Below are 243,525 nucleotides of genomic sequence, written 5' to 3' on the forward strand. Positions count from 1 at the left end.
CTGCGGGGACACAGGGATGACACCGGAGGCCACCGCGGTCTCCGGTGGGGACAGGGAGAGGGGGACACGCACGTGGCAGGGGACCGAGACCCGGTGTCCACCTTGCCCGCACGGGGTCCGATCCTCCCTCTCGCTGTCCCCGTGCCCGCGGGGACCCTGCTGTCCCCAGGGAGGGGACAGGGCCAAGTGCCACCTCCGGCCTGCCTGTGCCCTGCACCGTGCGAGCACAGGGAGCCAGGGCGCCGGGCGGGTGACGGAGGGGCCCGGACGCCTGGGCTCGTCCTCCAGGACGGAGCTGGGAGCTGCGACGGAGCGAGGACTGGTGGCAGCGGCGGGGGGGACCCAGGGCCACGGTGATGGTGGCCTCGGCCAGCGCCTGACGTCCCTCCCCCGTCACCGCAGAGGGGCCGAAACGGCTGGAGCTGGGCAGGGAGGCAGCGATGCCGTGGGGACGGGGACCGGGATTGGGGACCAGGAATGGGGACTGGGAATGAGGGATTGGGGACCGGGAAGGAGGGATCGGGGACTGGGGACCCGAGTCAGGGATTTGGGATAGGGGATCAGGAATGAGGGACTGGGGACCGGGAAGGAGGGACTGGGGACTGGGAATGAGGGATTGGGGACAGTGGACTGGGAATGAGGGCTTGTGGACTGGGAATTAGGGATTGGGGACCAGGGAGCTGGGTCAGCAGCTGGGGACCAGGGACTGGGAATGAGGGATTGGGGACCACGGAGTGGGGAGTGGGATGCAGGGACAGGGAATCGGGGGCTGGGGAGCATGGATCATGGCCCGGGGTCTGGGATCAGGGCCCGGGATCACGGCTCAGGCATCAGGGCCTGGGGACCAGTGATGGGAATGGGGAATTAGGGATTGGGGTTTGGGCGCTGGGAATGGGACACCTAGGAGTGGAGATGGGGAATCGGGATCCAGGACTGGGGATCAGGAATCGGGGCTGAGGGATGGAGGACTGGGGACCAACCACTGTGGACTGGGGAGCTGGGATTGGGGACTGGGAATTGGGGATGGGGAACTGGGGATCTGGGCCTGGGGAATTGGGAATCAGGGCGCAGGGACTGGAACCTGGAATTGGGAAACGGGGATCAGGGACCAGAATTGAGGAGCAGAAATTGGGGACGGGGGACGGGGGATTGGAGCCTGGGAATCAGGGATTGGGGCTCACGGAGCCGGGATGGGGGCTCAGGACCATTGGGAACCATTGGGGGCCGGAGCCCCCCCACCCCGCCAGGACGGGACCCAGGCGTCCGGGGCGGCTCGTTGGGGCCGGGCGGCCCCGGGTGGCTTCTCCGGCGTCTAATTAGGCTTGAGCTGAAGTCGCCAGGTCTCTGCCCGACCCGGCCTCGCTTCGGCAGCAGCCACCGGTGCACCGAGCTGCAGCCGTTCTCAGCCCGGCTCTCCCCGGGGATGGGGGCGGGGGGGGGGGCGCCTGCCCGGTTCCTAATTTACCGGCACAAGCTAAGCTGATTTATGGGAGGTTTACACTATTTTAAGCGTGCCTCCGTTAGACGCTCGCCCTGGTTTTAATTACGTCGGCTCTCGCGGCAGGGCAGCGTTCCCGGGGCACAGGCCTGGCCCTTGTTATCCTTGGAGGGCCGGGAGCGCATTGCGGCCGCAGCCGGGGCCGGATTAAAAATAGGCGCAGCGCAATAAGCGTCGCAAAGGGGGGGAAAGGGAAAAAAAGCTGGAAAAGCCGCAAACTGGGGGGGGGAGAAGGGGAAAAAAAAGAAAAAAGAGAGGAAAAAAAAACCCAGGCTGGGGGGGGTGGCGCAGAGGGGAGCCGGTTTGGGGGGGGGGCAGCTCGTGACGCCCGGTCTCAGCCCGCCGGCGTGGGGCTGGCTCTTCCCGCGCGGCCTCTCGCCCTTCTCCGCGAGCGGCACATGAAACCCATGAAGGGAATAAAAGGAGAGGAAGTCGCTGAAGGAGCGGGGCGGGGGGGCGGGGGGGGGGGGAGGCCGCAACCTAATTCGATTAAAAGGCCATAAAGGCAGAAGGAGCCGAGATTGGAAACAGGGGGAGGCCGGGAGCCCGGCGGCGCGGTTTGGGGGGGGGGGGGGAGAGGGGCCGCGGCGGGACCCGGCACCCGCCGCGCGCCTGCGCCACGCCGGCCCCTTCGGGCTCCGGGGTTTGCTCAACCCTGGTATTAGCCCTCAGAGAATCTCCCCCCCCTCCCAGCACGAGGCTCCCGGAGAGGGGTGCTCCCCGAGTGTGGGGTGCCCCATGGTGCTGGGTAGCTGATGGTGGTGGGTGCCCCTGGTGCTGGGTGTCCCATTGCACTGGGTATCCCGTGGCAGTGGGTGTCCCATGTCGCCGGGTGCCCCATTGCTCCAAGTGCCCCATTGCACCGGGTGCCCCATCGCACTGGGTGCCCCCATGCACTGGGTGCCCCATTGCTGTGGGTGTCCCATTGCACTGGGTGCTCTGCAGCACTGGGTGCCCCATTGCTCCGGGTATCCCACATCACCGGGTGCCCCATTGCACTGGGTGTCCCACATCACCGGGTGCCCCATTGCACTGGGTGCTCCACCGCACCAGGTGCCCCATTGCACTGGTGTCCCACATCACTGGGTGCCCTATTGCTCTGGGTGCCCCATTGCAGTGGGTGTCCCACATCACCGGGTGCCCCACTGCTCCAAGTGCCCCATTGCACCGGGTGCTCCACTGCTCTGGGTGCCCCATTGCACTGGGGGTCCCACATCACTGGGTGCCCTATAGCTCTGGGTGCCCCATTGCACCGGGTACCCTATTGCAGCGGGGGTCCCACATCACCGGGTGCCCCATCGCCCCGGCTGCCCCCTTCGCTCCAGCCCCCCCTAACCACCTCCTCCCTCTTCCCGCAGGCTGCCATGGCCCCGAGCGCCCGGCTCCGCTGACGCCCGCCGAGCCCGGCCGAGCGCCGGCAGCACCGCGCCACCATGGGCGACTCGTACGCGGCGGCGGCGGCGGCGGCGGCCGCCTTCCCCAGCGCCCCGGGGCTGCTGTCGCCCTCCGCCAGCCCCCAGGCGCCCGCTTACGGCCCCGACTACGGCCCCTTCGCCCCCTCCTTCGCCGCGCCGCCCGCCGGGGCCGCCGGGGCCACCCAGGAGCCGCTGGCCGGCGGCCCCGTGGTGGTGACCAAGGGCCACCCGCCGGGCGACTGGTGCCACCCGCCGCTGGAGGTGGCCCACGCCGCCTACGGCTCCTGGTACAAAGCCGGGCTGGGGGGGACGGCGGTGGCAACGGGTGGCGGTGGCGGTGGTGGCGGCAGTGCTGGCGGGGGTCCCTGGTGGGACGTGCACCCCAACGGCGCCTGGCTGGGCGCCGGCGAGGGGCTGCCGGGCTCCCTGCGCGCTCCGAGCCCGCCGCTGCCCGCTTACGGCGCCGACCTGGCCGCCCTGGCGCCTTACGCCGGCGCCCCGCTGCTGCCACCGCCGCCGCCGCCGCCCCCCCCACCGAAAAGCGACGTCCCCAAAGCGGCGGTGACGGTGACACGGGGAGGGGGGGGGGGGACCCGGAGGCGGCCGCCCGCCCTGCGACTGCCCCAACTGCCAGGAGCTGGAGCGGCTCGGCGGCGGCGGCGCGGGCGCCCTGCGCAAGAAGCCGCTGCACAGCTGCCACATCCCCGGCTGCGGCAAGGTGTACGGCAAGGCGTCGCACCTCAAGGCGCACCTGCGCTGGCACACGGGCGAGCGGCCCTTCGTCTGCAACTGGCTCTTCTGCGGCAAGCGCTTCACGCGCGCCGACGAGCTCGAGCGCCACGTGCGCACGCACACGCGCGAGAAGAAGTTCACCTGCCTGCTCTGCGACAAGCGCTTCACCCGCTCCGACCACCTCAGCAAGCACCAGAAGACCCACGCCGAGCCCAAGGCGCCCGCCGGCGACGAGCCCCCCCCTGCCGCCGCCGCCGCCGCCGCCCCTGCGTCCCCCCCCGCCACCGCCGCCGCCAAGGAGCCCCCCAGCCCCGAGGCCGGCAGCTTGCTGGAGATCTGAGCCCGACCCCGCTCTTCTTCTTCCTCCTCCTCCTCCTCCTCCTCCTCGCCTCCCCCCGGGGATATTTATTGGGCTCGGTTATAATTTATGTCTCTAAGTTATGCGGCGGCGGCGGCGTCATTAGCGCCCAGGCTCCTAATGAACCGGGTGTTTTTTTTTTTTGGGGGGGGGGGGGTCCTCGCCTCGCGCGCAAGCTCAGGGACAGGGTTGGAGCCGGCGGTCGGCTCCTTCCTTCCTCCCCCTCTTCCTCCTCTCCCTCCCCCTCGTTAGCCCGCCCGGGTCGTTAGGCGCTAATGTCCCCCCCCTCTCTCTTCCCCCCCCCTTTTGAGCTGGCTGCCCACCCCCCCAAATTGCAATAAAGGGATTGATGAGGAATAAAAGCAAAGCGGCGCCGGCCTCTTCTTTCCCCCCTCGGAGCGTGGCTGAGCACGGGCAACTTCGTTGCAGTGGTGGCTGCTGCAGCGGAGGTGGCGCTAAGGGGGTGCTCGGGGTTGGCCTTCCTCCCCTGCTCGTCCTCGGCCCCTGGACACCCTCTGGCTCCGCAAAGGGAAATTGAGGCACGCGGTGGCCAAAGGGGGGGATGTGTCCCCTCCGAGGTGCCACCGCCCTCCCGTGGGGCACAGCGTCCCCCCGTGTGTCCCCCACCCTGGCATGGCCGAGCTGAGGGGTGTCGGGAGCTCAGCAGGGCTGGGGACAGCCCGTGTCCCCATGGTCCCCGTCCGTGTGTCCCTGTGTCCCCATGGCCATCATCCATGTGTCCCTGTAGTCCCCATCCCTGTGTCCCCGCATCCTTATAGCCTCTATCCCCATGGCCACCATCCACGTGTCCCTCTGTCACTGGGTCTGCACAGTCCCCATCCCTCTGTGCCCATGTCTCCTAGTCCCCATGTCCCCCATCCCCGTGTCCCTGCGTGCCCATGTCCCACATCCCCATGTCCTCATGGCCACTGTCCCCAGGTCCCCATGACCCCTTGTCCCATGATCCCTGTGTCCCCTTGTCTCCTGGTCCCCATGTCCCCCACCCCTGCATCCCCATAGCCACCACGTCCCCAGGCTCAGGGACCGCACGAGCACCCCGAGCTCCTTTTGGGGACAAAACAGGGCTTTGGCACCAGGGCCGATCCCAGCACCCTCCTGGCAAAGCCCTGGGAAGGACACATGGGTGCTGGGCAGCACCTGCGTCCCCCCCGCGTCCCTGCCATGGGCCACCCGGGACCTCACGCGCGGGAGCCACCGCCGCCGGCCACCCCAGGCTCCTGCCTCAGTTTCCCCAGGGCGGCACCGAGGCCTGGGCACGCGGGGGCCGTTTCGGGGAGGCCCCGAGTCGGGCGGCGCGTTCGGCGGGGACCCCGCGCCCGCCTCCCCCCGGAGCGCCCGAGGGCCGATCCCTCGGTGCCTTGGGCTGCCGCCAGGCGCTTTGCCGCTCGCAGCCACGGTTTGGGGCTTTTCTGGGTTTTTCTGCAAAACCCAGAAAAAGCAAAGGGGGAGGAAAAGAAAAGCAGCGGAGGGAGAACGAGGCGGAAAGCGCCCGGCGCCAGCACAAACAGCGGCGGGAACCGGGAGCCTGCGGCTCCGCGCGCGGCCGGTGACGGCACCGGGGAGGCAGCCGGGGCCGCGGGCGGAAGCGGGTCCCCGCGCGCCAGCGTGGCGGGGCCACGTGTGCCAGCCGCCGCCACGTGTGCCAGCCGCGGGCTGAGTCACCGCCGCCGCCGCCGCCGCGGCTCCCGAGAGCTGGCGAGGGCCCAGGCGTCCCCCCCCCTCCGCCCCTGCCGCCACTGTCATCCCCGGGATGCTGCGTGGGGGAAGCCGGAGGCTGGATGCGGCCCCGGCTCGAGCATCCAAAGGGGAAACTGAGGCACGAGGGGCGGCCGGCTGGATGCTCGCGGGGCCGCGGAGGGTGAGTCGCCGCGGGACCCTCCGATTCGGACGCTGCCGACGGCCTCCGTTGCCTCTCCCCGCGCCGTAAAGGGGAATTCGGGATGGCCGATGCCGGCTCCTTCAGACCCCCTGGCCGTCGGGCCGCTCCGTCCCCGGTCCGTGGGGTTTTCCCCCCGAAACGGCAGCTCTCCCCGGCGCCGCTCGCCGTGGGTGGGCCGCGGGGAGCGTCCGGCCGCTCCGAGCTGAGCCAGCGCGCCCCAAACCCAGGGCCGCCGCGAGGCTCGACCGCCCGGAGCCTCCCAAACCGCGGCTCTGCTTTCAGGGCACCCAAACCCCCCTCCTCACCCCCCCCCCCAAAACCCCAGAGGGGACGCCCTGAGCAGCCGGGGAGGAGGAGGAGGACGGCGAGGTCTGCTGCCTCGCCGGCGGTTCCCAGCGGGGCACGTGGGGGGGGGTTCAGCTCCCGCCGCCGCGTCCAAGGGAAGGGAAGACGGCGAGGCCAAGCCAGGCCTGTGGTGGCTCTGATGTCTTCCAGCGATCGGCGCCATCCAAATCGTTGTCTCCTATCAAACCCCGCTCGCTCCGTAATGGGTGAGGAATGCAGGGCCTCCTGCCGCAGCCCCCTCCGCCAGAGCGTTTATTTAATATCCTGAAAAAATTAAAATAACTTCTGTGGCCGCTAAGGAAAATACAGAGATAAATATAATAAAAGCGAGCCGAAAACGGGAGGGAAGGAAAATGAGATCCCAAAAAGAGGAGCTGGGAGTGCTCCAAGCCAGAGGGGCTGGGCTGGGCTGGGTGTGTGTGTGTGTGTGTGGAGGGGTAAGGAGCCGAGGGTGCATGCACAGCACCCAGCGCCCTGCCTAGATGGAGGCGGGCACCCATGGGACCCATGCCCGGGGGGTGCAGGGGTGAGCACCCATGGGACCTGTGCACAGGAGGGTATGGAGGGATGGGTGCATGCATGGGGCTTGTGCACGGGCAGGTGTAGAGCGTGCACCCACGGGACCCATGCACAGGAGGGTGGGCATGGAAGTGTGCATGCACGGGACTCGTGCACAGGAGGGTGCACACAGGGGCGGGCACCCACGGGAGGGTGCGCACACCCCCAGCCACAGTGTCCCACCGTGACCCCCCCGGGGCGGCACACGCAGGGGCAGGGGGGTGAGCGGGGTGCAAGGCCTCTGGGTGCCCCGAGGACCCCACGGGGACGGGGGGTGCTGGGAGGGGGGGGTCCCCAGCGCAGCCCCGCTGCCGCCACGTGCGCCGCTGTCACCACGTGCCGCTTTCCCGCCACCGCGGGGGCGCGCCGTCGCTCTTAAAAGGGCAACGCCTTCCTGGAGGTGAGCCCACCATTATCAGCCCGCCTTATAGAGGGAGAGCCCCGAGTTTCAAAGCATGGAGGCGGAGGGACTAGCTACATCTATGAGGGCTAGCCAGGCAGCCGGCTATCGGGGTGGGACGCCGGGCCGCCCCCGCTGCTTAACGGACGGGACTGAGACCACCGCCGAGGCCCCTTTAATTCCCCCCCACCCCCGCGCCGCCGCCGCTAGGTGGCGTAGGCGGAGGCGGCCGCGGGGATTGGCCCGCGCGGGCACCCGTCGGCGCGCCCAAGGGCCGCGGGGATTGGCCCGCGCGGGCACCCGTCGGCGCGCCCAAGGGCCGCGGGAAGCGCGAAGGGGTGAGAGGGGCGCCATGATGGCGGCGGCGGCGGGCTCGGAGCGGGGCGGCGGCGGGGCGATACAGGGGCAGGGTGCGTCTGAGAGAGGGGTGGAGGCGATACGGGGGGGGGGCAGAAGGTTTTGGGGGGCGATACTGGGGCAGGGCTGCTTGTGAGAGCGGGGGGGGGCTGCAGGAGGGGTGACATCTCGGCCCGGGGGCAGTTGGGTGACGCTGGGGTGGGGGGGGTGCAGGGGCGATACTGGGGGGCTGCTGGGGGGGCAGGTGGGGCGCTGGGGGGAGCCGCTGCAGGGGGAGTTTGGGGGCAGAGAGCACCCGAGGGGGAAGGATTGCGGCGATGGTGCCTCTAAGGGCAGAGGGTGGAGGTTGAACGGGACCCCCTGCCCCCCCCCCCCGCTTTCCTCTCTCATCCCTCCTTTCTCCCAGGCAGCGGGAATCGCTCAGGGTCAGGGAAGGCTCCTCCGTGGGGTCAGCCTTTCCCTCAGCGTGATTTTTTCTCCCCCCCCCCCCCCCCCCAGGACCTGCAGCAGGATGTGCTCCTTAGGCCTGTTCCCACCTCCGCCGCCCCCCGGAGACATCACCCTCTACGAGTTCAATAACGCCTTGGTCTGCGGCCACCTCTACGAGAAGCTGCCCCTTGCTTTCCAGAGCCAGGTGAGGGCTTCCTGGCAGGGTGGTAACCCCCCCTCTCCCCCTCCCCAAGCTGCAGCTCAGGCTCCATCCCCTAGTGAGGGGAGTCAGAGGTGCAGAAAAGGGCAGGCTGCCCCCTTTCCCCACCTCGGGGAGGGAGGTCTGCAGAGGGGCTGGTTGCTTTACACAGCTCTGGTGCGTGCTGGGTTGGTGCTGAGACAGCAGAGAGCACCACTTACCCCAAGTCACCTGCTTTGTCCCCTTTCCAATGGCCGCACGTCTCCTCCTTGCCTCCCCACCAAAGGTGACTCCATCCCTGAAGGGGACAGGCACAGGCCTGTGGGATTTCTCCATCCTTTCCCCCCTCATCTCTGCTCCCCTCCTTTTCTCATGTCTATATTTGCTTTCTTGGCTCTTTGCCGAGCACCCAGCACCACCTGCTCTGCTCCAGGAGCCCTTCAGCCAGCTGCCCCCCAAGCCCCCGAGCTGAGGGGCTTCGCTCACCGCTCGGTCTGTGCCCGTAGCTCGCAGACCTGCCTGTCCTCAGCCTGCCCAAGGAAACCCTGAAGGCTCACAGCCGGCTGGAGCACAGCACCAAGCCTGCCTTCATCCACCACCGCGAGTCCCTCTGGAAGAGGTGCATCAATGCCTGGTGAGTGCAGGAGGTGACAGCTCATCCGATAGCCTGAGCTGCGTTGAGCCCTGTTAGGAGCCGAACAAAACTCGCTTTTATTCCCTAGCTTGGAGCCTCTCAACCCAGGAGCACAGCAGAGGCCTCTTGCTCACAAGCAGTGGGAGAGTGTGTCCCCTCTCCCAGGCCTTGCTGGTGCTGGGCAGGGTGCTCCCACCTGAGCTTTCTGGGGGTCCTGGAGAGCTTGAGGGGGGGCAAAATATAGCAGAGAGCTTGGTGCAGCTGGGGAGCCGGGCTGGCAATTCCAGCTCGTTTGGTCTTGGCTTGTGACTAACACAAACGCCCGCAGCTGAGCAGAGAGCTGGTTTGGGGGCCCCAGGCTGCACCAGCAGGTGAGGGGGGACGTAAAGAGGATGAGGAACAGCTGTGGGTGGGGGTGAGGCTGGAGAGAGGTCACCTGCAGCCCTGGAAAGTGCTCGAGGCCCTCTGTCTCCCTTCGCTGTGGAAAGGAGGGAGACTCACGGAGCTTTCTGTTGCAGGCGGGACGTGGGAGTGTGCGGGGTGCTTAACGAGGTGGCAAACGCCGAGGAGGAGGGTGAGTCCGGGCTGCTCTCGGAAGACCTGGAGACCTTTCTCCTGGATCTCTCCAGCTTTGATCCCTTCACTCCCTTTCCTTCCTCAGCCTAGTGACGCTTTCTGCACCACCTAGTGAGGAAGGTGCTGGTGAGGGCCGGGGCGAGGAGAGGTGGATGCTGAGATCAGATTTAACCTGTGGCTTTGCCCACACTAGCTTATCAAAGCTGCTAGAGCCACTGTCCCACCGAGATTCGGGGGCCTGGGTTAAATTCACTGTCTTTTGGCTCTGTTAAATCAAATCACGCCACACGTGTGCCTCTGTTGAGCCTCCCTGGCCTTCAGGAGCTGCCTGCGCTTCCTCGGCTCTTTGGCCCTCGCTTAGAAGACTGCAGAAGCACCGCTGCCCCTTTCTCTCCCCAGCTCTGCAGTGGGTGAAGACAGGATCGCGCTACGCCCTGGCCCTGTGCCACTGGGTGTCCTCTCTCCACGGCTCCCTGTTCCCCCACTTGTCGGTGAGTTTTTGGGGGCGTTAACCCTCGTCCCTAGGTGTATCGCTGGTGGAAGGTGGGCGCTGTGCGGCGCGTCCTATGGCGTCGGCCCCGCTGGTTTGGATTGTGGGATATTGAAAATACAGCGAAATATTCCACCTGGCTAAAACCACTGAGTTTTCTCAGCTGGCTAAAACTGCGAGTTTTCTTCCTCAAAGGGAGGGAGAATGGAACGCAGGAAAGGTTTTAATACAGCAAAGTGCTCCTGAGGGCTCAAAACTCGAGGTGGGGCGAGAGGGAAGGGGTTTGTCTGGATACGGGGAGGCTCCTGACTCCCGTACCGGAGGCAGCTCTCATTTTCCTCTGCGCACGGCCAAGATCAGCACTAACTCTTCTCCCCGTCTGTCCTTTTCCCAAAAGCTAACCAGCGAAGACATGATCGCAGAGTTCTCCCAAGCGGTGGACTGGTAAGTCCTGCGCGTTGAGCCGCTGCCGTGCCGCGCGCGTGCCTGTGACCCGCAGCAGCTGTGGTTTCGGAGGCCTGAGCTGGATCTGCGCCCAACAGGACTCCGAGTCTCTCCGGGCCTTGCCTCTGCGCTGCAAAATGGGGTTTATAGAGCTGATCAAAGGGCCTGTGGGTACAAAAGCGATGATAGAAGCGCCCGATGGTTTTTTGTGCTCTGTGGGCAGCTATTTTCCCATTGCCTGCCTGGGGTTACCCCACTTTTTGTGTGACAACGCGGAGAAGCAAAGCAGGTGGCCCCAGTGCCACGGAAGAAACGGCATTAGACTACATCAGGGTCTTTTACTCCTTCCACGGCTTAAGCTTGGAAGTTTCCTTCAAACAACAACCATTGACTGTGCGTTAAGTAGGTGCGTTGCAGGAATAATCGCCAGGAACGGGTGATTTATCAGAGAAAAGCCTCTTGCTCAGCAGTGAAAAGGGAAGTTTTATTTCACGATGACTCTGTGTGTCAGGGAGAGGAGGGGTTGCTCTGACCCAAATCGCTCGGGCGTCGTTAGTGCCCCCCGCTCAGCTCGCGAAGCCTCGTCTGAAAAAGTTTTCCTCCCTCTCCTCCCTGGCAAACTGAACTGCCAAATCTTTACCAGCCTTGGGAGGCTGCTGGGAGCGGAGGAGATGGGTCACGTCTCCTGCTTCGGAGCTTGTCACCGCTGTCTTGAGCCGGGAACGCTGATCTGCCGCCCGGCGCGTCTCACCCTGCCCCGTCCCTCCCGCCAGGGCCGGCTGCACCATCCGAGCCTTCGCCTGGCATCCCCACACCAGCAAGTTTGCGGTGGCTCTTCTGGATGACTCCATTCGCGTCTACAACACAAACAGGTGAGGAGGGTCGGGCTTTCGGGAATCCTTGCGTCTGCAGGCGTTTAGGGACGTTTGCTCCCTCTGATCCTGCAGCCCTGACCTCTGTGAGTGGTGCCTCTCTCTGTCCAGGGCCCGGTGGCTTCCCTGGAAAGCTCTAGCTCCTCAGGGAAGTGTGCCCACTTCTGCAGACCCCAGTATTCCTGGTTTTGCCCTTTCAAAGCCGCCTCTAGCACATATAAGGATTCCTCCTGTGTCTCTGGCTAGTGTTGCCGTAGTGTCCGCAGTCAGGCTCCGCTCTCATCCGCACTGCCTATCCCCAGAATTTCTTGCTGCGTGGCAGGAGCTCTGCTAGGACGTTTCCTAAGATCTCTGATCTCGTTTGAGCCTTGGTTTCCTTTCTTTTTTCCCCCCCCTGCTCTGTGGCTCTAAGTAGCTGGGGAGGGTGGGCTGCTGCTGCCGCATCCGTGGCCCAGCTGCGGTCGGCAGGCGGAGCAGCTCGCGGCGAGAGGCTCTTAGGGCTGGGATGTTCCCTTGCCCTCTCGGGCACCATCGGATCTCGTTTCTCCTGCAGGTCTCCCCGCTCCCTGAGCGAGGCTCAGCAGACATATAAAGCCCTCCTTAAGAGAAGACTCGCCCGGCTCGTTCTGAAACCCGCCCAGCTTTTCCCCGCCAGGGCTTTCTCCCCCAGCTGGGATTTCAAGCCAGCAAGCGCCATAGCTCACCCCGGGCCTAGGCCGTGGGCAGCGCAGGGCATGCCGCTTAATCACGCGAGGTGTGCGGCCGTCTCTTCGGCTCGGAGTCACCTGGCTGGGGTCTCCCCTGTCCCCCCCCCCCACGAGGAAGCAGGGCACCGCCGGCAAGGCAGCGGGCCAAATTCTCACTCACCCTCTGCTTTTAGGCCTCCACTGCGGTCGGTGCTGGAGAGAGGACACTGGGAGCCGGATAGGGGCCGATCCTGGCGGTGGGAGGATGCTGATCCCTGATTCTCTGGCTCCGGTCACTCTTCCCTCCTCTCCTGCAGTGCCACCATCCCCACCCTGAAGCATCGTTTGCAGAGGAACGTGGCCGCCATGGCCTGGAAGCCGCTGTGCGCCTCCATCCTCGCCGTGGCCTGCCAGAGCTGCGTCCTGGTGTGGCACCTGGATCCCACCTCGCTCTCCACCAGGTGAGCGGCCCCGCGCGGCCCTGCCCGCGTCGCGGCCTGGCCTTTGCGCCTCGGGGCCCTGCGGCGCCGCGAGGAGCCCGATTCGGCTGGCTTCGAGTTAAAGCCGGGCGGGCATCGATGCTGCTGCGGGACGCAAACCTGGCCGTGGCGCGGCGTGTCCCCGGGAGCCCGTGGGATCGGCCACGGCGGTCCGCACCGTACGAGGAAAGCTGTCTCTCCTTCCTTCCTTCCAGACCCTCGTCTGGCTGCGCCCAGGTGCTCTCCTACCCCGGGCACAGCCCTGTCACCAGCCTCGCCTGGGCCCCCAGCGGGGAGCTGTTGCTTTCGGCGTCACCAGTCGACACAACCATGTTGGTGAGTAAGGGGGACTGTGCAGCCCCTTCCGCGGTGGCGTATTTGGGATACCAGGAGTGCTGAATCCTCCGCTGGGTCACCTAGAAATGGTTTGGGTGCGGGTTTCATCTGCGGGCCTGACTGCTGGGGACAGGGGACACTTCCTCGGAGAACGGTCTAATCAGGCTGATGCCGATTTATCTGCGTTGGCATCTCCCTCCTCGATCTGCTCCCTGGTGTCATGTTTTCATGCTGGCTGGTGTCCAGGACCTGCTTCCCATAGCCGCAGCCTTCCTCAAGGGTGCTGGACCACGCGGGTGCCTGTGTAGTGCCCAGTTATCCTCCAGCCCCCCGTGTCCCCTCCTCTAGGTGTGGGATGTGTCCACCGAAAACTGTGTCCAGCTGCAGTGGTTTGGGGGCGGCGGTGTCACTTACTTGGCTTGGTCACCAGACGGCAGCAAGGTCCTCGCGGCCACTCCCTCAGCTGTGTTCAGGTGAGCTCCCGGCCTGTCCTTGCTGCTCCTAACGTCTTCAAACAAAGTGGATTTGCCCTGTGTGTGTCCCGGACTGCTCCCCTTCCTTCCCGTGTCTTGGGAGGGGACTAAAACCGATGGTTAATCGGGTCTGATGTCTTGAGCTCCTCGCAGAGAAGCAGAATGGGGGCAGATCACGATGTGTCTGACCCCGAGTTAGACTGGGAAGGGTAGAAATACAGTTTGTCTCGCTCACTTTGGCCCTGCCTCTCTTCCAGAGTGTGGGAGGCTCAGATGTGGACGTGTGAGAGGTGGCCCACTATCAAAGGACGCTGCCAGGTACGACGGGGTCGGCTGAAAAAGGGGCGCTTCCCGCCCGCAAGGGGAAGAAACTCCCCCGTTTCTAGCTGGCTCTGAAAAGTCTTTTGCAAAGCAGCTCTGGCGTGAAAGCTGCTAAAGCCCTGGCCTCGTTAGCCGGTTTTAACGTGCCTTTGCGTCCTGCAGACGGGCTGCTGGAGCCCCGACGGCAGCCGACTGCTCTTCACGGTGCTGGGGGAGTCCGTCATCTACTCCTTGTCCTTCTCGGAGTACAGGGGTGAGTCTGCCGGAGCAAAGAGCTGAGGCGAAGCTTTCCAAGAGCTGGTTCTCAAGCGATCGTCTTGCTTTCGGGGCTGTTTCTGGCCAGATAGGCTTTTTGTTTCTTGGGAGCATTTCACAGCCTGCTGGCTGTGAAGTGACCCAGGAAAAGCCAGGGCACCTGGGGGAAGGGTGTGAAAGAAGCAAATTCCTAGGAGTCTCTCAAACCGAGAGCCCCTTCCTGGGTGCTTTGTCATCGTGGGGTGGGAAGGGGACTAGGACAAAGCACAACGTCTCTGTGGTGTCGAATTTTTTCCCCTTCCTATTGTTTCTTGCTCTGAGTTACGACCTTATGGTCACAAACAGTTTGCAGGGAAACTTTGACAGTGTAAAGGGGCATTAAATTTTCAGCTCTTTGCTTTTTTTTTTCCATGGAAGCAGCTAGTCCCCATATTTGTAGAGGGAAAGCCTCCCCTGCCATTCATCCTAAACGTGTGCGGATGCTTCCGGGATAGGAGCAGGTTACTCAACAGCTACTCTGAGAAACAGAGAGAAATTCTGTACCATTTTTGTAAACACAGGCGCAGTTTGGGGCATTAAAACAACCCACGTAGTAATTTGACCAGGAAACCGTGAGAAATGACTCGGGACTTGGTTTCAGGGGAGACGCAAGGGCAAGTGGGAGGATCGAAAACGGCTTCTATCGTGGCAGACCTGTCGGAGACCACCTTCGAGACGCTCTACGGGGAGGAGAGGTGAGGACGGGCTCCGGGCTTTCCCCTAACGCGACGCCTGTTCCTACAACTTGCCTGGGAGGCGGAGGGGTTCATACCCCCTCCCTTGTCGGCAAACTGCCGGTGGTGGTAGCTGTGGGAAGGGGGATCTCACTGCTGCTCGTGCCGGTTTCAGGATCGGAGGAGAGGTGCACTCCATGGCCTGGGACCCCAGCGGCGAGAGACTCGCGGTGATCATCCGAGGTAAAAGGGAGAGGCAGCCCCCGTCCCACCTGCCCCAAAGCGGGATCTTCCTCACTGGCTTTGCCTGCAAATCCCCCTTCCAGCGGGCGGAAGGAGCGTGAACCCTGGAAGGGTGATGGAGCTGGGTCTGGAAGGCAGCACCGCGCTCCGTCCTGCCTCCTCGAGGCTTGCTTTGCTCCTCGGCGTTAGGTGGCTGTGTCTGCTCCTCCGTATCCTTGGAAGCGGCAGTCTGGGAATCGGATGAGTTCCCTTCCCCCTTTCGGTCGGATGAATCACCTCTGCAAACCACCCTGCGAGGTCTCCGTGTTCCCACAGTGCCCACATTAGGCCTGGAGCCCGACTGGGCCTCTTGGCTCCGTTTTAGGAGCAGCCCCGGGGATAATCGAGCTATTCAGGCCCTCCTGGCTGCAGCCGGGCCCGGGCCCTCCTCCGAGACAAAGCCGACCTTTGAAAGAGGACCGAAACGCGGCGCTGGGGGTGCTGCTCGCCTCAGCCTCCCTCCCCGCAAGCCACCGGCTGGGCGACATCCGAAGCCGTGGCAGAAGCGGCTGGGCCCAAGACTCAGTTGCTCCAGCCGCTCGTTTCTGTGCGAAATCCAGTGTCGTGCTTAAAGCTGGGTGGGGAAGAAAGCGAGGGAGAAGATGAGGGGGTACGACGACTCCCATAAGCTAGAAATCCCTCGTCCTCCGCTCATCCTGCGTGGATCTCTGTGCAGAAACCGCAGGGGGGTGAGAGGGACTGAAAATAACCTTCCCATTTTGGAGCTATGAGCCAGATTTGGCTTCAAAGCGTTACTATAAGCGAGCTGGAGCAGGACTTTGTTGAGGATGCTGAAGACAAGGCCCTCCAAGCATCCTGCCCTTCAAAGCTGGGGAATTTCCAAAGGAATTGCCACATCTCTTGCCCAAACCCTTCTCTGCCACATCCACCTACCCAAAGCCCTTGGAGTAAAGCCTTGAACTCACTGAAGTGTCTTTGAAAGCCCCTTCCCTGGATACGGCTCATCTTGGTGCGAGGAAAAGGCGGCCTGAAGCCAGCTTTTCCCCAGCCTTTGTGGCCGCCTGTCCCAGTCTCCGTAGTGTCCGGTTCCCTCCGGCTGCTCCCCACAAAAACATGACCTTGCTGTCCTGGGTCTCCCGTCAACAGGCCCTTCTGTGCGCCGGGCTCCGACGTGGGGGCCCGAGCTGTTCCTCAGACAAGGAAACGCCTCAGTCGCTTGTTCCCTTTCCCTCCTGCAGGGAATCCCGACGTTCCCGAGAGCCCAACAGTGGTCGCTGTGTTTCGCACCCGCAACAGCCCCGTGTTTGAGCTCCTGCCCTGGTGCGTATTGGCAGGTTGTTAAGTCCCGTAGCGTCGCGGCTGGCTAATGCCAGCAGTTCCCTGGGACCTGGCGGGGAAGAACGGACCTGCCTCCTCAGAGCAGACGAGACTCTGGGAATTTTCTCCGGCAGGGTGCTGTGTTTTGCCCCAGAAATGGTCGCGTTTGGGACAAACTGTCTGTTACCCAGCTCAAAATCCTCTGCTTTTGGCTGCTCTCGGTGCAGCAGGGGCTTAAACTTCTGCGGCTGCCTGGGGTCAGCAGAGAAGAGCTGCATTTTGCAGGAGCGATCCGGGGGCAGTGGGGCAGCCGCTGGCAGCTCCGAAGCCCTGGGCGCAGTGCGGGGGATCGGCCCCGGCGTGCCGTAACCGGGGCTTTTCCTTCTCCTTCCAGCGGGTTCCTGCGAGGCGAGCGGGGGGCGCAGCCGCAGCTCATCGCTTTCCACCCCTGCTTTAAGAAGGGCGCCCTGCTGACCGTGGTGAGTGCCGCCCCCTCTCCGGGAGCGCTCCCGTTTTAGGCGCTTCCCATCATTGTACCCTAGCGAGCTAAATCCAGGGGCCTGAAGACCCTTTTCCCAATGTCCCTACGGACAGGTGAGGGTGACAAAGGTGTCCTCGCCTCCTCTACAAGGAGGAAGAGGGGGTGACACTAGGCTCAGCCTGGAGCCCCCTGCGGAGGGTGGGGATGGCGGAGCTGAGGGCGGCACGGAGACGCCCCGTACGCATCCGTGTGCTCCTCTTCTCTTCCCCTTCCAGTGCTGGTCCACGGGGAAGATCAGCCACATCCCCTTCTTCTTCGTGAGCGCCCAGCTCCCCTGCTTCAGCCCCGGCCGCAGCCCGGTCGCAGCCATGGCCAGCGCCAGCGTGCGGGAGCAGCCCTTGTTCTCGGAGCTGTGACGGCACCCGCGGGGTCCTCGCCGGGGCGCCGGCGTCCCCCAGCAGCATCGTCCGATCTTCCCGATGAACCGGGACTGGGATGCTCCCTCCGCAGCTGCCCTGGGCCTGGCCGCGGTTGCGTCCTTCTCCCAGCTGGGACGCGGCCTGTGCAGGGAAGCTGCTCTTTGCCCCTGGTGCCTTTGCCCATCTCCGCAGGTTTGCCGCAGGGCGTCCCTGCGCCTGCCGGAGGAAGGCAGCCTGCTGCGCGAGGGGCCGGTGCTGTCCGGATTAAAGGTGGCTCTTTCTACCTGCTGCCTCTCGTCTTCTCATGGCGTCGCTCTTTCCTTGTCCTGGGAGCTCACGGTTTCCGCACGGACGAGGTCTCAAAGCCTCGCAGGTACTGCTTTGCAATACCAAAAACAGTTTGCAGTGACAAGGACTTTCCTTCCCTTTTCCATGCCTTAATTATAAAAGAAACCCCCCCAAAAAGATTTAAGGAATCTGGCACCATGGTGGTTTGTTTTAAAGTGGCTCCAGCCTAAGTGCTGGTGCTTGGGAGCAGGATGGGCTGCGCTGGTGGGTGCTGGGGCCTAAACCCCTGCTGCACCTGTGGTCCCATTTTCCCGGGGGAAAGGCCAGGGCAGGAGCCAGGGGCTGAGGGATCTTCAGTGGTGACTGCAGCCTCCAGGCTTTGGCTCGAGGGTGTAAAGAGCCACCCAAAGCTCCCCAAAAGCTGAGGGGGTGGATGGGCCCCCCGAAAACTTGTTCAGGGCTGTAGGGAGGCGTTGGGAGCGATGGCCCGTTCCCCCCGGATGCTTGTGCCGGCCAATCCCAGCAGGGATTAGTAGAGGGGCAGCGCAGTTAATCCCTGGGATTGCACGCAGCTAAATCCTGGGATTACGCAAGTAATCGCTCTGCTAAACCCCGGGCACGGAGAGGATGGGAAGGGCAAGAGGCCCCGCTCGCTGCCCGCCATCCCCCCGCGCCCCCACACCCTCCACCTTGCGCCAGGGATTTCTGCGCCCCAAACGGCTGCGAACGAGCGCAACCCCCTTCCAGCCCGGCAGCTCGAGTCCTTCCTGCCCGCGGCATCGGGAAGCGGCAGCCGGGATAGTGTCAATCCTGTCATGCTGCAAAACCCCCCCGGACCGGTTTCCCCCCCACCAAAGCCAAGCCCCAACGCTGGGCAGGGAACCCGCAGCTCCGGGGACGCTGGATGCAGTAACGCAGCCGGAAAGGTCGGCAGCGAGCAGCTCTTTAATGGGGCTGTGCGTTGGTGTCAGGGGGAAAGCGGAGCAGAGCCTGGACGGAGCCGGCACAAGGAGGGGGGTAAAAAGGAAAAATAAAAGTACAGAACCGCTCCAGCTGCCGGCGGATTTACGGGTGCTTTTTCAGAGCGTGGGGATCCAGGTGGGCTCTTCACACCTGCGTGGGGCCGGTTCACTGCAGGATGGTGCCGGTGCCAGCGCCTTGTGCCCACGGGGCGTCAAAGGACGGTGCTGAGCGGCTCTTCCTCCCCATCCTCCTCCTCCTCCTCGGGGCTCGGTGGCTGGCAGGGCAGCGACTCGAGGTACGCGAGGTGCAGACGAGCCTCGGCTCGGCTCCTCCGCACGTAGCGGCCCACATAGGCGAGGACGGCGGCTGCCCAGCCGCCCACGGCCACCAGCACGGCCGGGTCGGTGGTCCTGGGCCGCCCGTCCTGGGACCCCCCCGGCGCCAGGCTCTCGTTGCGGCCCGGGGGGGGCCCTGGGGGGCAGCAGCAGCCCCGGGGGCAGCCGGGCAGCCCCAGCGCCAGCAGCAGCAGCCAGGCTGTCCGGCACGGCCGCATCGCCTGGCTGCCGCAGGAGGCTGGGAGCGAGCGGAGAGGGGGGGGCGCTCGGTGCCCTCCCTGCCGAGCCGGACGCCTGGGCTCACGGGGGGGGCCAGGACGCCTGGGTCCTCCCCCAGCCTGTGGCAGGGTGGGGGGGTGAGACGGGGCTGCAGAGGCTCCTTCTCCCCCAGGCCGTTTCCCACCCGGGGCACACGCGAGCTATCGGGGTCCCCCCCCCAACCCTGGCAAACCCCATCGCCCGAGCAGCGGACACGCTGGGACCGCACTGGTTTTTACTGGTACTAGGGGTGGGAATCCATCGAGAAAGGTGCATAATGGGGGTGAGGGGAACCTTCAGAAAAACGGATTCAAAGAGCCTCCCGAATCCGGGATCCGACCCTGCGCCGGCACTGGGACCGGTGACGCCCCCACACCGCGAGGGAGCCCCCGCGGCCGGGCGGACGCCTCGGGCCAGCCTGGCGCCTTTATTGTCCCACTTCGGCCGCTGCGATCCCGTTACATGTGCCGAGCAGGGCGGTCTCAGCCATCCCTGGCAGCAGTCCGTGGAAAACCTCCGCGCTGGACAGTGGGGTCCTGTCCCAGCCCTGTTCGGAGCAGCCTTGGGGTTGGGGGGAGGGTGTTCAGCTGCTCTGCGCCTCCCCCCCTTGCCGCTGCGCCAGCGTCCGCCGGGCCATTTCCAGCGCCCCTTCCCGCGTCCGGTTGCCTCCGATGAAGCCGCTGGCGTGCACGAAGACGCAGCCGGGGATGCCGGTGAGCTGGGACAGAGCCTCGTCGCGGACGCCTCGCCACTGCTCGGGGAGAGGAAGGCTGCGGAGGAGGAGGAGGAAGGCAGCGGGGGTGAAAACCTGCCCCGCCGCAGCCCCTTCCCCGGCTCGCGGGGCTGCTCGGCCACGGCGGGGGGATGCCGGAGCATCGTGGGCTGGGGACTCACCGGCTCTCGAAGGTGTGTGGCCCCACCGGGATGCTCTGCACCCTCCACTGCCCGCTGCGGTCGGGGTAGAGCACCAGCTGGAGGGCTCCGGGCAGCGCCAGCTCCTTCTCCAGGCTGAAGACGTGCTCCTTCCAGGGGCAGCCGCCCTGCGGGAGCTCCAGCACCTCTCCGCTCGCATCCACCTGGGCAGCGGGGGCCGCGGTTGAGCGCACGGAGCCGGGATGCCTGGCTCCTGCCCCCCAGCTCGGCCCCAGCCCTGCCGTGCCTCAGTTCCCCCCCCTCGATGTGTGTCTATCCCAGTCCTCGCACTGCCGGGGCGGCCCAGGCGCTCTGCCCAGCCGTGTGCAGGGAGCTACGGGGGTGCATGATCCTGCACGGGGATTTTGGGGTGCAGGTGGGCATTGCAGATCCATGCACAGGGATACGGGGGTGCTGTGCTATACCGGGGCCACCAAGGAGGTTTATAACTGGAGGGACCCGGCCTCCCTGCTCCTCCAAAGCTTGTCCCCCACTTTTGGAGCCCAGAGACCCCCAAAGTGGGCACGGGGAGTACCTCAAAGCGTCGCCGGATGGCCTCTTCCACGAGCGCCCGAGCGGGCAGCCAGGCGCGGTGGTAATAGTCGAGCCGCTCCATGAACTCGCCCCCCACCAGCTCCATCGCCCGCTTGAACCCGGCCTGTGGGATGGAGCCGAAGGTCAGCGGCAGCACCGGGGAGGCAGCAAGCAGTCCTGCGCCCCCCCCCCCCCCCGGTCCCCACCTCAGTGTCCTGGTCGGGGTCGTTCCAGCGGGGGTTCAGGTGGCCCACGCGGGCGCTGAGGTTGGTGGTCAGGGCGTAGCGGGGCTCCCCGTCCCGCTGCGAGATGCCGTTGTCGATGGCGTCGATCTCCTCCACGAAGTTTTCGTAGAGCTAGGGGCGGCGGAGGGGGGGGGAAACGACAGCGCGGGTCAGCCCCCGGCGCAGCCCCATCCGGAGCCCGGTTGGGCGCCGGCAGCTGGAGGAAAAGCCCCGTTTGCAGCCGGTACCTTGTCGTAGAGCGCGGTGATGACGGGCCCATCCTCCGGCAGCCCCAGCAGGCCGGCAAGGATCTGCGAGCCGAAGTGGCAGTAGATCAACCCGGCGCTGCTCAGCTTCGTGGTCCAGGGCTTGTCGGGACGGAGGCATCGCATGGACTGTGTGAAGGACCTGCGGGGCGGCAGGGTCAGCGCCGGCGGACCCAGGCATCCGGGGAACCCGGGCATCCGGGATTTGAGGGGGGGGGGGGACAGGGACACTCTCACCTCTGGTGATGGTCGTAGCGGTGTTTCTCGGGGTCGTACTCGCCCCCCACGTCCACCACCACGTCGCACTGCGCCAGGCGCTGCGGGTCCCGGGTCCGCACCACCTCCGCGTCCTGCCGGGAGCCGCGGGGTGAGACCGGGGCGGCCCCGAGGTGACACCGGGGTCCCCAACCGGGGCGTCCAGGGATCAGACCACAGGGCAGGACATGGGGCACCGCACGGGGGACACGACCGGGACGGGACGAGGCCGGATCCCGGTGGAACCGGGCTGGGGGAGCCCGGGAGGGAGCCGGGCCCGGGGCACCGGGATGGGACGGGACGGGGGAGCCCGGGACGGAGCCGGGCCCGGGGCACCGAGCGGGGGGGTCCGGGAGGGAGCCAGGCCCGGGGCACCGGGCGGGGGGGGAGGGGGGGGCGGTCGCCGGTGCCGGCCAGGCCGCGGTGCCGCCGGTCGAGGGTCGCGGGCGGCCCGTACCCGGTAGCGCGGCAGCAGGCGCAGCAGGTAGCAGGCCAGAGCCTCGTCGCAGTGGAAGGTGCCGTCGTGGGTGCCGATGCGCGGGGCGGGCTCGCAGCGGGGCCGCTTGGCCCCGGCCCCGGCCCCGGCCCCGCTCCCGGCGGCGGTGGCGGCGGCAGCGGCGGCCATGCGGCGGGCGGCGCGCAGCGCGCCCCACATCCCCGCGCATGCGCAGCCCCGCCCCCGCACCGCGCACGCGCAGCGCCCCCTCCCCCCTGCGCCGCTGTCGGTCTGCGCATGCGCCCGCTTGCTCTCCCTCCGCCCCCACGGCCCGGCGGCGCATGCGCCTTGCGCTGCGCCCGGCCCCGAGGGGGCGGACAGGGAGGGACCCGCGACCGCGCTCGGCCGCAGCCCGGGACGGAGCCGCCCTGGGGACACGGGGACACACGGGGACGTGGACACGCATGGACAGACACGCGGACACACACAAGGACCCAAGGACAGACACGCGGACACACACATGGACAAAGGGACGGACACGGGGACACACGGGGACCCAGGGACGGACACACGGACACACACAGGGACACAGGACAGACACATGGACACAGGCACGGACAAAGGGACAGACACAGGGACATGGACACACACAGGGACAAAGATACACGGACACAGGGACAGACACATGCTCAGACACACGGACACACACAGGGACAGACACAGGGACAGACACATGGACAGACTCACAGCCAGCCCCGTGCACCCAGACACTCTTCCCCCGTCACACGGACACCCTGGACCACCCCGCACAGACACACAGCCCGGGGACAGCTGGACACACAGCCGGACGCACGGACAGGTGGCCCCCAAAAACCAGCCGGGCGCCAGGCGCCTTTCCCAAGCATCAGGTTTATTCGTCAGGAGCCGCCGCAGCCCCCGGAGCCCCCCAGCCCCGGCATCCCCCCGGATAAAGCGCATTGCCACCGGATTTGGCATTCCCCGTTCTTAAAATCCGCCTCCCGCCGCCTCCTGGCGACGTTAAATCGGTTCTTTACCCTGGGCCGTTCTGCTTGGCTGTTTTTGGGACAGGCAAATCCCAGGAAAAGCTCAGAGCAGCACCGCAGACGTTGTAGGATGCGGCAGTGGTTTCCTGGGGCGGAAACCACCCGCTTGGAGAGTCCCGGTCCAAAGGCAGGAGCCGGGGCTGGTGGCGAGGGATGTGCCCCAGGAAGGGCCGGAGCAGGGATCAGGGCCGTCGCTTTCCCCATGGTGGCCGGGATGGGACGGGACGGCTTTTCCATGCTTCCCAGCGGGCCCCAAGGAGCTGGGATGCCGCTGGCCCTCGCGCCGCGCAGCCGTCCAAGGCACTTGGCTCCCACGGTCCCGGCGGCCGGGAGCGGAGACGCGGCTCTTCCCCGTTTTGGGGAGAACGGCTCCCTTTCTGCGGCTCCCCTGGCACCGGGGCTGCGTTCACACCACGACGGTGCCCAAACCACCCCCCGCCTGCTGCGCCCCCCTCCCAATTTCAGCTGCTTCCCAATCCCAGGAATCCGTGGGCAGCCCGTATCTCCCAGCCAGCCCCATCCCGGCTCCCTCCGTGGCCCCAAATCCGCCCTCCTGGGGGTTTTGCTCCCACCGTCCCGCTTGCTTTTGCTTGGGGGGATATTTCCTCTAACCTCAAAATGCTGCCGGGGAGCAAGAACAGGTTTTCCAGCGGGAAGCACGGGGAGGTTTTGGCACGCAGGAGAAGGGGCTTTGCAGGGCGCAGGGCTCCGGTTTAGCGCGGACGAAGCGCCACCCCTTCGCCCCTGGCCTCGTCCCCATGGGGTGCCACCGAGCCCCCAGCAGCCTCCAGGCTGTTTCCGCAGCGCCGCACGGGAAACCGGAGCGGCAGGCAGGATCCGGAGGCGGAGGGCAACGCCGCCTTCACCGGCAGCAGCTCCCGGGAGCGGGTTTTTCAGTGATGATGCACGCAGGGACGCAGAGCCCACGGCCGAGCGTGGCTTTCGCCTCGGCCGGGGTGACCGCGGCGTTTTCTTGCGGAGGGTCGGGATGCACAATTCCATCAGCGTCTCCCTTTCCAAAACCGGGGGGGGGGGTCGTGCGCGGGGGGGTCTCGGGCATCCCTGAATGCAGGCGGTGCCTGCGCTGCAGATTTTAGAGGGGCAGCGGGGGGCGGCGCGAGTCCGCTTCCCCGTGCAGAATCCCAGCGCTTCTCTTTCCAAGCAGCCCGAACTTTTGGTTCGGAAAGAAGTGGTTTGAGGCAGCCCAGCACGAAAGCGGCCTCAAAACATCCCTAAAGGGATAAGTCAGCTCTCGCAGACGGCAGACAAGCGGCAACATCGTTCACGGAGGGGGAAGCGGGACCGAACGCGGAAGCGGGTCTGTCGCTGCTCCGCAGCAAGCAAAGCCCAGCCGCCGCGGAGGAGAAGACAAAGCAGAACTGCCAGTAGTGTGAAATCAAACCGTCTACGTACAAACTCCCGCCCAGGGTCCCATCCTGCTGCTTGCTGCCTCTGCAAAGCCGCGCTGACTTATCCCTTTATTCGGCGGCGCTCGACCCCACGCGCCGAGTCAGGATATCTCGTTGCCGAAGACCTCAAGCACCAGCGGCGTGAGCTGCATGCTGTGCTCGGGCTGGAAGGAGAGGCAGCGGTACTGCTTGGCGTGCTCCTCGTTCAGGCTCCGCAGGTCGGCCAGCTTCTGGATCATCTTCGCGTAGAGCAGGCGGCGGCCCGGCGGCGGGTGCCTGCAGCGGATGTAGCTCTGGAGGATCTCCGAGAGGCGATCCTGGAGCGACTCCACCAGCGATGTGTCCTGCACGCCGGGGCGGTCTAGGAAAGAGCACCGCTGTCAGCTCTGACCCAGAGCGACTCCCTTCCTCCCCGTACCGCAACGGCAGAGAGACAGGGAAGGGTTATATTTGGGTGTGAGCACCTTAGCAGAGCAAAAAGCTGGCAGGTTAGTGACCTCCGGGCACGAGTTTCCTCCTACCTGGGGACAGGATGCAGATGGCCATGAGGAGCACGTGCTCTTCCTCGTGAAGGTTCAGCTTCTTCAAGCCAACCTGGAATTTCACCAGCGGCTCGAGCAGGTCCAAGTTGTGGCCAGCTGCAAAGAGAAAGGTCCCTTTAGCGCAGTCCGCTCTGGGACGAGATCTCAGAGCTCCCACGGCTGAGACGAGAGTGGAGGCAGAGCAGCTTTCCAGCCTTCGCGACAGCTCAGTGCAAACCGAACTCAATCCCCGGTGCAGGGCAGGGAGGCTGCAGACAGCTCTGAGTTACTGCCGCGCTCCCGGCTTTGTTTTCCTTCGGGAGCTGACGGCTCTTTCCAGCCATCCGGGCCGGCTGCAGGATACACATGCAGCGCGGGGCTCGGAGGATAAACAGAGCGCAGCCGGCACCGGGAGGGGGGGCTCAGCCCGGCCGCGACACCGCGGAGCTACTGCTGGCTCTCCCCCAGCCTCGCAGCCTGCCAACGCGTCTCCGTTTACAGACTACTCAGCGTCGGGTTTTTGCATCCGAATTAAAGGCCGGGATGATGTTTCTTGGCCTGCGGCCAACGGGAGCACGCCCAGCAGCACGGGCCGCTCCGAGCCTGGCGCCTTTACCTTGGGTGACGTCGCTGACCCTGTACTTGAAGTCGTTGCTGCCGCAGGTCCACGTCATGTCCTCCAGGGTGAAGGACTGGTTTGAGCGCAGCATGATCACCTCAATGGCACTGGATTTCAGCAGGGCGATCTGGTCCTCTGCTGTCAGATCCCTGGGCGGGGGGGGGAAAGAGGGTGGCGTGAGGCTTCTCTGGTGCGCAAAGGAGAGGTTCACGACGCTCACGCGCCAGGTTCTCTCTCGGTAACCTGGTCCCTTTGCTGGCTCCATCCTGGGGCCATCCCAGCTTCTCCCTCTGCCCAAGTTTCTAACGTAATTAAGCAGCAGGTGGTTCGGCAGCCACATTTATTGGGTGGCATCACCCAGAGCCCTGGGCACCAGCCTCACTCCCGCTGTGCTGGAGTTAAACGGGATCCGCGGTTCTTCACAAACCAGGACGGGGACAGCTTGCATGGCCTTGAGCGTCTTTCTCAGGAGCTCAAGCATTTTGCTGACAGAGCCCAGCAGAGCAAGGCTAAAGACAGACAGAAGAGCAACCTCAAAAGGTAGGGGAGAGAGAAAACACGAACATAGCAGCAGAGCTGTGAAGGGAACAGAGCCCAACGGATAGATGTGAAGATGAAAGGGAGAAAAATGAACTGGCTGAGAAGGGTGGGAGAGAAACGCATCAATTCCAGAGAGCAGAAAACCACCACGGACTCCGTGTCTGGGAGCAAACGTCTCACCTGAATCCCGGGATCATTTTGGCAAAGCCGATAACCTTCTGTATGCTGTAGCTGACCAGGTCCGCCAAGTGCGGGAGCATGGTGAGTTCGGAGAGGTTGAGGTTCGCGGAGGTGCCCTCTTCGTTCTCCTCGGAGAGGACCAGGTTTGAGAACATCTGGGGCTCCACAGACTCTGCAGAGAGGGAGATGGTCAGGTCAGAGGGTGCCTCAGCCACGGGCAGGCCATCGTGGGCGAGGGCAGAGACGCCAGCCCGACGCACGAACGCCGCGAGACAGGCGGCTCCTGGCGTCCATCCTGCTGGGAAAGATCTTTGCACCGCGTTCGCGCAGCACGGACCCCCCAGCTGCTTCCGAGACGGAGCGGGCGAGCTGCGTCTGGGCGCCCTCGTTCCTGCGGTGCATTGGGAAAGGGGCTCCGTGGGGCTGGGTGACGGCAGCCCCGGCCCGTGTCCCCTGCACACCGCGCTCCTCCAGCAGCCCGGGCAGCGATCGCGGCTGGAGCGGCGCCGGTGCAGCCCAGCACGCAGAGGTCCGCGGGGACAGCACTTAACGCGCTTTTAGCTCGCAAACAACCCTCAGCATCCCCCAGGCAGCTCTTACAGTTAAATAAATTCTCCAGAAGAGGCAAAACAAGCCTCTAAATGGCTCGGTTTAGATAAACCTGCTGCACTTCGAGGCAGCGCGTGGGCACCCGCCGCCACCCACCGAGAGGCGAGCGCGGTACCTGGAAACTCGCTGAAGGAATCGGGGCCAAAGAGGACGGCGGGGTCCTCCAGCGCCAGGTCCGCAGGCAGGATGGAGGAGGACGTCGCTGCCTCCTTGCTGCTGGCGTCGCTTCGCACGGGCGGCTGGAAGAGAGAGAGCAGGACGTGAGCAACGGGGCCGGGAGAGCAACTGGGTGACGGTCGGTCTCCTGCTGCCAACAGCGTCAAGATATCGGCGCCGGGGCTTTTAACTCCTCTGCTGGTGCTGTGATTAAATCCAGCGAGAAATCTGGGGGATGAAACAGGGAAGGTGGATCCGGGAGAGGAACTGCTTGGATTCGGGAGGGGAGCAGGGACAGGGAAGGGCTGCTCCCTGTTTTACCTGGCGCTGCAGCCAGCGGCCAGGCTCTCCGCTGGCTGCATATCGGCAGGGGTCAGCGGGAAGTTTCCCAGCGCTGCCCGGGGGCCTGGCCCCCCCCCTTTCCAACCAAGTATTCGGCATGTGCCAAACCGAAACAAAGATTTTCAGATCCCGGCAAATAAAATCTGCTGCTTCTGTTCAAAAGCAGAGATCAGACCTAAGCGGAGAGTCTGCTGGGGCAATTACAGCTGGTTGAATTTTCCAGCAGGAAGCCGTGACGGGGATGAGGGGGCCACCGGGGGGATCCCGGCAGGGGAATCGGGGCTGGGGAGCCCCGGCCGTACCCGGAATTTGGTGAAGTCGGAGTACGTGGGGTCGTAGGTTTTGTGATGGGCCTCGAGGAGGATGTCGATGACCTTCTGCTGCTCCTCCGAGAGCTTGGGCTTCAGGCTCTCCTTGAGCGCTTCCTCCTCCTTGCGCTTCATTATCATCTCGCGCTTCCGCTGCACCTCCTCGTCCGTCAGGATGACTGCGGGGACGGGAGAAAAGGGACAAGCGTCAAAAACCGGCGCAGGGAAACGGCGACCGAACCGACCCCGGGGCCGCCGCATCGCTAATCGATCGTTAAACCCGCGTCGTCTCCGTCCCGACTGCCGGGTCACGGCGTCCTGCCGCGAGACCACCGCTGTTTGTAGCCCGTCCGGGTGCTTTTAGGCGAGGAGCGGGTTCATCGCGCTCCAGCGCGCTTCCCGCGCCGTTTTCGGAGCCCGACGACAGAGGGAGCCCGATGCGGCCGCCTTCGGCTCAGCCTCCGGCTACCGCGCCGCAGCGGGGACCGGACAGTCCAGGTATCGGGCAGTGCTTCCGCAGCTCTGCAAATATTTTTAAGCTAAGGGGACACTCGAGCACATCTTTGCTCCCACGCATAGATATTTATCGCTTGTATTCCGGGTGCCATCCCTGGGCAGCAGCCACGGGTTGGACCCAGAAGCGATACGCGACGCTTCTCCCCCTTTCCTTTGGGAAGGGAAGCATCCGCCGGCAATTTCCAATGTTGCCTCTACAAAGAGCTCCAAGACATGAATAGCGCAAGCAAGAAGATCCTAAATTCTTGCCTGGCAGGGTTGAAATAGAAGAAAAGCGGCAGCGAACTGTATTGATTTTATACCTTGACCCCGTTTAGGGTAGCAACCGCCTTACGCTCTCGACCAAAGTCAAACATTCGCAAAAGCGCTCTTCAACGCTCAGAGCCAGCAAAGCAAATTAAAAGGCGGGTCCCGAAAAAAGCACTTTGCATTTATCAGGACGCTATTAGCGTTTTAACTAGTCATTATCAAAAAACCCAAGCGCGTTATCTGATGGCCGGAGGTTTTCCTCCTGCCTCGGGCTGCGAGGAGGTTTGACGCTGGGCGAGTCGAGGTGGAATCTGGAGCAAAGAGGTTGGCGCAGGCCACAGGGAGACACGGATCCGGGGCTCGAGCAGCTATTTGTAGCCCTCAGTCCCTCCGTCATGTTTCGCCGGCAGCATTTTTCCGATGTATTTGCAAACTTGCACAATCTCAGGGAGGACCGAAAGGTCTAAGAGGTCCAGGAACACCAGGTTCGGGCCAAAAGGTCGCTCCCGCGAGCAGCGCGTTGGGATTAAGCTCTCCGGGGGGGCGGCACGATGGCTTGGGGAACGTAATTAGCGGTTTGCCATCTCCCTTCCCAGTTGGCATTACAAACCACCGGGCGCCGTGTAGCCCCGAGCGGCAGAACGGAGGCTCCACGCTCCAAGGGCTCATCCAGGCCCCAACGGCGGCAGCGTTGGCACCACGGACAAGCCAAGGAGCAAAGCAAAGCATGAAGGCAGAGCCGAACGGGGCGACTCGGCGGAGAAGGGGATGTCTTCTCCTGCTTCCCCCTCTGATATTTTCTGACTATTAATGGATAAAGCCCATAACTACCCCCAGGGAAAGAGCAGTACAAAAAAGGGGTCAGAAAGCAAAGCCAGGCATGATCATGGACCCCAAGGGTGGAAAAACCCAGCAGGGAGGAAGGGGAAAACATTGGATCCCACCTGGGAGCTGCATGCAATGAGGGAAATGTTCGGAAATAGGAGACAGGACCCTGCTGTCCGCAGGGAGAGGGCTCAGCCCCGGGTCACGGAGCATCGGGGCTTCAGCAGGGATTATCGCAGGCAGCTAAATTAAGCAAATCTGGGATCCTGCAAATTTCCAGATCCCGCAAGGTTCCCTGTTTGCTTATAAAGGGCAGCCAAAGGGCTGGCTGTGTTGCCAGCACTCGCCGGGAGAAACGCGGAGTCTCCAGCACTTCTCCAGCTGGTAGGAGCTGGAAAGCAAAAGCATTTCCCAAAGCGTCGCTCCTTGGGGGGGGGGGGGGGAACGGACACCAGCCCTAGCCTGCAAGGCAGCCGGATTCCCCATACGGGAACTACGTAACGGGGCACCGAGTTCCCCCGTGTGTCCCAGCGGTGCCGGCTGCACGGGCCGGAGGCTGCTCCGGATCCATTGCAGAACCGCCAGCGACGTTGCCGAAAATGGGCCGCGGCCCTGGCTGGCGGCAGGTCCCTGGCCAGCATTTGATGGCCCAAGGGATGGCGCAGCCAAAAGACCACGTTGCGCAACGGGACAGCGCGGCGGGGGGATAACGGGATGCTACAGGCCGGCTGGCGTGCATCTCCCTCCGCACGTGGGTTTGCATGGAAATCAGAGAGGAGGAAAGCTTGCGGCGGAGAGAAAAGCGAGGGGCAAACAGCAGTGGTTTAAATCATGGAGCAGCACTGGAGAGCAAAAGGGAGCCATGCCGGCTGCTGCTCCCTCTCCTGCCAAGCAGGTCGCGTCCCGCCGACGCGGCCGAGCCACGGCTAACCGGAGCGACGCTCGCACGGCTTTCGGAGGCGGCTTTCCAGATGCTCAGCCCCTGCCAGCTTCCAAGGCTGCTCTAATTACAGAGGATGCTGGACATTTATAGCACACGCTCCGAGCCCACGGGGAGCGAAGACGCTTCCCAGGCGGCGTGCGAACGCCAGACGCCGCCGAATGACGTTTTCCCAGACGGCTGCAATTCTTCGCTTCCTCCAACGCTGCTGCTTCGCCTCCTGGCCGGTCTCCGATGTCAGCACGGGTCCCGGGAGCCGGGCGTTGCACAACGCGGCTCCCCAGACCGGGGAATAACACATTCCGCCTTTGGGGCATCAGGGACTTTTCTTGGGTTTAGGAAGAGCAGCCTATTCAGGGAAGCGGAGGAGAGTGGAAACGCTGCCTCTCCCAGCTCCGCTCGGCGCTTCGGAGGGCGACGGATTATTAAGAACCGAGCTGGAAGCAGCTTTTGGATGACTTTGGGGGTCTCCGTGCCATGCGGCGAGGAGCCGAGGGCACATGGCTGCGGCTGTGCAAGGAAGATGAGCTTCAGAGAGGGTTATTCCCTCCCGATCCTGTCCCCCCCGCGCACCCTTAACTCTGCCCCTGCATCTCTCCAGGCTGCTCTGGGAAATTCCCCCTCCTTCCCTTTTCCACTCCTCTCCCTGGCTCCCAGCTGATCATATTTCTGCTCCGCTCCCCTCCCCTGCGGGGATTTTCGGCACGGAGGTCGTAGCTCTGGCCTCGCAGCGGGAAAGCCGAGCATCATCTGCTCACGATGACGTGCATCCCGGCGACCCGGCCGTGCAGCACGCGGAGCCCCTCTAAAAGCACAAGAAATTCCCAGGAACGACAAATGCGGAGGCGGAGAAGATAAAACCCAGCGCAGCAAGAACCGCTGCGGGTCTCCCCGGCTGGGTCTTTCCCCGTTATTTATCCCTCTGCTTTGGAGCAACAGCTCCAGGGTGGCCGAGGGGAAACCCATCCCCTTCCCAGCACGTTATAAACCCTGCGATAAACCCGATAAAAGCCGGGGCAGAGGCGCCACGAGACGCGACTCACCCGAAGGTTCGGGGCGGTTGCAGAGTCTGGCTCCATCCGACGGCCGGTGCTTCGGCTAGCCCCGTGCCTCGGCTCCGAGGAGGTGCCGAAGGGCAATTTTGCAGGACTGGAGTAGGTAACTCGAGCCCAAATCAGCACCGAAAGGGCTCTCGGAGAGCGCCGGGGGACCCATTAGTATTTTATTCCCATTTGTCTCACTGCTGAGCCACCCTGCGATAAAGCAGCCTGGCGGGAGGCAGATCCCCGCTGCGCCTCCTCCCGGCTGGTCCTGCTCCGGAGAGTGGGATCAGGCTATGCGCCTGCTCCAACCTGCCCTCCCAGGGCCGGCAGCTCCGCTCCCAGCACTACAGAGAATCTGGAGAGGTTTCCGAAGCCGATTGAGGTTCGGCCATGAGAACAACCCCGGGGACGGGTGCTTTTGCAGCCGACTTAAGGTATTTTTAGCCGGTACCTCTCTGCTGTCCCGCCGCGGAAGATGCTTTGTAGGGGTCTGGCATGGGATGGTTCAACCACTTTGAATACGTTCAACCTCAGGAAAACGACGGCGAGCGAACAGGGCTGGCAAACCCCCCTGCTCTGTGCCATCCAAAAGGAAAACAGCTCCGGAAAGCGGAGAAAGGAGCATTTCTGGACACCGTTGGCCGCCCGGACTGCTAGACGGAGCTCGCCTCCGCTCATCGCCCACTGCCCAGCCCCGGCGCCGTGCCCTGCGCTTCACCCCACGCCGATAAGATGGGCGGAAAACCACAAATATTTGCTAACGTCGCCTGCGGACGGCTCGGGATGAACCTTCGGCGTTGTGGCCGGGCTATAAATCAGTCTGATCGCCTCTCGCCTGCCCCACTGCTGACAGCCCCCCAGCCCAGCCCCGACCCTCGCTGCTCCCACGCGCTGCCCAGGCTCAGCACGTTCCCGCGCTGCGGAGGGCAAAGCGGGGACGCGAATGCCCCCTTCCCAGCTTGATTTCTATGACCCGATTTTTGGGAAGCAAGCCACAGTCCGGCCGTGCCACCGCGTGGGTTTGGGTTGCGAGCGGTGCCGGATGCCCGGTGAAAAAACACCCAGCGGCACCAGCAGCCCGGGGCGGTCGGCGTCCGACCCCAAATTAACGCAGACGCCGAGTCCGCCGGGCTTTGCCCTCGTCCTGCTTGTGCCCGTCGGGTTCTCGCGTTTCGCCTCCGGATGCCATCAGCACCGGAGGAAAACCGATCCGCCGCGGCGCCCATCGTGGCAGAGACAGCTCGGAGAAGACACCGAGCCCCTTCAATGGGTTTAAAGATTCCCCAGGCGACCTAAAAATAACGGCAGCGCACTTCGTTCCCTTTCATTTAGGCAGCGCCAAAGTCCGCGGGAAGGCTATTTTTAGTCCCCCCAGGTCAGGTTTCGTTAACGGAGCAACATTTTGCTAACCGGGGTGTTTACAAGTTAACTCCTGCAGGGAGCCGGTGCATCCCTAGGACCTGGCCCCGGACGGGGTGGAAACACGCCGTGCATCGCTGCTACCGAGTTTTCCTGGCCGGCTCTTCCCCGGGGAATTAGCTGGTACAAGTCAATGCGATTCCCTCGCTAGCAATGGTCGCACCAAAGCCTCAAGCCCCCAATCTTTTATTCATTAAGGATCTGCTTGACCCTTAGGGATTTAGGCGTGTGGTTTGCAAACACCTGCAGGTTCCCATTTTCTGGAGTTTCTGTGTTTCGGCAGCGCCCCGCGATGGCAGGCGCTGTTTGCTCTCTGCTCATGGCGTAAGGCAACAAGCAGCACTTAAATTTTCCGAGCTGGGTCCCACTTTTCAGGTCCATCAATCATACGACCTGATGTCTTGTTTGCAGAGTTTCCTAGCAGGCGGCTATTATTTTGATTTGAATGCTATGTGAACGCCAGTCGTCTCCTGAAGCCTTAGGACGTGGAAAGAGCGCGTATGTAGGAGGAAGCGTGCCAAACGGATTTTATTTTTAAGAGCTGCTTGTCTATAAATATCATTGAAGAAAATAAATATTTGGACAGCATTAGCCTGTTTGGATTGGGTTAAAATCTACTTTACTTCCCTCTGCTATTTGCTTAAGTCTCTGCCATGCACGGGGCCAGGTGGCCAGGCTCACGTTGGAGGAACAAGGATCCAAACTGAAGGCTAAAGGGAGAGCCCGGAGCAAAGCGCAAGCAAACTCCACGCTCATGGAAATGAATATAGCGCAGCGTGTCAGCGTTACGGGGAATCCCATTGAATTCCCACGGCCTGCTTGGATATGGGGAGGAGCACGCAAAAACGTGGGGCGAGAGGACGGCGGCTTTGCATAGGCAGGACGTGAGCAAGCTCGGTCTAACCGGGCGCTAAGCTGAAATAGCCCCCGCCGCCCTCACTACGCAGAAGCCCAACGACAGCCAGCAGCGGCAATTTGGCTCCAAAGCAATTCCCGGATCGCTAACCGATGCGGGAACAGTCTCAATCATTAAATCGGCTCCTCTTAATCATTACCCAGCAACATCCCCTGCCCTTTGCGCCCTCTTTGAGCCCGGCCAAATCTTTGCAAAGCTCAGGTTTTACGCTCGCACGCCTTCCTTCCGCGCGGCGGGTTAATTGGGGGAGGAAAAGGCCCCCCTGGCCGGCGCGTCCGCGTACTCACACTCTTTCATCATGCCGATGTCCACGCAGCGCTTCAGGCGGCAGGCCTGGCAGTGCCGCCGGTTGTCTTTGGTGATTTTGCAGTCACCGTTGAACGGACACGTGAACATCGCCTTCCTCTTCATGCTTCTCCTGGCGGGGAACGGAAAAAAAAAAACATCTTGGGTTAGTCACCACCCTATTGACCATGCAAGAAACTGCTCTAAATGTTGGTAGGAAACGCAAACACGAATCCAACTTTCGGGACAGCAAATTGCTGGAAAGACGTCGCCGGGAGCGCACCAGGAGCATCCTGACAGTCGTTCAAAAAGAACAAGTCTGCAAAGCTGCACCGGGTTGCATGTACCTATGGGTTCGTTCTTAGAGGTTTGGGCGCTTCTTAACAGTGCAGAAAAGTAGGGCTTAGTAAAAGGATGCGGCCTCCGAGTTCAACAACAGCTTTCTGGTTTGCAATAGGTATTTTGAAGGTCAAAAGAAGGGGGTTACAAGGGTTACAGAGGAAGCCATACCTGAGCCACCAGCTTGCAAGAGAAACCAGAGCGCAGGCCGGCATGTACCAAAGCAACACGTGTTATTAAACATTTACCAGCCTTTAAAGCCCTGCTTTGCTAGAATAACTGGCTGGAGCGCATGTTTCTGTGTACACGAGAAAGAAATCTCACAGCAGGATACAAGGGAAACAACACTTAACATAATAACCTCTCTTCCACCAAAACCGCGCCGTGCCACGTTAAGCCACTGCTACGATCAGGACTGTAAATCTTCCAAGTACAAAGGGTCAAAGCCACAGCTTCCAGCTAAAACTTGCCTTTCTGCGCAGCCGTTCTCCGTGCGATCCGCTAATGAGACACTGCAGGCAGAGCCGTGCTTTTATATTAAGGGTGGTTTCTCCTCCGTGCTTGGAGATGCTACATCTTTGCTTTGGGGGAAGAAAGTTAGTCGAGGATCTCCCACCAGCGAGCCAAGCTCGGGTCACCTCTGGATGCACAAGTATCTCTAAATCTGCGGCACGAATTTCAGCATCTAGATAAAGTCGCCTGCTAGAAGGGATCATTCTTCTAGCAATAAAGTCCCCTTGCGATGCCGTTGATGGCACGCGACCCCTTCACGCCGGAGGCTGGAAACGCGGACGCGCCGAACGGACGCTTGCAGGCTGGGCAAGCCGGGCCTCCAGCCCAGGAACGCCGCCAGGTCTGGGCTTATAGGGTTTAAATATAAAGTATGTTCTCGGGCTGCAGACGCAGCGTGCAATTAGAGGCTATTTTAGAAAGGGAGATGTAAACACAGAGGTTTTTCCCTCTCCCCCGACCTCACAGATGAATAAATGCATAGAGGGGAATTAATAGAGGAGAAGCCGATCGCAGCGTAGCAGGATGGCAGAGCCCTCCGTAAGCCGCCCGACGCTGGAGATCGGCAGCGTTCAGCTAGAAACTCGGGTTTCCTTCAACAGCCCGTTTGCGTTTTATTGCTTTTCCCCCAGTTTCCCCCTTCCTCCGAGAACAGCAAGGCCTTCGCTCTTGCAGGTATAGAGGCAAACACTATGCAACTGGATAAGGATTTGGAAATAAACACCCCAAAACAACCCAGTTTCAGTGAGCTGCTCTCGCATTTCTGACTATTTGGGGGCAGGCAGGCGGCTCGTCTTTTCCCCCGCAGCCCGGGGCAAAGCTGGAGACCGTACAAACAACGAGAGAAACGCGAGGCCCTGGGGCAGGGAAAGACGTCCGGCGCGCGACGGCAAGCCACCATTACGGGTTTGGTATGAAAATTGCAGTTTATTCGAATACAGGGTAGCCGGAGGGTTTCTGAGCAGCCTCTTGTCCGCCCCAAGGGGCTGCGGCGATGACGGGCCCCAGCGTTACATCGGCGGCATCGAGAGCACACGCCGGCTGGCTCCGTGGGCTCGGGGATGTTTTTATAAAGCGCCCGGACCGGCCGTTTCAAGGCTCATTTAGATCAGTGTCCCAGGCACGCTGCCGAACGTTTAAAAATAACTAGCTCCCTCCCTGCACGAACCCAGCCTGCGGGTAAGAATAAACACGTCCGCGTCCAGCCGAAAGGAAAGCTCAGGTCGGCAGAGCTCGGAGCGCCGCGCTCCGAGGTCAGGGCTAGCCGTAATATGTGCTGGAAGGAGGGGGGAAAAATTAGGGATCGCATTGCCGTGCAAACTCGCTGCATGCAAACAAGGAGGCTCAAGCATTCGGACACCGCAAGGCAACGGGGGGCACGACGATGCCCAGTGCCCACCACTGCTTGCAGGACGCCCAGCGCACAGGGGCAGAAACGATCCTGCTGGTTTTGCTTCGCCCGGCTGATCGTGTCCCCAGCGAGGGTACGACGGCCACGGAAAAGATTGCAGTTTGCCCAACTCCAGGTCTGCAAGCTGGGAAACCTCATCCCTGCGCTCAGCATCTATCCCCCAACAGCAATTCAGCTCCATACTTGCTCTTTGGTAGAAATACGCCTCGTGCTCCTACCTTGCACACAGACAGCAGGGTTAGCTCCCCCCCCTGCAACCATGAAATGGCTTTTAGATCATTGGAAATTTTAATTTACGCAAAAGACGGATGGGAAATACCAGCCCTGACCACCGCAGGGAGGGGAGAGCCAGGCGCAGACGTGCACCACGTGGCAGATATCGCTGGTGTGCTCTGTCCTCCTCTCGTGCCAGGCAGGACTGATCTTCAAAGCGAGCCCCCCTCTGAATTTTTATTAGCAAAGGCTCGATACGCACGCGACTCTCACGTTTAGAGAGCCTACGAAATACCCGTCTCATAACCAAACCCCACAGTGTCCAACACCCCAGGAGTCATTTAGCTTCAAGGAGAGCAGCAGACACCTAAAACCACTTGGGGTGGGACAATTCCCTACTTCTTCCCATTGCCTACAGCCCCCCCCCCGCCCCAGAGACGTCCCCTGGGGCACCAAGCACCGAGGCAGCGCTAGGAGCGGAGCCGCGGCTCTGCCACCGCTTGGGTTTCGATCTGCATCTTCCCCCCTCCAAATCCTGCCAACTCCAACTCCCTCTTCCACTCCCGGGAGCCGGTCAGACAACTGCACCTTGCCCTGGAGTTTTAGGGACCCAGGACACATCCTGTTGCCTTGTTTCCACCCGCAGCACCCCACTGCGGAGCTGGCCCAGGCGGCTCCAGGCTGCGGACGTGCCTTGGGCGGGTGCACGTCTGCTGCTGGCTGCGGACCCCCCACCCCGAGGTCTAGGATCGCTCCTGGCCTCTGCGTTACCCTAGATTTCAGCATCCTTCCCCCCTCCTATACTTAAACATCAAGGGCCAGACCCGAGGGCTGAGGCTTTCCAGCGATTCCCGCGGCCACACGGGTGTAGGAGGCTGCTGTAAGGGGAGAGACTGTCCGCAGCTGAACTCCGGCTCTAGGGAAGCGTGAAGAAGGGATGGATTTATATCAATAGCCAGGAACCAAAGCAGTTTCACGGAGAACACGGCAAAGAACAACTGGGGAGGATTACAGGAGTGGGAGACGCAGTGATGCAGACAGGATGGGTGGGGAGTTATTAGGTTTTGAAATACTCAGAGCTTTTCCAAGCAGCTCTGCTTTTCCTGCCCAGTGTCACTGAGCTGGGGGAGAAAGGAGAGAGACTTAGGAGCGCAGAAGAAACCGGAGAAACCTCTAGATGCTTCAGCCAAGTCACAGCAGAACAAATCACTCCGGTTTAGCTCCTTTTTAAGAGCCCCTGAGCAAACAGCAAAGCTCAATAAAAGGCTACAGCGGCCATTAGGATCATTAGCAAACCGCGGACTTTGAAGCGAGCGGCCAAAGGTTGGCTCAGGTCTGTTCGTGCTGCAGGTTACACGCGCATCTGAACACCCCGAGGTGCCACTAAGCCTCCAAACCCCTCTAAGAGTCATTAAAGCAAAGGAGCCAGAAGGCCCTGGGTTACGTTAGATTAACACTGGGAAATTGCATCAAACAGGTCTGTCCTCAAGGCAGAACTGCAGCTTTTTGGGGAGAGTTTCAGGGGTCCAGGCTCCCCCACAGCAGCACTGCCGTGTTTTTCCATAGAAGGCGCTTGGATACTGTGGCATCAGCAGCAAGCGTTAAACCTGTAATTAATCCGGTGATTTAAAAGGGCTTGTAAACAAGCCCGTCTAAGCAAGAGGGAGCACACCAAGACCTAGCATTGGGAGAGCGCGTCCAGAAAGGAAAACTGAAATAGTAATGAAAAGCTTCAGTTGAAAATAAAGGCCTTATATGGAGCACGAAGGGCTAGTTCAGGATTGCAGCTTTCCGCGGCATTACAGTGTCTGCTCAGAAGTGCCAGAGGTGCACGTGTGACACGGTTATACTGGTGCAACGCAGCAGCGTCTGCCAAGTCAGGGGTGCAGGGCTTTGCACCATTAATGTTAGAGAGCCACATCACACCGAGGAAAGGTTCACCAAGCAGCACTGGCCATTCCGGAGGACAAAAACGAGGCCGTTCCCCACCCCCCACCGACACAACGGGGACGGGGAAGGACACTAAGCCACAGCATGGAAGAGAGCACCCAAAGAGTTACTCATTTAGCAGCAGTAATTGAGGAAAATGTTGTTGTTCAGGTTGGCCAGGCTTTGAAGCCGCCCCATTCGAGAACAGCCTGCAAGACTGCGGTATGCGAAAAAAAACCCCGTCTAGCCCCAAAATCCCTGCGAGTGAAGTTATGACTTTGCTCCGCGAGTTTCAGCTTTGGTTGCATTAGCTGTCCGGCTCACCACGTAAAACCGCGCGCGCCGGTGCTTGCGGTCCCACGGCCACCTGCCGCCACCGTCTCATTACGGCGCAGAAACACTTGAGCGAGGCTTTTCCCAGCCAGGCCCACGCCAGTCATTACCCGACTTTGTTCCACCAGCGCTTAGTCACTCTCTCACTTGGTGCAAGCGATGCAAACTCCCACGTGAACGGCTCTGCGCCGTCCGTACAGGGGTGCTGCCTCGAATGCAGGCACCCGGCTAAAACCAAGCCATTAAATATCCCCAAACCCGCAACTTTCCAAACTCAGAGGAATCCGCAGCTTCTAGGCACATTGCTGCCTTGCTTAGAACCAGCTTGAGACCACTCAAGACCCCCCCCGCCAGCGGAACAGGCTGCACATACAGCCTATGTCTGCTTTTATCCCTGCTAAGAGCTGCGAGTGAAAAACTGCCTGCAAGTCTGGAAAGTCTAGCACGTGGGCAGAGCACCCCGCGCCCGTCCCGGTACGGAAACGCGCAGAGCTTCAGAGCAGACTTCAGAGGCTTTAAAGGAAAAGTTTTTGTGGCTGTTGTGCAAGTTTAGTTTCCAAAGACTGCTAGTTTCAGGTGCGTTTTTACCAGGCCCAGCTGCCCTGCGCGCGCACCACACTGCACATCAGCATGCAAAGGTCTGCACTGCTCCTGAACGGATGCAAACCTCCGGCTAACGGGAACCGCCACGTTTCCCAGTAGCGGGGTGTCACAGCAAGCCACAAGACGGGAAGCACTTCGCCACCTTTCCGCTATCAAGATGTGCGGTTTGCAATACTGGCGCAAGTCCGGCAAACCTGTTTGCATCCAGGCGTTGCAGGGAAGCCGGCAGCTTGAACGGCAGCCGAGCAGCATCCCGGCGATCCCATCGTCCGGCTCCTCAAAGCTTGCCGGCTGGGGGAGGAAAAGCCGAACGCTCCCCCCACCCCAGAGACCCAGGCTCACCTGAAGAAGCCCTTGCAGCCTTCGCAGGTCATCGCGTTGAAGTGAAAGCCGGTGGCTTTGTCCCCGCAGACGCCACAGATACGGGGCACGTTCCTGTCGAAGTCGCCGGCCGGGTCGGGAAGCGACGTGCTGGCCGTCGCGGTCTCCATGTCTGCGAGAGCACGGGGGGGAGAGGAGAAAGCCGGACACCCATTTATATCCGTCACAGCTTTACAAAAAAGCAAGTCACATGCAAATAAAGGGTTTTCCCCCCCTTGGATTCAATGGGACCAGGCGAGAAAAGCTTCTGTGTTTCTCTGGCTCTGCACGCTAACACCATAAAGCGGGGTCTAGCTAGTCTATACTGAGCACGCTTATTTTGTGCGTCTACACAAAGATATCGCCGATCCCCCCTTCCCATGCTCACAGCCACACGAACGCACCTTGGAACGCTCTTGCGCTGGTTTTGCTGTGCTTCAGTGGGAAAACTCCTATAGCCAACCCAGAACCTCTTTTTTTTCCCCTCCCCCCCCCCTCCTTTGCTTTTGTTTCCAAAAAAGCCTCGAAGGGACCAGAATTTGCCCAGATCGAAGCAGCGAAACCACAGGGAAAGAGGTCAGGCCGCCTATGAGCGCGAGCAAAATTTCCCTCGAGCACCGGCAGGAAGTAACACTAACGCACTCGTGTCGGCTCCCGTAAGCGAGAAAAAATCCCAATCGCAAATCAGCTGAGCGGGGTTTAAAACAGATCCTCAGCAGGGACACAAGCGAGCGAGGATGGAAACGGGGCTCCCACTGTGGATTATGTGCAATGCGGCTGAACAGCAGTATACTGAAGTGGAGATTTTAATAGACTTTTCCTGGCTTACAGTATCCACTGGCAGAAATCTGTCTGCTATTAGAAAGATCTAAAGGTATCTAAAGCTACCAGGAGAATAAAAATTAGAAGCTTTCATGGTGCCAAATCTTGGGAAAGACCACACTGTTTCCAGCTAATACACCCAGCAGTTTGATAGGACTGGTTATATTTCTAGCTCTATTCACCCAGCGAGTTCTTAGCAGCTTCTGTGCTGCAGCTTCCTCATGCACAGGGCAGAGTTTCTCCTTTTGTGCGTCTCAGGATGAACAATTTTGGAGCTGGTACTTTCAAGCAAGCTTTTTTTAATACTGCAGTTAAGCATTTCCTCAAGAGACACAGCAGATAGCGGCTGTCTGTCTAGGTCTAGCCCGCTTTTCAAAGGCTTTTAGCTAATATGCTGGAATTGTCCTGTATAAAACACTCTTTATATCAGTTGCTCAGCGACTCCAGGCCAGCGACTAAAATGAGTTCAGAAAAAAGCAAGCCAGCTCCGTAATTTAGGAGTCAGTACAAGTCTGCCAGACTGTTGTTCAATCCCAATAAAGTCCGGGCTCCTCTCGATCCCCCGCTGGCAGACAGCGGCTCTGCACAGCGCCCGGAGCTTGCACACGATGCCCAGAGGCTCTACAGCTGGCAGAGGCACAGGGGAGATTTTCCCTGGAGTACCCAGAGTTGCCTGGTTTCCAAAGCAGCTCCAAAGCTCCTGAGGATCTGGAGTTTCCCTGAGGGCCAGCAAGCTTTAGGCTCAGATTGCTTCTTGAAAACAGAGCTTAAGACATCCATAAAGTTTAAATCCAGTCACGCACGTGCAAAGAACGCGTTCAGGGCTGGATTCTTCTCAGTTCTTAGTTTGTAGATGTACCTGCCTGGAAAATTAGCACAACCGATGCTCCTAGCGCCTTTAGCTAGGAGTCCTAGTCCACTCCACTGCTTGGAAAAAGCGCCCAGCCCCAAGGAGAATATCCTCCATGCAGAGAAAGTTATTTTTACCTGTATCTTGAAGATAAGCCATGTTCTGCTGGTGCATTTCCCAGGAGCTCTGGAACTGAGACATGGAGCCACCTGCAACCAAAGAGACATATGTGACAAGGTCTGAAACAGCTCAAAACTTTTGAGGTCGGCGAGTCAACGGCGACCGTCTGACTGCAGCCCCGGGCGGGATGCAAGCAGCACGTGCTGAGCAGGGTTGCTGCAATCTCGAAATAACCTGCCCCCATGCACCGGCTGGGTACCGCTCATCTGCTTCCCGCAACCCCTCCGGGTGAGGGAGGCGATATCGCAACAGAGAAACACACCGGTGAACGCAGCGCCTACCGCCCGCGAGAGCAAGGGCGCAGGAAGGAGAGACGACGGGGAGAGAGGCGCAGCTCGTTCCTTTAACCTCAAGCAGCATTTTCCTATAAATTTAAATTTCACCGTTGGGCCTGTCAAGGGCTCGGCAGCGCGAGACCCGCCGCCCTGCGTGGGATGGCATTAAGCGGAGCCGAATGGCTGCTCTAACGCCGCTCCCCGTTCAGCCGAGCGCGTACGCTCAAAGTCAATGGGATCATTGCAACGCTGGAAGACGAGTACGCGGAATTCATCCTCCCTCCTCGCATCGTTTTGTTCCTTCGGCAACTCCGCTCATGGATGAGGAGCGGCACAGCCGGCACTGGGATATCGCAGCGTTGGGCCGGAGCCAGGGAAAGGTTTTGTTAAGATGCTCTGCCCTCCCCGAGCGTCTCCTCGAGGCCCTCGGGCTGCCGCCTGCTCTGCCACCCAGGGCCATGCACGAGGATGCCCTCACCTCCAGCTACTCCGCATGGGGCAGGATGGGGAAAGCGGATGCCGACCGGGACCAGTCAAGCCGCCGGTCACTAGGAGAGCTCGTTTCTACCCGCCCAGCACCTCCTCGTGCCAGCTCTCAATTAAAAAGCAAAGGGAGATTTGGTCACCGAGGCTCATAAGTTGGTGCCAGACTCAATTCCCGCAGGGATGCTGCTGCTGCTTCGACCTGCCGCCTCTGACTTCTTGGAAAACGTTACTCAGCCCCGTAATGGAAGTGACGTCTGTGCGGGGTGGAGCGCTCACGGGAGTTTCCCTCCGCCCCCGTGCAAGGGCGCTCGTTCATCACGCTGACATTTAGCCTTCACCTCTCGGAGGAGGCAGAAGCGCTTGCGTTAAGGCCGCTGACCTCCGCCGAGCGGGCTTGCAGCAGGTCAGAGCAGTTTGGCCGTGGGTTACGGCAGAGCTGCGGCGAGCTGCGTTTTGCCCCAGCAAAGCCCTAGGGCTGGCTCCGTGCAGCCGCGCTTCGCTCCATCCAAGGTTTCGCATCAGCTTATTCCCAACGTAGCAAACCCGCAAAGCGGTCAGGAAATTTCAAGTTTCAAGTTTCAACTCGATCCAAGGCAGGACGGATCATCTATCACTGTAGCAAAGCTAGGACAGCCGCAACACGCTGGCAGGGACCGCCGTGAAATTGTAATTAACAGTCGGAGCCCTCCGCTGGGACGCGGCCAGACGAGGCAGCGATGCAGAAGCCGCTTCAGCCAAGGATGGGGCACATGGGAAAGTCTCACCTGCCCAGCCCGAACGAGACCCTGAGGGGGAAGAACGGTTTGGTACAAGTAAACCGGCTCTGTTTGCTCTGCAAAGAGTTGCAGCTGGTAGCTGTGCTCCGATCTTCCTCCGAGCAGCTGCTACAGCCAGGGTTGCGATAGAGCCGCTTGCAGGTGGAGAAGCGGGAGCCCACGTACCTGGGCAGAGATGGCCTGGGAAGCCAGACAGATGCAGCAAGCTGAGACTAAAGCCGGTCCCGTGTCTATCCCTCCCTGTCTTATCCAGAAAAGGGGCTCGCTGCTGCTGGCCAGGCACGCCAGAAAGACTCAGCCCGAGGTTGCACGATGCCTCCCCCTCGACGGCAGCATGTCAGGGCAGTTAGACAGCCGGCCGCTCGCCTGCGTGCAAAGCGCTCAGTTGTTGCACACGCGGGGCCTCCATCACCGCAACTGGGAGGGTCATTAACACCAAGCATGGAAACAAGTAGGAAACGGCTTTCTGATTAACTAAAAAAAAGCTGCGGTCAAAAGAAAAAAAAGAGCAAGAGGATTTAGCTGGGAAGCTAAAACATGCAGCTGTTAGAGGCTCAACCTCTGCACGAAGGGGAAAGCAGCCTCCGGAGGAGACTCGTTCCCCAGGTACAGCCCAACTCGCAGGAAGCCCAGCGAGTCGCCCTGAAGAGCGGTGCAACAGTCGCTGAAACCGCAGCCCGGCAAGCCGGGGGTGGCCGCGCGAGCGCGGGGACCTCCAGCACGGGATGCAGCAGGGACACCCGGGCTACGGAAAGACAAACGAGGACATGGAAAGTTAGCTGCTCACCCAGGGGATCAGAAACAGCGTCTGCTCTTCCTCCTCCTCCGCACTGAGCCCCAAGGATGGTTGTTCGCTTTTAAGCCTGTATTCTTCTCCGACTACCCTCAGTAACCACTCATTCTCATAGGAAGCATCTCATTGAAGTACTTTTCTCACTCTTTATCACTTTCCTTTTTCTCTTGCTGACTTGCAGAGTTGCAAAACTCGCGCGCGCGGCTCTCCGAGACTTGGCAGAGGGGAAAAGGCTTCAGAGGAGCTTTCAGCTCCCGCTAAAAGCCTTACTCACTCTTACTCAGCAGCTGCACGGCGGCGCGTTTCCTTCCCAGCATCACGGTCCCGAAGCACCAGCCAGAGCTAGGGCTGACACACAGCAGCTTCGACAAAAACGGAGCCAGGTTTCCTGATACGCGGAGCCAGAAATACCTTTTAACGCTAACTCCCAGCGTAAGGGAGCCCTGTAGAGCACTTGTTTTGAGCTGTGCATGCAAGCAAGACTCAGCTTGCTACGGACAGCAGCCTTGAACTGCGGGAAAACAGGAGCCTGCAACACCTGGAAGGATAAGTCAGCAGGGAGGCGGGATATGGGGCAGAACTAGGGGTTTCTGGACGTGCATGGTGGGGTCAGATTCATCACATCATGCCCTGCAGAGGTTTAGTTACACCTAGAAGCAAGACCATGGCTTTGTCCAGAGAAGCCTTGGAAGCCTGCAAGAACGGGAGTTTGCACTTCAACTGCTCCCAAGGGGTTCAGGCTTTGCCAGACTGAAATTTGGCAGAGAAACTAAGCTCAGGGGATCAAAGGGGGTCAAAGCAAAGGGCTGACAGCTTCCCAGAAAACAAAAGGGGACATTTCATTAGTTAAAAGCAGGGCTGAGTCTCCAACGCCAAAGGCTAACATTGTTAAATGTTTTCAGGGTGCAGAAAATAAACTGTTACATATTGTGAAAGTATTTGTCAAGTTCTCAGCATCTTTGTTGCCCCATCAAAAGGCATTTTTGGGGTGAATTTATCTGCCAAACCAAACAAAGTTTCACCCACACGGCCTGGAAGGAAGAGGCTGGTTGCTGAAGTCAGAGTAATCCTCACCCCTGACGCTGCTCTGACTCGCTACCGATGACTCGGCCGAGTCTTGGAGAGAGCCGCTCTCACATGGAAGTTTTCCCTATTTTCCTGGCTCGCGCACTCAGTTAACACCACTGCTGACATGTGAAAACACAACGACGCTCCACGCGGCCTCTTCAGAGCCTCTGGCAACGCACTTGCATTTCAAGAGCCTTTTCCCAGCACAAATCGGGCTATTCATAACATCAAGTCGTGGCATGCGAGCAACCCCTTTCTCTATTTAGGAAAAAAAAAAAAAGGCAATTAAATCGTTTCCCTCTGTAGCTCCAGGAAGCCCTGTTATTCAGCTACTTGCTAGGAGATTTATTAGACAGCTGATTGACAGCTTCTTGGGAAGGCAAAGCATTGCTTCCACACGCACACCAGGAGCCCAGCGCCAGCCTGCGCGTGGAAGGCAGCTCTACACGTCACACGTAGAGAGATGCAGCAGGTGAAGTTCCCCCGGCTGGACTCCTCTTAACACCACTCGCCTCCATTTCTAGGTTGGAAACGCATTTTTCCAGCTTTTTGCAAGACCCAGAGCGACTGGGACCTTCTGAGAGCTGAGCAAGGGCAGTGTCGAGACTGGCAGCTATTTATTACCCGATGCAAGTTGGCTCGTGCCACTGTTTCTGCCATTAACTTGATTAATGTAAAACCCTCCCGGAGCATCTACTGATGCCCCTATGCCAGGCAACACGCAAGCGTGACACTTCTTACCCCAAGGAGGCCAGACGCTACCAGGCCGCAAAATTATGTCACTGCAATGAGACATTCAGAGGAGGGTCCCACACTGCAGCTGCGCAACAACCAAAGGAGCTATAAATATTAGTTTCAGGAAGGTCAGAGACCCCTAAAATCCCCCCGTAAGGAGCAAGGTGCTGATCTCATTACCTGTGAGGAATCAGGCACTTTCCAAGCTTGCTCTAAACACTTCATGCGATTTTAGAGCGGAACAAGCCCAAGGCGACACTGAACCCAATTACAGCCGCCCCAGCGCTTCCCGCTAACGTAGTTAGGAGCAGACGTCTGAACAGCCACATCTTGGTGGCAAAGCTAGAAGAAAAGCACCGACAAGGCATGACCAAGTCTGCCCTCTTCACCGCCTTGTCCAGAACCCTTTAATCTGGTGAACAGGGAAACCAGAGGGCAAAGAGAGATACAGGATGGTCTCCAAATACTGGGGTCTCCCTGCTCTGACTTGCCCACAGATCAAGGGTCATCAACACAGCGATACCACCCCGAGCATCGCCCTTCCTGACTTTTTTTTGTGAAGGAATATCACTCTCCCAGGGTTCTGGGGAGAAATTCCAACCCACAGAGTGGCACCAGGAGACCTTGCAGACGTGCAGAAGCTGCAAAGCGCGCAACCCTCTAGGTAGGCTGCAAAACACGTCCAGCCTCGCTAATCCAAAGATATAATGACAAGTCCTCGAACAAACACGTGCGCTGGGCAGATCTAAGATCTTGGACGTGTCTTCTCTTGCCTCACCTTGCACCCGCTGCAGCCAGCGGTTGGGTTTGGAGTCCAAGCACGAACCATAGCAGTTGGATATGTCAATTGTGAACGTCCCGGATGGGAAGCGCAGGAGAAGCCTGTTCACAGCACGTGAGAGAGGCCAAGAAAGCAGGTGTACGGGAGGGACAAGAGGCAGCCAGAGATGAGCATCTCCATGCAACCTCTGGCAACAGCTTTACTAGCATGGAGAGGCAGAAGAAAAACACCTGGCCATCTACAAGCTCTTTTACCACATTAGCCAAGTATCTTTATGAGATCTCACACGTCAATTAGGCAACAAATCCTTACATGCGAAGGTAAAAGAAGAAAACATTTCTAAGCACCGTTCCCCCAAATGGAAGGAATGAAGTAAACAGATTTCCACATTACGGCTTGGGCACAGCGTCAAAAATATCTCCAACCTGACTCCTCGCTGACAAGACGCTTTGTCATTTAAGCCACAAAAACCAAACAGGGCACTCATTGCAGAAGCCCATCTGGATCTGGGAGCCAAGGAAGACCCCATGAGCACCACATTAGTGGCAGCTGGCTTGCCTTAACACGCAATTTTTAGGTGAGCAGCATGTCCTTTCTCAGACTCTCCTTCATCAAGGAAATTAAAGCAACTTGTCCCGCAGCCGCATGCCAGAGGCTGGTGGAGCTTCCCCTTTAGCTTCTTCCCTGCACTGTGGCCTTACAACACAATCTGCTGGTGTCACCTTGGCAGGCAGGGGGGAAGCTGGAGAAGGAATTGCTTGGAGCCAGCTCCCCTTCGGCTTTGCCCTCGTTCCCAGCTGATGAGCCTCTCCTAAAGGTGCATCCTCTTTGGACCGCCTTGACGCAAGCGTCTGCAGGTCTGCGCCAGGTCTCGAGACCGTCTGCCAACCAGGATGAGCAAGCCTGGCACACCCCATCTGCGGCAGAGGCCACCGGCCGCTGATAAGAGTAATAACAGAGAGGAACCCTCAATTACCACGTTGCAGGAGCGCCCACAGACCCCAGCACAGCACCGAAGCCGTCCCTGCCCCGAGGAGCAAACGCGGTGGAGATGGCACGAGGCAGGAACCAGCCTGAAATGCAACAAGCTTCAAGACTGCTAAAGGTTTTGAGAGCATCATCGCAAAGAAGGTGGAAAGAAACGTGCAATAGGAAGGGTGGAGCGTCCCCTGGCACTGAGTCAGAGGCCAGAAGGGGCCGCGATGGGCTCCGATCAACAGGCGTCCGGGCTTCCTAAACAGCCTATTCAATACAGCTCTGCTGATTGCTGGGAGCCTCGTGCTCTCCAGATCTGGGGCTTCTCCCTCTTGTCTGAAATCCCATCCCTAGATTCATCCGGCTGTATGATTAAACCAGCTCGTAATCCCCCTGACCGAGGGGAAGAGCCGGCTAATAAAGACCCTCATGAACAAGCACGACCCTAGATCGCTTGCAATGTCACTTTGGAGCAAAGGAGCTGTTGCGCTTTAACATTTAGTAGCTGTGACACTGATCCATTTAAAGATTCAGAGTCCAAAGAATTCTAGAGTTAAAAAAAAAGTCAAAAAAAGCCTTTAGATACAAAACAGTTTCAGAAAAGTGATGCTTTTTGCGGGGGGGAAAAAGTAGTCCATGAGAACGAGAAGCAATGAGTCAGTACCTGACATCATGCAAAGCAACTCTAAAAGCTTTGTACTGTTATTTTTATGGTGGACACAAATATCAGCTATGCTGTGAACTGCATCCTCTGCAATTTTAGCTTTCCGGGCAGTTTTGGCTCTTTGTGCCAATCGGATCAGAAACATTCCCACAGTCTGGAAGTTCCCAATCCCACCAGCTCCAGCGGGAGCTGCTACGGGGACAGCAATTGCTCTTGTCCCTTTGCAGGTCAGAGCGGCACTGGCATCCCCAGAGCCGGCGTCTGGCGGCAGCAGGGTCCCCGGCCAGGTTTCGGAGCAAGGTGAGGCAGCTGGCATTCCTCCCGCATTAGCGCATGGCAGGGCCTTCCCGGCACTCCTGGGTCAGACTCTGTCTGCCCGGACTGAGACTGGTTTCCAGGAATGGGGTAAACAATTCCCATTTCCCCTATTGTGGGAAACGGCAGGAGATGACTACTGTGAGCGATCAGGTGGAACAGGAAAGGAGACAGCTCTCCCAGCCTTGTCCAAAACCTCCCTGCCCTTTTCCTAACCATTTGGGTTGTCTGCCCCATCCGAAGAAACGGAGCTCTTTGTCCAAATGGAAGAATCATCTGACTCTAGGGTATGGGAGAGCTGTGATTTGCATCAGACCTAGCAGCTGCAGATAAGAAAAACAGGAAAATAAGGAGAGGAGGAGGGAAGGGCGAAAGCTTGCCAACCTATAAAGCAAGCAGCAGAGCAGATCAAACATACCAGCGCTAGGGCAACTCACCCCAGGAACAGGAGAGCAGGGAGTGGGAAATTGCAAGGAAAACAAGCCAGCCACCTTTGAGCTCCCAGCTGTCACAAAACCCATTGCAGACCCAGGAGGGACCGTGCACCCAGAAGGGTCCCACGTGTCAGACGAGACTAGCCAGGGCGCTTGGGCTCCACGGATCCGGTTATCCTCCCTGTTGCACCAACACAGTCTTCACCTTTCAGCCCAAGTCCACTAGAAGCTGGCACTTAAAACAAGTTGCGTTTCAGTTGCGACAGCGTTTGCCCCATGTCCCCTGTGTTTTGGGCAGGAAGCAACACCATCACTGACTGTTGCCTCCCCACGAGACCACCCCAGGGCTGCACGTTTTGCAAGACGACGCTGACTTTGCGTGCACGTGCTTTGCAAGGGTTGCTGCTTCTCCTCCTTGCAAGGATCACGTGCAACCTCGAAAAATAGCTAAGCATTGACTGGAATGGGGAGCCCACCATGCCCACCGTCGCGCTAGCTGCAGCGGACCGTCTCATTTCCTGAGCCGTACCGCGGGAGGATGTTAGTCATGAACGAGAAGCGACAGCGGTCGTGCAACCCATGCCTTGCAGGCCAAAAGGCTTGAGTAAGACAAGAAGAAATATTGGATCTGCACAATGGAAGTTATATTGGTTTCCCTTCACTCATAAGCTGTTGCACATGTTTATGATTTCTTTTTTTTTTTTTTAAGATAGGAAAAGAGGCAGCTGTAAGATGTTAAACTGGATTATCTCAAAACCAGCTTGTGTGATCTCTTTATTTACAGCAACAGGGAGTTTCCAGCTTTGACACAACTCCCCATCTGCACCACTGAAAACATGGTTCTTTGACTAAGGCCAAAACCCAGTTACGTTACATCCAAACCAGAACAGAAACTTCTTCCTGTCCGACTAGGGGAAAAACCTGAAGGACACAGTTTTCCAAACTCGCATCCGTACCACCATGCCGCCTCAGCAACACCGCGCGCACACAGACCTTCCTCCAGACCTAGCAGAGCTCTTGCACACCCACCGCCCCAGCGCGCTCCAGCGCACGCAGGGAGCTGAGGGTCACCGCTGCCGTAGCTGCTCCAGCTGCAGTCAAGCCGCTTGGTCTGTGCATGTTTGTCTCCAAACACATGTCAAAATTGGTCCAGAAAAAGTGAACGTACGTGGCATGTTAACACCTGCACGTCAGACAAGCTGCTACTAGAAACTCCTTCCTATTTCGGCTCAAAGCTCCCGATGCTAATAATGTCACAGCCAGTCTGACACCAGCGTGGAAGTCCGATTTTTGCATGTTTGTGACTTCGGGGCAGAAGTGGATGCTGGAAGAAGTCGCACACAGGATATCTCAGCTGAGAAGTTAGCAGGAAAGTAGGTGCTCAAGCGCCAGTTCACAGGAAGGATTCAGCCCCGTCCAACTTCCCTTCTGACTCACCGAAACAGCCCGCAAGCTGCTCTGCCCAGATTCGATGGAAGAGCCTGTTCCCAGCTGTGCCCTGGGCACATCTCAGCCACCTCCAAGAGGCATCCCGAGCTCCCAGCGACAGCAGATCTCCCTACGGACAGCAGGCTGCAAGGGCTCCTCACTTGCTTCTCTGGGAGAAGCTGCTAAAGACCGACCAGCTATTTAAGAACCACGTGAAAAGCAAGAGCCAGCATCTTCCCTGCCTGAAGTATTCGTTAGCTCGGGGAAAGAGAGGGACAAAGTGCAGACAAGCGTCAGCCCGCTCAGATTTTCCAGCATCTTTTATGACTTACCGCAGGCTGGGGAAGGGGGGAAAGGCAGAAGTCATGCTCAGACGGATTGCTTGACTACAGGAAGTCCTGTCTGACTGTCCCAAGGACCTCAACGGCTACGGAAAACTAGCTGGGGGCTACTATTAAAAATCAAAGCAGAGAAAAATCGATCGAGACTGGAGCTACCGAAGGTGGTGCACGATGAGCTCCAGCCCCGGGCTGGGAACGCTGCAGGATCGCCGCTGCCAAGCAGTGGGAAGCCGCGGATTTGTTGGCTTTTTCAGACAGATGCAGCGAATGCAAACACGTGTTTACCGGCACCGTCGTTCTCCGTATGGCACCATGGCTGGGGCAGCTGATGCTTATTCTGCCCACTACGGTTTTACTGAGATTTAAAGACAAACTCCACGCGTGGGGTCCGGGTTATTGAAGAAACACGGTGGGTGCTGCAAGCTCCTGGAGGGGTCCTGCTGGGCTGGATCCGCTCGGATGTGCCCCGCGGTTCCCTTTTCCTCGAGCTCCCGGACGGGAATCCAGCAGGGTCGCAGAGCTGGCCAAGAGCAAAGCGTTTAACCGCGGAACAGGCTCCTAAATTAAATCCACACCAGCTGCACCGCGCAGGATTTGGCATTAAGGTGCTGTAACCCTAACCCATTCACAAATTCGCAGTGGCGAGCGTCTCCACAAGCCAAAAGGGGCAGGAAAGGCAATTTTAATTACGGATAGGAGGAAATAGCTGTTACAGGCTACTTCTTTCACGTTTCCATTTCTTATCTAGAAGAGCAATTTCTCCAAGCTAGTTTTTCCACTGGAAACTCTGCCTCTAGCTTAGTCAACATGATTTCCATACCAATATCACTGTTAGGAGGCGCAATGGTGGAGGCAGCAAGTAACACCGCCACATTTGCATGCAGCTAATTGCAGGGCACAGCAAGGACAGGTCAAAGGGAATGTTTTGCTCCAACAGTTTCACAAATCCATAAGGGTAATTATTTCTGGAGATGCTTCCCCGTGATGCTTAGCATCACCGAAAAGCCTTCCTAGATTTCAATCATCCATGCCTCTCGCTCCAAATTGCCCGTCCTTCACCCATACCTTGGTTTCCTCATCACTAATCCCACAAGAAGAGCGGATGAGGAATCCTCTCTTGTATTCCAAAAAAAAAAAAAAAAAAAAAATCAGGAGAGACCAACAGAAAGGAGCTGTCCCTGCATGTGGCAAATACCACACTCCTCAGAAATTTCTCCCTTATTTCGAAATAGATGCAAACAGGTTCTTGCTAAGAATACAAATTGTTCTAGCACTCTCCAGAGAGATAAAATTCACACTAAAAACACCCAACTCCCCAGGGACTCCCCAGCAACTTTAATATCGAAAAAAAATATTATATCAAACCAACATTGGTTTTACTAGAGATGGAGGCAAACCACTTCAGCCGATATAGACTGTGGAATACTACCAAAAATCAACATAGAAATAATGACCCCCTGAAGCCATGACCGAGATTTGGGAGATCAGCTGTGTTTCCATCTCAACAATTCCAAAGAGAGTTTGAGTCCTTCATGCCCTTGACCTGGAGCAGGCGCCAGGAGCTGTACGTCCAGCTCTCCAGCAGGAAGAGCTCCTGGCTCCTTTCATACTGACCAGGAGAGGATGGGAGGGCTGGGAGAGCCGCACAAATTCCCTTTTAATACCAGTGGATACAGCCACAGCTAGAACCAGCAAAACCAGGTGAGATATTACGGCACAGCCATACCTCAGACTTTCAGAGCCTGGGATTTGCTCGTGTGCATTAAGCCAGGCAAGCCCCTCAGGTGAGGTTTCTTCTAGCAATCAATAGCAGGATATATAAAAACATCTTCACCTTGCAAGGCGCCAACCCAGAGCTCTGCAGAAGGAGTCCAGAATTCAAGGTCTCCAATATCGGGCACCGGACTTACAAAGCGGTAACGTATGTTGGAAAGAGATAGGGCCCTTCTGAGGCTGCCGATCCGCTCCAGTGGCCTTTGAAATAATAAACTAATTCACTGAGATTCCAGGAGATAAAAGACAAGATCTAAAGCAATTCCCAGAAGCAGGCAGAGACCTGGCAACTGTGGTCCATTTGGGCTGGAAGCAGATGGTGTTAGATGCCTGCTGCAGGAGGCCTAAAGTTCCCATCTACACTCATGAATCTACTTGGTGGCAAGCAGAGCCCTCTCTTAAAAGAAAACACAACTTAAAGCTGTTCGCATCCACCAAGGCTCGTCGACCTGCTCTGCTTACAGATTTTCTATCCAGCTGCATTTCCTAAATAATTAAGACATTTCGTCTATTGGGGTGAGGAAAGACAGACGTGGAGAAAGCCACATTTGGAGAAGCAGCGAGTGACAGGAGGATTAATTTGCGATGCCTTCATCACCCCAAGTCAACACTGGGGAAACACAAGCCTTGACCAGCCCTCGTTACAAGACGCAGATAAACCCCGCAGGCTTCCCCCCCGGTTTAAAAGGGGATCCAGCCTCCCCACCAAGTGCAGTTCCCAGGAATTTGTCACTACAGCAGACAATAGGTGGCATTAAAAAAAAAGAGGTCTTACTGCAGAAGAGGAAAGATTTCAGCTCCCAAAACACAGCTTCCCTCAATGCAGCATAACAGGATTGAAAGTCTCACCAGTGCGTTCAGGCGAGAAGTCACAACACGACCATGGGAGCCGACAGCTTTTGGGTAAGATGGGACCTGAAATCAATGTATCCCTAGACCTGCCTGCACTGAAAGGGAAGACTGGTGCATCACAGCAGGCTATTTTAGATTTAAGGCAACCAAACACTGAATCACGTAGTCTCCGAGGTCATCCCACAGCCAGTAGTGAGACACAGCAGGAGCTGTCAAGTGACCAGGGGACCAGCCTCAAGCTCCTGGAGGTGCTCAGAAAGCGTCTCTGCCTTGGGTACAAGCTCCTGAAGCTCAGCTTGTCCTAGCAATCTCTCCTCATTGCTTCATTGCTTACAAGCTCTTTGCCTTTAGATTATCCCACTTTTCCTCTGTGTGGAAGTCCACCCTACCCACCCATACCCCTCTCCAGCCCAAGCATTTCCTACAAACCTTGTTTTCCTTGAGAGCCACGAACAGAGTAGTGATTTCTCCAAGAGCAGGGGCAACTGCATTCAGCTGGAGATCTCTACCAACTGCTTAAAGGACAGCTATGGACAACCAGAAATTCAGCAGCCACACGTTAAAACAAACCCACCACGGCACCAAATCGGGAGGAGAAACAGTGCAAGAAGCAAAATGGAAGTCAGACAAAACCAAGAAGACATCCCTGTGTCATCTCTCACCTAGGAGATGAAAAAAAAGCAGAGCTACCACTAAACCTTGTCATTAATAAGTACTTTCCCCGAAATGAAGTTTTTGTCTGAATTAAAGCCCATTGCTGTATACCAGGAACCCTAAGGAAGGGATCAGACAAGGGATCAGATCACAAGCTGAGCTCTGCGGTGTCCTCGGTCCTCTCAATCCAGTCCAACCGTTCTCCCAGACAGGGAAGGCTACTTACCTGGTGCCCAGGGAGCGTGACTAAGAGGCGCTGGCTCCTAGGTCTGTACTTCTTGTGCCTGTCTGGACGAGCCGACGGGTAAATCCAGAGCTAAGCAGTGCTGCAGCACGTGACAGCAAGGCAGAGTCATGCCCTGCCCTCGACAGGCAGCTCCTTCTCCAGCAATTTTGCTGCTGCTCAAGGAAGTGAGTGGGTGAGCAGTGTTAAACTGCCCCCCCGTACTATGAAATCTGCAGGTATTTCTGCCTTTTTTTTTTTTTCCCCTTCCCGGAGAAGGGCTGTAGCAATCCCATTCCCCCAGATCAGCCCTTTTCACTTGAGCTCTCCATGGAGCAGAAACTGCTCTGACCAGGTACACTGGGGCTGCAGCAAAGGGGAGAAACGACACTCTCCGTGCTTGCAAATGTGGTGTTTGAGAGCAGAGCAGAAGCTTGCTAAGCGCTCCATCCCCGACCGGCCAGCAGTTACGCGCCAGCACTCCTACGAGTAGGTCTACACATGTACTTTGCATTACCCGTGCATCTAGGGACTTGATGCCCTGCCTCTGATCCAGCCTAGCCTCGTCTCTGCTGCGTTTCTGTAGCAAAGATCACGGAAGCAAGGTCACGGGCACCCGAGGTTTTGTTACTAATCACAACATACTTCACTGTTTTGAAATTCTGTCATCCATGCAAGGCAGAGCAAACTGAGGGAAGCGCCTCTTGAGGTGCAGTAGCCCTGTGCATGTGCCCAGCTCCTTCTTCTGTGATAGATGAAGGGTCTCCCACCCTACTATAGCAAATGGTTTATATTAATAGCATCGAGCAGCCCAGGACTGTAGCCCAACCACGCTAGTTCTTGCACCTTCTCCCAGCAAGGTGCGGTGTCAACAAGGAAGGACAGCGTGGGAGGCAAGAGGTGCAGAGGCCACCAAACAGAGCAGCAGCAGAACCGAGAACAAACTGGTTTCTCCTCTGTCTGACACCGAGCAGACCACAGGATTACTCGAACGTCTGAGCACGAAGCGCAGATGCGCTCAGAAAACACCTTCGAGCGCGCCGGTGAGATCGCAACTCGAAACTCCAGTTCCCAGGCTGCTTTTAGCACAGAGACAGGTAGGAGAACTCCCTGCAGGCCAAAAGGCCAGGGGAAAGCGAGGTGCCAGGACCGTGTTGAGAAGGGCGCTCTCCCCCCACGGAGGAGATTTAAGCTCAGCATCATGAACTAGCCATCACAAACTCCACACGCACACAGGAAGCCAGGCTATCAAACCATAAACGACTTCAAAAATAAAACCTCCCTTTACCTGGAGAAGATAGAACCAGGCTGAAGAAAACCAGTTCCCTGTCCACCAGTGTTACTGGAGAAGAGCCGGTGCTCGAGTGCCTTGGGAAGACGGGGATTGAGGAAAGCCAAGGGTGCCCTAGACAACGTTTCCCAGCGCACGGCATTAGAGCTCCGCAGGTTGGGGCCGGCGCTCTGCCCACGGGGACACGCTACTCGAACGCAAAGGTGAGCTAATGCTCCCAGCTCTGGTCAAGGCCACTGCATATTCTGCAAAACTAAGCAAGTCTAAATATAGACCATGCCCCTATCTTATCTACCACTGCTTAACGGCCGTATTTACGGAGCCGCAAGTGTTTATTTATAAGGATCCCTCCATGTCAGCACTATCCGCGTCTCTACAGCGGGTTGGAGCAGCGAAGCCTGCAGAGGCCTGGAGCAACACGCAGCTCCCGAAGATGTTTCCCTCACCTGGCGGAGGGCGACGGACAGCACAGGATGCCAGCCGGCCCGGCAGGCGAGGGAACGGTCCCACCTCCCCACCGAGGATCGCCTCGCCCATCGCGGGAGGCGCCGCTTCTTGCCCAAGCGGCAGGACGGAAAGAGGCGGCGGCGGGAGGGGGAGCACCGATAACGCAGCAGAAGGCGTCAAGGGTTGCAGCCCTGCGTTGAGAAACTGCAATAGCACCCACGCGAGCTGGGCACCCGACTTGAACCGGGCAGGACGGGAAGGCCCGGAGCAAAGGAAAGCGCAGGCTTCTGGTATGCAGAATCCATACAAAAATACACAGCTTTTCAGAAGAGAGAGGAATAGAGAGACTTCCTTGGTTTTAAAGGGTGTTCTTTACCCAGCTCACCTCATTCAATACACAGGCAGTACTTTCACCTCCGATTTTCTCCAGAGATTTCTGGAAACTGCGAACACACGCTCACAGGACTTTAGTTTAAGACAGGAAAGCCGCTCGCCAGCGTCAGTGGGTCCCAACGTCCTTGGCAGACAACCTGTATTCCTGGAAACAAGGAAACTGCTTTTAGCTCCGTAGATAAATACTCCACATATTGTTTTACCACTTTTACACCCCGTTTCCACCTATTAATAGCCCAAAGTCACTTCCACGTGTGAGGTTTACCTTGATATGGTTTTCTTATCTGTGGTGAACACTGGTGTTAGAGGTGCGACTGCTTCAGCAAATACATAAAACGACAGTGGAAACGCATCAGAGCGGCACTGTTAACTCCCTGCTGTGCTGCTCCTTCAGCTGAAGCTACACCAGGATCTCCCGACTACGGGGACACCTACCTGCAGTCACTGCTGAAGTCTGCTTCTTTAGGTCATTGCTGAAAAGCTTCATCTTAAAGCCCATCAGTGTCTTTGACCTTCCTTATCTCACTGGACTTTTGCTCCCCTTGCAGTTTACACTCCTCACACCCTGCTTTAACAGTCCTTCCCTCTCCCAACCCCGCCGGCTGCTCCGGCGCGCCAGATGCGCTGCGCTCGCCTTAACGTGGCCCCTCTCAACAGGCTCTTGAAAAATTGCTGGTGGACTTAATTCCTTACCACACCATTTTACCATAGCGTTGGCACAGTTTTAATGCTTCTGTGGACTTGCCTTCCTGAGGGAGGGGACAGCAGAGCCTAGAGCCTGCACTGACTCTGTGGCATGAGCTAGTCTGTTAAATTTGGAAAAAAGGGGTAAATAAATATCAGTGCCTTCATGCGTTAGGCTTTCATCATCTGTTTTACGCTCAGACTTACTACCCTTGCACAGTTCTAATGTTTGGGGGTTTTGTTTGGTTAGGGTGTTTTTAATAAAAAAGACTTGTGGCTGCTTTAAAGGTACTTTTCATTTCTACCTGGTTCTTTAGCAGCAGCATCCTCCACACTGGGTTCATCTTCAGAGACAAAAATTTAACGCAAACGTCCCAAGCTAGATGGAGCTTTCCACAATCACTGCACCAACGCCCAGCTATAAGCTGCAGATCTTTCTGAGATCTCTCAGTATCTCTAATCTAGATGCAATTAGTCAGAATAGTGTCCCACCGCTTGTATCTCTCATTTTCAGGTTGCAAAACTGTTCCAAGTTACTGCCCAACTCTCACCCCCACCACTGGGTGTTGTCAGATGCCAGCGGGTGCCCATGTGTCAGGACAAGCACCACGTGGCTGCTGCCACGCCGGAGCGGACCACAGCTGGAAGGGCACCAAGGATGGCAATGGGGAATCATAACGCAGAAGCCGTCGCACAGACACGACCACCGCAGATTCAGCACGTGGTAAACGAGAGCAGCAGCCGGCACAAATCAGGGTTGAGGAAACGGCAGAGGAATTGGGGACACTGCCGGGCACGGTGCCCCTTGCAAAGCGGCTGCGCTTTGCCTTCAAAAGCTGGCGCCCTGGACAGCGGAGAGGAAAACAGACAGGTCGAATCCAGAATTTCCCACCGCTTGAGTCGCATCACAGCTCTGAAACCCTTCAGGACCCAGTCAAGTCCCCAGAAATACGTTCTCACGCGAGGGGGAAGAAAACCAGCCACAGGAACCAGATACGCCAAGCCTCCCCTCCGCGGGTGCGAGACGAGGAGCCAGCTGTCGCAACAACTTTCACCAGCTGCCTGAAAACAGGCTTGTTTTGCCCCCAAATATTTCTGCCTTGATGATACATGGTGAGTATTAGCTGTTTCGCATTAGTTACGCAATCCCCAGAGCCGAGTGCCGAAACGCTCCGCTGCCACCTCTTACCCAAGAGACGGCTTTGGGGTTGCCCAAAGGGGTAGCCACCCCCCTCCGTAGCTACGGTTATGAAAGACTCGCTAGCCCACGGCAAGCGGAGCCGCTTCCGCAGAAGTCAGGGCTGACGACGTGCAGATCCGAGGGTCCCAGCGCCCACGGCGGCAAGGAGGAACCGCGGGGCTGCTTGGCGAGGCAGCCAGCTCCCCACCCGCGGCTGCCACCTGCATCTCTAGGAGCAGATGGTCCCGCGGGACGGGAACAGACACTGGCTGGCACCTAGGCATGTCCCTAGCAGCAGGGGGAAAAGCTCCCAGCCCAGAACACGACACGGTTGTTCTGATGCTGCATGCGTTTATTTGCTTACCACCTGCGTTGTATTCAAATACGGACGGGCATCATCTAAAACCCACTTCCCACTGAACGCTTGCAAGCCGTGACACCTTGTACGCAGCACCTTCTTCCGAGGAAGTGGGATTTAATTCCCCCCACGCGACAGGGCTTCAGGAAAGTCCCTTTTAACAGCGCCCAGTGCCCCTTTGCAAAGCGGACCCGGTGCTGCCGCGCACGTCCGCTCCCCGGCCGCGGCATCAGCCGGTCACCAGCAGCGAGGGAGGGAAAGTGCAATCATGGGTCTCGTTCGGGGCCGTAAGCGGACCGAGTCCGTTCATGCCAGACTGATCAGGCACCCAAGACGCGGGGCCCCTTCCTCCCACAGCGCCGAGCGCAGCTGCCTGCGCCAGGCTCTCACTGTGCAGCTGGTAGAGAGAGACCCAGACTCGGGCTCCCTTGCCTTGCCCAAGGGAGGAAAACACGTGCCGCAGCTCAGCTGACAAATTCCACCCCTTGCCATCACGCTCGGACATTGCACGGAAGAAACGGACCCATTTACAACCTCTTTTAAGGTTGATTGTTTCTCTTCCAGTGACTTGACACTTCATCATTTCCCCTTCGAAAGCCGCAGGAAGTTTGGGCTGGATTGAGTTCGCTTTGGCTCAGCAATAGCAGGTTAAAAATTATTCCCGTGTGCACTGCTAACCTGAGAGAAGAATAGCCACTTTTCCAAGGTTAGCTATTAAATGGGGGGGGAAAAAAAGGGGGGGGTAGATTTCCCAGCTATTTTGTCTTAAGCACACTGGGATTAAAGCAAAAACACTTAGTAAAAAGCTAACTGACCCAAGGCAAATTCTTGACTGATGAAAAATCTATTATTGTTTCATGCCCTTGTTATCTGAAATCCTGCCGCGAGATCTTGCACCTGATCTCTTTACAAACAAGCACCATCTCGGGCAGACATCTGACTACGCCTCCTGCACCTGACGGTCCTTCCTTGATTTTCAGGGTACCAGATCCCCCGGAGGGACAGTCATCCAAGCAATACACAGCCGGCAGCACAGCTTGCAAAATTACCAGACCTCAGCCTCCTGCAGCCTGGCATATTTGAGAGAGATGCTCACCTGGGACATCCACACCACCAGGTACTAGATTGCAGTCGCATCAGGTGCTTGCACTGCGGAGAGCGCTTCGATTGCGAGCGAGGACCCAGACCTCGCTGTCCCCCCCCGGGCTGCGAGGGGCAACCGGCCGAGACACATGCAAAACCCTATTGACTTGAGGACAGTCACCTGGTAAGGGACAAGCAGAGGGGCAAGGCACTGATATACCAAAACACCAAGCAGTTCGCAGCACAGGTTGAAGCAGCTTTAGGAAGGACTCTGAAAAGGGAGGGAAGCAGCTCTCATTCTGCCTGTTGCCCTGATAAATCTCCTGCTACATCCAGGGAAATCTAGCTCCCACTTAAGTACACTTTAACGCAATACACCCAGAAATTATAGCATGGCCAACAGCTACAAACCCAGACTGATTTGACTCAGTAGCCGGCTGCATTGGAGGAGGAAGAAGTTTTGTATCAGTGAGTAGTTATAGCCTAACCTCCCCCCCACCAGAGCTGACAGGTTAAATATTCTTCAGCCTCCCCCCCCCCCCCCCAACCCGTGCGGCAGCACTCGCAGCACTAACCCAGCCGGCCCGGCTCGCCCTCGCTCCCCGGCGGACACGGAGGAAGCGCCGACGGGGTGTGCAGACAGAGACGGGAGCTGGACACCGAGCAGACGTCTCCCTTCGGAAGGAAACGCACATTGCCCCGAAATCGCTGGGGCTCTTTTACCGGAGTCCTCCGAGGAAGATGAGTCACTGCCCAGCTCCTCGTGTGGGAGGAGAACATGCCACAAAATGCTGCAAACCCAGGGCTGATTTCTCGCGAAAACCAGTTTCTGAAGAAACTTTTACTGCTGAAGGCTCCAGCCCCAGCCTCTATGGGCCGGCTCAGGGCTTGAAGGAGGGGAGGAGAGGAAGGCACGGCTCACCACCGGGAACCGCCACCTCCACCTGTCCTAAACCAGCCACCCAGTACCCCCCCCCCAGGTCCCTTTGGGTGCTCATTCCTGACCCAGGGGTGCCCTGCTCAGTTTAGGGAAAGAAACCCCCTTCTCCCTCTGTGTAGGGGATGTGGAAAGATACCTTCACTTTCTCTTTGCGCTGGGAATTCACGGACGACGAGGGATTCTGGCAGTCACAGCCGACCCGGCAGATGAGATCACTCGGCCCCAGCTGAAAAAGCCACTGGGGAATCAGGGAGAGAGGAGAAAGGAGCACAGTTAGTGCCGCAGCTGGATTTCGGTCTGGCATTCGCTATCTCCCCCCACACCTTCGAAACGCACTTAATTGGGAGCTCGACTTTAAGATGTGCGTTAAAGCTGATCGTTAACCAGGTCCTTATCCGAGTCAGAGACCCTCCTGTTGATAAGAGACCGGCTGGAGACCCTAAAGCCCAGTTTAAGCACCCCAACGCCTCGGCGGGCCGATCCCCCCCTGCATAGCACCCGGATAAGTCACTGGTGTCACGGATTCGGAGAGAGCAGGGAAGGCAGTGGTGCGAGGTGATCGGAGACCCGAAGGGACGTGGCAGGGAGAGCGGGTGAGGGCTGCGTCCCGCCACGGGGACCCCGGGGCCGGTGGCAGGAGGGTGAAGCTCGCAAGGGGCTCGGGGAGGAGTCACACAGTTGTGCCCCCCCCCGCCACCAAGGGGCACCCCACAGCTCCAAGCTGAACCCCCATTTCTGGGCTCAGCAAAGGGGGGGGAACAGACCTGGGACAGGGCAGCACTAGGGACCCCCACCCCCAACACATGGGGGGGCAGAGCATGGGGGGGGGCCTGGCAACCCCCCTACAGCAAGAGGACCCCATTTCCAGCCCTTGAGACCCCATTAGAAGGAGGAGTGAGGGGAAACTCTTCTGTCCCCCCACACGTGGGACCTCCAAGTTGGGGGGGGCACAGGGGCCCCCCCCATACATTTACAGTACCACCGACCTTAGGGGGGCATGGAGTACTGGGGGAAGGGGGCAAATATACACAAGACCCACAAACCAGGGGGGGGATACAGGGTCCAATGGGGCCCCCAAAATTCTCACATGCCCCCCCAGGTTGGGGGGACACAGGGCAGCGGGGGAGCCCCCCCAAAACCCACACAGGACCTCAAAACCAGAGCAGGACATGCAGCACAGAGGGTGACCCCACCTGTCCCCCCCCTTCCATAGGGGGCAGCAGAGTCCCCTCCGTGTCCCCGGAGAGGGGTTTCCCCATAGACGTGCCCCCCCCCCCCAACCCGTGCCCCGGTGGGCACCGGGGCCCCCGCGGGCCGATCCGCGGCGGGCAGCGGGGAGGGTTTATCCCCCAGAAGCGCCCTCGCCGCGGCCCCCCGGTGCCCCCAGCCCGGGCCCCGCTACCTGCACTCCCGGGCACCGCTGCCCCCTCCTTCCACCCGCCGCTGCCCCGGAGCCGCCTTTTGACGGGAACCGGCCGGCTCCGCGCCCCGCCCCTCGCCGAGGCCCCGCCCACCGCCCCGCCAATGCTAGCGCCGCGGCGCCGCGGCCACGCCCCCGAATGGGGCGAGGTGCCCCCTCAGCCCCGCCCACCGATGCCTTATAAGGCCCACGTGGCACCAAGCCCCGCCCTCTAGGGGCGGGGCGCGGGCTGGCGGGAGATCGCACGTGGGTGCCTGCTCTGCGGGAGGGTCCCGGGCCCGGCCGGGACCCTCCAGCCCGGGTCGGGACCCCTCCCCAGCCCAGCCCAGCCCGGCCACGGCTACAAGCCCAGCCCTCCACCATGCTGCCCCACGCCCACGGCTCGCAGGGAACCCTGAGCTCCATCAGCAGCTTCTGGGGTATGGTGGGGGCTTTCGGGGTATGGCTTTTTGGGGTGCGATCATCCCAAAGAGCACAGGGGGGGTCGGGGCAGCACCGCGGCGCTGGAGGGCCGGGAGCCCTGGAGCAGCAGCCTGCGTGGCATTCGCTTCTGCTTACCCGGCCTGCGGTTTGGCCCTTACTGGGACAGGGACAAACACTGGCGTCCTCTCCAGCAGGCCCTGGCAAGCTGTTTCCCCGTAACACGGGGTCCTGCGGGGTCCCGAGCACGTTTGGGTGACCCTGCCGTATTTCTCCTCCTCCTGCAAGTCCAAGTGTTGCACAGCTCCATCACTGGAGCTGGCAGTGGTTCAGAGGCTGCTTCCCTTACAGATTTCTAAGAAGCCACCACGCACCGGGAGCAATCGCTAAATTTGTCACACAGCAAACTAACTCCGTCTTGCTCATGGTACGTGCAGGGCTCATCTTCCTCTCCTGTTTTCGGAAGGACACCTAAGAGCCCTGCCAGCGCACACGGCAAATCCTTTATCTGATAACAGCTTTGAGAGAGTTCGCGTATTTTTCTGATGCTTAGATCAGATTAATGGGAGAAGGAGAGCTGATTCATCCTCTGCCTCCGGACTAGAGGAGGCTAGTTAGTGTCTGCTAACGTCCTAGGCACAGCTCCAAGCGCCAGAAACGTGTACGGCCAAAGGTGGGCAGGTTCCTGGCAGAGACGCGACTGTTCGCAGCCTCCAGGTTGCTCTGGCTGCCCCGAGCGCGGCTAGTCCCGCGGCACCCTTGGCGTGCCACTGAGGCGGTGGCTTCATGGCCCAGGCGGGAGCTGAGCCTGCTGCGAAGCCCTCGCTGGGGGCTCCCAGACTCCCATAGACACCCCAGGGGGACGGGAAGGGGTCTGGGGGACGGCATCCTGCAGGACGCCTGGTTTTGGCTGTCGCTGCAGGACCTGGGTGGTATTTGAGGTCTCCAGGCAGTGCAGCAGCACGGGACGGTGACAGAGGGTCCTTCCAGCTGCCCCGAGTCCCAGCCGACAGGGACTATCACCCGCAAACAGCCGGGCGAGCTGAGCGGTGTTTGCTGCCGTCCCTCCTCCCAGCCGGGCCGCAAGTATGGACCTCGGCCACCCAAAAATCGCATTACTGGTGACGTGAGTCAAACCGGAGCGTGGGGGTTTGGGATGAGCAGGTTTTGCTGGTGTCGCAGCCCCAACCCAAAGCTGCTCGATTGCCCAGACATGTTACACCCCAGGTCTGAAAACACTCGGGCTGTTTGACGCTTCCTCGCTTTCCCTCCTTAGAAACACGTTGCCGAGTGCGGAGAGGAACCAGCAACGTTTGACAGAAGAGGGAGCAATGCTTCAAGTAAGCCCCTGCCGTGATGTTCCCAAAGTTTATTACATGTCCCCTAAACCCAAAACTCTGGGAAAAAATGATGCATAGCGGGGGAGTGAACCTCTCGAGTAGGGAGACAGCGAGGGCGGCCGAGCCAGCGTCACGGCAGACAGCAATCACCACCCCTGAACCGTAATCAGCAAGTTCAACTGCTTTAATTTGCCTGGGGAAAACGTTTTGCTAAACGTTTTTAAATTGATTTAATGAGGCCAATCAGAGACAAAAAACATCTGGGAGGAACTGGGAGTTCGCTAAAGACAATTCGGCAGCGCAGAACTTTTGGGGGAGCGGGGAGAGGCCACGGGCAGGCGCTCCCGCAGCGGCTGGGGGGACGTTGCGCTGGAGCGGCTGAGGAGCGCTGCGCGTGCCCTGTCCCGTCGCTTTGCCACGGGAGCGCTGGTTCGCACGGGGGAGTTGGGAGCAGCGTTTTAAACCACCGCGGCCGTTTGCAAGGTTAACCTGTGTCTTAAACCTTAACGCAGCAGATTTACCCACTGACCTCGACTTGTCTGTAGTGGTGCAACGTGCTCCTCAGCCCAATAAAAGACAGCTCTGCTGCCAAACCCTGCTGTCCTCGTGCGCGTGGACCAGTTTGTGCCTGAAGCTATGAGGAAGGCTTTACACCGACGAGAGTTTTAACCTGCACCCTCGTTGTGGCCTGTGGTGGCTTCTAGCTGTTATCCGGCTCTTCCCTTGAACCCTGGCTGCCTTGTCGCTGCCTTTGCCGCGCTCACACGGGGAAAGACAGGGCTGGATCTTGCGCAGGGCTTGGGCTGCCAGCTCTCACCAGCCGCGCACCTTCCCGCCTCGATCCGCTTGCCCACCGCGTCCCGTCGCTCTGGGGCCGCGGGATAACTATGCGTAAGAGCATCACCAATTTCCCTCCGCGTCCGTGGGGAAGAGCGAGCCGCGCGGCGGGGAGAGCTGTGCAAAGAGCTGTGCGAGCGGGCAAAACCCCTCCCGCGTTGATCCAAAAGGATGCGCAGAGATGGACGCGAGGCCCGAAATCTTGCATTGATGCAACGCGTGCGATGCAAACAGCAACTGCCTGTAGCGTGGGCGAGCAGTATTAATGCTACTCAGCGCTCAGACAACAGGCCCCTCCATGCCCAGGCGCTTTGCAGGCTGGCACAGAGCGATTTTACCAATCGACAGGCTTGAGCGCCTGGCTTTGCTTGCTTGTTTACCCTGAAACCTCACTTTCTTGCAGGTTGACGACATTAAAGAGTTTCAGCTCTCGTTTTGCTCAGTCTTTACTGGGAAACGCCAGCGTTAAGGGAGAGAAATGATGGCTCAGCAGCTGGTGCACGACTTTGCGAGAGGGAGGAATCGAAGCCCTCCTCTGCCACAGGCTTCCTGTTCGGCCCCAGGCAAGTCATTTAACCCCACCATGATTCAGTTTGTCCCTCCAGGACTTTGGCTGTAAAAGTCCCTAAAGTTGCAGCCATTTGCATTAAAAGGAGCGCTGCCGGGCTAGGGAAACGTGACGGCGGGGTTATTCCCAGCTGCACACGACGGCACGTTGCCCCTCTGCTCCGCCAGTGCTGCTGTGGCACGGGGTCGTGCTGCGACCTGTATCAGCTCCTTTAAAAAAAGGGAGCTAAACTGGGGGTGTCGCAGCCTGGGACAGGAGCAACAAGGTGTCTAGAGGGGGAAGAAGAGGGGAGAGGGGGAAAATCCTCTTCGGATGCTCTTCCTGGGGCATGGTCCAGCCCTGGGAAAAGTGCACAGGAAAAACATCACTTTCTGCACGAAACAAAACGGGAAAAAACGATGCCTCCGAAAACGCAACTAATGGGAACCACTTTGTAGCTGGGAGCTAATGGGGGTAATAGGGCTGGTTGCGTGGGCAGGCGAACGCTCCCGGGAGACGCTCGGCAGCGACTGCGCGGGCGCAGCCGCCCCCTTCGCCGAAACCCGGAGCGCGGGACCATCTTGGACACCCGGGTCCCTGCGCGCCTCCCTGGGAGCGATCCACTCCCGGCTCCGTGCCTGCTTCTCGCAGCAGCATAAGCGCGGGATCCTCTGGCTTTCTCTGGGGTGACTCACACGCTCGATTCATCCTCCGGGCAGCAGACTTCTCGGGAAGTCGTTGCAAAATCCCGCTGGTGCAATGAGCACACAGGCAGCTCTGTCCCTTGGGATTCTCCGGCATCTAATACGGGATTGAGATCACCCTCCAGCCTGCGCCGTGGGGCTCAGTGCAGGCTCTCCTTTCCCTGCGCAGTTTGTAGTGTCCGTCTGTGCGGGTGGTTTTGGGTGGCAGCTCGATCCCGCATCTGCCCCTTCTGCCTCCTGCCCCGTAGGGTCCTGAGGGCCAGTGCCCAGCACCTTCGCTCCAGCCTGCGGAGAGCCGGTTCCTGGCTATCCCCCCACTCGGCTCGGGAGTGATCAGAGATGCACAGACATCCATCAGTGACAATTACGGGCAGGCAATTAGCATCTCGCGAACGGCGAGCCAGGAAACCTCCATCACGCTGGCATTTTGCTCCTGGGAAGGAGAGAATAAATGATCCATAAAGTTTCCACCAGCAGCAGAAGTTGGCAGCGAGGAGAGCGGATACAGAGCAAGTCCCTGGTGCTCGGGAGGCATCTATCCCTTGAGCATGCAAGGTTATTGGGAATATTTTCTTGCAATAAACTTTATTTTTATGGTTTTGGTTAAGCAGCTGTAGCTTATGAGGGGAAGGAATTCAGTTTTCCACTGAGATCTCACGTTTATAGCGGCAGAAAAACGACAGTTTGCACGGGATGTTGTTGATCCGCAGCGCCGCCGGGTTTATAAACGTCGGCTGGCCGGTTTGGGGCATAGCTCTGCGTTATTCGGTCCCCGCGTTACCCAGGGGGAAAGTGCAGGCTGGGAAGACCCACGTCCAGGCTCACCCTGTAGCCCAGCCTGGTCCCATGTACCCAAAGTCACAAACCTTGAAAGACCCAAATTGACCATTTTTCCTCCTGTAGACCCAAACTGACTATTTTGCCTCCTTTTTCAGAGCTATCAGGCTGAGGGCAATGGGAGGGAAGGGCAGTTTTGACTCCTTTTCCCTGTAAATTTGAGCTTTAGAAACTTCCCAGATGCTCCACAGCATCACAGAGCATTTCCAGGATGTGGTGCTGCTCGTCCTTGGGGAACCGCATTGATCGAGGACGCTGAGAAATTGCCCCAGCAATTATTTATTCGTCTTCGGAGGGGTTTGGCACGGTCGGGTGGGAGCAGACGGGACGCCCTCGGCGGTAGCCGGGTTCGGTACAGCCCACGCCGGGCTGAGCTCTGCCAAAGCAGGGGCAAACAGGTGCCAGGTGACAGTTTTCCAGCCATAAAACTGAAAAAAAGAAAATAAAGTCAGGAGGGTTTGCACAGGGACAATCAGGGAGACGGAGCAAAGATCAACGCTCGGCAGCGTTTCCGCCACGAGCGTTTCCAGGCAGCGCGGGGCGACGCGGGCTGGGCTCGGCCGGGCTGAGGCCGCTCACAACTTCCCGCTGACCTTCGCCTTGGGTTTTCTGAGGGGGGAAACTTTGCAATTTTCTCTAAAAAACTTTCTCTAAGCGGCCGCTGGCGCGAGCCTCCCCTCAGCAATTCGCCGGGGTTGTTTCGGGGCAAAGCGGCGGCTTTCCTGCTTCCCGTTTGGGTGGCCGGCAGAAGGCAGACTTGGCTCCACAACTGGGAAAGACAAATTTTATCTGGATGAGCTGCCTCGAGGTGGGAACCGCTCGCTGCCAGGGCGGCCCCGAGCAACCTGGCCGTGTGCCAAGCACATCGGTGCTCAGCGGCCCCAGCCGCCGGGCGTCAGCGACCGCGCGGGAACCCGGTGTACCCAGTTACTGCAAATCGCATCCAAATGGAGGCAATTTCCCCCCGCTCGCGTGGAGCCGTCACCTTAAATGCTGGGATCATTTGGATAATTTGTCTGCGGGAGCTTGCGGAAACTCAGGTTTAGTCTTTTAACAGCTGCAGAGAGGTGCAGAAAGCGCGTGCACAACACTGGGGGGCCCATGGGGGTGTTGTGGTGACAAGAATTGCAGAAACGCCGTGCCAGCAGCCCTCGCCACGCCATTTTAGGGCCCGGGGCCCAGTGTGGCACCTCATGGCTCTCCCTGGTCACCAGGCCGGACCCACGGCAGCTCGGGGTGGCCCTGGGTCCAGCCTCAGGGCTCTCCTCGGTCACCAGACCGGACCCACGGCGGCTCGGTGCAGCCCCGGGGCCCGGCCCACGGCTCGGCCCTGGCTGAGCACCGACACACATCATGACACCTACCACGCGCAGGCCCAGGGCTGCCGGCACCTCGGTGCGGTGCCTTATCCCGGGCGCTGAGCGTTACACAGGCGAGCAGCGCCTACCTACGGGCATCACGGCTCCTACTGGTGCGCGCCGCTCTCGTACTGGGGCGGCCGCCCCTCATACTGGGCCCCACTGGAGCCTTACGGCGCATGCGCGCCCCCGTGCGGCCCCCGTGCGGTCCGTGCGCATGCGCGCGGCTGCAAGGGGCTCGCGCGTGCGCGCCCGACCGCTGCGTAGAGGCCGTCAGTGCGCATGCGCGATAAGACACGCCCTGCTTAGCTCATCAACCCCCCCCCCGCGAGCGGGCACCGCCCGCGTGGCTCCGGCGCATGCGCATTGTCTGCCACGCCCTAACGGGTGTGGTTGTGGTCACCGCCCTGCCGCGACTCGGCGCAGGCGCACTAAGGGAGCGGCACGCCCGGGCGTGGCGTTGCGTCACCGCCTCGAGCCTCGCCCACTTACCTCGCCGGGAGGGGAGGCCCCGCCCCTTCGTTGTGCGCGCGCGCGGGGCGGGGGCGCTGGCGTTACGAGGGGGCGGGCCCCGCGGAAGCCCGCCCTTTCCGCCCCGCCCGCCGCGCGTCCCGCTTTGCGCGTGCGCCGCTGGCGGGGCGGGGCCAGGGCTTGGCTCCGCCCGCGGCTGGCGCTGGGCGTTGTCATAGCGACGGCGGCTGCGCGCGCGGAGGGAGGCGGTGGCGGCGGCGGGTCTGAGGGGCCGGGCCAGGCGGGGCCGGGCTGGGGGGCGGCTCTTTTTTGGGGGGGTATTTGAGGGGGGAGCGTGTGTTTTTGGGGGGTGTCTGAAGGCGAGGTCTCTTTTTTGAGGGGGTTTTGGCAGGTGTCTCTTTCTGGGGAGTCTGAGGGGTCTCTCTGTGGGGGAGAGGTCTCTGTGCTGGGGGAGGATGTCGGGGGAGGGTCTCTTTTTGGGAGGGTGTTTGGGGGTGTCTCTTTTTTGGGGTGAAGTTTCAGGGGGACATGGGTCTGTTCTGGGGCAGTTCTGTGGGGGTTTGTCCCTTTTGGGGGGGTTCTGAGAGGACCTGGGTCTTTGGGGGGGGGGTGTCTCTGTGGTGAGTGTTGGGGGATGGATCCCTGAGGGGAACTGCCTGGGGAGGGGGCCTCTTCTTGGGGACATCTGGGGGGTGTATGTCTCTTTTGGGGACCTCTGAGGGGGTGTGAGTCTCTGGGGGGGGGGCTCGGAAGGGGTGGTCTGTCATTTTCTGGGTTCTGAGGGGGCATAGGTCTCTCTGCGGGGGGGTTTCTGTGGTGGGTGCTGGGGGACAGGTCCCTGGGGGGGTTTCTGAGGGGGTCTGTGTTTTTGCAGGGGCTGTGTGGGAACGGGCTTCTGTTGAGGGATCCTTGAGGAGGGTATCTCAGGTTTTGCAGGTTTTAGGGGATGGGTCCCTGTGGGGAGGGGGAATGGTCTCTCTTTTCAGGGGTGTCTGAGGGGACATGGAACCCTTTTGGGGGGGATATTTAGAGGGGGATGGGGGGGGTTGGTCCCTGCGGGGAGCTGTCTGAGGGAGGCGTCCTGTGGCCAGTGACGCCCTTCATATCTGTAGTTGGGTGAGATTTCCTTGTCTGCCGGAAGCAGATCGAGAGCCTCTTTAATGACCTTTACTGCCCTTGCTATCTCCTGTCTTAGGCTATGCAGCTTTTCTGCAGCAGCTGCGATGGGTTCTCTCTATTCCCTCTCTGCTAACAATGCTGCCTCAAGGCAGAGGAAGAACGCTGATGATGATGATGACTTACTCGATAGCCGGGATCGTGAGGAAGACATTGCCAAGTTTCCGTACGTTGAATTCACAGGTCAGGACAGCATCACCTGTCCCACTTGCCAAGGCACTGGCTGCATTCCCACAGGTGACTATCTCCATTCAGACTTAAATACCATTTGAGCAGGGCAAAAATCTTCCTTATTTATGTGAAATAACTTTATTATAGACTCTTCTTCAAAAATAACACCAGCATTGTTTTTAGAAGTGCTTTTTAAATTTGTTTTTCACGCTTGTTGTTTGCTTCTTTCTGTGTTGATGTATAAGAAGCACGAGCACTTTACAAAAGCCAGATTCTTGCCTGGCAGAGGGCTGTGAATAAACCTTGCCTAGAGTTCACCAGCGTCCCAAAAATGTGATGATCCTTGCAAAGAAGAGTGACCTTGCAAGTGAACAGAGCTAACGTGCTCCTTTTGCTTTCCAGAGCAGGTAAATGAGCTGGTGGCTCTGATACCCTACACTGACCAACGGCTACGTCCACAGAGAACGTAAGTGCATAGTCTGAGTGTAATTATGTCTTTGCGAAGAGTAAATGGGGCTCTTTGTCATTTATGGCCACGGCTAAACATTTCACCCAGTCTGCAGTCTTTCCTTCATCTAGTGTTTTTGTTTTAGTCTAAGTATGCCAATAAATACAGTTTAAAATGTAACTTTAAATACTTCCTGTCAAATCCCACTGTAGGGGTGAACGCAGAAACAATGATACTACTCATACCCTTTGTCCCTGTGCCCTTCACTGAAGCTTTTGAAAAGAAGCTGGTTTACCAGCAGCGAAAACTCTAAATTGTGGAAAACATTATAGGGCCAACAATGATTCTCTGGTTACTCATTACCAAAAAATAAACTGTGTGAAGAGCAACGGTTTTGAGTAATATCAGATATCGAAAATGTAAGAGCAGCACTTTTGTGTCTTTCCCAGGGAAGAGCAGATAGTAGTTGTTTGTTGGCTAGGCTGAATTTTAGATTACGAGGTAATCTTGCAGTTGCAGATGCTGTGTTAGGGCAAAGGATGTGAAACCTTTTCCTGCCTCTTCCAGGAAGCAGTATGTCCTGCTGTCGGTGCTGCTCTGCCTTCTGATATCGGGGCTGGTGGTTTTCTTTCTGTTTCCGCACTCTGTCCTTGTGGATGATGATGGCATTAAAGTGGTTCGAGTTTGGTTTGACAAGAAGAACTCCGTTGTCGTTCTTGCCATCACGGTAAAGTTTTGGCGCATCTGTGTTTGCGAGGGGAGAGATTTTGCTGCTGAGCTGCGAGAGAGGCCACCACTACTCATGTTTCCCCTCTCTCTCTCAAAACAGGCCACCTTAAGGATCAAAAACTCCAACTTCTACTCGGTTACAGTGACCAGCCTGACTAGCCAGGTGCAGTACATGAACACTGTCGTTGGAACCCAGCAGATCACCAACGTCTCCCACATCCAGCCGCTGAGTGACAAACTGGTATTAGTCTTTCATTGCACATACGCTATTCGTGTCACCAGATATCAAAATTAGGCAGTGTTGCAAGTTAACTTAATCATAATCTATCTATACCCAAAGCTCTGGTGGGCAAAATAGTCTTAGCACTGGAATAGTCTGTGCTTTGTGCACGCCAGCCAAAAGAGAACCTAAAGTAGGAAAGATTCTCAGAGGGATGGTTTTAAACTGATACTGAGGGAGTCTCCTGCGTCACTAAGCTGTATGTGAATGTGTTTTTCTTTTACCTTTGCAGGTGAATTTTACTGTGAAGGCGGAGATGGGTGGACCTTTCTCTTATGTGTAGTAAGAATTTACTATTTCTTCTGGATAACTGGGGAGAGGGCAGGTTTAAGCTGCTTTAATCAGAATTCACTCTGGAAAAGACTTTTTTTTTCTGCCGTTTTATGGAAAGTAGCTGTTTGTTAGAAACAACTTGATAGGTCACTTTATCAAGAGGTTTTTTGGGCCATGTCTCCAACTGAGTTAGCACAAAAGGGAAAATGTCATCAGAAGGTACCTGGGAAACATGGCTGTCTCTGAGATTTCTTTTGTGCATTAAACCCTGCTTAGTCTCTGCTGACCTACTTCTTTGTTTTGGTCTCTTCCAGTTTCTTCTGCACGTTTCCCAAGGTCAAGGTACATAACATAGTGATTTTTATGAGGTACGTTGTTCTCTACTCCTGACTCAAAGGGGAATTGCTGCTGCAGCAAACCTGTGGTCCATCAAGAGAATCCTGCTTGGCAGGTGCCCCAGCCTCACTGTTGTCAGCTTTAATTCATGCCAGTTGACACAGTTGGGTTAAAAAAAAAAAAAAAAAAAAGGAAATGGGGAGAAGACAGCAGGTTATTCTAATCTGAGCGCTCTCATGACTAGTCGTGTGCTCTAGGGTCTGTGTTTGCTAGCACTGTGTATCCCCACCCGCTGCAGTGAGCAGTCTTGGGTGCACTTGAATGGATATCTGAGAGGATCCACAGCTTTTGAGGGGGAAGAGGAGTTGTGTGTCAAACACAAAACCTCCTGAATTTTCACATTTTAGTAGAGAAATCCCTGATGTTGGTCCCATCCTTCCCTAAATTTCTCTTCTCTCTCTCAGAACATCAGTGAAGCTCTCATACGTTGGCCACATGACCCAGAGCGCCTTGGAAAAGTACCATTACGTGGACTGCAGTACCAACTCCACGGCTTTCCCGGAGCCTCCACCCCTGCCGACCCCGTCAGCGCGAGGGGTAACCAAAGAGAAGTCCGTGCCCTGAGGACATGGCAAATATTTTCTGTGAGAGGTGGTTGTGCAGACAGATTTCCTGTGTGAAATACATAGCTGTGGAAAGGACCACGAACTTTCAAATGGAAGCAGAAGGATCGCTGTTGACTTTGGGGAATCCTGGCAGAGATATCTGAAAGCTCTGGGTCCATTTCACACTGTTCTCTATGCAGCTTGGCTGAATTGCTGGCCTGTCCCCAAAAATCTGTTTGAGGTGTTGTTCACGTGCAAGCAAACAAGCCCCTTCCCAAAGTAAGGGACCTGCTGGGCCTGCCTTCACCTTCAGCTCCAAAGAACAAATTTTTGGTAGGGGACCAGGACTCTGAAGCGCCATGCCTTGAAGTCCAAGGGTAAAACATTGAGTTGAATTTTGCAGCTGTTTTGAAGCTTAGCACTGCTTCTGGTCCTTCCAGGGCAAACTAATTAGTTCTGTGCAATTAATTGATGCATCCTTTGTTCAGTGGCAACACGTCATCAGCAGATTTCAAAGCAGGACTTGATGATAAGGGATCGTCCCTTGTGAGGAATGCGGAGATAAGGCGTTCAGGCTTTATCTGTGCACATGTAACTTGCATTACATTGATGGTTTCAATTCCTTTTCCTTCTATGCGTGCTGCTTCTGTTGCACAGATTTTGCTTGCTGGCAGCAATCTGAGGCTGCCGACAGCGAATCGATACCAAAACTAGAGTCTTAATGAAGACAACCTCAGGAAGTGCAGTGCTGCTGGGGGTGTGCTAAGGGGCTACACAGCTGGACCCTCCTCCCTCTTGCACTGCTCCGAAGCTGCTGCTCGGGGCGTACGCGGTGTTCGACAGCTGTGAGTTCCTCTGCCTCCCTTTGTACTTGTGCCTGCTGCTTTCCCGAAGATTGGGGACGGATCTGTGAAGGGACAGTATTGTAGAATGCTGCTATTTATACTGCCGCGCGTTTTCCCCATAGGAAAGGATGTATAAAGACCAAATATGCAAGTGCTGCTGTGTTGGCTTCCTTTTAGTGCCCTTCAGGCAAATGAGTGCAGATTTCAACTGATTTGGGGCAAGCTAGCATGAGTTTCTTGTTTCAAAGGCTTACCTTACAGGAGCCCTTTGTTCCAGAAGGATGGTATCGAGTGCGATCTTAAACTTAATGTGAAAGTCAAGCACAGCACCCACTTGAGTTCTCGCTACAGATTTCTTGCACCGTTTGCAGCTTAGAGGATTGCACATCCTGCTTTTGCCCTTTATAGTTTTCCTGGAACTTAATCACTGCAGCCTCCGGGGAGTGCACCTACATCTTTCCCTGGCTGTCCCTTATGAGCTAGGTTGTGCTAGTGTGGGTGGGTGTGTGTGGAAACAAAACACAAGTAAAGGCTGCAAAGGAAACCATTAAGATCACGGTGTTTTTTTCAATGAAGGATGCTTTATTTTGGGTGAGTGTGGAAAAAAATACATGTTGTTTTTTTAAGAAGTGGCACTTCCGCCTAGCAGAATTTCTAGAACTGAATTTACTTATTAAAACTGAATTGTATATTATTGTGCGGTGTCGTTTGTTGGAAACAAGCGAAGCTGTGTGTTTCTCCTTTTGCCTTGTGGTTGGCCTAGTGTCCTCCCTTTTGCTGCACCTCTTACTTAGAAGCACCCGTTCTTTCACTGATGATTTGGGGAAATGAGGGTTGAACGGGAGAACTAGCTCCTAAGTCTGGAAAGCAACAGAGAGTCTTCCCTAGAAAAGTTCAGTTCTTAAGCCTCTGTTATCATGGTGGCAAAGGCAAAGCTTCCTGAAATACGAAGGGAATCGACTCGGAGTGGAGGTATCCCTCACTTTGAAGGGAGGCCTGGAGCTGGACACCAGGGGTGTCATAACTGGAGTTTGCCTCTCCGCGCTGGACCTGTGGCATGGTCCCTGGGGGGTCTTGCGTGTCGGCTTTGCACTGAGGCCAGTTCACTGCTTTTTCGTTTCAAAGGAGAAGGGCTGAGAAACTCGACCAGAGCAGGAGCTCTTGCAGGAACCATGAAGCCATGGTCCTTCTGGAGCCTCCGTTTCCACATGGGGCAGCTCAGACTGATAAAAGGATTTGCAGAACCAAGTTCTGTGGCTGTTGCACTGCTGCTGATCCGTGCAATTTCAATCACAAGTTTCTCATATGACTTTCCTAAAAAACCCTAACTTAGCTCTCACAGTTATGATGAGCTATAGTTTTTCTTTTTTTCTCTTATTTTTAATTTTTTTTAAGATGAGGAAATAACCAACTACATTCTCTATCCATCTTGTTTTTCAAGCCGTTGGCTTCCTGCCTTTCAACAGCCCTGCAGCTTGGTTCTCCTTGTGGGGTGGCACGCGATGTCCACGAAGGGCAGCAGCAGCCTCCCGCTACCCGGATTGCCGCTTCCTTCCGGCGATAAGCGACGCTCTCCAGCTCCTAGTGCAACCAGTTGTTCAAAGCAACCTACTGGGGGGGAAAAGTGGGAGACACCACTCAGTTTAGTGATGCTCTGGGGGGGGCTCGTGGGATGCCTGCAGCGGGACCCTTGGTCTTGGGTGAATGGGAAAGCTGCTCTGCGTTGGGCTGGTGCTGCGTCGGATACCAGCAGTGAGCCGGAGCGCTGGTAATTAGGGATGCCCTCTGGGTCATGTGGCAAAGCCCTTGGCCTTTTAAAGGGCATTTGTTTTGAAAATCCTTCTTAATCCTCCAATCCTTCTTAATGAATTTCTTCTGCCAATGTTTTTAAAGATGCCAATCCGGGAAAGGCTGGTTTGCGTGCTTTAACAGCGGTGCTTGCTGCCACGTTGCCGGCTGCGAGTGTTCGGAGTCATGAGGCAGGCCCCGAAGTAGCATTTTTAAGAGGTGTTTCTTTTTTTTTAATCCTTTAAAGTCATATTTTTCTTAATGGAAAACTGCAGCGTTCGTATTGTCAATTGATGCAAAAGAAAAACAAAACCTTGGGCTTTAACAAAAAGCACTGTCGTGCATCTTGTAAGGCTTGAGTCAACAGCTCCCTGGTCGACCATTCACGCACATAAAGATCGAGTGGGTTTGTAACGCCTTGTGGGCTAACTTTAAGACAGGGAAAAAAAAAAAATCAGCTACTGAGGCTTTTCCTCTAGTTAGCAAGTGTGTTTAAGAGGAGAACTTCGTATATGTAACTTTTTTTATTAAACCGTGCAATGACAGCCATGCTGTTTTAACTTTTTTTTTTAATTAAAGGTTTCCGTTTGTTGTGACATATCCTCGATCAGATAAAAACATCATTCGACAAAGATTACGGCGTCGGGTGGAAATTAGCGTGAATAGAACAAACTCAGTGATGGGCTCTTATCTTTTCTTTTTTAATAGGAAAAGCATTCTGCCTTTAATGGAGAAAACAGGGTGCGTGGAGGGGAGGGAGGTTGGGGAGCCGGAGGAAGGCAGAGGGATGGAGCTGTTTCACGAGAAGTCGGTGCCTGCATGTGATGGCTGTGAACTCTACCGCCGTCAGCAGTGCAAAATGTGTCCTTAAATTATATTTTCCATGCACAAAATAGCACTGTTTCCTTAGTGGGAAGAAGGGGTGTTAGAGGTTTTAGGGATCAATCCGTGCGCCTAGACTTAAGGAATGTTAAGAGAAACGTTTAGCGGCTCTTCCATCCTCCCGCAAACCTCTCCCTGCGTGTCCTGCTCGCCCCCTGGCTGTGGCCGGACCCATTTCCAGGAGACTTGGTCTCAGCCTCCCTCTTCCCACTGGTTTTACTGGGTTTTACTGGTTTCCTAGCCCCAGAAGAGAAAGCACGTGCCTCAACCCACCCTGGCACCGTCGCAGGGGTGAGGGGGAACGAACGATCCTGCAGAAATCTCGCAGCTGCAGTGTTTGCTCCCGGTGTTTCAAGCTTTTTTTCACTTATTTTTTTCCCCGTTTTTTTTTTCCTCCTCTCATTTTGAGTTTTTTTTCTGCGTTTGAGATAGCTTCAAACCAGTAAAGCCTAAGATTTGCCCTTAAAACTTCCTTTATCGTGGCTGAGGAAGGGGGGGGGGGAAAAGCCAACGAACTGAGAAAGGGCCGCAAAGGGCAAGAGCCTGCAGCAAACGCGTCCGGCGAGAGACGAAAAGAAACACAGCGCAGATCGACTTGTACTTTCCACCAAAGGTTTTTTTTTTTTTTATATCAATCGATGTTAAAAAATACAGACTTGTTTTACAATAATAGCACCATTTTTGTTGTATTATACATAGCACTCCTGCTGGTGATACACACGGGGAGGGACGGGGACGGGAGGGGATTAGTTTATACCCGGACCTGGGAGATCCCTTTTGCGGGGAGGCGCCTTCGTACCTGCCAGTTAGATTCCCACCTCCGCCTGACCCAAAAATAGGTCTTACAGGAAGACAATAAATAAATAAGACCGTGGTTTTATTTCGCAGTCTGCCCCGTGACGGCTTTGGCAATAGTCCCAAACGGAAGCGCCTGAATCGAGGGGGATTTGGGGGTCGTTTCAGCCATTCAGTGCAGAAGTCGTCCGAGTGATTGGAAAGTACTCAGGTCCTTGGGGGTGGGCGTTTTTTTTTTTTTCCTGCTCGTTTTTTTAACGGTATTGGGCTGGATTAAAAAACAAAAAACCAAAACAGACAAACACACAAATAAAACAACTCTTTTTACAAGAAGCAGACTGGGCCAATATCCACGCCAAACTCCTGCTCGGCTCCACCAATGTCCATAGGTGCAATATCTACAATGGGCAGGCGTGAGGTCTTCTGCGATCGGTATTCGATGACTGTCTTGCCCCATTTGCCAGTGTGTTTCTGCGAAGGAAGCGAGCGAGGAGGGAGGTTATCGGACGTCCCGGAGCCATCCGAACCCGTGACACCTCCTCGTGGCCCGAACGGGGCTTGGTGGCCCCCCCACCAGGGACTTACTGTGCAGCCGTCCTCCAGGGCACTGTATGTGAACCTGCTGTTGCCCTCGGCTCTGATCTCCACGTCGTTGGAGCCCTGGATGAGGATGGCTTTCTTCAGGTTGCCCGACTCCTCGTCCATGTAGGCGATGCTGTTCTTGCAGTGGTAGGTGACGTTCTGGGAGCCTTCGGTGGACAGGAGGCGGAGGAAGGTCATCTGGATGTTGGCAGTGTTGGGAGCCAGGTTTTCATCGCCGTAGCTAAACTGCAGGGAAAAGGAGAGACGTTGTTAGAGCCCGCAGGGGTTGCGACGACCCTTTTGAGGGGACTTCCACACCTAACGTTCCTGGATGGCTGCGAAAGTCGCAGCCTTTTCCCTTTGCTTTGCAGAGCTAAACCGACCCACTCCATACTTTCAAGATAATCCTCAAAAACGGCCAGTTTACGATCCTTGAAAACGCCTTCCCTTGCTCAGCCTCCCATCCCACGCCCGGTGCGCAACGTGGACATCGGGGATGCTTACGTGGAAACCGCCGTTGATGGTCTCCGCAAACCAGATGTGCTTCTTCTCTTTGGTCTTGCTGGTCCACCAGTTCTTCTTGGGGATGCTGCTCGGGGTCGGGTAGACGCAGGTCTCGCCCGTCTCCATGTTGCAGAAAACCTTGATGGCGTCCAAGGTGCAGCCCTGGTTCGGGTCGATCCAGTAGTCTCCTGCAGCGGGGAAGATGAGCGGCATGTGTTAATGTCAGGTTTGGGAGAAGCCAAGTCTGGCGTGCCGATTCCCGGGAAAATGGGGGTTGCGTGTGGGGGGATTCAGCGGTGCAGAGGAGGAAGAGGAGAGCCTGAAGGTCTTATGGGCCAGGAGCAAAGAGTGGTGCAGATCCGGCTGCTCTCCTGAGTGCCGGGCTGGGTGAAGAGGGACGGGCAAGGCGATAGGCAGCAACAGGGAGGCTCTTACCGCTCTTCCACTCAGGATGGCAGAGTTTGAGGTCGCGGCAGGTCCTGGCCGGGTTCTTCTTGGAGCCCTCGGGGCTGCGGATGCTCTCGATCTGGTTGTTGAGGGACTTCAGCGTGGCGTCCACCTCGACGTCGTGCTGCCGCAGGCCACCGGCCGCCTCGTCCGCCCGCATGTAGCGGATGGGATCGGGGCCCTTCTCCACCTGGCCGAGGCCAGCGAAAGCGGACATGTCGATGCCGGTGCCTGGGGGGCCAGGAGGACCAGGAGGACCAGGATTTCCAGGGGGACCCTACGAGAGCAAGAAGACGTGGTCTTGACGATCTGGTTTGCAAGCCAGAGCCTCTTCCCGGCCACTTTGGCCTTTCACTCACCGCAGGACCTGGTTCCCCACTCCGTCCGCGGGGGCCGGGAGGACCGATGGGGCCGGGCATGCCGTTGGAGCCGTCTTTGCCAGAGGGGCCGACGGGGCCTGGGGGACCCTAGGAGAGAGCCCCAAAGGGAGTCAGCGCAAGGCGCCGGGAATCCAGGGTGCACCGAGGACGGAGGCGCCCCGGGAAGACCCCACCGGCAGGACTTACCCTGGGGCCGGAGGGACCAGCGGGACCAGCAGCACCTTGGTCTCCAGAAGGACCCTGCGGAAGGAGAAAAGCGGCCGGTTACCTGCCCGCGTTGGAGGTGAGGGATGCTCTTCCCCAGCGCAGCCGACGCACGGCTCCCTCCATGGCTGGAGCGATCCTGGGAGCAAGATCCGGAGGCTCTTGCAGGGCAGAGTGTCGGCGACACTTACGGGAGGTCCGGGAAGACCTTGCAGCCCGGTGAAGCCTCGGTGACCCTTCAGCCCTCTCTCTCCAGCCTCGCCGGTCTCACCCTTGTCTCCGCGAGGACCTTGGGGACCCTGGAAGCAGAGCGGAGCGGCCGTCGGGCACAGGCGGGAGACCGAGGGCGCCGCGGGAGCCCGGCGCAGCGGGCGCCGGGGCCGGGCGACGAGCAGTACTCACCGGCATGCCCCGAGCGCCGGCGGGACCGGAGGGACCCATGGGTCCTTGGGCACCCTGGAGAGAGAGAAGAGGGGAGTCGGCGGGAGCCGGGCGATGCCGTCGGGGACTCTCCGAACCAGCCCCGACGGGTGGCCGAACCCCGACCCGCGAGCCGGAGCCTGGCGCCAACCTGCTCCCCGCCGCACCAGCAAAAAGCAACGGCGGCTGGTTCAAAGCAGCATCCTTAAATACTCCGAGCCGGAGCGTTTGCGCCAAATAATCCCCTTCCCACCGCGAGCCATTTGCAAATAACCCTGGCAGCTTTTCCCTGCCTGAGGCTCCCGGGGTGTTTGGTGCTCCCCGGGCAGCGCTTGTGCGCGTGCAGAGACCTAACTGGGCTCCAGACACTAATGAATCCTCCGGAAGCTGCTCCGAACGGCTGGCAGCCGCTAACGGGACCCCGGGCGCCGCTCGGAGCTAGCGACAGCCGCCCAAACTGTGCCCGCCCGGCTCTTCCGATTACTCCGAGCTTTTAATTGCACCCCGGGCGACGCCGTCAATTATTCCGGCGTTTATCCGTGCCTCGCTTAACGAGCCCCTAAACCCAACGAGCCGTCGCCCCGGCCGCACGGCGGGCGCCGGCACTCACCGATTCGCCTCTGTCGCCTTGTTTGCCGGTGGGACCGACGGGGCCGGGAGCGCCGGGGGCTCCGGGAGCGCCGGGAGCGCCCACGGGACCCGTCTCGCCGCGGTCGCCCTGTACGGAGACAACGGGGCCGTGAGGGTGGCGCGGATCCTCGGCAGCTCCGCGGGGCGAAGGATGCTCGGGAAGGGACACTCGGCGCCGGCACCCTGGGTGCTTGCGGCTGAGGGAAGGGGCTTTTTGGCCAAAAAAAGGGGAATTTTTGGCCAGGAGATGGGACTTCAGGGATGGTTTTCCCGCGGGGTGACCTCACCTTCACGCCGGCGGCGCCGTCTCTGCCCGGGGGGCCGTCGGAGCCGGGGGTGCCCTGCGGACCAGGAGAGAAGTTACATCCCCGATGGAGCGTTTCCCCATGGAGGGGAGCAGGATGCATGCAAAATCATGGGAATTGGCTATTAAATCCCCCCTGGCAAAGCAAACATTGTGCCGAGCTGCACAACCCCCCCACCCCGGGCTCTTGCAGCAGGAATCGATGCCCAGTGCCAGGATTTTGGATACAGCCCAGGATTGCGGCACAGCTCCGGCTCCTTCCAGCCTGATCCCTTTCCCAACCCGCTGGCCGGTGTTTCGCCTACCTCTCGCCCAGGTTCGCCGGAGGGACCCGTCAGCCCGGGGGGACCCACGGGGCCGGGGGGGCCGCGGTCGCCCGCGGAGCCGGGAGCTCCTTGTTTTCCAGGTTCGCCCTAGACGGGAGGAGAGAAGAGGGGAGACGCCGCCGGTGAGCCGCGCACGAGGCGTCCCTGCGCCTCCCTTCGCCCGGCGGGCGGCTGATTTTAAGCCTTCCAGACCCCCCCAAAGCAAAAAAGCATCAACCCCCCCCCCCCCAGCTGCTGCCCCCTGCGTTAATGCAAGAGCCACGCTGGCTCGTCGGGGCTGCAAATCGGCCGCCCCAGCGCCGGCGGCCCGAGCGCTTGCAGCCAGCGACTCCCGGCGGGGGAAACCCAGCTTTGCAAAACCCACGGCTGCATCCGGACGTGGGGCCAGGGAGGACTCGGAGCCGGTGGCGGAGCCGGTTGCCCCTTCCATCTTCCCGGTCCGAGGTGCCGACAGCCAGCACCGGGGCGGGGAGAGGAGCTGGGGACTCGCCGCTCTGCACGGCCAGCTCAGCCCTTGCCCCGACCGTCCCCACGTGCCGAATCCCCTTAAACCCCCCCTCGGGATTTTTGCCCCGTGCCGGGGGGCAGCGGGAGACCCGGCTCCGCTCTTTTCCGGCGCTGCCGCTGCGAAGCGACTCACCGACGGCCCCGGCAGCCCCGGGAAGCCTCTCTCGCCGCGCTGGCCGGGCAGACCGACGATGCCGCGTTGTCCCGCCAAGCCCTGGGGCCCGGGGGGGCCGTCGGGACCCTGCGAAAAGGCGGAAGACGGGGGCGGATGAGACCCAGCGCCGCTCCGCGCCGACGGAGCATCCCCCTCCCCAAAACACTTACCGCGGGGCCGTCCTCTCCGGGTTCGCCCTTCTCGCCGGGGGGACCGGCAGGACCTTGGAGACCGGGATCGCCGGCACGGCCTGGGGGTCCGGCATCACCACGAGCACCTTTGGGACCATCTTTGCCGGCGGATCCGGGCGGGCCGGGGGGGCCTGGGTTACCCTGGCAGGGGGGGAAGGAGAAGGAATCGGTGCAAATGCCGGTGGCTTTTCCACCTTCGCCCTCCCGATGCCGTTCGGGGCGGAAAGCGGAGGGAAATGCAGCCTCCTGATGCGCAGGGCGGGCTCCGGGTCTGCCCCCTGCCCCAAAACCCTTGGAAAGGCCCTTTCTATGGATTAAGGAATTGCCAAGAGCTGATGGGCATCGGCCCGGCGCTGTTGGGCTCAACATCTGCCCCCGGGGGGCTCGGAGTGAAATCCCTGAGCCGGGATGCGCCGTCCTTTCCCGCGCTTGGATACTGCCTTATGCACGGAGCAAGAATAAAAGCATCGTGCAAGGCGGGAGCGCGCGGAGGGGAACGATCCCGGCCGTCCCCGGACTCACGTTGGGGCCGGGCGGTCCGACACGTCCGGCGGCGCCGGGGAATCCGGTGGCTCCCTGGGCAAGGAGAGAAACACGGATGAGCCGCTCGGCTCCCGGCTCGCCCGCCGCGGCCTCCCCTTCCCAGCGGTACTCACGGGGGGGCCCTGGGCACCGCGGGCTCCTTTGGGACCGGTCACACCGGTGGGACCCTGCGAAGGGGGACAAAAACGGGGTCAGAAACACAACGGGATGCGGCGTCTCCGGCCCCGACGTTCCCATCAGCTGCCTGAGTTCGGCCCCGGATTTCTTTTTCCCGCTCCGGGAGGGTTTCGTGGGGTGCGGGAATGTTGGCTTCACCCACCTGTGGGCCAGGTGCTCCGGAAGGACCTTGGGGACCGGGAGCACCAGCGTCACCTTTCTGCCCGGGCTCTCCCTGCTCGCCTTTAGCGCCGGGTTGTCCGTCGGCCCCCTGGGTCGGGAAAAGGGGAGAGCGGCGGCCGTGAGAGCCGGCACAGCGCCGGCTGCGGGGGCTCAGGGTGGGGGGAGCCGAGTACTCACGGGGGGGCCGGCAAATCCGGCAGGACCGGGGGCTCCGGTCTCTCCGCGCTCGCCCTGCAACGGAGAGACGGGGAGGTTAAGGAGGGATGGGGACGGCTCGGAGCGCGGGGGCCACGGGGAGCTGCTGGCATCGCACTTACAGGGGCACCGCGGGCACCGGCAGCGCCGGATGGGCCGGGAGGGCCGGATTCACCCTGGAAAAGGAAGGATGGAGCAATGAGGAGGGGGTTTCCTGGTCTCTCCCGGGTGCAAGGCGGCAGCAGGGACCACCGGGGCTCTCACCTTCTCGCCGTTGGGACCGGCAGGGCCAGGGGGGCCGATGGGACCGGTCAGACCCTGCGGGAGAGAGGAAGATGAGGAGGAGCAGCCTTCGCCGGCCACCCAGGCCGGCACCGTCACCTACCGCCCCTTCCCGCGGGATCCCGTCTCGCTCACCCGCGCGCCGTCCTTGCCGGGAGCTCCCTCGGGCCCTTTCTCGCCGACGTCTCCCTGCGGGGCGAGACGGCGGGACGCTGAGCCGAGCCGAGCCGAGGCCCGACGCCGCTCGGGACGCCCGCCGCAGCATCCCGCCGGCGGCACTTACCCGGTCTCCCTTGGGGCCGGCGATTCCGGCTGCTCCTCGCTCGCCCGGCATTCCCTGCAGCCCGGGGGGGCCCTGGGCGCCGTTGGGGCCGGCGGGGCCGGTGGCACCCTAAAGCAGAGCAGAATCCGCGTGTCACCCTCAGCCGGGGCCCAGAAATCCCCCCCCCCCCCGCGGTGGCACCGGCACGGCGCCCGCCGGGTGTCACCGCCGTCACCTACCTTGGGTCCGTCGGTGCCCGGCGTGCCGGGGAGCCCGCGGGGACCTTGCAGCCCTTGAGCGCCGGGGGAGCCGCGTTCTCCGGGGAAGCCGCGTTCGCCCTGGCACGGAGGGGAGCGGATTAGGAAAGGGGCAGCGGCGGCGTGGGAACGGGAACAGGAACGGTCGGGCTCTGCCGGCCGCCGCGGTCGCGCCGAAAGCCGGAGCGCGGGAATGGGCCATACTCACTCTGGGACCGACGAGACCGGGGGTGCCGGCTTCTCCGGGAACGCCCTGCAGAAAGAGAGGGGTTTAAGGCTCCGCGCCGGGCGCCCAGCCAGGGGACGCGCGGGAAAATGCGGAGGGGACGGGTGACCTCACCTGGTCTCCGGGTTTGCCGCCCTCTCCCGGGGGGCCTGGCGGGCCGGGAAGCCCCTGGAGGGAGGAAAAGCAGTGGTGTAAGTGCAGCCGGCACGGGAAACGCTCCGGCAGCGCCCCGGAAAAACGCTTGCCAGCAGTGTCCCGAGCTGTGTCGGGGCTGAGCCCGGCTCGCTCTGCCCCCCGCTCACCTGGAAGCCGGAGGGTCCGGGGGCTCCTTGCTCTCCTCTCTCGCCGGCGGGACCCTGCGGAAAGGCCGGCGGTGAAGCGAACCCCGCCGGACTTTGGGAACGGGGTGGGAAACGGGGGCAGCCCCCGGCTTTGGGGCTCTCCGAGTCCCGTCACCGTCACCGGCAGGGCTGGGGCCGGCTGCTGCCCGGACCCCGCGGCGCTCCGGCCCCACCGGCCCCCGCTTCCAGCCATTTTGGGGTCCCGAATGAGCAAAACCGGGGCGCTCACCGCGGGTCCCGGCGGGCCGGCAGCTCCCGTCTCGCCGTCTTTGCCAGGAAGACCCTAAGGAGGAGAAACCCGGCTTCAGCTCGGCGCGACGCCCCGATGCCCCCTCGTGCCTCAGTTTTCCCACCCGGAGAAATGGGTTGAAGGGGAAACAGTCGCAGCGCCCATCCCGAGACACCGCAGGGGGGGCCACGATTCGGGTGCAACCCCGAAATCCCAAACCCCCAAATCCCGAAACCCCAAATCACTTACTCGCAACCCCGGGGCGCCAGGAAGTCCCTTCTCCCCGGCTTTTCCGGGCTCTCCCTAGAGGGAAGAGAAGAGCCGCGGTGACGGGGACGCCGCGGTGACGGGGACGCCGCGTTTCCCCGCCGCCCCGCGCCGCGTGTCAGATACTCACGTTAGCACCTTTGGGACCGGGGAACCCCATGACGCCGGGTTGTCCGCGAGCACCCTGCGGGCCGGGTGGGCCGGGGCGCCCGTCCTCGCCGGGAGCACCCTGCGGAGAAGCCGAGATGTGGACACGGGCCCCGGAAGTGCCCGGCCGCCCCGGCCCCCTTCCTCGCCCCCCGCGGCATCACTTACGGTCGGGCCGACTTTGCCTTGAGGACCAGCGTCGCCAGGGCGGCCGGTGAGACCCTAGGAGAAGAGGGAAGGGAAGAGGGGGCGGCTGCGGTAACTGGTGCTGGGTGTCAGGGTCCGACCTACCTCCGGCATGGAAAAGCGGGCGTTCCGGTCCTAGAGCTAATGGAGGAGGCTCCAAGGGATCCAGCCAACCCCAAAGAGCACCTTCACCAACCCCAAAGAGCATCTTAGCTAAACCCCAAAGACCACCTTGGCCAACCCCAAAGGCCACCTTAGCTAAACCCCAAAGAGCACCTTCACCAACCCCAAAGAGCATCTTAGCTAAACCCCAAAGACCACCTTGGCCAACCCCAAAGACCACCTTAGCTAAACCCCAAAGAGCACTTTCACCAACCCCAAAGACCACCTTCGTCAACCCCAAAGAGTGTCTTAGCTAAACCCCAAAGACCACCTGCACCAACCCCAAAGACCACCTTAGCTAAACCCCAAAGACCACCTTCACCAAACCCAAAGACCACCTTAGCTAAACCCCAAAGACCACCTTCACCAAACCCAAAGAGCATCTTAGCTAAACCCCAAAGACCACCTTCACCAAACCCAAAGACCACCTTCCCCAGCCCCAAAGACCACCTTCCCCAATCCCAAAGACCACCTTCCCCAATCCCAAAGACCACCTTCCCCAACCCCAAAGAGGTACCATGAGCCACCATGCATCACCGCCATCCCCGGTGGTGGCACTGACCCGGCCGAGATCTCCTCCCGGCCCCGAGGGACGAGGCAGTGGGCAGAGGCCGCTTGGGCCAACCCGACCCTCGTCTTCCTCCGTGCTGCTGCCGCCGGGCCGGGCGGCTTCGCCTCACCGAGGCTCCCGTTTAACGGGAAAGACCTGGGAGCCGGCACGGGGCTCGGCAGTGCCGCCGGGCGCCTCGTTTCCCGGGGAAGAAGGCTCCTTCCCGCGGGAAGCTGGGACCTTGCCGCATCCGGGCTCTTGGCACGGCCTCACCCTGCCGTTCCCAGCCCAGCATGCCGGATCCATCCCTCCCATCCCCGCCACAGTGCTCACCCTGGCGCCAGGCAGGCCGGGCTCTCCGGGGCGGCCGGGATCACCGGTGGCTCCTTTGGGACCGGCAAGGCCAGCGGGACCACGCTCACCCGGAGCACCCTGCGGAAAAACCGGGTGAGTTTGGGGGTGTTCGCGGGGGGCATCCCCGGAGTCCCCCCCCCCCCCTTCCATCACCCCCTCCCTGACCCGGACGTCCCACCTTGGGTCCGGCCAGCCCATCCTGTCCGGGGAAGCCGCGATTGCCGGGAGCACCCTGAGGGAGGAAGAAGAGGAGGAGCGAAGTCAGGGCGGGTGGTGGCGGGTGGCCCGCGCCGCGGGGACGGGGCGCCCACGCACCCGCTCGCCGGGGGGTCCGACGGGGCCGGCGGCGCCGGGCTCTCCGCGCGCTCCTCTCTTGCCTTCCTCGCCAGACGGTCCGGGAGCACCCTGGGGTCCTGCGGGGCCCTGAGGAAGAGGAGGAGAGCGGGTCAGAGCGAGCCTTCCTCGTCCCGGAGGGAGGGGGGGGGTGACAGCACCGAGGTTTGGGGGGGTCCCGTGGGGCAGGGCAGGATGGGGATGTGCCGGAGGGGAGCGGGCGGGGGGGACACGGCAGCGAGACGGCGCCATTCCATGTCACAACCACGCCGGGGCTCAGCAGCACCACTGTGGATCCGGCCCCGGCGCATTGAGGCTGGTTAATGAAGCGACGGGGGAATGTTCCCAGCCCCGGGAAAAGCCGGGAAGCCGGGAGCCGGCGCAACACAGCAGCTATTGTTCCCCCGCGGCAGAGCCGGCTCCGGAGCACGGGAGGGGGGCTGCTGCCCGGCGAGGGGCCTCATTAGGGGGAGAAGCTCGTTAGCCGCCTCCAAGAGGCTCCTTCCCGGCCGAGCGGTGGCGTTCCGGGCACGGGGACTGGCAGGGATGGAGGTGCCGGGATGGGCCTGGAGATACTCACCGTCTCGCCCTTGGGACCCTGCTCGCCTTTGAAGCCTGCGATGCCGGGTTCTCCCTGGGGGGGGGGGAAAAGAGGTGGATGGGCGCGGGATAAGGGCTCCCATCCCTGCCTCCAGCCCCATCCCGCTCTCCATCCTCATCCCCCTCCTCATCCTCATCCTATCCTTGTTCCCATCTCTCTCTTACCTGTCCCCTTCCCTGTCTCCATCCCACCCTCATCACTGTCCCTGTCCGCTTTCCTGTCCCCATCCTCATCCCTATCCTCATTCCCAACCCCATTCCTATCTCCATCCTCTCTGCTGTCCCATCCCCATCCCTGTCTCCATCCTCATCCTTGTCCCTATCCCCATACCCATCCTTATCCCCATCCCTGACCTATCCCTGTCTCCATCCCCACCCCTGTCTCTGTACCTGTCCCCATCCTATTCCCATGCCCCTTCCCATTCCTGTCCCTGTCTCCATCCTCATCTCCATCCTCATCCCATCCCTCTCCCCATTCTCTTTCCTGTCCCCATCCCTGTCTCTGTCCCCATCCCATCCTCGTCACTGCCTCTGTCCCATCCCTGTCCCCATCCTCCTCTCCATTCTCGTCCCCATCCTCATCCTTGTCCCTCTCCCTCTCCATCCCCATTCCTGGCCCATTCCTGTCCCTGTCTCCATCCTCATCCTCATCCTCATCCCCAACGCTATCCCCATCCCTGTCCCCATCCCCATTCCATCCTCTTTCCTGTCCCCATCCCCATCTTCATCCCCACCCTCATCCCCGTCCCCCTCGCTGTCCCCGTCCCCCTCCCGTTCCCAAGGGCCCCTTTGGGGACCCAGGAGCGGGTGTCCGGGGGGGGGGGGTGGCACAAGGGGGATTCGGGCAGGGGAAGGACCTGCCCCCGGGTGACACCCAGAGGGGACCCCAGAGGGGACCCCGCAGGGAGCTGGGGGCAAGGGGGCGGAGCCTGTGGTCAAGGGGGAGGGGCCAAGCCACCTGGGCGGAGCCTGGGCGAGGTGGGGGGGTTGGGGGGGGGGGGGCTCTTACCGTCTGGCCTTTGGGTCCCAGCGGGCCGGTGGCGCCCTGGGGGCCGGGGGGGCCGCGGGGGCCGGGGAAGCCTGGAGCGCCGGCGATGCCGGGGGCGCCCTGCCGGCAGCCGGTGGCCGTCAGCAGAGAGGCGCCGTGCGGTCCCCCCCCCCCAAACCATGTGTCCCCCCCGGCGTGTCCCCCCCCCCCGTATGTCCCCCAGCATCAGCCAGCAGCCCCTCCAGCCCCATGTCCCCCAGCGTCCCCAAGCGACTCCCAGCATCCCATGTCCCCCAGCATCCCCCTGTGTGTCCGTGTCCCTGTGTCCCCCCAGCATTCCCGTGGTGCTCCAGTGTCCCTGGGTCCCCATGTCCCCCAGCGTCCCCAAGCGACTCTCAGCGTCCCATGTCCCCCAGCATCCCCCTGTGCGTCCATGTGTCCCCCCAGCATCCCCGCGTGCCCCCAGCATTCCCGTGATGCCCCAGCATTCCCTCGTCCCCCAGTGTCCCTGTGCCCCCCCCCCATGGCCCCCAGCATCCCGCATCCCCCAGCATCCCGTGTCCCCCAGCATCCCGTGTCCCACCATGTCCCCCAGCATCCCACATCCCCCAGCATCCCGCATCCCACCATGTCCCCCAGCATCCTGCGTCCCCCAGCATCCTGCATCCCCCAGCATGTCCCCCAGCATCCCACATCCCCCAGCATCCCACATCCTCCCCCATCCCCATGTCCCGCCATGTCCCCCAGCATCCCACATCCCCCAGTATCCCCGTGTCCGCAAGTCCCCCAGCATCCTGCATCCCCAGTATCCCCCAGCATCCTGCATCCCCAGCATCCCCCAGCATCCCGCGTCCCCGGGGGGGGGGGGGCTCAGAGCACCCGGACCCTCCGCGCGGCCCCTCCCTCTCCGCAGCCCCACTCACCGCCGAGCCTTTGGCGCCGGGGATGCCGTCGGTGCCGGGATTACCCTGGGAGAAGGGGGGCACTGAGGGGGGGGGGGGGGCGCCCGGCTTTCCTGCGTGCCGCGGGGCCCCCCGTGCCTCAGTTTCCCCATCGCCCAGCGGCGGACACCCCCCCTCCCCCCCCCCAACCCCACGCCGTCCCGGTGGCACCTGGGCCGGGGGACGCGTGGGGACAGACACACGCTCCCCTCGCAAAGGGGGGGCCGGGAAAGGGGGGGGGGGGGACGAGGGTACTTACGGGAGCGCCGGAGGGGCCGGGAGAGCCGGGGGTGCCGGATTCGCCGCGGGGGCCTTGGGCGCCCTCGGGGCCTCGCGCGCCCGTGGGCCCAGCTTCGCCCTGCCGAGAGGGGGGGGGGGGTGAGGGGGGGGCACTTCCCATCTGCTCCGTGCCTCAGTTTCCCTGGCAGCCGGAGCGGGGGGGAAAACACGGCAGCACCTCACCTTCGAGCCGGGGGCTCCGGGGAAGCCGGGGGCTCCGGCGGGGCCGACGGGTCCCTGTGGATTTTGGGGGGGGGGGGGGGGGAGAGGAAAAAGAGAGCGTGAGCAGCCGGTGGGATGGGGGGGGCACCGGGGCCGGGCCGGGGGGGCAACTCGGCTCCTCGGTGCCGGATGATCCGGTTATAAGGGTGGATTTTGGGGGGGGGGGGAAGAGCCCCCTACTTACGGGGGGGCCGGCGGGGCCGGGGAGCCCGTCGTTGCCGCGAGCACCCTGCGGAGAGATGGGTGTCGATGGGGGGGGGGGGGGCAGAGCCCGGCCCCCCCCCAGCTGCACGCGCCGCCTCCGTCCCACCCTCCGAGGGGGCTTTTTGCCCCCCCCCCCTTAATTCCCGCCAGTGGGAAGCTTTGGGAGGGGGTTAACGCCTCCCCTCGGTGCCCCCCGCGGCTTCTTCCTCTTCCTCCTCCTCTTCCTCGCGGCAAGGTGAGGGGGAGGACGGATTTTGTGCTCCGGGACGCCCGGCATCCTCGAGGCCCCGCGTGGGGGGGGGGGGGGGGGGGGGGTTGCCCCCCCCCCCCGGTCCCCATTTCCCCCCCCATCCCCCAGGCAGCGGCTGCCCCCACGGCGGCACGCGGGTGCCCCTTCCCGTGGCGTCGGGGCGCCGGATACTCACGGCGGCGCCGGAGGGGCCGGGACGTCCTCTCTCTCCGGGCAGCCCGCGGGGACCCTGCCGGGGAGACGGTGGCGGGTGAGAGGCCTCGGAGCGGCGCCCGCCCCACCTTGTCCCCCACCCCGTCGTGTCCCCTCCCGCTGTGTCCCCCCCCCCCGTGTCCCCCCCCACCCGGCCACTCACCATGGGGCCCGGCGAGCCGTTCTCTCCTGGCGAGCCGGATTCGCCCTGCGAGGAAAAGGCGGAAAGGGTGAAAGCCCCGGCCGGGTGCCCGCTGCCGTGCCCCGACGCCACGGGGATGGGCTCCCTCCAGCCCCCAGGAACTGCTCGGCGCACCAGGGCAGGGTCCGCACCCCCGCATCGCGTGCCCTGACACCACGGGGATGGGCTCCCTGCCCCCAGGAACCGCTTGGCGCACTGGGGCAGGGTCCGTGCCCCGTGCCGCGTGCCCCGATGCCGTGGGGATGGGCTCCCTGCCCCGGGAACTCCTTGGCACGCCGGGGCATGGTCTGCAACCCGGTGTCACCTGCCCCGATGCCACAGGGATGGGCTCCCCACTCCCCAGGAACTGCTCAGCGTGCTGGGGCAGGGTCCGCAACCCGGTGTCACCTGCCCCGACGCCACGGGGATGGGCTCCCCGTCCCAGGGCAGGGTCCACACCTTGCATCTCCCGTCGGCGCTTACCTTGGCTCCGGGAGCTCCTGCCTCTCCTTTCGCGCCGTCCAAGCCGGGGTAGCCCTGGAGGAGGAGGAGAAGGAGGGAGAAGGGATCCGGGGTCACCCGCCAGCGGGGCCGGGCCGCGGGGGGGACCGGGGACGCCCGGCGGGGACTTACCCGGTGGCCTTTCACTCCGGGGAGACCCGGCGTCCCGGGAAAGCCGCGAGCGCCCTGCAAGCGAGCACAGAGAAAGGGGGGGTCGGGAGCGAAGGGGGGCGCGCGGAAGGCACCATCCCGGCGGGACGGCGGCCCCGGGAGGGACGGATGCAGCCGGATGCGGCCTCACCTGGGGGCCGGGAACGCCGCGTTCGCCAGATTTTCCAGGTTTGCCTGTCTCACCCTGCCGGGAAAAAGAGGAGAAAGTGGTCGGCTTTTTGGCCGGGCGAAAGGGATCCCGGCGCAGGCGGCGTGCGCCAGCCCTCCCCGTGCAACGAGCTGCCCGTTCTCAGCTGCCGCGGTGTGGCCAGGGCTCTTCCGACCGAGCGAGGCGGCCGGGCCACTTACGTCGTCGCCGGGTTTCCCAGGAGGTCCCGGAGGTCCCCGGGGACCCATCGGACCCTAGAAAGGCCAGAGACGGAGTGGGTGAGCGGGAGCTGCCGGCTGCAGGCGGCGACGATGCCAGGACTTTGGGGGGGGGGGGGGGGTGGAAAAAGGGGCTCATCCCGACTTGGCTTCCCGCTACTTACGGCAGCGCCGGGCTCGCCGGGCTCTCCGGGGTTGCCTTGAAATCCTTGCGGACCCTGCGGTGGGAAAAGGAGGCGTCAGCAAAGCCTGTGAGAGCCGTGGAGCGGAGTGGCCATCCCGCCGTTCCGGGGGGGGGGGCAGGTACTTACGGGAGCGCCGGTGGGGGCCGGGAGGGCCGCGGGGTCCCATGGGTCCCTGTGGGGATGGACAGAAAGACGGACGGCGGCGTCAGGGCCCCGCGAGCCGGGGAGGAATCAAGGAGCGGGCGCGAGCCGAGCGCGCCCGGCCCTGGCTCCCTTCCATGTTTACTGAGAGCCGCCTTCCATTTAGCGCTTGCCAAGCGGCACTCGCGGGCGGCGATTTCCAGCGGGAAGTTTTTCCGGCTCTCACGCGTTTCCCGGGAACAATCCCCCCCTTTCACATCCCGCCAGCCCTGGCTTCGACCCCTCGGCAAATGCCGGGGCGGGGATTAAGTCATGCCGGTGCTTCCCAAGCCCTCGGCTGCGGCACGGCGGGATTGCGCCCACCTGGCACCCACCCGGCAGCACCCAGCGACCGCAGGGAGGGTTCCCCCCCCCCCCCGCCCTGGTCAGGGACAGCGGCAGCATCCCCGTTTCCCGCGGAGCATCCGTCCGCCTGGGAAGGCGGTGGGTGCCTGGCATTACCATGGGGCCTTGCATGACGCCCATCTGCGCGCCTCCGGCCTTCTCGTCGAAGCCGCCCGCCATCTGTGCGGCGAAGTTCTGCGGAAAAGAAACCCGCGCGGCCCGCGGCTCAGATCCCGAATCGGCGCCGCGCGGCCCGGAACGGCCCCGTCAGGCGCGCCGCCGCGCCCCGGGATGCGCCGGGGATGCGGGCGCACAACCGGGAGGTTCCCACGCGATTCGGGGCGCCGAGCACCCCGATATACTCACTCCGCCAAGGCCGGGGGGACCGGGAGGGCCGGGAGGGCCGGGGGGACCGGGATTACCGGGGGTGCCGGGTTCGCCATCCCTGCCCCGGGGTCCGGGAGAGCCCTGCGGAGGAGAGAGACCAAAGTTTGAGTGGGAAAAAAGCTGGTTTGGCATCCGTGCGCCCCTTCCGATGGCTCGCACCGTCCCTGCCACCTGCGGGATGCTGCAGCCACCCCCAAATTCCCGAGCCCATGGTGGGATGCTGCAACCGCCCCCAAATTCCTGTGCCTACAGCAGGACACTGCAGCCGCCCCCAAATTCCCATGCCCACAGCAGGATGTCACAGCCACCCCCAAATTCCCGCGCCCATGGTGGGACACCGCAGCCGCCCCCAAGTTCCCGAGCCCGTGGCGGGATGCTGCAGCTGCCCCCAAATTCCCGCGCCCATGGCAGGATGCCGCAGCCACCCCCAAATTCCCGCGCCCATGGTGGGACCCTGCAGCCGCTCCCAAATTCCCGCGCCCCCCCGGGATTTTCACCTTCTCTCCTTTCTCGCCGCGGTCGCCTCGTTGTCCCTGCTCGCCTGCGGGACCCTGGAAGAGGCGACGAGCGGGGTCAGGGCGCCCCAGCGCTCCCCCCCCCCTCCCGCCGCCCCCTCCCCTCCCACAAATATGCCAGCAATGCCGGCAGAGGAACGCGCTCCCGCTCCCACCTGCGGTCCCGGAGGCCCTCGGGGTCCTATGACCTGGAGCGGGGGGAGAAGCACAAATTCAGGCGGGGTTGCGCTGTTTTTTGGGGGGGGGGGGGGGGTCCGGGGGGTGCTCAGCACCGCCGGGGCTGCCCCGCGCGGGAAACGCGGCGCGACGTGCACTTACATCTTTAATATCGCCGGGTTCGCCTTTCTGTCCCTGGAATGCAAAGCGCGGGTGAGCGGGATCGGTGCTTCCCTGGTTTTCCCCCTTTTTTTTAACGCCGTGACCCCCCCCTCCTCCCTCCATCCCGAATTTCGGCATCTCGCGCAAGGGCGATGCCCCGGCAGGTGACAAACTCGCCAGCCGCGTGCCCGGCCAGGAGGCCACGCCGGGGACCATTACCGAGGCCCAGCCTTGGATTTGGGGGGAAAAACGTGGGAAAGGGGGCCCCTCGGTGGGGAGGGGCCCCCTGCGTCGCGGGGGGGTGAAGCAGCCTCACCTTGGGGCCAGGTTGCCCTGTTGGGGGGGAAAAAAAAAGAGAGAGAAATTAGCAGCGGGACGCGCGGGGATGAGACGCTCCTGCGGCCGCAGCCCGGCAGCGCGGGGAACCGGGGACGTCGCGCGCGGGACCCCCGGGAACGGGGCGAAAACGGGGCCGGGGCTGGGGAGGGGGGAGACTCCCGCGAAGCCGGGGAGCAAAGCGGGACGGGGCCAAAGCGGGAAGCGGCAGCCGGGACGGAGCCCGCGCGCGGGTCGGGGCGGCCGGCTGCGTTTCGGGCTCAACCCTTCACCCCGCCGGGGAAGGGTCCGAAAAAGGCAACTTCTGCTTCGGGGGGGGGGGTTTGGGGGCGCCCGGACGTCGCCGTTCCCTACGGCAACGGGGCTGGGTTTGCGTCGAGGGCCGGGTTTTTCTTTCTTTCTTTCTGTTTTTTTTTTTTTTTGCAGACCACAATATTTGAATTTTCTCTTTCGGCAGGCGCTTCCGGGGCCGGCGGCGGCGGCGGGGGGGGGCTGCGGTTTTCCCGCGCTCGCGGCACCCGGGACCGCTCGCCGGCTGCCGTTCCCAGCCCACGGTTTGCGGTTAGGATAAAGCCGGCGGCTCCCCCGCGACGTCCCGCTGCGCGTGGCCAAAAAAAGAAAAGAAAAAGGGGTTTTCTAGGGATTCGACAAAACCTCGCTGGCCACCGCTCGGGGCGGAGAGCGCTTTGATGTGGCTGCGTAATGACCCTGGGGTGTCTTTAGCCTTGGTGGGGCTTTTCCAGCCAGCATTCCCGGCGTTCCCGGTGTGAAACCTCCTATTCCCAGGGCAAAAAATCCCGTTCCCGGGGCAAAACCTCCCGTTCCCGGGGTGAAATGAAGCAGAAGTTGCCTTTTCCCAGCGGGACCCCATGGATGAGTCGGGGCAGCTCATCCATCGCCGGTACCCGAGTCCGTTATCTCCGGTAATTTATTTATGGAAGGGAAATAAATAAATTACAACCGCTGGCGGCAGGCTGGTCAGTGGGGCATATGGGGCAGCACTCTCCGAAGGGGATTTCTGGGCTGGGACAGTCTCGCATCTCTTCACAGATAATCTCGTCACAGAGGATGGTCCCCGTGTCGCACACGCAGATACGGCAGGGCTCCGGTTTCCACACATCCTTATCGCTATATCTCTGCCCGTCCTGCACGCAGCTGCCTGCCTCCTCTGTGCCAAACGGGAAGGGCGGCGGGATGGAAGGGGCAGCCGGAAAGGAGAAGGGGGGGAAAAAGGATGGGGAAGGAGAAGGGGGAAAAAAGGATGGGGAAGGAGAAGGGGGAAAAAAGGATGGGGAAGGAGAAGGGGGAAAAAAGGATGGGGAAGGAGAAGGGGGAAAAAAGGATGGGAAAGGAGAAGGGGGAAAAAAGGATGGGAAAGGAGAAGGGGGAAAAAAGGATGGGAAAGGAGAAGGGGAAATAAATGGGAAAGGAGAAGGGGAAATAAATGGGAAAGGAGAAGGGGGAAATGGACGGGAAAGGAGAAGGGGGAAAAAGGATGGGAAAGGAGAAGGGGGAAAAAGGATGGGAAAGGAGAAGGGGGAAAAAGGATGGGAAAGGAGAAGAGGGGAAAAGGATGGGAAAGGAGAAGGGGGGAAAAGGATGGGAAAGGAGAAGGGGGAAATCAGTAGGAAAGGAGAAGGGGGAAATCAGTAGGAAAGGAGAAGGGGGGGAAAAGGATGGGAAAGGAGAAGGGGGGAAAAAGGATGGGAAAGGAGAAGGGGGGAAATGGATGGGAAAGGAGAAGGGGGGAAATGGATGGGAAAGGAGAAGGGGGAAATCAGTAGGAAAGGAGAAGGGGGAAATCAGTAGGAAAGGAGAAGGGAAAATGGGAAAGGAGAGGGAGAAATAGCATCACAGCATCGGCACGGCTCGCGGCATCGCCCCCCGCAGCCCCCGGGGTGGCCCGGGACGGGGGGGGACAGGTGACCCCGGGTGAGACCCCCCCGCCGCAGGCTGCTGGCGGGCGCGGGAAAGCGACGGGGCGCCCGGCGCGAAGCACCGCCGCGCTTGGAATAACTAAATCAACACACGGAAATACCTATATTAAAATAAAAGAAAAATAAAACCAAACCGCTGCGAGAGCCCTTCTGCTGCCGGGGAAGCCCCAAACGGCTCCTTCGCCGCCTCCCCCCCCCTACACCCCCCACCCCCCCCCACGGGGGGGGGGGAGGCTCTGGCCGGGCCCCCGAGCGGCTGCTTTTCTCATCAGCCGCCGAGCGAGCGGCAGCAGCCGCCGGGACCGGCGGGAGCGCGGGGCCGCCGCGGTGGCCCGGCCGCCGCCGCCAGCGAGGCCTTTTTGTGGGCCGGGGAAGGGGGGGGGTCCTGGGGGGGCCCCCGGCGGCGCCAGGCTTATGAATGCGGCTCTTCTGGAGCGGAACAGAGGCCTCGATTCACGGGCGCCCGCTCTAAATAAATAAGGGCAGCGGCCGGGCTCCATCTGGAAAGCATCGCCGCCAGCGCGCGCCGCCGAGCAGCCCCGGCGGCACAAAGGGGGATTGAAGCGCCCGCAACCTGCGGCGGGCGGGGGGGGGCGAGGAGGAGGAGGAGGAGGAGGAGGAGGAAGGACCGACCCCCCCCCCCTCCAGCCCCCCGGCCTCCAGCCCCCCCCGGCCTCCAGCCCCCATTGCCCCGCGGAGGCCGGCGCGGCGACGGGGCCCGCGGGGATGGTTTGGGGGCTGCGGGGGGGGGGGGCTGCGGGGGGACGATGGGAGGGGGGGGCTGCGGGGGGAGGTGGTGGGGGGGGCCGGCGCGACCCCCCCCCTTGTTTCCCCCCCCCCCCCCCCCCCCTGCAGCGCAAGCGAGCGGGCGCCCCGGTTCGGAGGGGGCCGGTGGGAAGCGGCGCCGGTTTTTGCCAGCGAGGCGGCGGTGGCGGCGGTGGCGGCGGGGGGGGGACACGGGAAGGGGGGGGGGGACACGGGAAGGGGCGGCGGGGGGGGGGGTCGAGCCCGGCGCGGGAAAAAGGGGGCGACGGAGCCGCGGGAAAGAGGAGCGCAGCCCCCCCCCTCCCCCCCCCGATCTGACACCCCAACCGGGGTCCCCCAACGCGCCCGGCGTCGCCCCTGCCCCGTCCCCGGTGCCCCCCCCCCCCCGCGCGGGGGTCCCCCAGGGTCCCCGGGACGCGGCCGGCGTCTCTGCGCCTTCCCCCCCCCCCTCCGGCCCCAGGACGTGTCCCCGGGCTGGACCCCAGGGTGACAGAGGTGTCCCCCGCCGTCCCCGGGCTGTTCCCGCTGCCCCAGGCCGTCCTTCACTGTCCCAAACAGGACCCCACTGTCCCCCGGCTGTCCCCTGCCGCCCCCGGCTGTCCCCCACTATCCTTATGCCGTCCCCACTGTCCCCCCTCTGTCCTATGCTACCCTCCCTCTGTCCCCGCTGTCCTACAGTGTCCCCCACTACCCTTATGCCATCCCCACTGTCCCCCGCTGTCCCCCAGTGTCCTATGCCATCCCCCTCTGTCCCACACTGTCCCACACTGTCCCCAACTATCCGCATGTCCCCGCTGTCCCCACTGTCCCCGCTCTGCCCCATGCTGTCCCCCTCTCTGTCCTTACACTGTCCCCCGCTATCCTCACACTGTCCCCCCCGTCCCATATTGTCCCCCACTACCCTTACGCTGTCCCCCCACTGTCCCATACTGTCCCCCCTCTGTCCCCTGCTGTCCCCCACTATCCTTACACTGTCCCATACTGTCCCCCTCTGTCCTGTACTGTCCCCAACTGTCCCACGCTGTCCCCCACTGTCCTTATACTCTCCCCCACTGTCCTTATACTGTCCCCCCCGTCCGTATTGTCCCCCCCTGTCCTTACGCTGCCCCTGTGCTGTCCCCCCCCCGTCCCCCGCGGTCCCCCGGCGGCGGGGGGGTCCCGGGCTCCCGGGGCACTCACGGAGGTCGCGCTGCTGGGCGGCGGCGGCGGCGACGAGGAACGCGACGGCGGCGGCGGCGAGGCGGAGCGGGCGGCGGCCGGCGGGCATGGCGAGGCGCCCCTCACCGTGCGGCGGGCCGAGCAGTGCCGCGCCGCCCCGCCGCCGCCTATATGTGCCGGGCGCGGCCCCCCGCGCCCTGTAACCCGAGCCGGGCCGGGCCGGCCCCCCCCCCCCGGCCCTCCCCCGCCGGGGAGGGAGCGCGGGGCACCGGCGGAGCTGGGGGGGGGGGGGGGGAGCGGGCCAGGGCGGCGGGGGCACCGGCACCGCGGGTCCCCCCCCCCCCGGACCCGGCTCCGTGTCCCCCCCCCCCCCAAACCCCCGGACTCGGGTCCCTCCTCCCCGACCCGTGGCGAAGCCCCACGTCCAAACGTCGTGGGGGGGGGGCGGGGAAGGGGATTTCCCCCCCCCCCGAGTCTGGGAGGGTCCTGGGGGGGGGGCTGAGCCTCCCCCCCCCCCGGCCAAAATCCTGGAGGTCCGGCGGGGCCTGAGACCCTCCTCCTAGGGGTGCTGGGGGGCTGAAACCCCCATCCTGGGGGGGCCTGAGTGTCGTCCCTCCCCCCCCCCCCCCCAATCCTGGGGGAGTCCTGGGAGCCTGAGGTTCCCCCCCTCCCAAAATCCTGGGGGTCCTGGGGGTCCTGCCCCCATCCTGGGGGTCATGGGGGGGCTGAACCCCCCCGGGGGGCCTGAGCCCCCACCCCCAATCCTCAGGGTCCTGAGGGGCTGAATCCCCCTCCTGGGGGTCCAGTGGGTCCTGGGGGGGGGCTGAACCCCTCCATCCTGGGAGGCCTGAGTCCCCCCCCCCCAATCCTGGGGGTCCTGGGGGCCATATCCCCCCTCCCATCCCATCCCCTCTTACATGGGGGTGCCAAGCCCCTTTGGGGGGGGGCTCTTTGGTTTGTAGCTGAAAAAGGGGGTTCAAGCCCCAAACTGTGACACAGGACCCCCCCCCCCAGCTCAGCTTACCCCCCCCCAAATCATTCATCTGCCTGGATGCGGGCCCAGCAGCATCCCCTCCCCAAATAACAGGGGGTGCAAATTGGGGGGGGGGGGCAGGACCTGATCCCTCCAAGCCCCCCAAAACTGTCCCCGAGGACACCCCAGACTTGCAAACATGGGTTCTCCCCATGGGGGGGGGGGATAGGATGACGGGGGGGGGGGGGGGAATGTCCCTGCACCCCCAAGCAGTGATGGGCGACTGTGGTGGGGGCTTTGCAAGGGGGGGGGGTGAATATATGTTTTCCAGCCCTTGGCAGCACCCCGGGGCCGGCTCCGGCCCCCCCTTTCCCACCCCCCCCCCCAATGCCACGTGCGCACCCGGCCCCGCTGGCCGGAGCACCCTGGCTGGAGGTGCCCAAAGCGTCCTGCCCCCCCCCGCCCCCCCCCCCGGGCGATGCAGACGGGGAGGGTGCTGGGTGCCGTCAGGTGATGGACGGGGCCCGGCCCGGCCTTTAAAAGAGCTTCGCGGCTCCGGGAGCAGCTCCGGGCTGCGGAGCCGTGGCCATGCCGGAGGGGGGGGCCACCGGCTCCCCCCCCCCAAAAAAAATCCCCATCCCAGGCAGCCGAAAGGGGCCTCCGGCAGCTCCGCATCATCCCAGCTCGCTCGCAAAGGGGGCTGAGAAACAGAGCCAAAAAGCTGGGGGGGGGGGGGGGGGATGTTGTACCCCCATCCCGCGATGCTCAGCCGGATAAAATCCAGATAAAATCCAGGAGCAAATTCCCCGTGCTGATAGCACTCCCGGCTTTGCACCGTCCCCGCAGCCCGAATTTCTGCCTGAGGTCCTGGGGGGGCAAAAAATAAATGGGGGGGGGATTTTCGGCAGCAGGAGGGTTGTGCTTTTGCATTGGGGGTTTTGCAAGGGCGAAACTGGGGGGGGGGGGTGCAAAGCCCCCGAGGTGCCCGGCGAAGGGAGGGAGCTGAGGGTCTCGCCGGCGCCGGCGCCGCTCCGAAGCCTTTGGTGGTCCGAGCGCGGAGGCGGGAGAGCCCCCGCGGCCCGGGAGGAGTTTCCCGGAAAGGCCGGAGGGCCGCTGGCCCCGGCGGCTCCCCGAAGGCGCATCGCGCCGCCCGCACAACAAAACCCCTCTTCTCTCGCGCGACGCCAAGGCTTCTCCCCCGCTTTCTCCCGCCGGAGAAGCGGCGTGGGCAGCCCGGCCGCTCCGCTCGCTCCGGGCTCCCCAGGACGCTTGTCCCCAGCAGCCGTGGCTGTTCCCGATCCCCCCCCCTCGGGCTCCGGGAGCTGGCGCTTTGCCGGGTGTTTTGCAGTCCCTGGGCTGGACCCCGGCCCCAGCCCGCAGCCCCCTTTTCTCCCATCGTGAAGGTGTCCGGGGAGGATGGAGCCAGGGACGGAGAAGGATTGGGTCAAAGAAGGACGGGACTGGGGAGGGATATGGCCAAGGAAGGACGAGGCTGGGAGGGGATGGAGGCAGAAAAGGATGGGACCAGGGAAGGATGGGACTGGGGAGGGATGGGGCTGGAGAAGGATGGGACCAGGGAAGGATGGGGCTGGGGAGGGATGGGACTGGAGAAGGATGGGACCAGGGAAGGACAGGGAAGGACAAGGCTGGAGAAGGATGAGACCAGTGAAGGACAGGAGCAGGGATGGATGGGACCAGGGAAGGATGGGATCAGGGAAAGATGTTGCTGGGGAAGGATGAGGCTGGGCAAGGATGGAGCTGAGCAAGGATGGGACCAGGGAAGGATGGGGCTGGGATAGGATGGGACCAGGGAAGGATGAGACCGGGGAAGAATGGGACCAGGGAAGGATGGGATCAAGGAAGGATGGAGCTGGGGAAGGATGGGACCAGGGGAAAGATGAGGCTGAGGAAGGATGGGATCAGGGAAGGATGAGGCTGGGAAGGATGGAGGCGAGCAAGGATGGGACTGGGCAAGGATGGAGTTGGGGAAGGATGAGGCTGGGAATGATGGAGCTGAGCAAGGCTGGGACCAGGCACGGATGGATTGGGGAAGGCCGGGGCCGGAGCGCAGCTGCGGCTCATCCAGCCCTTGTCTCCCCGGGCCGCACTGCCTTCCCGCAGCTCCGGCAGGGCGCTGAGCCCCGCACACAGCCGGCACCGGCACCGGCACCGGCCTCCTCCCGGCCTCTCCGCTGCCCCGAAAGCCTCCCAGGAGGCCGGCGCCGCACAAAGCCCGTGTGTTGCCGGGTGCCGCCGGCAAACTCGGCCAAAAATAACTCCCGCGCCCGTCGGCGGGGAGGCGGCGGCTCCGGCCCCGCGTGCACAGCGCCGCGAATCCAGCCCCGGCCGTAAACCAGGGGCCGGGATGGGCCGAAACCCCCCGCGAGCGCCGGCGGCTGCTTGGTGCTGGGCAGAAGCATCGTTCGGGGCGGGGGGGCGAATCCGCCGCCGGCTTTGAGCCTGGCTCGGCTGCCGGCTCCGTTTGCAACTGCTCCGGGAGGTTTTTTTGCCTTTGGAGAAAGCCGGGAGGGAACCAGGTGCCTAAAAACTCCCGGTCGCTCTGCAAACCACTTCCAAACTGGCCCAGGCTTCCCCAAAATGGGCGCTCCTGCTCCGCGCTGGCACCGGGTCACGTGGGGTGACGCCACCGTGCCTCAGTTTCCCCAGCCAGCCGGGGACGCGAAACCCCCCGGCAGCAGGTGAAGGAGCCTGCGCGGCCCTTGGCAGCGGGTGGCTCCGGAGAGGGGCCAGGAGCTGGCTCCGACCGGCGCTTTCCAGTGGAAAAACGGCGCCGGGAATCAACAACGCCACGGCCCCTCCTTCCCGCCGGCTCTTCCCGTTAACCGGCAGGGTCCCGGGCTGCCGGCGGCTCCGGCGCGGGGCCGTTTGCAAGCTCGGGCCGGGCGCAAGGGGAGCGGAGCGGAGCAAAGCGCATTCCTCCGGGCCGAAGGTCTGCGGCAACAGGAGGTTTTGCCTTTGCCCAGCTCTCGCCGGCCCTTTTCCCGCGGCCGAGCTGGAGACGCTGGGGATTAGCAAAGCCCGAAGGCCCCGACGGCCCCCTTTTTTAGGGAAGGCACAGGGAAAACGCAGTGTTACAGAGTGGTTGCGGCTCCCAGGCCGTTAAAGCCACGCGAGGGAGCATTGGAAACCCGATTTCCTCCAGATCGGTGTTTCCCACGTGGGTTTTGGGCTGCGGCTGCCTTCCTCCCCGTGCCACCCGCCGCTGCTGCAGCTGGAGCCCGGCGGAGCTGCCGCCCCCAGCCCACTGCCAAACTGGGCTGCAGGGGGCTGAAAGGGGCTGAAAGGGGCTGCAATGGTTTGCAGTGGGCTGCAATGGGTTGCAGTGAGCTGAAACGGGTTGTAATGGGCTGAAATGGTTTGCAATGGGCTGCAATGGGTTGCACTGGGCTGCACTGGATTGCAAGAGGCTGCAATGGGCTGAAATGGTTTGCAATGGGCTGCAATGGGTTGCACTGGATTGCAAGAGGCTGCAATGGGATGAAATGGGTTGTAATGGGGTGAAATGGGTTGCAGTGGGCTGCAATGGGTTGCAGTGAGCTGAAACAGGTGTAATGGGCTGAAACGGGTTGCGCTGGGCTGTAATGGGTTGCACTGGCTGCATTGGATTGCAAGAGGCTGCAATGGGTTGCAACAGGTTGAAAAGGGCCGAAATGGGCTGCAAAGGCCTGAAAAGAGCTGCCACGCACTGAAACGGGCTGAAAAGGGCTGAAAAGGGCTGAAAAGGGCTGCAATGGGCTGCTAGGGGCTGCAACGGGCAGATCCAGCCCACAGACAGAGGGACACATGGACAGCGCAGTTTCGGGGACCCCTTTTTTCCCGGCTCCCCTCACTCTCTGCATTTCTTTGACAAAAGCGCGCCCAGAAACGAAGGCGGCAGGTTGGATCTGCGGGAAGCGCCAGTGAGCACGGCCTGGCGGGGATTTTAATCCCGCGGGATGGCGCCGAACCCTTCCCGGCCCCGCCGGAGCCGTCTGCGGGTGCAGCGCCGCCGGCACGGCATCCCGTGAAAGGGTCCCGTGGGTGCCCTCGCCCAGCCCGGGCTCCCGTGGCGGCGAAGTCCCGGGTCGGCTCCGGCCGCGCAGCCGGCGGGGGGTAACGCGGGGCCAGCGGCGGCCTGGCAAGCCCGCGGGAGCCCTCCCACACTGGTCCCCCTCCAAAAATAGCAGGGTTTTAATAGCCTTTTTTTTTTTTTTTTCCCTTTCCCTTTCCCCTCGCCTTCTCCGTTTCGTCGTGCCGTCGCGGGGTTTCCTTCCTCGCCCGCGGCAGCCCCCTTATTCACTCCCTTTTCCCCTTATGTGCTCCCTTCTTCCCTTATTTGCTCCTTTTCCCCCTTATTTGCTCCCTTTTCCCCTTATTTGCTCCCTTTCCCCCCTAATTTTCTGTCTTCCCCCTCCATTTGCTCCCTTTTCCCACTTATTTGCTCCTTTCCCCTGTTATTTGCTCTCTTTTCTCCTTATTTGCTCCCTTTTCCTCCTTATTTGCTCCCTTTTCCCCTTATTTACTTTCTTTTCCCCTTATTTTCTACCTTCCCCCCCTTATTTGCTCCCTTTTCCCTTATTTTCTCCCTTTTCCCCTTATTCCGGGGGAAGCGGAGGGCAGGAGGCCGCGTCTCCCGGCCGTAGTGCCATGCACTGATTTCTCGCCGGGGCTGGGGCCGAGCGCGCGGAGCCGGGACGGGGGGTCCGGCCGCCCGCGAGACGAAAGCGGCCGTTCTCAGCGGCGGCGGCGGCTCTGCTAAGGCAATCAGCCGCGCGGGCGAGCGCAGCCCTGCCGCTTTCGGGGGAATTAAAGGGAAACATCCAAGTCAGCTCTGGAATTCGCCGTGGCAGGAGTGGAAGGAATGACATCAAGCCGGCGTCGCACCGGGACACGCGCGCAAACGGCCTTAACTCTGCCCGCCCCGGCGCCGCCGCGCTGCGCTTGTCCCCCCGCCCCGGCCGCGGCCACCGCTGCCGCCCGAGCCGGTGCAAGGAAGGCAGCACGGGCGTCCCTTTGCCGGGGGTGCCACCAGCCAGGGGGCTGTCCCCACCCCGATGCCACCGGCTGGGGTGAACGTTCCCACCCCGATGCCACCAGCCAGGAGATGGTCCCCACCTTGATGCCGCTGTCCCCAACTTGATGCCACTAGCCAGGAGATGGTCCCCCACCTTGATGCTGCTGTCCCCACCTTGATGCCACCAGCCAGATGATCCCCACCTTGATGCCACTGTCCCCAACTTGATGCCACTAGCCAGGAGACGGTCTCCACCTTGATGCCATCATCCAGGGTGTATGTCCTCAAAGCAATGTCATCAGCTGGGGTGAATGTCCCCAGGTCGATGTCCCCACCTGGATGCCGCTTTCCCCAGCTTGATACCACCAGCCAGGGGGACTGTTCTCACCTTGATGTCACCAGCCAGGGGGAACTGTCCCCACCTGGGTGTTTCCAGCCAGGGTGAATGTCCCCACCTTGATGCCACTGTCCCCAGCTTGATACCACCAGCACTATCCTCACCTAGATGCCACCAGCCAGGAGACTCTCCCCACCTTGATGCCACCAGCGAGGGTGAATGTCCCCAAGATGATGCCACCAGCCAGGCAACAGCCCCCACCTCGATGCCACTGCCGGCATGAACGTCCCCAAGATGATGCCACCGGCCCCACCTGGATGCCACCAGCCAGGGGGACTGTCCCCAGCTTGCTGCCGGGGAGCGAACCCTGATCCACACCCCGGGCCTGCAGACGTCGACCTGCCGGTTGCAAAAATGGGCCAAAAAGGCCGAAAACAGCCATCGTGCGTTGCAATTTTACTGCTATCCCCCCGCGACAGGTTGGGGAAGGGCTTTTCCGGGGGCCGGGAACATCCCGCTCCGCTCCCGTAGCCCAGGCAGAGCTTTTGCACCCATTTATAACTTCCCCAAAATGCCCCAAAACGCTTCGCCGGCCTCAAAACGAGCAGCTCCCGGCGGCAGCGCCGAGCTGAAGCTTTCCAGCCCCCCCCCCCCCCCCAAAAAAAAGATTTTGCTTTTAATTCCAAGCAAAAAAGATTAAACCCCCAAAACTTTCGCTTTTAATTGCAAAACAAGGAGTTTGGGGGAAAAACAACCTCAGTTTGGGGAGGGGAATTTGGGCCAGGAGGGACAAAGAGGCCTGGGGGGGGACAGGGACGTGTCCCTTTTGCTGAGCAGCTCCCTGCCCCCCCCCCCCAGGATGCATTTTGGGCTCGTTTTCGCCCCGTTTAGCACTTCCAGCGCTCGGGGAAGCTGCCGGCTCCGGAGCCTTTGCCGGGCGTCGCGGCCGCGACGGCTTTCGCCTCCCAAAATACCCGCGGTCCCCGGGGGGGGGCTTGCAAAAATAGCGCCGCGGCCTCCCCTCCGAACACACGCGCGGTTGTTCGGCCGCGAGGTTTTACAGGCGAACGGGGGGGGGGAAACGACACCCCCCCCCCCCGGCCTCCCGCCGGCGAGTTTTTCTTTAATAAGAGGGTTTTTCAGAGGTGAAAAAAAAGAGAATCCAGGCAATTTTTCTCCCGCGCGCCTCAAACCTGGCGGCTCCGCTGAACCTCAGACTTTCCCCCAAATATTTCCCCTGGCTCGGCCGGGCGGCATGGGAAAAGGGCGGCAGAAAGGTGCTTTGTGCGGAGCCGTTCCGGGGGGGATTCGAAGCCGGGGCGCTGCAATCCCCAGGGGTTCCCCCCCCCCCCCCTTCCGGCTCCGCTTCCACCGAAGTTGCGCCGGGTGCTTGCGCAAACCGGCTCCGAAACCTCCCGAATTTCCTTCTGCCCCCAAATTGGTGTCGTTTTGGCCTCCCTCGGCCGCCGGGATGCTCCCGGGAGCCGCTGTGCGACCCCCAGCAGCACCTCCCCCCCCCCCCCCCCCCCGGGGACGTCACTCGGCATCGGGATATCTCGGAGGGGGGGATCTGGCCCTGGCCCTTTTCCCAGCTCCTCCGGCGCCGGGAGTCATGGAGACCTAAAGGGAATTTTTTTTCTTTTTTTGGGGGGTGCCGCTGCTTTTTCTTGCACTTCGTCTCCAACGGCCCCATTCGCATCCCCCCCCCACCCCCGGCAAGCTCCCTCCTGCCCCAGCTCCTGCCGGAGCGGCGGCAAGGTGGGAAGGTGGGAAGGGGGCCCCGGAGCCGGGGGAAGCCGCCGGCATTTTTGCGACGTGATGTCAAATAACTCTGGGGCGATGGCACGCGAGCCGCGGCCCCCCCCCCCCCCGGCCCCCTCCTCCTCCTCCTCCTCCTCCTCCTCCTCCTTGGCGGAGGCGGCGATGAACAGGCGACTCTTTGGGAAGGTAACGGCGGACAAAGGGCTCCATTGAGGCATCTGGACCCACTGCCGGGGCCGCGCGCAGCGCGAAGCTCCATCGGCGCGGCGATTCGGGGCCTCGCGGGAAACCTCCCGCCGGCAGCGGTGTTTGGGTGGCAAAGGCGGTTTTATCCCCGGGATTGCGGGACTCCCGGAGCTGGCGCTCCCGGGAAACCCCCAGCACCGGGCTGCTCCCAGAGATGCGGGATGCAGGGCGGAAATCGGGGAGGGGGTGACACATTCCCCGACTCCAGCGCGGCTTTTCCCAGGCTGCCAGCGCAGCAAAACGCCACCCTGAAACGGGAAATCTTTCCCCAAAGGGAGAGGCCGAAGGCCGCGGCAGGGGGCACCGCGGGCACAACCGCGTTATTAGACATCAGAGAATCCCCCCCCTCCCCACGGGCTGCTCGGGGGCCACGGGCCTCGCACGCTCCTGAACCAGCCCCGCGGCGCAGGCTGCAACTCCGAAACGTTCCCGGTATTAAAAAAAAAAAACAGGAAAAAAATAAAAAAGGAGGAAAGTGGGAAAAAAAAAGCGCCGGGAGGGCAAAGCCGCGGGCGCCGGTGCCAGCGAGGACGGCGGGGGCCGGCCGGACCCTGGCAGCAAGCGCTCCCCGCTAATGAGAGCTCCGATTATCCCAAATTAATGAGGGCTGGAAGGAGGCCGGCGGCGTCCGCGGGGGCCGCGGCGCGGAGAAACCCCTTCCCGCGGCGGCAGCGATGGCAGCGAGCCCCGAAACAAGGGAAGCGCCAATGTCCGCGTTATTTGGGGGGGGCGAAGAAGGAAAACAGGGAGGAAAGCGTCATTTCGGGACCCCCCCCCCGCGGCTCGATTTGAATTTCGGCGCCTCGGCCAAAATTAGCGGCGTCTCGGAGAAAAATCCCCCCCGCGGGGCTGCCGCGAGGGCCCCCGATAACGCTTATCACCCCTCCAAAAAAGGCAAATAAAGGCAAAAGCGCGGATTACGGCAGGAGCCGGCGGGTCCCCGGGTCGGGAATTGCGATTCGGGAGCAATATCGGGAGGGCAGCGCGGGCCGGCGGCTATAAATACCCCCGCCGGCGCCCCGCGAGGCTGGAGCAACCTGCTCGAGGTTAAATAAACTCGGAAGGGGAGATGTGATGCACGGCCGGCTTATCTCCCGCCCGCCGCCGGAGCGAGGGGGAGCCGGCGGCAGCAATCCGGGGCCGAACGTGGGGATTCGGGACGGCGCGGGAGCTGGCGGGGCCGCTTTCCCGCGCTCCTTCCCACGCTCTTTCCCGCGCTCCCCGTTCAATCCTAACGCTGCCTCTTCCCCAAGGCTGCGCCATCCCCAATCGCCTTCCCGCAGCTGCCGGCATCGGCATCGGGTCGTGCTCGGACATCGTCTCCCAAGAGGAGATGGGGGGAAAAGAAAGAAAAAAAACTTTAAATGTGCTGTTTTATCCAGCCTGGGCGACGTGCAGGGATTTTGCAGGCGATGCCGAAAGCAGGTCCGGCACGGACCCCCCCGTCCCGTCTCCCAAATCCGCAGCTATTGCAGCCTAGGGGACACGGAGAGCCCCGGGATGGGGAGGAAAAGGCCATTTCTGCAGCGCGGAGGGTCCCGGCCGCCGCGGGGATGGGGACAGGGACGGGGACGCCTTCGGGGCCACCCCGGCCGCGGCGCCCGGCTCCCCCCCCTCCGCCTCTCCGGCACAGAGCCGCCACTATTCCCGCTCTTAAAAAGCGAGACGGGCCGCTTTCTCTCTTTTTTTTTCCTTCCCCCCTCTCCCCCTCCTCGAACCAGGGAGCGATTCAGCCCTCCCGCGTCCCGTCCCCCCCCCCCGACACGACGCTTCCCCGCGGCCACCTATTTACGGTGGCTGCGAGCCAGGGCCCGGCCCCGAGCGCGGGCGCGCGGTGGCCGGGGAGGCTGCACAAAGCCGCCCTCTGTGTCTCCAGCCCCGGCCGGAGGATGCTGAGAAAAGGGGGGGAAAAAAAAGAAAAAAAAAAAAGAAAAAAATGAAAAAAAAAGAAATAATAAGCGTTTCTTTAAGCGCGTGCGGGGCCCCGGCCCGAGGGTCCCGCGGCTTGAACGGAGACCGGGCTGCGCCGGCAGCGCCCGGCCCCTGTTTTTTCACGCCGGCGCCGAGAAAAGCCGGCGCCGCGGCCCGTGGGGAAGGGGGGGATCGGGGCCGGGCGAAGGCCGCGGGCAGGAGGCATCGCCATCGGCTCGGGGGGGTGCAGCGGCGTCACCCCGGCACCGTCGGCGCGCGGGGACGGGCGCAGAGCCGCCGCTGCCGCTCGGGGCTCCGCGTTGGGTCCCCTTGTCCCCTCTGCTTCCCCGCCACCACCCTGAATTTTTTAGCAGTGGCACTGTGGTGGCATTCGTGGGGGGACAGTGACATCTAGAGGTTTCTCTCCCCCCCCCCCCCCCCAGGCAAAAGCCCTGGCCCAAAGCTGCCGGGACCAAGAGGGGAAACTGAGTCACGGTGGGGTGACACCGTGCACGGCCCTGCGGGACCCCGGGCTGATGCCGCTGCATGGGACCCGCTGCCACGGCATGGTGCCCGATGTCACCCCACATCACGTCACCCCGTGTCACCCCACTGCATGTCACCCTGTGGCCGCTGCCCAGGGACACGGGGTGCCACAAGCTCGCTGGCGCTTGGGCGACCCGAGAGCCAACGGAGGCCCGCGGGGAGGCGAAGGGGCTCGCTTGCCACGACGGGGCCATTTTGCAACAGCGTTTTGGTTGCTTTGCTCAGTTTTAACGTATTTTGCTTTAATTCCCACCCCGGAGGCCCTCGGCGCGGCGAAGGCACCGCGGTACCTGCAGCGGAAGCAGCAAGGAAGCAGCGGCACCTTGGGTGTCCCCGTCCCATTCCCGAAACCCAGAGCAGGGACAAGCGCCGGGCAAAGAGCGAAACCCGACGCCGGACCTGCTGCAGCCAAATCCTGCCCGGCCCCGAGCTCATCCGGCACCGGCTCCTCAACAGCCAAGCGGGATTTGGGGTGGCACCGGCTCTCTTGAGTTGTCACCCTGCAAAGCTCGGCGTGTTATGGGAAGAGGGAAGAAAAGAAGAAAAGCAAATTACTTTTGAGTCAAAAGTGCGTTTTGGCTCTTCTAGGAACCAGGCGAGGGCATCGGGGCTGCCGTGGTCCCGCGCCCCCCGTGCCGGGCAGCTCCGGCCCCTCCAGCCGTGGCCACCCCTCTCTATCCCTCCATTCATCCATGTCAGATCCCAGCCACTTGTGCATTCACGGGAGCGGCGGCTACCAGCTCCCTGCCCAGCGCCCGCGCGGGGGGAAAAAGCCGGGTTGGAGCAACACGTCGTGCAAGGACCTGTCCTTCCTTCCTTCCCCTTTTCCCAAGCTCGGGCCTCACGCAAGCTGCTCCGTTCTCCCCCCTGCGGCTCCTGCCCCCTTGCAGACGGCAGGATGGGAGGAAAAGCTCCGTTTTTTTCACTAAGGCAGGGAAAAAAAAGCCTGCGGCAGGCAGGAGCAGGGATGCGTCGCTCCCCCCAGCCCGCTCCCTCCCTCCCCGTCCCCAGCACAAGGCCAGCTGTGTCTCCGCATGCCATAAATCTGGGATCCTGCTTTGTAGGAGCTCGCCTAATTATTTAGCTGGAGCAACTGGAAAAAATACGGAAAGGCCGATGTTCTCGACAAAGTTTACCCAACAATACGGATGCCAATCGCAACACGCAGCAGCTCACTGCAGCCTACAAAGGGCATTTTTGTCCTGGACGGGCTTTTTTTCCCCCCACGAGCAGGTCCTATTAATTTTGTGCGTCCATCAGCGGCGCTGGCAGTTGGTCGGTCAATAAAAGCACGGAGGGGAAGTCGCTTTTGGAAAGCGGTTGATAAGCAAAAGGGCTTTGGAGGCTGGAGGCGGCTTTTCCTGTGCTTGGCTGGACGGCGGTTCAGAGCCGCTACTGTGCGGCGCGGCTCCGGGAGGAGGAGGAGGCGATGGGCAACTCATGCCGGCCCTGGCGCAAGGGCAGGTTGCATGGTGTCACCTTGCTGCGTCTCCACGCTGGCCGGCCCAGCGTCCCTCTTGCGCCGCAGAGACCCTGGTGGCTCTGCACATCTCCGTTGGAACCGTAGGCAGGAGAAGAGGACAAGTGGGTCCAGGATGAGCTCCGTGAGGTCCTTGCTTTGCCGTTGGCTTCCTTGCAGTGTTTTGGGTGAACATGCTGCAGTGTCCGTGCTTCAGTTCTCCATCCATGGAGGTAGGAGGTCAGAGGACAGCAGGAGACTCCTTGGAGCCCGTTTGAGCTGCACCGCAGGAGCAGGTGCCAAGAATCCAGGCCCCTTAGCTCAGATCCATCTGTGTCCATATCCATGGCTATCACAGACATCACCTTTGGATGGGCAATTGCACCATGAGAACAACCAGCTGTCCCCACGAGGGATCTCCCAGTATTAGGACCTCGGGTCTGGTCCATGCCACCACTCAGCCCTTTCCTCAAGGGACTGTTGGGTGCCTGAGGGTCAGAAGACCCCAAACTTGCTGTAGCCAGGGCCTCATATTTGGCTGGATGCTTCAGAAGGAAAAAGGCCCATCTTTTGCTGCCCAGGAGCTAACCCAGGCTAAAAAAGCCACAAAGATGAGACTGACTTCACATTAGCTCTTTGAGAGTCAGACCTTTGCCATCATCCTGCTTTGGAGACATCAATCATCCATCAAGAGAAGCTCATCCAACTAAATCCAGAGCAAAAAGACAATGATTAGACTAGGAAGCATGGAGAGAAGGTGGCCCAACAGAGCAAGAAAAGGCCCAGGCCTGTCCTCACACCACACAGAGAGCTGGAGAGGATCTATTTACTCAGTAAATTGAGAAGGAAGCCAGAAGTTCAGCGGTGCTGCCCACCCTCCAGCCCAACATCTGGCCACAGGCACGGGCGGCCAAGTCCTCCATCAAGGCATCGTTTTGTTGAGCTGACGACCTGAACCGTCTCTTGGCAATCGGCTATCCCTCTGTTTGAACATACCTGGTCCAGGTCAATATTTAGAGCTGCCTGGAGTTAGCAGGAGACAGGTGGCAAAGCTGGAACCTGCCCTGGAAACCAGCAGAGCCAGTGCGGGGGATGAAGAAGGGAGTCCGCTCCAAAGGCTGTTCCAGTGAATGCACGGCTCTCCGGGGACAGGGAGGTCCTGCCAAGCCCGGCCGCAGAGGGGAGACAAATGGAGAGTCAACAGATGGATAGTTGTGAGCTTCCAGCACACAATATTTTTTCCCCCCCCTTACGAACCAAGAACAAGTCTAGAACGGGAGGGAAAGATGGGGAAAGATCCCCGGGCGCTTTGGTGCAAAAAGGAACATCTCGTTTCCACGTGCGGGAGAAAGCAAACAAAACTGATTCTCTTAAGCAATAACCTGCAAAGGTTTTTATCCAGTGTATTTGCAGAGGAACATCCCGGTCTCCACGCAGGCAGGGTCAGCATTGCTAGCTGACACCTGCAGGTGGTCAAAAAAGGACAGGAGGGTTTAAGAAATCCCAGCTGCTGGTTTCAGCACAGAGGGAGCCTGGTCAATGCAAAGCAGCGCTCAAGCGGATTACGGAGCATTGCTCGTTATGGGATATTGCAAAGACCGCACATTCTCCAACAGTCTGGAGAAGCAACAGCTCTCCAGCCTGCAAAGTTGATCTGTACTTGTCTATAAACCCTGCATCTTTGGGCCCTGCAGCCAGCACAGCACATGCAGGGCTAGGCAGAGTAGCTGGGCCGACTCTTTTGGGGAGCAGAGAAGTCCCCTGGGCATGGACATGGCTCAGAAGGGCTCCAAGTCACCCTGACACGATGCTGGGGTCCAGCACCTTGGCTAAAGACATTTCACATACAAGAATCTCCAGGCAAAACACGTGCTCAAAATCCACACGAGTAGGACGGGCCAGTACCTGAACCATCGGCTTCACTCTCCCACCACTGTCAACCCCAACGAGTTCTCCAGGGTTGCACCAAGCTGCAACATCATCATCCGGGCTTCTCAGGCCCTACTTGGGGCACGTCTCTGCAGATAATTCCCGACTTCTAGGCATAACTTGCGATCAAGGGATGAATGGAGCATTGAGCCTTTGGGTGGGAGACAGCGAAATGGATATTTACAGAAGCCACGTGTGTGCGCGTGTGTGTTTGTGAGGAATGTCAGAGATGCTAATAACTGGCTCTTTGGAAACATGAGGCAAAAAATCTTGCTCATGTCTAGGAATAAGGATACAGGAAGGAGGAAAAAGTCAATATGACCTGAAAATCCCCAGACTGGGATGGGCAGGCAGGCTGGGCTACATGATTTATTCTATTAATAAGCCAGAAAGAAGGGCAGGAATAAATGCTGAATGCATTTTTCGTGGCCGCAGAGGGATGGGAGCCGTGTGTCTGGGGAGGTGTGCATAAGCGTCTTTAGGTTACCAGCATACGCGAGGCACAAGCCGCCTTTGACACGGTGATTTTCTCCATGGCTTTTCGGAACTAGGGAGCCAATGAAAACAACGGACTTGTTGATTTTGTTACCAGGACATTGTAAGGGGCTCTTTCAGACCAGAACCACTGTTCTGAGCATTTCGGTGGTGTCTGAAAGCTCCAACTGATACCAGGCCCTGCTCGGAGCAAGGGGGAAGAAAAAGAAAGCAAGCCCTGAACCACATTACTGGAACAGACCAGGAATCAAAAAATCGGGATCCCGGCTCAAGGAAGCAGAGAGAAGAAAAGGTGACAACGCACGAGCCTAAAGGCCTTTTAACTCCGGCTTGCAGCGGTATTAGGAAGAGAAAACTGGCTTTTTCCTCCCTCTATCAAATTCTTTTAGGTGAGAAACACGAGCACTAAAATGCCTCTGTATTACGACAGCCCGAGCCTGCTGGGAGTGATTTATTTTAAGTAGAGGGTGAATTATGTAAACTAGCCTGCCATAAGCAAGCACTGTCTGCTAACAAAGACACTCCTGCTCCTGTTGCTAGCAGGGATACAGTTTTACAGCTAGTTTTATTTAACAGTGAATCATTACAAAAAAAGAAAAGATACAGTTTACTCTTTTTTTCCTCAGATCTTTACTTGCGGTAAAAGATAGAAAAAGATAGTAAATCAGCTTGGTATAAAACAAACAGACAGGAGAGGGAAGGAGGGAGGGATACAAACCAGCCTACAAAGAACACAACCTGGTGGGAGCAAGGGGCAAAGGCAGAAATCTTGTACAAAACTACTGCTTACAGGTACAGAAAATGTATAAAATATTACTCCCTATCTGGAGACAAAAATACAAAAGTGGACATTATTTAATTCTTTACTTATACTTAAAAAGGTTATGTACACTAGAGAAAAGAACCAGGTTCAGCGGCTTGGGAAACTTGTCAAACACTCACCACTTCCTCCCAAACCTCATTTGAGAATAAATTAAAACAGTTGAAAGCATCGGCAAAGCCTGATCCAAGACTGTGCAGGGAGCCTAGAGGAATTAGGTGCTCAAGGTAAAATGTTCAAAAGCATCGAGGCATCCGGGGGGCCCCCCAAAAAAAAATCCCACTTCCGGAAGGTTTAAAGTGCTTCTGAACATTTTACTTTTCCCCACTGACTGAACGAGACCCAGATCGCTAGTCCTCAAGGCTCCTGGGAGTCACACACTGAATGTACTTACAGATACCTTTGGAAGCACTTCTGAACTTGAATACAACGCCTGGATTCAATACAACCTTTGACCTCGTGTCAGCATTTATCCCCAGGCAAAACATGTGCAAAATATCATGGAGAGAGGGTATGACATGGAGCGATTTATATTCATTCTGCTCAGCTGGGGTCAGCTGCACAAGGACAAAGGTGGGAAGAATCCACAGCCTCACCTCTTGCTAGGAGGTAAAGCAAGGGCAGAAAAACACACACTCAAAACTTTGTTCTTTGTCACCCTGGAAAACATTTGAAAATATGTACAAAACAATTCACTGATTCTACGCTACAATAAGTCAAATTTGTACCTGAATTCCGTAAACACTTGATGCTAAAGAACTGGGAGACAAATTCCTCGGGCAGAAAAGTGACTCTGCAGAAACGGCATCCAACGCAAACACGTTACCTTCACGGGTCACCCAGGTCCTGCTTAACAGGCCTGGGGGACACCCTACCTGCCTCCCGGCCCCGTGATGGCTCTTCAGAAGAAGCCCACAGCCACGTCTAGTCTGTCCTAAGTACCGAGGGCACAAGCAACAAGTAGGTTATAATCTCAGGATAGGTGACAGCAGGTAGAGTTTGTGATAGGTAAAAAAAAATGCTGGCTTGAGGACAGACGGGAGATAAGACAGGAGGCAACTGTAGAGGATACATCAAAAAGCCAACACTGCTCATCAGAATCACTTTTCCTGGACGTTTCTGAAAAGGGTTTGCTTCCTTCTTTCCAGTTCCTACCACACAACTGCTGGCCCAACCATCTGCTGGCAATCCAAGAGCAGCTGCTTGCTACATGCTGGTTTTTTTAAACAGGGCCACCTCTAAGGGCAAACCCTCCCTATATCCAACCCTCCCTATATCCAACCCCAAATAACTTTTAGCCTTCCCTCACCCAACTTATGAACCCCCTTGGTATGGAGCAGAGCTCTTCCAGGGCTCAGAGCATCCCGAACTGTGCAAGTGCCTTCCCTTCCCCTGAAATCCAGCCCTCCCCCCTGCAAAGGGTCACGCCATCAGCTCAGCGAAGCTGACAACAAGAGCTGAAAAAAAGCAGAAAAATAAAGTTCCTTGAAAGTCCAGAGCAGCCCCCCTCGAGTCTCAGCACCTGAAATTGCTTGTAAAAATAGGTTTTGAAATAATAAAAAAACAAACAAAAAAAAGGCAAGTGTGCTTCTGAACATTTCCGTCGCGCATTGGTCCATGAATGATGTTTTATCAAAAATATCATACAGAGTTCATTTGCGGTTTCTTTGACTGAACCCCCGTGCGGGTCCGTGCCTGTCACAGCTCTGACTGCTGAGCAGGGCAAATCTGGGCACTTCTGATAAAATCTCTCAAGGAACCAGCTTTCGGCACAACAACATCATAACAGCTTGCGGTGAAGGATTTCCCAGGCCATTCGCTTTCGGAAATAGGGCATGTGTTGCTTTGGGTGGGGAAAAGAGAGAAAGAGAGAGAGAGAGAGAAAGAACTTATATCAGCATGTCTTTTGATGTTGGACCACGCATCAAACAGCCACTTTCCTGGGTATAGTTTTTATATATAGTGCCTTTCTTGGGGGAATTTGCTTTCAGATTATTTAAAACAGGACAGCGAACAAGATGAAATCTAGGTAATAATATAGCTTTGATGACATTCTCTGACAGCTAGAACTAAAATACTCATACATAGGATATTCCATGGAGGCTGACAATGTTAAGCAACACTGAAATTGCCTTGGGATTTGGGCTACGATGCTCCACTTTCATTGCCAGTATTGCTGGGTGCCATCTGTAAGGGAGACTATAGTTTTATGAGCTATCGCCAACCACATTGGTCATGTATCCATGCATTTGGGTGTAACAGAGGACCTGCGGATGGTTTTTCAGGACAATTTTACATGGCGAGTGGAAAAAAAGCTGCCACCGGACTCCAACTTACAGCCTACATTCAAAACAGTGCCTTGGGCCAGCTCTACTCAAAGGAACAGAGATATGATCAGCACATGGGCGGGGGGCACTTGTAACCAAACAGAAAGAAAGTAAAGGGCATATGGAAAAATCGGAATACGCACAAATAAGTGTCACCCACTTCTGTCTCTACTCGGAGCACAGGGAGCAGCAGAGCGTGCCGGGGGGGCGGCCAGGCCTACCTGAGTGAAGTTGATGGGCTTGTCTTTGGTAATGCAGTCAGCGTATTTGCAGGCAAACATCCCGCAGTCGCTGCCGTTCATCTGCTGCGGGATCTCCTGTAACAAAGTGACACAAACCCAAACGTCATTTTTAGAGGAGCCAATCCTCACGCTAATCCCGAGGGAGGAAGAGCTCCAAGTCAAGGACCTCCCTCCACCAGATCTAGCAGGTCCTAAGGAAGCAGGTCAGGACAGATGGGTGAGGTCCAGCATGGGTAAGATGAGGACAACAGGGAGGGCAAGCCCTGCATGGCAGGAACAGAGGTGGCACTGGGGTTGATGAAAGCTTCCCTCACTACTTCCATGGAGAGATGGATGGGAATCGGCAGCAAAGCACTCTGCCATTGAGGATCAGAGATTTGTTCACCCCCCGTAGTTACTGTGAGAACGTGTCACCATCAGTAAAACTAGCCAGGAAGGGTTTATCCAGGCAAAGGCAAGGACCAAGACAGAGCCTTCCCTCCAAACCTCTGACTGCACAAACCTACCTGACTCTTCTTACTCAGCAAGGACCAGCCATTAGTGTCAAATTCTTTCCTTTTCTTGTCAAGACTTTCCTGTTTTAAGTATTGCCTGTAGGAATGAGAGAACAAAAAAGCTTACTTAGAGGAACAAGGAAAACTAGCCAAGGTCCAATATGCTCAATGTCAGTTTACCTAAAATGTCCTCAGACACGTTTGCAGAATTAATGCAAAATGGAAGTCCAATATTTTCTTCTCAGTACTGGCCATTTTAAAAAGGGTTTTACACACCCACGCTTTGAGGAGCTCTAGGCAATCAAAAGAAGGACCAAGCAGAACTTAAAAACTCATCCCAAAAAAAATACCTGCCAAGCAAAGAGTCAAAACCACAAATAAACCAGTGAGAACAAATCTGATTTATTTGAGAGTGACTCACAGCAGAGAAAAGCTCAGCAGCCACTGGGCTGCCTCAACAGGCTTCTCCAAGCAGAGTGTTGCGTTCAAGGAGAGACTGGAGAGGTGAACTCAGTCCATTACAGTTTCCTGCAGATTAACTCCTCTTGTCTTTTGAGGATCTAACTTAGCATAAGCATAGCAGCAAATATGTAATAACCTTAACAGCATCCCAGCAGCTCTGAAACAATCACCCTTGTGTAAAACATCAGAGAACATCACGAAACTCCTCTTCAGGCTGGTGGCAGGTTCAAGACGCTGGCAGGCTTTCTCCCAGAGCTCTTCTCTCAGGGTTCCCTTTCACTACTGGCTTGAGTTTTTCTTACCACAGCAGAACAGTTCGAGAGCGCTTTCAAGTAGAGGCAAGCTAGGGAAGATGGACCCTGTGACCCCGATTTTCTCAAATATAATCCAAGGACTGGGGAAGGAGAGGAACCAGCAATGGGAAAACCCACACCACAATCAACTCTGAGATACTTGTACAGGAATTGAGTCAAGTGCACTGGATGCTCAGGAAAGAGTCAGACCAACAGTAGAAAACAGAGAGAAACAACCCTCCTTAATGACCAGTGCAAGCCTGGAGCTGTTGGGAGATCCCACAGAGCAGAAAATAGTGAAGTAATACAATAAATGAAGGTGGAGAAGGGAAGAGACCCATTACTCTAGTAAGGGACACCCAAAGGTTATTTCAGCAGAAGTAGCTGGAGAATGCAAGTAGCAGAATGAGCCAGTCATGCGGGGGGAGAAGGGGGAGAACGAAAAACACATTTCACAAGCCTCCGGCAGATGAAGAAAACCAGCAGAACAGCCCCGTTCCGATGCCCAGAACTGAAGAGTGAGGAAGCGAGAAAAAGCCCTGGTCACCCTTCCTCTTCCTCTCCCGCAGGATTGCTCACAGGTATTGTCACACCTTCTCTGCCCTAAGAGGCTTCTGCCAGTTCAGCCTGAATTATACCACTGGACGAACAGGCAGGAGGTTTTCGTTTTTCCTCTGGGCTAAGATCGGTATCTCCGTGGAGAAGTTTAGGAACTCCACCAAGACCATGCACAGAGCATACCAAGGCAACTGTGATGCTTTTTCCTTTGCAGGTGAACACCTTGAGCCACTTGGTTTATGGGGGAGCTCAAGAGGGGCACAGCCACAAAGGTAGACTTTAGGGAGCCTCAGGAGACAAGGTGATGGATCAAAATATTCTCAGTGGCCCCAAAGGAGCCTCTCTGTTGCCTACCAGCGTCACTAAGTGACGTTCAGCTTTTCAGACACCCTCTGCTAATCTTAGTCACAAAAGAGCTGGACAGATCTACAGAAGTCATCTTCATGCTGGCATCTTCTCAAAACAGTTTGAGGATTCTTCTCACTGTGCGGCTGCGATCAGAAAGCTTAGAAAGGAAAAGCAGGGGATTAAATGCTGCTGGCTCGAATGGATGGGTCAAGAGAGCATCTGGCACAGAGAAAAGCAGAGAGGAAGGTGGGTTTGGCCGCCAACGCGGGGAGATGTGCCATCCTTCGGAAATCTGATCCATTGAGACTTGGCTAAATCACATCTTGCCATTAGTAAAGTCTGAAATGAGATGGAGGAAAGGGGAGATGTGACCCACAGACAAACCCAAGAGATAGAGGGCCAGATTTGCTGCCTTGGTGCCAGTCAGGGAATTTTTCTATCCAACTCTAAATTAGAAATGAAAAGAATATATACATTATTCGAAGAAAACTTCAAGTGCTTTAGGCAAGTTAAAGCTCCCACAGACCTGGGCAATCAAGGACAGCCAGTTTCTGACAGGGGAGATGCTCAAAGACTAGCAATTGTTCCCTCTAAAACACCGTCACAAAGAGGTTTTGTTGAACATAAGACATCAAGGAAGAGAGTCTCCCTTCTGGTAGTCCACTGAAGACCAGCTCAGTTCCAGACAAGCGTTTCCTATCAGCCTTTACTAGGCGGATGCACGCTCTGAGCCCAGCCTCCTAGCAAAGGGTCTGCTGGCTGCCAGCAATCGCTGTAATTGCTCTTGGGCAGCGCTCTGCTTGGCTGCTTTGACTCTGCTGCAGTTCGGACAAGACAACCTCAACAGGGGGGCAAATCTCAGAAAAAAAATAACCTTTCATTGACAGCGAGAAGCCTCCATATCTCCTCTCCAGAAAAGAGCTAATGGACGGAGAAGAAACTCCTTGCGACTACTTCAAAATAAGGGCGAGCTGAGCCTCCAGTGCTGGACGGGTGACTGGAGGAAGGGAGCAGACCATCTGCACCACAATACAAACACCACGGAAACATTAATTAGTTAATGGCCTCCTTTCAACTGCAAAGAAAAAGAAATCCTGGCAACTGCTGCCTGTCACAGAATCCATTTGAATCTTCTGTTAAAAAAAGAGCAGCATCACACAGCCCACTCTGTTCCACATGTTAAGAGATGGGTAGTGGAGCTGCACAGATAAATAAAAGGATGCTTCACATGAGAGACTAGGATGAGCCTCCAAGGCGATGCTTCCGCATGGACTGGGTCTGCACATATGGAACGGGGGTGGACAGCGGATCTGAGCGCGAGACTGTCTGGCAGACAGAGAAGGAAGCGGTGAAGTTTAAACGGTGCCTGTGCCTTAGCAGATAAAGCCATCAGGTGGCTTCTGCATGTCCAATCTCATCTGTAAATACTACAAGCCACAGCTACAATGCTGACACATACACAGCAGCCAGGAAATTTTGAGTTGTTTTCTAAGAGAGCAAGGAATTAACTTACTACACATAGCTTGCATTAATTGCCACCATCACCTATGTGATTTCCTATAAGCAATCTCTGCAGATCTAGCCTACACATAGACATCAGGTGCTTGTAGCTTAAGAAATACAGCACCAGTCCTGCCTAGGTAACAAGTTTTTCGGAGGGGACTGAAAGAAAAATGTGCTCACTCCAAATTGCGAGACAGGTTAGGGAGGCAGAATTTAATTGTACCTAATGAACTTTGTCAGCACCTCAATGAGAAAAGTTTGGCATGCAATTAGATTAAATTCTGTGTCACATCAAAAGCCAACATACCTAAGATCCCTGCCAAATACTACAGGCTTCTAATCTCATTTTCCTAAATCTGAAAGTGGATTTCTGCCCTTTGCAGTGCTTACACACACAAGAAAACTGACCATGTCCCTAGGGGAACTGTTGAAATCAACTCCGCAGTGCGCTGCTAAATGTCTAAAAGCCTTGGAAGTAAGGGGAATGTTAAGGTAAGCATTACAAGTTTTGCTGCTAGCAGGAGACAAGATGATTTCACAGGCATGATTAACTCTGCGCACTCTATCCCTTGAGATTTCCTCACTGGTGGACACTGGTCCACTAAAATCAAGTTTTTAACTAACCATAACAGGTTGGTTTATATCTGATCCAAAACACACAACCCTCTAGCAGAGCTGAGATACCGAGCACTGCCTTTCCCAAGGAGAAAAGCCAGCAAAACAGAGTCAGCTTTCCTGAAATCCACTCCGGGAGGTCTCACATCCAAGTCCCAGACACAAAAACCAAGTGTGACAGCCAGTCCATCTACCAAGCCGTAAACACCTGTGGACCCCACTTGCTCCTAGCCTGGCCAGTGGCCATGGTGTTTAACCTGTTACCTTCCCAGTAAAATAGGGCTAATCATCAGAAACTCACCACCTTTAGGAAGCTCTAAAGATTGAAAGCATGAAAGGGTCACTAACCATGAATAGGACCTCCGTCCCTTCTTCCCGGTGTGATCCTCCCACTGCATTCAACCAATAAAAGCCTCCTAAAAGGAAACAGAGGGAAAACAATTATGTCCAGGGCAACAGTGACCTGAAATCCTGGGTCTCCACCACTTATCCTGCATGGACTGATACACCTTGTATCCTCTGGTACTGTCTGCTACCAACTTGGAGGCTGCTTCCTCATCCCAGACCCTTAAATGAACTATGGAGAGGATTCCCAGGGCCCCCTCTCACCTCCCAGGTGTCTCATTTCACCAGATGCCTGTGCCTTCTTCATTGCAATCAAAGAAATTCCAGCTGAAGGAACAGATCACCTAGACCACCCCTGCCCAAAGGCAGGTCAGCTCTGCTTGCACCATTCTCGAAAAAAAGTTTGAACGCAGAGGCATGAGCAACACAGCAAAGCTAAGAGATACTCTGCTCAAAGCCGTTTCCAAAGACTATGTTTTTCCCTTCCATTTTCCCCCTTCAGACCAACACTACAGACCACTGGTGAAAAGAAAGGGAAACAGCTGTTTTTACAGTGAGTTAAATGACCCTGGTGCATGCAGACTGCAAAGCACCTGAACTGGAAAAGGAAGGTGCTAAACAGACTGGAATTGATTAAACGGCATTTGTCTCCTGTCTGTCTTTATTGCTATTAACATTCCTTGACTGAATGAGTGACACCTCCACAGACGTACTCGACCTCAGGCCAGAAGATTTTGAGACTCAAGATCAGATTCCAAAGTCAGCATTAGAACAAAGCCGAGACAAGAAACAGAACCTAAGGATGACCCAGGGTCAACATCAGAGCGAGAGAAGCTTGCGACTGCTTTTCAGAAGTCACTCTGGAATCTGATTTGTATCAAGCCTGACGGTCCTACGTGACTAGTATCTTCAGAAAAGAGGAGGGTTTTTTCCCCCACCCTGGAGAAGTAGCTCATTTTTAATCGCACTCTATTCAGGAGCTCCTTCAGAATATGGGAAAATGGGGAGTATTTCAAGCTGGCCAATTCTGGATTTGACCTGCCAGTACCACTCTAAGATTGCTCAGGAGAGCAGGCAGCTAACTCCACTCCCTCCCATACTACTGCTCAGGAGGCTAAAAGCAAGACCATATTTGCTGTTTGAACCCAGCAAGAACAACTTCACCCAACTCAGGCTTGGAGATATAGTATAGCATGTTATGTCCTGGTGGAACTCGATACAGAAGAGACTTGCGCAAACCTTTATCCATATCCTGATGCAAGAGACACTCCAGAACTCTACATATACCATCACACTCTCCAGAATCTCCTTCTCCAGACAAAGGGCAAAGTTACTGAGTTGTTCTTTGCCACAGGCAGGAAAAGCTTCCATGTGAAGCAAGTGGCCAGGAGATGCCATTTCTTGAAGCAGCTGCAGGACTAGTGAAGAACCCCTACTCTTCAGGGTCTGAGAAGCTGTTCTTCTCCTACAGGAGATGCACAAGACGACTCTGGCACAGCAGATGGGTAAAGTCTGATGTCTTTAACAGATGGGTCTGCAACCTGTCTATACCTACAGAGGTAACACCAGCCTCACTGACAGATCTTCTGGAAAGAGATGAAGACAGAGCTTCCATACAGGACTCTCTTGCAGACCAACTGCCTTTATTATTGTGGACTGTGTTAGCAACATAGGATGAAACACAAAACATGAAAATCAAGATGTTCCTATGACTCCTCCTCTCAGGACCCAGAAGGGGACTGTTACCACAGAAGGGTTGTTACTTCACAATCAGAGCAAACCAAGAAGCTGTCTGATTTTGAACAAGCATAACTCAAACTTAAGTGCTACTCACAACAGTATCCTGCAGGCTTCGCTGTTTATTCCACCCATGGAGTCATAATAGGTGATGGTTTTTTTCCTGAAGTCCACAACCTACAAAAAGAGACTCGTTAATAATGCAACAGGCAAGAGGAGTTCATCTGTTTGCCAGGACACACCTTCTGTGAGTCTCAGCCTTGCTAGAATGAAGTTAAGTTTAGACCATTTCACAGCAATTCCCCGAGAGACACAAAGGATTTCTAAGGACTTCTAGCTTCCTCGGTACACCGCAGCCCTCCCCCAAAATCTCCCCCTTGCTGCTGCATTACTTAAGCACTTCAATCTCTGAATCAGGTTCTCCTCAGAACGCCCCAGCAAAACACAAGAGCACTGTTATCCCTATTGTTAAAGGCACAGACTGACGGATACAATTACAGAAGGGTTCGCTCCACCTGACTTAATGCATACTAAGTGGTTCAAGAACTTAGTCCCCCAGGCTATTCTTTGGGGCCCCATGCCCCATTTTCGCATCATTACCCACCAGCGTGGCGAGCATTGTCTTTCAGAGTAGCTTAACGTCCTTCAGAAGAAGTTTGAACTAACAAGGCTGAAGCAGACTAAAAGGCCATGTGCAATTTGTTACTGCACAGGTGCCAGCAGCCAAGAGAAGGGACATAACAAAACAGGGGCACAAGGTGGGGAGTGCTGTAACGTATCAGTCTTCTAAATCTTTCTAAAACGATTCCGTGGCAATGTCTCTAAAGATGAGTTTGTGGGAATGTGGAAATGAGATCTTTCTCCAGAGAATAAGGAAGCCTTAGGTGAACTTCACAGCTGTCTGTTTTCATTTGTTCTGTTTCCCCCCCCCTTTACCCCCCCTATGAGTCTTTTAAAGGCTAGAAAGACACCAAGAAAGTTACAGCTATCTCTTCACTCATTCTAGAATTTGATTTTAGTTACAAACATGAATTTTTCCCCCATGCACAAATGCCTGGCAGCTGTTTCACTCAAGGGCCACAAGACTTTAGGTTCAGTCACAGAAGAGTTTATAGGATGATCTGCTCCAGCTCCATTCTATTGTGAATAACTTTAAAACACTTACTGCTAGGCACCAATGCACTCCCAGATGAATAGGCACCAAGAGGAGGTCCACAGAGAAGATATCCACTTTTTTAGTCCACCGTTTCACTGCCTGGTACCCCGCGGTTTTTAATTTGGTGAAGAAGAAAGTATTGAACGCATGAACTGTTGGCAAACCCTTCTCTTTGCTCCGCTCCATCAGCAAGTTCATGTAGAAATTAATTATCTGGGGAAGAAAAAGCATCCACAGCACATTAGATTGCTGGCACCTCTGCAAAAAGCACTCTGCACATGTGGAAAAGTAGGTAAGAAGTTGTTTTTCCCTCCATCTGTCAATCTGAAGATCTATGTCAGGGGGATTTACAATAGCTCAACAGCCCTGAAAGCTTCAAAATTCCAAAAAGACTTAGAAATGCAGTTGTATATACACAGGATTTGAAACTTTTGCCCTTATCAGGTCCGTGGTTAGTCCCGCTCCTCAATTTTTCTTATTTCAAGTGTGTATTCTACAGAGGGGTTACTTCATAGATTAACTGCTCCAGAATGTGAAGCAGAGCCCATAAGTACTTTTTACCCTCAAATCACTCTGATATCCTTACACAAAGAGAAGGCAGACACCTGCTCATTTTAACGTACTTTGAACTGCCAAAGAAGGATGCCTCAAGGGCACAAGACGGACTCCTCACCTCATCGTTGAGCCAGTTCAGATTATTGAGGGTCTGAATGTCTTTCCGAGTGATTGTTAACCGAAAAGCTTCACTGAGGACCTCATCCTGGTTCCCACCTCGGAACACATTCTTTATTTCTTTTTCCATCTCCTACAGGGGGAAAAATAAATAAATAAATAAAACCCACACATCATTGAAGTGACAGTTCCTGCTAGTCTCATCTCAAAGGCTGGATTCAAACCCAGATTTACTCTTTGCTCCTTGAAGGATACGGATTTCACAACGAAATGTAAAAGTCAAAAGGGAACAGCTACCTGTTTCTATGCACAGGACCCGGGAAATTCCCTTGGTACTACTGAAAAAGGCTGCAAAAGCTGTGGGCAACAGCATGCAACTGGGACAAAGCTTTCTAGGAACCTACGTTACAGCAATGAAGAGCAAACTGGTTCCATCTTTGAAAACAGGTTCAGTTCACCTCTTTAAATGGAGAAACTATTTGGCTTACTCACCAGTTCATGCAATGGGATAAATGCAAGTCAGGTTTGAAGCATTAGCAGTAAGAACGATACGGGCTACAGCTTTACTTGGACTAAACTTCTCTGTTGTCTGACTTACCTCAGGCTCTGATCCTGAGAGCCAGGGACGACTTGTCTGGTCCTTTGGTCCCACCTCCTAAACAGCAGGCCCAAAAAGGCCACCCAACTCGTGCTGCCACTCAAGCTACAGCACGCTCTAGCTTCATATTTAGACTTGTATTATGCACACAAGTATCTGTTTCTGTCCACTAGATCCAAGCTGATTTACCTCGGTGATTTCAGGGAACTCCTCTTCACCATCAGCTGACTTCGCATCTTCTTTCTCTTCTGGGACCACTGTGACAGGAATTTCTTTCTCAAGGGGAACTCGAAGATTTAAATCCACCAGATCCTGCACTGAGTGTTCCTGTTCCTGCAATCGCTGAAGGAGAGACCTTCAGATTACAACATGTCCAAGAGAGCCACCTGCATGGGGGCTTATAAGGGAGCTACATGGAGCCAGGTGCTCCAGGAGATGCAGAAATGGGCAAGGAGGGACAGCATTTACTTTGGCCACAGTAGTACTGAGAGCCCTGCCATGGAAAAGGGAAGCAATGAAGACACTGGAGCTTGAAGGAGTACATTCTGGTCATTTCTCTATTTCCAATTTGTTTTTTGTTCTGTGATTTAACATTCTAACTTGCACAGACTATTTGCAGTAACTGCTCTCTGTTACCTGGCTTTGCAGCTGTAAGGCCAGTGCTTTCTGTTCTTCAATTTGACGCCACCTCTCCCGAGCTCGTGAATCATAGACGCTGGTCCTGAAAAGCAAAGTTTATTTGAACAAATCAAAACTTCTCCTATATGAACACAGACGGCTGGGAAACAGATCCATGAAAGGTAAGAAACGAGCTTGTGGATACTCTACATGTAACACCCAAATCTGACGTCCTGTTTAAAGAGCATCAGTGCAATCTGCTTTCTGGTGGCTGTAGAGGAGAAGAGGAGACTTACCACCAGGAACCAAAAGGTGCTGAGAATTTCTCAACGTCACAACTTTGCTCAGCTCACACATTAACTGGCACAGATCAAGGAGATGCTCCTTCCAGCACATGTCCAAACCCTTCCTTTCCCAGCTCTGTTCTCCCTACCCTCCCATCCCAGCCTCATGGCTTCCAAGGGGAAAGGAGGGGCAATTTTAGTCCTGACAGCCAGATGCTGAAGCGATAGGAAACGGAATTAATTGCACAACTAAGGGTGAGGAGAAGGTATAAGACAAGGTCCTGAATGAGAATTTAAGCCCAAGACTTCAAGGCTCCTAGAGATTGTCACTCATTTTTTTTTTTTTTTTTTAAACCTAGGGAAAAAAGCACTAGAAAGGCAGTAAATTTTTGTAAACCTAATCCTAGGGTTTAGAAAAGTCTATTTAAATAGTCAGCAAATGACCAAAGACAAAACAAAACAGGAAAAAAAAAGTCAAAATATCACCAGCATGCACTTACAGTTCTTTGATCCACAGTTCTGCCTGGAAGAACGGGAGGCTAGAAAGGGAGAGAAAAAACAAGTATGAATGTTTTCCTCTACATGCAAAGTAAATCAGTTTTCAGACAGTTATCTATAAGCATTATCTGGACACCCTTATTCCTAGAGAGATAATAAGAACTTCAGACAGATCTGTCAGTAATTTGCAACAGGCTCTCAAGAAAGGTTTGATGTATCAAACTCAGACTAACAATTTATGAGCTTCTGTAAGTTACTACAGCAAACTGTTCTCTCCTAGTGAGGCATTCAAAGAATCACTAGCCACCTTTTACCCTGCAATCTCATCTCTCAGTGGAATCAAAAAAGCTACTGTAATCCCCCCCTCTTCCAATTTTACAGCCTCTCACCTTGGAGCTGGAGTTCTGGAATCCTTTACCTTGAGCAAAATGACAGAGTCTGACCCTAAAGAGAGCAAGATTAAAGAACAATATTATCCTCAAAATTATTACTAACTTTCCCAACTGCTGCAAAATTCTAAGTGCAGCACGGGAAAAGAAGTGAATTTGCCACACACGTTTAAGTTGATAACTAGGGTGTTTTGTTTTGTTTTCTTTTGTTACCTTCAGACTGTGTGTTAGATGCTGGTAGATTTTCTTGGTGATGCTGGGCTGTGGAGTTATTGGACTCAAAGATATTTGAGGGATAGTTAGATGCAGAGTAGAGCGATGGTTTGTGGGATGGCTGCTCCTGTGCTCTGAGAGCGCTGGTTGCTGAACTGGCTGGTGCAATATTGTGAGCTTCAAACAGCTTTGAATTCTGGCTGGGAGTTTCTTTCACTAAGGTTTTACTGGAATTTGAACACCTGGACCTAGGAACAATGGAGAATAAGTTTCCAGCAAACACATGCGGCACCGTCAGCTGGAGAAGCGTGTTTTACATACTCACAGATGGAAGGGGAACAGCGAGGAGGGTTTGGACGTGGAGAATTGCTTTCCTGTGACCATCTGAAGTAACTGCCTGTAGATCTCTCGCTCTTCCTCTCGAACAGTCTGCAGGGAAATAACCAGACACTTCTAGCCAGCACGATTTTAAACAAAGACGCTATGAATACTAAGCAAGCACGTTTGGTGCAAGCACATCCAGGGGTCCTGAAGAGTTCAATCGTCAGCTAAGATCAAACCGACTGCAAATTGAAGGGTGAACGTGAACAGAGTTGGAGCCAGTTTCTGCCTGATATAAGGAGCAAATCCAGCAAAGTCAATTAGGGCAGCTTCACCTGCCTCAAACTCTTCGTGATGCTGAAGAGAAATGACTTCAGAAAGAAACACGCATTAATCAGTCTCCTGGCCTTATCTTTACCTCTTCAGCCGTACTGACGAATCGCCTCGGAGTTTTCTTCGGGCTAAGCAGGCTACGACGACACGGACCGCTCCAGGAAGGGCTTTGAGCAGGTTTGATTGGAAATGCTGATGCATGGCAATGATGGTTTGACTTTCCTACAAAACTGTTGGACGTCCCACTGTGAGGAGAGAAGCAAAAGGGTTTCTTTGATTTCATGCTTGTTTTATTAGGTAACGCTATACCTCTTTGCCCCCAAACCCAGTCAAGATCCAGGCTATCCAACTTCAGTCAAAAACTAGTATTTTATTTGCCTTTGAAACTATTTCAAAGCCTAAGTCTAGTTCTCAGTCAGCTTGATCTGCCACCATTCCTGATGCCAGGGTGATGCTTGTGTGGCCAAAGAGATGCCACCAGGTGGCACTGCAAGGCCGAGGAACCACAGCTTGGAAACCCAGACTGAGACCTTCCCGCCAGATCCAACAGCTCTCCCTCTCTTTTGATCCACGGTCCACAAAATGGCCGAACCTCGCCTTGAGACACAAATCACAACATCCTTTTAAAAAAGGGGATGCTCCCCCTCACCTTGCTTCTCCCCACTCCCACAGGTCAGGCTTACCTACTAGCCCCTTCGAAATACACTGGTTGACTTGGAATTTCTCCCATTGAAAGAAATTCCATGTACTGCAAGCAAATGTTCTCTGCTGCAGAGATTTTCAGCAGGACTAAGACTTGCCCTGATCTAGAGAGGCACCTGCTCCCTGAAGCAACACTAGTTTAGGCCAGCTGCAAAACTAGCACTGCATTCAGTACCACGTGCACTACGCACAATTTCAGCACAACCCTCTGATGTGTTATTTGTCGCGCGACTCCCTGGTGTTGTACCAACGCTCCCACCATCAGCGCTCCCAACACGCAAGCAAGGTTACTCTCAAAACAATCGCTTTCCTTTTCCGTCACACCCGCTGCTGTGAAGAGCTTCACAAAGATGCTCTCAGCAGTGATGGATCAAACCCTTTGTGCTGTTTCTGAATAGCCACTTGAGGCTCAGCTGATCTGCAGAAAACTTAACGCTCCCGCAGAGCAGTCAGAAGAGCTTTTTATTGGCTGGTCCGAGAACAAACTATTCTTTTTCCCCATACAAAAATACACTATCCCACCTTCTCACATTCCAGCTATCCCCATCAAGGCACTTCAAACAGGACACCTTGAAAAGAGACTGCATTTCTGGATGAACTCAAAATCAGTCTGTTACATCACGATCTTTCAGGAGAGGCAGGTTACCCCCATACCGAGGACTGTTTCTGCTCTCGGTAGCAGTGTTCGCATCCTTTATTAGGACGTATCTTTGTCACAGGTAGGTTATAGACACTGAAAGGCACCTACGGACCTGACCAACCATGACCCATTATAAACCTGTGCAACCATTCCTACACCGAATTGAATCTGCAATAATATTGACAGTTTGTGTGGGTAAAATCTCCACCCACCCTTCAGGTTCCCAGCAGAGGGTCCTTTGGGGGAAGTCAAACATGGAGGAGATGCGGACACACCTGGGGTTTTTGCGCGACTCGAGGTAAGAGCCTCGACTCACTCGAGGCTTCTGCGGCACAGAACCTAGAGTGGGAACCGGACCCCTCCACTGTCCGTTGGCGCTTGAGCCAAATGCTCGAGGTTCTCCTGGCGCCTGGAAGGCCTCAGGACATGGGACTTCTGCTGCGGAGAAACACAACAGTCAAGAAAAAGCCCCATCTTACTCCCCACACTGCTGGAGGAAAAAATAGAAGAAAAAGAATCTATATTCAGGGCAGAAAACTATGTCTTACTTGGGCTGTAATTGAGGGTGCACGACGCATTTCCAGCAGGGCAAGTGAAGCTGCCAATCTTGTTTGGTAAGAACTATGCAAAGAGATTAAAAAAAAGAAAAAGAAGTATTATTGAAGTATTGCTCTCAGTTTTTAGCCCCAGACACAACAGAACCATGAAGGGGCACGACAAGTAACAGCTTCTCTTCCTCCCTGATCACATAATTATAAATTAGGAACTAATGAAAGAGTAGAACGGGATAATAATATACCAGTGCTGGCCTGACAATGCAGCACATTGTCGCAAAGGTGTCACTCACTCTCCAGCAAGTCTAAAATCAGCTCTGCCAGTGGGGTTTCAGTTTTAATGAAAAAGAAAAAAACAAATGTTTTCATCTTGGCATAGGGCAAAAAAAACCAGTTTCAAAGCTATGCTGGTACTGTCTCCTAGCCGACTTGTCGAGACATGACTGCCTGACACATGCACATACTTGCAGACTCCATAAAACGAACAAACCTGTGTATTTTACCTTCCACAGGATCCATGTGCACATGCAGGATTGCACAAGCAATTTCAGTTTTATAAGCTAATTAGTAACTAAAAGTACAAATGTGGCTCTTACAGCACACTATCTGTTCAGGAAGTATTCGGTGTTTTTGAGAGCAGGCAATTAGCACTACTGTACAACAGAAGAGTCACTGTACGAAACACCCAGCAGGGTTTGAATTCAAAGGTTGACGCGCGTTGGTATATTATCCTGTGATAGCAGCTAGATGCTGCACAGAAACACCCTGCCCACGGCGGTTTCCCACCCAGGAGGAAGACAGACACCCAAAAATAGAGAACGAAACAATGAGGGAAGTAATTGGCCCAAACGAGCAGCTGCCCGAGCACAGCATCCTCAGAGAGGGATCGGAGCAGACACCATTAAGAGCGAAAAGAAGCACCATCAGGGACAAAGGACAGCTCTGCCGGGGTCGAGGAATAAACAGGTTGCAAACCTTGCTGTCCGACCGCGAAAGCGGATCCCGCAGGCTCGCTCTCGATTGCAGAGGGAAAGCCTTGAACATCGAGCTGTGGTTAGTCAGCGCCGCATCTCTGGCTTCCATCCTCATTGGGTCAGCAATTTCATCTGAGGAAAGAGCGCCCGTGAATCCCCGGAAGACTCAAGAGCAGAAGCTTCTGCTCACTCGCGCTCTTAGAGGTTTGTTCTGCTCAGAGGAGAGCAGCCGCAGGCTGGGTTAAAAAGCTTTGCTTTTCCTTTTGTTAAAGGAAAGATGAATGTAACCAAAAAAACATCAATGAGAGCTAGAGTCCCTTTCATCCGTCCCTGCAAGCCTCCAGCCAGCTCCTCAAATAAGCGTCGGTACCTTGGCGTTGCCTCTAGCCCCCAAAAATCATTTCTCTGCAATCGCAAGAAACGACATGAGGCATCAAGAGGTCACAGGATCAGGAGAAAGGGGGGACGGAGACCGGGTAAACGGCCAAACCCTGCGCTCCAGCGGAGCAGGGACACATGCACCTACCCATCTCTGGGCTGCTCACATCCCTGACCGGTGCGGCTCGTCCCGGGGGATCTGCAAGAACAGGAGCGTTATACCGGCAGCACCGCGCAAAAAACACCCCCGAGGCCACGACGGACCAGGGGAACCCGCGAGGCAGAGTCACGAGGGGAGAATATTAAATGTTTTATTAAGCGAAGTGATATAATTCAGTGAAAAAGGGCCGCGCGGGGTTCTCTACGCAAAGATACCGGGGAGGGAAGCGCCCGGGGGGGGCGTTTGGGGGCCTCCGGGGGGGCCCGTCCCGCTCCCGGCCACGCCGCCCCCCCCCGCTCCCCCGTCGCCGCCGGGCAACGTCCCCGACACCCACCGAGCAGCCGGCCCGGCCCCCGCCGGCGGCGCGGGGCGGACATGCCCCCCCCCTCCGGGTGCGACGAAGAGCTCCGCCGCGGCGGGGGCCGCCGGGCCGCAACGGCGGGAGCGCGGCGGCGGAGCGGGGGGGACCCGCCGCCGTTGCCCTCCCTCCCCCGGGGCGGGGGCCGCCGGCGGGAGCGGCCCAGGGCTCCCCGCAGCGCGGCGGGACCGGCGGAGAAGGGGGGCGCTCACCGGAAGCGGAACCGGCGCGAGGCCGCGCGCGAGTTTCCCGGGCGCCTCCGGCAGCTCCCGGCAATGAGGCGGGCGGAAGCGGAAGTCGGCGCTGAGCGCGGCGGCGCCGGAAGTGACGGAGAGGGGAGGGCGTGGCCGCGCGGGGCGGGGAGGTGCGCGGCGGGGGGTGTCCGCGCATGCGCAGTTTGGCGGGAGGGGGCGGAGGGGGCCCCCTGGCGGCGCGGATGTCCCGGGCGGTGTCGCCATGTGGGAGGCCCTATGGGGGGGTAATATATGGAGGGGGCCACCGTATGGGCGGGGGTAGTCCGGGGGGAGGTGTCTCACCCTATGGGGGGGGTCACTCTGTGGGGGGGCACCTTATGGGAGGGCCCACTGGGGGGGGGGTCACTATATGGGGGGGTGTCACCATATGGGGGGGACACCATATGGGGGGGTTAATCTATGGGGGGCCCCCTATGGGGGGCAATCTGGGGGAAACTCACCCCTATGGGGGGAGTGACTCTATGGGGGGGGACAACATATGGGGGGCCCTCTATGGGGGGGATCACTCTATGTGGGGTGTCACTTTATGGGGGACACCCTATGGGGGGACACCATATGGGGGGGTTAATCTATGGGGGGGCACCCTATAGGTGGCAATCTGGGGGGGGGCTCACCCTATGGGGACACCCTATGTGGGGAGTGACTCTGTGAGGGGGGCACCATATGGGGGGGAGGTGCCTTGTGGGGGGGCCCACACTGTGGGGGGGGTGTCATCTTATGGGGGGCACCCTATAGAGGGCCCCCAACTGGGGGGAGGTCATCCTGGGGAGTGTCACCCTATACGGCACTGTCGCCCCATGGGAGGGCGGGTGTCACTCTTATGGGGCGTCACCCTATGGAGGGGACACCCTGTGGGGGGGAGGGGGGATCACACTGTGGGGCAGTGTCACCCCTAGAGCCCCATCTGGGGGGTCCCGTTACAGGGTCCCCGCGAGGCCAGGCCCGTTACAGGTGACGCTTGCAAGAGTGGTCCTGTTATAACGTGGTCCCTGCACAGCCGGTCCCGTTACAGCCGATCCCGTTACAGCCAATCCCATTACAGCCGGTCCCTGCACAGCCGATCCCTGCACAGTCGGTCCCTGCACAGCCGAGTCCGTTACAGTTGGTCCCTGCACAGCCGATCCCATTACAGCCGATCCCGTTACAGATGGTTCCTGCACAGCCGATCCCTGCACAGCCGATCCCGTTACAGCCGATCCCGTTACAGCCATCCCCCGGCCATGGGGGCTTTCCCGGACCTCTCCCTGGAGGCCTCCAAGCTCCTCTTGTCAGCCTCGCTCACCGCCGCCGCCGTCTTCCTCTTCCTCACCTTCTTCCCCTTCGCCCCGAAGGGAGGGGAGCCGCCAGGTCAGTGTGGGCTGCTGCCAGCTCGGTGCGCAGACTGGAACCAGCAGGGAAATCGGACTGGTACCAGCAGCGACTGCGCACCGGCGCCGGCAAGGCACGCAAACCGGTGCCGGCAAAGAGCTCGGACTGGTCCCAGTAGCGAGAGCAGACTGGTGCCAACAGGCGCCAAGGAAGGGAAAGGAAAGGGGAAAGAGGTAAAAGGGGAAAAGAAAGGAAAGTCGAGGAAAAGAAGGAAAGGAAAGAAAGGGGAAAGGAAAGGAAAAAGCAAAAAGGAAAGGGGAAAGGAAAAAGGAAAAAGGAAGGAAAAAAGCAAGGAGGAAAGGAAAAAGCAGAAAGGAAAGGAGGAAGAAAACAAAAGGAAAAAGGGAAGGGAGGGAGGATGGGACCGGGCGAGGAGGAAGGCACCGTCCTCTGCCTCAGGGGGCTGCTAAGACCCCGCCAGTCCGGGGCCGCGGCGCTGTCCCCCGCTGTCCCCACCGTCCTGGGGATGTGCCCCTTCCGGGCCCCCAAAACACCCCGGCCGACCCCTCGGGCGAACACCGGCGTTGCAGCCTCCGTGCCTCAGTTTCCCCTCTGCATCCCCAGTAAATTCAGCCTTTTTCCCCACGGGGGCGCGCGAAAACTCCGGGCTGGGTTTGCAACCGGCGCAAACGGGAGGGGGGAAACTGAGGCACGGGGCGATAAACCCCCGTTTCGCTCGCGGGTGGCCGGGGCTGGCGGGGTTTCGGGGACAAACAGCCCCGTCCCCTCCCCGCCTGTTTGCAGGGCTCGAGCGCCAGCTGCCCTGCTAATCTCGCCGTCGTCCTTCCTTCCCTCCCTCCCTCCGGCAGCCTCCCGATTTAGGGGCTGACGCGGCAGCCGGTGTCGCTTGCGCCACGACGTCCCCCCCCCTCCTTGAAAGGCGCCGGGGCGCTCGGCGGCTCGCAGAGGGTGAGCGGGACACGGGTGGGACGGGACAGGACAGCTCCGATTTTCCCCTTTCCGTTGTTTTTTCCAGCGCGGAAGATGGCGCAGCCGCCCAAGCTGCAGGGCCACGCCGAGAGCCTGGGAGCCGGGAAGGCCATCGCCGTGCTGACGTCCGGAGGGGACGCGCAGGGTAAGGCCGGGCTCCCTCGGGGGCTGCCTGCAAAACCCCGCGGCCGGTTTAGCTGCAACGCGGGCAAAGGAGGGGTTTAGTCACACCCGACCCCCTCCGAATAATTTGCACCCAAATCCTCCGAATTATTCACACCCAAATCCCTCCGAATTATTTGCACCCAGATCCCTCCGAATTATTTGCACCCAAATCCCTCCGAATTATTTGCACCCAGATCCCTCCGAATTATTTGCACCCAAATCCCTCGCTGCCAGGCTTCGAGTTTGCATCGGGCATTCGGGGCTGGGGCAGGCGCCGGGGGACCCGCGAAAGCCCCCAACGCCGAAAGCGGAGCTGGTTTTTATGAGTCCAGGAGGGTTTTTGGCAGCTGCTTTGGGATAATTGGCGACATCCCCCACCGTGGCCTTTCTCGCCGCACGGGGAAAGCGCGAGGCAATAAATCGGCACCTGGAGCCTCGCGTTCCCGCGACTGGGAATAAACCGCTTCAAAAGTCTCCGAAGGTTGGGAAACACCGGGAGAAGCGGCGCAAACCAGCAGCATTACAAGCAGGGAGAGGTCGGCACGGGCCCTCCCGAGGGGCAGAGTTAAGGAGAATTTCCCCACTGTTGAAGGCTGGGAAGGAGCCCTGGCTTCGTTTGCCTTTTTTTGCTAAGGAAGAGGAAATAAAATCGGGAGATGCAGGGAGAGAGGAGGAAAGGGGTGTCCGGGCTGCCCGGAAAAAGTCAACAAACACATGAGCTCCCCCGGCCCCGCTTAACCGAGCCGAGGAATTAAAGCAAATGCCGTAAGGGAGCGTTTCCAGATGAAACTTTTGGGTCTGTCCCGCTGGGAGCTTTGCTCAGACCTGTCGGGTATCTGCTTTGCTTCATCGCCCGGCACCTTGCTCGCGCCGGCTCGCTGATAGCACCGGGCTGCTGTGACACAAGTTGTGTCCGTCACCCTCCGGGGAGGCGTCACATGAGCGCAGCGGCTTTTCTGGGAGCGCGGCCGGCTCGGGTTACGGGCTGCCCCCGGCAAAGTTATTCGCAGCCGTTAAATGTCAGCGGTGCAAAAATAAACCGGAGCCGGGGAGGGTGGTAGCGGAAGCGGAGGCTGCCCCGTCCCGCGCGATGCCGGCACTCGAGGCCGATGCCGCCGTCCCCGCTCCCGGGAGAGCTGGGAACAGCTTCTGCGTCGCTCGGAGCTGGGATACGGCCGCGGCTCCCTGGGAGCCTTGTTTTGGGTTGACACAGCCGGAGCCCGGGATGCACCGAGCCGGGGGGGTGAGGACCCTCCGCCCGCGGAGGTTTGCAGGCGCTTTAAACCGGGGCCAAAACGCCGCCGGCCTTCGCGGCTGCCACGGCGCGGCGGGTTTCCCGCGGGCGCCGCGCTGACGCTTTGCTTCCCTTCGCAGGCATGAATGCAGCCGTCCGGGCCGTGGTGCGGGTCGGCATCTACCTGGGCGCCAAGGTCTACTTCGTGCATGAGGTCAGTACCTCCTCGGCGCCCGGCTCCGCGTTCCCAAAGCCTGGGAAGCGCATCCTCGGCTGCGCACAGAGGGGCACGGCCGAAATCGCAGCCCGATTCGCCTGCCCCGCGCCCGGGCAGGGCTCAACCTCCGCTTTGACCCTAGGGCTACCAGGGGCTGGTGGACGGAGGAGAAAACCTCAAGGAGGCCACGTGGGAGAGCGTTTCCATGATGCTGCAGCTGGTGAGGAAGGGCAGCTCGATGCAGGGATGAAACCCGCCACGAAGGTCACAGCGCTGCCGGGGAAGGGGGGGCCACGGCCGCAGCGTCTTGACCTTTTCCTTGGCCGGGGCCGGTGCGTAACCAGACGCCGCGGCGCTGGGGTCAGAGCGAAGGTCCGTGCTCGAAAATAACACGAAACCGGAGCCAGCGGCTCGCGTTTCGCAAACAAACCCTGGCCGGACCCGCCTGGCCGCAGAGCGTCGCCGCGAAGGGGGATACGGGGCTCAAAACACCCAAAATGGGGTGGTCTCACCCCAAGCGTAACGTCAGGGTGCGGGCTGCAACAGGGGCAGGTCCGGGAGACATATCCCGCGGGTGAAAAATCCCCGGGAGGACTCCGGGGCGATGGGGGATCGCTTTGTCGGCTCCGCCAGGGCGGCACGGTCATCGGCAGCGCCCGGTGCCAAGATTTCCGGACGCGCGAGGGTCGCCTCAAAGCCGCCCGCAACCTGGTGAAACGTGGCATCACCAACCTCTGCGTCATCGGCGGCGACGGCAGCCTCACCGGAGCCGACACTTTCCGGGCCGAGTGGAGCAGCCTCCTCGCCGAGCTGGTGAAGACGGGTACGGCCCCGGCGCCGGGCGAAACCGCGGTGCTTCCGCCGGATGGGTGGTTTTTCACGGATGGGTTGGTTTTGTGCCCCGGAGTTGGTGAAAACACCCCCCCCCCATCTCCGACCCTCCTCGCAGGGGGGATCACGGCGGAGGAGGCGAAGAATTCGAGCTACCTGAACATCGTGGGCATGGTGGGCTCCATCGACAACGACTTCTGCGGCACGGACATGACCATCGGCACCGACTCAGCCCTCCACCGCATCATGGAGATCGTGGATGCCATCACCACCACTGCCCAGAGGTACCAGTGCTGGGGAGGCACCGGCCCAGCCGCAGGCCGGAGGGAGCCCAGGCGTCCGGGTCGCCGGCCTCGCTTCCCGAGCCGCGGCGCATATCGGGAATAACGCTCCGCTGTGTCTCCCGCAGTCACCAGAGGACGTTCGTGCTGGAGGTGATGGGCCGTCACTGCGGGTAGGTCTCGGAGCGGTCACCCGGCTATTGCTGAAACGCCGGATTTTGGGAAAAAAAGCCCCAAACGGCCTCGCCTCTGCCTGCAGCTACCTGGCGCTCATCACCGCCCTGGCCTGCGGCGCCGACTGGGTCTTCATTCCCGAATCGCCTCCCGAGGACGACTGGGAGGATCACTTGTGCCGGAGGCTGACGGAGGTAAGGGGGCGCCCAGCGGTGGGGGGGGGGGGCTCGCCGGGGCGCCCCAGCCCCACGGCGTAACCCCCACCCCCACCCCATGCCGCTTCCCCCAGACCAGGGTCGGGGGCTCCAGGCTCAACATCATCATCGTGGCCGAGGGCGCCATCGACAAGCAGGGCAAGCCCATCACCTCGGACGACATCAAGAACGTAAGCGGGACGGGCGTCTCCATCGAGCCCCGTTCGGGGGTCCCTCCTATGCCGCGGACCCCCGAGTTGTCCCCGCCGGAGCTAAACCTCTCCGCCACCCTCCTCTCTTGCAGCTGGTGGTGAAGCGCCTGGGCTACGACACCAGGGTCACCATCCTGGGCCACGTGCAGCGCGGCGGGACGCCCTCCGCCTTCGACCGCATCCTGGTAGGCGCCTCCGTCCCGGCCGGGCGCCCCGCACGGCGGCCCCGGGCGAGCGGTGACCCCTCGGCGTGTCCCCGCGTCCCAGGGAAGCCGCATGGGCGTCGAAGCCGTCATGGCCTTGCTGGAAGGGACCCCGGACACCCCCGCCTGCGTCGTCAGCCTCTCGGGGAACCAAGCCGTGCGCCTGCCCCTCATGGAGTGCGTCCAGGTGGTGAGTACGGCGCCGGCAGCCGGATTCGCCCGCAGGGGACCCGGGCGCCAGCATCGCGCCCGCCCCGCTGCACCCTGGCCTCTCTGCACCCCAAAAACGCTCCGTTGCAAACGGAAACCAGCCCGGCCGCCCGCTGCGATGAGCTGCCCCGGCATCCCCAAAGCGTCTCCGTCCTTTCTCCCTCCCTGCAGACCAAAGACGTGACGACGGCGATGAACGAGAAGCGCTTCGACGACGCCCTCAAGCTGCGGGGCCGGTGAGCGCCCGCGGCCCCTCCGCCGGCGCCGGGGACGTCCCGCCCGCACCGCGGCCGCCTCACTCCCCTCTCGTCCTCCCAGGAGTTTCCAAAATAACTGGAACGTGTACAAGCTGCTGGCCCACATCCGCCCGCCCTCCACCAAGGTAGGCGCCGGGGCCGGGGGGGCCGGTGCGTGGCGGCAGCCGCCGGTTCGCGTCCCCACCCCGGCGCTTCGCCCCGGCAGAGCGGCTACACCTTGGCGGTGATGAACGTCGGCGCGCCGGCCGCCGGCATGAACGCGGCCGTGAGGTCCACCGTGAGGATCGGGCTCATCCACGGCCACAGGATGCTGGCGGTGCACGACGGCTTCGAGGGGCTCGCTTCCGGCATGGTACCGCTCTCCCCGGCGCCGGGGCAGCGGTTTTGCAGGGGGAAAAGGGGTGCACGGGATGGGATGCTCCCCTTAATACCTTAAGACACCTCTCCTGTCCATCCGACCATCATATTTCTGCTTTTTCCCAGGTGGAAGAGATCAGCTGGGAGAGAGTCGGCGGCTGGACTGCTCTCGGTGGCTCCAAACTGGGGACAAAGAGGTAAAACCTTCCCCGCCATGGAAATCCTGCTGCATTCGCAGGCTGCTCGGCTGCAACCAGCCCTCTGCATTAGAAACACCAGCTCTGCCCCGGGCAGGCGCTTTTAGCCGTGTCCTGACCCGGGTGCACCCAGCCCCACGGGAGAAGGGACACCGGGGCTTGGACCGGCCGGGACCGAGGTCCCGGGATGCCGCACTGAAGCTCCTGCTGCTCCCGCCAGGACTTTGCCCAGGAAATACTTTGAGGAAATCAGTGCAAGCATCAGCAGTTTCGGCATCCATGGGCTGATCATCATCGGCGGCTTCGAGGTGAGCGCTGGGGGCGACGCGGGCACAGAGCCGCCGGCGCCGTGCGGTCCCGGGGCCGCGCTGCCACCGTCCTCCGCCCGCCCCGCAGGCCTTCATAGGCAGCCTGGAGCTGACGGAGGGCCGCGCCAAGTACGAGGAGCTCTGCATCCCGCTCTGCGTCATCCCTGCCACCGTCTCCAACAACGTCCCCGGCTCGGACTTCAGCATCGGCGCCGACACCGCCCTCAACACCATCACCACGGTAGGGCTCCGCGAACGGGCCGACCGAGCCTCGAGAGCAGCCCGCGCGGGGCCCGGGTGTCCCCCCGGCGCTACCGACCCCCTTTCTCCCCCTCCCCGCTCTCCATCGCGTTTAAGCGCCGGCGGGTTTTTCCACCCCCCAGACCTGCGACCGCATCAAGCAATCGGCGGCCGGGACCAAGCGGCGCGTCTTCATCATCGAGACCATGGGCGGCTACTGCGGCTACCTGGCCACGCTGGCGGGGCTGGCGGGCGGCGCCGACGCCGCCTACATCTTCGAGGAGGGCTTCAGCATCCGCGACTTGCAGGTGGGCACCGCCGGGCCGAGGCCGGTCGCTGCGCAGGAGCAACCCTTTCCAAGGAAGGGCCCTGACCCCCGTCTTGTCTCCGGCCACAGAAAAACGTGGAGCATTTAACTGAGAAAATGAAGACGACGGTGAAGAGAGGCCTGGTGTTGAGGTAGGGACAACCCCTGCGGCACCGCTTTGGGCCCGGGGGACGCGAGCGGAGACGTTCCCACGGCCTGCTGCGGGCACGGCCACGCGCGTGGCAGAGACCCGGCGCGCTCGTGCCACCCGCCGCTGCGCTGCCTCCGCAGGAACGAGCGGTGCAACGAGAACTACACCACCGACTTCATCTACAACCTCTACTCCGAGGAGGGCAAGGGCATCTTCGACTGCAGGAAGAACGTGCTGGGGCACATGCAGCAGGTAGGGACGCGCCGCCGCGGCCACCGGGCTCCCGGCAGGCTCCTGCCTTGCCCCCACGGTGGGGCTGATCCCTCAATGCCGGCGCCAGGGGCAAAGCCGATCGCCCGAGGGGCTCCGACCCGGAGCCCTTCGCTCGGCCGCAGCCCCCTCCACGCGCTCGGCGGCTTTTCCCCCCCGGCGCAGGGCGGCACGCCGACCCCCTTCGACAGGAACTTCGGCACCAAGATGGGCGCCAAGGCCGTGGCCTGGATCACCGGGAAGATCAAGGAGTGCTCCAGGCACGGTAGGTCCCGCGGTGCGGCCGTGCTCCGATGCTTTCGCTTCCTGCTCGGAGCAAAAGTCTCCTTTTGCAAACCGGAGAGCGGAGGGGCGCAGGGCCCGGCAAAGCCGCCCCCCCCCCCCGCTCTCCCCGAAGGGGCGAAACGCTGAGCCCGCTGCCGGCCCTTCCCTCGCAGGTCGGATCTTCGCCAACACGGCCGACTCAGCCTGCCTGCTGGGCATGCGCAAGCGCAGCCTCGTCTTCCAGCCCCTCAGCGAGCTCAAGGAGCAGACGGACTTCGAGTAGGTGCCGCCGACCCCGCTGCCTTTGCCCCCTTCGCCGCCTCCGGGCGCGGGACGGAGCAGGGAAGAGGGCTGGGAACCGCGCGGGCTGGCGGATGGGAAATCGGGCAGCAGCAAAAGCAGCCATGGTGGAAAAGGGGTTTCCAAAGTGCGAGCTGGGTGGTAAGAGCTCGGACGAGGCTGCTCCCTACCCTGGAGGAGGAGAGCGTTGCTAGAGGGAGCATAAAAAAAGAGGTGGAAACAGCTTTATGGGCGATGCAGCGCCGTCTCCATCGCGCTGCGGTTTTCCAGGCTGGATGCTCTCCCAGCTCACGTACACTCGCCCAACCCATCGGTAAGGGCTCGGTACAGGGTTTTCAGGGAAGGTTTAATGGCATCTGCTGCACGGGAACAGAGGGAATAAATCGGCATTTGTTTACCTGGACACAGCCCCAGCCGCAATCACCACTTCGGCCTTTCCGGTGCTTTGCACCGGGGAGCAAAACCCATCACCGCTCGCGCGGGGTCCTCACCGCCGCCCTTCCTCTCGCCCCAGGCACCGCATCCCCAAGGAGCAGTGGTGGCTGAAGCTTCGTCCCATCCTGAAGATCCTGGCCAAGTACAGCATCGAGCTGGACACCTCGGAGAAAGCCCACCTGGAGCACGTCAGGCACAAGAGGGTCTCGCTGGAGTCCAACATCTAGGAGGCCGGCGTCGGCGCGGCTCCCCCTAACGAGTTTTCTTTTCTTTTGCTTCGGGGACCTCCGAATAAAGCTCTCTCCGTTGTAGCTCACTTCCGCAGCTGCGCGCGCAGCAGCCTCCCGCTTCTGCAGCCCTCGGGGCTGCGTTTGGCCGCGCGGCGGCCGAGAGACGCCGTCAAAGCAATGCACGTGAAGGGCACCCGACGCCCTGGCGCAAGGGCGGTTTCCTGAAGCTGACGGTTTCCGCAGGGCAACTGGGGCTTTCGAAAGCCCTGCAGTTAGTTATTTTATGGGGTTTTAAACAGAAAAGTGTTTCCCAAGTGGCTCGTGTTCCGGCAGGATGTTGCACTGACCCAAGAGCAAGCAGCCTGGGTAGAGTTACTAGGATGTCTCCTTAGTTTAAATTCGTAAATAAGATGCTTCAATAAAACAGCACCACTGACCGGTGGTTGCAACACGAAAGGTGCTTGAACCCTCTGACATTCGCCCACCAGCACGTCTCCCCCGCACGCGTGTTCAGGCCGGGCTGCTGCACTCCAGCCGGCTGAGCCCGGGACACTCTGGCCACGAGGGCTGTGTCTGACATTTCTCAGCGCAACAGAGAAGAAAATAATCTTATTTTCTCCCCCAGGTTTCTCCCATAAAGTAACTGAAATCTCCTCTCCTCACTTCGCCTTCAGCCAAGAGCTCAGGGCAGCTCTGCCAGGGGGACGAAGGGTTTGCAGGGTGTTGGTGCATCATCGTTAAGATGTCAAAAAAAGACGACAAATCCCACCGGGACGGCTCCTCCAACCCAGCACGGCCCACAGAGCCGGCACTGGAGGGACAGGGCGAGGGGGATTCGCAAGAAGGGGGTCTGCATGCACAGGCGCCGTCTCTGGACAGGCTGACCGCAGCGACTGTTGCGCGAAAGCGGGGCACGAGGGCAGGACGAGGAGGTCTAGGCGACCAGGACGTAATCAGGGCTGGGAGAGAAGACAGGGCTCAAAGCGGCGAGGGGGAACGGGCAGGGGAGAGCGGGATTAAAACTAAAGCTTACGCCAAACCCAGAGCCAGCTCCGGCAGCAACAGCGCAACACACAAACCTTCCCATGCGCAGCTCACGGCTTGCGGGGAGCCATTTATTTCTGTGAACACAAGACGCGGACACACGAGATACTACAGCCAGGCAGCAGGCAGCGGCTCCGTGCCCGGCAAGCTCTGGCAGTACTTCAAGAGGAGATTGCCTTGTTTTCCTTCTTTCGGAGCCTTTTGCCTCTCCGTCCACGGCTACAGTACGTGCTGGGAATGCTCCCTTTGAGAGCAAAACTTGCTAAACAGAGAGAGGGCACTACCTGAGGAATTCCTGCTCAGCTTCCCACGCGGACGTGCTGCCAATGCGTTTACACGTTACCTTCAAAAATACACATATATACATAAATAAAAATCAGCAATGAAACGGTGAGCGGACAGTGCAAAACCAAAGTGGCAAACTAAGGAAGAACTCGGGTTACTGCACGGCAGGTATGAGCCAACCCCTCAGGTTTGGGGTACGGAGCATCCCGTGCTCAGAGGAAAGCTACTCCGGAGAGCAAGGGGAATCTTTCCTCTGCTTGCAGGAATTACAACTGCAGGGTGCCAAACTTGTGGAGCAGAGAGCAACGAGAGCAGGGCCGCGATCACATCACCGCAACACCTTCTCCTGATCTCCTGCCTCAAGTCCTTTAGCGAAGGAAGATCCTTTCCATCTGTTCTTCTCCCCTCACCAAAAAGACCCGGCTTTCGCCAAGGTCTGCCCCAACTCAAAAAAAAAAAAGCTAATCCAACAGCTGGGATACAATTTGCCATTTGTTAAAGGGGGATACGTTGTCTTATGAGGGTGCAGGTGGCTCGAGGCTAAAACCGAAGGGAGAGAGCTCGGGAGGAGCCGAGCAGGCAAATAAACTACCCAGGGCCTTTCCGCATGGCGCACAGGAGCGGCACCAGAGGATCCTGCCGTCCTGCCCCGAGCTAGCCGCGTCGGACAGAAGAGCAGAGCAGGAGGAAACCGGGGATGGCAACCAGTTGGCGCCTGTCCGTCGGGGTGAGAGGGGGGTCTGGCATCTGTGAGTCACAAACCAAGCGGTTAATCTGGTTACTCTCGCTGCCCCTACGAAGCGGGGAGGAACGGGGCTGTAAGCCAAGCGCAAAAAAAACAACCCCCGAGCCTCACCTCTCGCTTAGCTAAGGAGCAACACGTATTCCTTCAGGGACGCAGGCAAAGGCAGCTCCTTCACGGCCTCCGGCAGGAACTGCACGCCCAGGCTGCGGCGCACGGCGTAGCGAGACAGTGTCTTTAGGGTGCCGGGGGCAGAGCAGAGCAGGGTGAGCTTTTCGCAGAGCTGCTGATCCCTGGTTACCTCCCGGGGCATGTTGCCGTTTTTCCGTAGCTCAAAGTGTCCGATAGCCCGGTGGAGAAGGTCGAAGCAGGAATCTTCGCGCTCCGTGCCCAGTCCTCTGACCAGCAGCGCGACCAGCCGCGAGATGGGGGTCTGACCCTTCAAATTGACCACCCGGACCTCGGCTCCGAAGTCGAGCAGGATGCTCACGCTCTCCAGGTTGCCCTTCATGGCAGCCCAGCTCAGCGGCGTGTCGTTGTTGTAGTCGCGGGCGTTCACCAGGGCGCCGTTCTCCAGGAGCGACCGCACGCACTCTGCGTTGTTCTTGAAGGCGGCCCAGTGGAGCGGGGTGTCCTTGTTGCCGTCCAGCGCGTTGGGGTTGGCGCCGTATTCGAGGAGGATCTCCACGCAGGTCTCGTCCTTTTCCGCCGCGTAGTGAAGGGCAGTTCGGTTGTAGCCATCCAGGGCATTAACCTGCAGGAAAAGGGCAAGGGAGGAGACAGGGCAAAAGCAAATCCGCTGGTGAAGGCGCTTCCCAAATGCTCCCAGCACTGATCTAACTCCGTTTGTTCCTTCTGACGTCAGGGAAAGTTTCACCAGTGCTACACAAAACCCTTCATCCCCTCATCACGTTTGAATGCCTCATCTCTGATTTACCAAATGGGAAAACGAGGCACGGCGGGGTACAATCTGCCAGCTGCCAAGGGGAAGCGCCAAAAATCAGGCAGGAAACCTAAGACTTTCTAATTCTTCCTTTAGGCTTTCACCACAAAACTATCTTCCCTCCCCAGACAAGCTGGTGCCTGCGAGATCTCAGGCACAAACACTTCAGCAATACGGAAACGGCCTCCCTGCTTGTGCGATATAACTTCAGCTGGGAAAAAAGCACATTTGCCTTTCGAGGGAGCAGAACAGCCGCTGTTAGCATAAAGCACCAAAGCATCAAACTGGCACGGCTTAAAAAGGCGGTTGATGGTTCTGTCTCAGGGGAAAGGAGGAGGCTCGAACGTCAGCTGTTTGTCACAGCCCGTCAGCAACACGGCAGCGCCTCTCGTGCGCTCACGACTTCCTGGGCCTGTTCACGTTTTTCAGATGCTTTTACCTCCGCTCCCTTCTGCAGCAGCAGCTCTACGCAGTCCGCATCAGCCACCATACACGCGCAGTGCAGCGGTTTCAGGGTGCCGTGCATGCAGTTCACATCTGCTCCCTGCAGCAAGACAGGAAACCGCAGCCAGGATTAGCGAACCCACCTGTTCTTGGCCCGTTTCCATGGCGGCCTCCGCGCCGCGGCGGAAGCGATCCTCCAGCCAGCTGCTTCCAGCTGATGAGCCTTGATTTACCAGCGAGGCCCCGCTACAAAAGGTTTATTAATAGACATCCCGGACACGTAACACTCCTGTGCAACCCACGGGGTTTGTTATGAGGTGGGTACGGCGCCAGCCAGGGCTCCTCGGTGTTGTGCAAATACCAAAGAGATGCTTCTGGCCACAAAGGGTTCACAGTCAGGCTGACGTCTTCGCAAAGCAGAAGCGTCTGACAGCGCGCGCACCCACTCCCTTCCCAGCAGATCTAGAGCTAAGAAACACATCGGTTTAATTCATCTTCTCCAAACAATTCCTAAAGAAGCCTGGATGCCCCAGGGGCACAGCAGCCACTCGCTGTCCTCACTCTGGCTTTCCGCACTAAAAGGATCTGGCACCAAGAGGCTGCTGCGAGGTCGGCGCATCACAGTCTGCTGATGGCAGCAAGCAGGCAGCTCTGCCTCCTTTCCAATACCGCCTGTGGATAAGTCAGCAGCCGTTTAAAAGCCATCTGCAAGCCTCTAACGTGCTCCTCACACCTGGGAGTGTTTTTCTGGTGGCTCTGGGGCAGGAGACAGCCCTTCGGACTGCCCTGCCGCAGAGCGCGCTCAGCTCGGGGAACCTGCCTGCTTTGAGAGGGCGCCTCTGAATCACCGAGCTCATTTAATACACTTCGCGGAGACCTTGTGACCCGAAATAGCTCAGCAGCTGCCTGGATCAGTCAGGCTTAACCAGGACTCTCTGCCATTTAAAAGACATTAATCCGAGCTAACAAGGAGCTCCCAGACTCCCTCCGCACGGGGCTGCATGAGGGATGAACTTCAGCCATACCAATGAAATCCTGATGCTGGAACGCGCTTGGGCAACGTACAGGAGTCCAGCACGCAGTGCTCCGAGCTCAGGTGCAGCTGAGAAATAACCTGACCCTGTCCTTGATCGGATGGAGGCAGAAGCACTCGCTAGATGGAGGCAGAAACCTTCCTGCCAGCATCAATTCATGACTCAACTTGTGGATGTGGCTGTTGCACCTCTTCCCTTTCGATTCTAAAGACTCCCCTACTTTTCCTACAAACAAGTTTCACGGCAGCCCGAAAACCACCAAACCCCAGGTGTCCAATGCATCGAGCAGCCCAGGTGGCCCAGCAAGGTTTGAAAAGCATCAGCTGAATGAGGCTGGGCCAGAAGCCAAGACGCAGTGGCTGCTGGCCCCGGCTCCTAGGGGCTCACTGGCCCCCAGCAAGCTCCGAGAAGAGAGACCGCTTTCTGCGACACCCGTAAGAAGCAACGGCCACAAAACCCAACAGCCTCTTGCTCCCTAACGCTCCCTTCCCGGAGGCCCGAACCACAGCGTGTTTATAAACGACAAGCCAGCGATGCCGTCACGTTCGAAGAACGCAAAAAGAGAGGTTAAAATAGAAACAGCGCCCAGCCCCCTGTTTACAGCGTGCAGTCTCCGGAGCTCTTACAGGCCACCCGCCTCTACAGGGACGGTGTCCTCAGGGAAGGGTCACACCTAGGAAGCCCTGATGCAAACCTGGGTGCCAACCGCCCCCAAACACCGCGACCCCCGGGCTGAGCCCACGTGCCCAGCGGGGAGGGGATGGGAACGGCGCGAGCGAGCGGGTCGAGCGCTGGGGAAGCCTGCGGCGGCCCCCGGCCCCGGCGCCCGCCTCACCCTGCTGATGAGGTCCTCGACGTTGTCGTGCGGGAAGGAGCGGATGGCGGCGATGGTGCGGATGAGCCGCTCCGACAGCGAGTACTTGCTCTGGATGCTCTGCATGATGTACCACATAGTGCTGGCCGGGCGGCCGCGGCCTCCGCATGCTCCGGGCGGCCTGTGCGGAGGGAGAGCCCTGAGCCCCGGCAACCGCCGCCGTGCCGAGCCCCAACCCCCCCCATCACCGGGCCCGGGGCTCCCCCGGGAGAAGCCCCATCCCCGGGGCTAAGCCCCGGCAGGGCCCCTGCCCTGCACGACCCCCCCCCCTTCCTCCTCATCGGTCCCAGAAACCCCCCCCATCCCCGGTGTTAGGCCCCAGCGGGGCCGCCGCGTTGCACGACCCCCCTCCTCCTCCTCACCGGGCCCGGGAGGCCTCCCCACCCCCGGGACTAGGCCCCAGCGGGGCCCCTCGGCGCCCCCGGGCCCGATGCGAGCTGCTCGTGCAGCGCCGAGCCCCCGGGGAGGGGAAAGGCGGGTCCCGGGCGCCGTAGGGCCGCACTCACCCAGCGCGGCCGCTCGACGCCCACCGGGACCGACCGGCGCCGACGCCGCCACCCGGAAGGGGAAGGGGCTAGTCCGGAAGCGGGCAGGAGCTAGGGCGCATGCGCAGGGAGCGGCCGCGCCCCTGCTCGTCCCCGCCCCCACGGGCCGCCCCCGCCCCGCCTGCTTCTCCTCCAATCGGCGCAGGGCCTCCCCCTAGGGCTCCGCCCCCTTCTTGTTCTGCGCCAATCGGCTCTTCTCCTCTCCCCGCAGGTCCCACCACCATGCCCCGGTCTCCTCCAATCCCCACCTTTGATGTTTCAGGCGCTTCGCTTCTCACCGGGCTCGCCTCCAATCGCCATCCTGGCTCCTGTCACAAGCCCCGCCCCCGCCCCGGCTCTCCACCAATCCGCCCTCTCCCCGCTGCATCAGCGCGTCCCGGCGAGCCCAGCTCTCGGCGTCGCCATGGCAACGGGGCCTGGCACACGGCAACGGGGCCTGGGGCGCCCCTGGCACCCCTGCGCCGGGCATCGCCATGGCAACAGGGCCAGGGTGTCACTGCCGGGTGACAGGGTGCCACCGTGCCAGGTAACACCAGCTGTCACCGCACTGGGTGACAAGATGTCACTGTGGTTGGTGACACCAGGATGTCACCACACCGGCTGACAGGGCATCCTTGTGCAGGGTGACACCAAGTCGCTGTTGTGCCGGGTGACGGCGTGTCACTGTGACAGGTGGCAGGTCGTCACTGTGCTGGGTGACAGCGGGGCGTCACCGCGCTGGGAAGACCCAGGGCCGGGGCTCCGGTGCCCAGGCTGTGCCCGAGCGCTACCGTCCCCTCGGGCTGTCCTGGCTCCTGCGGGAACAGCCCGCCGCAGGCTGACTGGGGGGATCCAAGACACCCCCAGCAGGCTGTCATCACAGTCAGCCCACTCGTACAGGGTGGCCTGGCACCCCGACACAGTGACAGCCCAGTTGCACAGGGTGACCTGGCAGCCTGACGGGTGACAGCCCAGCCCTGTGAGTGACCCAACACCCTGACACGGTGACAGTCCACCCCAGCTCTAAAAGGCGACAACAGGACTTGCAACACCCCGACCTCACCTTGGGCTCCCAAAACATGGTTACAACGGGAGCAGCCGTGCTGGTGTGAGCCCTGCTGCTGGGTGACACCACAGCCGGTTAAAACCAGCGGCTCCAAGTCCGGGCAGCCAGTTCACTGGGTGAACAACAGGCGACCACGTGGCCCTGGAAGGGTTAAAACCATAGAGCTCCCCAATCCCGGCTGTAACAAGCTGGGGGAAACCGGTGGGGAGTTGTAACCCAGGAAGAACCTTCCTGTTTCGGTCCGGGGGGCCGGGCAGGGGGTAAATCCTGCCTTTCCCGTGCTGGGCACGGTGGGTCCGGGGGCAGGATCGGGCTGGCACGGCGCCGCCGGTGTGGGAAAGCCGGGTGCCACCGTGCCGAGCGGTGCAGGGGGACATGGAGGCCGGGCCGCACAACCCCGTATCAGCCACCGGAGAATCCCCAGCGGGGCTGGCAGAGGGGGAAACTGAGGCAGTGGGGTTCAGGGCGGGACGCTGGGGGGGGGGACACAGGAGGGGCCCATCCCCTGCCCTGTCCCCGGCAGCCCTGTGCCAGCCCCGTCCAGCTGCAAACATCTGGGGCGAGGCAGGATTTGGGGGGAGGGGAGTACAGAACCCCTCCTTGTCCCCTCCCACGTCTTCCAGGAGCCGCGTCCAGCTGCAAACACCTGGGGCAAGGCAGGATTTTCGGGGGTGCAGAAAGACCCCTCGTCCCCTTGAATGCCCCCTCCCAGCAGCCGCATCCAGCTGCAAACATCTGGTACAAGGTGGGATATTGGGGGGCGCAGAAGGGCCCTGTCTCCTCCTGCGCCCCCCCAGCCCCTCCCAGCTGCAAACATCTGGGGCAGGGCAGGATTTTGGAGACTGGCAGAAGAACCCCGTCTCTCGTCCTGTGCCCCCCCCCTCCACACCAGCTGCAAACATCTGGCACAAGGCAGGATCCTTCCGGGGGGGCGGAGGGGACACAAGAGCCCCCGTCCCCTCCCGTGCCCCCCACCAGCCCCACCAGCTGCAAACATCTGGTGCAGGGCAGGATGCTTTGGTGGGAGGCACAAGGACCCCTCGCCCCCCCCCGACCAGCCCCATCCAGCTGCAAACATCTGGCGAGAGGCAGCGGCATTTCCGAAGCGCCCCCCCCTCCCCCCCCCCGTTTTGCCCCACATCCCCAACCAGCCCCATCCCGCCGTCACCGCGCTGGAGGATGCCGGGATTGGGGGGGCGGGGGGGGGGGAGATGCCGGAGGCCCCCCCCGGCCATGCCAGCCCCCCCTGGTCCCCGCGGCGGGTGCGGGGGGCCGCGGCGGCCGAGGCACCGAACCATAGAGCTGCGCGATCCGCCAGCTCCTAGAGCTCACGGGCCGCGCGGGCGCCGGCGGGGGGGTGGCGGGGGGGGGGGGAGGCCACACGGCGAGGCCCTTCCGTCGGCGGCCTCCCCGCGCCCCGCCGCCCCGCGCCCGCTCCGGCCCCCCGCTGCCACCCCTGACACCCCTCACCCCCTTCCAAAAAAAAATACACCCTCCGCCAGGCCGGGCTCCGGCCAGGCCGGCCGCAGCGGTGAGTCTGGGCCGGGAATTTGGGGGGGGACCAAGGTGGGGGGGGCGGTTGGGTACCTCCGGGGCCGCATCCTGCCACGACGCCGGGGGCTGAGCCAGGGTCGCCGCGGCCGGAGCGGCCTCTCCATCACCTCCGGGCGGAGGGGGCTGGTGAGGGTTTGGGGGGGGGGGGGGGCACATCCTGCAGGGCCGGGCAAAAGGGAGGGGGGGCTCAGCACCTTCCCAGGCATCGGGGAAACTGAGGCACGGAGACGCTGCGGTTTGTCCCGGGGAGAGCAGCGACTGCCCCCCCCCCCCACACTCGAACCTCGGCCGTGTCCCGCAAAGGGTCCCCGGGGCCGGGGCCACCCTTGGGTGCCCCGGCGTCACCCCGGGCGTTTGCCTGCTCTTTCTCCCGCCGGAGCAGGGTTTTCCCGCGTGAGCGTGCCGGGACGGTGGCGATGGAAGGCAATGGGGAGCCGTCCGCCCGCGACGCCGAGCTCCCGGAGGGCGCCTCCACAGGTGAGCCCCCAAAAGCGGCATCCGCCCCCCCCCCCCCCATCCCGCAGGAACAGCCTCGTCCGGGGACGACGGCGTCCCCTCGGCTTCCTGGGGTTCAGGGTGGTGAGTCCTTCCCGCGGGTTCCCCCCACCCCGGGCTCCATCCCACCGGCCTGCCCCGATCCTGGGGTGCGGGGATGTCCCAATCCCATGGCATGGGGATGCCCCAATCCCGGGCTGTGGGGATGTCCCATTCCCATGGCATGGGGATGCCCCAATCCCAGGGTACAGGGATGCCCTGATCCCACAGCAGGGGGATGCCCTGATCCTAGGGCAAATGGATACCCGAATCCCTTTGTGTGGGGATGCCCTGATCCCGGGGTGCAGGGATGCCCCATGGGGGTGATCCAGTCTCAGGGTGCAAGGATGCCCCATTCCCACAGCATGGGCATATCCCAATCCCAGGGTGAAGGGATGCTCTGACCCTGGGATGCAGGGATGCCCCATTCCCATGGTGTGGGGATGCCCCAATCCTGGAGTGCAGGGATGCCCCATTCCCGCAGTGTGGGGATGCCCTGATCCCAGGATGCAGGGATGCCCCACTCCCACAGTGTGGGGATGCTCTGATCCCAGGATGAAGGGATACCCCATTCCCGCAGTGTGGGGATGCCCCAAGCCCAGAGTGCAGGGATGCCCCATTCCCACAGCGTGGGGATGCTCCAATCCTGGGATGCAGGGATGCTCCATTCCTGCAGTGTGGGGGTTCCCGGGACTCCACCTCCGGCCACAGCATGGAGGGGGGATTTGGGCTCTCGGGCCCCCTCCACGGGGCTGTTCGCACCCCCGTTCCCGCCTGGGTGCCAGGCGCTGTACGGACACACTGCCCCTTGCCCCGCGCTCCAGGGGCTGCTCCGCAAGCATCCTGCCCCCACCCAGGCTGGACACTTGTCCCTGGGCAGGGACAGGACAGGTTGGCAGGGGACATGCAGTGCTGGCTGAGCCGGGAATTAAACCTGGGCTTGGGAGGAGGATGTGGATGTCCCACTGCTGTCCACCTCCTGGAGAGGGGACAGAGAAGGGACAGCAGGGATGGGGAAGGGACAGAGGGGACAGAAAAAGGATGGAGGGGAAGAAGAAGGGATGGAGGGGATGGAGAAAGGATGGAGGGGAAGAAGAAGGGATGGAGGGGAAGAAGAAGGGATGGAGGGGATGGAGAAAGGATGCAGGGGATGGCAAAGGGATGGAGGAGATGGAGAAGGGACAGAGGGCACAGAGATGGGATGGAGGGGAATCACAGAAGGGTTGAGGTTGGAAGGGACCTCTGGAGATCATCTAGTCCAACCCCCCTGCTCAAGCAGGGTCACCTAGAGCACATTGCACAGGATTGCGTCCAGGCAGGTTTTGAATATCTCCGGAGAAGGAGACTCCACAACCTCTCTGGGCAACCTGTTCCAGTGCTCTGTCACCCTCGCAGGGAAGAAGTTTTTCCTCATGTTCAGATGGAAGTGTCTGTGTTTCAGTTTGTGCCCATTGCCTCGCGTCCTGTCGCTGGGCACCACTGAAAAGAGTCTGGCCCCATCCTCTCGACACCCTCCCTTCAGATACTTATACACATTGATAAGATCTCCTCTCAGCCTTCTCTTCTCCAGGCTGAACAGGCCCAGCTCTCTCAGCCTTTCCTCATAAGAGAGATGCTCCAGTCCCCTCATCATCTTTGTGGCCCTTGGCTGCACTTGCTCCAGTAGTGCCACATCCCTCTTGTCCTGGGGAGCCCAGAACTGGACGCAGTACTCCAGATGTGGCCTCAGCAGGGCTGAGGAGAGGGGGAGGATCACCTCCCTCAACCTGCTGGCAACACTCTTCCTGATGCACCCCAGGATACCATTGGCCTTCTTGGCCACAAGGGCAAGGAGAAGGGATGGAGGGGATGGAAAAGGGACAGAGGAGATGGAGAAGGAATGGAAGAGACAGAAGGGATGGAGGAGATGGAGAAAGGATGGAGAGGATGCAGAAGGGACAGTGGGGCTGGAGAAGGGATGGAGGGGATGAAAAAAGGATGGAGAAGATGGAGAAGGGATGAAGAAGAGATGGAGAGGATGGAGAAGGGATGATGGGAACAGAGAAGGGATGGAGAAGGGATGGAGAGGATGGAGAAGAGATGGTGGGAACGGAGAAGGGATGGAGGAGATGGAGAGGGGATAGAGGAGGGATGGAGAAGGGCCGGTGGAGCCGGATAAGGGGCACTGGGGCTGGCGAGCACCTGGGCCTGCCCCGTCCCCGCGCGCCGGCGCCCAGCTGCGTTCTCCCTCGCAGCCCGCGCCGGGCCGGCGAGCGTCGCCGCCTCGCCGCCACCGGCTCCGACGTGCGGCAGCGAGACGCCCGGGCGCCCGGCGAGGCCGCGGAGGAAGGGGCCGGCGCGGCGGCTGGGCAAGGCGGCGGGCCGCGAGCGGGGCCTGCGGCCGCTGAAGGAGCTGCTGGGGCTGCGCCGGGCCCGCCTGCGGCCCACCATCTGCAGCGAGTGCGGCAAGGGCTTCAGCCGCAGCTCCGACCTGGTGCGCCACCAGATCACGCACACCGGTGAGAAGCCCTACACGTGCGGCGCCTGCGGCAAGGGCTTCAGCCAGAACTCCAACCTCGTCACCCACCAGCGCATCCACACCGGCGAGAAGCCCTACGCCTGCGGCGCCTGCGGCAAGCGCTTCAGCGAGAGCTCGGCCCTCATCCAGCACCAGCGGACGCACACCGGCGAGAAGCCCTACTCGTGCAGCGAGTGCGGCAAGCGCTTCAGCGTCAGCTCCAACCTCATCCGCCACCGGCGCACCCACACCGACGAGAAGCCCTACATCTGCGTCGAGTGCGGCGAGGGCTTTCGCCACAAGTCCCAGCTCCGCCGGCACCAGAAGCTGCACGCGGCGTGACGGCGGGCCGCGGCGGCGGCCGGGGACGGGGCGCCCGGCTCTCCTGCCGGGCTTTCGGGGCGCGGGGACGGGGCTGGCGAGGTTTCGGGGGGCGGAAGCCCCGGCGTCCCCGTGGGCGCCGAGCTGCCCCGGCGGGGAGCTGCCCCGTGAGACGGGTGCCGCGGCCGGGCGCGCCGGCGGGTGCTTCGCGGGTGCCGGGGCGGCCGGTGCTGCGCAAGCCGGGTGCAACCCTGGAGCATCCCCGGGGGCATCGCGGCCCCCAAACGCCTGGCACCGGCCTCGAAATCCCCCAGGAAGCAGCGCCGGGGCGGTTCGCTGCGGCCGCCCGCAAAATAACTCAATAAAAGGCGGTTCCCGAGCGGCGGCTTTGGCGCAGCCTGGTGTCCTCGGGCCTCGGCGGCTTCTCGGGCGGCTGCTACCGCGGTTCAGCTCCCGCGGGGCCAGTTTGCACCATGCGAAATCGGATGGAGCCGACGGCAAAGGTTTTTCCCAGGCGGGTGCCGGTGTCGGAGTGGAGCCGGGGGTGGCTGGAGGCGGCGAACCGCAGGGCGCCCCGCGGGAAACGGCTCCCACGCCGGGCGCCACGCGCCGCGGAGCCGCCCCGGGGCCGGGCGGGCGCCCGTCGGCACGGCCGAGGGGGCTGATTCGGCTTTGGCGGCTTCCCCGGCCCCGAGGGCTTGCGAAGAGGGTTGCTAAAGCGCTGCCCTGCCCGAAAGCCCGGAGGCGAACCGAAAGCTTGCGGGAACGCCGCTAATAAAAGCGAGCGCTCGCCTCGTTGCATAATTTTCAACCATTATTTGCACATGGAAAAGCTCCGGGTTGGAGCCGGAGCCGTTAAACAAAGCCCAGCCGCGCGGGGAGGGGGGGCTCTGTGCTGGCTTTTTGGTTATTTTTACCCATCCGCCCCCCCCCAAATCTCCCCAATCCCCCCTCCAGGGGCTAAACCTGCTCTGGAAAATTTCCCAGCCCCTAAAGCAGCGATTCCCATTGCCGGAGGGGGGGGCTGGACCTCCCCCGGTCCGGGATCCTGAGCTCCAGCCGGGGGGGATTTGGGGGTCCTGGAGCCCGGCGGGGCGCGATGGGGCCGGCAGCTCCCCCCCCCCCCCCGCCTTTCCCACCTCTCTGCTTGCAAAGAGCCCAGCGGAAAAGCATCCGGCTCCCTCGGCTCCCTGCGAGCAGGCAGCACGGCCGGGGGAATGGGATGACGCTGGGACCTTCCTGTTCCCGGCCTCCCCCGTAAGCCCTGCCTCGCGGCCGGGGGCCAACGCCAGCCCTCGGGACCCCAATTCCAGAGGAAGCGGACCCAAAAGCAGGCGCCCCCCCCCACCACCACCCCATACCCCCGCCCCATCCTTTGGAGAGGTGAGTCGGAGGCTGGGAACGGCAGCGGCGGGGGGGGGGAAGGCAGCATCGCGGGCGAAACCGTTGCCCTTGGGGCCGTGAACGGGGCACCCGGAGCCGCCTGGGCTGTGGGATCCCCCCCTGCCCTGGTCCCGGACGCCGGGGCCCCCAGCTGCGGCTTGGGGCTGGAGGGAGCTGCTTGCAGCAGGGCCGGGCAGCGGCAGTCCCGGGAGGGCCGCGGAGCTGGAGCGGGCGTCCCGGCATCCCGGCATCCCGGCTTTCCTTTGTGCCTCGCCGTCCCCCTGCCCGGCAAAACCCCGGGGAGGGGGGGGAAACTGAGGCACAGAGAGGGGCCGGGAGCGGAGCCGAGTGCCCGGCGGCCTGGGGATGGCGGGGATGAACGAGCCGGCGTCGGGCTGCGTCGCTCCGAAGGGCCGAAGGAGGCTGGAAAAGGGCCAAATTCCCCCCCACCTTCCCCCCCCCACCATCGCCGGATCTCATTAGCAAATTGACGGATCACGGCGGGAAGAGGCCTAGTTTAGGGCGCCGGACACCTGGGTCCGTGTTAGCGCCGGCCCCAGGGGCGGAAAGGCTGTTTGGCCTCGTCCTGCCACGTTTGGGGCGATCCGGGGGGGGGGGAGTGCGGCTCTGTGCCTCAGTTTCCCTGGCTGTGGAGCGAGGGGAAGGGGCCGGGTCTCCTCCTCCGAGCCGGCAACGGGTTTTCCCAGCTGCTTTAAGCGTTGGCCCTGGGTGCAAGAGGTCCCCTTTGCCCGGGGCACCCTCCCCGTGCCGACATCGGGGCTCCGGGGATGTGGGTGGGAGCTGCCGAAAGGAGCCGAGCCGCTGCCCGCGGAGGGAAACCTGCTCCGCGTCCCCTCCGCAAAGCAGCCGGGGGGGAGAAGCGAGGCGCCGGGGGGGGAAGGGGGCAGAACTGCGCCTTTTGCAAGGAGCCCGCGACGAGCCCACGTTGTGCAAAATCCGGTTTTCGGAGGGGCGGCGGGCCGGGGTGGCACGTGCCCCCGCCGCGCGTCCTGCAGCCGGGCTGGTTTGCAGCGGGATAAACCGCCGCTCCGGAGAGGGGGGTGAGTAACTCACCGGAACGACGTCTTCCCGAGCCGGGCGGGCGGCGGGAGCGGTGGGGGCTCTCGTCCGGCTCTTGCCGCTCACTCCATCCCTGCGTTGGGGCACCCCGAGGTGCTTTGAAGGGAGACGGGCGAAATCCAACCCCGGGGGGAGGCCGAAGACGCGCTGCAAAAATCCGGAGCAAAGAAAGAAAAGTGGGAGGAAGGGAGGAGGAACGGCCCGAAGGAAGGGACCCCAAGGGCCTGGATGTCCCTCGGGATTGAGGGGTGACGCAAGGTCTCCGGTGGGCGCAGGCACCTTTGGGGTGCACCAGGCACTTTCAGGGTGCACCCAGCACCACGGGAAGGGGGTGCAGGTGCCTTCAGGACCCCCCAGACAGGGGGTACAGGCACCTTTTGGGGTGCACCAGGCACCTAGGGTGGATGCAGGCACCTTCGGGGTGCACCAGGCACCCTGCGCACGAGGTGCAGGTACCTTTTGGGGTGCACCAGGCACCCAGGATTGGCGCAGGCACCTGTTGGGGGACATAGGGCACCCCGGAGGTGGGGTGCAGGCCCCTTTTGGGGTGCATTAAGCACATTTGGGCACCCCGGAGCAGGGGTGCAGGCCCCTTTTGGGGTGCAATGAGCATCTTTGGGCTCCCTGGAGGCAATTGCAGGCACTTTGGGGGTGCACCAGGCACCTTTGGGCACCCGAAGGGGGTTCAGGCACCTTTGGGGGTGCATTAAGCACCTTTGGGCACCCTGGAGCAGGGGTGCAGGCCCCTTTTGGGGTGCACTGAGCATCTTTGGGCACCTGAAGGGGGGGTGCAGGCCCCTTTTGGGGTGCATTAAGCACCTTTGGGCACCCGGCGGGGGTGGTGGTGGGGGGGTGCAGGCATTTTTGGGGCGCACCGGGCTGCGGCGGGGCTCGGGGCCGGGGGAGGCAGCGCGGCGGGGCCGCCCTCCTCCTCCTCCTCCTCCTCCTCCTCTTCCCTCTCCCTCCCTCCCTCCGGCGCCGCGGCGGGGCCGGCGCCGGCGCGGAGCCGCCGCCTCCTCCGGGCAGGAAGCGGCGAGAGGCGCCGCCGCCGCCGCCGCCGCCGCCGCGCGGGCACCTTCGCGGCGGGGCCGCGCCCGGTGAGCGCCGCGGGCGGGGGCGGCGGCGGCGGCGGGGCCGGGAAGGGGGGGGGGGCGGGTTCCGCCGGCCCCCTCCTCCTCCCCCTCCCCCCCCCCCCGTTTCCCGGTGCCGGCTCCCGCCCGTCCTTCTCCCCCGGTTGCACCATCCCGCTCCGCCAAGATGGCCTCGGCCACCGAGCCCGCGGCGGGGCCCCCCCGCCCCCCGAGCGCCCCCCCCCCCCCGCGACCTTCGCAATCGCCGCTGCAAAGGGCAATTTGAGGCAGCCGGATCTGCCCCCCCCCCCCCCAGCAGCCGGTTCCCCCCCTGCCGGATCCGTCCCCGTGCCCCCTCCCGCAGTCAGATCCATCCCCCTTTCCAGGAACGGATCCGTTTCCCCCCCCTGCTCCTTGCAGACGGACCCGTTTCCCGGCCCTCCCGAGCGGGTGCAATGGGTGGGGGTCGGGGTGCTGTGGGGGTCCCCGCAGGGATGGTGGTGGTGGAGCAGCCCCGGCGTAAAGGGGGGAGCAGGGAAACCCACCGAGGTTGGGGGGTTTCTTTCCAAATCCAGCTCCGAGGGGTCGGGGGGAGCCGCTCACCCAGCCCCAGGGCTGCTCCGACCGCAGGGAGACATGGCGGAGGGGGGCTGGCGGCACCCGGTTTGCCCCCGGCTTCCCCGAGCCCCCCATTTTGGGTCAGTCTGGGGGGGCTCCGGCACCGTTAACCAGCTGCGTTTCCCCTCCAGGTCTCCGGAGCCGGCTGGGAGAGGTTGGAGCAGCGCCGGGACCCGCTGACTTCCCTAGGAGCCAAGGTACTCCGAGCGCTGGGAGGTGCAGACCAGAGCGGAGCAGGGTATCACCCCCCTTCCCACCTCCGAGCAAGATCCGGGAGCCGGCGGAGCCTCCCGGTGCCACTCACAGCCCGTAACGGCACGTTTTCCCACCGTGCCCTGACCCCGCCGTTCCCCAAGGCCGGATGAGACCAAACAAGCTGGTCACTCGCGGCTCCTCGGAGTGGGGTGGCACGAGGGTACCGGGGGGCTCCCTAAATCCCCGCTCTCCTCCTCAAGGGCAGGTGCTGGGGGACAGCCCTGGTGCTGTCCCCACGCGCGGGGACTAGGGGTTAGTGGCTCCGGGCCCCGCAGCCAAGGGCACCGGGGCGCTTCCGGCGGGATCGTGTCAAGCCCGGCCGCATGGGAGCAGCCAGGTCCTGCCCGCGAGCCAGCAGGAAGGAGGCCAAGGCCAAGCAGGAAACGAGATGCAAATTTTTAACGGGCGGGAGGAATTAACGAACCGCTGGAGCCGGCCACGCCGGGCCAGGTACCGTGGGAGGGAGGCGGCTGGGCCTGGAGCGGGATTAGGGTCCTTGCGGCTGGGCCGGGGCTCGCGGTGCTGTTGGGGGACGCAGAGCAGGGATGGTCGGCAGGGGAAGCTAACGGGTGGGGTGTTTCCCCACTCGCCCGCAGGACGCCTGGGTCCGTCCGCCCTCCCCATGGAGCAGGAAGAGCCCTGCGTCGTGGAGCTCCACGACTCGGACGACACGGAGATCGTCCGCAGAGTCTACATCGGTGAGGAGGGGGCAAAGCCTGGGGAGCGGGGAGCGCTGGAGAGGCGGAGGGGCCAAGGGAGGGTGCTGGGGCTGGAAGGGAGACGTCCACGGGGGCAATTGGGGCTTAGCTCGAGGCCGGAAGGTCCCGGCTCCGAGTTTCAGCCCCCTTCCCCGGCCTCTCTCTGCCCCGCAGCCGATGACGGCATCGTGAGCGACTGCGAAGATGAGGTCCTGCAGCACGAAATCATCCAGACCGTCATCCCGCACAGCCCGCTGGCCCCCAAGGCCAAGAAGAGAGCGCCGCAGCAAGGCGACAGAGCCCGGCCCCGGGCGCCGGCCGACGGCTCCGGCTGCGGGGCGGCCGGGGCGGCCGCGGGCTACGGCGAGGAGGAGCAGGAGGGAGGCGGGGGGCCGCCGGGCCGGCACCGGGCAGCCCGCCAGCGCCCCTTCATCTGCAACGAGTGCGGGAAGAGCTTCAGCCACTGGTCGAAGCTGCTGCGGCACCAGCGGACTCACACCGGCGAGCGGCCCAGCACGTGCGGGGAGTGCGGGAAGAGCTTCAGCCAGAACTCGCACCTGGTGCAGCACCGCCGGACGCACACCGGGGAGAAGCCGTACCGCTGCGGGGACTGCGGGAAGAGCTTCAGCTGGAGTTCGAACCTCATCCAGCACCAGCGCATCCACACCGGGGAGAAGCCGTACACCTGCGGGCAGTGCGGGAAGAGCTTCACGCAGAGCAAGAACCTCATCAAACACCAGCGCACCCACTCGGGCGCCCGGCCCCACCGCTGCGGCCAGTGTGGCCGCGGTTTCGCCCAGAGCACCAACCTGCTCAAGCACCAGCGGGTGCACGCCGCCCGCAGCCAGCCGCCCCCCTGCCCCGAGTGCGGCCAGAGCTGCCGCGACGGCGCCGAGCTCGAGCGCCACCGGGCCCAGGCCCACGGGCACGAGCCCTACATCTGCGTGGAGTGCGGGGAGAGCTTCTCCAAGAGCGCCACGCTCAACCGCCACAAGCGGGTCCACAAGCCCCTCTTCGTGCACTGAGGGGGGGGGGGGCGACCGCGGGGCTGGCCTGGGGGCGGCGGGGCTGCGAGCAGGCGGGACCGTGGACCGTCCTGTGGCCGCGATGCCACCGCGGGTGGCTTTTGAGCCGTACCGGGCGCCGGCCACGAACCCTAACTGCGGTACCGGCAGCCACCGGACGCTGCCTGGTCCGTCAGCAGCGGGGACGAAGGTCCACGGCGCTTCTCGTGGCCCTGTCCCAGCCAGACACAGGCCGAGCGCGGCCACCCCAGCGCTCTCGCCGCGGCCCAAGCCTTGGAACGCGAGACCTCAGCGAACCCGTAGGGGTTGGACCCTATAGATGTATATAGCACAGGGGGGGAGGGGGCCGGAGGGGGAACATGTAAGGTAGAAGCCATACTACGCTGCGAGGCAGCCACCGAGCCGAGGGGAGCCAGCGTGCGGGGCCGGCAGCGCCGCCTAGCCGGGCGGTCAGACGTGGTGTGCGGCTGGACGGTGCCTCGGCTGTAGAATAAAGTATTTCTGTTTGGGGGAACGTGGATTATTTTGTGCCCGGGGCGTCTCCGAAGGGAAGAGCCCAGATCCGCTTGCGCGAGGGCGCTGGGGAGAGCATGGTGCTGGGTTTGAAGGCAGGTGGGGACCTGCTAAGATCTTACCTTGGTGCAAAGAGCAGCAGGTCCCCGCAGCGGGAACGGGAAGAGCATGATTCCTTGGATAAGGCCGATCTGTATCACGTGATCTTTCAGGCTGGAGCAGGCCCCCTTTTTTGCCTGGCAGGACTCCGCTTTGGGAGGAGTCCCGGGTTGTTTTCCCCCCCTCCGCGCCTCTCCGCCCCTGCCCAGTCCTACCTCCCGCTGGCTGCAGAGGGCTGAATTCCTGCCCTTGAAACCTTCCCGCTTGGAGAAGCACCAGATGCCGCCCAGGGCTGTTCCCTGCACCTCTAATTTATTCCATACACCGGCAGCAAGGCGCTGCTTACAAAAAGGGAAGGGTTTGGCCGGTGCTTTGCTTCCAGGCACCGCACGTGTTAAGAGTCAACAGCGGAGCCCTGCCGAGCAGGGAGAGGAGCGTTGGGGAAGGGGGGGCCGGACGGTCGGGGCCCCAGCGGCTTTCTTCAGCAGCTCTGCTCTCGTCCCAGCAGCGATGCTGACGAAGGCAGCCCCCGAGGCCAAAGGCTATGCCTTCGTCGTCACGCCCTGCGCGGCCCCCAGGGCCGTGAGCTGCTGGATCTTCTGGCTCATCATTTCCACCACGGCTGCGGGAAGACAAGGCACCCAGGCAGTGAGGGGAGCCGCCCGGGGGCCTCCCCAGAGCGAGGACCCGCAGCGGGGCCTGGGAGATGGGCCCTTACCCTGCTTCATGGCATGTTTCTCCTGCAGCGCGGGCTGGATCTTCTCCATCTGTTTGGTCAGGAAGTCGATCTTCCGCTTGAAAAAGTCTCGGGCATCGTTTGCCGTCTGAGGGAATAAAGGATAACGGAGAGCTCCAGGCGCAAAGTCCCTGCTACCCTTTGGCTACGGACAATTCTGTTTACGATCTGCTGCAGAAACGCAGCCGCTTCTGAGCCAGAGCGTGAGTGTGATCCCTGCCTGACGGTGCTCGGTAACATCACCCCCAGGGAGGGAGACAGAAAGAAGCTAAATACACCCAACCTAGCCAGCGTTGTAGTCCCCTCCCAGGGACTGAAATCCAAAGCCAGCAGCTTGATTTCACCGCTCTGGCTCTGCTGTACACACTTGTCATAAGCCCCAGGCACGCACACGCACCCCCCTTACCTTCTCCACGTAGTAGCCTGTTCCTACATCTATCAGTACGTGCTCGACGTCCGAGAGCTTCCCGGGGACGTACATCTGGTGGTGGGGGGGTCAAGGGAAAGCAGGGAACCAAGACAACGAGCAGCTCTGGGAGCAAAGTGCCTCAGCCCAGCAGAGCCGGGAACCGAGGCCCGGCGTCCTCGGCACGATCACCGCCAGGGACCGACGCGCGACCCGAACAACACAGGCCTAGCGCGAAGAAGCAGAGCCTGGGTCAAAAGCGACAAGGGCAAAAATCTGTCAGCCCTGAACGTCCCAGCTCAGCCCCTGGCCAGAGGGGAAGGAAACATCCAGGGGTCCTTGCTCAGAGAGGAACAAGGATTGTCCAGCACCTCCCCAGGAGGCAGGAGAGGCCGTGTCCCTCCTGGAACAGGCACACCCAAGTAAAACATCCCCCGAGCCCCTTGGCCCTGGCAGTTGACATTCCTGTGTCCCCACTAGCAAAAGAAAAGTTAACTTCGGAGGACCAGCAGGGCTGGCAAAGGATACAGAGCTGGTGAGCGGGACCAGCAGGTCCTTCCCTGCAGAAAACAAAGCAGAAACACGCATTTGAGTGCTCGAATACATCAGCTGATCACCCAGGGCGCGGTGAGGGGAACACAGAGCAGCAGCACAGCACCAAACAGCCAGGTACGGTGTTACAACCACATCTAGCCCCTCCACGCACCCTGTGCGCCAAGGACCCTGCTAAACACCCAGCCTCCTAGCAGGGAAGGAGGCACCACAGAAACAAGTGCCCGGTCCAAGAGCATAAACTGACACAGGGCAGAAGAAAACGCAGAAGTCTGGGCTCTTGGTTGTTCACTCAAAGCACAGGGTTACGTATCCCACTCTTATCCCACTCTTAGGGAAGAAGGAGCCATCCTGGGCAGCAGCCCAAGGCAATATCAGCCTCTCCAGACGCTGCTCAGGCAGCCCAGCAAGTGCCCCCAGGGGCCTGGCATGGCCACGCAGCGCCAGGGTGAAGGGATCTCGCTCACCCTCGTTGCTTTTGTTGAGTACGTTGAGGCAGTCCTTGGCTTCCACGTACTTGGTCTGCACCACTTTGAGCTGGGCGATAGAGGATGAGAGGAACTCCACCTCCTGGTGAGAGAGCGTGAGCCCTTGAGCGTCTGCTTAGAGCAGAACAGGTACTGGCAGAGTAGAGGTGTCCCTACCCAAGTACCACGTACAGAGGGGCAGGGCTGGGGCACGTCACCTGGTCCGGTTCAGCCCCATCACCCCCCAGCTCCCCCCTGCAATGGTCCCATAGCACAGCCTAACCTCACCCTACCAGCCCCACAGCCTGGCCCAGTCCAGTCCCACATGTCACCCCCCAGACCACCCAGTCCCCAAGGCCCGGTCCAGCCCCAACACAACACCCCCCAGCCCGGTCCGGCCTGGTCCAGTGATCCCCACAGCTCGGCCCAACTCTGATTAACCCCCAACTCGGCCCAGTCTGGCCCCACATGTCACCTCTCAAGGCCTCCAGTCCCCATAGCCCAGTCCAGCCTGGTCCCACATGTAACCTCCCACTCCCCAGAGCCTGCCCCCACCTTGGCACCCCCGAGTCCCCACTCCCAGCTGCTCCCAGCGCCCCCCACAGCCACATCAGGCCTGGCCTCACCCCCGTTTCGGCCCCTCCAACGGCCCGGCCCAGCCTCCCCCAGCCCGGCCCCTCCCCAGCCCAGCGCCCCCGGCCCCGTCCCCCGTCCCCAGCAGCCCCTCCGGCCGCAAATCCCAGCTCCGGCGCGGCCCACCTGGTCGAGCTGGCTCTTGAGCACCTCCAGCTGCGGCAGCGACAGCTCCGCCACATTCACCTGCTGCGCCATCTTGGGCCGCCCGCGCCGCTCTAGCGCCAGCCCGCGCCTCTCGCTGGTGCCGCCCGCGCCGCTCTAGCGCCGGCCCCCGCCTCTCTCTGGTGCCGCCCGCGCCGCTCTAGCACCAGCCCGCGCCTCTCGCTGGTACCGCCCACCACGGGGGCGCGGCGCCCCCTGGGGGCCGGCGGAGGCAGCACCCGCGGGCAGGGGGCACCCAGGGGTGTCGCCCCCCCAGCGGGGCAGGGGGGACCCGGGGTGCCCCCCCCCACTGCAGGGGGGACCCAGGGGTGTTTCCTTTTTCCCTCCCCCCCCGCAAGCAGGGCAGAGGGACCTGGAAGGACCCCTATTTCAGGGCCCCCACCCCCTGCTCCCAGCGAAAAGGGGGCCCCAACTGCCCCCTCTCCTGGGAAAGGGCTTTAAGGTGCTCCCCCAAAATGCAGGGGGAGGTCCTAGGGGTCTGCCCCCAAAGGAGGGCACAGGGGGACACAAGGGTGCCCCTCAGTGAGGGCAGATGTCAGGGTTTTCCCCCCTTAAAAGACAGGGGTGCTCACCCAGCCCCAAGCAGGGCAGGAAGGCCCCCCCCAACAAGGCAAAGGGGGGGGTCTCCACTGTGGCACCCCAAAGAAGGGGCTTCAAAGGCAGCCCCTGAGGGGAGAGAACCCCCCAAACAAGGGCCAACCCAGCCCTTTAGCCCCACTGCAGCATGACCCTGAGCCAGTGAGGGGGGGGCCAAGCAGCCTCCCCCCAAAAGGAGAGAGCTGCTAGGGGAGGATGAGGCCACAGTGGCCAAGGCTGGGCTCCTCCGTACCTGGGAGACTCCCCCGGGCCGGGCCGGAGAGGGCAAAGGCAGAGCCAAGCCCCATGGGGCCTGGGGGGAGGCAAGTGCCCCCCCCCCCCCCCCGAGCACCCTCCTAGCAAGCACACGGGGGCCAGGTCCAACTGCACCAGCTTTATTGTCTCGCAACATACAGCGACTGTGTCATATAAAACCACTTTAAAAATAAGTTAAGATCCAAGAACAGAGTCACACGCGTAATGTCGTCCCCCCCCCCCCCCCAGCTGGTCCCTGTGCAAACGCTGCAAGTTTAAAACAGCCTCAGCAGCACCCGACCGTCTCCCCCATGGGGGGGGGGGGGGGTGGGTCCCAGGACCAGAGGGGAAGGGGATGGGCTGGGGCCGAGAGGCGGCGGCGGCAGAGGTAGCGCCGAGCCCTCACCGCAGGCGCACGGGGAGGCCGTAGGCAACGGGGGCAGCGCCGATGAGGTGCTTGAGTTTGGGAGCCTGGCGAGCGCGGGCGACGTGGCGCAGGAGCGGGGCGCCCGAGCCCCCCTTCAGCCAGCCCTGGAGCAGAGCCTCGGCGTAGCGGTCGATGTCGCGGTCCGTCACGTCCCACAGGTTGCCCAGGACGAGGGGGCTGGAAGGGAGCGAGGGGGAGCGTGTGGGGAAAAAAGGGGAACCCAAAAGAGCATCGGTGCAAGAGCTGCAGCGACACCCCCGGGCGTCCCACCGCTCCAAGATCACCCCCTTGCAAAGGGATGTCCGAGCTTCCCAAGCCTCCCCTGGCTCCCCGTGACTCACCACCCGGCCATGATGTACTTGAGAACGATGCCGGAGCCCTCGAGGCTGCCGCGCACGGCCAGGGCGGCGCTGCTGCAGCCGAAGAGCAGGGCCACGGCGCTGCACTCCAGCCTGGCGATGGACGGCCCGTCCAGGAAGCGGGCACCTGCTCCATGCCCGGCGTAGCTGCGGGGAAAAGCCCCAGGTGAGCGAGCCGGCGAGGCTTTCCCTGCCCTCCCGGAGCAGCCCGCGCCATCCCAGATGCTCACATGTAGAGATCGTGCTCTGAGAGCGCCGCCTGCATCTGCTCCTGGCTCGGGATGGCTCCCGTCAGCCCGCTCCAGCCGGGCTCGCTGCGGGAGAGAGGTGGTGAGGACGGCGGAGAGCAAAGAGCCCCCGCGCCTGGGGCACCCAGGACCCCTCCCCGGGGAAGGGGACACGCTCACCTCTCAAACCAGCCCCGGAAACGCTCCTCGGTGCCCGGGAGGTTGTTGTGCGGGTTGAGGATGTAGAAGGTGCTGCCGGGGTTCACACCGCGGCTCAGCACGGACCCTGCCTGCTGCTGGAGCAGGGATACGGGACAAGTCAGACACAGTCTGGAGCAGAGCCGCAGGCTGCCGAAGCCGGCGGAGCCCCGGGCTGGGGCACGCAATCCCCTGCGCTCTCACCTTCTGTGCCAGGGAATAGCTGAGCAGGAATCGCAGGGAAGGGAGCCTGGTCACGGGCACGTCCCTCAGGAACGCCATGCTCTCCCAAGGCAGCTTCTGCAGGTGCTGGGAGGAAGAGGAAGGGGTGAACGAGAGGCAGCAAACAGCCGCGCAGAGAGAAGCGGGAGGAGCAGGGACTCACCTTATCCAGCACCAGGACAAGGGAGCCGCTGGCCTGCCTGGAGCAGGCTTTCCGCTTCTCCAGGGCCTCCTGCAAGAGGAACTGGGCCGTGTAGGGCTGAGCCGGGCAGAGGCCGAAGGCCAGGGTCTGCAGATCTTGGGGGGTGAGGAGGGGAGAGGCGTTCAGCACAACCTGCAGGGAGAGAGAGGTGAGGGGAAAACGCGTAAACGTTGATAGCACCGTGCCGTAAGCCGGCAACGGGGAGCCAGGCTGGGTTTGGCTGCCTGATCCAGCCCCAGTCCAAGCAAACCGGGGTCTCCCCACGCACACCTTGAGCAGCGCCGCATCCCCGTCCGCCCAGCCGCACTTCTGGAGCTGGGCGCACAAGCTGGAGGCCTCCTCCGCCAGGCCGGGCTCCTGGCTGGTGGGGAGCAGGGCCCCCTTCCAGCAGCCCAGCACCTGCGTCTCCAGGGTCTCGATGAGGCTCTGCAAGAGGCCACAGAGTCACAGGGGGGGTCCCGGGCCCAGCAGCCCTCTCCAGGAGCTGTGCCAGGTGCCACCAGGCACATCAGGGTGAGGGAAGTTTCTCCCCGACCTTCATTCTCCGGTCCAGCTCCGAGCGGCACAGCCACCAGTCTCTCTTGTCCGTGCAGCTGCTGGATTCCTTCTGCTCCTTCTGGATGGCATCGAACTCGCTCAGCACCGAGCTCAGCGGGGTCTGGAAGAGGAACAGAGCTGCGATCCAAGCCCCAAACCCATCCCACAGCCGGGCTTGTGCCCTCTCCCATCCCTGCCCTCACCTTGGTGAGCGCAGTCGGGATCCGGATGGTCACGGGAGCGCTGCCCTTCTCCAGCCGCGTCAGCAGCAACGTGTCCCCCACGGAGGCAGGCTGGAGGCTCACGAGGGTCAGCACGCACACGGTCACCCCTGGGAACCAGACCCGGAGCTTAAGAACAGCCAGGGGACAGTCCTCAAGGCCACACAACCCTCCGGGGCTTTTAGATCAGCCCTTACCGCTGGGGATCTGCTCCAGCTGCTCCCTGAAGCCGTCCCGCTCGCGAGGTCCCAGCCCCGTGGAGCTGAACTCAAAGAGGTCCTGGAGCCGAGCAAGGTGGTGGCTGCGCGCAGCGGCGCTCTCTTCCCGCAAGGAAAGCCCTTGGAGCTGCTCGGCCACGTCAGCCGCCGACTTCTTCGCTTTGCTGGAGAGGGAAAGACAGGGAAGAAAAAATCCACTCTGAAATCACCTTTGCTGGGGCTCCGATGGTTTTGGCAGAGCCCCCTCCTGCTCAGCAGTGCTCTAGGGTTAAAAGCAGGGGAGGCCGAGAGGGTTTTGCTCCCCAAAACCAGCCAGGGAGGGTGGTGGGACTTACTGCAGCTTCCTATGGACCGTGCTGAGCAGCTGATGGCGTGTAGTGACGGCGACCGACTCCGACACCAGGTAGGCGGTGGAGACAGGGTCCTGCTTGCCCAGGGACAGCGCCAGGAGCTGGCAGAGCTGGCTGTAGAGGGCACCGGGAGGGCAGTGGCTGATGCAGTTGAAAGCAGCTTTCAGGAATTCGCAGGCCGTGTCCAGGGAAGAGACATCTGGAAGGGGCAAAGCAACAAACCCCCCCAAGTCAGGGGTCAGCTCCTGCCAAAAGGAGCTATCCGAGCCCTTTGCCAAAGCTCAAAGCAGTGGGAAGCTCTAAGGGGAGGTGGAGAAGGGCTAGAGCAGAGGTTTCTGGAGCTGCCTGCTCGAGGAGCTGGTAGAAGAAGGGACAAGTGTGGATTCCCCGGCACAGCCATGAGCTCCCAGCCCCAAACCTCCCAGCCCCGGCAGAGCAGCCCCCCAGCGTCGGTCGCTCACCGCTGGCCGTGGGCAGGGAGGAGGAGAGGGCCTCCAGGTGCAGGGGGTCCCCGCTGCCGTGCCTCCGCGCGGCCAGGATGTCCTCGCTGGCGTCTCGCCGCAGGACCTCGCGCTCCCCGTCTGCGCCCTCCTGCCCACGCCGGGGCAGCCGTCTCCTGCCTGCGGGGAGACACGGAGGGGCCTGGTGGCAGAGGCAGGGACAGCCCAGTGCCTCGAATATCTTCACCTCCAGCCAGCTGCTGGGTAGCTTGAAGGCTCCCTGCCCATCATCCCTGCTCACCTGGGACTCCCTCCTCTTCCTCAGAGGCCCGCAAGACCTCAAAGCTGACCTCAAATTCTCCCTCCACCTTCTCCTCTTCCTCAATGGTCCTCAGAAGCTCCCGCTCCTCCTCAGCTCTCCTGCCGGGAGCCCTGCGGGTTGTCCGCTCCCTCTTCTCCTCCGCGGTCCCAGCTCTGCGGGCGCCCGCCCGCGCTCTCCGGGGCTGGGCGTTGCTGCTGCGGGAGCTGTCCTCTGACGAGCTCGTCTGCGAGCCCTCCGTGTCGGCAGCCGTGGATTTGGGGCGCATGGCTCTCCGCGTGCGGCCCGTCGGATGGGGAGTCTTGTGGCCAGGGCCCGGGGTTTTGCCAGCCGCCGGAGTCACCCCCGGTTTGGGATCCTCCGTGTCGCTGTCGTCACTGAACGTCACCTAGAGCAGAGGGACGCGGAGGCGTCAGCGCTGCAGCCTTGCTCCCCGCACTGCTGTCCCCAGGGCGGAGACGGAGCTCCCATCCAGCTGGGCAAGTTGAGAGCCCCGAAATCCTAACACTGCATCACTCTCCAGCCTCCTCGCGTGGCCGGAGCAGTGGAGACAACAGCTCCAAAGCTCTGGCTGAAGCTCAGGCTGCACACAGACTCGTTATCCGGTGCACCGGATGGGAACAGGCTAACCAACAGCCTGCAACACACTCAAAACCCTCCCAGCCTCACCTGGCTTGGTGGCAGGGCCAAGCCTCTGCCTGCAGAGGGGATGCAGGACTCATCAACTACAAGGAGCAGGATGGAAACACAAGGGGAAGCCTTTCTCCTCTGCAGGGCTTTCCCTAGGGAGCAGGGACCCAGCCCGGAGCAGACCGGGACATCACGCTCGAGCCCTGTCCCTCCCCGCTTACCTTCAGGCGGGACTTGACTCTCCCCAAGGCTCTGGGAGCTTTCAGGAGCTGGGACTTGCCGGCCGGAGGGGGGGATTCGCTGAACACCGTGAAGGGAGCCCTGGGGCCCGGGGCCGCCGCAGCTCCCTGGGCGCGCGCCTTGGCAGCAGGACAGGGTCTCTGGTGCGGGGTGCAGGGCACCGTCACCGGGCGGATGACGATGGGGGGCACCTCGGTGTCCAAGTGGCCCAGAGCAAAGACGTCATCGGAGTCCGCTGCAGCCAGGGGCTTCACTCTCTGGTTCTTCTTCGCCCTGGGCTTGGGCCCAGGTGCCGTCACTGTCACCTTCTTGCTTTTACTCCTCTGGGGCAGAGCCTCATCCGTCTTGAGCGCCTTGGATGTGGTCGATCCTTTGGGGTCTGTAGGAGTCAGTGGAGGCTGCCAGGCCCAAGCGCCGGAGAAGACGCCGGCCACGGAGCCCCCACGCTTGGTGGCCAGGCGGCAAATGGTGGCAACAGCTTTGGCAAGCAGCAGGGTGGCCCTGGAGATCTCCAGGCTGGGCAGGTGAGGCCTCCGGGACGCCAGGAAGGTCAAGCCAGCTTCCAGGTGCTCCCACAGCTTCTCCTCGGGCTGGGGGCCGGCCAGGCTTTGGAAGGCCAGCGTGGCGTAGCCGGTGGCCATCAGATCGTCCAGCAGCTCCAGTGCCGGCGGGGCCCGGCCGGCCGCCGTCACGGGGCCGCCCCACGGCTTGTCCCGCAGCACGGCGGCGAAGCGGGCGGCCACGGCGGCGCAGCGCTGCAGCGTGGCCTGGAGCAGGTCGAGCCCCTCGGCCGCGCCGCCCGCCGCCAGCTCGCCCTGGGCGCAGGAGAACAGCCAGCGGAGGCAGAGAGCCGAGAGGGTCAGGTCGGAGCACAGGGAGCAGGAGCACGCGGAAGGGTGGGCGAGGAAGCCCAGGAGCCTCCTCTGCTTGGGCTTCAGCTCCGGCGACGTGGTGAGAGCAGCGGCTTTTTCCGGGCTGCTCACCGTGGCCACGAACTCGAGCGCGGGGCCCTTCAGAAAGCCCTCCTCTTCCCCGGGGGGCTCGGAGCTGGGATCCCGCCGCTTCCTGCCCTCGGGTTTGCCCTTCCGAGGCAGGATCTTCGTTTGCCCTTGCTGCTTCTCGCTGGCTTCAAACTCTGCAGGGCGAGGGGAGAGACGGGTTAGTCCGACATCCTTCCCGCACGGCTCTCCGGAACCGTGACGGCGGCTCCTGTCACGTCACCTCTCCCAGGAAAGCTGCCCTCTCGCACAGGGCTGAGATGGAGAAGGGATGGAGGAAGCCAGGCTGGGATATTCCAGCGTTCCCTGTCTTTTGACCCAGCGCTTCTGCTCCCCAGGACTGAAACATGGTTCCCCCAAGTTTTGCGCCCAGCATCAAGCCTGCCTCCATGTCTGGGATAAGGGAACCATCTGCTCCAGGAGCATCTGCACAGAGCGGATCTTTCACCCGAAAAAGCAGGCGCAAGCAGCACCCCCGGCACTGCCCAGGCTCAGAGCTCCCCTCTCCCCCATCCCCTTCCCTCCTTCGAGCTGGGAGGGGGAACTCACCGGTGCCGGACTCCAGGAGGAACAGGGCCTGCTGGAGGTCGGAGCGGCTCAGCTCCGGCTCAGCCCGCTGCAGCTCCAGCTGGGCCTTGAGCACGAGGAAGGCAGCACACCTGGGGGGGGACACAGCACTCAGAGCCCCCCCGGCAGCCACATCCTCAGTGCCTCGCTGGAGGGAGGGAGGCAGACAGCAAGGAACAAGCCTGTGTCCGCCCGGCAAGCTAAACCCACGGGATAACACATCCCAGGACAGTCTGGAGCAGCTGCTTGCTCCCGACAAAGCCGAGAAGCAGCCAACCCTCCCACCGGGGCCGGCTCGGCCCTGTCCACGGGTCCCCCAGGCTCGGGGAAGGGATCTCCCCGCCGCGGTCACTCACCACCGAATCGCGTGCAGTTTCATCGCCAGCTTGACAGCCTCCAAGCAGAAGGCTTTGGCTTCGCACACCATCTCCACCCTGCCGAGAAGGGCCACGAGATGCTCCGAGCAGGCCAGCAGGTCAGCCAGCACCTGCCACTTCTGCAGCAGGTTTTCCCCTGCAAGGGAGGACAGGCGGGTGACCAGAGCTGCCCTCCCCAGGGAGGAAGGCAAGGAGTCGAGTCCTTCCAGAGGAGCAGCCGCTTTTCAGTCCACACAAGCAAGTAAAACTCACCGTAATCCACAAACTGGACATCTGATGTGGTCTTGTGAGAGCCCAGCATGTTGCTGCCCATCAGCAGAAGGATGATGCTACGGAAGAACTTGTGGGCTTCGGTGAGAGCAGTCTCAGGTGTCCTCCACCCTGCACGAGAGTGGTCGTGGACATCAGTCCTCTGCCCAGCAGGAGACCAAGTCAGCCCTCCCCAGCCCCGACGCAGCACGCAGTGGGAGAGACTCCAGTGGGACTTCGCAGAGCCCACAACCCCTGCAGCTCTTTCATCACTCTGGGGCTCACTGCAGGGTTTTTGACACATCCATTAGGCCCCCTGGCAACCCACCTTGAGCAAAGATCTGCTGCCTGAGCTCCGGCGAGAGGCGGGCAGCAGGAAGGCTCAGGTAGACGGCCGTTAACTGAAGGACGTGGGCTCGGAGCAGGTACCAGACCTTTGCAATCCTCTGCAGAGCTGGGTTCTGGAGCACTTCCAGCAGCAGGGCAAGGCCTTCTTCAATCTGGATGCAGAAGCAGAGACCAAGGGGAGGAGGAAAACTGTCACCATTCAGGGTCCAGGATGTCTCCATGTCCACCATGGTGGGCCATGGTTGTTAACAAGAGGTATTGAGGACTGCTGGAGAGCTGCTGAGTTCTCCTCTTGCTCTCTGACCCCACACCACAGGCAGAAAAGGGTTTTTAAGCCCAGCCCCAAGCAGGCAGGTCTCCCCAGCAGAAGAGCCCTGGCAGAACATACCTGGTGGCTGGTGCAACAGAGCTGGCTGCGGAGCAGAAGGCACGTTTGCTTCAGCAGCAGGTAGGAATCGCTGCTGCTGTCGGCCTTCTGCAAGCAGGACTCCGTCTCCTCCAGGAAGAGCTGGAAGGAGACACAATAGCATGAGGGCTGCGGCCTTAGGAGAACAGCTGAGTTCACCCAGCCTTCTCCAGCTGCCCCATACTTGCCTTGGCATAGCTGGGACACTCCAGCTGGAAGAGCAGCTTAGTAACCTGGCACAAGGCACCGGCCATGCCCAGGCTGTCTCCGAGCGCGCTGCACAGGGATCTGACCAGGAGGTAGCTCTCCAGGGCCTGCAGGGGCTGGGGGCAGGAAAACCCACATGGTTATGCTCGGAGACGATCCCAGAAGGATGCTATGTGCCTGCGGAGGCTGCTCTCCCCCAGCTGTCTCCACTACGTGGTCCGGCCAAGCCCGCAGCAACGTTACCTTGGCCATCAGTCTGTAGAGAGCTGCCATGAGGTGCAGGGAGGCCACGGTCTGCTCCGGACTGCGCACGCTGGGAACTCCCTCCTTCTCCAGGAGCTGCTTCCACAAGGCAAAGGCATCGTCCAGGCTCTGGGACTGAGCTAAGGACACGTCACAGGTTTGAGCAGCTTCTCCAGGCAGACCAAACGCCAGCTAACACCACCGCCACCCCTCCCAGCCTGGGTGCATGGGGATAACGGAGCAGGGAGGAAAGGCACCTCCAGCAATGCCTCCACCTCGCAGGAACATGTTTCCCTGCTCTCCCATGGAGCAGACCTGCAGATGAGCATCTCCCAGCGTGCACTTCCCTCCCCACATCACCCCCATCGCCATTTCTTCCTCAGGCAGAGGAACCTCGCTGGCTGAAGGGGCCTTTTCCCCAACACAAGAGGCTCAAACCCGCCACGTTCTCACCAGACTCTGCAGCCAGGTTGAAGGCGATGCCGTCGTACAGGAACTTGTCCTCCTGCAGCTTGTCTTCGTAGTTGAGGTCGTTGGGCTCAAAGTCGTCCAGGTGCTTCTGCCCCTGAGCTTTGACTCTCTGCTCCCTCTCTATGCTCTGTGGCAGGTTAGGAGGCAGCAGCAACGCACATTAGGAGACACGGGCAGGGCTTCCAGCCTTTGGGACCCTGCTAGGGCTGCGGGAAGGCTTTTGGTGGCCTCAAAGGGAGAGGGCTGAGCAGGGAAGAGCTGATGGGGGCATTTTCCAGAGGCAGTGCCTTCAGCCAGGGGGCACCAGGCTTGCCCACGCCAGTTGGGCATAACTGGGAGCCCTGGAAGTGTGGGGGGTTTCCAGGAGAGTGGGGAGCTCTTCTTCCTCCTAACTGCTGAGTTTGGAGGAGATCCGTGCATTAAGCAGGTGCACAGAGCAGTTCTGGTGCCCTAGGATCACTGCAGCTTCTCCAGACCTGGGCCACCCGTCAGCAGCTGCTGCAACCCAGTTCATCGCCCTCACCTACCTCCTCCAGTTTGGACTCCAGGGTGCAGATGTACAGCCAGAGCAAGGCCTGCGCTCGGTCATCGAGGAGCTCATCCTGGTTCTGGGCAGTCCTGGGCACGGACTCCAGCAGCCGCAAGGCCTCTCGGATCGAGTCCAAGGAGGAGCTGCCAGAGAGAGGGATTAGAAACACACCCCTCTGCACCCAAAATTCCTGGAGTATTTTAGGAGGACAGCTAGATATACCTCATGGCTTAAGACACACCTAGAACAGCAACAGCACCCCTAAACCTTTTAAATCCCTTGACTACCCTCAGAGGCTCTCTCAGGGCTCCCAGAGACACAGGACAGAGCCACGTTGGGCAGTAGCTCTCCCAGTACGGCTGTATCCACCCACCAGTCCGTGTGCGCTGCGTAGTCGTGATAACACAAGACCTGGGCCAGCTCCACCAAGCCGATGGCCCGCTCGTGCACGCGGCCGCTCTCCTCCGAGCAGAGCTCCAGCAGGTCGCAGATGACGTTGTAGCGCTCCTGCCCCGTGTTGGCCCGCACGGTCTTGTAGGCCTTGAGCTCTTCAAAGAGCACGGCCACCAAGGTCCCGGCATCCAGGCGGCGCTCCTCCAAGCCGTCCTTCAGGGTCCTGGGGAAACGGGTGCTGTCTGGGGGGCTCCGCGCAGACGCTGCCCCGCACGCACAGCGAGCCCAGGTCTCGCCTTACCGTAACCGTATCTCCTCGGCCCCCTGCTTCGTGGCTTCCGTTTTGACTCTGGCCCAGAGAGAGATGGGCTCCGCCATCTGCTCCCGGATCCCACCCCGCAGGGCGGCCAGCCACTGGACGACGGACACCAGGGCTCTCTCGAACCGGCCCAGCTTCCGGTAGCTCTCCACCTGCAGCCTGAAGCATCTGTGCAACTGCGGGGAAGAGCGTGAACAGCGTGGTAGGACTGGCTTCAGCACCCTGCAGGATTCCTCCTCCGCCTCCCTCGGCGAGCCGAGTCCCACGCTGCAGCCCCTCGCGTGGCTACTCACCCTTTCTGGGGGTATCTCTGGGTATTTATAGTTATCTGCCATCTCCAGCCTCCTGCAGAAGAGCTCGGAGAGGGAGGTGGCCTCCTCGTGAAGATTCTGGCTGTAGAAGATGTAGGCCAGCTTAAACGTGCACGATGCTGTCGTGGAGAAAAGCCAAGTAATAAAGGTGCTCTGGAGAGAGGATGTCACCCTCTTGCCTCATCCAGCAAGGACTAACACCCTCTGCCCTAACCCTACAAGCTACATACTCTTTGCAGCTGAGAACCTGATGTTCTCCAAGCCCCGAGCTGCCTGGAGTGAGGCAGATACCGAGCTGTGCCCCTTAACTAGGGGCTTCAGAGAGGGGGAAGGGTCCCGGTTGCTGTCCTGGGAGGTAGCACCACATTTGACCCACGTCAGCACCCAGGAGCCGGCTTCGGGCTCCCCTGCTGCAACGGGGACACTGACCGGTGACATCGAGGTACTCTGCTTGCTCGCTCGCAGGGAGCCCCTCCAGCGCCGCCAGCATCCGCGCCACAGTGCGTCGGCAAACGCCCACCAGCCGCTCGAGGCCAGACCACCCGGCTGCCTGCACAACGGCCACAGTTAGCGGGAGAGAAGTGCAGCCAAGGCCAACGAGACCCCTCCAAGGGGCTTCAGGCCTCAGCCACGTTGCAAAAGCACTAGGAAACCCAGTCCACTGCCCCGGAACGGGGAGGCTTCCCAGCATCACGCTTGTGGCTCGGGCTAGGGTCTCGCTGGGGACTGTCCCCTCCACTGCCGGTACCTGGGAGCCCTGGAAGGCATCGTATGCCACGCTGGTGAAGAGCTGGAGGCTGTGGTAGAGCAGCTGCTTCACCGCTAGCTGCTGTTTAACACTGTCGGGAGGAATCTGCAGAGAGGAGCAAAGAAAAAACAGTGTTCTCGTGGTCCTGATGGCACCAGGCACCAACGGTGGGTGCTGGAAAGGACAGAGATGCCGGGCAGGGCTGTTCCACTGGAGCAACAGGCTGTCCGGCAAGCCTAGAGCGGGGTTACCATCCCTCGTGCTGCTAACTGGAGCCTCCGATTAACAAGGCAGCCCACACTGGGCGGCCTCCAGCCTTACCTTCTCCAGCAGCCTGCGGAGGATGCAGCAATACCCCTCCGTGAAGGCGCAGAGGCCGAGAACGTCCTCCCGACCAAAGGGCCTCCGCTCGCTCCTCTTCGCGTACCCGTTGAGGGATGAAATGATGAACTGGCAGCTCTCGGCCAGCACCCGGACGAACTGCTCCGAGACCTTCGCCGCGGAGCCGAGAGCGGCGGCCGCCTGCGAGAAAGGTGGCCCGGCCTGGCCCGCGCTCTCGGCGAGCACCCGGCTCAGCCGGACCCCGGCCTCCAGCAGAGCCAGGGGGTCGTTAAAAGACTTCGCTGAGCTACCGGCTGCGGCCAGAAAGCCGCGGGCTTCCTTCACAGCCTCCAGGGCCTCCCCGAAGCAGTTGCTCTTGCAAAGACGCCGGCAGCGCTCCAAGGTGAGCTCAAAGAAGCACAGGGACCGCTGCGGGGTTGGCGGCTCCGCCGCGCCACATCCCTCCCGCAGGGCCGTGAGCAAGGAGCTGGCGAGCTGCCGGCTGAGGAAGGCCGCGTCGTCCGCGCCCAGGGGCGTCCGCTGGCCTTCGAACATGACGGCAGCCGCAGCCGCCTGGCGAGCCGTCTGGGAGGTGAAGAAGGGAGGCTCCTGCGGCAGCGGGGTGGCCCCATCGTCCTCCAGCAGCGCCAGGAAGCGCAGGGCCCGCAAGCGAGCCGAAAGCAGGGCCCTGCTCCCCTCCGGCGCCCGGCCGGCTTCGGTGCCGTTCCACAGCACACCGAAAGCGCTCCTGGCCACGGCCGCGAAGTCCTCGCAGGGAGCCTGGCGGGGTCGGTACGTCAGCAGCCGGGCGCGGAGGAGATCGGCCGCCCTCCAGCAGGCATCGCCGGCCGCCCGGGCGACCGCGTTCCTCAGCAGGTGGTAGAGGATCTTCTCCAGGTAAAGAGGAGCGGGCCGGGGCGTAGCGGCGACGTAACCCCGGCAGGCGGCCTCGGCCAGGGCCACGAGGCTGGCGGCGTGCGCGGGGCAGGCCCCAGGCTCTCCCAGCTGCTGGACGCAAGCTCGCAGGACTTTGTCGCACACGATGCTCTGCCGAGAGGGCTGGTTCGAGCCGACCAAGTCTTCCGGGGTGCTGGCAAGGCATCCCTGGAGATGAGAGGCTGTTAGCGCCACGACATGCGCTGTATCTGGCCAAGGGACTTTCTGGGAAGGGTCTTCCTCGCTGTGGGGAAGGGGAGGGCACCCCAGAGCTGGGGGTCGAGACCCCCCCCCCCCCCCGATCCCGCAAAGGGGCCGCCCCGAACCTCACCGTCAGCTCCGAGAGCAGCGCCTCCGTCTCCTCCCGGCTGCGCGTCCGCACCACAAAATCGGTTCCTTTGAGGCGCATCATCTTGCCGCTGGCCTGCGACACGGGTGGGACAAGTCAGGACAGGGAAAGGCCGCGCTCCCCCCAGGGGACGGGGGGGGTCCCTCAGGGCTGCCCAGCGTCACCCAAACAAAGAGGCAGCAGGGAGCTTGCCCCAGGGCCTGCAGCCCCACTCCCCAGCCCCACAAGTGCTCGCAGCCCCCCAGCCCCACTCCCTAAAGCCCCCCCATAGACTGCAACTCCCCTAAACCCCAACTCCAGCCCCCCAGGGTCCTGCACTGCCCCAGTCCCACAAGTGTTCACATACCCCCCTATGGCCTGCAGCCCCCCCAACTCCACTCCCAGCCCCTCAAGCGCTCTCAGTCCCCCCAGACCCGCTTCCCAGCCCCCCATCAGGGCCTGCAGCCCCCCCCAACCCCACTCCCAGCCCCACAAGTGCTCCCAGTCCCCTCAGCCCCACTTCCCACCCCCCCTACCATGGCCTGCAGCCGCCCCAACCCCACTCCCAGCCCCCTCCCAGGGCCTGTATTTCCCCCCCCCCCCCAAGTGCCCCAGCCCCCCCCCCGGCGCCCCCCAGACTCACGCGTCGCTGCCCGCAGCTACCCAGCTCCGGCCGCGCGCCCGGTTCAAATCTCCCCCGCAGCCAATCGGCGCGCGGCACCGCCCCCTCCGCCCGCGCGCTGCACGCCGGGAGTTGTAGTCCCCGCCCGGCAGGCGCATGCGCGCAGGGTAGCGGCCAGAGAGGCACCGGTGCGCACGGACCCCCGCGCAACGGGGAGCCGGTGTGCACCCGTGTGGGTGTGCAACAGGGAGCTGGTGTGCACGGACCGCCGTGCAACGGGGAGCCGGTGTGCACCCGCGTGGGTGTGTGATGCGGTGCCTGGGGGCACGGACCCCTTTTGCAATGGGGAGCTGCTGTGCACACAGATGAGTGTGCAACAAGGGGCACGTGTGCACACAGACCACTGTGCAGTGAGGAGCCAGTGTGCACACCGATCAGTGTGCAAAAGGTGCCGGTGCGCACAGACTCTTGTGCAACAGGGAGCCTGCATATGGGAGTGGAATGGGTGTCGGTGTGCACAGACCCCTGTGCAGCAGTAAGCCGGCATGCACATTGATGAGTGTGCAACAGTGAGCTGCTGTGCAGCAACCCCTGTGCAAGAGGGAAGCTGGCGTGCACACAGATCAGTGTACAACAGGTGTTTGTGCATAGGCTCCTCTGCAACAAGGAGCCAGCGCGCAGGGATCAGCGTGCAATGAGGTGCCAGTACATAGTGATCCTTGTGCAATGGGGTGCGAGAGTAGAGGGATGAGTGTGCAACAAAGTGCTGGTGTGCAGGAAAGTGTGCAACAGGATGCCTGTGGGCACAGAGATCCTCATGCAACAGGCTGTCCATGCGCACACGGATCTGCACGCAGCGGGACTGCCAGCGCACGCAGGAATCTGCGTGCAACAGGGCATGCACGCGCACAGATCCCTGTGCAACACAACTGCCACTGTCTGCACAAATCCCGGCACAACAGGGACATTCGTGCACACCCGGATCCATGTGCGTTCCTGCTTGCGGACACGAGGTTCGGCGTGCACCTGGCCAACCTGTCTGTGCACAGATCAGCGTGCAACAGGCTCCTCGTGGATGAAACGAGGAGAGTGACTACCCAAGCAACGCGCCCCGGAAGGCGCGGAGGGAAATCCAGCAGCACCTCCCGAGCTTTGCAAAGCACCAGGGGAAGCGCGTGGGCCTCGAACCAACCATCATCATGCCTGCTTTTGGGTTTCTAAGCGTGCTGGAAAACAGCAGGCTCCCAAGAAATCAGATGGGGAGAAGGGATCTGAGGAAACACTTTATTTTCTTTAAAAAAAAAAAAAAAACAAAAACAGACGAGAGGGCTGCCGAGCTCGGTGCGCGGAGCAGCCAGGGGTAACACATCCGGCGCCCGGCAGCGCCTCTTGCCTGCGCTCGCCTCCAGCTATCCCGAGGAGTCCAGCGCTGAGCAGCGTGCGCTTCCAATACTTCACCCGCCGCGACAGCCTTCCCTGCCGCCTCGGACATTTGGCAGTTGCACAAGAGAAGACATGAGGGAGGAGGGGGAGGCAGTTGGGGTTGGGATGCTTTGGGAATCACCAGTCAGCCGGGGGTTCACCTGCGCCGTTGTCATCTGTGACGGTGTTTCTGCAGCGAGCGTTGACCGGTCACAGCCGCTTCCCCTCGCCGGGGCTCCACGGATCCCCCTCCGCCAGCAGGGCGGGAGTCTCGGGGTCTGACCACAGGCAATACTCGGTCCCCCAAGCTCACAGGCCATCACACAAAGGCGCCGGCTTTGCGGTCCAGCGGCTCGTCAGAGCTCGGGGGAAGACGGGTCCGTCTGTCCCTGCGGAGCGGGCACCCGGAGCTCCGTGTTGTTGCGGACGACGGTGAAGAGGCTGACGACGGCGAGCAGCGCCATCACCATCATCACAGAGCAGATGGTGAACATGTTCCTGGTGCCCGTCTTGTAGTCGCTGTCGTGGAGGATGAGCATGCCAAGACAGGCCAGCAGGTTCAGGGGGATGCGGAACCAGTTCATCACCCCCACCTGGTCCTTCTCCGGGATCACCTTCCGTCGGAGAAAGCCCATGGCAGGGAAGTAGAGACCACAGGAGAGCTCGATGAGCAAGAAAGCCAGGAAAGACTCAGAAGGGCTCTCCTGGCCAGGGTTGGTGGAGAAAGTGAGCATGAAGAGGGAGAAGAAAACCATAAGGACAGAGAGCGAGAGGATGTGGATGGGCTGGAGGTGGTACCTTTTGGAGATGGCAATCCGATAGAGAGAAGAGCCCACCATGCTGGCTGCCATGAAGCTGGAGAAGACGATGCCCAAGGGTGGGCCGTGAGGATCCAGCACAGGTGTCCACAGGAAGATGAAGATGTAGATGACGCTCTCAAACAAAGCCTGGATGGTGCCCAGGAGCAGGACGCGCCGGTCTGAGAGGAGGCACTTCAAGCCATCCATGCAGGTCTTGGAGAGCGCCCGCTTCTTCCCATAGTTCTCGTCCCAGTTTTTCATGGCAAAGATGCCCATCAGCATGAGGAGGGGGATGGAGACCATGAACGGGGCCACCGGCCCCAGGCCCAGCCACTCCGCAAAGAAGTTGGCTACCACCCCGGCCCCGACGGCAATGATGTTGTTCCAGAAAGCAGCTCGCGAGAAGGTGGCGGGGATCCACTCCGCCGGGAAGTCGTAGCGCTCCACGTGCTCGTGGACGTACCATGCCTCGAAGGCGGAGAACAGCAGCGCTGTGGACAAGCCGCCTAATATCCTCCCAACCACCAGGACAAAGTAATCCCAGGAGAGTTTGGTGATGCAGCAGATAGAGTAGGTCAAAGAAAAGAGGATACAGGATTTCTTCCGGCCCAGCCAGTCCACCAGGGACGTAGAGACCAGCCCGAAGAGGACGCTGGAGGCAAAGCCACACACGTAGATGATGGCAATCTGCCCCTCCAGGAAGCGGTAGTGCTGGTAGAGTTTGTAGAGGTAGGGGCCCTGCAGCCAGTCGGCGGCCAGGGCCAGGAAATACACCTGGTAGTAGTCCCGCTGGAACTGGAGGAAAGCCGGGTTGGTGCACGCGCTGCCGGTGAGCTTGGAGCGGCAAGCGGAGAACTCCAAGCCCAAGCACACGGCCAAGAGGACGGTGAAGGCGGCGTAGGCGGTGAAGAGCATGGTGCCTCAGAAGGTCCCGTGCATCTCCGGGAGGGGGCTACCGCGAAGCTCCTGAGAGAGGAGAAGGAAATGCCGTGACATCCGGACGGGAGGCGCACCGCGCTGCAGGAGCGGCTCCGAAGCAACCGCTCCGCTGCTCTGCCCACGCGAGCTGGGATGCCTGGGCATCCCAGGGCCGTCCCTTCCTCGGTTTTGAACTGTCGGCCCCCAAAGCTCTTGGGATCCCGGGTCAGATGCCCACGAGGACACAAGCCGCAGGCAGAGCTGACTCCGGCAGAGAGACGGGAAGGGCTGCAGGAGATGGGAAGGGCTGCATTTAGTGCAGAGTCACAGGGTGGAGCGAAGCAGTTACAAAACTTGGTCTGACAAGCAGGAAAACCTCCGTGGGACACCGGTCTGTCAGGTCACAGCCTGGTCTCCTCCGTAAAGGCAGCGCCAGAAGCGCCGTCACTTAGAAATGGAGAGCGCAAAGCCCATCCCGCAGCGCCACCGCCGGGATCACTCGCAGCAGCCTCCTCCTCCCTCTGCCTCCGCTTCCCAGCAGTGACAACCTGGTCCGCAGAGGCTGCCGCCTTCTCTCCCTCTGTTTTGAAAGACAAACTCAACCTCGGGCCCTGCCTCAACCCTCCACCCCCATCTCGCACGAACTTCTGCCTCTCTGCCAGGAGGTGAAGCTACAGCGCGTGTCCGGAGCGCTCCGCACAGCGACCTGCCGGCCCGGCCCGGCCCTCGGGGCTCGGCTGCAGCTCATCCCGCAGCGCCAGCCCCATCCCGCTCCTGTCTGCATCGTGAGCCCGCCAAGCCATCGGAAGCGCAGCTGGTTTCAGACTCTTTGATGTCTCTCTCCTGTGCCTACCCAGCAAGTCAATGGGTTCAGGGCAAATTGCGAACAGAAAAGCTGTTTAACAGCAGGAAAAATAAAGTCACATCCTGTTTCCTTTAAGTCCCATGGGGATGGGATAGTCCTCAGGGTAAGAAAAAGCATGTGATACGCTGGGAGGACTGACAGGATCCAGGATCCGTCTGCCAGGGGGTTCGCTTCACTCCTAAACCAAGTGTTTGAGCAGAAGTGCTAAAGCATCCTAAAAAAATGAAACTAAAACAACCTAAAAAGCTAAAACCTTGGGTTTCCCAGTTCTACCATGTCCAGAGCTGTCCTGTCCCAGGCACTACAGAGACCGTCCCCCGCTCCTGTCCCTAATCCTCGTTTCCAACCTGCCCCTCGCATCCTCCTCACACTGCCTTGCAGCCGGATCTTTCCAGGGACTTTAAAAAAAAAAATAAATAAACCCCCAGTGAACGGGCCTGTGTAGTCACAGGGCAGGGCCAGGCAGGCAGCCAAGGCCACCGCCTCGCCCTGTCACCTGTCCCCACCTCACCTGGGCGATCTCAGCTCCAGGGGGAGCCCTGCGGGGTCCAGGGGGTCCCACGGGCTGAATCGGCTCCCGGCGATGCCAGGCCCCGGCCGCGAGGCGCTGTCCTGCCGGAGCGGACGTCCCCCTGTGCCCAGGGTGCAAGGGAGGAGGGTGAGGGTCCGTCCCCGCTGCTGGGAGAGGGGCGAAGGCCGCGGGCCCACAGCAGCTCCAGACCCCAGGGCCAGCTCCCCCCAAAAGGCGCCTCCGGGTTTTTTGTCCCTGCCAAAATCCCCCCCTCCATTGGCCCCGTGTCACCCTCCTGTCCCCGGCAGCCCCCTCCCCACACCCAACCCAGGGCCCCCCAGATCACCCCCCCACACTGCCCTGTATGTCCCCATGGCCCCCTGGACCTATATGTCCCCACTGCACTGACCTCACAGCCCCTGCCCTATACAGCCCCTCTCACAGAGACCCCCCAGCCCCACAGCCCCCCTCGCAGTGACCCCACGGCCGCCATAGGGCTCCTCTCAGTGACCTCCCCCAGCCCCACAGGGCCCCTCCCAGCGACCCCCAGCCTCTAGCCCCACACAGCTCCGTAGGGCCTCTCCCAGTGACCCCACCGGCCAGCCCCACACAGCCCCACAGCCCACAGGCTTTGGCCCCACACAGCCCCCTTGGGCCCCTTTCAGTGTCCCCACAGAGCCGGCCCCGCACAGCCCCATAGGGCCCCTCAGCGACCCCATAGATCCGGCCCCACACGGTCCCCCCCAGTGACCCCACACCCCTCCGGAGCCCCACGGCCTTCCGGAGTCCCCCGGGGCCCCTCGCAGTGTCCCCCCGTCCCCACGGGGCCCCCCGGGACCCACCTGCCCCTCTGCGGGGGGAGAAGCCGCGCGCGCTCCCGGCGCCCCCGCGCGCCCGCTTCCGCTTCCGCGTCACCCCGGCCGAAGCCGCCGCGGCCGCGGCCATCTTGGCGGGCGTCACGTGACGCGGGCCCCGCGCTCGCCCCGCCCTCCCCGCTTGACCTTTCCCCTGTCCCTGACTTTTGCCCCCAAATAACGCCCCCCCCCCCAAAAAAAAAACCCGGACCGCCCATTCCCCATAATGGTACCACCCTGGGGGGGGGGGGGGGCTGAGAGACCTGCCATCACCATGGCAACGCACCCTACCGTTGCCATGGTGACTACGGTGGCCACACAGGGTCAGGCCGAGGCCTGTCATGGCGGCCCTGGGGCAGCCGTGGGGGGCCAAGGGGGCTGTGGGGCCCATGGGACGGCCGTGGTGGTCATGGGAAGGCCGTGGGGCGGCTGTGGGGGCCACGGGGGCTGTGGGGTGGCCACAGGGCAGTCACGGAGCAGCCGTGGGGGCCATGGGGGCCGTGGGGCAGCTGTGGGGCAGTCACGGAGCAGCCATGGAGGCTGTGAAGTGGCCATGGGGCAGCTGTGGGGGCCATGGGGCGGCTGTGGGGGCCGTGGGGCAGCAGCAAGGGCCATAGGGTGGCCGTGGGGGACACAGGGTGGCTGCGGGGCGGCGGCAGGGCCCTCCCGCGCAGCCCCAGCGCCAGCGCTCCGCCGCCTCGCGTTTAATATTTCCTTTATTGCACTTCAAGATCAGACAAAAAATAAACCCTCTGCGGCGGCGCCCCGGCCCCAAAGTGCAAAGTTTCGCCCTCCCCCTCCTCCACCCCCTCCCTGGCCCTGATATGTGTCCAAGGGGGCCCGGACGCCTGGGTCCCTCAGCCAGCTCGGGGACCTCCCTGCCCCCGGGGAGTCCCGCTTGCTTCGAAAAGCCCCAAAACAGCCCAAATTGGCATCGGGGCTGCTGCGGGCAGGGCAGGAGGGAGAGGAAGGAGATGCATGGTGGGGATGGGGTCATCGTCATCAGGGTGCCATCGTCCCTGGGTGCCATCGTCCCCAGACCACCATCACCCCTGGGATGCCATCATCTTTGGGGGCGCCATCGTCATCGGGGTGCCATCACCCCTGGGGTGTCCCCAACGCCATGGGTCATCCCCAAGGCCGCAGGGTGCCATCATCATCAGGGTGCCATTGCCATCCAGTGGTGCCATCTGGTGGCACTATCGTCCCCAGGGTCCCCACAGCGTCCCCGAGGCCGTGGGGTGCCATCGTTGTCAGAGTGCCATCATCCCCAGGATGCCATCGTCATTGAGGTGCCATCATCACCGGGGTGTCCCTGGGGCATCCCCGAGATCGCAGGCCACCACTGTCCCTGGAGTGCCATTGTCATCGGGGCATCCCCGTCCTGGGGGCATCCCTGTCCCCGGAGCATCTCCAAGGCCATGGGACGTCCTCGACCTTGGGGTGTCCTCATTTCTGGGGCGTCCCCATCCCTGGAGCACCTCCAAGGCCATGGGACGTCCTTGTCCTTGGGATGTCCTCGTCTCTGGGGCATCCCCATCCCCAGGGCATCCCCGTCCCTGGAGCATCTCCAAGGCCATGGGGCGTCCCTGTCCCTGGAGCATCTCCAAGGCTATGGGGCATCCCTGTCCCCAGGGGTGTCCCCATCCCTGAAGCATCTCCAAGGCCATGCGGTGTCCTCATCCCTGGGGCACCCCCATCCCCAGGGTGTCCCTGTCCCTGGAGCATCTCCAAGGCCATGGGGCATCCCTGTCCCCAGAGCATCTCCAAGGCTACAGGGCATCCCCATCCCCAGGGTGTCCCCATCTCTGGAGCATCTCCAAGGCCATGGGGCGTCCTCATCCTTGGGGTGTCCTTGTCTCCAGGGCGTCCCCGTCCCCGGAGCATCTCCAAGGCCACGGGGTGTCCCCATCCCGGGGGGGCGCCCCGCGGCTCGCTGGGGGGAGGTGGGGGGGCTCAGGGCTCGATGGGGAAGGCGAGGAGCTTCTCGGCGTGCTGGCTGTTGAGGCTGCGCAGGTCGGGCAGGCGCAGCAGCAGGCGGGCGAAGAGCCCGGCGTCCTCGGGGCGCCGGCGAGCCAGCAGCACCCGCAGCGCCCGCAGCAGCGTCTCCTGCAGCGCCTCCACCGCCTCGGCCGCCGCGATGCCCGCCCGCTCTGCGGGGCACAGGCGGGCGTCAGCACCCCGCGGCCACCACCGCCACCACCCCGCCACCGCCACCCGCCGCCCCGCTCACCCGCCGACAGCAGCACCACGGCCATGAAGAGGGCGAGCTCCTGCGCGTCGAGCGCCAGCGCCGCCAGCTTCTCGCTGAAGTCGAACATGGCGTCGAGGAGGGCGCCCATGCCCAGGGCCCGCAGGCTGCTCAGCGAGTAGGTGTCGCCGCTGAGGAAGGTGAGGGCCTTCTGCGCCGGGTGGAAGAGCGCCGAGAAGCGCACCATCAGCACCTGGGGAGAGCGGGGCGGCGACGGGCTTGGCACGCACGCAGCGCCCCGTGCAAAAGCGCAGGCGGGTGCGAACGCGGCGGGGCCGCGCGGACGCCCCGGCGCGCGCTGCGCCTTGCGGAGCCGCAGAGCTCCGTGCAAATACACGCGGGGATGCGCACGCGGGGCAGAGCCGTGCATGCATGTGTGCACACACATACGTGCATATGCACACCCAGCAGCGGCATGCACGCACACAGGGCAGCGCTGTGCATGCATATGTGCACACACATACGTGCATATGCACACCCAGCAGCGGCATGCACGCACACAGGGCAGCGCTGTGCACGCTCACGTGCGCACACCAAGCAGGGCTGCACGCCCACGTGCGCACACACACCGCAGCAGTGCCGGGCACACACACAGAGCAGCACTGCGCATGCATATATGCACACACACGTGTGCACACACGCACGCACCCCCTCCAGCAGTGCTGTTCACAGGGCTACGCTCACATATGCACACAGAGCAGTGCTGCACGCACACGTGTTCACACACACATGCACCCCAGCAGTGCCACGCACACATGCAGGGAAGCGCTGTGCACGCTCGCATGGGCACACAGAGCAGGGCTGCACGCACACGTGTGTACACACATGCACCCCAGCAGCACCATGCACACACACGGCAACGCTGTGCATGCTCACATGTGCACACAGAGCAGCGCCGCATGCACACGTGTGCACACACACATGCGCCCCAGCAGCACCATGCACACACACGGGGCAGCGCTGTACATGCACATGTGTGCACACACACACGCACACCCCTGCAGCAGTGCCACGCATGCACAGAGGGCAGCGCTGTGCACGCTCACGTGTGCACACAGAACAGCGCCGCATGCACACGTGCGCACACACACGCACCCCAGCAGCACCATGCACACACACGGGGCAGCTCTGTGCATGCTCACATGTGCGCACAAAGCAGCGCCGCACGCACACGCGTGCACTCACACACCCGCACCCTGCAGCAGCGCCATGCACCCATGCACCCAAGCCCCAAGCCCCATCCGCGGCAAGGCGGTGCTGGCACACACACTGCAGCAGTGCATGCACACACACAGGGCAGTGCTTCACATGCATATATGCACACACACGTGTGCACACACACATGCACCCCAGCAGTGCCACGCACACAGGGCAGCACTGTGCATGCTCACGTGTGCACACACAGCAGCGCTGCAGGCACATGTGTGCACACACACACACGCACCCCTGCAGTAGTGCATGCACACACACAAGGCAGTGCTGTGCATGCTCACGTGTGCACAGAGAGCAGCGCTGCAGGCACACGTGCGCACACACACGCACAGCCCTGCAGCAGCTCCGTGCACACACACGGGGCAACGCTCTGCACGCTCACGCGTGCACACAGAGCAGCGCCGCACGCACACGTGTGCACACACACATGCGCCCCAGCAGCAGCATGCACACACACACGGGGCAGCTCTGTGCATGCTCACACGTGCACACAGAGCAGCGCCGCACGCACACGCGTGCACCCACGCCCCCACGCCCCCCCCCGCGCAGCGAGGGGCGCCCACGCTCACCTGGAAGGTGCCGGCCTTGAGCAGCAGCACCTGGTCGTGCTGGCGCAGGGCCTGGAAGCCGGGGATGCTCTTGGCGAACTCCACGACGTCGGTGACGGCGGGCGTGAAGCAGCGCGAGAAGTCCTGCCAGGCCTGCTGCCGGCTGCCGCCCGCCCCGCACCACGGGCTGCGGTTCAGCGGGCAGGCCTGCGGCCCCCGTCAGCCCCCGCCCCGCGGCGGACCCCCCCCCCCCCGGGACCCCCCGAGCGGTGGGGGGAGCGGGGGGGGGGCTCGGACCCCTGGGTGTCCTCCCCGTGGTGGCCCACCCATGGGTGCCCTCTCCAAGGGGTGGGGGTGTTTTGGGTGGTCTCAGACCCCTGGGTGCCCTCCCCAAGGGTTGGGGGAGCGGGGGGGGGGGTCTCGGACCCATGGGGGCCCTCTCCAATGGTTGGGGGTGTTTTGGGTGGTCTCGGACCCCTGGGTGACCTCCCCATGGCAGCCCACCCATGGGTGCCCTCTCCAAGGGTTGGGGGAGGGGGGGTGGTCTCGGACCCCTGGGTGCCCTCTCCAAGGGTTCGGGGAGTGGGGGGGGGTCTCGGACCCCTGGGTGCCCTCTCCAAGGGTTGGGGGAGCGGGGGGGGTCTTGGACCCCTGGGTGTCCTCCCCATGGCGGCCCACCCATGGGTGCCCTCTCCAAGGGTTGGGGGAGCAGGGGGGGTCTCGGACCCCTGGGGGCCCCCCCCATGGCAGCCCACCCATGGGTGCCCTCTCCAAGGTTGGGGGAGCGGGGGGGGGGGTCTCGGACCCCTGGGGGCCCTCCCCAAGGGTTTGGGGGGGGGTCTCAGATGCCTGGGTGCCCTCCCCATGGCAGCCCACCCTGGGGGACTTTGGGGGGGGTCCCGGACCCCTGGGTGCCCTCCCTAAGGGCTTGGGGGGGGGGTCTTGGACATGCGGGTGCCCTCCCCATGGCAGCCCCCCCCCGGGGTCTTTTGGGTGGTCTCGGACCCCTTGGGCGCCCTCCCCAAGGGTTTTGGGGGGGGGGTGGTCTTGGACACGGGGGTCCCCTCCCCAGTGCCCCCCCCATTTGGAGGCGGGGGGGGTCTCAGCCCCTTGGGTGCCCCCCCCCCGGCCGCCCCGCGCCTCGGTTTCCCCGGGTACTCACGATGCCGCGGGGGCCGGGGGGCCGCCAGGGGCAGGCGCGGGGGGGGCCGCAGGCGAACTCGCAGGGGGGGCCGCGGCCGGCGGGCGGGGGGCCGGCGCGGCGGGCGCCCTCGGGGGGCTCGTAGGCACCCGCCGCCGCCGCCGCCGCCGCCGCCGGGGGCCCGCCGCCGAAGATGGCGCGGTAGGCGCGGGAGACGGCGCCGATGGCCTCCTCGGCGGCGCCGTCGGGGCTGGGGGGGGTGGCGGGGCCCGGCCCCCCCGGCCCCCCCGGCCCCTCGCCCAGGCGCTGCAGGTAGCTCTGCATCTCGTCCAGCAGCCGCTGCTTCTCCCGCTTGGGGATGCGCCCGAAGCGCACGGCTGCGGGGGGCACCGCCGCCGTCAGCGCCGCCGCCCCCCCCCGCGCCCACGGGGGGCCGGGACGCGCTGGGATGCACTGGGATGCGTTGGGATGCATTGGGATGCATTGGGATGCTCTGGGTTGCACTGGGAGACGGACACTGGGATGCACTGGGGACATTGGGGTGCACTGGGATGCACTGGGATGCTCTGGGTTGCACTGGGACATGGACACTGGGATGCCCTGGGATACACTGGGATACACTGGGATGCATTAGGATGCTCTGGGTTGCACTGGGAGACAGCCACTGGGATGCACTGGGGACATTGGGGAGCACTGGGATACATTGGGATGCGCTGGGCTGCACTGGGAGACGGACACTGGGATGCACTGGGGACATTGGGGTGCACTGGGATGCACTGGGATGCTCTGGGTTGCACTGGGAGACGGACACTGGGATGCACTGGGGACATTGGGGTGCACTGGGATGCATTGGGATGCTCTGGGTTGCACTGGGACATGGACACTGGGATGCACTGGGAACATTGGGGTGCACTGGGATGCATTGGGATGCTCTGGGTTGCACTGGGGACATTGGGGAGCACTGGGATGCATTGGGATGCTCTGGGTTGCACTGGGAGACAGCCACTGGGATGCACTGGGGACATTGGGGAGCACTGGGATGCATTGGGATGCTCTGGGTTGCACTGGGACATGGACACTGGGATGCACGGGGAGCACTGGGATGCATTGGGAGCACTGGGATGCTCCAGGATATACTGGGAGCATTGGGAGCACTGGGAAGCTCTAGGACCCCTAGGATGCATTGGGAGCACTGCGATGCTCCAGGATACACTGGGAGCACCGGCATGCACTGGGACATGGGGGACATTGAGAGCACCAGGATGCTCTAGGACCACTGGGATGCACTGGGAGAACTGGGATGTTCTAGGATGCACTGGGACATGGGATACATTGGGAGCACTGGGATGCACGGGGAGATGGACACTGGGAGCACTGGGGTGCACTGGCGAGCACCAGAAGCTTTGAGATGCACTGGGAGCACCGGGACACATTGGGAGCCCTGGGATGCTCTGGGATACATTGGGATGCTCTGGGTTGCACTGGGAGATGGACCCTGGGATGCACTGGCAACATTGGGATGCCCTGGGATGCACTGGGACATGGGGGACACTGGGAGCACTGGGATGCTCTAGGACTGCCGGGATGCATTGGGAGCCCTGGGATGCAGCAGGATGCTCCAGGCCGCCCGGGATGCAGGGGGAGCAGGGGGTCCCGGGAGCCGGGGGGGGCCGTGGGGGGCCGTGGGGGCCACGGGGGGGGGCGCGGGGGGGCTCACCGTCGCGGGACATGCCCACGGCCAGGCACTTCTTGAAGCGGCAGTGCTGGCAGCGGTTGCGGTTCATGCGCACGACGAGGCAGTTCTCGTTCTTCGCGCACATCTTGTAGCTGATGTTCTGCTGGATGCTGCGGCGGAAAAAGCCCTGGGGGGGCCGCGGCGTCAGCCGGGCCCCCCCGCGCCCCCCCCAGACCCCCCGGCACCCTTCGGCTCCAGGTCTCCCCAGACCCCCCCCCTCGGGACCCCCTGGACTCCCCAGGACCCTCCTGGACTCTCCTGGGACCCCCCATCCCACCCCTGGAGCCCTGGGAACCTCCAGGTCTCCCTAAGGACCCCCCCCAGGCTCCCCAGGACCCCCAGGGACCCCTTGGCCCCTGGGATCCCCCAGGGCCCCCCCAGACCCTCCAGGACCCCATGGGGACCCCCCCCAGGCCCTAGAAAACCTCAGGACCCCAGGGACCCCCCCAGACTCCCCAGGACCCTCCTGGACTCTCCTGGGACCCCCCCAGCTCCCAGGACCTCCCATCCCACCCCTGGAGCCCTGGGAACCTCCAGGTCTTCCTAAGGACCCCCCCAGACTCCCCAGGGACCCCTTGGCCCCTGGGATCCCCCAGGGCCCCCCCAGACTCCCCAGGACCCCATGGGGACCCCCCCCAGGCCCTAGAAAACCTCAGGACCCCCAGGGACCCCCCCGGACCCCCCCGGACCCCATGGGATGCCCCAGGACCCCCCCCCCCAGACCACCAGGGACCCCTCAGGCTCCGGGGACTCCCCAGATCCCTGGGAACCCCAGGGACCCCCCCAGACCCCCAGGACCCCTGGGCCCCCCCCAGGACCCCCCCGGCCCCCCCCGGCCCACCTTGCAGCCCTCGCAGGCGTGGACGCCGTAGTGGAAGCCGGAGGCGATGTCCCCGCACACCTTGCACAGCAGCACCATCCCCCCCGTCTCTGGGGGGGGGCGGCGGGCTCAGCACCCCCCCCCGGGCACCCCGGGGACCCCCACGTCCCCAAGGGACCCCCCACGACCCCCCGACACCTGCACGGGACCCCTCTGCACCCCCCAGCACCCCCCCCGGGGACCCCTGCAGCCCCAAACACCCAGGGACCCCCATACACACCCCCAGAGACCCCTCTGCACCCCCAGAGACCCCCCCCAGGCCCCACGGGACCCCCCTGCACCCCCAGGGACCCCCTGGGACCCCCCAGATCCCCCAGGGTCCCCCTTGCACCCCTATGAATCCCCTCACACCCCCTAAGGACCCATCCGCAGCCCCCCCAGGCCCCCCAAGACCCCTCTGCACCCCCAGAGCTCCCCTGGCACCTCCAGGGACCCCCCCCAGACCCCCAAGGGCCCCCTGGCACCCCCGGAGACCCCCCCAGACCCCTCCCCAGGGCCCCCTCTGCCCCTCAGGACCCCCCCATTGACCCCCCAAGGGACCCCCCCCCCCCCCCACCCAAAGGGGCAGAGGGCAGCCCGGACGCCTGGGTCCCCTCCTTACTGGCGAAGGTGCCGGCGAGGCCGTTGGGCTTGGGGGGGCCGGCGCGGGGGGCGGCGGGGGGCGACTGGCCGGGCCCGGGGCAGCGGCCGCCCTCGGGGAACTGGAAGGCCACCTTGGGCGAGGGGGGGGCGGCGGGCGCCGGCGGGGGCACCCCCAGCTCGGCCAGCGTCAGCCCCTCCAGGGCGGGGGGCAGCGAGAGGGGCGGCGAGGGGGCCCCCAGGGCGCCGGGGGGGCTGCTGCCCGCCGTCGAGCCCACGTAGAGGATCACGCCGCCTGCGGGGGACACGCGGGGGGGGGGGGGGTCACCCGGGGGCCCTCACCCGGGCGGCGGCGGGCCCAGGGCGCCCCTCACCGTGCCGTCGGGGCTGCGGCACCCCCCTCGCCCCGGTGTCGGGCCCAGGGTGCCCCTCATCGTGGCGTCAGGGCTGCGGCAGCTCCTCGCCCTGGTGCCGCAAGGAGGGTGCCCCTCACCCTGGTGTCAGGGCTGCAGCACCCCTCATGCTGGTGTCGATCCCGGGGGCCTCTCAGCCTGGTATCGGACTGAGGGTGCCCCTCACCGTGGTGTCAGGGCTGCAGCACCCCTCATGCTGGTGTCGATCCCGGGGGCCCCTCAGCCTGGTATCGGACTGAGGGTGCCCCTCACCGTGGTGTCGGGGCTCGGGTGCCCCTCACCCTGGCGTCAGGGCTGCAGCGCCTCTCACCCCGGTGTTGAGCCCAGGTGCCCCTCACCCTGGCATCAGGGCTCGGGTGCCCCTTGTCCCGGCGCTGCGGCACCCCTCGCCCCGGCGTCGAGCCGGGGCGCCCCGCACCCTGGCGTGGGGCTGAGGGTGCCCCTCACCGTGGCGTCAGGGCCGGCGGTGCCCCTCACCCTGCTGCCGGGGCTGACCCGATCCCTCGCCCGGGGTGGGGGGGGGGGGGGTGTTCGGGGCTGCCGTGCCCATCGCAGCGGTGTCGGGGCAGGGGGTGGGAGCGGTGCCCCTCACCGGGGCGTCGGGGCTGGGGGCGGCGAGCGGGGCGGGCGCCGGGCCCCACGTGCGCCGCCGCACACGCGGCCGCCGCGGGCGATGTGGGCCACGGGCGCACGTGACCCGAAAGTAGGACACGGGGCTGAGCGGTGGCGGTGGCGGGCGCGGGGGGGGGGGGGGCCGCGCCAGCACCCCGGGGCCCCCGCCGGCCCCTCGCACCCCCGGCTCGGTGTGTGGGGGGGGGCCTTGCTGCGCCCCGTTTCGCTCGGGACGGCCCGTTGCACCCCAAACTGCCCCTGCTGCACCCCAAACTGCCCCTGCTGCACCCCTACGGCTCCCGCTACACCCCAAACTGCTGCACTGCACCCCAAAATGCCTCGTTGCACCCCAAAAGGCCCTTGTTGCACCCCAAACTGCCCCTGCTGCACCCTTACAGTCCCCATTGCACCCCCCGCCTGCCCCATTGCACCCCAAAATGCCCCCACTGCACCCTGACGGTCCCCATTACACCCCCACCTGCCCCACTGCACCCCAAAATGCCCCCGCTGCACCCCACAACCCCCTTGTTGCACCCCAGGCTGCCCCAATGCAGCCCCAAATCCCCTCGTTGCACCCCAAAACGCCCCCACTGCACCCCATACTGCCCCCACTGCACCCTGAGCTGCCCCCCCTGCACCCCATAGGGCCCCCAGTGCACCCCCAGCCTCCCCTTGCACCCCTCACTGCCCCCCGCTCCCCGCCTGACACCCCGGTGCGAGCCTGGGCGCACGGCCCCCAGCTCCCTGCACCCATCCCGCTGCGCCCCGTCTTTGCACCCCATCTGACACCCCTCCCTGCCCCATTGCACCCCTAGGAGCCCCCCCTCCCCCCCGCCGCGCCCCCCCCCGCTGCGCCGCAACGAGGTCGCGGGTGCACGTGGCAGCCCCGAGCGGGCGTCTGGCGTGGGGCCCGTGGCCGGGGCATCCGACCGCCCGCGCACGTGGCGGGTGCGCCGGGTGCAATGGGGAGGGGGTGCAATGGGAGGGGGGGCAATGGGGCAGAGCTGGGGGTGCAATGGGGAGGGGAGACGGGGGGGTCACCCCCAGGGAAACAGCGAGCACCCCAGGGGCTGCGGCGAGGACCCAGGCGTCCAGGGGGACCCCAAACCTGGGAGGCTCCGGGCTGGAGCTGGGTCGGGATCTGGACCCCTAAAATCAGGATCCTTTGGAGCTGCTTCAGGACGCAGGTTGGGCTCGAGACCCCGGGGGGGGGGGAGGGGGGAGGCTGCCCTGGCTTGACCCCCCCGCGCAGCCCCCCCCCGCGCAGCCCCCCCCGCGCTGCCCCGGCCACCAGCAAATTGGGTCAATGTCGCGGCAGCAGCGCGGAGGCGGCGCGTGGGGACACGGGCTGCGAGCGCGGCGGGGGGGGGGAGCTGCCGCCTCCCCAGCTCGGCGTGTGCACACGCGTGTGCATGCACGCACCCCGCGGGACACGCAGCGGCACGGAGCGGGGGGGCACGCACACGCGTGTGCACGCACACAGCCCAAAGCAGCCCGCGCGCCCCGCTGCTCCCGTTCCCTCCGGTCCTCCCCGCACCCTGCAGCACACGCACGCGTGCACACGTGTGCATGCAAACGTACCCAGACACGTGTGCACACGCAAACGTGCGCAGGCAGATGCAAGTGCACTTGCACGCGCACACGAGTGCCTGCATGCTCGTGTGCTCAGACACGCGTGCACACGCGCACACACACAATTGCATGTAGACATGTGTGTGCGCACACATCTGCACGTGCATGCCCACGTGCACATTGGCGCATGCACACGTCCCCCTGTGCACGCTCACAAACACATGGCACACGTCCCGGGCTCCGGCGCCGTGTGGGCACGTGCCACACACACGCGTGTGCCGTGGGAGCCACACACCTGGCTGGCGGCCTGCGGATTAACACGGCCAGGGCCACGGGGCGCCGCACACCACCACGATGTCACCGGCGTGTCACCCAGACCACCGTGACATCACCGGCACACCCACACACATCAACATGATGTCACTCAGACACTGACACATGCCAGTGTGATGTCACCAAGATGCTGATGCATGTCAACGTGATGTCACCAAGACACCAATGCTCACTACTATGACATCACACCACTGTGACATCACCAAGGCACCAACATCACTGGGTGCTGATGTCACCAAGACCCTGACACTCACCACTGTGATGTCACCAAGACCCTGAGACACGCCACTGTGATGTCACTAAGACCCTGACACTCACTACTGTGATGTCCCAAGACCCTGACACTCGCCACCATGATGTCACCAAGACCCCAACACATGCCACGTGATGTCACCAGGCCACCAAGGGGGGCTGCCAGTGGGGCCCAGCACGGTGGCACCACACAGCCCACGAGAGCCACCGGGGGACGAGCTCTCACGCCGCCACATCCCCAGAGCCGGACCCCGAGCCCCCGTCACCCCAGGGACCCCGGGAGGGCACAGAGCTGCTGGCAGGGAGCCAGGCACAGTGCACCAGGCACAGGGCATGGAGCCGGGCACGGTGCATGGAGCCGGGCATGATGCACCAGGCACGGTGCACGGAGCTGGGCACGATGCACCAGGCACAGGGCACGGAGCTCGGCACGATGCACCAGGCACGGTGCACAGAGCTGGGCACGATGCACGGAGCTGGGCACGATGCACCAGGCACAGGGCATGGAGCCAAGCACGATGCACGGAGCTGGGCACGATGCACCAGGCACAGGGCACAGAGCTGGGCGCAATGCACGGAGCTCGGCACCATGCACCAGGCACAGGGCATGGAGCTGGGCGCGATGCACGGAGCTGGGCACGATGCACCAGGCACAAGGCATGGAGCCAAGCACGATGCACGGAGCTGGGCACGATGCACCAGGCACAGGGCACGGAGCTCGGCACGATGCACCAGGCACGGTGCACGGAGCTGGGGAAGGCGCACGGAGCTGGGCACAGTGCACCAGGCACAGGGCATGGAGCCGGGCACGGTGCATGGAGCCGGGCATGATGCACCAGGCACGGTGCACGGAGCTGGGCACGGTGCACAGAGCTCGGCACGATGCACCAGGCACGGTGCACAGAGCTGGGCACGATGCACGGAGCTGGGCACGATGCACCAGGCACAGGGCACGGAGCTGGGCGCGATGCACGGAGCTGGGCACGATGCACCAGGCACAGGGCACGGAGCTGGGCGCGATGCACGGAGCTGGGCACGATGCACCAGGCACAGGGCACGGAGCTGGGCGCGATGCACGGAGCTCGGCACGATGCACCAGGCACAGGGCATGGAGCCAAGCATGATGCACGGAGCTGGGCACGATGCACCAGGCACAGGGCACGGAGCTGGGCACGATGCACCAGGCACGGTGCACGGAGCTGGGGAAGGTGCATGGAGCTGGGCACAGTGCACCAGGCACAGGGCATGGAGCCGGACACGGTGCACGGAGCTCGGCACCATGCACCAGGCATGGTGCACGGAGCTGGGGAAGGCGCACGGAGCTGGGCACAGTGCACCAGGCACAGGGCATGGAGCCGGGCACGGTGCATGGAGCCAGGCATGATGCACCAGGCACGGTGCACGGAGCTCGGCACGATGCACCAGGCACAGGGCATGGAGCTGGGCACGATGCACGGAGCTGGGCACGATGCACCAGGCACAGGGCATGGAGCTGGGCGCGATGCACGGAGCTGGGCACGATGCACCAGGCACAGGGCACGGAGCTCGGCACGATGCACCAGGCACAGTGCATGGAGCTGGGCGCGATGCACGGAGCTGGGCACCATGCACCAGGCACAAGGCATGGAGCCAAGCACGATGCACCAGGCACAGGGCACGGAGCTCGGCACGATGCACCAGGCACAGGGCACGGAGCTGGGGAAGGTGCATGGAGCTGGGCACAGTGCACCAGGCACAGGGCATGGAGCCAGACACGGTGCACGGAGCTTGGCACCATGCACCAGGCATGGTGCACGGAGCTGGGGAAGGCGCACGGAGCTGGGCACAGTGCACCAGGCACAGGGCACGGAGCCGGACACGGTGCATGGAGCTCGGCACCATGCACCAGGCACGGTGCACGGAGCTGGGGAAGGTGCACGGAGCTGGGCACAGTGCACCAGGCACAGGGCACGGAGCCGGCCAGCAACGCAGCCCCACACCACGATGGGAAAACTCAGGGACACTGGGCAGCATCGGGGTGCAGGGGCTGTGCCAGCCCCCGTGTCCCTGCCAGCGCTGGTGACCCTGCATCGCCCACAGCCCAGCCCCAGGGCGAGACGGGCGTCGGGGTGCAGGGCCTGCACCGAGAGGCGCCCCCGTAATTCAACCAGGTGCACGGGGGATTCGGGGGAAGCCCCCGCCCCGGGAACGCACACACGCAACGCAGCCCTGCACACCCGCCTCATGCACACGCGCTGGCGCCGTACGTGCACGCACAGCACGTCCCCAAAACACACGCGTGTGCACGCCGTGCCCGGGCACGCACCGACCCGGAGTCACATCCGCGCACGGGCACCGTCGCACCGCGCACGGGCTGTCTGCCCCCACCCACACCCGCCGCGCAGGGTGCTGGCGGTTCGCGGGGTGCCCAGTAGTGTAGTGCGAGGTGCCTGGGGGTCCCCAGGGCTGCCGGGGACTCTCAGGGAAGCAGGGTGCTGGGTGCCCAGGGCTGCAGGGTGCTGCGGGCACAGGATATCCCGGGGCAGAGGGTTCCTGGGGTGCTCAATGGTGCAGGATTCCCTGGGTGCCCGCGTTCCTGGGGCGCAGGGTGCTGGGGACGCATAGGGCACGGGGTGCCTGGGGTGCAGAGCTCCCAGGGTGCAGGATGCCTGCGGTGCCCGAGGGTGCATGATGCTGGGGGCTCCCAGGGTGCAGGTCCCTAGTGCAGGAGGTCCCCGGGGTGCAGGGTTCTGAGGCATGGGTGTCTCCGGTGCAGGGGGTCCCGGGGTGCAGGGATGCCCAGTGTCCCCGGTGCAGGCAGTCCAGGGGCACAGGGATGCTCAGGGTGCAAGGATGCATGGTGCAGGGGGGGCCCGGGGTGCAGGGATGCTCAGTGCCCCCCATGCAGCAAGCCCGGGAGTGCAGGGATGAAGGGTGCTCCCAGTGCATGAGGTCCCCAAGGCGCAGGGATGCCCGGTGTCTCCGGTGCAGGGATCCCAGGGTGCAGGGATGCAGGGTGTCCGCAGTGCAGGGAGTACAGGGTGCAAAGATGCGCAGGGTGCAAGGATGCACGGTGCAGGGGGGCCCGGGGTGCATGGGCTCCGGGGATGCAAGGGGTCCCGGGATGTAGGAATGCTGGGTGTCCCAGGTGCAGGGTGTCCCCGGGGTGCAGGAATGCTCGGTGTCGCCGGTGCAGGGGGTCCCGAGGTGCAGGGATGCCCGGTGTTCCCGGTGCAGGGGGTCCCGGGGTGCAGGAGGTCCAGGGCTGCAGGGATGCCCGGTATCCCAGGCGCAGGGAGTCCCGGGGTGCAGGGAGTCCCGGTGTCCCCGGCGCCGGGGATCCGGGGTTGCAAAGACGCCCGGTGCCCGCGGTGCAGGACGCCGCGGCGCCGCCGCTGCCGGGGCCGTGCCTTACCCGCGCTGCTCTCCATGCTGGCCGGGCCGGGGCGGGCGGTGCGGCGGCGCGGGGCCGGGGCCGAGGGCGGCGCGGCGGGGCCGGGCCGGGGCCGGGACCAGGACCGGGACCGGGGCCGGGGCCAGGGCCGGGGCCGGCGGCGGGGCCGGGGCGCGCGGGGGCGGCGGCGGCTCGCGCTGGCATCGCCGCGGCCCCGCTCATGCGGCGCCCGCACGTGACCGCCCGCGCTGCCCCACTGACACACATTCGCGCGCGGGCACGTGCCGGGCGGCGCCGCGCCGCCTGCACTGCGGGATCGGCGCCGCTCGGCAGCGCTCGGCTCCGCTCGGCTCCGCTCGGCACCGCTCGGCACTGCTCGGCACCGCTCGGCACTGCTCGGCATCGCTCGGCTTCGCTCGGCACCGCTCGGCACCGCTCGACACCGCTCGGCACCGCTCGGCATCGCTCGGCACCGCTCGGCTCCGCTCGGCTCCGCTCGGCACCGCTCGGCTTCGCTCGGCTCCGCTCGGCTCCGCTCGGCACTGCTCGGCTCCGCTCGGCTCCGCTCGGCATCGCTCGGCTTCGCTCGGCACCGCTCGGCAGCGCTCGACACCGCTCGACACTGCTCGGCATCGCTCGGCACCGCTCGGCTTCGCTCGGCACCGCTCGGCACCGCTCGGCTTCGCTCGGCACCGCTCGGCACCGCTCGGCTTCGCTCGGCACCGCTCGGCACCGCTCGGCTTCGCTCGGCACCGCTCGACACTGCTCGGCGGCGGTCGGTCGTATTCGGCTCGGCACCACTCGGTTCGATTCGGCGCCGCTCGGCACCACTCGGGAGGCCTCGGCTCGCCTCGGCTCGGCTCGGCAGCTCGGCTCGGCTCGGCTCGGCTCGGCTCGGCTCGGCTCGGCTCGGCTAGGTTCGGCTCGGCTCGCCTCGGCAGTGCACCGTGGACACGCACGGCACGGTCACGCCTGGCCGCAAGGCACAGCACAACCGGCTGCAAGGCGCAGCCCAGCGTGGCACCGCGCAGCAGTGCTCGGCACGGCCCGGCACCGCACGGCACCGCACAGCTGCAGTGTTCAGCCCAGCAAGACCTGGCCTGGCCCGGCCCGGCAATGCACGGCACAGCTCGCCGTAATACCGGTTGCAGTGCGCAGCACAGCGTGGCACAGGCTGGCGTGGCACCAGTCAGCTTGGCATGGCATGGCCTGCTGCAGTGCATGGCCGGTACAGCAATGCCAGCGCTGCCCGTCTGGGCACTGCAATGCACGGCTGCAACACCCAGCACTGCCCGTCTCAGCACTGCAATGCACGGCTGCAACGCACAATGCTGCCCGGCCTGGCACAGTATCGGGGGGCCTTGCACGCCCTGGCACAGCGCGTGTGCCCCCACACAGCCCCCGTAGCCCAGCCTGCACCACGGCCCCCGCGCAAACACCCCGGTGCGTTTTGCACGGCGTCAGCGCCCCTGCGTCCCCCTGCTGCACCCATGGGTGCTGCGAGGCGCCCTCGGGCCTGCCCCCCCCCGGACCCCCCGGTGCGGCGAAACCCGTTTGCAATTAGGTGCACCCCTCCGCGGGCAGGGGGGAGCCGGGCTCCCCCGCGGCGGGCGCTAAGCCGGCACGCTTGCACGGGGATTAGCGCCAGGGAGGCACGTGCAGGGCGCAGGGCTCGGCGTGACTTGCCGGCTGCACGTGGCCCCGCGCGGCGCAAGAGCGGGGGGGGCCCCGGCGGCACGATCCCCCCCCTCGTGCACGGCTGCATGCCGCCACGTGCGGGGAACCCACGCGGCCCAGGGAAACGTGGGCCAGGACCCCCGGCTCCCTGCCGGCCCCGGAGCACCGGGAGGTCCGAGTCCTCCCTCCCTTCTCCGTGCAAATGCCCCAGCCGCTGTGCAAATGCCCCGGTTCCTGGGCGGATATCCTCTTCTCTCCGCAATTGCCCCGGCCGCAGTGCAAACGCCCCGGGTCCTGCACAAATGCTCCTGCCCTTCTGCGGATGCCCCAACCCCTGTGCAAATGCCCCAGCCCTGAGCAAATGCCCCAGCCCTGTGCAAATGCCCCAGCCCTGTGCAAATGCCCCCAACCCTGTGCAAATGCCCCAGCCCTGAGCAAATGCCCCAGCCCTGAGCAAATGCCCCCAACCCTGTGCAAATGCCCCAACCCTGTGCAAATGCCCCAGCCCTGAGCAAATGCCCCAGTGCCTGTACAAATGCCCCATCCCTGTGCAAATGCCCCAGCCCTGTGCAAATGCCCCTGTCCCTGTACAAATGCCCCGTCCCTGTGCAAATGCCCCAGCCCTGAGCAAAAGCCCCTGTCCCTGTGCAAAAGCCCCCGTCCCTGTGCAAATGCCCCAGCCCTGAGCAAAAGCCCCTGTCCCTGTGCAAAAACCCCCGTCCCTGAGCAAATGCCCCAGCCCTGTGCAAATGCCCCAACCCTGAGCAAATGCCCCTGTCCCTGTGCAAATGCCCCTTCTGCAAACACCCCTGTCCCCGTGCAAACGCCCCGGTCCGTGTGCAATCACCCCCACCCCTGTGCACCCCCCTCCTCGCGCTTGCCTGACCCCCCCGTGCAGGGACGGGCACCCCGGCCTCAGCTTCCCCGTGCCCCGGCCCCCCCGTACTCACCGTGGCCTCGCGGCGCCTGCCGGGGGGGGGGCACAGCCCCCGGCTCCCCCCGCGCCCCCTCACTTGGCGCTCAGCTCCGGGCGGCAGGAGGGGCAGGGTGGGGGGGGCACCCGGGGGGGGGCACCCGGGGGGGGGCAGCCGGGGCAGCACTGGGGCAGGGGGCAGCAGGGTGCTGGAGGGGGGTAGCAGGGCGGGGGGGGGCAGCAAGGTGGGGGGTGGCAGAGGGGGCAACAAGGTGGGGGGCAGCAGCAGGGGGGGCAGCAGGGTGGAGGGGCGCAGGGGGGGTGGCAGCAGGGGGGGTGACAGGGTGGGGGGCAGCAGGGGGGGGGGGCAGCAGGCGGCAGGGCAGGCCACGGGGCCGGGGGGGCCGGGGGGCCGCAGGCCGGGGCAGGCCAGCCCCATGGCGGAGCTGCCCCCCCCCGGCCCCCCCCCCGCCCCCGGCGCCGCCGCTTGGGGGGTATTTATAGCCCCTAAAGCCGCTGCGCTGCCCCGGGCACAGGCAGCGCCTGCGTCACACCCGCGCACAGTGTCACCCCCTGCCCCCCCCCCCCGGGCCCCCCCCTGCCCTGCCACGTGCCACCGCCGTGCCCGTGTCCCCAGTGTCCCCCCCCCCCCAGCGCTGAGACCGGCGCCACTCGTGACACCCCACGCTGCCGGGGGGGGGTTCACGGTATCGGGGGGGTCCCGCGGGCTGGTGCTGCCCCCCGGTGGGGGAACGGGAGCGCTGCGGCGTGCGGGGGGGGGGACACGGGGGGACACGGGAGCGTTGGGGGGACGTGGCGGGATGTGGGGACACGAGGGGACACTGGGGTATGGGGGACGCGGGGGGATGTGGGATGGCGCGGGACACGGGGGACACGGGGGACATGGGGGGACATGGGCGATATGGGGGGACAGGGGGCATGGGGAGGCATGGGGGTCGTGGGGGACATGGGGACATTGGGGGGACGCAGGAGGACGTGGAGGCCACGGGGGGATATAAGGGGACCCGGGGGACATGGGGACACGGGGGGACCCGGGGGACATGGGGACACAGGGTGACACGGCGCCATGGGGGGATATAGAGGGACATGGGGGGACCCGGGGGAAATGGGGGGGGGGAGGACACGAGGGGGGACAGGGGGACCCGGGGTGGGGGGACGAAGGGACGCAGGGTTTGGGGGTGCCCAGGCAAATTGGGGGCACCCGTGGATGCTGGGGGGGGGCAGGGGGTGCCGGGGGCTCCCGTGGGTGCTGCGAGGCGCCCCCAGGCCTGCCCCCCCCCGGGCCCCCCAGGGCGGCGAAACCCGTTTGCAATTAGGTGCACGGGGCTGCACGCGTGTGCATGCATGTGTGTGCGTGCGTGTGCATGCATGTGCGTGTGCATGCATGTGTGTGCGTGTGCATGCGTGTGCGTGTGCATGCATGTGCGTGTGTGCATGCGTGTGCGTGTGCATGCATGTGTGTGCGTGTGCATGCGTGTGCGTGTGCATGCATGTGCGTGTGCATGCATGTGTGTGCGTGTGCATGCGTGTGCGTGTGCATGCATGTGTGTGCGTGTGCATGCGTGTGCGTGTGTGCATGCGTGTGCGTGCGTGTGCGTGTGCATGCATGTGTGTGCGTGTGCATGCGTGTGCGTGTGCATGCGTGTGCATGCGTGTGCACACGTTCATGGCTGGGCGGCTGCCAGGCTCCTCTCCCCAGTGGGGCCATGTGGGGGCCGGGGGGCTGCGAGGTCGCCACGGGCACCTGGGGGGGCCGTAGGGGGCTATGGGGACCTATGGGGCTGGGGTGCTGCCATGGGGTCCATAGGGGGCTATGGGGACCTATGGGGCTGGGGAGCTGCCATAGAGGCCTATGGGGGCCATAGGGAGCTATGGGCTGAGGGGCTGTGGGGGCTTTGGGGAGTTGTGGGGCTGGGGGGGGGGGTCTCAGGGAGCTATGGGGACCATAGAGGGCTATGGGGACCTATAGGGCTGTGGGGTCACCGTGGGGGTCTTTGGGAGCTATAGTGGGCTATGGGGCCAGGAGGGGGCATGGGGGGCCTATGGGGCTGGGAGGGGGCCACAGGGGGCTATGGGGCTGGGGGGGGGGGGTCACCATCGGGACCTATGGGCGTGGGTGCCCGGGGAGCCAGCGTGGAGGGCGCCACGGGGGGCCGAGCGCGCGTGTGCCGCCCAGCACATGTGTGCGTGAGTGTGCACGTGTGTGCACGTGTGTGTATGTGTGTGCACGTGTGTGTACGTGTGTGCGCATGTGTGCACGTGTGTGTACGTGTGTGTACGTGTGTGCACGTGTGTGCACGTGTGTGTACGTGTGTGCGCGTGTGTGCACGTGTGTGCACGTGTGTGCACGTGCGCGCCGTGGCCCCCGCGCGTGTGCACGGGGCTGGGCGCTGGTGCAGCCCGTGCCAGGCTCGGGTGTGCAAGCGCGTTACGGCGCAATGCCAGCCCCCGTGCGTCCCACCGGCCACGACACGCGTGTGCAAGCGTGTCAGGCCGGGTCCGGCATGCGTGTGCAAGCGTGTCACGCCAGCCTTGGCACGTCACACAGCACGCGGCACATATGTGCAAGCGCGCCAATGCATGTGCAAGCGTGCAGTGCCAGTCTCAGCGTGTGCGTGTCACGCAGGACCTAACACACGTGTGCAAGCGTGTCGCGCCAGGCGTAGCAGGCGTGTGCAAGCGTGCCCCCCCGCGGCCCCGGCGAGCGGGTGCCCCCTGCACCCGGCGGGTGCCCCCGGCGCGGCGGCCCCGCGCGCTCCCCCGTCCTCGCCCGCCGCCGCCGCCGCCTGCGGTTTGGGAAAAAATGTGCCGGGTTTCAGGGCGGCGTCACATGACAGCGCACGGAGGGTCCCGGCCCCGGCGGCGGCGCCGCACCCGCACCCACGCACGCACCCACGCACGCACCCGTGCACCCGCACGCACCCGCGCACACGCACCCCTGCACCGGCCCCGCGGCCCCCAGGTGAGGCGCTGCGGGCACCGGGGACAGGGGCTGGCGCCAGTGCGTGGGCGCGAAGGGGACACGAGCACGAGTGCACGACGGGAGTGTGAGTGTGCAAAGGAGGCACGAGTGTGAGTGCATGGCGGGAGTGCGAGTGTGCAAAGGGAGCACGAGTGTGAGTGCATGGCGGGAGTGCGAGTGTGCAAAGAGAGCACGAGTGCACGATGGGCGTGTGAGCGTGCAAAGGGAGCGTGAGCACCAGTGCGTGGAGTGAGTGGGTGCTGGAGTGGGAGAGCGCTAAGGAGAGCGAGTGTGAGTGTGCGCCCACGTGCAAGTGCAGTGTGAGCGTGCATGGCGGCGTGAGCATGAGCGCATGAGTGTGAGTGTATCTCAGGGCGAGCAGTGAGTGTGAGTGTGCCTGAGAGCGAAGTGTGAGTGTGCCCTCAAGTGTCAGTGCAAGCGTGAGTGCATGCATGAGTGTGAGCATGAGTGTGAGCACGCAAGCGTGAGCGTGAGCGCCGGCGCGTGCAGGGCCGCGTGCGCGGTGCGTGGGGGTGCGTGCGGCAGCGCGTGCGAGGCGTGCAGGGCAGCGTGTTGGGGGGGCTGCGTGTGCCCCGCGTGTGCATCCGTGTGCCTGCACACCCACGTGGGCAGTGTGTGCACGCAGGTCTGGCCCCACGCACACGCATGTCCGGGTGCAAGCGTGCAGGCGTGTGCCCCGTGCACCCGTGCACGCCCGTGCGCCCGCGGGTGCGCGTCCACCTGCCTTTGCACCCCCGTGAGCGTGCATTGCGTGCACACGTGCCCTGTGCACGAGCACGCACACGCATGTGCACACCGCCGTGCGTGGCCGCGCCGTTCCAGGCGGGGGGGGCATCCAGCTTGCTGCAGCCCGGACGCCTGGGTCCCCGGGGGGGCCGTGCCTCAGTTTCCCCCGGCTCTGCGGCAGCACTGGCCCCCCCGGCGGAGCCCCTCGCCTGGCCCCGGCTGGCGGCGAGGCTGAGGAGGAGGAGGAGGAGGAGGAGGAGGAGGGAGACAGGCCCCGGCTTGCGGCCGGCAGGGAGAGGCGGGAAGGGGCGCCCGGAGCCGATTTGGTCATGGAAAAAGGTTTGGGTGGAAATACCTCGGCCCGGCGCGCGCCCGCCGTAAATGGAGGCTTTGTTCGGCGCTGCAGCGCGAGGGGCCCTGGGCGGGAGGCGCCGCGGCCGCCTGCCCGCCCCCCCCCCCGCCCTCCTCCGTGCCTCAGTTTCCCCCCTGCCCCGGTGGGCCCAGGATGGGGCAGGGGGAGCCCCCCACGCGTGCCAGGCTGTGGCACAGCCGGGCAAAGCTGTGCAAAGGCGTGCAATGCCGTGCAAAGCTGTGCAATGTTGTGCAAGGCCATGTAATGCCGTGCAAAGCCGTGCAACGCCGTGCCAAGCTGCGCCGTGCCCTGCAACGCCGTGCAACGCCGTGCGAGGCCACGCGGTGCCCTGCAATGCCGTGCGAGGCCAGGGCGCTCCAAGCAAGGCCGCGCGGTGCCATGCGATGCCGTGCGCCGCTGTGCAAAGCTGTGCGATTTTGGGCGACACCGTGGCGCGCCAGGCGCTGCAATGCTGTGCAGTGCTGCGCTGTGCTGTGCAACGCCGTGCAAAGCCGTGCAAACCGTGCGATGCCATGATGCCGTGCAAAGCCATGCAAAGCCGTGCAAACCGTGCGGTGCCACGGCGCGCAGGGCAGCGCCGCGCCGTGCCGTGCAACGCCAGGCGACGCCGTGCAAAGCCGTGCGACGCTGCGTCATTGCAGGAACAGCCGCGCCGCGCCGTGCGATGCAACCGGGGGCGGCTCCCCGAGCGGGGAACCCCCCCCCCGACAAGCCGTTCCCAGAGCACGGAGTAACGAGCTCAGATTTAATTACTGTCACCCATCAGCGGGAGGGGGAGGGCCGCTGCCAGGAACCCGCCGCGGTTTCCCTCCCCTTCCCCTGCCAGCTTCCTCCGCCGGGTGCCCCACGGTGCCGCGCGAGGCCGCTGGGCGCAGCAGCACCCATGCAAGGCGGCGGCGCGGGTGCACCCGGGCCGGCGGGCAGGGTGGGGGCCGGGTGCGGGCGGGCCGGGCCAGCGGGCGAGCAGGAATGCAGCCCGGCGGGTCGCGCCGGCGCAGGCCTCGCACGCCCGGCGCCGCCGGAACGGCGGGATGCGAGCGGCGCTGCTGCTGCTGCGGCAGCGGTGCCGTGCCCGCGCCGTGCCCGCGCTGCAGCTTGCGCTGCGGCCCATGGTGCAACGCGTGCGCGCTGCTGCACGCTCGCTGCTGCGCGGCTCAAGGGATGCACGGGCGCACGGCGGCGCACACGCGTTTGCACACGCGTCGGTGGGGTCGCCTGGCGGGGGCACAGGACGCCTGGATCCACCCGGGGGGGTGACAGCGGGGACCGTCCCTCCCTGGAGCCCGTGCACGCTCACGCACGCTCACACGCAGCAGTGCAGACTCGTGCATGCTCACACGCACTCGTGCACGCTCACACACACTCGTGCATGCTCATGCACACTCATGTGCGCTCACAGATGCTTACACACACACACACACACACACTTACTACGCTGCAGCCCCCTTCCAGGGCCCCCTGGACGACAGAGCCCCCCCCCAGTCCCCCAAACGCCCCGTGGGGGACAGGAGGGGACGGGGGGGGGACGGGGATTCCCTGCCCCCTCCCCCCCCCTTGCCCCAGGCAGGGCCTGGGCTGAGCCCGGGCAGCTCGTGACACCCGTGGCCGGCGGTGCCCTGCGGCTTCCTGCCGGGCCGGTTATTTTGGGCAGGCGGGAGAAGCCCGGCCAGACGGAAAAGCTGACGGCGCCGCGGGCAGGGGGAGGCGCCGGCGCCCCCGGCACGGCAGGGACCCAGGCGTCCGGGAGGGACGGGGCCACCACGGGCCCTGTCCCCGCTGCCTGTGCCGTCCCCGTGCCGGGGTGTCCCGGGCAAAGCCCCGTGCGAGGCCTGGCGCAGGTTGTCCCCGCAGCGGGGGGGGTGCCCGGGGGGGGGGGGGACACGCTGCCCCCCCCTTTCCCATGACGTCCCGGGGTTGGCGGGACCCCCCGTTTCCCAGGATGCTCCGGGACTTGGCGCGACTCCCGGTTTCCCGGGATGCTCCTGGAGCGCTCGGGGGGCTTGGCGCGACTCCCGGTTTCCCAGGCTGCTCCGGGTTTGGCGCGAGGCCCCGGTTCCCGGGATGCTCCGGGAGCGCTCGGGGGCGTTGGCGCGACTCCCGCCAGTCCCGCCGCGCTCCGGAGGGGGGGGGGATGGCGCTCCCCCCCCCCCCCGCCCGGGAAGCGCGTGACGGCGGGGAGGCCTCGCACGCGCGTGTGCGAGGGGACCCCCCGGGGGCCGACGCGGTGCCCCAGCGTGTCACCGCGCCGGGAACAGCCGGCAGCCCTCGCACGGGGACCCTCGTGCAACCCTCGCACGGAGACACCCCCCCCCGTGCAACCCTCGCACGGAAACACCCCTGTGCAACCCTCGCACGGAGACACCCCCCAGTGCAACCCTCGCACTGAACACCCCGGTGCAACCCTCGCACAGAGACACCCCCCCATGCAACCCTCGCACTGAACACCCCGGTGCAACCCTCGCATGGAAACACCCCTGTGCAACCCTCGCACGGAGACACCCCCCCGTGCAACCCTCGCACTGAACACCCCCGTGCAACCCTCATACGAACCCACCCCGTGCCAACCCTCGCACTGAACACCCCTGTGCAACCCTCGCACGGAAACACCCCTTGTGCAACCCTCGCACGGAAACCCCCTGTGCCAGCCTTGCACCGAAACACCCCCCGTGCAACCCTCACACCGAAACACCCCCTGTGCCAACCCTCGCACGGAAACCCCCTGTGCCAACCCTCGCACCGAAACCTTCCCCATGGCAACCCGGGCCCGGAAACCCCCCCCCCGTGCCAGCCGTTGCACGACCCCCCCCCCCCACGCAACCCTCGCACCGAAACAGCCCCCGTGCAACCCTCGCCCGTGCAACCCTCGCACGACCCCCGCACTGCGCTACACCCGGCCGTGTCACCCCTCGCCCGGAAACCCCCGTGCCAGCCGCGGCGCCTGGAAGCTTCCGCCGTGCCACCCGTGCCGGAAACCCCCCCCCCGGTGCCCGGACACCCCCCCCCGGTGCCCGGACACCCCCCCCCCGGCGTGTCCCCCCCCCGGCGTGTCCCCCCCCCCCGCAGCCCCTCGCCGGGCAGCGCGGCCCCCGGCCCCGCGGCGGGGGCCCCGGCGTGCGAGAGGCGTGCGAGGGGCGCGCGGGGGGGGGGGGGGGGCCGCGGCGCCTGGCTTTAATTAGGGCGCCCGGCGCTAATTGGGAGCTGGTGGCGGCGGTGGCGGGGGGGGGGGCGGGGGGAGCCCTTGCACGCAGGGCACACGCAGGGACGCACACGGGGACGTGGGGGTGATGGGGGTGGCACGGGGGGACAGGCATGGGGGGACATGGGGGTGACACGGGGTGGCACCGGGGGACACATGCGGGGGACACGGGGTGACATGAGGGTGGCATGGGGACACATGCAGAGGGATGTGGGGTGGCACGGGGGGGCACGGGGCTGACTGGGGGTGGCATGGGGGCAACACGGGGGAACACAGAAGTGACACAGAGGTGGCACTGGGGGACATACATAGGGGACACGGCATGGGGGACGTGGGGGCGACACGGGGGTGGCATGGGGACATGCACGGGGACGCTGGGGTGACACGGGGGCGACACGGGTGACAGGAGGGTGGCACTGGGCCCCCCCCCAAGTCCCCCCTCATCAACGTCCCTGGTCTGGGGGTGGGGGGGTGGCGAGAGGGGGTGGGGGGCCGGGGCACTGGGAGGGGACTGGGGGGCACTGGGAGGGGCGTGACGAGGCGCCGGGGGCACTGGGGGCACTGGGAGGGGGGGTGACATGGGGACTGGGGAGGTGACATGGGGACTGGGAGGGACTGGGGGCACTGGGAGGGGCGTGACGAGGCGCCGGGGGCACTGGGGGCACTGGGAGGGGGGGGTGACATGGGGACTGGGGAGGTGACATGGGGACTGGGAGGGACTGGGGGCACTGGGAGGGGCGTGACGAGGTACTGGGGGCACTGGGGGCACTGGGAGGGGGGTGACATGGGGACTGGGAGGGACTGGGGGCACTGGGAGGGGGGGTGACAAGGCGCTGGGGGCACCGGGAGGCGCTGGGGGCACTGGGGGCACTGGGAGGGGGGTGACATGGGGACTGGGAGGCCTGAGGGGAGGCCTGGCGCCCCCCGCTCCCCCCCCCCCCCCCGCTCCGGCCGTGCAGCGCGTGCCCGTGTGCGCGTGCCCCGCGCGCTCCCCCCCCCCCGCCCCCCCGCCCCGCGCGCCCCCCCCCCCTCCCGCGCGGCCCCGCCCCGCCCCGCGCGCGGCCCCCGCCCCCGGCGGATGCTGCGCGGCGCCGCGTGAGCGCCCGAGCGCTGCGGCGGCGCCGGGGCCGCGCCGGGGCCGGGGCCGGGGCCGGGGCCGGGCCGCAGCCGGGGTCGCCGCCGGGGCCGGGACCGCCGCGGGCCGCGCCGGCGCCATGTACGACTGCCTGGAGGCGCTGGCGGTGTCGCGGCAGCTCTACGACGTGACGAACCGCGGGGCCTGCGCCCTGCGCAAGGCGGGATACGGGCCGCGCTGCGGCGCCCTGCCGCCCTTCGCCTGGCCGCCGCCCGCCCGCCGCTGTACGTACCGGGGCGCCGGGGGGGGGGGGGGGCGGGCAGGGGCCGCGCGGGGCTCGGCGCCCTCGGCGGCGGCTGCGGCGTGACGGGGCGGGGGGGGGGAGGGGGGGACACCGAGTGTGAGTGAGTGTGAGTGGGACACCGGGTGTGAGTGACACCGAGTGTGTGAGTGACAGTGTGAGTGTGTGTGAGTGACACCGGCTGTGAGTGTGAGAGAGTAACATTGTGAGTGACACCGAGTGTGTGTGGGACTGTGTGACACCGTGCGCGGGTGACGCTGAGTGTGGGTGTGGGTGACACGGGGTGTGTAAGAGTACGTGTGTGTTTGCGTGTGTGTGTGTGTGAGACTGCGAGTGTGTGACGCGGGGTGTGGGACTGTGTGGCACCGTGTGCGAGAGACACTGTGAGTGTGTAAGAGTGTGTGTGTGTGTGTGTGTGTCCGATGGTGTGTGTGACACGGGGTGTGTGTGTCAAGGTGAGACTGTGCGTGAGTGTGTGTGCGTGTCACATCGTGTGCGTGTGTGTGTCCTGTGTGTATGGTGTGTGTGTGTGCGGTGTGTGCGTGTGTGCGGTGTGCGTGTGTGTGCGTGTCTGTGTGTATGGTGTGTACGTGTGTGCATGTGTGCGTGTGCGCGGTGTGCGTGTGCCGTCACTCCGTGTGTCTCAACTCCCTCTTTGTTTCTGTCCCGGTAACAAAAATTTGGGGAGGGACCCGGCTGGGGGGGGGGGGGGAGAACAGGCCTGTTTGGGGGGGGGCAGGACGCCCCCAGCAGGGCCCCCGGGGGCTGCAGGGGGACTGGGGACAGTGTCCTTGGGGGGAGGACGGGACACGGGGGGTCCTGGGACAGGGGACAGGGTGCCGGGGGGGGGGGGACACCCAGGGGTGCTGCCCCCCACCATCCCCACAGCCTCCCCAGGCGGGGTGGGGGGGGGGGGAATTTCATCCGCCGGCTCTGGAAATTTGGCAGCGTTTCGGGAGCAAACAGGATGGGGGGGGACCGGGAGGGGGCCACAGGGGCCGGTTGCGAGCGGGGAGCTCCCCCCCCCCCTCCCCCCAAACCCGCACCCCGCGCCGGGGCGGCCACCGCCGTCATCATCCCCCCCCCCTCCCCCCCCCCGCCGGTCCCTCCCAGTGCCCCCCCCGCTCCCCGGCCCGACTGGTTCCAGTTCTGGACTGGCGCACCCCGCCCAGGCGCGCGCTGCCTGCCAACCGCGCACCAATGTGGCACTTAACCCCTGCGGGGCTGCCCCAAAATCGCCTGCCCCCCCCCTCCCGGCGCCCTGCCCCCACGCTGGGGGCCTGCTGGAGCTGGCGCAAGGAGCCCCCCCCCCCTCCCCAAAATCTGCGGACCCCCCCAATTTTGGGTGCGTGTATGTGTGGGGGGGGTCCCACTTCCCTCATTTCTCCCCTTCCCAATCCTCAATCCTCCCCGGACCCAGCGCCCCCCCGGCTCCTGTTGCGGGTTTTTGGGGTGTTTTGGCACCCCTTTGGTCCCCCCCACCACCATGGTGTGCCCCCCCCTCCGCATGGTTTTGGGGTGTTGCGTTGTTGTTTTTTATTTATTTTTGGGACGGGCGCCCAGATTTGGGTCAGAAACCCCCCGAAAAAGCCACGTTTAGCCCCAGCGCGGCCTGAGCCGGGCGGCAGGGGGGGAAACTGAGGCACGGCACAGGGCAACCCGGGCGCCCTGGCCTGGTGTGTGTGTGTGTGTGTGTGTGTGTGTGTGTGTGTCCCCCTCCCCAAATCCCCCCCCCACACCCCACGCTGTGTCCGGGCTGCCCCTCGGGGGTGTCCCGATCCGGCACCCCGGATGGGGGGGGGGGGTGGCGGTAGGGACCCCCGGTGCGAGCGGGCGGCCGGGCGGGCGTGTGCGTGCGCCTGTCCCGCGGCGTGTGGGTGTTGCTGGGTGTGGTGCGTGTTTGTGGTTGTGCAGTTGTGGTGAGTGTTTCTAGGGCGGAGGAGGAGCCGGCGGGGGGGGGGGGTGGGGGGGGGCCGTGACGATGGTGGCGGTGGCGGCGGCAGGGGGGCGGGCCGCGCTGTTTGTTGTTGGGGTGACCATGGTGTGCGCAAGGGGGGGGGGGGGGACGACGACGACGCGCGTGCACCAGGGGTTGTGCGAGGGTGCGCACAGCCCTTCCCGCGGCGAGGCCGGGGGGGGGGTCGCGTGGGCCCGGTGCCCCCCCCATCACACGGGAGGAGGTTGTGTGTGTGTGTGTGTGTGCGTGTGCGCACACGCGTGTGCAAGGAGGGGGGGGTGTTCCCGTGGGCCACCCTCCTCTCTCGCGAAGTGTCAGGAATGCGGGCAGGGAGACAAACGGCTCCTCGGGCCCAGCTGCAAACATTTTATGGCTGGTTATAAATGGCCTGTTTGAAGCTCGGCGAGGGCAGGAATTTCCTCAATTTCAGCAATTTCGGCTTTTTTTTTTTTCGCGTTTAAAAAAAAAAAAAAAAAAAAAGCAAAACCAACCCAAAAAAAAAGAGAGAAAAACACCCCGCCCGGCTCGCGCGTGCACACACACGCAAGGCGGCTGCACGCTCCCGTGCCCAGGTGCAGGGTGCCCCCCCCCACCCCTAATTTTTTTTTGGGGGGGGGGGGGTCCCTGGGCACCAAAGCAGCAGGAAGCCGGGCCGGCTTCACTTCCTCGCCCGAGCGCCCCGCCCGCCGCCTGCTTTCGGCGGGTGCCCTCCCCGCTCGCCGCGACGGTGACGTCCCCCTGTCCCTGTCTGTCCGTCCGTCCCGCCCCCCCCCCCCCCCCCCAGCCCGGTTGGCACCCCGGGGAGGAAATGACCCGGCGCTATGGAAAAGCGGCTGCCGGGAGGGGGCCGGATGCCCCTGCGGCTTTCGGGGAAGGCCGATGGCGTGCCGCGGGCACCCGGGAAGGAGGGGTGAATCACGAGAGCCCGCAAAGCCAGCGCCGCCCCGCCGCCTGCGGGAAAGTGGGGGGGACGGAGGGAGGGGAGGGGGGGGGGACGTGTCCCGGCGGTACCCGGCCAGGCCTCTGCCCGCGGCTCCGGGCAGCCCGGGGAGGTTGGCATGGGGGCGCCTGCGATCCTGGTGGGAGCTGGGGCTGCCTGTTCTCCATCCTGCTTTCTGTCCTTGTCTCCCTCCTCCCCTCCACGCTCTTCTCCTTCACCCCATCCCCATCCCTCCGTCCTTCCCTCCATGCCCTTTCCCCCCCATCCCTCCGTCCTTCCATCCATCCCCGGCTGGATGCCATGGGAAGAGGGGCCGCTGCCAGGACACCCCGAGTCCTTCCGTGCCTCGGTTTCCCTCCTGGCTGGCGCAAGTGGGGCGATGCCGAGGAGCTGGGCGCGGGGGGTGGAGGGGGGCCGAATCGCGGCCTTCGGCACCGAGGCCTCGTGCGGCCCCTCGTCCCGCTCCCCTCGGTCCGCTGGCAGATCCTCGACGGTCCCTTATCCCCCCCCCTTCCCGCTCTCTTCCACCAGCCGTGGAGACCCAGAGCACGAGCTCGGAGGAGATGGTGCCCAGCTCGCCGTCGCCGCCGCCGCCGCCAGCGCGTCTACAAGCCCTGCTTCGTCTGCAACGACAAGTCCTCGGGCTACCACTACGGCGTGAGCTCCTGCGAGGGCTGCAAGGTGAGGCGGCGGCGGCGGCGGGGGGGGGGACGCCGGCGGGGGCGGCGGCAGCGGCGGCGGAGGGCCGCCGGGACGCCCGCCTCGCGGTCAACCCGGCGCTTCCCCGCGGCAGGGTTTTTTCCGCCGGAGCATCCAGAAGAACATGGTGTACACGTGCCACCGCGACAAGAACTGCCAGATCAACAAGGTGACGCGCAACCGGTGCCAGTACTGCCGGCTCCAGAAGTGCTTCGAGGTCGGCATGTCCAAGGAAGGTGCGCCAGGGCCGGACACCCCACGGGTCCCCCCCCAGCCTTCAGGGACCTGCGCTGGCGCGGAGTTGGGGACCTTTTTTTTTTGGGGGGGGGGGTGGGAAGGGCTGTTTCCCCCCCCTGCTCCGGCGGGGTGGGGGGGCCCCGGGCAGCCCCTCCGGCCGCATTGTGCTATATGTGGATATCCTGCCGCTGGCGTATCCTGTCCCGGTGCCCCCGGGCGCTGCCGGGAGGGGGGGGGCAGAAACGCCGCTTGGGGAGGGGGGTGGGCACGGGGGCACCCCCCTAAACCCCCCAGCCCGGACTGGGCACAGCCCCCCCCCCCGGGGCACGGTGGTCCCGCTGCCGCCCGCTTCCCCCGGGTTCACCCCGTCCCCGCTCCCCGCCGCAGCCCGTGCGCAACGACAGGAACAAGAAGAAGAAGGACGTGAAGGAGGAGCCGGCCGACAGCTACGAGATGACCCCGGAGCTGGAGGAGCTCATCCAGAAGGTCAGCAAGGCCCACCCAGGAGACCTTCCCCTCGCTCTGCCAGCTGGGCAAGTACACCACGGTGAGAGCCGGGCCCGCGCCCCACCGCTGTCACGAGCTGCGCCCGGCCTCAGCCTGGGCAGGGCGGCCAGGGATGGGGGGTGGGTGCCAGGATCGGAGGAGATGGGGGGTGCTACGGAGCAGGGGGGGTGGGCCCCAAAAAGGCCTGGCTGCGGTTAGCACGTCGGTCACAAGGTGGAGCCAGGTCCTCCATGGATTTGGGAGGTGCTGCAGCCCGGATGCCTGGGTCCCTCTCCCAGCCTGGTTGGGACTTGGGGAGAAGACTGGGACCAGGAGACACTGGATCCCTGTCCCAGCCTGGTTGGGATGGGGGAGAGGACTGGGACCAGGACACCTGGGTCCCTGTCCCAGCCTGGTTGGGATTTGGGAGAGATCACTGGGACCAGGACACCTGGGTCCCTGTCCCAGCCTGGTTGGGATTGGGGAGAGATCACTGGGACCAGGGACACCTGGGTCCTGAGCCGCCAGTCTCCCAGCAGGGAAGCTGGGTCCCTGTGTGGCCTGGTGGCACGTGTCCCCCTCGCGTGACCCCGTCCCTCTCGTCCCCCCCCACCAGAACTCGAGCGCTGACCACCGAGTCCAGCTGGACCTGGGGCTGTGGGACAAGTTCAGCGGAGTTGGCCACCAAGTGCATCATCAAGATCGTGGAGTTCGCCAAGCGCCTGCCCGGCTTCACCTCGCTCACCATCGCCGACCAGATCACCCTGCTCAAGGCCGCCTGCCTCGACATCCTGGTGAGGGGGCAGGGGGCCGCGGGCGGCGCGGGGCGGCGGCTCGGCGGGGCCGGGCGGCACCCTGACGCGCTCCCGCGCTCCCCGCAGATGCTGCGGATCTGCACACCGCTACAACCCCCGAGCAGGACACCATGACCTTTCTCGGACGGGCTGACGCTGAACCGCACGCAGATGCACAACGCTGGCTTCGGGCCCCTCACCGACCTCGTCTTCGCCTTCGCCCGGCCAGCTCCTGCCCCTCGAGATGGACGACACGGAGACCAGGTGCTGCTCAGTGCCATCTGCCTCATCTGCGGAGGGTGGGAGGCGTTGGGGCACGGAGGAGGGACAGCGGGACACGGGGCGCGCTGGGGATGCGTGTGGGGCTGAAGGGGAGAGAAAAAACGGGGGGACAGGATGGATGCTTGGCGGCGGGGAGGCAGAGGATGGATGCTGGAGCTCAGGAGCCACGAGGACGGACGCAGGGCCAGGGGATGGGGACGGAGGGGAGAAGAACCGGAGACGAGGGATTGGGAACCGGGAAGCCCCTCGGTGCCGTGGCCCCCACGCGTTGGCCATGCCCCCCCAACCCCGCCAGACCGCATTGGACCTGGAGGAGCCGGAGAAGGTGGACAAGCTGCAGGAGCCGCTGCTGGAGGCGCTGAAGGTGTACGCGCAGCCGCCGCCGGCCCACCAAGCCCCACATGTTCCCCCGCATGCTCATGAAGATCACCGACCTCCCGCTGGCATCAGCACCAAAGGTGAGGCGGGGGGCCGGCGGCACCGCGCCGGGGAAGCTCGCGGCACTCGCGCCGGGGAAGCTCACGGCTGCGGCCCCCCCCCCCCCCCTTTTCCCGCCCCCCCCCTCCAGGTGCCGAGCGGGCCATCACGCTGAAGATGGAGATCCCGGGCCCCATGCCCCCCCCTCATCCGGGAGATGCTGGAGAACCCCGAGATGTTCGAGGACGAGGAGGCGCGGCGCGGCCCCCCCGCCGCCGGAGCCCCCCCAGCGCCGAGGACAGCCCTGCCGCCGGCCCCCCTGACTCGCCCTAGCCCCCCCCCCCGGGGGCGCCCGGGGAGCCGGCCCCCGTCCTCCTCCCCCCCCCACCACCGTGGGGGGACGGACGGACAACGCTCACGACTGCCTTCCAGGCCCCCCCCCCCCCGGCACCGCCGGGGGGGGCTCCAGAGACTGATGGAGCCAGGCCCGGGGGGGGACCCCGTGGCACCAGCTATTGCCTTAAGCCGGGGGGGGGCCAGGGGGGCCCCCCCACCCCAACCTCAGCTTCATGCCAAAGTCCCGGGACCCCCCCCACCCTGCCGCCCCCCCCCCCAGCCCCGGTGCTGTGGGGGCAGCCGAGGGGGGGCAACGACGGGACAGATATTGCCCCCCCCCTTCCCCAAATGACTGATGCCCCGGGTGCCCCCCCCCACTCCGTGCCCCCCCCTGCCGGTGCCCGAGCCGGGAGGAACCCCGGGCGTCCGGGACTTTATTTATTCACGTCACAAGACGAAAGGAGACAGGGTGGATTCGGGGAGGGGGGGGCACCCCCGTTCCCCCCCTCCCGGGGGCACTGCTTTTGGGGGGGGAGGTGCGGACAAAACCGCCCCCTCCAGCCATATCGGGGGGGGGGGGGGGCATTTTATTTGCTGGTTTCTTTGTAAAATTGGGATCAAGGTGGGGGGGAGGAGGAGGACGGGCACAGAACACTATAGAGACCAAAGAGGGGGGGCACAAGGCGACCCCCCCCCAAAAAAAAAATCCCCACCCCCCCTGGGCTGCTACCAGGGGAGGGGGGGCCCAAGCCATAGCCACCGGGACCCCCATGCCGGAGGGGGGGCCCTGCTCCATTTCCTCTTCCCGCCTCCCTCCCGCGGCAGCTTTTTAAGGGGGGGGGGCAGCCTCGCTGTACCCCAACTGCCCCAGGGACCAAACTGCCCCCCCCATGTCTGTTACCCCCAGCTGGTGGGGAGGGGGGGGGCTCTTTGCCCCCCACCCCCGCAGCGCTGGAGCCGCCCCCCCCATTTCCACCCCCGTTTTGGGGGTGCAGGGCCTTAAGGGGGGGGGGCCCCGTTACACTACACGCCGTGGGGGGCCCCCCCGGGGCAGCACTTTTCCCCCGTTATTTATTCCTTTGCGTTTACACCGGGGTCCCGGCCCCGGGGGGGGGCCCCCGCCCGCTGTCCCCGCCGCCCCCCCGGTGCCCGGGGGGGGCCTGCACCCATGTTTACAGCCCGCCCGCCCCGGGGTCCCCGCTGGCCCCGGCCCCCCCCCCCCCGCCGCGGGGGGGGGGACACACGGGACTTTTCTATTTTTGCAAAATAAAGTGTTGGAAACTCAGCGCCTGGTGTGGTCTGTGCGGGGCCACGGGGACACCCCTGGGGACAACCTCCCCCCCCCCCCACAGGACAACAGGGGACACCCCTGGGGACACTCCTCGGACAAGGGGGGGCAGCCCAGCGACAACCCCTAGGACGAGGGGAGGACACCCCTGGGGACACCCTCCGCCCCCCCGGAATAGAGGGGACAACAGGTCACCCCTGGGGACACCCCCCCCCCCAGGACTACAGGGACAACAGGTCATCCCTGGGGACAGTCCCTCCCCGGGACTACAGGGACAACAGGTCATCCCTGGGGACACCCCCCCCCCCGGGACTACAGGGACAACAGGTCATCCCTGGGGACAGCAACCACCGGACCATGGGGAACACCCATGGGGACTCTCCACCAGGGGACACTGGGGGGCATTGGGGACACGGGGCACTTGCTGGGGGGGGTGCGGCTGCGCACACGTGTGCACAGACGCGGGTGGGCACGCACACGCGTGTGCAAAGCAGGGTGCATGGACTGAAGCGAGCAGGCCTGGGCCTACAGCAGCGCGCACACATGCCCTTGTGCACGCACACGCGTGGGCACGGATGTGCACAGCCCCCGACGCATGCACACACGAGTGTGATGTGCGTGGCCCCCCCACGCATGTATGCCCACGTGGATGCACACACGCGTGTGCCGCCGTGCACACCCACCGTCCATGCAAACACGTGCTTGTGCAGGCACACGCGTGTCCCAATGTCCCCCGTGTGCAGATATGCCCCATGCACACATGTGTGTGTCCCTATGTCCCCCCGTGTGCAGCTGTCCCCTGTGCTTGCACACGCGTGTCCCTATGACCCCCCCGTGTGCAACTGTGCCCTGTGCATGCACGCACGTGTGCAGCTGTGTCCCTGTGCAGGCACACGTGTGTCCCTATAACACCCGTGTGCAAGATGTGTCCTCGTGCATGCGCACGCGTGTCCTGATGTCCCCCGTGTGCAGCTGTGTCCCCCGTGCATGCACACGCGTGTGCACAGGCGCCCCCCTTCCCCCCCCCCCTCCGCTGCTGCTCCCCGCGGCGGCCGCCTGGGGGCGCCCCTGCTCCGCGCTGCGTCCCCCCCCCCCCCCGCGGCCCGCCGCGGCTCCGGGGCCACGGAACAGGAAGGGAGGGGCAGCGCCGCCCCCCATAGACCGCCGCCCCCCCGGGGACCCCCCCCAAACCCCCATATACCGCCTCGCCCCCCCCCATAGAGCGCCTTTACGCGGGTGCCCCCCTCGTGCACCCCCATATACCGCCGGCAAACTGGGATCCCCCGATACACCGCCAGCGGCGCCCCCCCCCCCCAAAACACATCCCCCGAACACCGCCGGCACCCGCGGACCCCCCCCCACCCCCATATACCGCCTGCAGCCCCGCTGCCCCCCGTTCCGCTGCCTGCAGCCCCCCATAAACCGCCTGCACCTGGTCCCCCCCCCCCCATACCGGCAGCACCCCGGCACCCCCGTATACCGCTGCACCCGGTTCCCCCCCCCCATATACGGCTGCACCCGGTTCCCCCCCCCCCAATATACCGCTGCCCCCAAGCTCACCCAGGGTACCGCGTCCCTGCGGAGCGGGGCAGCGAGTGCGGGAGGCACCGGGGGGGGGGGGGGGGGACAGGGGACACCGGGCCCCGGCTCAGCGGGAGAACCCGGGGCACCGGGCGGGGGGGGCAGACCGGTGCCGGTGCCCCCTGCCCGCCCCCCCGGTACCGGTAGCGACAGCCTGGGGGGGGGGGGGGGCCGGGGATCCCGGTGTTGCCCCGACGGCCTCGCTCCGCCGCTACCGTGGACGGGGCTTTACCGGGGCGGTCGGGGGGGCCCCTCCCGGCTCCCCCCGGCACAGCTAGAAAAGGGACCCAGGCGTCCGGCCCCCCCCCCGCCCCCCCCCAGCCCTGTAGGGGGGGGGCAGAGCTTTGCAAAGAACCCAGGAGCCCCTCCGTGACTTGGGGGGGGGGGTGCTGCCCCCTAGGACGCCTAGGCCCTTTCCGGGGGGGGGGGGGGAAGGGGGACGAGCCAGGACGCCTGGGCCCCTTCTCCCCGGAGGGGGGGGGGCAGGAGCCGGCGCAGGGTGTGGCTCAGCCGGACGCCTGGGCCCCCACCTGCGGGGGGGGGGGGGGGAGGAGTGAAACCAGAGGGGGGGGGGGGACGGGACAGACAGATCCCATCCTGCCCCTAGGTAGGGCCCCCCCCATCCCCGCCCCCTTTGCCCTGGGAGAGGGGGGGGGGTCCGTGGCGGCGGGAGGGGCCGGGGCAGGATGCGGCCCCCACCCCGGGCAGGGCTGAGCCGGGCCCCCCCCCCCCCTTCCCCCCCCCCCTTCCCCCCCCCCCCCCCCGGTGCGGAGCGGCGGCGGCGGCGGCTCGGGGCGCTGCGAGGGCCATGGGGCTGCCGGGGGGGCTCCTGCTGCTGGCGGCGGCGCGGCGGCGCTGGGGGGGGGCGCGGGCAGGTGAGGAGCGGAGCCGGCGGTGGGGGGGGGGTCGGGACCCGGTGCCGGTGCCCCCCCCCCCCGTTAACCACCCCCCCCTCGCTCCGGTGCCCGCAGAGCCGTGCCCGCCCGCGCCCCGTGCGAGGCGTGTATCCGCGCGCACCCCCAGTGCGCCTGGTGCGAGGACCCGGTGAGTGCGGGAACACCCCCCCGGGACCCCCCCCCCTCCACCCCACCCGGATCTTCCCCCCCCCCCCCCCCCCCGGTGCCGCTGCCCCCAGGACGCTGCCGGGCCGCCCGGCGCCCGCGCTCGCCGCCGCCGCCGCCGCCGGGGGTCGGGGTCGGTGCGGGGGGGTCCGGGGTCCTCGGGGGGGGGTCGCGGTGCCTTTAGGGGTCTCGGGGGGGCCCGGGGGCCGTGGGGTCCCTGGGGGACTTGGCGTGCAGGAGGGGCCCGGGGGGTCCCAGGGCCCCCCCGGTGTCCGGGGATGGGGGGGGATCTCGGTGTCCCTGGGGGTCCCGGTGCCCGGGGGGGGGGGGAGTGATTTCCCTGGGAGTTTTGGGGGTCCCGGTGCGCGGGGGAAACTGGGGGTCCCTGGGGGGCTTGGGGGGGTCGTGGGGTCCCTGGGGTCCCGCTGTGCTGTGGGGGGGGGCCGGTGTCCCTGGGGGGCCCGGTGTGCCGGGGAGCCCCGGTCTGTCGTGGGGTCCCCGGGGGTCCGTGGGGTCCGGTCGGGTGTGCCGGGGGGGGTCCCGGTTGTCCCTGGGGGCTGTGGGGTCCCGGAGGCCCCCGGTTTGCCATGGGGGGGGTCGCCCGTGTCCCTGGGGTCCCCGGTGCGGGGGGTGTGTGCAAGTGGGGTGCAGGGGGGTGCGGAGCGATGGGTGCAGGGGGGCCGGGAGGGTGCTGGGTGCCGGAGGGACGTGTCCCCCGGCGGCTGTCGGGGTGCCCCAGCGAGCAGTGGGGGACAACCCCGCTGTCCCTGGGTCCTTGGGGTCCCCACCGTGCCTTGGGGCTCCCCGGTGAGCCGCGGGGGTCCTGGGGGGGGGGGGCCGGTGGGTCGCGGCCCCCCGCGCCCAGCCCTTGCGTGACTCCCCTGGGCCCGGCCCTGCGGTTTGTCACCAGGAAGCAGCGAAACCTCGGTGGACAAACAGCCGGTGGGGACGGGATGGGACGGGACGGGGACGGGCCCCCCCCGCGGCACCCGCCTCGTCTCGCACGTCCCCTGCCAGGGCATCCCGGCCGGGGCTGGGCGACGTGGGGTGCAGAGCGATGGGTGCAGGGGGATGTGGGGTGCCGGGTGCCGGGGCGACGTGGGCAGCCGGCGCGCAGGCAGCGGCGGGTGCAAGGGGATGTGGGTTGCAGGCCGCCGCGGCGGGTGCAGGGGGGTCTGGGGTGCAGGGCGATGGGTGCAGGGAGATCCGGGTTTCGTGGGGGATGTGGGCTGCAGGGTCTGGGTGCAGAGTCGCTGCAAGGTTGCAGGGGCTGGGCGTAGAGTTGATGCAGGGTGCAAGGGCTGGGTGCAGGGGAGATGCAGGGTGCAGGGGGGTGTGGGGTGCAGGGGCTGGGTGCAGGGGGGATGTGGGGTGTGCAAAGGCTGGGTGCAGGGGGGGATGCAAGATGCAGGGGCCAGGTGCACGAGGGGGGGATGCAGGGTGCAGGGCTGGGTGCAGGGGGGATGCAGGGTGCAAGGGCTGGGAGCAGGGGGGGTGCAGGGCGCAGGGGCTGGGTGCAGGTGCTGGATGCAGGGTGCAAAGACTGGGTGTGGGGGGGGGGAGTGCAAGATGCAGGGGCCAGGCGCTATGGGGGGGGGACGCTGGGTGCAGGGGGGATGCAGGGTGCAAGGGGCTGGGTGCACGGGGGGGGATGCAGGGTGCAAGGGCTGGGTGCAGGGGGGGTGCAGGGTGCAGGGGGGGATGCGGGGTGCAGGGGTGACGAGGGGGCGGCAGGGCTGGGGGTGCTGGCGCTGACCCCCCCCGGTTGCCGGCAGGAGTTCCACGCGGGGGGGGCAGGCGGAGGCGGCCCGCTGCGGCCCCCCGGGCGGCCCCTGGAGCGAGCCGGGTGCCCCCCCGGCGCCGTGGTGGAGCCGCAGGGCCGCGTGCAGGTGCTGGAGGACGTGGTGCTGGGCCCCGGCGGGGGGGGCGCCCAGCTCGGCCCCCGCTCGCTGCGAGTCTCCCTGCGGCCCGGTGCGTGGGCACGGGGGAAGGAGGGAAGGGGGGAAGGATGGAGGGAGAGAGGGAGGGAAAGGAGAGAAGGATGGAGGGAGAGAGGGATGGAGGGAAGGAGAAAAGGATGGAGGAGAGGGAGGGAGGAAAGGGGGAAAGGATGGAGGGAGAGAGGGATGGAGGAAAGGGGGAAAGGATGGAGGGAGAGAGGGATGGAGGAAAGGGGAAAGGATGGAGGGAGAGAGGGATGGAGGAAAGGGGGAAAAGATGGAGGGAGAGAGGGAGGGAGGAAAGGGGGGAAGGATGGAGGGATGGATGAAGGGAAGGAGGGAGGGACAGGGAAAGGATGGAGGGAGGGATGGAGGCACGGGGGGGGGGGGGGGACGGCGGGGCGGCTGGAAGAGGAGGCTGACGGGGGCCGTCGGGGGGGGGGGCGGCAGGCGAGGAGCGCCGCTTCCAGGTGCGGTTCCAGCGGGCCGGTGGCCACCCCGTGGACCTCTACTACCTCATGGACCTCTCCTACTCCATGCGCGACGACCTGGAGAACGTGCGCAAGCTGGGCAGCGACCTGCTGGCCGCCCCTGCGCAACGTCACCTCCTCCGTCCGCATCGGTTACGCCGGGGCCCCCGCCGGCGGCAGCGCGCCCCCCCCCCCTGCACCCCCCGGACGCCTGGGCCCCCTTCCGCAGCCGGCGCTCTCTGCCCGGCCAGCTTCGGCCTCCTTCGTGGACAAGACGGTGCTGCCCTACGTGAGCACGGTGCCCTCGAAGCTGCGCAACCCCTGCCCCGAGCGGCACGAGCCCTGCGACCCGCCGGCCGCCTTCCCGCCACGTGCTCTCGCTCACCGCCAACGCCAGCGAGTTCGCCAGCCGCTGTGAGCCAGCAGCGCATCTCGGGCAACCTCGACTCGCCCGAGGGCGGCTTCGACGCCATCATGCAGGTGGCCGTGTGCGAGGTGAGCGGTTGCATTGCGGGTTGCATTGCGGGTTGCATTGCAGGTTGCATGCAGATTACATGTAGGCTGCACGGGGCTGCACATGGGTTGCATTGCGGGTTGCGTTGCAGGTTGCGTAGTGGGCTGCACGCAGGTTGCATACAGGTGGCACAGGTTGCACATGGGTTGCACTGCAGGTTGCACACAGATTGCATATGGACTGCATGGGGGTTGCATGTGGTTTGCATTGCAGGTTGCATTGCAGGCTACACATGGGTGGCACACAGGTTGTGCTGCAGGTTGCACGTGGGTTGCATTGCTGGTTGCGTTGCAGGTTGCGTTGCAGGCTACACATGGGATGCACTGCGGGTTGCGCTGCAGGTTGTGTTGCAGGTTGCATGCAGGCTATGCATGGGCTGCATTGCTGGTTGCACACGGGTTGCACACGGGTTGCACAGGATTGCACACAGGTTGCGCGCAGGCCGCCTGCACGTTGCACGCAGCAGCAAAGCCCAGCAGGCGAGCGAGCGCTCGCACGTGTGCGACGGCGGGGGCCTGTGGCAGCCCGTGTGCACACGCGTGTGCCCCCCCCCCCCACGCAGGAGCAGATCGGCTGGCGCCCGGTGACCCGGCTGCTGGTCTTCGCCTCCGACGACACCTTCCACACGGCGGGTGACGGGAAGCTGGGTGGCATCTTCATCCCCAGCGACAGCCGCTGCCACCTCGACGCCAGCGGTGTCTACAGCAAGAGCCACCTCTACGTAAGAGCCCCGGACGCCCTGGGTCCGCTGGGGGGGGGGGGGGTGGGGGGGTGCCTGGACGCCTGGGCCCCCCCCAGCAGCCACCCCGCGCCCCCGTTGCAGGACTACCCCTCGGTGGGACACCTGGCGCAGGTGCTCTCGGCCGCCAACATCCAGCCCATCTTCGCCGTGACGGGTCCCACGGTGCCCGTGTACCAGGTGAGGCGGGTGGGGGTGGTGACAGTGGGGTGGGGGCACCCAGGGGTGCTGCACCCCCCCCCCAAAACCTCACGGGGTCCCTGCGCAGGAGCTGAGCCCGCCTCATCCCCAAATCGGTGGTGGGGGAGCTGCGGGAGGACTCCAGCAACGTGGTGCAGCTCATCTCGGATGCCTACAACGTGAGCGGGGGGGGGTTTGGGGGGGGGGGTCCCAGGTTTTGGGGGTGTCCCGGGGGCTGCTGATGCCTGCGGGTGCCCCCAGAGCCTCTCGTCCACGGTGGAGCTGCAGCACTCGCCGCTGCCGCCCGGCGTCAGCCTCAGCTACGAGTCGCACTGCGGCCGGCCCCCCCCGAACCCCCCCGGCCCCACGGCGGCTTCTGCTCCGGCGTCCCGCATCAACCAGCAGGTGAGTTGGGGGGGGGGCGGGGGGAGCGCGGGCAGGGTGCCCCCCCTTGGGGTGCGTCCGGCGCGGGTGGGGGGCGAGGGGCACCCCGTGTCCCTGCCCCCCCCCCGTGTCTGCGTGTCCCTGCCTGCTTTGCAGCGCGCCTGTTGGTCCCGTGCACGCGGGCGATGCCACGCTGTGCCGGCCGTGCCGTGCCCTGCTCATCCATGCCGTGCTCATCCATGCTCATCCGTGCTCATCCGTGCCATGCCATGCTGTGCTCATCCATGCCATCCTGTCCGTGGAATGTTCATCCATGCCGTGCCGTGCTGTGCTCATACCATGCTGTGCTGTCCATGCCATGCTCATCTGTGCCATGCTCATCCATGCTCACCTGTGCTCATCCATGCCATGCTGTCCATGCCATGCTCATCCATGCTCGTCCATGCCATGCCATGCTCATCTGTGCTCATCCGTTCCATGCATCTGTGCTGTGCCGTGCTCATCCATGCCATGTTGGCCATGTCGTGCTCGTCTATGCTCATCCATGCCGTGCTCATCCATGCTGTGCCATGCTCATCCATGCCGTGCTCATCCATTCCATGCCATCTGTGCTGTGCCGTGCTCATCCATGCCATGTTGGCCATGTCGTGCTCGTCTATGCTCATCCATGCCGTGCTCATCCATGCTGCGCCATGCTCATCCATGCCATGCTCATCCGTGCTCATCCATTCCATGCCATCCGGGCTGTGCCGTGCTCATCCATGCCATGTTGGCCATGTCGTGCTCGTCTATGCTCATCCATGCCGTGCTCATCCATGCTGCGCCATGCTCATCCATGCATGCCATCGGTGCCGTGCCCATCCATGCCCTCCACGCCGTGCTGTGCCCATCCGTGCCGTGCCATGCCCTCCGTGCCGTGCCGATCCGTGCCGTGCCGTCGGGGCGCCCAGGTGAACTTCACGGTGCGGGTGCGGGTGGCCGGGTGCCTGGCGGCGCCGCAGACGGTGGGGCTGCGGGTGCTGGGCTTCGCCGAGGAGCTGCGCCTGGAGCTGCGCAGCCTCTGCGGCTGCCCCTGGCGCCCCCCCCCAGGCGCCCGCCGCCCTCTGCCACGGCGGCAGCCTCGAGTGCGGCGTCTGCAGGTGCCGGCGGCCGCGGGGCAGGGTGGGGGGCGGGATGGGGGCCCGTGGGGCAGGATGGGGGTCCGTGGGGCGGGGGTGGGGGGCAATGGGGCAGGTTGGAGGGGTGGGATGAGGGTCGGGGGGGCAAGGTGGGGGGGTGATGGGGAAGGACAGGGGTCCATGGGGCAGGTCCACGGGGCAGGACAGGGGTCCGTGGGGCAGGTTGGGGGGTAGGATGGGGGACGATGGGGCAGGTTGGAGGGGTGGGGTGGGGGTCGGGGGGGGGCAGGACGGGGATCCATGGGGCAGGATGGGGGTCCATAGGGCAGGTTGGGGGGCAGGATGGGGGTCCATGGGGCAGGATGGGGGGGCAATGGGGCAGTGGGGGGCAGGACAGGGGTCCATAGGGCAGGTTGGGCAGGTTGGGGGGTAGGATGGGGGTCCGTGGGGCAGGAAGGGGGGGGAATGGGGCAGTGGGGGGCAGGATGGGGGGTCCGTGGGGCAGGACGGGGGTCCATAGGGCAGGTTGGGGGGCAGGATGGGGGTCCGTGGGGCAGGACGGGGGGGCGATGGGGCAGGGTGGGAGGTTGTAAGGCAGACGTGGGGCAGGATGGGGCAAGTTGGGGGTGGGATGAGGGGCGACGGGGCAGCATGGGGCTCCACGGGGCAGCTTGGGGGGGCAAAGCGGAGGCCTGGGGGGCAGGATGAGGGCCGGGGGGGGCAGAACAGGGCCCAAACCTCCCCCCCCGCCCCCCCCCCCCCGGCCGCCAGGTGCCCGGCGGGGCGGCGGGGCCGGCGGTGCGAGTGCGAGGGGCCGGCGGCGGCGGCGGCGGCGGAGGGCGACTGCCGGCCCCCCCAACGGCACGGGGCCCCCCCTGCGGCGGCCGGGGCCAGTGCGTGTGCGGGCGCTGCGAGTGCCCCCCCGGCCTCAGCGGCCCCCAGTGCCAGTGCGACAGCGGCGCCTGTGAGCGCCACGACGGCCTGCCCTGCGGAGGTGGGCACGGCGGGGGGGGGGGGGCCGGCCCCGTTGCGTGGCCCCCATGGGGGTCCCGTCCCCATTGTACATCCCCATGGAGGTCCTGTCCCCATGGGGTCCCATCCCTGCAGGTCCCGTCCCCATAGCATGTCCCCATGGGGGTCCCCACTCCATTGCACATCCCTGGGAGGTCCCATCCCCATAGCGTGTCCCCATGGGGGTCCCATCTCCATTGCACGTCCCTGGGAGGTCCTGTCGCCATGGGGTCCCATCCTTGTGGCACATCCCCATGGGGGTCCCATCCCCATAGCGTGTCCCCATGGGGGTCCCATCTCCATTGCACGTCCCTGGGAGGCCCTGTCCCCATGGGGTCCCATCCCTGCAGGTCCCATCCCCATAGCGTGTCCCCATGGGGGTCCCATCTCCACTGCATGTCCCTGGGAGGTCCTGTCCCCCATGGGAGTCCCATCCCCATTGCACGTCCCTGGGAGGTCCCATCCCCATGGGGTCCCATCCCTGTGGCACATCCCCATGGGGGTCCTGTCCCCATAGCGTGTCCCCATGGGGGTCCCATCCCTGTTGCACATCCTGCTGGGGGGGGTCCCATCCCCATAGCGTGTCCCCATGGGGGTCCCATCTCCATTGCACATTCTTCTGGGGGCTCCCATCCCCATAGCATGTCCCCATGGGGGTCCCATCTCCATTGCACGTCCCTGGGAGGTCCCGTCCCCATGGGGTCCCATCCCTGCAGGTCCCATCCCCATAGCGTGTCCCCATGGGGGTCCCATCTCCATTGCACGTCCCTGGGAGGTCCCATCCCCATGGGCTCCCATCCCTGCAGGTCCCATCCCTGTATCATGTCCCCATGGGGGTCCTGTCCCCATTGCACATCCTTCTGGGGGGGGGGGTCCCATCCCCATAGCGTGTCCCCATGGGGGTCCCATCTCCATTGCACATCCCTGGGAGGTCCCATCCCCATGGGCTCCCATCCCTGCAGGTCCCCACGGGGGTCCCATCCCCGCGGCGAGCCCCATCGGTCCCCGCGTGGCGATGGCGTCCCCATCGTGTCCCCCCCCCCCCCCCCCCCCCCAGGCCCGCAGCGGGGCGAGTGCGTGTGCGGGACGTGCCGGTGCCCGCGAGGGCTTCGCGGGCAGCGCCTGCGGCTGCAGCCTGGCGCGGGACGGCTGCCTGCGCGGCGGGCGCGAGTGCAGCGGCCACGGGCACTGCGACTGCGGCCGCTGCCTCTGCCAGCCCGGCTACCTGGGGCCCCTTCTGCGCCCGCTGCCCCTCCTGCCAGACCCCCTGCCAGCGGCACCGGTGAGCCCGGGGGGCGGGAGCGGGGACGTGGGCGCGGGGCCGCAGGGGACGTGGGGATGGGGACACGGGGGATGAGGGGCACATGGGGATGGGGTGGCAGGGGACATGGGGATGGGGACATTGGGGGATGAGGGGGGCACAGGGATGGGGATGGGGTGGCAGGGGACATGGATATGGGGTGGCAGGGGACATGGGGACAGGGATGGGGCTGGTAGGGGACAGGGGGGACAGGGACAGGCAGAGGACACAGGGATGAGGGGCCAGGATAGGTTGGCAGGGGGATATGGGGACGGGGGACAGGGACAGGCCTGGCAAGGGACCTGGGATGGGGGACAGGGACAGGACACGCGGACAGGGCTGGCAGGGGACATGGGATGGGGGACAGGGACAGGGCTGGCAAGGGACATGGGGACAGGAACAGGACTGGTAGAAGATGTAGGCATGAGGGGGACAGAGGTGGGACATGGGGACAGGAATGGGACTGGCAGGGACCATGGGATGAGGGGACAGGGCTGGGACATGGGGACAGGGCTGGAAGGGGACATGGGGACGAGGACAGGGTGAAGGGGGCCAGGGCTGGTGGGCGACGGGGGGGGGGACAAGTTGGGGCCAGACGGGGCAGGGCTTGGCCCAGGGTGGGGAGGCGCCAGGAGGGGACGTGGCAGTGGTGGCCCTGACGTGCGGGGCCGCGCAGGGACTGCGCCGACTGCAAAGCCTTCGGCCTCGGCCCCCTGAGCGCCAACTGCAGCCTGGCCTGCAACCGCACGACGGCCCGGGTGCTGCCCGCGCGCCCGCCCCGCGCCGACACCGACGCCTGGTGCACCGAGCAGGCCGCCGACGGGCGCATCCTCGTCTTCCTCATCGAGGGCGAGGATGACGAGGACGAAGAGGGGGACATCACGCTGACCGTCTGGGCTGAGGAGGGTGAGCGCGAAGCCAGGGGGGACCTGGGGGAACCCCAAGCCCTGAAGGACCCTGTGCTTGGGGGTCCCTGCACCCCATGGGACCCCATTCCTTGGTGTCTTGCACCTCAAGGGACTCTGCGCCCTGAAGAACCCCATGCTTGGGGGTCCCTGCACCCCAAAGGACCCTATGCTTGGATGTCCTGCACCCTGAGGGACCCCATGCCCTGAAGGACCCCGTGCCTGGGGGTCCCTGCACCCAAAAGGACCCTATGCTTGGATGTCCTGCACCCTGAGGGACCCCATGCCCTGAAGGACCCTGTGCCTGGGGGACCCCTGCACCCAAAAGGACCCTATGCTTGGATGTCCTGCACCCTGAAGGACCTCATGCCCTGAAGGACCCCATGCCTGGGGGTCCCTGCACCCTAAATGACCCTATGCTTGGATGTCCTGCACCCTGAGGGACCCCATGCCCTGAAGGACCCCATGCCTGGGGGTCCCTGCACCCAAAAGGACCCTATGCTTGGATGTCCTGCACCCTGAAGGACCTCATGCCCCAAAGGACCCCATGTTTGGGTGTCCCTGCACCCCCAAGGGACCCCCATGCTTGGGTGTCCTGCACCTTGAGGAACCCTGTGCTTGGACGTCCCTGCACCCCAAGGACCTCATGCCCCAAAGGACCCCATGCCTGGGGGTCCCTGCACCCCAAAGGACCCCATGCTTGGGTGTCCCTGCCCCCTTTTGGGACCTCATGCCCCAAGGCACCCAATGTCCCAGAGGATCCCATGCCCAGGGATCCCTGCCCCAAAGGACCTTGCACCCCTACGGGACCCCCATGCCCGGGGGGTCCCCATGTGCCCTGGGGGGGGGGGGGGTCCCAGCACCTTGTGGGACCCCCCGCGCGTGGGGCTGACGCCGCCTGTCCCCAGCCACCACCGCCGAGCCCATGAAGCTGGTGGTGGGGCTGGTGGCCGGCATCGTGGCCGTGGGGCTGCTGCTGGTGGTGCTCTACCGCGTCTCCCTGGAGGTCTACGACCGGCAGGAGTACCGCCGCTTCGAGAAGGAGCGCCGCCACGCCAAGTGGAACGAGGTGAGCGGGGCCTGCCGCCCCCCCCCAAACTCTGTCCCCAAAACGGGGGACCCCCCAGCACCCGTGGGGAGGACCAGGTGTCCGGGCCGCAGCTCCCATGGGTGCCCTCTCCTCCGCCTTGCAGAACAACCCGCTGTTCAAGAGCGCGACCACCACCACCGTCAACCCCAACTATGTCCAGGAGTGAGGGGCCGGGCACCCCCCAAAACGGGCAGGATGCGGCCGAAGGACCCAGCACAGCGCCTCCCTCCCTCCTTGGGGTGCGGGGCTGAGCCCCTGTCCCTGTCCCCACCGTGTCCACCCCCCCCCCCCCCGTGTCCCCGACGCCGGCGCTTGCTTTGCTGGAAGACGTCGCGCAATAAAGGGAGCCGCAGGCTGCGGGTGAAGCCCGGCGGGAGCAGAGACCGGGCGCTTTCGTGTCATCTCCCTTGTGGGGTGCCGGTGGGGAGGGGACGGGAAGGGCTGTCCCTGCCGTGGGGACAGGTGGCAGCAGGCACCAGCCCCTTGGGGACAGATCCGGGTGAGCACCTACCCCTTGGGGACCAATCCGGGTAGGTGCCAGCCGCAGGGATGGCTGCCACCGGGCGCCAGCCCCTTGGGGACGGATGTGGGTAGGTGCCAGCTGCGGGGACGGATGCAGCTGGGTGCCAGCCGCGGGCATGGATGCCGCTGGGTGCCAGCCCCTCGGGGACGGATGCGGGTAGTTGCCAGCCGTGGGGAAGGATGCAGCTGGGTGCCAGCGCCGGGGACAAACGCCGGCGGGTGCCGGCGCCTCGGGAACGGATGCAGCTGGGTGCCAGCCCTTGGGGGAAAAGAGCAGCTCCTTGGGGACGGATGGGGACGGGTGCCAGCCATGGGGACGGCCGCAGGTAGGTGCCACCCCCTGGGTCGGCTCCAGGCCCTGCCGTGGACCCGTCCCCCCCAAACTCGGGGTGAAACCTGCCGCCCCCCTTCATTTTTCCAAGCGTAAACCCCCTTCCCTTCCTCACCAGGGCCGGGGGGGGGGGGGGGGAGCCCAAAAGAAGCAGAAAAGAGGTTAGAAAAGAAAAACGATGACTTTTATTTAAATACCCTAAACGCCACGAAGGACCGGACACCACGCTACTGGTAAAAAGATACAAGTTTATAACAGCTTATAAAAACTACAGTTTAAAAGTGATGCTGGGTGACCCGCTGGGGAACGCGCGCCCTGGCCCCCTCCCGCCTCCCCTCCTTCCCTTCCCCCATAGCAAAATAAGTGTATTTCAAAACAAAACAAAAAAAGACCAAAAAAATAAGCCATGGGACTTTCCGGGGCTGCGCGGGAAGGGGGGGGGCTTGGTCCGGCTGGGGGAGCGGGCGACGGGGGGCTGGCGCAGCTGCGCCCGGTCCTTCCTCTTCCTCGCGTCTCCCCCCACCGCGCCGGCACCGCCGGGTTTCCGTTCGCCGCGGGGGGGGAGGAAAAGGGGGTTCGGAGCCGGCCTTCGCTCCGAGCTGGCCTTTCGGAGCCGCTCCCAGGGCGCCGCGGCGCCTTCGCAGCGCGGCTCCCGCTGCACTTTTGCCCTCGCGGGAGGCGCAGACAGCGAAACTTTCGGTCGCCGCGGGGTTTCGCTCCCGTTCCTAGTCAGCCCTCGGCCCCCACCTTTCCCACGCTGGGTGCCGGGTGCCGCGGGCCAACGCTTCTCCGCACGTCTCGAGGGGGGGGGATGTGCAGAAATGCTCCCGAAGAAGGGGGAGAAAAGAAAAAGCCGCCGCTCTCGGGGCCGCGGAAAGGCCGCTTGCGCCCGGCCGGGATGGACGGATGGAGCTGCGAGTCCCGGCACGGCGGAGCTTTGGGGGTTTAGGAAGAGAAGCGGTGAAGCCTCGGTGCAAGCGCTGGACTTCCCGGCTTCGGGAGAGCCGTTGTTTCTCTCCGGGCGCGCTGGGCGGCCGCCGGTGGGAGAAGACGGCCGTGCCGCGGGCAGCCGCCCTGCGAGCCGGCCGGAGCCCCACGAAACTCGGCTCCCTTCCCGGCGCGGCTGCCTCCGCCGTCGGGCGCCGGCGAGGAAGTCCCCACCCAGCCGCGGGGGGGTCCGGCCCATCGACCGCAACCGCGTCACCTGCCCCCGACCCGACCCAACGCCGAGGCCCGGCCGGCGCCTGCCTCAACCGAACCAACGGTCCCGCGAACCGGCCGCGGCGCACGGCGGCCTGGGGAGAGGCGCTACGGGGTCGGGCGACCCTTCCCCGTCCCCGAGTCCCGCACGAGCCTCGCGGGGGACCGAGACCTGGAGAGACGCAAGGCCGAGTGGCGAACGCGGCTCCTCCGGCCGCCGCTTCCCTGCCGCGAGCGAGGACCCGGAGCGCGGCCTCAAAAATCTCAACCCCGGGGCCGAGGGCCCTGCTGGAGGGGTCGAAGCCGACGCAGTCGAAGCTCTTCTTGCAGCATCATCTGGGCCGAGCAGGTTTCCTGTTAGGCAACGCCGCCGCCGCCAGCCGGGCCCCGCGCAGGAAGCGGCGCCGAGCACCCTCTTCTCGGCGCCCGGAGCCGCCCCGGAGCCCCGAAACGGCTTCGCGAGCCGCCGGCAGCACGAGGCGCCGCGCGGAGCCCGGCCGCCTTCAACAACCACCTCGCGGGGCAGAGAACAGGCAAGGCCGCGAGGAAAGCGGGATGCCGAAACGCGGGCGCCCACGCTGCCGGAGCGTAACGGGCCTCCTTCCATCAGCGGCAAGAGGCAACGGTGCAAAACTTCCCCTCCCCTCGCGGCAGCTGGACCGTCTCGGCCTGGCTTCGCCCCGAGCTCGACGGGTCCCACCCTGCCGGGGCAGGGTGCTCTGCCCTGCGCCCATCCCAGCGGATGTATGAAAATATTCTGCGTTAAAACGGGGAGTGGGGTGGAGCGGCGCAGCAGGGAGCGGGACGGGTCGGCCGCAGCCGTCTTCACGGCCCGCCAAGGCCCCCGGCGCGACACAAAAGAGGAAGAAGGCGACGGGGGCTGCGGGGAGGCAAGCGGGACCGCAGGCGCCCACGGCCTGCTCCGAAATGGCTGCGCCACGGCGAGCCGAGCTGAGCCAGGCTGGCGGCACGGCTTCCCCCCTTCCCACGCGTGTGCCGGCAGCCAAATCCGCCCCCTTTTCTCCCTCCCCTTTCCAGGAGTGCTGCTGACCTGAAGCGGTAACGGATGTGCTTCCTCCCGGGGAGGTGCGAGTTCGAGTCCCGGCTCGGGGGGGGGTTTGTTTCGAGGCCGAGGCGAGCGGTTGCGTATCGCCGTTGGGGCAGCGCCGGCGGGACCCGAGGCGAGCGCGCGCCCTCGGTGCGCTCCCGCGGAGCGAGCCCCGGGCTGGGGGTGGGCACAGGGGGAGGCAAACCTTCATCATCTTCTTTGAAAACTTGCTTGCAGAACCATCCTCGGAGACCGGGAGAGGAGGCAGAGGGCAAGGCAGGAACGGCCGGCACGAAGCTTCACCCTTGGCAGAGTTTGTCTTGGGGAAAAAATCAGCAATTCATCAATTTGCAGGTGCCGAAGAGCCTGTTTTTGGCGGAGGCTGGCGTTCGCTGCCGGGCACAGACGGCTTCCCGAGGACAGTCTCTACGAGCAGAGGCGATTCCTGCTCTTCTCCAGTGTCAACACTCTCGCCAGGCTGGGATGCAGGCGGCATTTCGGGTCCGACCACAGGTGATCCCCGTCGCAGCGGTGCCAGCGGCCACTCAGAGCAAAGGGCACCGGGAAGTGGGGACCCTCCGGCAGGGAAGAGGGGATCCCAGCGGAGCCGGGGAGCTGCGTCTCCTCACCCGGCAGCCCACGAGGGCAGAGCTCTCCCCGGCAGGAGCCACCAGCGAGCGCGGGGCAGGGAGCCGGACCCCTCCAGGGGCAGAGCCGACGGCTTCTCCTGCTCGGCGGCACTGGGGGCTAGCAAATGTGGCCGCGCGGCGCGAACGCCGCTCTCTCCGCGGCGCGGGGGCTCCTTCGGCGAAGGGCGTCTGGCAGTTCCCCTTGCCCACTTCTACTCACGCCCTCGCGAGCCACGAGGGCTGCCCGAGCTGCTTCACTGGAGGCTCCTTCCCTCGCCAAGGTGCCGGATTGGCATCGGCAAAACCCGGGAGCATCTCGCCTCCTCCCGGATGCGCAGGACGCCCCTGGCTCTCCGCTCCTGCCCAGCTGGCTGATCCCAGACTCCGGGGGCTCAGTTTTACTTGTAAAAGGCCGGATTGTGGCCGTGGGCTGCCCACCCTGAGCCAGCCTGGCCACCCCGGCGCGCAGCACGGGAGCCGTCGTGCCCCGCTCCGGCACCCAGCTGACGGCCCGAAGGTCAGCGGCCTCCCTCAGGGCTTGCCAGCCATGGAGAGTGGCAGAACCTCTCCCCGCGGCCACGGGCCTCGCCGCCAGCCCGGCGGGGACGCCGCGGGGCGATGCCTCGGGGCAGCGGCGGCCCAAGGCGGCAGGCTGCCAGCACGCGGCCTAACCCGGCCCTGTTTTTTTTTTTCAGCTGAGACTCCATCTCGCCGCCCGCCCCTGAACCACACGGCTCTCCCCCAGCCCTGCCACCACCTCTTCCCCTGCCCTGCTACCTCCGCTCGCTCTCGGGAGGTGGAGCGGGAGGTGGAGGCAAGAGAAGCAAACAGCCACAAACACGCACAGGAAAAAAAAAAAAGGGGAAAAAAAAAGACTAGAAACGAAAAGGAAAGAGCTGCAGACCTCAGAGCGACAGCTTGCAGCTGAGATGGGCCCCTGCCTTTCATACCTGAATCAAAAGCCTCCACAGCCCTTTCAAACCTTTGCTCTCTCTCTTTTCTTGGAAAAAGGGGTTAAAGAAGGTTCCTCCCCGCTAGACTTCCTACCTGAGAGCCTAGTGTCTGCGTGAACCCGTCCATCGGCCGAAAGGAAGCGGTAAGGGTTTGAGGCAAGTGTCGCTACTTTGTTCTGTTTAGGCCTGCTTGTTGCTCAAAGCCTTTCCTGAGAGGCGAATGGTGGTACTTCGAAACAAAGGGGGAAAACAAAAGGAAGGTTTATACACAGCTGCCTGTGGCTTCTGCTGGTTGGGAAAAAGATTCCAGATCATCTTCAGCTTATGTACAGTGTCAGGACCTCATCTGAAAGTCTAGGAGAGTGGCCTGCTCTCCCCTCCCCGCTCCGCGGCGGGGAGCTGGAGCAGGCAAATCCAGACGGAGAAAAACCCAGAGATCCCGTCCGCGTCCCGGCTCTTGCAAGGGGTCATCTCGGCTCCTAGAGCAGCAGCTGCGAGTCAGGGGTTTTGGTTTGGCAACCTTGGCACATTCGTTTGTGTCTCAGCAGCCGGTCTGTCCTGGAGAAGCTCTGCAGGAGACAGGAGAGGGGAGCAGAGGGGGTTATGAGCCCTCGGCACAGCTGGCAAGTAACAGGCCGTCGCGGCAGCGTGGGGCAGCGGGTTCCCTCCTCTCAGCGACGGCGCGAGCGGCCACACATATGCGCCATGGGCCACAGGGCAGGGCATGATACCAAGGTGACGACTCCCCCGTCCCCCATCTGCCCGGGAGCCGGGAGCACGCGTACCGGCGCTACGCCCCCCTCCCGGATCCCAGCCGGCGGGCGGCGGCGAGCGTTACCTGCATGCAGCGCTCGCACTGATAGGGTTTCTCCCCGCTGTGCACGCGCTTGTGGCGCTCCAGGTGGTACTTCTGGATGAAGCGCATGTCGCACACGTCACACTCGAAGGGTTTCTCACCTGGGGGACACCGAGGGCAGGCGGTGAGGGGCAGGAGGGACCGGACGAGAGGCTGCCACCCCCTCCCCTGCCCGACGGCCACGGCGCATCTCTCCACTGCTAATTCTGGCACAGCTGACTGCAGGATCACAAAAGCTCTCGAATTAGGCAATCTCCTGCCCATAACGAGCCGGGCTATTTAATTAACAGAGCCCCTGTGCTTGTTCAGGATGGAGTCAATGAGACAGGAGCAGCCAGGTGCCTGCTCAGGGTATCAAACTCCCTTCTCTGCCCCAGGAAGCGGAGCAGCCGCAGCCCAGCGGCCTTCGCGGCCCAGCCCTTTACCCGTGTGGATGAGGATGTGTCTCTTGAGGTGGTAGCTGCTGCGAAAGGCCCCGTAGCAGTGCTCGCAAATGAAGTTCTTGGGGATCCTCAGCTGAAAGGAGCCGTTCTGTTCGATCACCACCACCTGCAGGGCCGATGCAGCCTGTCAGCCGCCAGATTCCAGCCCTTCACCCTCCTCGCTCAGAAATCCTCACCCCAAAGCCCTACTTTAAAACCCCAGGCCTGCCCGCTCCGCGCAAGCAGAGCTGCTCCTTCCCCAAAACCTGCCAGAGCCCAAGAAACCTCCTTCTGCATCACGGCAAACCTGGCTGTCGAGTCGAGATTCTCTCAGCGAGGAGCGGCTCTGTCCTTCGGCGCCGGCCACCCACTCGCGACGCTGATGACGGCACAGGTAGGGAAGGTTGGTCCCGAGGGGCGCGGGCTCCTCAGCGGGCCTCCCCCAGCCCCGCTTCGCCCCCACCGCCTTAGGTCCCATTACCTGCCTTTTTAATGGACTTTTTTGGCTGCGAAGCTTCGGCCGTCTCCTCCTCTTTGCGGCTGCGAGACTTCTCACCGTCCTGACGGAGACCCTTTGGAGGAGAAAACCAAGTTCAGGCCTCCTCCCGCGCCCCCGGCTCCTCTCCCCAGCGCTAAGCGCGACCGCGGCTATGAAGCCTGGGGCAGCGGGGAGCTCTGCCGTACCAGCACGTCCGGGCTGCTTCCTCTCTCCCCGTTCTCTGCCTGTTTAGAGCTCTGTTTTGGCATCATCTTCTTGCTGGCCACCGTTGGCACGAGGCACACGCCAGAGAGGCCTTCGCAGGCCAGGAGGCTCGCCTGCGGAAAGACAAACAAGCGGGCGAGCTGCAGCCGTGAGTTGTGCAGCGGCCGGGGAGCAAAACACGCCGAAGCCCTGCGAGTGATGGAAACCGGTCGTGCTCAACCCCATGCAAGCGAGGCCGAGACCCCCGTCGCGCCCGGGGGGGGCTAGAGAGAAGGCAGAGGACCTAATCGCTACCGGGAGCTAATGGGAGAGTTTGGATGGTTGGTTCCCTGGAGCTCGAGCAGCGTTTAGGGAGCAGGTTCCCGAGTCCGTGACGTACGGACGCGTCCGTGCGCCGCCGGGCTGGGGAATCTCTCCTTGCTCCGGGCCCCGGTGAGCGGCAGCGCCTCGGTGCGGTCCGGCAGCAAGGCGGGGAGGGAAAGGACAAAACCACGCGTTCCCCAGCCCGGGTGCGAGGGACCGCGGCGGGGCTGCGGCGCCCCTCGATGTCACCGCTGCTCCGCTCGGCGGCAGCTGCGGCGCGCGCAGCGAGTACAACCTCTCCCCTCGCTCACAGGGCTCTGCAGCTCCCTGTGGCGGCGGATCTTGGGGTACAGATGGGAAAATTGGGGCTCATTACCTGAGCCATCTTGTGTCTGTCTGTCCTCAACAAACGGATTGTAACAATTCTTTAGCCTTAATTCTCTCCCAGGAAAGAATTTTACGGTTAGAAAGACTGTTTCAGTTAATCATTTTTTTGCTGGTCTTGTCCAGTACCCTCCACTTTGCCGACATCTTTCTGGGATCGGGGAGCCCGGTGCCGCGGGTGCGTCGAGGCGGTTCCTCCTCAGCCCCGGCAGGGCCGGGCAGGACAGGGGCTGCCCGCACCGCTCTTACAGCGGAGACATGCCCAGCCCCGCTCGCCTCGGGGACGGGCGCCGGCTCCGCGCGGGGACAACGCTGCTGCGGGTCTTCGCCTGCCCGGCTGGAGCCTGCGGGGAAGAGGCCAACGGTTACAGGGGACGGCGATGGGGATGCCGGTGCCGCTGCGGCTGTGCTGGGCCGGGGATGACGTGGTCCCCATCGTGCCAGCGGGGACGGGAGGGCCCCAGCTTCTAGGACACCTGCCCAGGACGGGGAGGGGACCCGGCCCCCCCGTTTCCTGCTGCGGGCCATGGGGACACCCCACGAAGACGATCCCAGGCACAAGGCAGGGGTGGCTTTGCTTGGGGGGGGGGGGGGGAGGGTAACACAGGGTGGGAGGGGGGTGACACAGGGTGGTGGGGGGGAACGTCACCTGCTAGGGAGCTTGTTGTGGTGGGGTGACGCAGGGCGAGGGAAGCCCAGGAGAAGGGATGACAGCGAGGGGGAGGTGACCCGGGATGGGGGTGACACCGGGAAAGGGAAGCCCAGGAGAAGGGGTGAAACCGGGCAGGGGGGGTGACACCGGGACTGGGGGGGGGGGAGCCGGGGCAGGGTGACACCGGGCAGGGGGGTGTCCGGAGGGGGAGGGAGCGACGCCCCTCGGGGGTGGCTCCGCCCGGTGTGGGGGAGGGGCAGCCCCCGATTCCCGGGAGGGGGCGGAGCTCCCGGCCCGGTCCGCCCCTCCCCCTCTCGGCCGGTAAAGGGGGGGGGAGGGGGAACCGCGCGTGCGCGTTGGGCCCACCCGGTGTCGCCCCCTCCCCCCCCCCACCGCGCCGGTGCCTCCCCGGTTGGGGGGGGCGGATGGGCCGGGGCTGAGGCGGCGGCGCGCGCAGCCGGGCCCGGTGCGGAGCGCGGGCGGCCCCGGGCCGGGCTGGACCGGGCCGGGCCCGCCCCTCCCCCGGGGCTGCGTGCGGGCGGGAAGGGGCGGGGGCTCCGTACCTGCCGCGGCCCCTCCGCGCTCCGCTCCGCGCCGCCCGCCGCACCGACAAGTTTACAAACCACCGCGGCCCCAGCGCCCCCCCCCTCCCTCGGCCGCCGCCGCCAACCCGGAAGCGGAAACACCCGCCCCCGCGGGCGCTTCCGGCCAGGCGGCGGGGCGGGGCGGGAAGCGGCGCCCCGCGCACGCGCGCAGCCGCGCGCCGACGCCGTCGCGGCCGACGCCATCTTGGAGCCGGGCGGCGGTTGCCCCGGCGACCGGGGAAGGGAGGGCGGAAGCGTCCGCGGCCTCCCAGGAGCGGCGGGGCCTAGTTCGGCCCCGGGCGGGGGGTGGGGGAACGGGACTGTCCCCCCCCCCATTGCCCCTTATGGGGCGGGGGCTGACGGCCTTATTGCCCCGGAGGGGGGGGGTCACCCCCTGTTATTGCCCCCGTGGGGGTGGCTCCTTCCCCCCCACCCCCTTATTGCCCCTTGGGAGGGGGCTGCCCGGCCGTTATTACCCCGGGGGGGGGACTGTCCCCCCCACAGCCCGTTATTGCCCCTGGGGGTGTCCTGCCCCCCCTGTTATTGTCCCTGGGGGTTCTTCTCCCCACATTATTGCCCCTGAGGGTGGGTCTTAGCCCCCACCGCACCCCCCTGCGGCCCCTTGTGGGGGGTCCTGCCCCCTGTTATCATCCCTGAGAGGGTCCTGCCCACCCCACCCCGTTGTGACCCCTTGGGGGGTTGCTCCCTGCTCTTAATACCCCCCTGGGGGTAGCCTTTCCCCGTGCCTCATTAGTCGGTGACACCCTGGGGTGGCTTCTGCCCCAGCATACCCCTGGGGGGGGCAAGCATGGTCCTCCTGGCCCCCCATCCCCATTAAATACCCCCTGGGGGGGGATCTTCCTGGCCCTGTCAAGGACTGGGGCTGCTGGGCCCTTCCCTGGCCGAGGACGCGCTGAGGCTGGGGCTCCCGTCGGCCCGGTGTCTGCCCCAGGCGTCAGGCTGCCCCCCGCCACGGGCTGCAGCCGGGGGGCTCTGGTTGCTCCCCCCAGGCTCCCGTCAGGAAGCGTCGCCTCAGCGTCAGGTCGGTCGGAGCTGCGGAAAGGGAAACTGAGGCATGGCGGAGCAGCTCCTGGCCTCTGCGGGCCGAGACGGCGGCAGAGCCCGTTCTTCGGGGCGGAGAGGGGACTCGTGGCCCAAAAACTCACTCTTTTATGTGGCAGAGTCCGAGCCTTGGGCCGGAGCCGTGACCCTTCTCCCCCCTTTTCCTCCAACCTTGCAGCCCAGAGAGGTCCTTGCCCAATGTTCAACGCACATAAACGTTGGAAATGTCCTCCCAAGGGCTCGGGGCTTTTGGGGGAGCATCCAAGGGCTGGGAAAGAGGGATCTCCGCAAAGCCCAGTCCTGGCCCGGGCTGGTTGTAAGAGCTGGTGGGGTGTGGCTGGTGGCACTGAGGAACCCGCACAGCAAAGCCTGAGCAATTTGCAGCCCCAAATTCGCTCTTGCTGGTGCTCGGGGGGTCTTTTCCCCGTCCCGTCCTGATTTTTCTCATGGGATGATAATATCACGTCCCGCGAGGCTCTCTGGGCCTCCGCCAAGCCTGGCTGCTCCCTGCCCTTGTCTTCCCCCGATCGAGGGGCCGGGGACGCAGCTGATAAAGGCTTAATGATTGCCTAGTTTGCCATCCTGACATGCCCCCCTTAACCCCCGTATGCTCTGCCCTGGTTTTCCGTCAGCGCCTCCGTGTCGGTGCACGCGGGGCGGCCTCCGGCTGCGCTGGGGACTCTGGTTTCAGCCTGCCTGAACCCCTCTGGCCGCCCTTTTGGCATGTTTGAGCTCCTAAATTGCAGAAAAAACCTCTCCCCTTAAGCTAGTCCCACCTCCTGTTTTTATATCGTGTCTCCCAAGACGGTGTTATAATTTGTTTTCTGTAACCTATTTGTTTCTGAAGCTGCAAGAAGCAGGACTGCTGCCCGTGGCCTTGGCTGTGCTTGAGGAGAAGCGACTTTGGGGGACAGGTAAGCGTTTCGCTCTGGAGGAGACCAGCTCACATTTCAGGTGTGCGAAGGGAGGCCCTGAACTCCTGCCCCGCGCTGGGCCTGAGCGAGGGGCTGCAGCCGGGTTCACGCTCCTATTTCTATTCCTTGAAGGAAGGAGTTCGGCCCAAGCATCTGGCAAAACTGCTGGATGTGGGGGGGGGAATTTGGGGGAAGGTTTGAAGAAACCGTGGCCGAGTTTCTGCCCGGTGTGGAGGCGGCGAGCCCGCGGAGCCCCGCGTGGGGAGCCTGGCTCCTCCGTGGCGTGCCCCAATCGGCTGGGTGGGATCCGGAAGCGCTGCCCGTTCCCGCGCGAGCGGCTCCTTGCAGCTGCAGCAGCCCAGCGGTGCACCGGTGGGGGGGTTTACTTCCCTCTGAGGGATGCGGTACGGCAGGAGCCCCAGCTGGAGGAACCGGTCGCTGGGCTGGGATGCTCCGTGGGGTTCTCCGGCTCCTTCCCGCCAGCCCGGCAGACCCGTGGGTTTTGCTTCGAGCGACGTGGAGCGAAGGGGAGCGTTCCCTGCCGTGGGACGGGGCCTGCCGAGGCCTGATGCTCTCCAGGCAACGTTAAGACCAACAGGTTGCGGTTCAGCCTGCGCCGAAACCAGCACTGGGTGCGAGGAAGAGCCTGGGAGAGAGGGGGGGACGCCTGGGAGTCGTTGCTTCACGCTCACCTCGTCTCCCTTCCCCCTTTCTGCAGCTCCTCCCTGGAGATAGGAGATACGATCCCCTTTCGCCCGTGGTTTGCAAAGCCTCTGCTGGCCCGAGCCGTCCGTGTGCAGACGACAGCCGGGAGAGTGCGCCAGCTGCCTCCAGAGAGATCCCAGCTGCGGAGACAGGGCTTTGGCACGGCGGCCGGCTGGCAGCAGGCCCCTCGGAGCAGCCGGGTGCACCTTTAAGAGCCGCTTTGCGAAGAGCCGCTCTCCGACAGCTCCCTTGTACTTTGTCCCTTCGCAACACGGCGCCGAAGCAGGAGCAGGTAACAGGACGCCGAGGCCGTGCCGGGGGGCCGTGAGGGGCGCGGGGGGCTGCTGGCCCTACCGGGGAAGGGGCTGCGTGGCACGGACGGGAAGGGCTCTCCGTGCTGCTGAGAGCTCGGAGGAGAAACCTCGGCCGCAGAGCCCGTGCGGGCGGATAGAGACCTCCCAACCTGGCTCCGGCTGCCCTGGTGTTGGCCCAGTTGCTGGGCTCTTCCTGGGAAACGTCCGGCTTAGCAGTGGGTTTTTTTGGGGGGTTTTCACAGCTGGCATGGAGCTGGGGGAGGGCAGCGTCTTGTTCGCCATCAAACTCTCACCCTCAGTCTCCGGATGAGCGCAGATTTTGGGGCAGGGAGCGTCTCCGCTCTTGCTTAATGGGTGCGCTTGGACTCCTCTGCGTTTCCATAGCACAGAGAGGCGCTGTAAAAGCAGCGGCTGCTCCCGGTCTCCGGGTGAAGGGACGAAAGTTTGCAGGAACGCGCTGCAGCAGGGGGTGGTTCCAATCAAACCGAGCCCCGGAGGCGAAACCGAGACCTGGCAGAGGGGTTTGAAGTGCGCGGAGGAGATAAGGATGACCTGCCAGACGCAGATAGGAAGTGTGAAGGTCCAGGATTTCAGCTAACTCATTTCAGGGAAGCTTTTCTCTTTAATGTGGTGCCTTGTTAATGCGAGGGACTCTCTGCCCCGAGGCTGTAGCAGGACTCCGGAAAGCCTTTGCCGTTGTGAAAATCCCCTGTTTGTGCAAAGTGAAAAAAGTAAGGGAGCATCTTTCCACGGCCTGCTGCAGAGCGGCGGTGACAAGGGAAACAGGAACTTCCCTGCCGGCAGATTGACCCTGGGTTCATAGGTCCCTGGATCTGGTCGCCAAACTTGGGGAATGAAGGGTTTGGGGCTGGCCTCCCTGCTGGCTCCGGATCCCCTTCCCAGGGGATGCCTTCCCAAGCTGCGTGCGTGTGGCAGGGCCAGCACTCGGTGTGTCTCCCGGTGGGCTGTGTGGCACAGAGTGACATCTGTCCTGTGCGTCTCCGCTGCCCAGGGGATGAGAAGGAGTGACAGTCCGTGATGGCGGAGAGCAGCAGCTTGGAGCATCCCGGCCTGGATAAGGCAGCCGGCGAGGAGTTCCTGCAGGAAGCCTTCCAGATCCTCCTGGAAGAAGCCGTCAGGAAGGGTATGGATGCCACAGAGAAGGTGAGCTAGCCCCGGAGCAGCAGAGCGGGGAGGGGACCAGGGTGGGGACGGCGCAGGGGCTCCCACCGGATCGGCAGGCAGCCAGATCTCACAGCGACATTTGCGCCTGTCCCTGCCCTTCGCTCCTGCCGCGGGCAGCCCCAATCTGGAGGGGGCCAGGTGGCAGGGTGGGGATGGCCGCGGGTGACAGGAGGCAGCCAGCCCTTGGGGACCCTGCTGTCCCCCCTCGCCAGCCAAAAGCAGGGTCAAGCAGCCCCTGCCCAAGGGCCAGGCTGCAAGCCAGCCTGGGCGCTCGGATCCGGCCTCCTTCGACTGCCCCTCGAGTGGTGACTCCTGCCCGGCTAGCGGCACCTTGCTCGGCAGAGCGGGATACGTGATCCCGGCCCAGAGCAGAGCTCCTGGGGCCTGAACCCCATCCCTGCAGGTCTGCGACTGGAGGGAGCCCCAGGAGCTGCAGGAGCTGTTGGACCTGGAGCTGAGGAGCCACGGGGAGCCGCGGCAGAGAGTGCTGGAGCGCTGCCGAGACGTCATCCGATACAGCGTGAAAACCTGTGAGTGTGGAGGCGCAGCAGCCGCCCGCGGGGTGAGCGCGGCTCGCTCTCGGCTCATCCCATCCGGCAGCCGCCTGCGAGGCCGGCTCCCCACCCAGCGGTTCAACGTCCTCCGGGTCACGGGTCCAGCGTGCCCTGCTCACAGCTTGGCCGCGCACCCCGCTGCGCACGTGGGTCTGGATGCGGCCCAGCTCGCGGCTCTGCCGTGTGCTCGGGTCCGGACATGGCCCTGCTCGCGGCTCCACCGCGCACCCTGCCGTGCGCGCAGGTCCCGACGCGGCCCAGCTCACGCGCGTCACGGTTGCCCCCTCGTGGCTGTGGCCCAAGGACCTGAGTCCCTTGCGGGGTGGTGGTGACAGGGGTACGCTGATGGGTCCCGTGAGGCCGGAGCCGAGGTTCCTGACCTCCCTGGGATGTCTCCGAGGCGAGCTGCCCTCGCCTGCCTGCCGCTGAGGCCTCTCCCCGTCTCGCCCTCTCCCAGGTCACCCTCGCTTCTTTAACCAGCTGTTTTCCGGCCTGGACCATCACGCCCTGGTGGGACGCATGATCACGGAGGCCCTCAACACCAGCCAGTACGTTCTTGTGCCTGGGAGGGCACCGTAACTGCACACAGGGATCTTGTTGGATGCCATAAGCAGGGGGAGTTTTGGGAGTCTCATTTCCACGTGAAGGTTTTGGGGAGCCCGAAGGGGAATGGGGGAGGCCGGCAGTGCGTCCAACCCCACGTGAGCAGAGCCGGGTTGCGTGTCTTCCAGGTACACCTACGAGATCGCCCCGGTGTTCGTGCTCATGGAGGAGGTGGTGCTGGCGAAGCTGCGGGAGCTGGTCGGCTGGAGCAGCGGGGACGGGATCTTCTCTCCGGGTGCGTCAGGCTGGTCGGTGCGGGTTGGGTTAAACCCTTTCCATTCCTGGGTGCCAGGCCCCGAACCGGCCCCCACCCAGCACGGCAGGAATCGCTGTGAGCTTGGTCCCAGCCCCAGCGGTGGCTTGGCCGTGTCTCCAGACTGTCCCTCTGCTCCCAGACAGCTGTGACCTCCGTGGTTTTGTCCCCTCGTAGGTGGCTCCATCTCCAACATGTACGCCATGAACGTGGCCCGGTATCGCCGCTTCCCGGACAGCAAGCGGAAGGGCAGCTGGGCTCTGCCGCGCCTGGCGCTGTTCACCTCGCAGGAGGTATGGACCTGGAGCTGAGGAGAAGGTAGCTCCTCTCCAGCAGATCTCGGGGCGCCCCTCACACTGCCTGGATGGAGCTGGGACATGCGTGGGGACAGGAGGGGACGGGGGGGTTGGGAGAGGCTGGATGGGTTTGGGAGCGATCCTCGGTCTGATCCCCATCTACTCCCCTCTCAGAGCCACTACTCCATCCAGAAGGGAGCCGCGTTCCTGGGCATCGGCACTGACAACATCTACCTGGTTGGCGTTGACGAGAGGTGAGAACATCCAGGCCAGTCCGAGATGGAGTCCGGTAGATTCCGGCTCCACTGGTTGACCAAATCCCCCCCTTGTAATTTTTGCTCAATGTCCATCAGGGGGAAGATGATCCCTGAGGAGCTGGAGAAGGAGATCGAGAGGGCGAAAGCCGAGGTGAAACTGGGGGGAGAGGGGAACACCCGTGCGGTGCTGGGCCAGGGTGCTGGGGCAGAGCCGTGCACGACGGGTGTCCCTCACCGCTGTCCCCTGCCCGTTCAGGGCGCCGTGCCTTTCTTTGTCAGTGCCACCTGCGGCACCACGGTCCTGGGCGCCTTCGACCCGCTGGGGAGCATAGCAGACGTGTGCCAACGCCACGGCATCTGGTTCCACGTGGATGTGAGTGACTTTGGGGGGGGGGGATTTGGGGCCACGTGGGTGTCCCGTTGGGTCCCCCCGGGCCGGCGCACGAGCCCGACCTTCCCCAGGGTGTCTCTGGGAATGGCGGCTGCTCTGACACCTCTCTCCCTGCCTCGCAGGCTGCTTGGGGCGGCAGCGCCCTGCTCTCCAGGAAACACCGGCACCTCCTGACCGGCATCGAGAGGTGAGTACCTCTGAGGCTGGGGTCTAGCTCTGCGCTAGGCCACAAAATGGGCTCAGAACTCGCCTTTTAAGGACTGGCAGAGCCAGTGCAGAGACGCCATCTCTCCCTGCGTCCCGCTTGGCCGTAGCCCTGAGCAAGTTGCTGCCGGGACGAAGGCAACAGCGGTGGGAAGGGCTGTGCTCAACCCCCAGCGGCGATCGCTGCTCTGGGCAGCACCCGCCAGGCTCTCAGCTGCCCTCGCCGGGCTCAGGGCTTGCAGCCACCCCCTGACCTGCTTTGTCCCTCTCCCACAGGGCGGACTCGGTGGCCTGGAACCCCCACAAGATGCTGATGGTGGGTTTGCAGTGCTCAGCCTTCCTGCTCCGAGACAGCTCCGTAGGTCCCTCGTCTCCTCTGGGCGTTAGCGGGAGGCCTGTCCGGCCCGGGGGCAACCCCGGGGCGCTGGCATGTCCCTGCCCGTCCACCCTGCGCCGTCAGCGCTCGCCGGCCGCGGGGTGACAGCCGTCTCTCGCAGGGTCTGCTCCAGCGGTGCCACGGGGCCAGCGCCACCTACCTCTTCCAGCCCGACAAGTTCTACGACGTGTCCTACGACACGGGCGACAAGACCGTCCAGTGCGGCCGCAGGGTGGACTGCCTCAAGCTCTGGCTGCTCTGGAAGGCCGTGGGGACGGAGGGGCTGGAGAGACGCGTGGACCGGGCCTTCTCCTTTACCAGGTGAGCGCCGGGAAGGGGACAGGGCGGCGATGTCCTCGAGTCCCCAGTTTGGGCCGGGCTGCTGGCTTCCTCGTGCCTTTGTGGCGGAGTTGGTCCTGTCGCTCACGCTCTTGTTTGCCCCCAGATACCTGGCCGAGGAGGTGAAGAGGAGGGAAGGCTTCCAGCTGGTGCTAGAGGTATGGCCTGCCTGGCAGAGGAGATGAGGGTGCCTGGGAGAGACCGAGCGGTGGTACGAGGACGAGCAGGGACTCCTGGGCTCTGCTCCCTGCTCTAACCATGGCTCAGAGGCTCTTTATGCCTCATTCCCCCACTTGGTAACTGCCTAAGGCATCACAGGGACATGGACAAGCATCAGGCATCAGAAGGGGACCATGAGCCGGGGAAGTTGGTCTGTGATGAGAATTAAAGCCCAGGGTGTTCCCAAAATGGGGACGGGGGAGAGCTGGTGCCCCCCAGACCCCCTTTCCTGGAGGCTACATCTCCGTGTGGGACGCTCCCTGGGCGGCGCTGGTTTAGGGGCCCCCGCTGTGATTCCATGTCCTCCTCCCGCAGCCGGAGTTCATCAATCTCTGCTTCTGGTTCGTGCCACCCAGCCTGCGGGGCAAGGAGGGCTCTGCCGATTACTGGTCCAGGCTGGGCAAGGTGAGTGTTGGCGCCACCGCGCTGCAGCCGGCCCCGTCGAAGCCCTGAGGCCCGCGGCCTGGCCCCGGAGTGCCACGGATCCGAGCGGGTCGTGTCTCCACGCAGGTGACTCCCGTGATCAAGGAGCGGATGATGAAAACGGGCTCCATGATGGTGAGTTACCAGCCACACGGCGCCAAGGTCAACTTCTTCCGCCAGATCGTTACCAACCCCGCAGTCACCAGGGCGGACTTGGACTTCTTCCTGGATGAGATCGAGAGGCTCGGCAGGGATCTGTAGGGAGCCCGGGGACCTCGTGCGGCCCCTGCTCTGCTCCGTCGGCTCCTCTCTGCGCTGGAAGGCCACGGCGAATGCTCGCTTGCGCGCAGACCAGCGTTCCCTGCCCCGTCCTCTGCGAGCTGCTGCCTAACGTGCTTCACCACACCACCGTTAACCTGGGCCATGATCCTGTTCCCTCAGCTTTTCCCTGATTCATCTCCCTCTTCCTCAGAGATCGTCCCAAACTGAGAGCCTCAAGTGAGGGTGTTCAGGGAGCCGGAAGAGGGGAAGAGCCCAAGGTTATGGGTGAACAGGTCCTGCATGGGGTTCGGGACACCCTGGGCAGCCTGGGGCCTGCAGGCAGCTCCTCTCGGGTCGGCCGAGCTGGGGATAAGTGTTTTGCCTGCTGATACTGGACGCTTACGGGCTTGTGCTCCAGCAAAGTCAACGCTTGGCCAGAAACGATGGCACCCAGGACACGCTCTGCAACGGGTGCCCTGGAAGGCAGCACCTGCACGTCTGGCCGGAGATGCTTTCACCATGATACCGGCAGGAATTTCTCCTCCTTTGGTCTGAACGGCCGAACGCCCGCTCAAAGCTCCCTGTGCTGCGCCCCCGGCTTCTCTGCATCCCCACCTCCCCCCGTCCGGGCAGAGCATTTGGGCCAACTCTTAATAAACGTGG

The 243,525-nt window shown here is 62.9% G+C and overlaps 17 protein-coding genes across 27 annotated transcripts; 7 read left to right on the forward strand and 10 right to left on the reverse strand.

Moving 5' to 3' along the window:
- The first annotated feature begins 2,931 nt into the window (after positions 1–2,931).
- LOC106491476 (zinc finger protein 345-like) lies at positions 2,932–157,307 on the forward strand. Its single transcript, XM_067314136.1, has 5 exons — positions 2,932–3,459; positions 3,494–3,854; positions 150,757–151,175; positions 155,817–155,822; positions 156,687–157,307. The coding sequence occupies exons 1-5, from the start codon at positions 2,932–2,934 to the stop codon at positions 157,287–157,289; spliced, it is 1,917 nt and encodes a 638-aa protein (XP_067170237.1). The 3' UTR covers positions 157,290–157,307.
- Positions 7,495–17,213, forward strand: AAAS (aladin WD repeat nucleoporin). Of its 2 annotated transcripts, none has more exons than XM_067314125.1 (17): positions 7,495–7,544; positions 8,062–8,197; positions 8,698–8,825; positions 9,344–9,399; positions 9,801–9,892; positions 10,289–10,335; positions 11,109–11,207; positions 12,211–12,354; positions 12,588–12,708; positions 13,057–13,181; positions 13,439–13,499; positions 13,665–13,755; positions 14,398–14,491; positions 14,646–14,713; positions 15,952–16,033; positions 16,425–16,509; positions 16,787–17,213. In XM_067314125.1, exons 2-17 carry the CDS (start codon positions 8,075–8,077, stop codon positions 16,925–16,927), a joined length of 1,557 nt encoding a protein of 518 aa, XP_067170226.1. In that variant the 5' UTR covers positions 7,495–7,544; positions 8,062–8,074; the 3' UTR covers positions 16,928–17,213. The 2 variants fall into 2 exon arrangements, with proteins under 2 accessions (XP_067170226.1, XP_067170224.1); XM_067314123.1 differs by having other exon boundaries at positions 7,532–7,616.
- MYG1 (MYG1 exonuclease) lies at positions 19,099–21,620 on the reverse strand. The gene is made up of 7 exons (XM_067314180.1): positions 21,423–21,620; positions 20,948–21,060; positions 20,693–20,852; positions 20,427–20,576; positions 20,222–20,344; positions 19,669–19,850; positions 19,099–19,544 (listed from the first exon to the last, which is right to left on the reverse strand). Exons 1-7 carry the CDS (start codon positions 21,618–21,620, stop codon positions 19,358–19,360), a joined length of 1,113 nt encoding a protein of 370 aa, XP_067170281.1. The 3' UTR covers positions 19,099–19,357.
- Positions 23,511–60,054, reverse strand: VDR (vitamin D receptor). 3 transcript variants are annotated; one of them, XM_067314126.1, is made up of 11 exons: positions 59,978–60,054; positions 55,589–55,741; positions 40,850–40,921; positions 39,023–39,173; positions 33,345–33,475; positions 27,144–27,328; positions 26,459–26,582; positions 25,735–25,906; positions 25,012–25,163; positions 24,396–24,512; positions 23,511–24,235 (listed from the first exon to the last, which is right to left on the reverse strand). In XM_067314126.1, exons 3-11 carry the CDS (start codon positions 40,911–40,913, stop codon positions 23,976–23,978), a joined length of 1,356 nt encoding a protein of 451 aa, XP_067170227.1. In that variant the 5' UTR covers positions 40,914–40,921; positions 55,589–55,741; positions 59,978–60,054; the 3' UTR covers positions 23,511–23,975. The 3 variants fall into 3 exon arrangements, with proteins under 3 accessions (XP_067170227.1, XP_067170229.1, XP_067170228.1); XM_067314128.1 differs by lacking the exons at positions 55,589–55,741; positions 59,978–60,054 and adding an exon at positions 43,217–43,228; XM_067314127.1 differs by lacking the exons at positions 55,589–55,741; positions 59,978–60,054 and adding an exon at positions 41,646–41,724.
- On the forward strand, positions 68,006–73,332 carry TMEM106C (transmembrane protein 106C). Of its 4 annotated transcripts, none has more exons than XM_067314129.1 (8): positions 68,006–68,036; positions 68,971–69,188; positions 69,525–69,588; positions 70,138–70,297; positions 70,400–70,540; positions 70,812–70,861; positions 71,167–71,220; positions 71,653–73,332. In XM_067314129.1, exons 2-8 carry the CDS (start codon positions 68,999–69,001, stop codon positions 71,810–71,812), a joined length of 819 nt encoding a protein of 272 aa, XP_067170230.1. In that variant the 5' UTR covers positions 68,006–68,036; positions 68,971–68,998; the 3' UTR covers positions 71,813–73,332. The 4 variants fall into 4 exon arrangements, with proteins under 4 accessions (XP_067170230.1, XP_067170232.1, XP_067170231.1 ...); XM_067314131.1 differs by lacking the exon at positions 68,006–68,036 and adding an exon at positions 68,160–68,166; XM_067314130.1 differs by lacking the exon at positions 68,006–68,036 and adding an exon at positions 68,640–68,693.
- COL2A1 (collagen type II alpha 1 chain) lies at positions 75,904–96,555 on the reverse strand. Its single transcript, XM_067313928.1, is given in 54 exon segments — positions 75,904–76,574; positions 76,689–76,931; positions 77,190–77,377; positions 77,625–77,913; positions 77,996–78,103; positions 78,203–78,256; positions 78,412–78,519; positions 78,623–78,676; positions 79,251–79,358; positions 79,558–79,611; positions 79,880–79,987; positions 80,541–80,648; positions 80,732–80,893; positions 81,275–81,328; positions 81,409–81,462; positions 81,615–81,722; positions 81,812–81,865; positions 81,952–82,005; positions 82,094–82,147; positions 82,247–82,300; positions 82,395–82,502; positions 82,613–82,711; positions 82,839–82,883; positions 82,971–83,024; positions 83,159–83,212; positions 83,427–83,480; positions 83,676–83,729; positions 83,824–83,922; positions 84,009–84,062; positions 85,072–85,170; positions 85,271–85,324; positions 85,408–85,515; positions 86,006–86,059; positions 87,035–87,133; positions 87,937–87,981; positions 88,214–88,312; positions 88,417–88,470; positions 88,640–88,684; positions 89,085–89,138; positions 89,265–89,309; positions 89,766–89,819; positions 90,085–90,138; positions 90,303–90,356; positions 90,485–90,538; positions 90,632–90,646; positions 90,648–90,677; positions 91,148–91,225; positions 91,397–91,498; positions 91,915–91,968; positions 92,088–92,120; positions 92,251–92,283; positions 92,567–92,583; positions 93,548–93,754; positions 96,468–96,555. Coding segments are annotated over 54 exon segments (4,413 nt in total). The 3' UTR covers positions 75,904–76,427.
- On the reverse strand, positions 111,576–129,983 carry SENP1 (SUMO specific peptidase 1). The gene is made up of 18 exons (XM_067314135.1): positions 129,922–129,983; positions 129,340–129,390; positions 128,815–128,945; positions 127,834–127,906; positions 127,561–127,720; positions 126,029–126,188; positions 125,615–125,718; positions 125,290–125,537; positions 125,077–125,131; positions 124,690–124,728; positions 123,924–124,008; positions 123,477–123,629; positions 122,691–122,822; positions 122,027–122,230; positions 120,959–121,038; positions 115,013–115,097; positions 114,486–114,581; positions 111,576–113,780 (listed from the first exon to the last, which is right to left on the reverse strand). Exons 2-18 carry the CDS (start codon positions 129,341–129,343, stop codon positions 113,718–113,720), a joined length of 1,872 nt encoding a protein of 623 aa, XP_067170236.1. The 5' UTR covers positions 129,344–129,390; positions 129,922–129,983; the 3' UTR covers positions 111,576–113,717.
- Positions 131,110–139,384, forward strand: PFKM (phosphofructokinase, muscle). Its single transcript, XM_067314134.1, has 23 exons — positions 131,110–131,310; positions 132,308–132,406; positions 133,801–133,874; positions 134,020–134,097; positions 134,511–134,700; positions 134,827–134,992; positions 135,118–135,162; positions 135,249–135,357; positions 135,453–135,548; positions 135,662–135,754; positions 135,837–135,962; positions 136,154–136,218; positions 136,301–136,364; positions 136,445–136,591; positions 136,723–136,793; positions 137,014–137,101; positions 137,190–137,342; positions 137,485–137,649; positions 137,739–137,800; positions 137,940–138,051; positions 138,235–138,334; positions 138,507–138,612; positions 139,148–139,384. Exons 1-23 carry the CDS (start codon positions 131,184–131,186, stop codon positions 139,293–139,295), a joined length of 2,484 nt encoding a protein of 827 aa, XP_067170235.1. The 5' UTR covers positions 131,110–131,183; the 3' UTR covers positions 139,296–139,384.
- On the reverse strand, positions 140,379–145,259 carry ASB8 (ankyrin repeat and SOCS box containing 8). The gene is made up of 5 exons (XM_067314132.1): positions 145,171–145,259; positions 144,626–144,785; positions 142,752–142,856; positions 141,484–142,123; positions 140,379–140,685 (listed from the first exon to the last, which is right to left on the reverse strand). Exons 2-4 carry the CDS (start codon positions 144,740–144,742, stop codon positions 141,491–141,493), a joined length of 855 nt encoding a protein of 284 aa, XP_067170233.1. The 5' UTR covers positions 144,743–144,785; positions 145,171–145,259; the 3' UTR covers positions 140,379–140,685; positions 141,484–141,490.
- An 887-nt stretch (positions 157,308–158,194) lies between the features above and the next one.
- Positions 158,195–160,929, reverse strand: PFDN5 (prefoldin subunit 5). Its single transcript, XM_067314048.1, has 6 exons — positions 160,822–160,929; positions 160,063–160,165; positions 159,572–159,603; positions 159,044–159,118; positions 158,620–158,725; positions 158,195–158,523 (listed from the first exon to the last, which is right to left on the reverse strand). The coding sequence occupies exons 1-6, from the start codon at positions 160,891–160,893 to the stop codon at positions 158,444–158,446; spliced, it is 468 nt and encodes a 155-aa protein (XP_067170149.1). The 5' UTR covers positions 160,894–160,929; the 3' UTR covers positions 158,195–158,443.
- Positions 160,930–161,827: 898 nt separating this feature from the next.
- On the reverse strand, positions 161,828–174,116 carry ESPL1 (extra spindle pole bodies like 1, separase). Its single transcript, XM_067314120.1, has 30 exons — positions 174,036–174,116; positions 172,769–173,872; positions 172,448–172,552; positions 172,129–172,249; positions 171,682–171,818; positions 171,371–171,564; positions 171,050–171,292; positions 170,675–170,819; positions 170,130–170,274; positions 169,677–169,816; positions 169,415–169,549; positions 169,209–169,328; positions 168,801–168,972; positions 168,476–168,604; positions 168,203–168,359; positions 167,829–167,938; positions 166,263–167,416; positions 165,394–165,799; positions 165,114–165,272; positions 164,638–164,851; positions 164,282–164,466; positions 164,067–164,194; positions 163,862–163,984; positions 163,597–163,752; positions 163,288–163,458; positions 163,107–163,211; positions 162,885–162,997; positions 162,708–162,791; positions 162,460–162,624; positions 161,828–162,295 (listed from the first exon to the last, which is right to left on the reverse strand). The coding sequence occupies exons 1-30, from the start codon at positions 174,114–174,116 to the stop codon at positions 162,094–162,096; spliced, it is 6,603 nt and encodes a 2,200-aa protein (XP_067170221.1). The 3' UTR covers positions 161,828–162,093.
- Positions 174,117–175,924: 1,808 nt separating this feature from the next.
- On the reverse strand, positions 175,925–180,061 carry MFSD5 (major facilitator superfamily domain containing 5). Of its 3 annotated transcripts, none has more exons than XM_067314105.1 (3): positions 180,013–180,060; positions 179,171–179,291; positions 175,925–177,842 (listed from the first exon to the last, which is right to left on the reverse strand). In XM_067314105.1, exon 3 carries the CDS (start codon positions 177,789–177,791, stop codon positions 176,433–176,435), a length of 1,359 nt encoding a protein of 452 aa, XP_067170206.1. In that variant the 5' UTR covers positions 177,792–177,842; positions 179,171–179,291; positions 180,013–180,060; the 3' UTR covers positions 175,925–176,432. The 3 variants fall into 3 exon arrangements, with proteins under 3 accessions (XP_067170206.1, XP_067170205.1, XP_067170208.1); XM_067314104.1 differs by having other exon boundaries at positions 175,925–178,082; XM_067314107.1 differs by lacking the exon at positions 179,171–179,291 and having other exon boundaries at positions 180,013–180,061.
- A 1,558-nt stretch (positions 180,062–181,619) lies between these two features.
- Positions 181,620–188,456, reverse strand: LOC136994805 (nuclear receptor subfamily 1 group D member 1-like). The gene is made up of 7 exons (XM_067313936.1): positions 188,393–188,456; positions 187,753–187,841; positions 186,894–187,038; positions 185,198–185,553; positions 184,057–184,242; positions 182,258–182,468; positions 181,620–182,177 (listed from the first exon to the last, which is right to left on the reverse strand). Exons 2-7 carry the CDS (start codon positions 187,828–187,830, stop codon positions 181,981–181,983), a joined length of 1,173 nt encoding a protein of 390 aa, XP_067170037.1. The 5' UTR covers positions 187,831–187,841; positions 188,393–188,456; the 3' UTR covers positions 181,620–181,980.
- A 17,513-nt stretch (positions 188,457–205,969) lies between these two features.
- Positions 205,970–213,341, forward strand: RARG (retinoic acid receptor gamma). The gene is given in 17 exon segments (XM_067313937.1): positions 205,970–206,173; positions 209,619–209,686; positions 209,688–209,768; positions 209,881–210,022; positions 210,412–210,524; positions 210,526–210,570; positions 211,126–211,182; positions 211,184–211,303; positions 211,391–211,525; positions 211,527–211,568; positions 211,571–211,609; positions 211,881–211,961; positions 211,963–212,022; positions 212,025–212,043; positions 212,154–212,200; positions 212,202–212,394; positions 213,334–213,341. Coding segments are annotated over 17 exon segments (1,395 nt in total). The 5' UTR covers positions 205,970–206,028.
- A 4,797-nt stretch (positions 213,342–218,138) lies between these two features.
- Positions 218,139–226,194, forward strand: ITGB7 (integrin subunit beta 7). Its single transcript, XM_067313938.1, is given in 20 exon segments — positions 218,139–218,239; positions 218,659–218,798; positions 218,800–218,830; positions 218,930–219,042; positions 219,044–219,091; positions 219,093–219,173; positions 219,755–219,913; positions 220,016–220,116; positions 220,200–220,290; positions 220,373–220,516; positions 221,446–221,571; positions 221,573–221,634; positions 222,385–222,434; positions 222,437–222,607; positions 223,682–223,722; positions 223,724–223,861; positions 223,863–223,906; positions 224,601–224,830; positions 225,738–225,898; positions 226,023–226,194. Coding segments are annotated over 19 exon segments (1,926 nt in total). The 5' UTR covers positions 218,139–218,239; positions 218,659–218,726; the 3' UTR covers positions 226,086–226,194.
- A 4,651-nt stretch (positions 226,195–230,845) lies between these two features.
- On the reverse strand, positions 230,846–234,560 carry ZNF740 (zinc finger protein 740). 3 transcript variants are annotated; one of them, XM_067314220.1, is made up of 8 exons: positions 234,486–234,560; positions 233,400–233,614; positions 232,565–232,696; positions 232,366–232,452; positions 232,188–232,259; positions 231,884–232,007; positions 231,441–231,559; positions 230,846–231,171 (listed from the first exon to the last, which is right to left on the reverse strand). In XM_067314220.1, the coding sequence occupies exons 2-8, from the start codon at positions 233,415–233,417 to the stop codon at positions 231,082–231,084; spliced, it is 642 nt and encodes a 213-aa protein (XP_067170321.1). In that variant the 5' UTR covers positions 233,418–233,614; positions 234,486–234,560; the 3' UTR covers positions 230,846–231,081. The 3 variants fall into 3 exon arrangements, with proteins under 3 accessions (XP_067170321.1, XP_067170322.1, XP_067170323.1); XM_067314221.1 differs by having other exon boundaries at positions 233,263–233,614; XM_067314222.1 differs by lacking the exon at positions 232,188–232,259.
- A 726-nt stretch (positions 234,561–235,286) lies between these two features.
- CSAD (cysteine sulfinic acid decarboxylase) lies at positions 235,287–242,895 on the forward strand. The gene is made up of 17 exons (XM_067314224.1): positions 235,287–235,548; positions 236,416–236,482; positions 237,201–237,479; positions 238,514–238,665; positions 239,090–239,216; positions 239,698–239,788; positions 239,972–240,078; positions 240,274–240,389; positions 240,567–240,646; positions 240,746–240,800; positions 240,906–241,022; positions 241,163–241,227; positions 241,521–241,602; positions 241,742–241,941; positions 242,066–242,117; positions 242,494–242,583; positions 242,689–242,895. Exons 4-17 carry the CDS (start codon positions 238,540–238,542, stop codon positions 242,860–242,862), a joined length of 1,482 nt encoding a protein of 493 aa, XP_067170325.1. The 5' UTR covers positions 235,287–235,548; positions 236,416–236,482; positions 237,201–237,479; positions 238,514–238,539; the 3' UTR covers positions 242,863–242,895.
- The last annotated feature ends 630 nt before the right edge of the window (positions 242,896–243,525 follow it).

This window comes from Apteryx mantelli, chromosome 33 (assembly GCF_036417845.1).
Source record: "Apteryx mantelli isolate bAptMan1 chromosome 33, bAptMan1.hap1, whole genome shotgun sequence".
Taxonomy (NCBI): domain Eukaryota; kingdom Metazoa; phylum Chordata; class Aves; order Apterygiformes; family Apterygidae; genus Apteryx; species Apteryx mantelli.

What these genes read in the sequence shown, in the direction of transcription:
- LOC106491476 (XM_067314136.1), top strand. Translation starts at nt 2,932, where the DNA reads ATGGGCGACTCGTACGCGGCGGCGGCGGCGGCGGCGGCCGCCTTCCCC. An exon ending in CCCCCCCACCGAAAAGCGAC is followed by an intron (nt 3,460 to 3,493) that starts GTCCCCAAAGCG and finishes TGACACGGGGAG; the next exon opens with GGGGGGGGGGGACCCGGAGG. An exon ending in GCACCAGAAGACCCACGCCG is followed by an intron (nt 3,855 to 150,756) that starts AGCCCAAGGCGC and finishes TGCGCCGGGCCC; the next exon opens with GCCTGCGGCCCACCATCTGC.
- AAAS (XM_067314125.1), top strand. Translation starts at nt 8,075, where the DNA reads ATGTGCTCCTTAGGCCTGTTCCCACCTCCGCCGCCCCCCGGAGACATC. An exon ending in CCCTTGCTTTCCAGAGCCAG is followed by an intron (nt 8,198 to 8,697) that starts GTGAGGGCTTCC and finishes CTGTGCCCGTAG; the next exon opens with CTCGCAGACCTGCCTGTCCT. An exon ending in AAGAGGTGCATCAATGCCTG is followed by an intron (nt 8,826 to 9,343) that starts GTGAGTGCAGGA and finishes TTTCTGTTGCAG; the next exon opens with GCGGGACGTGGGAGTGTGCG.
- MYG1 (XM_067314180.1), bottom strand. Translation starts at nt 21,620, where the DNA reads ATGTGGGGCGCGCTGCGCGCCGCCCGCCGCATGGCCGCCGCTGCCGCC. An exon ending in GCCTGCTGCCGCGCTACCGG is followed by an intron (nt 21,061 to 21,422) that starts GTACGGGCCGCC and finishes GGCTCCCGGCAG; the next exon opens with GACGCGGAGGTGGTGCGGAC. An exon ending in CGCTACGACCATCACCAGAG is followed by an intron (nt 20,853 to 20,947) that starts GTGAGAGTGTCC and finishes GCCGCCCCGCAG; the next exon opens with GTCCTTCACACAGTCCATGC.
- VDR (XM_067314126.1), bottom strand. Translation starts at nt 40,913, where the DNA reads ATGTCTCAGTTCCAGAGCTCCTGGGAAATGCACCAGCAGAACATGGCT. An exon ending in GGCTTATCTTCAAGATACAG is followed by an intron (nt 39,174 to 40,849) that starts GTAAAAATAACT and finishes GTGCTCTCGCAG; the next exon opens with ACATGGAGACCGCGACGGCC. An exon ending in GGTCAGCGACGTCACCCAAG is followed by an intron (nt 24,513 to 25,011) that starts GTAAAGGCGCCA and finishes TTCTCTTTGCAG; the next exon opens with CTGGCCACAACTTGGACCTG.
- TMEM106C (XM_013942262.2), top strand. Translation starts at nt 68,936, where the DNA reads ATGACCTTTACTGCCCTTGCTATCTCCTGTCTTAGGCTATGCAGCTTT. An exon ending in TTGTCGTTCTTGCCATCACG is followed by an intron (nt 70,298 to 70,399) that starts GTAAAGTTTTGG and finishes CTCTCAAAACAG; the next exon opens with GCCACCTTAAGGATCAAAAA. An exon ending in AGCCGCTGAGTGACAAACTG is followed by an intron (nt 70,541 to 70,811) that starts GTATTAGTCTTT and finishes TTACCTTTGCAG; the next exon opens with GTGAATTTTACTGTGAAGGC.
- SENP1 (XM_067314135.1), bottom strand. An exon ending in TTTCGCGGTCGGACAGCAAG is followed by an intron (nt 127,907 to 128,814) that starts GTTTGCAACCTG and finishes CTCTTTGCATAG; the next exon opens with TTCTTACCAAACAAGATTGG. An exon ending in GAAGCCTGCAGGATACTGTT is followed by an intron (nt 115,098 to 120,958) that starts GTGAGTAGCACT and finishes TCATTCCTACAG; the next exon opens with GCAATACTTAAAACAGGAAA.
- PFKM (XM_067314134.1), top strand. Translation starts at nt 131,184, where the DNA reads ATGGGGGCTTTCCCGGACCTCTCCCTGGAGGCCTCCAAGCTCCTCTTG. An exon ending in TCCGCCCGCCCTCCACCAAG is followed by an intron (nt 136,365 to 136,444) that starts GTAGGCGCCGGG and finishes TCGCCCCGGCAG; the next exon opens with AGCGGCTACACCTTGGCGGT. An exon ending in TCATCATCGGCGGCTTCGAG is followed by an intron (nt 137,102 to 137,189) that starts GTGAGCGCTGGG and finishes CCCGCCCCGCAG; the next exon opens with GCCTTCATAGGCAGCCTGGA.
- ASB8 (XM_067314132.1), bottom strand. Translation starts at nt 144,742, where the DNA reads ATGTGGTACATCATGCAGAGCATCCAGAGCAAGTACTCGCTGTCGGAG. An exon ending in TCGAGGACCTCATCAGCAGG is followed by an intron (nt 142,857 to 144,625) that starts GTGAGGCGGGCG and finishes GTCTTGCTGCAG; the next exon opens with GGAGCAGATGTGAACTGCAT. An exon ending in TGCTGCAGAAGGGAGCGGAG is followed by an intron (nt 142,124 to 142,751) that starts GTAAAAGCATCT and finishes CTTTTCCTGCAG; the next exon opens with GTTAATGCCCTGGATGGCTA.
- PFDN5 (XM_067314048.1), bottom strand. Translation starts at nt 160,893, where the DNA reads ATGGCGCAGCAGGTGAATGTGGCGGAGCTGTCGCTGCCGCAGCTGGAG. An exon ending in ACTCAACAAAAGCAACGAGG is followed by an intron (nt 159,604 to 160,062) that starts GTGAGCGAGATC and finishes TGTTTTCTGCAG; the next exon opens with GGAAGGACCTGCTGGTCCCG. An exon ending in TGGTCCCGCTCACCAGCTCT is followed by an intron (nt 159,119 to 159,571) that starts GTATCCTTTGCC and finishes CCCCACCACCAG; the next exon opens with ATGTACGTCCCCGGGAAGCT.
- ESPL1 (XM_067314120.1), bottom strand. Translation starts at nt 174,116, where the DNA reads ATGATGCGCCTCAAAGGAACCGATTTTGTGGTGCGGACGCGCAGCCGG. An exon ending in TGGAGTCCAAACTGGAGGAG is followed by an intron (nt 170,275 to 170,674) that starts GTAGGTGAGGGC and finishes AACCTGCCACAG; the next exon opens with AGCATAGAGAGGGAGCAGAG. An exon ending in TCTACAGACTGATGGCCAAG is followed by an intron (nt 169,550 to 169,676) that starts GTAACGTTGCTG and finishes TCCTGCCCCCAG; the next exon opens with CCCCTGCAGGCCCTGGAGAG.
- MFSD5 (XM_067314107.1), bottom strand. Translation starts at nt 177,791, where the DNA reads ATGCTCTTCACCGCCTACGCCGCCTTCACCGTCCTCTTGGCCGTGTGC.
- LOC136994805 (XM_067313936.1), bottom strand. Translation starts at nt 187,830, where the DNA reads ATGGTGCTGCTGTGCAAGGTGTGCGGGGACATCGCCTCCGGCTTCCAC. An exon ending in TCAAGGCCGGCACCTTCCAG is followed by an intron (nt 182,469 to 184,056) that starts GTGAGCGTGGGC and finishes CGCTCTCCCCAG; the next exon opens with GTGCTGATGGTGCGCTTCTC. An exon ending in CGTGGTGCTGCTGTCGGCGG is followed by an intron (nt 182,178 to 182,257) that starts GTGAGCGGGGCG and finishes TGTGCCCCGCAG; the next exon opens with AGCGGGCGGGCATCGCGGCG.
- ZNF740 (XM_067314220.1), bottom strand. An exon ending in CAAAAAAGTCCATTAAAAAG is followed by an intron (nt 232,260 to 232,365) that starts GCAGGTAATGGG and finishes TGCCGTCATCAG; the next exon opens with CGTCGCGAGTGGGTGGCCGG. An exon ending in AGTGCGAGCGCTGCATGCAG is followed by an intron (nt 231,172 to 231,440) that starts GTAACGCTCGCC and finishes TGTCTCCTGCAG; the next exon opens with AGCTTCTCCAGGACAGACCG.
- CSAD (XM_067314224.1), top strand. Translation starts at nt 238,540, where the DNA reads ATGGCGGAGAGCAGCAGCTTGGAGCATCCCGGCCTGGATAAGGCAGCC. An exon ending in GTATGGATGCCACAGAGAAG is followed by an intron (nt 238,666 to 239,089) that starts GTGAGCTAGCCC and finishes CCATCCCTGCAG; the next exon opens with GTCTGCGACTGGAGGGAGCC. An exon ending in GAGGCCCTCAACACCAGCCA is followed by an intron (nt 239,789 to 239,971) that starts GTACGTTCTTGT and finishes CGTGTCTTCCAG; the next exon opens with GTACACCTACGAGATCGCCC.